General features: G+C 41.9%; 4 protein-coding genes across 7 annotated transcripts; all 4 read right to left on the bottom strand.

Moving 5' to 3' along the window:
- Positions 1-46,305: 46,305 nt before the first annotated feature.
- Positions 46,306-68,174, bottom strand: IFT57 (intraflagellar transport 57). The gene is made up of 11 exons (XM_083498700.1): positions 67,916-68,174; positions 61,411-61,573; positions 59,500-59,618; positions 56,040-56,130; positions 54,909-54,977; positions 53,866-53,985; positions 50,885-50,956; positions 50,224-50,355; positions 49,863-49,925; positions 47,440-47,506; positions 46,306-46,691 (listed from the first exon to the last, which is right to left on the bottom strand). The coding sequence occupies exons 1-11, from the start codon at positions 68,092-68,094 to the stop codon at positions 46,510-46,512; spliced, it is 1,257 nt and encodes a 418-aa protein (XP_083354826.1). The 5' UTR covers positions 68,095-68,174; the 3' UTR covers positions 46,306-46,509.
- Positions 68,175-77,955: 9,781 nt separating this feature from the next.
- Positions 77,956-172,854, bottom strand: MYH15 (myosin heavy chain 15). 2 transcript variants are annotated; one of them, XM_083498487.1, is made up of 44 exons: positions 172,465-172,854; positions 165,411-165,545; positions 161,355-161,500; positions 159,641-159,744; positions 157,130-157,273; positions 153,458-153,614; positions 150,482-150,509; positions 148,682-148,775; positions 147,083-147,103; positions 145,640-145,732; positions 143,483-143,546; positions 143,269-143,367; positions 139,800-139,903; positions 135,842-135,980; positions 134,961-135,079; positions 133,732-133,881; positions 132,326-132,496; positions 131,095-131,274; positions 129,303-129,435; positions 125,445-125,518; positions 124,437-124,524; positions 124,197-124,314; positions 122,869-122,992; positions 119,372-119,508; positions 118,621-118,876; positions 113,433-113,675; positions 112,513-112,689; positions 111,749-111,894; positions 110,666-110,756; positions 107,942-108,331; positions 104,791-104,917; positions 102,638-102,756; positions 102,048-102,244; positions 99,278-99,627; positions 96,553-96,677; positions 90,087-90,202; positions 89,158-89,350; positions 87,656-87,859; positions 86,150-86,275; positions 84,963-85,133; positions 84,563-84,667; positions 83,757-83,852; positions 81,198-81,335; positions 77,956-78,090 (listed from the first exon to the last, which is right to left on the bottom strand). In XM_083498487.1, the coding sequence occupies exons 3-44, from the start codon at positions 161,443-161,445 to the stop codon at positions 78,073-78,075; spliced, it is 5,820 nt and encodes a 1,939-aa protein (XP_083354613.1). In that variant the 5' UTR covers positions 161,446-161,500; positions 165,411-165,545; positions 172,465-172,854; the 3' UTR covers positions 77,956-78,072. The 2 variants fall into 2 exon arrangements, with proteins under 2 accessions (XP_083354613.1, XP_083354614.1); XM_083498488.1 differs by having other exon boundaries at positions 161,355-161,470; positions 172,505-172,825.
- A 9,637-nt stretch (positions 172,855-182,491) lies between these two features.
- On the bottom strand, positions 182,492-211,899 carry CIP2A (cellular inhibitor of PP2A). The gene is made up of 21 exons (XM_083498586.1): positions 211,314-211,899; positions 208,665-208,812; positions 206,639-206,751; positions 204,711-204,805; positions 203,394-203,490; positions 202,365-202,487; positions 201,948-202,093; positions 200,403-200,478; positions 199,494-199,718; positions 198,369-198,528; positions 197,426-197,567; positions 194,419-194,518; positions 193,070-193,188; positions 192,717-192,909; positions 191,518-191,592; positions 191,315-191,425; positions 190,748-190,944; positions 188,322-188,435; positions 186,081-186,163; positions 185,062-185,201; positions 182,492-183,935 (listed from the first exon to the last, which is right to left on the bottom strand). The coding sequence occupies exons 1-21, from the start codon at positions 211,413-211,415 to the stop codon at positions 183,765-183,767; spliced, it is 2,730 nt and encodes a 909-aa protein (XP_083354712.1). The 5' UTR covers positions 211,416-211,899; the 3' UTR covers positions 182,492-183,764.
- A 3,832-nt stretch (positions 211,900-215,731) lies between these two features.
- SH2D1B (SH2 domain containing 1B) lies at positions 215,732-224,825 on the bottom strand. 3 transcript variants are annotated; one of them, XM_083498775.1, is made up of 5 exons: positions 224,492-224,799; positions 224,276-224,413; positions 222,847-222,910; positions 221,629-221,803; positions 215,732-216,730 (listed from the first exon to the last, which is right to left on the bottom strand). In XM_083498775.1, exons 2-5 carry the CDS (start codon positions 224,407-224,409, stop codon positions 216,687-216,689), a joined length of 417 nt encoding a protein of 138 aa, XP_083354901.1. In that variant the 5' UTR covers positions 224,410-224,413; positions 224,492-224,799; the 3' UTR covers positions 215,732-216,686. The 3 variants fall into 3 exon arrangements, with proteins under 3 accessions (XP_083354901.1, XP_083354902.1, XP_083354900.1); XM_083498776.1 differs by having other exon boundaries at positions 221,650-221,803; positions 224,276-224,825; XM_083498774.1 differs by having other exon boundaries at positions 224,276-224,781.
- Between the last annotated feature and the right edge of the window lie 35,186 nt (positions 224,826-260,011).

Here is a 260,011-nt window from a genome sequence, read left to right as displayed (position 1 = left end):
TTGCTTATTAGAAAAGAGGTTTGAAGAGAGTCTCTCACACTACTGGCACCACTTAGCTCCTGTTAAGACCAGTGGCAGTCAGTACGTAGCAGTGTCGGTTCACTAGGCCAAACTACAGCCAGCACAGCACAGAAATATGGATGGAAAGGATCTTGCTGCCATTGCCTTTAGGGACCAGGAGGCAGTGATAGAGGTGGGGTGGCATAGCCAGCAACATGTTGGCATCTGTCTGTCCATGAGGCAATGGAGTGCGCCTCTGGAGGTGAAGTCAAACCACGGTGTTAGCAGCACTGAAGTGCCCTCTCCAAGGTGCAAGCCTGGGCAGTGTGTGTGGAGGTCCTGGGCTGCCCAGATTACAAGACACCCCCACCCCTAATCTCAACCACACTGATGTGGCCGAAAGGAAAGCAGAGCAATCCATCTGGTACCAGCTTGGCTGCAGGAGTTGCCAGAAGGAGGCGGACAAGGTGCAAGGCATACAAGGTGCCATCTTAGGGCCTCCACTCCGGATTTGTGTAGAGTTTACGCCTTAACTTTTCTTCTCCTGAAACTATCCCGCAAGGCAACAGAGGTTTTCCTTTTCCTTTTTTTGTTGTTGCTAATGTCATGTGTGTGTTTTTTAAAAAATATGTATACTTTTAAAGTTTATTTCACTAATTTTACAATCATTTTGACATTTGAAAACTTGACTTCCTTCCCCCTCTTTCTACAGTCCCTTAAATTTATTTTTAATATCTTCTGCATATCCAAATTGATTTAATTTACTCATTTATTCATCTTCTTTAAATATACAATAGAATCCTCTACTTACGACTGCTTCTACTTGGGTCTGATCCAAGTCACAACTGCGGCAAACCCGGAAGTAAATACCGGGTTTGCTGTGATTTGCGCATGCACAGAAACAGCTGCCGCCGTCTGCACATGCGCACAACGGCACTTCTACCAGCAACCCATTTTGCCTAAAGGACAGGCCGCCAGAATGTTCCACTGTATACTCTTATGAAACTGCAGGTTAGTACAATACAGTGGTACCTCGGGTTACATACACTTCAGGTTACATATGCTTCAGGTTACAGACTCCGCTAACCCAGAAATATTACCTCAGGTTAAGAACTTTGCTTCAGGATGAGAACAGAAATCGTGTGGTGGTGGCGCGGCAGCAGCAGCAGCAGGAGGCCCCATTAGCTAAAGTGGTGCTTCAGGTTAAGAACAGTTTCAGGTTAAGCACGGACCTCCAGAACGAATTAAGTTCTTAACCTGAGGTACCACTGTAATTCTGCCAATGTTTTTATCTGTTTACAATTTGTCTGTAAATATTCAATATGAGTTTTCCTTTTCCTAGATGGGCTACCTTCCCAGACTGACTAGCCACACCTGCCCCTCACTTCCTTCTACAGCATGTGCAGAAACCACCTTCTTGACCATTAGAACCACTATCGGCTCAATCTGCCAGAGCCTGTCTTCACATGCAGCGGAAGTCCCTAACTCACTGAGGGCTTGGGCCCATTGGGCTGCCCTCACCTGGTTTAGCTGGCTAGTTGAAGCCGTTCCCGGGGTGTGACTGCTGTCACATGCTGACAGCTTCTAAGGGCCACAGGTAAAAGCTGAACACAGAGTGGGGGCCAAAGGGTCTTTCACTGTTGTCTGGGAAAGGGGATATTATTGCTGTCTGGGGATGGGTTATTAAGAACAACAGACTCAGGTAATGAATTGGCACAAGTACAGCCACTGTCTCCCACTGCAGCAGAGTCACCTGCATTCCTTAGCCCCTCAGGTCATGTTCAAGAGGTGTCTCCTGTCCCTGGCAGAGGCTGAGCTTAGATTTCTGAGGAAGTGCAAAAGTGGGCACTTTCTTTTAAACTGGGGCAGACTATGCTTGCTGGAGGGAGGCCATCACTTGCAGAGGACAAATAATGGCTGCATTAGAGGCATCGCTTGTGCTGGATGTGATGCTGTGACTGGGATTTTTATTAAGGGAACACAATCATGATGTCATTCACTGCAGGGAAATGTCTATTTACATGAGTCAGCCCTTGTAATTAGGCAACCTTTGGGGGATTCCCATCAATATATGCAACATGGCTCAAGCTTCCTCCTATCACTTTCATTTCACTCTTTGCTCACAAGTGAGGTCATAGTCTGGAACTGACACTCCCCTCTTTGGGTGCAGTTGTCCATTGTGCAAACAGCTATGCTGGACAGGATGAGCTATCCAGCAGGCTCTTCAGCAGGTTCTAGGGGCGCGGGTGGCACTGTCGTCTAAACCACTGAGCCTCTTGGGCTTGCTGATCAGAAGGTTGGCGGTTCAAATCCCCGCGATAGGGTGAGGTCCCATTGCTGTCCCAGCTCCTGCCAACCTAGCAGTTCAAAAGCATGCCAGTGCAAGTAGATAAATAGGTACCACTGTGGCGGGAAGGTAAACAGCGTTTCTGTGTGCTCCGGCACTCATTACAGTCCTCTCTGCACCAGTAGAGGTTTAGTCATGCTGGCCACATGACCTGGAAAGCTGTCTGTGGACAAACGCCAGCTCCCTCGGCCTAAAAGCAAGATGAGTGCCGCAACCCCAAAGTCGCCTTTGACTGGACTTAACCGTCCAGGGGTCCTTTACCTTTTTACCTTTACCTTCAGCAGGTTCTATGGTCCCCCTTCTCACTGTCTCAGAATTCATGTACGGCCAATGTTCTGGTGGCCGCATGCCAAAAGTGGGTGTGGCTACCCCATATTTGTCTACACACTCCTGCATGCACACACAACACACACACACACTCTCCCCTCCTCAGCTGATTTGTTGCCTGACGATGGGAGAGGAGGGTTTTTTGAACCCTTCAGGGTGCTTCCCCCACCCCAGTGTTATGTCTGCTCTATTTATTTTTATTTTTGCTTCCACTACCAAAGTCAAATGGGTCTTGAATTACCAGAAAAAGACTGCTTTGTTGGGATCGATGAAGCCCCCTAACTATGTGTTGGCCACCCCTGTTCTATGTTTTCAAAAGCATATAAATCGGAGTCCTTAAGCCACTTGTCTGCTTATGTAATCCTCCTTCCTCCATGTTCTTTTGCATTGCTTCATTCAAAGCCTTTGAAATGCAGCTGACAAAGGAGGCTAAATAATATCTAATGCATAAATAAAGCATTTTCGATGAATCTAAAATTAGATCTAATGCACAAGAGAAAGAATGCTATGCAGTTGTAAAATACATAAGAATGCACATTTCTCCTCAATTCGTAACATACTGCGTTACTCCTTCAAGGGTCATTTTAAAAATGGCAGTCAGAGAGGTCTCCCTCTTGACTTGCGCCTACTCAAGATAGATCGTATGCTAAGGTCAAAACATGAAGGGGAAGTGGGAATATCAACCACCAGCTTGTTAGGGCAGAGAACAAGGCAGCTGGCAACGACCTTCACTGGGAGAAAAGTGGCTGGAAGGAGACCAAATGTATTCATTTATTTAAAATGTTTTTACCTAGCCTTTCCTTGAATAGATCAAAGCAGGTTAAAAACAAAACAAAACAACCACAACCATCAACCCGGAGGGTGGCCTTTTCTGCAGTGGCTCCCCTTTTGTGAAATGCTCTTCCTGGGGAAGCTTGCCTTGCCTGGTGTCTTCATTACATCTCTTCAAGCGCCTGGCAAAAAACATTCCTCTTTTCCCAGGCCTTGGGCTAAATAAACAATCTATGGATTTTGAAACTGTATGATGGGCGGGAGGCAGGGGGTGGGATTTTATTTGTTTGCTTGTTTGTTTGTTATGTACTTTTGTGTTTTTATATTGTAAACCACCCTGTGAAACTCAGATGAAGGGCAGTATAGAAATTTAATACAGTCAGACCTCGGTTTCCAAATGCCTCTTCTGTTTTGGAACCTTTCAGCTCCCGAATGCCAAAAACCCAGAAGTAACTGTAACGATTTTCAGAAGCCAAACGAGCTTCCGTTTTGAGTTTCCCTGTTGTACTGAGGCTTCCGCTTTCAGCTTTCGGTTGTCGGTTGTCGAACATTTCTACAACCGAGGTTTGACTGTAAATTACCATAATAATATCCAGCCTTTGAGGGCCAAGGGGCCATTCTTTATAAAAAGGTCTGAGTGCTGCAGCAGAAGGCAGGCAGGGAGGGGTGGGCAATGGGAGCCGCCCTAGGTAGGCCGCTCTAATGTGTGGCTGCAGCATCAGAGTAGTGCCCCCCCTGACCTTTGCCCCCTGTCCCAACCAAACATGGCCCTGGACCTGACAAGAGGTCCTCTGCAGATATATTGCAGGGGCCCTGTAGGAAGCAGGAGCAATGTGTGTCCCTTTGTGCAAATTCTATATTTATAATCAGAAGCTTCTTCAAAGCCCCGGTGCCAAGTATCACTGTTACGTCTTGTAATCCCTTCTTCAGTGAGCTTCCAGCAGTGCTTTCCTGCCACTTGCAGCTTGCGCAGAACGTGGCATCAGAGTTGTTTACTTTACTGATTTTGACAACTGTGACCATATTTCTCCAGCTCCGTTCTCTGCATATGCTGCCTGGAGGTGACTGGATTAAAATCAGCATTGCAGAGTTTGTTTCCAAAGCCGCAAACCGAATAGATCCTGGCTCTGTCTGAGCACAGACACCATGCATGGTTCGGGGACCCAGCCATCATAGGATAGAATCATAGATCTGTGGAGTTGGAAGGGACCCCAATGCAATGCAGCAATCTCAACTAAAGCAGCCATTACAGATCCATCATTACCTCTCAAGTCAGAGGTTTTTTAGGTTTCCCTTCTGTATACGCTGACCTGTGAGTAGGAATGGGTGAACTTGTCAGTATCTCCTATTTCCAGTCTTAAATTCAGTTATCTACATTTCCACACCAATCTAATGTCCTCATAAAAATCCATCAGCATTTTTCGTGCAAATCTCTCCTAATGACACATTTTGTATGCAATTTTGCCCAACATACACATTTTTGCAAGGCATATTCCCCACCGCACTGCCAATTCAATGCATTTCTGTTCAATTATTTTTCACTCACATACGCAGTTTTTAACACACACTTTACACAAGTACATGCTGTTTTGTACACATTACCTAGCTGGAGAACTGCATTTCAAAACTGGAAGAAGTGCAGTTTTTGAAGGAAGACTGTGCTTCAGCTCCTTTATGGTTTTGGGAAGTATGAATTAGGAGGTAGGTTCACTGTTAAAGGGGACGCAGGTGCTGCTGTGCGTTAAACCACAGAGCCTAGGACTTCCTGATCAGAAGGTTGGCGGTTCGAATCCCTGCGACAGGGTGAGCTCCCGTTGCTCAGTTCCTGCTCCTGCCAACCTAGCAGTTTGAAAGCACGTCAAAGTGCAAGTAGATAAATAGGTGCCGCTTCGGTGGGAAGGTAAACAGTGTTTCCGTGAGCTGCTCTGGTTCGCCAGAAGCGGCTTAGTCATGCTGGCCACATGACCCAGAAGCTGTATGCCGGCTCCCTTGGCCAATAAAGCGAGATGAGCGCCGCAACCCCAGAGTCGGCCACGACTGGACCTAATGGTCAGGGGTCCCTTTACCTTTACTCACTGTTAAATGTGAACTGAACAAAATCCCCCCCAAATCATCTGCAGCATCAAGGTGGCAGGAAGACGTGCCATATGGGCAGCAGAAGTGACCTCATGTGCCCCCCCCAAAAAATGTGGCGGCAACTGGTAATACTAGAGGTTGCCATGTCATTAAAAAACCAAGAATTTGTCTTACCCAAATCCATAAAAGCCAGGATTAATATCTGTTGGGGATAATAATATAATCTACTTTACTTTTGCATACTAATTGAAGTTGGAAGTGGACATGAGTCCACAGAGATTTGTGCCATGACAAATTTCTTATTCTTCAAGGTGCCAGAAAACTCTTCAGTATTTTTGGTGCTGAGGAGGATAAAGTGTTTGAGCAGTAATTTGGACAAATACTGATCATGGCTTTCGTAAGATGAAGCCTCTGTTTCTAAGGTACCATAATCTTGCTTCATAATTGTTTATTTTAATTATATATATATATATTTACAAGGTTCTTTTCCTTCCCATTTTGTCCTCACAACAACCTTGTGGTGTAGGTTAGGCTAAGAAACAGTGACTAGACCAAGGTCACCAGTAAGTTTCATGGCTGAGTGGAGACTCAAACCCTGGTCTCAGAGGTCATAGTCCAATACTTTCCCCACCACATCACACTGGGTCTCTGGTTGCTTCATAAATGTTCACGTAGTTCTGAGGTGTCTCTTTTTGCAAGGAATACCTGCAAAAAGATGCTCTCCTCGCCAAACTGAACGGTTTCTACTCTTTCAAATCCTGTTCTGCTGCTCAATGAAGCTGCTGTACGCACAACTCCGAAGGCTTTGGAGGAAAAAAGACCTTGCAGACAGCCTATCCCTAGAAGGACCTGGGAGGGAGCATGAGGGAACCACTGCGAAGGAGAAAGAGCTACTGTGGGATTTGTCCCCTTTTAGGAACATAAGAAGGCAAAGGATCAAGCAAACAATGGGAGTGTTATCCCAGCTGGTAGACCCTGGAAAAAAAGCTACTGCTTGTATCAGCCAACACTTATCTTAACAGGCTCTTTGTGATTGCAGCAGATATGTAATATCCCTCTTCATAACAACTGGAACATTTCCAGCTATTCACAGAAAAGAGCTGGAAGAGCTGTGTGAAAAACATCGTTATTACAGGGTTTTCAGCTTTTCAACCCCCCCCCCCTCTTTTCCCCAATCATTTAATTATGCCTTTTACTCCTGCGTGTCTCTCTCTGATGTCTCATAGTCACTGTCCTAACCTAACCCCGTCAATTTTCCCCACCCTCTCTCATTACCATTCTCTTTCATACTCATTTAAAATCTTTTCTGCTGCACTCTGCTGCAGTTGCCATCGAAATAAACAGGAACTGCACCAATTTGTGCTTGGCTTTCGCTGTGTTGGCCGCGCATCCCTCCATTCCTTTCATTCAGGCTTTCCTTCCCCCTTCTTATAAAAGCTGCACCATTGCAGCCCTTCTCTCTCCCTCTCTCTCTCTGTCTCACCAATACGCTGTTTTGGATCAGAGGAGGCTTTCTGTTCCTCAGATCAAAGTATCTTTTCCTGACTTCTGCCACCTTATTATTATTCATTCATATCGCACCAGATGTGCATGGCGTTTTACAAAGTATAAGAACGGTCTCTTCCCCAAGGGTCTTCTAATCTAAAATAGGAAGCAGGAAAGGCAATACTGGAAATGGAGGGAGATGGGTGTCAGGGATGTAGACGGAAGAAGAGCATGGCATACAGCAATATTCTTCAATGATGGATCCCCAACAAGTTGTCAGGTTACAGCTCCCGTCATCCCTGACCGTTGGCTAAGTTTGCTAAGGATGATGGGAGCAGGAGTGTGGCGGCAAATTCAGAAGTGCAGGATCCCCCTCACAGCCACACCCCTTCTAAGATTATGTAGTAATATCATCATAATACAAGGGGTGTATGGGGTCTTCTTCTTTGGGGATCACTCATAGCCGAGTAAGATTATCTTCCAGAAACACGGTCTTAACAGTGAGTCCATAAGTGACTGTGGAGGCCAATTCTGGATCCACACATCCTCCCACAGTGGGATTTCTGGGTGGGAGTTCATCACGGTGAGGGTTTGCCAAACATGCCTTCTTCTTAGCACATTTCTCCTTTTCTCCCTGAGTTTGAGCGTCTTCAGAGTCCATGACACCTTTGGTAAAGGCTGTTCTCCAACTGGAGCACTCACAGGCCAGTGTTTCCCAATTGTCGGTGTTTATACTACATTTTTTTTAGATTTGCCTTGAGAGAGTCTTTGAACCTATTTTGTTGACCACCAGCATTACGCTTTCCATTTTTAAGTTTGGAATAGAGTAGTTGCTTTGGAAGACAATATTCAGCCATCTGAACAATATGACCAGTCCAACGAAGTTGATGTTGAACACCCTGCACTTAGCTCTACACATATGGCTCCTTGGAGCTGCTGGTATGCGGCAGTTCCCCTGCATGCAAAGAAAGCTCCAGTGGACTGAATGGATAAGACCAATAGTGGGCCCAACGGTCAAGAAGGCAGTTTCTGCATGTGCTATAGAGGGAAATGAGGGGCAGATGGGGTTCATGAACCTGGGAAGGTAGTCCATCTAGGAGAAGGAAAACTCTGATATTAAATTCTGCTGTATTGCATGAGAGGAAAAGGTGAAGGAATAAACCCTATACAAATCCGGAATGAAGTCCCTAAGAAGGTTTCATGACACCATTGTACACCTTCTTCCGGCAATTTCTGCAGCCAGCTGGTGCCAAACATTTTGCTCTGCTTTCCTTTGGAGCAAGGCTGATAGGGTTGCAACCCAGGGATTTCCATATACACTGCCCAGGCTTCACCCTGGGGAGGTCACTTTGGTACTGCTAGCAATGCAGTTTCACTTCACCCCTGGAGGCGCACTCCATTGTCTCTCAAGACAGATGGATGCCAACAACATACAATAACAATAATTAGGGATGTATTGCAACATTCAATGCAGATCTCCATGTTTTGCCTTTCAGCTGGATCTTCTGCACAGGCACCTGGGGAATGATTTGGAGTGCTCCAATATAATTTTTCAGAGTGATTTAAGTTGTATTCTTTGTGACGTTCCGTTGTGTGTAAGAGAACTTGCACACCATTCTTTTGACGCTGAAGCACCTTCAGTGTTCTGAAATTCTTTGTTTTGCAGCATATGGTGGCTAAAAAGAACCATTTCATGCCAACGGGATGGCTCTTGGATGCTGTAGACAGAGACCCTTCTGCAGAAATAGTCATGGATCTTCAACCCCCTGAAACCCCAGAACGCTACACTCTTGGGTGGGATTTGTAGTCCGACAACATCTGGGGACCCAAGGTTGAAGAACAATGGTTTGAAGAAAGTGGTTGGAGATTCTTCTCCCTCTCACATAATGCTAAAACTTATGTTGTTGAAAATAGCAACATATTGGGAAATGACCTTCAACAACTGAAGGAGAAACAACATAGTTGAGTGTGAATGATGCAGAACATCTCTCATTGTGGAATGTAGATCTGCAAGGGAAATGTCAATGTGACACATTGTAGAAAACAGCGAAGGGTTGTGAATATGGTTGGGAACAACAACAGAGCCTCGACAAACAGTGACAAGGGCAGGATTAGACAACAGATGGGATTAGAACAAGTCATGAATTGCTAACGTCAGCTGGGCGAGGGGATCAATTTGGTCATGATAGTTCTTCAGATGAATAAAGCCCTGGAAACAAAGCAACAGAAAAAGTCTGCTGGCAAAGGACAAATAGAATTAAATAATGGGTTGTAGCAGGGCAGAAGGGAAGAGACATGGAAGGAAGGGAGCAATGGAACTCTCAGCAGAAGAGAGAACAGTAAACCTGAAGGTATAACTAGGCTCAAGCGCAAGCAGAAGTGGAGGCTGGTCCTTGAGGATGAATGGGGCGCTGCCCCGGCAACCTCTGTCTGCCCTCAGCCAGCCCCCACCATCATATTTACAAGCAATACGAGGGTGGCTCTGCCTGTCAGCTTCCTCCTCCTTAAATCCAGTGTTGCCCCTTGTAGAACTCAGCAAAGGAGGCGGAGGGACAAAATTAGAATCAGGCCACCTTCACATTGCAGATTTAAAGCACTAGGATGCCACTTTAAACAGAAACAGCTACACCCAAAGAATTCTCAGAGCTGTAGAGTCCTGAAAGTCGTTAGGAGACCCCCCCCATTCCCCTCACAATTTCCAGAGTTCCCTGTGAAGAGGGATCAAATGTTAAGCCACTCTGAAAATTGTAGCTTTGTGGGAGGAGTGCTCAGCACCCCTAAGAAACTGCAGCCCCCAGAATTCTTTGAGGGAAGCCATGACTGTTTAAACTGGTATCACTGCAAGGTATGTATGTGGCCACAGCTGGTTCTGCCTGTCATTGGTTCTGGCTCCACCTACTGGGTGGGTTCCCTACCAGCTCCAACAGATGCTAGCTGTTATGTACTGAAGTTCTCACCCTGGGCCAGCAGGGGGATACTGTAGATAGTTATGCAAATGAAGGATCGAAAGTGACGTTCAGTGATTGGATAGTTTTAGAAAGTTGTTACAGTAACAAGGTACTGGAGCTCTATATAAGCAGGCTGACTGAGCCCTTCAGTTCAGTTCAGTTCTGGCCTCAGAATAAAGAAGAGCTGTTTGAAGAATCGCTGTGTCATCTGATATGTTCGCCCACAACCTAACACTAGCCGCCACTGAAAACAAACACCTGAGAAGGGAAAGAAAGGAAACACCTGCTTGCAAAAGAAAGGAGAAACGGGGATTGGTTTTTGAGAAACTGCATGGACTTATTTCCCCTCCTGGTTTGAAAACAAGGGAGTTGTTTTTGCCTCATGCTTGCTCTGAAGCCATTACAGAGGCTTCTTAAACCTGCTCACCCGGCCACCAACAAGACCATCACCATTGTCTCTGCCGAGCGTACAACTTGTGTTGTGCACTTGGAGGTGTCTGTGCCCTCTTTTTGTTCTTGCGCCTGTCTGAGGTATAGAGGACATCCAGTGAACTTTGTGTGCCACGTCTCACTCATAAAGCTTCTGAATACTGGTTGCTAGGGAACAAGAGCTAGAAAGGTCTGTCGTCCTCAGGTTCTGCTTGTGAGCTTCTTGGAGGAATGCTGGTGGTGACCACCATGAGAGCAGAACACTGGAAGAGAAAGGCCTTTGGTCTGATCCAACAGGGTCTTTCTTGCATTCACAAAACCTGTGAATTGCTATTCTTGACTCCGACTCTTCCTCCATCTCTTTCTCTCTCACACACACACACAAACTTTCCCTGTGGGGTATGTGAAGTAGCTTAGACTCAAAGATTATGGCTCACTAAATGCCACCCAGGGATTTTCATGGCTGAGCAGGAATACAAAACCAGAGCTCTTCGATCTAAATCAGGGGTCAGCAACCTTTTTCACCGTCCCTCGGAGCATGTGGTGGGCTGGACTATATATTTTTTTTTGGGGGGGGAGGAATGAATGAATTCCTATGCCCCACAAATAACCCAGAGATGCATTTTAAATAAAAGGACACATTCTACTCATGTAAGAACACGCTGATTCCTAGACCGTCCATGGGCCAGATTTAGAAGGCGATTGGGCTGCATCCGGCCCCTGGGCCTTAGGTTGCCTACCCCTGATCTAAGTTCAATATCACATTACACTATTTTCACAAGGGGACCCCTAAGTATGTGCACCAAAGAGGACTCAGGCACAGAATACACACAGTAACAAGGGTGATGGTGCCTCTGAGCATGTGCAGGGTGCCTTTCGTTTCCCATTCATTCCCCTACACAGGGGCATCAGGAAGTGAAGTTTTCAAGTAAAACAGCATTGCACTCAGCCTCTGCACTGATTTTTTTTTTTAACAACCATTGTTTCAGCAGCTAATTGTTCCATCTGGAAAAAGTTATTTTTAATGCCATCAAAAATACAAGCAAACAGAATAATACGTATTGCAAGAATCGAGTCCCTGTCAGTCAGCAGAATGCCTGCCTATCTCGTACTTCTGGCCAGCCAAATATAAATGAAAGATAAACCCTGATCTTTCGGCAGCAGCTGTATTTCAGTATGGGGTGAAAGGCACCAGTGAGTGGCATTCAGGGTTAACCTGGTCAGCACTAGAAAACAGAAGTCTGTTTGTGTTTCATTTGTTTTCACATGCCCAAGAGGAACAGATAAGCAATGGCACCATTGTCTGCAATATGTGTGTGCCCATCCAGTTGAAAACACAGGATGGCATGGTGAAAAAACAATTAACCCCTGATTAGATAATAACCCTGGAAGTGCTACACAAGTTAGCCCTCCTCTGGCATCCCATCAGCATGTTAAATGAACACACAAGGAGCAGGCAGCTGTGAGGATAAGTATGGTAGCACCATCCTCCAATGCAATGGTATTCCCATCAACTTCCCTGAGCTGGAGGGCAACTTTGCAAAGCAAGGAGTCTCCCGTGCTCATGGAACCTTCCAGCTCATTTTAGAACCCTGATTTTTCAGGATTCTAAAATGTGCAAGGAGCCTCCGTGAATACAGCTATTGGGTCGTTGTTTTTATTTTTATTATGTATTTTGTGGTTTTAGATCTTGATTTTATTCTGTGAACAGCTCTGAGACCCCCGGGTATAGGGCAGAATAATAATAATAATAATAATAATAATAATAATAATAATAATAATAATAATAATAAATAATTAATAATTATAATGGAGACTCACTTTAACAGGCACTCCCCAACTCACAGACAGTAATATGAATTGTGGGGCAGAACTTGCATGCTCAATACAGGTCCCGCCTTAATCTGTTTCCTGAACAGGCTCACATAATTTCTGAAAATGCTACAGTCTGAAAGCAATGAAAGACAAAGGCTTAGAATATACAGCGATGGTTAAGAAATATACCTTTGAGAACTCATGGTGATTATTACCCCTTTTCAGTTAAATATAAAGATGAACAGCATTCTGTAATTACTGGAGGTGCCAATGGTTTCTCACTAGTCCAAAATATATTTTTGCCCAAATCCATCAGCTCAGCATCTTTCTCTCACTTCAGAAGCAACTTGGGTACCTGCGTGCCATTTGTGAATTAGGAGCAGAAAATCACCCACTTTGTCTTCCAGCAAAATTCTAATTTAGGCAATTATTATTTGTTGTTGCTTTTGTTGTTATTAATCCAAATTAATTGGAACAGATGGAATTTAGCAGCATTCGCTCCATCTCCAGAGTCAAAAATTGCTACATGTAAGTTGCTGAAAGGTTCGTAAGTCTCATGGGTAGACAAAGATCTGTCTGGTTTTATTATAGGTGTGATCAGTCAGTGCGCTGTTTCTCAGATATCAGTGGAGTTTTGTTGGTGCCTGAGGGTTTCCAGATATGGAAGAAGAGAGGAGCGATGAACATACAGGCCAAGAAATAAATAAGATGGAAGAGGCCAGAACAGATGAAAAAAAAGATGTTAATGTTTTCCCTCACTTTTAAAACTGACTTTACTGCTTGCAGATTTGCCAGAGCATTTCTGTGGGAATACGCACCTACACAGACTGCAAGCCAAGGCTATTTTCCTTAAAAACTATGGCTGCTGGGCCTAATTCCTCCCCCCCCAGCCCCCCAGCCCCCTACCCACACCCCTTGCTAAAACAGGGAGTTCCCAAGAGGGGAACTTTTTGTTGTTGTTGTTTAGTCATTTAGTCATGTCCGACTCTTTGTGACCCCATGGACCAGAGCACGCCAGGCACTCCTGTCTTCCACTGCCTCCCGCAGTTTGGTCAAACTCATGTTGGTAGCTTCGAGAACACTGTCCAACCATCTTGTCCTCTGTCGTTCCCTTCTCCTTGTGCCCTCAATCTTTCCCAACATCAGGGTCTTTTCCAGGGAGTCTTCTCTTCTCATGAGGTGGCCAAAGTATTGGAGCCTCAGCTTCAGGATCTGTCCTTCCAGTGAGCACTCAGGGCAGATTTCCTTAAGAATGGAGAGGTTTGATCTCCTTGCAGTCCATGGGACTCTTAAGAGTCTCCTCCAGCACCATAATTCAAAAGCATCAATTCTTCGGCGATCAGCCTTCTTTATGGTCCAGCTCTCACTTCCATACATCACTACTACTTCCCAAAGCCCTCCCTTCCTTATCTACCACTGAGCAACTTCTGCAGGGGCAGCACAAGCCATGGAGGAAAGAAGCCCATGCAGAGGACCCACTGAGAGCATCTTGCCCCAAACCTGGAATTGGCATGGGCTATGACAGTAACCCTAATGCGGGGTTTGTTATGTATACAGTGGTACCTCGGGTTATATACGCTTCGGGTTACAGACCCTACTAACCCAGAAATATTACCTCGGGTTAAGAACTTTGCTTTAGGATGAGAACAGAAATCGTGCAACGACTGCGCAGCAGCAGCAGCAGGAGGCCCCATTAGCTAAAGTGGTACCTCAGGTTAAGAACAGTTTCAGGCTAAGAACGGACCTCCGGAACGAATTAAGTACTTAACCCGAGGTACCACCGTAATTGGTTTAATTCACACTGAAATGTGAATGCCTGTGTGTATTGCAGAAAGGGTTTAGCTGGGAGATTCAATTGAAGCCAAATGAAAGCAAAAAGGGCTCTCTGAGCTGCCTTGATGGGTTGATAATTAACTGTTATTGTTCTCTGGTAGCTCCGATGTGGCTTTTAACCTTAGCTCACATGAGAGGTATTGAATTGCAAATTCACCACCTTGAAAGGGAGGTGGCTGAAGGTTTTTGTTCCCAGGCTCTGTGAGAGTAAGGATGTAAATGAAGATCTCCAGGTAAACAGCCTAAGTTAGGATGCAGGCTTGAATGCAGGCTGTCGGAAGAGAACGACCTCTGCTTTTTGGTCTGTTGGAATTATGAAGAAGAAGAAGAAGAAGAAGAAGAAGAAGAAGAAGAAGAAGAAGAAGAGGAGGAGGAGTTTGGATTTGATATCCCGCCTTTCACTCCCCTTCAGGAGTCTCAAAGCGGCTATCATTCTCCTTTCCCTTCCTCCCCCACAACAAACACTCTGTGAGGTGAGTGGGGCTGAGAGACTTCAGAGAAGTGTGACTGGCCCAAGGTCACCCAGCAGCTGCATGTGGAGGAGCGGAGACGCGAACCCGGGTCCCCAGATTACGAGACTCTTAACCACTACACCACACTGGCTCTCTCATTAAGATGCTGAGCCTATGCCTTGAACTGCCATATGTCTTATGGAACTGTTTGGATGTATTGTTTGATGTTTCCATTCTGTTTTGAATAAAGTTCTGTAAGTAAAGTTTTGAAATAAACTCATGGTCCTTAACAATGTTTTATTTCCAAAAGGGCTCAGTTTTTATGCCTCCAGTCGCTTCAAACTGTGCAATACTAATATCTGCAATAGGGTTTCCCATGTGAATTAAGCAACACACCTTTCTAAACTAAAACAGTGCCTGGACCCGATGAATGGGATACAAAGAGAGCTCTTCTTACTGACAGGCCAAACTCATTGACAGTCGTGTGAGCAATGCTAGTTCGTTGAAACAAATGAAAACTGTGCCTTGGTATATGGATGCAGAAAGTGAGAGCTAGCCTATTGCTGGCAGGAATTCCAGTACAGCATGTGAAGTGCATTTTTCCCACTTATTAACACAGAATGGCCTCTTTATAGTATGCAGACCTTTTAAAACAGTCTTTAAATAACGGCATTTTTAAAGCTCTTGGCAACATAGAGATGCTGTGAAAACACTAAGTACCCAAACAGAATAATCTTAAGAGGGAAAACTTATGGTGGCAAAGCAGCCAGGAACGAATAGCTTACCAGAAATTTCAGTTTTATTGGCAATACGTTGAAATGCCATAAAATTGTGCTGAATCAGCCCCCACAGAAGAGTAACTGAGGCCACTATATCATATTGGCCCCTCCATCCAGTCATGGCTGTGCTTGCTGAATAATAACATAAGAGCCATGAGATTTACAAACCTTTCAGCAAGTTACATGTAACAGCAGTGGTGGGCTTGGGTACTATGGAGCCTTGTAGAGGTTAAATTTGGCACCCCCCACCCAGTCTTTGTGATTCCTTCCCAAAGGCGGCAAGGAGATTCCAGAGAATGTAGACAATGCTCACCCCAAACTTTTGCATTCCTATATATTCTCCCATTTCCGCCCCTTCCGCAACACACAACCCAAGCACAGATTTTTAGGTTGTATTCAATATTAGGCTAATTTTCTGTAATTGGAAGGATTTCTCCTTGCATAATGACACTCCCCCCCCTTGTTCCCAGCTCTTAAATATCTTCTGTGGTTTCCTCCAACCTTTTGGAACAGATTTGGTGGTAGTCATGCATGAGGATTGGGACGCGGGTGGCGCTGTGGGTTAAACCACTGAGTCTAGGACTTGCCAATCAGAAGGTCGGCAGTTTGAATCCCCACGACAGGGTGAGCTCCTGTTGCTTGGTCCCTGCTCCTGCCAACCTAGCAGTTCGAAAGCACGTCAAAGTGCAAGTAGATAAATAGGTACCGCTCTGGTGGGAAGGTAAACGGCATTTCCGTGCGCTGCTCTGGTCCGCCAGAAACAGCTTAGTCATGCTGGCCACATGACCTGGAAGCTGTACGCCGGCTCCCTCGGCCAATAAAGCGAGGTGAGCGCCACAACCCCAGAGTCGTCCGCGACTGGACCTAATGGTCAGGGGTCCCTTTACCTTTACATGCATGAGGAGCACTACTGGCAATCCTTTTGCACATTGAATGCCACCAATAATCTTATGTAACTGTAGCACAATATTTTCTGGTGTCCACAAACTCTAGTGATATTGTCTTACCTAGGGACAGAGAAATGAGTTGTGTTCTTGGTGAGAGCGCAGAATCCTACCTCTCCCGTTCTAGTAACCCCTGAATTTTCTTTTCCACTGCCATTTTCTTCAAAGCAGTGTTGCATCTGACAACAATCCCTCCCAACCCAGTCTCTAGAACTAGCTCAAGGGTGCCACTTATTTCCACTTCTGAAACGTATAGTTCACAGGGAAGGCAGGGCTCACGTGGGAAGCATGTACTAACCACAAGGCTCGTAGGCTTGTTGGGGAATTTTTCACATGGTTTGCCCCTCCTGTTTTTATATATTACAGGAGTACAGTGGTACCTCGGGTTACATACGCTTCAATTTACATACGCTTTAGGTTACAAACTTCACTAACCCAGAAATAGTACCTTGGGTTAAGACCTTTGCTTCAGGATGAGAACAGAAATTGTGCTCCGGCCGTGTGGCAGAGGCCCCATTGGCTAAAGTGGTGTTTCAGGTTAAGAACAGTTTCAGGTTAAGTACGGACCTCCGGAACGAATTAAGTACTTAACCTGAGGTACCACTGCAGTATGGGGTGAATCATCTGGAGGCTCTATCCATACTACCAAGATGCCATACTAATCCTTTTCCCAGCTGATGTCGATTGCTGGTCATAGTTTAGTGGTAGAACTCAGTGGCAGAGCACGAACTCTGCATGCAAAAGGTCCCAGGCTTAAGCCTCAGCATCTCCACATAGGTCTCGAAAAGACTCTTGTCCGTAAACCCTGGGCAGTCAGTGTCAATAGTACTAAACTAGATAGACCAATAGTCTGACTCAGTTCAAGGCAACTTCCTATGCTTCTGAATGTTTCGAGTGTTACAGGCTCAGAATCAATAAGAGCATAAGTCCATTGAACTTGCGTGACATAATTGTTTTGAATTTGGAAAATAATTATGTAGCTCACCCCAACTGGAATTTTGCCCAGAACCAAGATAAAGTGAATAACCTTTCAAAATTATAAATTATCTCATGCTTCAATGGTATTAAAATGGAACGAGATGCCAAAACACCCAAAATGTGTGTGTGTGTGTGTGTGTGTGAGTGTGTGTGTGTGTGTTAGTTAATGACTAAGAAAACCGGTCTTTGGTCTCTTTAGTGATCAGAAGCGATTTTTTTTATTGAATTCAAAAGAGCTATTAGAGTCTATTCTCATAGGAAACAGCTGCAATCTCTCCATATTTTTCCATAGCAACTGCCCAGAGCTGACTGCATAGCTGTTCCAAGTCTATTAAGAGAATGAATTTTCAGATATCAAGAAACCTGCTTGTATCCACTTTGCATTTGATGAGCCTACCAGATTATGCTGGGCCTTGTAAACCATCTAGGAAAAAATTAAAGTTGTGGATATACCTGGAACCTATCACTGGAATCTGTATCACAAGCACTTGATTTTGAACTAGCCAAGGAAATAAATCTTCAAAAGGATAAAATTCAGTAAAAATCTTAACATTTAGCATACCTGGATCTGAAAGCTGATCATTTCAGCCTTGGAATTCTAAGATCATTTGAACAGTGGTCCACAGAGGTGACATCAGGACTGAGTTGTGGGAAGACGTCTACCCATTGCCAGCATAATTAGTAGGAAGCTGTCCCGCCCCGCCCCGCCCCCACCCCCATGCAGCAGGGCTCATTTACCATATTGTGAAGAGATACACATTACCATCAATGTTGAATGTCTAAAATTTCCCGACTGTACCATTGATGGCCAACATTGCTGGAAAGTTCCAGGAGATGGATTTTTGGACTGTACAAAATGATACGAGCCATAAACAAAAATAATAATTAAACTGATAAGAACAGAGGAATCTCTATATTAGAGGATAAAGGTAAAGGGACCCCTGACCATTAGGTCCAGTCGTGGCCGACTCTGGGGCTCATCTTGCTTTATTGGCCAAGGGAGCCGGCGTACAGCTTCCAGGTCATGTGGCCAGCATGACTAAGCCACTTCTGGCGAACCAGAGCAGCGCACGGAAACGCTGTTTACCTTCCCGCCAGAGTGGTACCTATTTATCTACTTGCACTTTGATGTGCTTTCAAACTGCTAGGTTGGCAGGAGCAGGGACTGAGCAACGGGAGCTCACCCCGTTGCAGGGATTCGAACCGCCGACCTTCTGATCGGCAAGTCCTAGGCTCTGTGGTTTAACCCACAGCACCACCTGTGTCCCTATATTAGAGGATACTTGAGTCCAAAACTATGTACAGGCAGTAAAGCAGCATACATCTTGGGAAATGCAAGTGCACGGAAAAATGGTTTTAGTGGGCAACAGTAGAAAATAGCACCTGATATGGTGTACAAGTCCTTCCCAGGTTTGGAAGTGAAGGTCAGTCTGGTTTGCAAACGTCCAAAAAGGGAGTTTGGGGGCATGTCTTGGTTTGCTTTTTGTGTGGCTACACTAATCTTCTTCCATAACATGGGTGCTTGGCAGCAAGAGTGTTTCTCCAGGCTAGGGGGTACTCTGAGGTGGCTCCTGGGAAGTCCAGTATTGCCTGAGTCACAGTGGCGTAAAGGATGTGCTATGGTGCACATAAACTGGACTGGTTTATGCTTGGTGGCATTCCGTGAATCTTCAAATTCATTCAAACTTGCAGATCAAATATGGAGGCCAGTGTTTCTTTCAAGAACTACTTGTCACTGGGTTAGGACCGGTTTGAATGGTTTAAATCCCCAAAGCAGGAAATATTCAGCCTACTGTAAATGCATTTTGTCTTACCAAAATGTGCCTTGAGTATGGAGTGTATGCTTGATCTTCTGCATGTTTTGATACTTGCATTAAATAAATTTAATTTTTAAAATGATACTAATAATTGGGCTCTTTGGTTCTATACTTTGTTCAGAGGACAGGAGTTAGAAAGCATCTAAAAGAGGAAGGATGCTTAGTTCATATTGCATTGGGAATCTATGTGGCAGTCTTCTCTTTCTTTGCTTACAGAACAAGGTATTGTTCCTTGATCTAGAGTCATCATTACCCAAAGAGTCCAGCTATTGCACATCCCTGGGTGATCCTCCGGTTGACCCCTATATAGTGCAAGCAGAATGACAAACAATGAATGTGGCAGACTTGGAAAATCATTTGATTGCCAACTACTGCACTAATTGCACAATATCTGCTCAGATGTAAGTCCCACTGAGGACCTTTCACACGGGTATGATTAGCTCCCAGTATTTTCTTTAATAAGCCGCTTATGTTCTTCCAGATATCTCTGTGTTTTCCTTAAGCTTTGATAGCAGATCTATTCTTTCCCTTGAAAGTTTTGTCACTTTCCTGGTGATTGACTGCGGTTTAGCGTTAGGGCGTTTTTCACACCTGGCCTTTCAAGTCGTTCTTGTCATGCCGTTGTTCAAGCTATATTAGCCAGCATGCTCATTTGAATTACAAATGTAACTTTTCCTGCTTTCTGTTCTGCATCAACAACAATCAGATGTTCACACAAATGAACACACTTTCAAAGGCTTGAAAGGCGTTTAAGTCTCTTGTATGAAAATGCTCTTCATCTTGAGATGGGGAACTCTTATCGAGTGATGCCGGTCTAGACTCTCTTTCCTGCCTATAGTGTTACAAAAGTTGCACGCCACCCCAACTTCTGCAGAGCGGTGCATGTGATTCCAGGGGGTTCCAGGCCTTCACCCAAGTTCAAGACACAGCAGAGACTGCAGTGCCTCTGAAATATACAGTGGTACCTCGGGTTACATACGCTTCAGGTTACATACTCTGCTAAGCCAGAAATAGTGCTTCAGGTTAAGAACTTTGCTTCAGGTTGAGAACAGAAATCGTGCTCCAGCGGCGCAGTGCAGCGGCAGCGGGAGGCCCCATTAGCTAAAGTGGTGCTTCAGGTTAAGAACAGTTTCAGGTTAAGTACAGACCTCCAGAACGAATTAAGTACTTAACCCGAGGTACCACTGTAGTTTATTAACACATAATTACACTTAGGAATAGGCAAAGTGAGATTACAGTATTCTCAGCTCAGCAGCAGCTTGTTCTTCATAGCAGCCCAGCACTGCAGACAGAGACAATCTTCTTCTTTTTTTAATTAAATATTTTCTTGATTTACAAAAGTGTGTGCAATGTCTCTCTCTCGTATTTTTTCCCTCCATGTAACATTTTTACAAATCAGTTTCATTTGTTGAGGCATTAGGAGGAAAAGGGGGAAAGGGGAGTGGGTGGGAGTGGGGTTGGGTGGCGATGTTTCTATTTTACTTACTATATGTGGGGTTTGGTGTCAGCATTGCTTGTGCAGGTTCTCTGCTGTTCACTTGTGTTCCTTTGGTGGTGAGAGAGGTTGGGGTTGGCCTAGGATGTGGTTATTCGTTTGTGGTTGGCTGTGGTGGTCTTTGTTTTCATGTGTGAGTGGGGTGGGTGGGTGTTTTGGATCAGGTTAGCCATATTGATTTGTATGCTGTTGGTGGATTTTTGGGGTTGTCTTGTTGGGCTGTGTATTTGATAAAGTAGAGCCATACCGGGGTGAAGGTGTCTTCTTCTATTTGTCCCCGTGCCAGTTTATTGGTTAATTTTTCTAGTAGGGCTGTTTCCCAAGACAGAGACATTCTAAGCACCATCGCTGCTTCCCAGCCAGCTATAATATCTACAGCCCTTCAGCCCCCACCTGGTATCCTCCCTTTGCTCACCTCCTCCTTCCCAGAAAACCCCTGCCAAACACAGTCCAGGCCCTTTGGCCTCAGCTATTCCAAACGTGGTGCAAAAGGCCGGATTTTCCTGTGTCAGTCACGCCCCTTCCTGTCACCTTGGCAACCCCTGTTTCCCCCCCCAGACCTCAGGATTCTTCTTGGAAGTGATAGTGACTTACTGTGGTTAGGCTAATTGCTTCCTGGTCCCAGGAAACTGGTCTCACCTATATTTTAGCACTTTGCTAAGTCCAACATCTGGCTCCAAGCATTTATTAAATTTACAAACTTTGGGGAATCTGCCCACCACCTTCAGAAACCTACACCACTTTATTCAGGAAGACTATGGCTTTGATACATTATAAACATAGGAGGTTAAAGAAACAATATCACCAAGTCCTAATCTGGATCCTTGCAAATGGAGAAGATGCTGATGATAATAATCACTGCCACCGCCATCACAACTAGTTCTTAAGGAGCACTTACCCAACCTCATGTTCTTACCTAAAATATTAGTTAAATGTGTTTTGAATTAGTATATGCTGTATATTGTTGCATGCCACCCCAGTCTCTGAGCAGTGCAAGATTCCAGGGGTTCCAGGCGATTTGGGATGAGGCACAGTGCAGACTGTGGTGTCTTAATGATATATACACATGATATATGTGTATAAATAATATATACCTGAGCCTGTGATGGAGGGATTCCAGCATCTACACCCCAGGTGAGTCTTGCTTCTTCCTAGGCCACAGTTTTTGATTCCAGCAGAAATCCAACATGGCTCTCTCTCTCTCTGTCACTCCAGCCTTCTGATTCTGCACCCAGCTTTTATCTCACATAACTCCAGCCTCCACTCTGGCCTTTTGACTTTCTAACTGACAGGTCGGGGGACGGGGACCCCTTTGCCCTCTAGCACAGATACACTCCCTTGGTTACCTTAACAACCTATATTTAATATGCCAACTATTCCAGCAATGGTGGATCCAGGAATTAGAGGGGGCGGGGCTCGTGCATACAGCCTACCCCCTGCAAACTCATAACAATACAGAGCATTTGGAAACGTCTAAGGCTCACTTAAGACTGCCACCCGCTCTGTATGCAGCACAAAGATAGATTGGATGACCCAGTATTGTCTGACTCTTCTTTCAAAAAATCTCTGTAATTCTATTTCAATAAAGGTTTGAAAAAAAGCTTACATTTCATAACTCCATCTGAAATTCAGGGGATAAAAACGCTTACAAGCAATTTACAAGAAAGCAGCAGCTACTCTTTTAGTGACCCAGCCGCAAAGTATTTTTCACGACTGGAGGGTTGTGGAGGTAAATTCATCCTGGGGTAAGAGTAAAATTATTCCAGTCACAGCAGGAATACTCAGTCAAAGCCTCAATAAAGTGTGTACCAAATAGTGTGTTCACAACAGTGAACAACACTCTCACAATTATAAGATTTCAGTGTGCATTAGCTGGTGTTTAGGTGCCATAAACAACACAATCTGTGGTAGCATCTGTTTTTGTTTTCTGTAAACTTGCTTGGGTCACATCTGTGCCATGCTTATAGTGACCTGGAAGACTTGCCATTTTAAATATTTTAATATGCATATTTGATTTCAGTTTAATTTCACTCTGTTGACACTGCCTTAATACTGTAAGTATGAGGACCAGTGCATCCGTTCGGCAGCTTAGAATGGTGTCCAAGATGCTCAGTCTTCAAACGACTTTTCTTCCTCTTCCTTATCTTCTTGGAATAGATGGTTTCACAGGTTTTTAATAGCAATTGCAGACCCTCATATTCAACAGCTTCAGTGGCTCCAGAGGAAGGAAGGAACCAGAGGACTCTGTGCAGCACAAATGGGACCTTCCTACAAACTGTGATGGGAACTCAACAGTTAGAGAATTGCTTTGGAAAGAGTTACAGGCTGTTGACTGGAGCCCGATGGCAAGTACGTGATTCCCAGGTTACAGCAACTACACAAATCCAAGTGCTGGTTATGCCATATAAACAGTGGCAGACTTCAGGCTCTCAAATTTCAACAATGCCCAGTGCGATGCTAAAATTTGGCACCCCTGTGTCTCGCGCTCCATTCTACAGCATTGTTGTAACACTCCCTGCAGTGTGGTGCCCAGTGTGGCCAAACTGCTTACACTACCCCAAACCTACCTCTGCTATGAAGTCCTAAATGGCTTGGACCAGGATATCTGAAGGATCACCTTCTCCCATACAAGCCTGACCGGGTGATGAGCACTTTTGGAGAGTCCCTTCTCTTTCTCCCATTAACATCTGATGTGTGTGTTGGTGGGAACTTGATACAGCATTTTCTCAGTGGCTATGCCCAGACTTTGAAATTCCTTCACAAAGCACCTTTGTTGATAGCCTTGGCTGTCATTCTTTTATTTATTTATTCCAGCTGCTCTTATCTGAACTTTACATTATTTTACATTATTTTATTGTGATTTCTTCTGTTGTTGCTTAATATTTATCATGCACCAGGTTTATTGTTAGCTGCCTGGGGCACTTTTTCATGAAAAAGTGGGATATAAGTGTAATAAATTCTCACTTTCTTTGGAGTGATTGACACTGGCTATCACAGTTTTTGAAATACAAGTCGCACACCAAGTACCATTCTTGAAGCAGAGACTTACAAAATACATACTGTCATCGCATAATATACATGTAACAAAAGTAATAATATTGCAATGTTATGTGCTGTGGCAGCGGCATAGCTTCATAAATATGAGATTGGATTTGGAAAATAAGCTGGTGTCAACCAAATACGTGGAATGATAAATAGGCAAGGACCCCTACTTTCTTTAACTCAAAACAGGAACTGCTAAAGAAAGGGTAAGTGCTGCTTTGTTTTGCTTTGAATGATGAACACTTAAATTACTCTGCATTCATCTTTTCATTTTCATTTAGTTATTTTGCAGGGACTCGCTGAAGAAAGAAAATAAAACGACAACTCTGTTTTTTTTAAAAAAAAAACCCAACAACAACCATGAGCCAAGACATTATGAAAATACCTCACGCATTTTTACTCAAAAGTAACTCCCATATGTGCAATGGGACTTACTCCTAAGCAAGCATGCAGTTCCCAGCCTAAATCATGACATTGCAAACAAAAGAGTAACTTCCTGTTGCACAACAATCTCTGACTTTTCCAGATTGCAACAGGTACTTCTTCTTCTGAAGAGGTAATATAGATTAACTCTGTTGACCTCCCATAGAAGCCAAGATTTTCAGAAACCTTTTGTTTACGTTGAATAAGCCTCATGTTCCCCTGTGGGTTCATTAACCGGCTTACCTCTATGGGTATATAAATGCCCACAGATAGAGATAAATCGATACATTTCTGTCTTGTCTGGCATGGTATGTGCCAAGTGTGCATAGCAAATGTATAAAGGGTATTGACTGAGGAAATGTAATTGATAAGGAGGGTTTTAAGACATATTTATATAGGTATGAAGTTGGCTTATACTGAGTCAGTCAGTTGGCCCATCTAGCCCAAGTGTAGGGAACTTCAAGACCAGTTCCCAAATAACTGGCCCTCATAACCATACCCAAACCCACATCTCTTGCTGGCTCTTCTTTGCATTCAGAGTGTTTTCTTTTGCTGGAAAGTCTCCTTGAACTCTGTCCTACTTGCCTAGATGGAGCCTAGAGAGGCCGGTGTGTGTACAAACCATCTTACCATACAAAGGCTGCTCCGTCCATTTTTGCCACTGGCCCTGCCCACCACTGGCACACGGCCATCAGAAGTTTGCCTAGAAAGGAATGTGGCCCTTGGGCTAGAAAGGTTCTTCCCACCAGTGAACCAAAACACAGGCATCCCTTGACACTCACGCATCTTGGAATTTTGCAATGCGGTTTGCCAGCTAAGTAGCATGTACCAAAATGCATATTCAGAGGTAAAGTTATGCACATAAATGCATACGTCAGAGGAAATAACTTACAAAAATGCATTAGATATGTGTCTATTGGGCAAAATACGCATGCAAACATATTTCTGTTAGGAGCAATTCACACCCGAATGCTGATGAATTTTTATGAGGAGTGTTTCCATTGCGAACGAATACACAGAGAGAAGGAGAAAATGAGGGAATCCAAAATTAACAAATTAACCAATCCCACATAAAAGGAGACCTGCTTGATCAGACCAAGGACTTGTATAATAAAGGCTCAGGAAGCAGATGAAGTAAAAAAACATTGCCTGAGACCAAGGAGAGCTGTTGCCAGTCAGAAATGTCCCCAATTTGCATTTTGTGTGTATGCTTAATTCTAATCTTATTTCAGTCCTATTGTCTGTCCTTCTGCCCATCCTTTTCTGTCTATATTGCATATGTCCTTTCTTTCTTTTTTTAAAAAAGTAGCTTGGCAATGTTCTGATGTTAACAGGCTCCACGCTGTGCCTTTCTTCAGCTGCTAATTTCTTCCCCAAAAGATGCTCTGGAATGCTCAAGAGCAAACCAGGCCAAATTATTTTCTGCTTCGTTGACAATGCTCCTTTGTGCTGCACCTGTCACATTTCTATCTGTCACCCAGTAGTTAAAAATCAACAGCAGCCAACCCAAAATCGCAATATACAGGCACGGCCAGCTGAACAGACTTTCAGCCGAACGAGAACAATCCCCAGTCCCACCCGCCTCCCCCTCCACCCACTTCAGTTCCTTTTAATACTAAATTATGCCATCCCTAGCCAGATTAAGGCCACCCCATTGTGCCTTAGGCTGAAAACGGAGTCTAAAGAGCAACAGCAGGTGGAGGTGGAGTGCAAAAATCGTTACTACTGATGGCTGGCCACCTGTGCAGCTGGGCTGCTGGAGGAATTTTAAAGATGAAAGGATTCTGGGAGGGAGGGAAGGAGAGAGAGAGAGAAAAAAAATCTGGCTGTGAAAATGTGCAAGACTTGGACATGTTGAGGATTGATTCCCCCCTAGTGTGTGTGCGACAATACAGTTAAGTGCTTCCTCTGATGTCTTCCATTAGCTTCGGGCTGCAATCCTAAGCATATTTACTTGCAGACAAATCCCACGGAACTCAATGTGATGTATGTCTGAAGAAACGTGGTCAGGATCAGGCTATTAAAGAAATGGCAGTCATGCATCTTTGGGACGGAGCTGCACCGAATACAGCAGGACTTACTTCAGGCTGAACACGCAGAGGACTGAGCTGTCCTTCTTGCTTGTTTCATTCATTTATTTATAAATCTCTATGCAGATTATAAAACTTCACCCTGCCCTTCTGATGCATATGCATTATTCGGGGCAATTTACATAGGTTCGAATTGCAACCTCACAACAGAACGTCGACATCAATAAAATATAATAAAGTCATGAGATTTTTTTTAAAAAAATCAAATGTTATCTACACAGCAAGGATTTTTTTTTTAAAAAAAAATAGATTATGGTAGCTGTTCTGAAGTTGGTTTCAGGACTTATTCCCACTGGCCCCATATTATTGACTGACTAAGCAAAACTTAAATAATAAAAAGACGGAGCCACACGTCTGATCAGTCTGAGGAACTTTTGAAACTTGGACTTCCTGACATTCTGCTGCAATCACTTCTCAGGAAATAACCTGAGCGGCTGTTGGGGATGCAATTACCGCGACCGAAATACTTGTGACGAAAGGAATGCCTTGGGGATGTGTGACTTTGGGCGCAGGGCACTGGCAGCAAAAATGCTCCCCAGCTGCCAGAGCACAAGCAAATCGTCTCACAGTGTAACAGAGGACTGAAGTGTGTCATCTGTTTCCCCCTCCCTCCCTCCCTGTGTGTGTGTTTCTGCACTAACACACAGCTGCACAGAGAAGACAGCACAGCACTGACATACTGTGTAAGAAGTCAGAATTTAAACAAACAGCATCTTGCTTGCTTTTTTGTAAAAAATAAAAATAAAATTAATAACCACATTTGTCAAATTTTGGCAATGGGACCCAGCCGTACAATAGAGATCTGGATTTCCCACAGTTGCAGTTTGGTTGGCGCAAAGGTTCGGTGATGCAGTGCGCAGCTGTTGCTCCTTGCATTTTGCAAATGGCAGCTTTCGTAACCGGCTAATCGGTGCACCAGGAAGAAGGCTAATCGAGTGGCATCACTTTCTCTGAGCTTGTGCTGCCCCCCTTTTGTTGCATCAAATGGTACATAGTGGCAAAATAATATTCCACAAGATGTGCCTTTGAGATACGTGACTTTCAACACGGGGTCACCGACAGTGTAATGCTTTACCGCTGCCAGAACACAAACAGGACTTCTCACAGCGTAGCAGAGGGCTGGAGTGTGCCGTATGTTCTGCGTGGCCAGGGCTGGCAGGGACCTTTCTGGGCAGCCAGCTTGGCATCAGCTCTGAATCAGAAGCAGAGTCATAGCACTTGGTAACAGAGGGCATCATGTTAACACATGCTGATGAGCAACCTCCTTCTATGTGGGCCTTTGGCGCGCACACACACACACACACACACACACACACACACACACACACACCATGAAGAGCAGCAGAGAGAAATCTGCAACTCCACTGGTGTGGGGGGTGAACAGATGGAATCAATACAGTTGCTGGGTGACTTGCACAGAATAGATGATCTAATCCAATATATCTCGCCCCTGACAAAATCCTGTTCCAGAAAAAGAAGAAGGCCCTGCTGGCACAATTTGGTCTTCCTCTTGATTCACTTGATATTCAGTTATGGAAACCACTATTTACAATGAGAGGAGTAATAGCTACACAAGGTAGCATGTGCTCTCTGAGCAAAGGTCTCCCCCTAAGAGGCTATGGCCATATGAAATCTTCATCCGTTATGCACTGACAATTTGATAAGTAGAAAGCTAATGTGATTTTTAATCTGTATTTACTCTATTGTTATTTTAACTTTTGGAAGGTCTTAAATTATTGCTGTTACAATTTCTTATTGACAACTTTATTGCTTTTTCGCAAACCAATTTGAGGGTTTTATTTTTACAATCAGGTGGTACATAAATCTTAAGAAATAAAAAAAATTATGAAATAGAAAGCAAGGATGCTCTTCCTTGTTTAAATCTATGTAACCCTGCCCACCACTCACCACACAAAATGCACATCTCAGGCCAATACCACTAACGCTTTATAGTTTTTTATCTTGAAAAACTTTACTGATTTTTATAATAAAGGAAAGATACATTTTTTGTACACAATAATACAAAAATGATGCAGGTGTGGATGGCAGGAAGGAATAATAATAATAATAATAATAATAATTTCTTATTTCTTATTTATACTCCGCCCAAACACTCTGGGTGGCTTCCAACAAAAGATTAAAAATACATTAAAACATCAGTCATTAAAAACTTCCCTAAACAGGGCTGCCTTCAGATGTCTTCTAAACATCTGAAAGTGTAGAAAAGGAAAAGGTAAAACAAACAAACAAACAAACAAATAAATAAATAAATAGGTGCAATGCATCTTTTGTAATGGAAGTCCAAATTAAGATAGAAAGTTTATGTCTTAGGTTATTAGCCACATACCTTCCCTACAGAACACATACCCAGACCACATCAGACTGATCCAGCAGAGGCTGATGGACTTTTGCTGCTGGCACCCCTAACACTTATGAGGCATCACCCCAATCCTGCATCAGATACACATGCCCAACTCCACTTCTCTTCTCACTGCTACCATCTTCTCCTTGGGCTGGAAGAACATCAGTGGGGGAAAGAACTTTGAATCCTAGCATGGCACTTTCATAATCATAATAGCCTAACACAGGAAGAAACTAATGGGGTTAAAAACAACATCATTGTCAGATCATGCTTTTTAGCCCAAGGGAAAGTACAGAAGTCAACAGAGGTGGAGATGTCTCACATTGACATAGTTTCTAGTTTAGGACTCTGCCTGGAATTTTCAAGGTGACCTGCTGAATTCCTATTGGTTCATGCACATTTGTGTCATCCCATAGAATTCTGGCATGTGGATAGTGCTAATCCAGTCCTACGTTTTCCATGAGCAGAGATAAAATCGTGTTGACCTGTTCTTGCCATACATGACATCTCCCTAGGGGGTCACATGCAGAAGTTGTCAGCATGTTCATCATAGGACCTTATCATGACTGTGACAGCCCTGTGACACAAACTCCTCTGCTGCCTCTCCAGTCTTCAGGAGCCAGGAAAGAATAACCTCTCTATTCTTAATCTGACGGAGTCCTGAAAAAGCAAGGCAGGAAGGCCCAGCACTATAAATAAGGGCTCTTGGAAATAAGAGGAAACAAGTAGGACTTGCAGCAAAGTATTGCAGCATGGAGTGCTCTTGTTAGTTAGTTATGCCTCCTTCACCACCACCCATCATTTTCCACTACAGCTACCACACATGCTCCGCCATCACTGGATTCCCCACCTGAAGGTATTTCTTCTGCTAAATATATTTTGGCACTGCTGCTACCCTGAGGATTCCTCAAAGCCAGTGTGGTGTAGTGGTTAAGAGCAGTAGACTCGTAATCTGGTGAACCGGGTTCACGTCTCCGCTCCTCCACATGCAGCTGCTGGGTGACCTTGGGCTAGTCACACTTCTTTGAAGTCTCTCAGCCCCACTCACCTCACAGAGTGTTTGTTGTGGGGGAGGAAGGGAAAAGGAGAATGTTAGCCACTTTGAGACTCCTTTGGGTAGTGATAAAGCGGGATATCAAATCCAAACTCTTCTTCTTCTTCCTTCCCCTTGTGTGGTGTTATTTTTTGCTAATAAGGAGCAGCACTCAAAGTCTGAGCCTTGCATATGTATGAGATGTAGCTGATTGAGATAGCTATGTTCATCTCAAACATATTTCAAGGTCGCAGGAGCAGATTAGAGATCTTCACCCCACTTTGCCCCAGTTGAACCTAGTGCTGTTTCAGAAACCACCAGTTTCAGCAAACAGATGTGGTCAGCATATAAAACGCAGTTCTGCTCTTTCTTGGGGAACTTCCCAGCTAAAAAGTGAAGTTGGCATCAGTTCCACTGGGCCCCAAGCACAGCTACTTCTGGTTGCCGTCACTAAAAACAGTAGAGATGGGAAGCCTGTAACAGCTTTGCAAGGACTGCAAATGAGCTGTTTTTCCCAAAATAGCAACACTGCCGTCCATGTGGCATCAGTCCAATTTACCGTACTGAAATCAGCTTGTATGGAGGAGAAAGCAAACATTTCTGCTGGCAAATAGGTTAGTTTCATTTTTAAAAAAGGAACAAGCCACCCTAACGTGTAACAAACATACGGAGAACTACAAGACACTCCCCCCTGCTGCCTGGAACCCAGGTCCACTTGATCTAAAGACCTCCTGTTTCATCCAAGATGCATAAGAGTTGGCAGTGGCTGCTCAGGAGTAAGGAAAAGGTACACAGCTATTGAGAGGCAGTGCAAGCTACACTATGTGTTGAGAAAAGCAATCCAAGCTAACAGGAAATACAGGACTTCCAGGATGACTATGTTAAACCACCAATGTTCTCTCCAACCCACCCTGCTTGGGACTGGATTCTAGATTCCTGAGCTGCTGGATTCTAGATTCCAAAGCTTTCAGGTCAGGAGAAACCAAACTTACTGGCAACAACACCCTGAGTCTGTAGCAGGAACGGGGTACCAGTGGTCCTCCAGCTGTTGCTCAACCACAATATTCATCATCCTTAACCACTGGCCATGCAGGAAGGAGATCATGCAAGTTGGAGTGCAACAACACTGGGGACAAGGGCCTGATCCTATGCATGTTTACTCAGGAAAGTCCACTGAATTCAGATTCCCAAGTAAATAGGCACAAGACTACAGCCTCATCCTGCACGTGTTTATTCAGAACTGAATCCCGCTGAATTCAGCCTGAAGCATTCATGAGTTCATTGCCAAGCAAGCCTGCCCAAGGGTTCGGCCTAAGACGGGCTTTCGCCACCCAACTTCCCTAATAACGCCAAATGCTCAGTGCATTATTTTCTTCTCCCATTTGCCTAGGTAATCTGAGCTGGATGATCATCTTATCCCACCAACATGTGGCCGCCTAGAATATTTCATTATTGCAGAGTGACAAAAATAGTTCTTAATTTTATTAATCATATGGATTGAATCCCTTCCCCTCAGACACAAGCACTGGGCATGAACTTAATCTGAAGTGACTGATTTAGCTTTAATGCTGCTTCTGTTTCCCACATTGATCCATCAGTGGAATAAATGACATGGATAATTGCTTTTTTAGAGCAGGCTTTTCTGCTGCTATGGCTGAGCCCACTGTTAAGCTTGTGCTTTTACAAAGCACTGTGTCTGTTTGTTGGCTCAATAATGAGGAGGGGGGAAGACTCTGGTGCACCATTGTGCCATCTTACTGCTCTGTGGATGTGCAAAGCTATTTGCAAAGCCCGGATAGCAAATACAAAGTCATATACAGCTCTAGATGCAGCAGCAGTAATTACATCTATAGATCAAAGGCACAATAGGGCTCAGCTGTTTTATGGGCCTCGGCAATTACAAAATTGACAACAGTAGCAAGCAATTGTAGAGCTGCCTCTATTGATGAAATTACATTAAATGACACTTCCATATGAAATCTCACATAGACGGGCCTTGCACCTTAGTCCCAGTTAAGAGAATTCCTACCAGACGCCGGAAGAAGCTTTATATAGCATCCCCAGATCTGCTATAGCAGCCTTAACGAGGGAGAACATTTTCCTGCATCAACATCATAAAGGTGCATTTTCATGTTTTGTCAACTAGACTCCGTTGGCCTCTCTCGCATTATGAAACTGGCCCTGGGTCACCTTACACAAAAGATTCCCACCGATTTCATCAAGTGCGAGCTCACAATGGCAGCCACTGGTAACAATTGCATGCAAGGCAGGGAAGCTGCTTCTCAGATGTTAAAAGTCTCCAGGGAGATAAACAGAAAAGGGCTCAAGACCTATGGGAAGAAGCTTGCCTGGCATTAATTGAGCTCTAAAGCACCAAGTCAAACCTTTGCCACCAACTTATATTAGCAGTTTTCAAGGCCACTGAGGGCCCCCTCCATACCGGGCTTGTATTTTTTCCAGGGAGGGAGGTATTTTGCAACATGTCCTTGGTGCAGTTAGAGTGTCCCAGTGGTGGATTTATTCTGGACCATCCACACATCGTTCTGCTTTGTTGGTTGTGCACTGATGCTTCCCCAACGTTATCTCTTTACTGCCATCTGGAGGGGCACTCTTGCATTATAGCGCAACAAAAGAGGAATTGCAAATAAACGGGAACATTGTGGTATAAAAGGTTGCAGGATTTCAGCACCAGTTTACCAACTGGGAACAAAGCAGTAGGTCCGCCCTGAAACATTTGCAGGCGCAGGCAGTAGCGAAAGTGGGATCATGTATAACCTTCTTGATACCATCATGAGCACATGTGCATAGCTGTCAACTTTTCCCTTTTCTTGTGAGGAATCCTATTAGGAATAAGGGAATTTCACTTAAAAAAAGGGAAACGTTGACAGCTATGGAAAAGATATTTGAAAGGGCCTTTGCTATGTCAACTCCTGCAAAATGGGGACAATCATACTGACTGAGACAATATATGTGTAAAGCACTAGACATCTACTAAATATTATTTTAAGTGGTCGGACTTTACCAACATTCGGAGTATATTATCGTTAAAAAGACAAGACTGTGATTTAGCCTGCTCAGCCTTAGCAGAGGAACATAACTGTGTCCTATAATACAGGAGATGGCTGAAAGAGAAAGGAATGGCTCCACCCACTGTCTGCACAGGACTTCCAAGGGAACACCCCAAGGTTATGTAGCCCTTGATAGGAAAAAAAGCCCCCCACCCCTGGAGTATAAGATCAGAAGTCTGGAGCAGCCTTCCTGGATGGCCTTTGATGCTCACATTTGACTCTTGCAACATATCACAGGCTTGGATCTTTCACCGCTTTCTGCTTTGAAAAATGTAGGTAGGCAACATTTCATTGCTATCTTGCCATTTCTCCACTGCTTGCCCATGCAATTTGTTTAGTTAGCAAGATTTATATACAGCATAATCAACCAAAGGAAAACTTTGAGGTGTTTGCATAATATATCAATTTTAAAAAATATCAACAAAAGCAAATGTTAAAAACAGTAGACATAGTGTTATCAAAGTATAGATTTAAAACCATGCATAATCAGATTACAGCCCCGGGCACACCACACATTAAAAGCACATGACATCCCCAAAGAATTATGGGAAGTGTAGTTTACCTCTCACAGAGCTATGATTTCAAGCACCCTTAGCAAAATACTTCCCAGGGGAAGCTGTGTACTTTAAATGTATGGTGTGTGCACAGCCAAACTATATGGGTAGTCTTGCCTAATCAAAAAGGGTTTTAGCTGGAGTCGAACCCAAAACAATGAATAATTTCATCACATTGCCTAACAAATGTTATACAATGTTAAGCTAAGCAGTGGTGGTATGGTGCAAGTCGTTAAAAGATATGCTTTCCAATAATTACCTCACATGCAAATCGATTTGAGCTGTGCACTTGGGAGAAAACTGTGCCAATGTCACAGAGCTGGAGGTGCAGCTGTCAAGTACCACCATTCAAGGGCTTAACATTTCCCTGAAGTGAAGCAACAGCTGTATGCTAGGAGGCCTGTGCAGCTTCATAGCAGGATAGAGAAAACCTATGGCTTTAAAATTTTGATATTTTAATCTTCTGAAAGCTTATTTGTACAGTAACCTGGTGTTCGGGTTTGTTTTTTTAATATAAGACTTGATGATATTTGCATTTTTGGAGGCTCAAAATGAGATACTTGCAAATGAAAAAACCTGTAGCTCTTCATTCTGCTACTGCCATTCTATTCTGAAATACAGCTGACTTTGGTTTTTAGTACATTTAGTTTTAGGTAGGTAGGAAATGGCTTTGTTGAAAGCAGGTCTGAATATACATCCATCTAGCCAATTTCAGGGGTTCAGCCTGAGGGGGGGGGGCAGGACGACAGATGCATGCCCCACCCCAAACATCCTCACACATACGAGCTCAACTTCAGACTTACCTGTGCTATCATGAAAGCACGAAGGGGCCTTGTAAGTTCAACTCAACCCCCTTAGAAGTATTCTCTCACAAGGTTCCTAGTTACAGAAGACTTCTAAGCATGAGCACACCTTTGGGCAATAATTGAAGATTCTGTCTTACTTGCCAATTCCTAATCTGTGTTTTTTGCTTATGGCATCCAAAGTAGCCATAAGCCACCAGTCTCCATTCTCCAAATCTATACAGGGCAAATAGGTAGTTATTTCTATCTTTGCAAGAGCCGTTTTCTGTCGTGCACAGGGTCATAACATTTGAGGGAGCTGGATATGTTTAGCCTAGAGAAGAAGAGACTGCCAGGTGATGGAATAGCCACCCTCAAATATCTGAAGGGCTGTCAAATGGAAGGTGGAGCAGACTTGTTTCCTGCTGCTCCAGAGGGTAGGACCTGAACCAGTGGATTCAAGTTATAGGAAAGGTGATTCCGACTAAACATCAGGATGAACTTTCTGACAGTAAGAGCTGTTAGACAGTGGAACGGACTCTCTTGGAAGGTGGTAGGTTCTCCTTCACCAGAAGCTTTGAAGCAGAGGCTGGATGGCCATCTGTCAAAGATCTGTAGCTGTGCTTCTTCCATTGCAGGAGGTGGGCCCTTGCGGTTCCTTCCAGCACTACAGTTCGATGATTCTATACGTGCTCAGTATATTTAGACCCAAATAGAAGAGGTCAATGTCTCCCCTTCAGATGTTCTGTGGTCCAAGAGTTAACACTGATTTTGTGAAGAAAAGTCAAGGCTCTCCAATCTGCAGCAAAATGTTTGGCTGCTTTCAGAGCCTTGAGATAATCTCCCTCTGTAGCCAGTGTCCACTTGCTGATAAGCTAGGTCTCAGAAGCACAGACCTTCTCATATCCAAAACAAATTATTTGAGAACAGTGCAGATAGAAATGAAATAATATTTCAAGAAGCCCTGTTTTCATGCTCTTTCATGCCGTACCTCATGAAGCAAATAAAAAATGCCGCACCTCATTGCATCTTCTTATTTTATGAAAATCAAGTGGCAAAACAAGATGCCCGATACATACATGCCCTCTCTGGAAATGTAGTGATAGCAAAAGAAGGAAAAAGGCCTATCTAGTTCAGCCTGCTGTCTAGAGGCCAGTCACATGTCTTGGGGAAGCCACAAGTAGGAAATGCATCACAATAGGCCTTTCTTGTGGTTGCCTCCCAGCACCAGGTATCCAGGGGCATATTACCTCTGAACTTAGAGATACAATACAGAAGTAAAATAACATTATATGGTTACGGACCCAGTAAGAGCTTGGAGACACCATATACCCATCATGAGCTGACAGCCTTATTCTTGTCATATTCCATTTCAAAGCTATGCAGGTTGGTGTCTGTCACCTTATTCTGTGGTAGCAAATTCCAGTTTGCTTGTTTATTTAACGGAGACATATTTCCTTTGATCTAGTCTGAAACTTCAACCACTCAGCCACACTGGGTGACCCCGAGTTCTGCTATCACAACAAATGGGAAAAAACCTCTTTAAAGTCAGCAGGGAACATTGTACATTTTTGTGCCATCATCAACACATGCAATCGGTGGAGCTGCTTGTTTGTGGCCAACGCTGTCAAGTGCTTGTCCTTGTAGCCACACTGATGGGAATATTGCATTTCTTCACAGCCAGTGCTCATAACCTTCTACAGGGCAGGTGGAGAGCTGTGTTTCTTTGGCTAAGAAGCATTGCCTCTGTGCTGTGCACAGACTCCAAGAACAGAGGTTGCCGATTGTGGAACAGTACCAAGACCAGGGAAAAGCAGGAGGAACTATGTCTATGCAAGTTGTAGGAACATAGGAAGCTGTCTTCTACCAAGACAGTTCTCTGGGGTCTATCTCCCTCGGTGTTTTCCAACCTTGGGTGCCCAGATGTACCTAAACTACAACTCCCATCATCTCTAGCAATTGGGTAAGCTCACTGGGGATGATGGCAGTTGCAGTCCAACAACATCTGGGGATCCAAGACTGAAGAACACTGATTCTTGCTCAGCAAAATTTTAGTAGGAGTAATAAGAAGTTACTACTTGTATTCCACCCATTGCCCCAATTATGCCTGGAGGCTTCCAACAACAACAATAATAAAAAACACAGCAAGACATTCATCATTAAAAGCTTCCCAATACTTGTATAGGCTGGCAGCAGCTCTCCTGGAGATGCAATCCATTGAGTCTGCGGCCTTCTGCGTGCAAGGCAGATGCTCTACCACTGAGCTGCAGCCCTTCGTCAAGTCATACTTGGGCACAGTAAGCCACACAAATGCCAGTGATGTTAGATCAAAGTTACACAATAACCTAGGGCTCAAGAAATGGAATGTGCTGGATGAGAAACAGAAAGCTGTAGCCATTTCACGGAAGAACCCCGACCAAACCTAAGAGGAGGCGTGTAGTGGTGATAGGGGATTCCCTACTGAGGGGAACAGAAGCAGTGATCTGTGGGCCTGACAAGATGTCTCGGGAAGTGTGCTGTCTCCCTGGGGCTAAGATCCAAGATGTAACTGAACGACTGCAAGGAATCATAAAACCCACTGACGAATACCCCTTCCTCTTGGTTCATGTGGGAACCAATGACACTGCAAGCAATAGCCTCCAGAAGATCAAAAGAGACTACGAGGCTCTCGGCAGGAAATTGAAGCAACTAAATGCACAAATTGTCATCTCATCTGTCCTCCCAGTTGAACGACATGGCCCAGGGAGAGAGGGAAAAATCGTGGAAGTGAACAGCTGGCTTCGCAAATGGTGTAAACAGGAACGGTTTGGATTCTTAGATCACGGACTGCAGTTTCTTGAAGATGGACTTCTGGCAAGTGATGGGCTGCACCTCACAACGGTTGGGAGAAATGTTTTTGCCAAAAATCTCAGAAACCTCATCAGGAGGGCTTTAAACTGACTAATGTGGGGGAGGGAGACAGTGCTCCTGAAGGTAGGAGTCTATCAGTAGATGAAGATGATCATCCAAATGACATAGACCAAAGGGAGCAAACTGCACGCAGACCTAGTGATGGGAGGAAAAAATCCTTAAATAAGAGACACGGGGGAATGATTAATGGACTTCAATGTCTGTACACTAATGCGCAAAGCATGGGAAATAAACAAGATGAGCTTGAGCTCTTGGTACAGCAAACTAAATATGACATAATAGGCATCACTGAAACCTGGTGGGATAAGTCGCACGATTGGAATGTAATAATGGGGGGATACAATCTATTTCAGAGAAACAGACCAGACAAGAAAGGAGGAGGAGTGGCGTTATATGTCAGGGATGTGTATACCTGTGAAGAGATCCAAGATTTAGAACCTCAAAGCCAATGTGAGAGCATTTGGGTCAAAATTAAGGGAGAGAAGAATAACAGAGATCTCATTGTGGGAGTTTACTATAGATCCCCAAGCCAAACGGAGGACATAGACGATGCCTTCCTGGAACAGATGGCCAAGCATGCAAAAGGAAGGGAGATAGTAGTAATGGGGGACTTCAATTACCCGGATATTTGTTGGATGTCAAACTCAGCCAAGAGCATAAGGTCAAACAGATTCCTCACTGGCCTTGCAGACAACTTCATTGTCCAGAAAGTGGGAGAAGCAACAAGAGGAACAGCCATTTTAGATCTGGTCCTAACCAATGTTGATGACCTGGTTAGTGGGGTAGAAGTGGAAGGATCATTAGGCGCGAGTGATCATGCTCTTCTGAAGTTTACTATACAGCGGATAGGAGCAGCCAAGCATACTAGGACTCAATTTCTTGACTTTAAGAAAGCCGACTTCATAAAACTTAGGGAAGTGCTGGGTGAGATCCCATGGACAGTAATACTAAAAGGAAAGGGAGTTCATGATGGCTGGGAGTTTGTTAAGAGGGAGATAGTAAAAGCACAACGTCAGGCAATACCAATGAGACGGAAACATGGAAGGTGCTTAAAGAAGCCAGGGTGGCTATCTAAAGAACTTTTAACTGAGTTAAGATTAAAAAAGGATGTGTACAAAAAATGGAAAAGGGGGGAAACCACGAAAGAGGAATTCAAAAAAATAGCCAGCACGTGTAGACACAAAGTCAGAAAAGCTAAAGCACAGAATGAACTCAGGCTGGCTAGAGAGGTTAAAAGCAACAAAAAAGGCTTTTATGGGTATGTTCGTAGCAAAAGGAAGAACAAAGAAACAGTGGGGTCACTCAGAGGAGAAAATGGTGAAATGCAAACAGGGGACACAGAAAGGGCTGAACTCCTCAATGCCTTCTTTGCCTCAGTCTTCTCCGATAAAGAAAACAATGCCCGACCTGAAGAATTTGGAGCAAATGATTCAGCAAAGGAAACACAGCCCAGAATAACTAAGGAGATAGTACAAGAATACTTGGCTAGTTTAGATGTATTCAAGTCTCCAGGGCCAGATGAACTGCATCCAAGAGTATTAAAAGAACTGGCAGATGTGATCTCAGAACCACTGGCAGTCATCTTTGAGAATTCCTGGAGAACAGGCGAAGTCCCGGCAGACTGGAGGAGGGCAAATGTTGTCCCTATTTTCAAAAAGGGGAAAAGAGAGCACCCAAATAATTATCGCCCAGTCAGTCTGACATCAATACCAGGGAAGATTCTGGAGCAGATCATTAAGCAAACAGTCTGTGAGCACCTAGAAAGGAATGCTGTGATCACCAATAGTCAGCATGGATTTCTGAAAAATAAGTCATGTCAGACTAACCTGATCTCGTTTTTTGACAGAATTACAAGCCTGGTAGATGAAGGGAACGCAGTGGATGTAGCCTACCTTGATTTCAGCAAGGCATTTGACAAGGTGCCCCATGATATTCTTGTAAAGAAGCTGGTAAAATGCGGCCTTGACTATGCTACCACTCAGTGGATTTGTAACTGGCTGACTGACCGAACCCAAAGGGTGCTCATCAATGGTTCCTCTTCATCCTGGAGAAGAGTGACTAGTGGGGTGCCACAAGGTTCTGTCTTGGGCCCGGTCTTATTCAACATCTTTATCAACGACTTGGATGATGGACTCAAGGGCATCCTGATCAAATTTGCAGATGACACCAAACTGGGAGGGGTGGCTAACACCCCAGAGGACAGGATCACACTTCAAAATGACCTTGACAGATTAGAGAACTGGGCCAAAACAAACAAGATGAATTTTAACAGGGAGAAATGTAAAGTATTGCACTTGGGCAAAAAAAATGAGAGGCACAAATACAAGATGGGGGACACCTGGCTTGAGAGCAGTACATGTGAAAAGGATCTAGGAGTCTTGGTTGACCACAAACTTGACATGAGCCAACAGTGTGACGCAGCAGCTAAAAAAGCCAATGCAATTCTGGGCCTCATCAATAGGAGTATAGCATCTAGATCAAGGGAAGTAATAGTGCCACTGTATTCTGCTCTGGTCAGACCTCACCTAGAGTACTGTGTCCAGTTCTGGGCACCACAGTTCAAGAAGGACACTGACAAACTGGAACGTGTCCAGAGGAGGGCAACCAAAATGGTCAAAGGCCTGGAAACGATGCCTTATGAGGAACGGCTAAGGGAGCTGGGCATGTTTAGCCTGGAAAAGAGGAGGTTAAGGGGTGATATGATAGCCATGTTCAAATATATAAAAGGATGTCACATAGAGGAGGGAGAAAGGTTGTTTTCTGCTGCTTCAGAGAAGCGGACACGGAGCAATGGATCCAAACTACAAGAAAGAAGATTCCACCTAAACATTAGGAAGAACTTCCTGACAGTAAGAGCTGTTCGACAGTGGAATTTGCTGCCCAGGAGTGTGGTGGAGTCTCCTGCTTTGGAGGTCTTTAAGCAGAGGCTTGACAACCATATGTCAGGAGTGCTCTGATGGTGTTTCCTGCTTGGCAGGGGGTTGGACTCGATGGCCCTTGTGGTCTCTTCCAACTCTATGATTCTATGATTCTATGATTCTATGATTTGTCACCAAAAGGCTCCAGCAAGAAAAGATCCAAGTCATTTAAGGACAGATACATTCATGAAAAAATGTGAGTATAAGAAACCAAAGATTCATTAATGCCCAGTTTACTCTTAGCCAGATCACATCATTAGATGTTAAGAGTCATGCAGACCTGGAATCCTCTACCTCTGCAGCTGAATTCACATCTCCAGCACAGAATGGGGAAAAGCCCAAGTGTCATGTTTGATTATGAAAGACAACCATTATCATGTATATTTCAGATTATTTATGATGTACTTCACTTTGCACTTACATTAAGGCTCAAGTGTGTGCGCACATACGTTTTAATCTTCAATTTAGAACCCCAAGTGTGATTTGCGCTATATATATATATTTGCCCACACAAGCTGTCCAAAATTCTACAAATGCACGCTCAGATGGACTGACATAATGGATTAACTGGGGGCCAAATGAGACAGCAGATTTATTAGGGTTTTTTTGTTTGTTTGTTTTACTAATTAGAATCTACAGGCTTTGAAAAACTGTGGAAGAGGCGCTCTGGGAGAAAGTGTTGAATCCTTTCCCTGGTGTAAATCTCCCACCGCCAGCTGCTACTAGCCCAACTGGGATGGATGAGAGAGACCAGAAAGAGCATATTTATCTGTCTTCCCTTCCCCTCCTCTCCTCTCCCCAGAGGAGCGAACATGGAAAATCTGGATCACAGATTTGGGTCGGCTGTGCACAGTCCACTTTTATAGTATGCAGCAATTCTGGTGATTTAGTCTGCTAAAGAATCTGCGGCTGCTCTTAACATAACCTTTTATGGACTTGTAAGCATAGCCTTGCAAAATACACAATGAATTGAACTGATCTGGTTAAGAAGGCACCTAATCATCCATGCAACACATGCTTACAGGTTTTCTGCTCAAAATTCATTTTTTCTATATAGGGTGAGAATTGGTATTCAGAATACCTAAGCAATTGCTAATAATATATAAGAATAAGAATCACCATCACCATCTAGTACTAGTGATTAAGGAGAATGGTTGGAAACAGGTGCACAGCTGGTCTTAGAGCATCTGATGACTGCTAGGAAGTTAGTATGTCATGGGGTGGAAATCACCAGAGCCCCATCAGCAGCTACGCTTTCCCCCTAAGACTTGCCATTTAATTTTTGTTGCTCAACCAAGTTTAGGAATAGTAATAGTAGTACCCTGCCCATCTGATTGGGTTGCCTTAGCCACTCTAGGTAGGAACCATTGAAACAAGCCATAGTTGGCTTTAGTTTAGAAAAATACACCATGATCCACACATCAGCTATTACGGTACCTTAGCTCTACTTCATTCTATTGTGTAGAGATATTTTAAGCTTGGAGTGGCGCACCTCTGCACATTCAAGGACGGCAGAGGAAGGAGAGATGCTTCCTTACAAGGAACTTTTTTTAATCATCAAATGATTCTCCAAACTCATTAAGAAACTTCTTTCTGACAGTAAAATACAACCACATTTAATGCAGATACGTGACAGCAACATTAGTCTAAATACAACAATGGAGCTCAAGAGTGAACGTAATGAGCAAGTTTGTGTAATGAAAGTGGGAGGATTTAAGTAGGCAGCAAAAAAAAAAAAAAGTTTGAAAATTAATTCCTGAAATTAATTCAATTACTTGGCATGTATTGTGGTTTAATCCGCAAAAGTTTTAATACAAGCAATGGAGGGGAGAGACTGAACGAAGGCACAAAAGCGGTAAATGACTTGCCAAGCAACACACACCCTGAATGGATGGATATGGCCGTGGCCCCACTGCATCCCAATTTAGGAAACAGCCCAAGACATTTAGATACCAAATCAGAAAATCACAATAGACCCTCTTATGTGGATGAAGATGTAGACTAAACCATTGTCAATCTGCTGCCCTTTAATGGTTTCCAAAATCTGTTGTTTGACACAGGCAGCCTGCCTGATGTTAAGGCCAGCCTTGCACCAATTGTGTTTGACCAGATGAGCTACTTGGCCACGTTAGGAACATCTGATGCACATGATTCACCACTTCACTGTCTATTGCCACAGAAGGAGTGAGGACATAGAGAGCCCACGCCCTGCAGTTCATACAAACTGTTTCATTGTAGGAAATGGCCTTCACATATGTTGCTTTTATCATTATGTGAAAGTATTATTGGGTGGGAAAGTTTGCATGCTGAGAACTCGCTTAATGATCACCAGAGAACTAGTCATGTGAATTCAGCCCCAAGTCATTGCTGACCTACACTTGGCACCATTTAAACTCTACTGAAGTCAGCTGAGCTACACTCCAAAGAGATGTGACCTACGCACTGAAGCAAAGGATTGCTTGTAGTCCAGAAACTACCTCTTTTTTAAGCGCTACATCTACAAGAATGCTTTCTTGCTTGAATCTCCAACCAATGATTGCTTAAAGGAACAGGACATGGGACTTTCAACTGAGCAACTATAAGAGACTAGGAAAATCAACAGCAGCTGGATGATGTCAGTTTTCCTGGAAACCTTGTGGTAAAAAAACAAACAAACCCAGACAGAAGAATGTGTTGGGGAAAACCCACTATATGAAAGGATCCAGGAAGCAAAATTATAAATGGCTAACAATGAAGCACATTGTTGCAGTGGACACACCTCACTGTTAGGCAAGTCACATGAATTTCAGTTACTTTGGAAGTGTTAATTTGTTCTGAACACCTGCAGCCGCTACACAACCTCCTACACCAATCCTAAAACTTTTCTTGCTGCAAGGATGTAATCTATATAAGTGAAATAGGTTTTCTAGAAAGCACACGCAGCACCCTGCCCAAATTGATTAAGGAAGCTATTGCAAGGTTAAGACAAGTTCCCAGCAATGTCAGAATTTGCATGCAGATAATCAAGAGAAATTTGAATTTTTTACTGTACATAAGGGTTTAAAAAGAAGCCTTTAGTGCATTAAAAAAGGCCTTTTAAGATAGCAATGCTGAGCACACTTAGCTGGAAGCCCAACTGCAAAAATGTCTGCCTACATTTGGGGCGGGGGGGGGGGGATGACGGCAGCCTAAAATCACCAATAATATTACATTCATAAATACATCACAAATCAGTATATCAAGATAAATACATTGACAGAAATGACTCACCTCTCAGTGAAAGCTTGAGTTTTAATGGATGAGTTTTAAGCAGCTGTGATGGCCTGGGACTCGGGCTCGGACTCAGAGCCAGAGGAGTCTCAGGCCGCACCGGATCCTTTGCCCAAGGCGGCATCTGAACCTAGTCTGGGGCCTGATTCTGAAGAGCCCCAGTCTGCACAGGTTCCCCTGCAACAAGCACCAGCTGGGCCGAGTCAGAGGCCTGAGCCTGCCCTGGTTCCTGATGCGAGGATTACCTCGTTTCCTTTAGCTGGGCAATCACTTACAGCTGCTCCACTACCAATTGGGTCAGGAGAGGCTGAGTTGGCCTCTGGGTCTAGTAACCCATCGACATCTCCCGAGCTGCCGAGACTGAGGTCTGAGAGAAGGAGAGACCTAAGTACTTGCAGCAGGACTGCTCGCCTTTGGGCAAGACAGGGAGGTGAGTCACTGGGGGATCAGGACCAGCCGTTACCCCCGATAGAGATAAAAGACTGCTGGACCCCGCCCCAGGCTGCGGGAGCAACGTTGCTGTTTGCCAGAACCTGCCTGTGATCCTGTGCCTGACCTTGCCTTGTTTCTTGCCTTGTGTCCTGCCTTGGCTCTGTCGGACTGACTCCTTGCGGAACCCTTGGACTCGGGACTGGACCTAGACCACATTACTCGGGTTACCCCTGGGCCCTGCACAGTAGCCAAAGGTCAAGAACAAAGTGGGTTGAATTCCTGCAACATCTAGACACACTGGCCTATAATGTAGGCACCTTCCTAATGTTCATTGGGAAAATATTCCAAAAGGCAGGGGCCACCACACTAAAACTTCTAAACCAGGGGTTAGCAACCTTTTTCAGCTGTGGGCCGGTTCACTGTCCCTCAGACCATGTGGTGGGCCAGACTATATTTTGAAAAATAAATTTTAAAAAATGAACGAATTCCTATGCCCCACAAATAACCCAGAGATGCATTTTAAATAAAAACACACATTATACTCATGTAAAAACAGCAGGCAGGCCCCACAAATAACACAGAGATGCATTTTAAATAAAAGGACACATTCTACTCATGCAAAAACACGCTGATTCCTGGACCGTCCGCGGGCCTGATAGAAAAGGCAATCCGGCCCATGGGTCTTAGGTTGCGTACCCCTGTTCTAAATGGACACGTATAGGATTGCACTGTAAGTGTTAGGCGAGTTTGCCAAAGAATGTGTAGATTGATCCTGAGCACAATCCCTTCCCTGGTTGTAGCTCTCCAGGTTGCTTTCTGGCGCATGTAACCATGTTTAGAACAAAGGAACAATGTTAATCCACTTTTTAAAAACTTTTTTTTAAAAAAAGAAATAGGTCTGATCAGCCAAACTATCCTGATCTCACCAGCAACTAATAATCTTTCCTCCACTTTTACAGCCCATGCAACCTCAAATAAAGCACAGACAACCATGCAACAGGCTGGCCTGCCCCTCACTTCATGCAAGGCATCAAGGCCTCCAGTTGCCAGGGCAAAAGGGCTGTATCACACCCTCACAACAATACTGGGCATTGGGCTCATTACTGGAGCAGTGGGTGGGTGCCAGGCATCTGCCATGGCCTGCCTTTTTCAGCCAGCTACTCTAGAGCAGGTGAAACTGGGCAGCTGGGAACCAAAAGGGAGCAATCAACAGACCCCTCCTCACTGCTTTCAAACAAGCAGTGTGGACTCAGACAGGAGGAAAAACAGCAGCAAGCTGAAGTGAGTTTAATGACACGTCTCTCTCACATAAGGACATACCCAAGATCGAAATGTTGCAACGCAACGCAACGCTCTGCATGTTTGTTGAAAATCAAATCCCACTGACTCCCAAGTGAGCTTCTGTAAGATTGCAGGTTTAATGTATGTTGCTGAAGAGCCAGCAAGGAGTTTCTCAACAGACCCCAAGGTTATCTTGGACACAGCGGGAGGGATGCTACAGTGTTACATTCATTATCCTCCACAGCTACAGATGCACATTTCATGGTTCTGCTGACAAATCCCATACAAATCAGCCCAGGCATTGCTTCAGTGTCTCTACTTACGTGCCTATCTGTGAAGTCAATTTAGTTGACGAGCCCAAGAGACAGGGTCACTTTTGCAGCAGCTCCCCAGCTGTGGAACCCTCCCCCTCAAAGGTGTACATGGCTTTTATGCTGCAGATTAATAAGTGTTTAATAATAATAAGCAGCTTTTAAAACATCTTTTTCAAACTGTCTTTTGATCAATGGTTTTTCTGCAGAACTGCATTACAAAATATAGTTTTTCAGTTGTTTTATTAGTCTCTGAGACTGTTTTAACTGACCTTTATAATAATTTTGATTTATTTTAGACCATTGTATTTACTGTTTTTTTATTATATCATGAACTGCCCTGCGTGGGCTATGTCCAAAAATGCAACATATAAATTTTATGAAGAAAATGAGCAACATTCTTTATTAGTGTGCAAGGATGTTTCAACTTAGCTGGCTACTGTTTGAAAAAGGATGCTACAATTAACTGGGCAGTTTCCCAATTTTTTTTTGTAGAGATATGCGAGAACCTCAATCAAGAGGCACTACACCTTTGACTCTGCTTTATTTTTGTCCACTCACCCATTCAGTTTTTTGTTAGAACTATGTGGTTTTCTCTCTCTCTCTGTATAGTTTATTGTCCTAATATTTTAGAAGCCGAACATACACGGCTTTCTTTTATCTTTTCTTGATAATATGCACAAAAATTAATATGTCTATTTTATTTACAAACCTACAATTTATTAGTAAGTGAATTTGAATGATTCTATCTACCAATTGACTAAGCATGACAATAAATTAAAATGTGTTTAATCAGGTTAACAGCTGCATTTAAAACCCATTAGACTAATGGGGCTTGTGCACAAAAGCCATGTCAACTCAAGCTACAACCCCTTCACTCTGAACAGGAGAGATTTAGGATCTATTCTGTAGACAAGTTCCTGGGAATAGGCATTCAACTCAAGGCAGAATCCAGTGTGCTTTAATTCTGAGCAGACTGCATAGGATTGCTCTGAGTTTATTAGTCACCTTTAAATCAATGAGATCTGAAAAATGCTTGACTGGACAGTGGCATAATTTCTGAGGGCTCATTGCTAAACCAGCTCCTTTATACTAACTAGGTAACTAACCCTGAAGATAGCTCAGTACTCTGTGTAAAGTAGACTACAGCAGGTCTCAAAAGGCTGAATACAGTCCCTGGGCCTTATAGTTTGATAGCCCTGATCTGAAGCCTATGAAAGAGAAAAGGCATCATCTGCCTTACTGATTGCTTAAAGTTTTGCAACAATGCATTTTCACCCCAGATTTTTGCTTTCCAATACATCCACCACATTCAATCCAAGTCCTTTGGCCTAACATACTAGAAGCTTGTGAATAATTTTTTATTAATACTTTTTATTTATTTTTTTTTTACAAAAAGTGTTGTGTAATAAAGCTTAGACACAAAATGCAATATGACTGCATTTATACAGACAGAATTAACAGATCTGTAACATTCTATGCAACATGAGATACATAATGTAAAAAAAAAGAGTACAAAATCAGATTTGCCTAGAATAAAAAAGAAAATCAAATAAATTTAATAGGTACCAACAATGGAAGAATCTGGAATTATAGTAGCATGCATATCTCTAGTCATATTTGATTTTTCTTTCAGCTTTGACTGGAGTAACGTGTGTTCCACCACGCCAATTCGTATGTCCATCTGAATAGTTTCTTGCTTCAGTTTGGTTAAAGCTTGTTTAATTTTTACTAAGGGAGCTGTTAAAAAAGAAAATGCAAAACAGTAGAGTTTCCTGCTAGCTTTCCACACAAAGAAAGGTATTGTTTTTTCTTCCCAATTTGCTCTCTTTGTTAATCGGGAGAGAGACTTAAATGAACAAAAGAATGACAATACTCTGGAGGCATGACTTTATGGATTCATAATTTCACATGGAAGCTATATTAAAATAAGGTTATCAAATTTTTGACATTTTGGATCTCAAAATGTGCATTAAAGGGTACATACATTTTTAAAACATAGTTATAGTGACAGTATTACATTTTGCACTGGGGAAGGAATATATCTTCTACAGATTTATTTTTCTGTACACGCTAGTACAGATTGAATCAGTTTCTCAGAGTACCAGATGCAGCAGCCTTACAAATCCCGAGGCTACAGCTATACACAATAAGTTTTTTCCTCAAGAATGTGATGCAAGCCCAGGTAAGGGTTTAGGCTTATGCGGATTTTAAAATGGAATTAAGCCACAACTGACAAGTCCTATATGCTTTATCTTTTTACCAGCTGTGAGCATACCTCTCCCCATATGAATGATAGAAAATGCTCAATTAATCACTCCCTGTCTTCACAAAGGCCCCAGCACAGGGTTTCACGGCCCAACAGGGCAGGAAATCTTTTGCAAACCAGCCATTCTGGTTTTGTTGCTCTGCATTAAGAGTTTTTGCTTACTAAGCTGCTTAGAAGGTGGGAGCTTTGTCTGAGGAAGGACCTGAAAGGCGAGCTTACCTCCATCAGTCATACTGCTTCCCTTTTCTTCCATTTCCTGCTTTATCTTCTCTAATTCTTCGGTAATCTTAAGAGAAACGTAAGCAATGAATCATTTGCAAAATCTAGAGCACTCTGAAACCAAAGATATCTCCATTGGTTTTACAAGGAACAACATGAATTTAAGCGCTCACAGACATAAAAAGGTGAGAGATGGGAGGGTTCATTGTTCTGTTTGTGGAATATGGGTTAAGACAGGCATAGGCAAACTCCGACCCTCCAGATGTTTTGAGACTACAATTCCCATCATCCCTGACCACTGGTCCTGTTAGCTAGGGATGATGGAAATTGTAGTTCCAAAACCTATGCTTGGGTTAAGATGTAATTGTGACAGAGGGCCTTTCATTCTTCTCTTCTTATGTTTCCATTTCTCTACTTTCTTCCTTTTCTTCTTCCTGTCCCCCCCCCCTTATTTTTCTTCGCTAGATTATTTTGGCTTTTATTGTATTTTATGTTGAAAACTTTTAATAAAAATTGATAATATTTTTTAAAAAGGTTTCCTGCGATGCCACTACCCTAATTTTTTAGTCTCGTGGCTTTTGTAAAATGAAGGTACCCATGCAGATTTTAATACTATGAGCCTCAGAATAATTTAAATACAAGCCAAAAGTAAAGTGACCCAAGAGATGATAGCGTCATTGCGCACAGATAGCTCAGTTGGCTAGAGTGTGGTGCTGATAATGCCAAGGTTTCAGGTTCAATCCCTGTATGAGGAAGCTGCATATTCATAGAATGCAGGGGGTGGACTAGATGATCCTCAGGGTCCCTGCCAACTCCACAATTCAACTATTATGATTGATTAATCTCTCTAGGCTACTAGTTGCTGATTGTTAAGTGCATGTCTGAAATGAAGAATGGCTAAACTCGATGTAGCCTCAGGATTAGTATCATTTTGCCATATTAATTATATATCAAGGTTTGCATAACTGAAGTGGATCTATCCAGGAATCTGTAAAAGTGAACTAAACGTGGTGGAAGTTGCCCTCCCAGCCCTGCGAGAAGTGGAGAAGGGAGTGGGAGAGCATAATATTTCTCCTGGGCTTGTCTGGGCCTGCCCTTGTATTGGAAAACACAGCCAAAGAGAGAAGGTTATTTGGCTTTCACAAGGCCATTTTGCTTTATCTTGAGACACAAAACGCTAATAAATATTTGTCTGAACTGTGAAAAGTAAGGGTCATTTTCCATCCTCACATTTTGTGGAATAAACCTCAAGCACCCAGTCTCAATGTGTGCCCTAAGCTAAATGAACTAACAAATTATTATCAGCCCAAGCAGATCACTTTCAAAGATACTGTTGCCAGTGATGTGTGTTTACTCAATACAGTGGTACCTCAGGTTACAAACACCTCGGGTTACAAACTCTTCTGGTTACAGACTCCGCTAACCAGGATGTAGTACATCGGGTTAAGAACTTTGCCCCAGGATGAGAACAGAAATTGCGGCGTGGCAGCAGCGGGAGGCCCCATTAGCTAAAGTGGTACCTCAGGTTAAGAACGGTTTCGGGTTAAGAACGAACCTCCAGAATGAATTAAGTTTGTAATCAGAGATACCACTGTACTATCCCAGCTGGATTTGTTTCATATACAGCCAAGATTTTCATTTACTCATTCCATAAGGGTTAAAGGCAAGAGCAGAAAAGAAAATATAAATGTTCACGAAATCATGACAGTAGTGCAACCAAACCACTATTTTGCAGTTTAACTGGAGGTCTTGAATTGGATTCTGTTACTTTAATTACCTGCTCTTACAGGAGCCCTGGTTAAATGAAGGCTTCATACCTATCATTTCTTTATTGTGCCAGGACTGGCATGCAGCCAAGATGAATATGCATGCTTATTCACTTTTCCATCCAGTATCATCAAGAATGCAAAATGGATTAAGGGAACAAATTCCATTAACTGTGATTTGGTGCAGATGAAAACACTCATCTGTGGCCCATCTTGTCATACAAAGTTATGCACTCCTGTCATTTAATATTAGTCATCTCATAAAAATAAAGATTAAAGCTTAGTGCTTATAAAAAAGTAATTTGAAAAGGAATGGTAACTCATTCAGCCTGAAAAACTTTACAGAAGTCAGCAGAGTAAACCACTTAACTAAGGAGTTAAGTGATATTACCTCAAATGAGAGAAATGCCTGATGAACTAGACTGATTAAGTCTTCGCTCTCAGTTTGTTTACGATTTCAAACATAAAACTTCTAAAATACAGAGTCTATGCCCTTACTTGGGAGTAAGCCTTAGAACTAATTGCATCACAAACGTACTAACACAGTAGATGAAGACTGAAATGCTTGTCTTGTCATTATTTTAAGATTTTAAGATTCTGGAGAGAAAACACACACAAAACATCTGGACTGTAAAATACCACCAAGAAAAGTTCTACCTCAGAAAGAACTCTAGCCCGCTCTGTTACTCCTCCACTTCCTTGTTGGTATTTCTCTTTGGCCTGTGAATAAAAGAAACAACTTTTTTACCTTGAGAGGAAAATGAAGACCCCCTGAGCTATGTCCTATTCCACACAAGCAACTTAAATGAAAGACTTGTATGATCTGATCTATAATTAAAAGGCCATGAGAGCAACCTAGAGAATTCTTTATGTTTACATCATTAATAGCACATGAGTAAAAGTCACAGCTTGAGCTTTAACAGTAGAAACCTAGAGTTAATGGTGGAAGAGGCAACACTACAGCCTCTTAACAGCAATCCAAGACTACAGAAAAACAAAGAGACAGTCAGCTTGTTACCTCACTCAGAAGTGCCTGTGCAGAACGATACTCTTGAACCAAATGCTCCAGCTGGTTGTTGATATACTTTTCTCGACTGCTCACTTTTTCCAGAGTTCTGCTTATTTCATTGTGAAGTTTGTCGAGGTAACCCTGTCAGAGTTTGAAATGGGTCAGTTCTCACTGAAGGCTAGGCAAGGATCTAAAGATCTACTCAAGAGCTTGGGCATGCCCAGTAGGACTTCAGACTCTCTTTTCCATTGATCCCATATACAAGCAAACTTTTGGAAGTTCGCTCACTTTCAAAACCAGCTCGCATAGTTCTTTGGACCATGCCAGTGCATTACTGAAGGAACATAGAGAGTTGGCGGGGGAAATATTTCAACTGCTCCTCCAAAACTAGATCCAAAGTTCTTAAGCAACAGCACTTCTGTTACAATTCAAGCTTGCATGTACCCCAAACTTCTACTGTATAAGAGGAGTGGCAGCTAACAGAGAAAGTCTAGCACAGGAGGAAACCAAATGCCTAGCAGCAGTTCATTTTACTAACTAGTGAATCAGAAGCACTTGAGACCGCACATACACACCAAGGGGAAGTTCTCCAATGAGAATCCCCTGAATGGTCACAAACTCATAACCACCTCCATTGTATGTGAATTACTTATATGTATCAGAGACTCACCCTGGTATCTTTTAAAGCATATTCAATTCCATCTTGGTGTTGGTGCATTTGATCTACATGGATTCGCCAGTCCTGCAAGTTAAATAAAAAGGCTTTATACAAGTGACATGCAAGCTTGTAATTTACTTCAGACCTGTCAAATCATGGCTTAGCAAGTTTGAGGCATACTTACAAAAGGTAGCATGATTCAACCTTTGGATTGGTGCCTTAAATATTATCTAAATACATGGGGCATCTTCTTGTTCCAAAATAAACTTCTGAACATCACTGTTCAGCTGTTGGATAGAAGCGAACACTGTCTGCAAATTGTTGTTTGCGACGATTCTTGTTCCAGAAATAATTCTAGCCGAGTTCTCTGAACACTGACATTGATTCCAACTCCACTCCTTCTGATACAAGAAAAGAGGTTGAGATTGCATTTACTATGCAATCAAAACCTTCATTACAGCCCTCACTACAGAATAGTTCAAGTTTAGCACTGGCAGAATTTTAATCACTTTAAAACAATATACTATTGTATGTTGTACCAGCACCAAGAAATCTCTGAAGGGAAAAGGACTGACCAAGAGTAACACACAGCAGGCAGCAGAAGAGAAGCTCTCCCAAGCATAGGAGATGGATGCATATGGACAATCGTCAGATCAAAATAACCAGATAGAACTATGCTGTGTTGGAGATATCCAAATGTACTAGCTAGAGAAAAAGTGAGAGAAGAATAATAAAGGGGTTGCACAGCTTCTCTAAGAAGCCTCAATGTGAATTACAACACTTTAGTCTTACAACAAGTCATCACATTAAGATAGAGACAGACTGCTAGTGCCCTCCATAGCTCAGTGGAAATATGAACCTAGATTTCTTATCTCCAAGCTCAACACTCTAGTCATTGTGCCACAGTAGATGAACTTGTGTGAAACACAAAAACAAGAAGCTTACACTTCTCTCAAACAGCAGATGAGGCGTATAAGTCTGTGTCAAAGCTGAATACTCCTCGACTGTAAAGAAAATTTCTCTATACTTAGGTAGAAGGCTAGGCTAAACCTAGAGATTTTTTGTATTTAGCAGCATTCAATCATGCTCGCACACCCCTGTACACCAACCTGCACTCCTAATTGGGACAGGTCAAACACAGGTTGACCACCTCATGTCCTGCTTATGAAAACAAGGTCTCTCAGGAGGAAGCGGAGACTGAGGGAAATAACTCAAGGTAAAAAGGAGTCATTGCAGGCTTAAGAAGAGGAATCCTTATAGCAACAGGGAAGCTACCAGATTTTAGCAGATGTACTACGGAGAGAATGTGGAAGAAAGAAGAGCAAGACAAGAACTGTATTTGTTGAAAGAGTGAGGTGAAATTAGAGAATAATCCCTTTAAAATCTGAAATTTTTACTCTGCTGCTGTCATAGTTTTGTATAGACTGTGAGAAGATGTAAACTGATTTCAGCACTTTTAATTTGGTTATTTTATCTCTATTTTTTCTGTCTACATTAGTTGCAGCAACCATGAAAACTGTAGAGGTGCATGCTAAGAACTAAGCTTGTATTTTTATATGTTTGAGAAACAGTATCAGTCGCCTGAGAGGAATATCTGAAGACAATTCCAAGGTTTTGATGCCTTCCAGACAGGATGTGGGGGGAAAGATGGAGAAAAACAATTTGGATAAGAAGAAGAGCTCCAAATTCAGAATGTTCAGTTTGGAAAAACCCATCAAGGAATCATGAGTAAATGTTAGCAATACATTTAAACGTAGCTAGATAGAAGTGAAAAGTTACATGTAGGTGGATAAATGACGGTAATTATACTCATGTATATGGATGAATACAGCCAGAGTGTTCGTGTTGAAGAAGGAGAGTAGAACCCTGACAGATTCCAATGAAGTCTTACAAGTGTGAACAGAAGAATACAGTCACATGTGTGTGTGTATAATACACAAACTGCAGAGCGATCAATACAACTAAAGACAGCCTGAATCCAAAAAGAATACAGATGAAAAAGAGGCCCTAAGATTTGGCAGTAATAAAATCAACATGAATCCCTGATGGCTTACATTTTGCTTTAAGCAAAACTGATGCTATAAGCAGAGAGCTAGATGGAGACTGGAGGGCTACACCGGGAGAAAGCTGATATAGCAAAATGGGGGCAGTAGAGCTCACCACAAAATGCAGAAGTCAAAGATGGTTTGATGCCAACTGTCCAACAGTGGGACTAATTTGGAGACAGCATCATTAAAAGCTGCTCTCCTCAGGAGAGGCTTAACCAACATAAATCTGAGCATCCAAAGCATGGGTAGTCAACGTTGTGCTCACCAGATGTGGACAACTCCCTTCATCTCTGATTAGTGGCTATGCTGGCTGAGATTAATGCGGTTTGTGGTCCACAACACCTGGAGGGCACTACATTAGCTACCCCAATCTAATGTTTAGGTAGTTGAGGGAATCCATTTAATGCCCTCCTAAAAACTATTTGTTTATACATCTGCACCACTTTCAATAGGATCATTACATCTAAAAACTGTACAAACATGTTTATGCTGGGTTTCAAGTACTTTGTTTGTAGACACTAATCTATTTTAAGTGCTCAGATGTCAAGTAGCTTTAAAATAGCACTTCACATCAAACTCTGAAATTTTGCAGAAGAAAAGGCAACTACGATCTCTAAATCAGATTTGGAAATGACTGTTTATAGTCATTTATAATATGTTGATTACAGTCTGGGCCTTTAAAAACACACAAGGGAAGGTCATTTCAGGAATTTGGGTTACTGCATTAGTAGCAGCACTATAGATATTTATCTATCTATTGCATTTATATCCCACCTTTTCTTCCAACAAGTTCTCTCCACCCTTATTTAACCCCCACAACATGAAGTAAGTTAGGCTGAGAGGCAAGGTCACCCAGTGCGCTTCAAGGCTGAGAGGGGATTTAGCACTGGTCTTCCAGGTCCTAGTCTGACACTCCAACCACTACAAAACTCTGTCGTTACTCACCTTATTATCAGTTCTGATTGTGACTTTCAACTGCGGTAGTACCCGTTCCACTTCAAGGTTCCACTCAGCTGCATCTACTGTGGATTCTAAAATCTCTTCTTGCTTTGATTCAATCATATCCTATCAATAAGTTTACATTATGCACATCAGCAAATGATGAAACTGCAAAATGCAGTAATACCAGAGAGAACACAAATTTCAAGACATGCAGTGCCAGCACAAACATTGAAGATGATGCATACCAACATTTAAATGACTACTAATTCACATTATTATTATTATTATTATTATTATTATTATTATTATTATTATTATTATTATTCCGCCCATCTGATTGGGTTGCCCTGACCACTCTGGGTGGCTCCCAACAAAATAGTTGAAACACAATAAAACCTCAAACATTAAAAACCTCCCTGTACAGGGCTGCCTTCAGATGTCTCCTTTGCCACTGCTTGTAAAAGCCATCAAATAATTAACATGAGGAAACTCCTGAAATTAACTTTTGTATTACTTAAGCACAAATTATAATGCTAGTTTGATAAGTTAGCATGTGTATACTTGATTTGTAAGAAAGCAAACATAAGAGTAATACTACAATGATGTCTTTAAAGACTCTATGCGATGCATAATTCATTGTGCATTCTATTATTATAGTCAAATTAAACATTGACTGAAATTGTTAACACAGTCAAGATGCAATTCATAACTACTACTGAGAAGTTGTAGAATTTATGGTACATAGAATTAATGGTATATTGTAGAATTTATGGTATATGGTAGATGGACTAAGCTGTCATGTGTGCTTCCAATGATGCATTAAGTGAAACTCAAATTGCATGCTGAGGCTTTCCACATCTGCTAACTCTTGTGCTACACACACACACACACACACACACACACACAGGCAAATGGCTTGAAGAGTGTGGACATCCTTCAAAGGATTGTGAAAAGCTGTACACAGCGATGCAGCAGCAATGGGCACCATGAATGGGCAGAAGTGTCTTTCACTTGCACAATGTGAATTGAAGAGCAAGAACGCATACCGATTTGTAAGTTTGTGCCTTCAAAACGTTCAGATCAATGTAGTTTTCTTCATTATCTGTCTCTTCTTCCTTAAGAACATAAAAAATATTGTTCAGCAAAAATGCAGGATTCTGTTTTAAAAACAGTTTCTGAACTGCATCACAACCGTTGCCAAAGGAAAAATGAAAAATGGTATTATGTACTGACCCTGGGATAGCTCAATCAGTACAGCATGAGACTTAGTCACAGGGTTGTGGGGTCAAGCCCCACGTTGGGCAAAAAGATTCTTGCATTGCAGTGCACTAGATGACACTCGTGGTCTCTTCCAACTCAACAATTCTGTGATTCTACTACCCATAGAGCTTTTTAGGAGAACCACTCTTTTGGCAATAGCTACCACAACTGCATTGGCCCCCTTGCGTTAAAACATCACTGGTGGTTGGCTCACACAATAAATTTTGCTCCATGCACCAGCAATTCTGGACACCCACCGTACATGTATTTACATGAACAAGGCAACATGGCAAGGAAACTGAGCAATCATGGATGCAGCAGGCAGAAATTCCTATGATTATGACAGCTGGAAAATTGCTGCCACATTAACATGAACTGTTGCAAGCTATATCAGTCCTTTTCATTCTATATACTAGCTTTTGGTTCATGCAAGCATGTGCCACAGAATGGTTTGGACTGCTAATATACAGTACAAAACATATAGCGCACTGAACCCTTTGATTTGCAGCAATTTAAACTATAATTTTCACAATTGTTTAGGCAACAATTCTAGCGTACTCTGCTAGTTTCTAAAGGTTTTCCCCCCTCTGGGGCAACATGAAAAAAGGGGATCATCCAGAATGAACACTACTACCACACTCTGCTGCCTTATGTAGACAAGCCTAATTGGCTTTCTAAGTGACAAATCTACTGAGCATATGTTATATCAACAAAATATCCAGACTAGACTGCTACTTTCTCAGACTGACTATTTACACTTCTTAATTCAAGACAGTACTACAGAAAGAGCTAACCATACTCATAAGCCTTTCATGTGGAACACAAAATTATTCCTTTACGTCATTTCCACTTCCTAAGAAAAGTGTCTTCACATTTAACAATAAAATTAATGTCAACAAAAAATTACCTATACCTACCGCAATTACTTCTTCCACTTTATTAAGGGTCAGTTCAGCATCATCTTCTGTTATTGCTTCTTCTTCTAGCTCCTCTGTTGGATATGTTGCTCTAAAACAATGAATGCAAGCCTCTGAGAATGTTACAACAGATATAGACAGAGAGACAGCTAATGTAAAAATGCAGCTGTTTTGAAAGCAATGCTAGGCAGTGATATGGGATAGAAAAATCTTCTGCTGCTATATTTTTCTGTGGAAAGTTTCTAAAAATGCATTGTTTCATAAAATGAATTTGAAAAATATGATATCCATCAAATCGGGCAATTTAAAAGTTGTAATTAAGTTTTTCAGATGTTTATGCCTAGGAAGCATCTATGCAAATACAATAAACATAAATGTATAGCTCTTTTGAGTGTACTAAAATTAGTATGTTAATAGCTCCAGTGCTTTAATTTATTTTGCTTAGAAATCTAAATAATATAAGAAAAATGTATGCTATTGAATGGTCATGCCTTAAATTTTTTACAAGCATTCGGGGGGGGGGGGGGGAGAGAGATTACCAAGCAAAGCATTGAGTTGGTTTAAATTTAATGTTTAAACTAAATTGGTTTCTTCTCTTAATCAAATACTTCAGTTCAAATACGCTGGGCTACTGGAAAGCTCTCTTAGATATTTATGCAGCATGTAAAATTAACATAATATGCTATAGTTTTATATTAATTATAAGTCAAACACGCCAGCCGAGCAATGCTAACTCCCAATCCGCATTGCCAGAGGGGTGTGTGTGTGTGTGTGCGCGCACACAGGCTCCCCCAGTGCACAGGGTTCCCTGCATTCATTAAAAGAACAGGCTGCTGACAGGCTACTACTGTTATAAGGGCCTGGAACAGGCTGTGAGGGGGTAGAGCAGGGCCAGCCTTGGATCTGCTGGATCCTAAGCTACTCCAGTCCTGTCTGCTGCATCAGCCTGGAACTGGTGAAGCAAAATCTGGGTAAAATACTCCCCTCGTTGCACTCTGGCTGGTGGGAGCAACAGGGCTTTGGATGCAGCTGTGGGTCTGCCACTCCTTACAGCCCACTGTTCTCTGGTTAGGAGTTAGGATTGCTCCCTAAATCATATTCTGATTTAGAGCATTGGGAGGCCCAATTTTTTTAAATTTTTTTTTAAACATGCCTGCCTGCTGCTCTTTGGGCCATGGTGTTGAACCAGGACCTTTCAAAGGCTGAGTCCTCCAACCACTGCAGTTCTGAGGAAGAGACTGATTTATTCCTATGTAGGTCTGTTGACACCAGAGCCTTCCTTAGCCCTGAGAAGAGACTGCTGCCGCCAGATTTGGATGGCAAGACTGTAGATCAAGAGAGTCTTGGGAGATCACCACAGCTGGAAATTCTGTTACCCCAAAGGAACGATCGGTTGCAGCAAAAGGCACCAATCTTTTAACTAGCCAGTAGGCAGCACTAGTGGGGGTGGAGCCTCCAGACAATGACTACCTAGCCCTGCTGTAAAACCCAGCCAGTTGCTTCAGGATATCAGTGAAACAGCTTGGAGGTTTTGGTTTCACTGGCAAGAGCCATGATCTTGAACCCACATTTTGGAGTAACTCCAAGGTGGCTTTGGAACAGGAGACTACTTGCTTAGGCTATCACCTTAGTGGTGGGTTTTCCTTTTAGAATGACAGTGATTAACTTTTTGTGCTTTTGAAAGCTCACAGGGAAAAGGGAAACAAAAGCAGCTAGTTTGAAATCCGCATATAAACATTTCTATGCAATGCTCAACATTGCTCTTTTGCTATGAGTCATTTCTATTTTGAGAGGTGACAGAGACACCTGTTGTGGAAAAAAAATCCAGCCCATGCCATGTTATTTTTCATCAAATTCAAGTAAAGGTCAAGGTAAAGGTACCCCTGACCATTAGGTCCAGTCATGGACGACTCTGGGGTTGCGGCGCTCATCTCGCTCTATAGGCCGAGGGAGCCGGCGTTTGTCCGCAGACAGCTTCTGGGTCATGTGGCCAGCATGACTAAGCCACTTCTGGCAAACCAGAGCAGCACACAGAAACACTGTTTACATTCCCGCCAAAGCGGTACCTATTTATCTACTTGCACTTGACGCACTTTCGAACTGCTAGGTGGGCAGGAGCTAGGACCAAACAACAGGAGCTCACCCCGTGGCGGGGATTCGAACCACCGACCTTCTGATCGGCAAGCCCTAGGCTCTGTGGTTTAACCCACAGCACCACCCACGTCCCTAAATTCAAGTACAATCCATTAAAAACAACATTTGTGGGATATCTGTTAGCCAAAACCATTGACCAATCTACACGGTAGATCATGGGAATATCTGCTTCTTGGTTTTAGGGTTTATTTAAGTTTGCAGTACTTGCAGTTGCCAATAAAATCTTGAAAATTTAAACCAATTTGTTCATGTTTTGTATATTTGATTTCTTCTGCATGCATCTTTAAATGATACTTTGTTTTCTTTCTCTTTTTTAATGTGTAAACCACTTTCACCGTCTCTGCATGGCCTGGTATACATTGCCTGGTTTGTATTGCTGCAGCTTGATTTAACTATTATAGTATTGTAGCTATTTTGTATTTTAATGGCACTTGTACTGCAATCTTTTTGTAAATGGTTTTTTATACTGTAGTTTAAGAGCTTTGTACATCATTTTTAGTACCCTGGTATGAAAGAGGCAAAGAAACATATTAAATAAGATCTGGTGTGTGTGTATCTGTAACTGAGTGAGGCTGACAAATGTTATCATTTCCCCAGAGAAGGAAGGAAGAAGACATTGAGAAACAGTGTGACCTGCCCAGTAAGCTTGGCACTGAGTAGAGATTTGAAATCAGAACCTACAACTCATGTTCTTAAGCCCTGCCCTACACCAGCACCTGTGATGCTATGAGCACTAGTTGATTGTTTGCAGAGCTGTGGCTACACTGCATGTGGGTCTTGGACATGGACAAGCCAGATTCAGGTCTCTGCTCAATATTTCCACATGAAGGTACTGAAACAAGCAAGTCTATCTCAGCCCTAACCTATCCCACAGGGTTACTGAGACAATAAAATGAGACAACCCAATATGCTCCACTTAAAGTTCCATGAAGGAAGGGTAGGCTAAAAATTTGAGAGATATGACAGTCGTGGAAATAGGTGTTCTTGCTAGGGAGAGCACTACAGTTTACTCCCATCTAAAATACTATGATTCACATATATGTAATATATGCAATAGAGCCTCCATCATGAGAAGGACATCTGGGTCTCACACAACAACTGAGTAAAAAGTGTAGACTGACTGTGAAAACATACAAGAACAAAAACTAAAGTGGTGTGGAAACTTAGACATGTATCTCAAAAGACAGCATTAGAAGATGATAGTTGGATATGACCTGCTTGCATTGCTCTGGCTCTCTCATTTTATACAATTAATGCCTGGATTCCTGGAAAAGAAGAAATGTAAGAGATTATCTTGTTAGGATACCTTTTCCATGCAAAGGATGTGTATTTTAAGGCTTCTTCAGCTAAACAATCAAGAACATAGCATGCTTGCTCTCCATAACCTGCCTTTAACTTTGAAGGAGGAAAATCCACAGATCTGCCCTAAAACAAAGATAGATATCATTACCAGAAATGCAAAATCATTACATCTACTAACTACATTTCTTCATTCACAAAAGGGTTGTTTGAGTGTGTGTGTGTACACAGCACCAAGAAGCAAAAGTTTGTGTGAGTGAGTCATCACATATGGAGCCAGTTCATACATTCAGCTGGAAATATCAGGTGATGAGAAATCAATTGTTATACATATATGTGTGAACCAGACCTCTGATTGCTGCAATCATGATCCATACTGGCTTACATCTGAGTTTTCTATTTGGATGTACTGTCTAAATGTGAGAATGACAGCCAAAACATATAATAGTTTCTCATTGGCTTTTAAGAGACCTTTCCTGGCAATAATCCATAGCTACACTACTTGGATTGGTACTTATTCAGTTTCATCTTTGATTCCTGGAATTACTAAAATAGCAACTTATTCAGAAACTAGGTGAACATTTTTCTCCCAGTACTAGTCAATTTACATACCACACCAAACGGTAGTTAAATCAACTTAACTATGACTGGTAGGATGTCCAAGCTGAGAAATTATGGTTCTGAATTGGTTGGCAAACCAAAATTAGAAATAATAGTTTGCAGTGGGTTTCCCAACTACGGGTAGTGCTAACTATGATTTGGTGTGATGTCCAAATTGACAAGTCATAGTTACGGCCATCACTGTGCCTCCAGAAGCTCACTGCACCATGAAAGAAAATTAAAACATAGTTCTAAAGTATGTTTGTCTGCTGTACATTTGGAATTGCAACGCATGATCTCAGTTTCAAGCTATGGTTAATTCCAACCACATTTTTATATATTGTTTACATGTAGCCAGAGGATCACTTAACACATGAAAAAGCGTCTGCTCAGGCTTTGTTTCGAAGAACTGAAAACAGCATGAGAATAAAAAATTATATTCAGAACCAACTCCCCCACCCACTTATTAGAAGCAACACTGAAATGAACTGGTGTTAATCACTCCCATACAAAGCAACTGCTGTTGCATCCACCCACCTGCTCCAGCAGAGAGACAGAATCACTCTTGTTCAGGAGGAGGCGGATGACAAGGCCCTGTCACTTTTTCCACCCTGCAACTCTATGATATGACAAATTGCACCTGCTGAGGTTCCCTCTTCCACACAACTATTCAAGGAACAGGAACTAGTCCTGTCTTCCAACTAGCTGTCCTAACAGTAATAGTGTGGTTTGGGTCTATTTTCTAAGAAAACTTCTCATTTAGTCAAACTCTGTATCAGAACATGCACACACATTAGTGCAAAAGCTTTCAAGAAACAAAGTAAGAGAAGAGAAGCTCAATTCTTAGTCACCTTCCTTTTAAAAATATAAATTCAACTGCAGTATACAAGCATCTCTGCTGTGTTTTCATTTCCGTTTGATCCTTAAAAACAATTCCATTTTTCTCTCCTCTTTTTATTTCCAAAATCTTCAGTAATCCAAAATGCAGCCTTCCCAATAGAAACTCAGCATGATTACTTCCAAGTAAGTGAAAAGATGGGAAATGGAGTGTCAACCACAGAGCACATGCAGTATGACACTTGGGTTGTACTGATGAACTTGGGTGTTCATGATTTAAAATCAGTCCAACCACACATGATAAGAGTGACAAAACATATCCCTGATCCTAGACCATGGTCTGCAAAACCATTGTAGCTGTTTAAAAATCAATATAGTTCTACTTAATTATCAGTTAGAAAGAACTAGCATATAGGTCACCTACAAAGTGATTATAACAGACCAAAAAATTTCAGATACACACAAAATATGATCCACTTACAAATGACCGCAGTTCTGATAGTATGCTAGATATTGTTGCATTTGGGTCATCGTATTCCTGTGGCTGCTCAAAAGGATGCCCTGCTTTATTAATTAGCCAGGCAGCAAGGGTGCAGAACATGTAGAATTGTTCCCCTGGGTTAATGGGCAATGCAAAGTAGTGCCTGTTTTAAAAGGGAAAAAACAAAAAACAAAGATTAGCCTCCCTATCTTGAAAAATATTGTCCTTCTGTCTAATAGAACTTATCTGTATTACTATAACCCTCTATGCCCCCAAATTGCTTTTCTCAAGGATGACATTAGGGCTGGTATTTCACTGACAAGCAATTTCCCCGAAAGATGTGCTATTTTCTTTGCAGTACTTTCAAAATGTTATGCCATAACGAGCCATGACTTTCATTGTGTATGTACACCCTGCAGATAATTAATTTGAGTCAAAAGCTGTAAATGCAATTCTCAAGAGTATTAAAGCTGTACTTGAGAGTTGAAAGGGGATTTCATTATCAGGTAGTTTATAAAACTTTTTGCAGCTTGACCTTCTATGGAAGTACACAGCAGTTCAGACAAATGCACAATACTTCATATTGTCAATAAAACAGAAATTTACTTTAGAAATATTGTTACAAATAAGAAATGTTCAAATTGGGGCGTGAGGGGCACATTTATTGGCTTCCGCCTGTCTTGAGAGACAGAGAATGTGCCCCTGGTGGTAAAGGCAAACCACTGTGTTAGAAGCACCCAAGTGACCTTCCTGGACAGTACTGTGTATGGAGGTCCTGGGCTGCCCCAATGACAAGACTCCCCTCTCAGCCTTGCCGATGTGGTCCAAAAGAAAGTAGAGTTATACATCTGGCACCAGCTTGATGGCAGGAGTTGCCAGAAGGTACAAGGTGCCATTCAACTGTCTTAGGGACTCCACTCAGATCTGTGTAGGGTCTATTCCTCAGCCTTTTCTTCTCCCGAAGATATCCCACAAGGCAGCAGAGGTTTAGGATGAGAATTTTCCTTCTCCTAGATGGGCTACACTCCCAGGCTGATGAGCCCCATCTGTCCAACATTTCCCTCTGCAGCACATGCAGAGACTGCCTTCTTGACCACTGGACCTACCATTGATCTTGTCCGCTCGATCCACCAGAGCCCTGTGTTTGCATGCAGAGAAAGGTCCTAACTCACTGAGGGTTTGAGACTCTTTGGGTTCCCTCACCTGGTTTAGTTGGCCAGTCAAAAGCATTCTCAGGGTGTGGCCACTGTCGCATGTTGACAGATTCTAAGAGCCACAAGTGAGAGCTGAGTGCAGGGTGGGGACCAAAGGTGGACAAACTATCCCCAAAGCAGCATTTTCTACCCTTCCCCTAACACTCCATACAGGTATCATTTCCTAAACTACAGTGTCCACAATTTACAAAGCAAAAAGAGAGATTAAATTTGGACAACAAACCCTCCTATCTTAAAATGAAGTTCTATCCGCTAAGTTCAAACAGCAGCTTTGGAAGTATTTTGAAAAACCTGTTTTGAAAAATCTACTGTTACCAAGCCTAGGCCTTCAACATGGAGTATCCTAGAAACTTAAACAAGCAGAATGAAAAAAGAACAAAATATTAAAACTCTTTTAACAAAAATGAGGAATCAAGAGATATCACACACAGGGTACATTAATATTAACAGAAAACCCTGCTAATGGAATGTTTGGAGACAGCGTACCAGAGGCTATGGATCCACAGATCCAAAGCTCTCAGGTCCCCTGAGCTGTCCCACCTTAGCTGTCCCACCTTGGAACTTGCACAGCAAACAATTAAACCACCAAGTGACCTTCCACCATCTGCCCTGGCCTGCATGGTTTTGAATACAATAGTGCAGCTACTGCTGTTATTAAATAAAATGTAGTCAATACAGTGGTACCTCGGGTTAAGAACTTAATTCGTTTTGGAGGTCCATTATTAACCTGAAACTGTTCTGAACCTGAGGTGCCACTTTAGCTAATAATAATAATTTATTATTTGTACCCTGCCCATCTGGCTGGGCCTCCTGCTGCTGCGCCACTGCAAGATTTCTGTTCTCATCCTGCAGCAAATTTCTTAACCCGAAGTACTATTTCTGGGTTAGCGGAGTCTGTAACCTGAAGCATCTGTAAACCGAGGTACCACTGTATCATATAATACAGTGGTACCTCGGTTCTCAAACGTCATCTGTTCAGGAAGCCTGTTTGGCTTCTGAAACGTTTGAAAACCAAGGTGTGGCTTCCCATCAATTGCAAGATCTTCTTGCACTCAGCGGAAGCCGCATCGTACGTTTGGGTTCCAAAAAACGTTCAAAAACAGAAGCATTTGTTTCCGGGTTTTCGGCGTTTGAGACCCGAAACGTATGACAACGGAGGTGTTTGGGAACCGAGGTACCACTGTAGAAGCAAGTGACACCTTTCAACATGCCAGTGTTTTTCTTTTGGGGCAAGTATAAAGAGTTCTATCAACTATAATAACAATATGTACTTCTGCAGTGACATTCTTCCCAAGAAACAGAAACATTCACTTGTCTCTTTAGCCAATACTTTAAACTCCAAACTCCCAAATCCTGCCAGTATCTTGAGAACAGGATACTGTATAGTGATCAGTAGTATTAGGGGGCTGTATTTCTTGAATCTGATTTATTCACATGCAACAACATTGATTCAATTCTCATATTCTGAGTGTCTTAAATCTGCAATGAAAATGGATTATAATTTATTTCAAAGAATACCCAATTCAGAAAAAGAAAGTGTTTAATAACTTTACATTTCATTAAAAGCATTTCCAAATTAATGCAAGTTTTCTATTTAAACTGAAGTAATGAAACTGTACGACATATCTTGGAACTGTTAATTGGTAGATCTGCCATTTTTGCCAGCAACAAACCAAGTCTGCAAATCAGCTACACCAATATGCTAGTGAATAATATTCTTTTGAAAATCTGCTAATTTTTGGCACAATGCAAACCCTGGTTTCTGCCTGGTGGGGCTTAATGGAGCAGCAGGGCCACCCATCCCTGCTGTGCAAGCTGGCTGGGGCAGAAAGGTAGGGGAGGGCAGCCAGCCTGGAGTTGGTGCAGCAATTAATCCCAGATGGGGGCTGATGCCATTACACAGACAACAGTGAGGCTGCCTTGAGATCCAAGGAATCTGGCTCAGCCCCATGCCATCCCAACACCCTATGGGGGGGGGGACTTTCCAGTCACCCACCCAGTAGACAGGCAGAAAGAGGAGCTCTGAGCCAGCTGAGTGACACTGGCATGACTCTGCAGGCAGAGGCTTGCAGGGCTGAACAGAGGGACACCTCTCCACAAATCAACCCCCTCCTATTCTGGGGGCCTGGACTGCCCCCTTGCGTGTATGTGTGCATGATGTGGTGCAACATCAATGCTGATGCGAAATCATATTTTCTTCTGTGAGCCAGAATACCGTATTTTTCGCTCTATAACACGCACCAGACCATAACACGCACGTAGTTTTTAGAGGAAAACAAGAAAAAAATATTCTAAACGAAATAGTGGATATATGATTTTTGTGGTTCATGCTGTGGCCACAGACATGTGATCTGACAGTGAGTTTGGAGTAGCCCAATGCAAAAATCCTGAGGATCCATGCTTTGTAACCACGGAGGAGGGAAGGAAGGGGAACCATGGATCCTCTGCTCACGACTGCAGCAGATCCCCCCCGCCACCCGCAGGCATTCGCTCCATAACACGCAGAGACATTTCCCCTTACTTTCTAGGAGGAAAAAAGTGAGTGTTATGGTGCAAAAAATACGGTATATATTTTTTATTTCACGGAAGAGAATAGATGATGTGATCTGGGTGTTATAACCTGGACTGAAGGGAGTGCATAAAGTGCAGTTTACTAGTTCAGACACCACAGGAAACTGTAGTCTTAAGAATCAAAGACAGCTTTGACAGAAGTGGACATGGGAGGGGAGGTGGGAAGGGGCAAAAGGAGGACTACACAGCTCATTTCAAAACAAACAACTATGTTTTGTTTATCAGGTGAAGGATAATGATGTCTGGAACAAGCCAGCATCTCATCTTGCATTTTCATCAACTATGCTTTGAAAAGCCGACATGTAAAGTGTAGTTGGAAGAATATAGCTCAGAAAGGTGAGAACAAAGGTTTTACCTTGCACAACATAGAAAACATTTTAATTATAGCTGAGTAGTCCTAGAAGTTGTAACTTTGATGTGGATTACACTGATGAACAAAAAAGGACTAAAATGTGCGCAACAATAATCAACTGATGCAACGAGGTGCTTTGAAGAGCTGTTCAAGATAAAGCATCGTCTTCTTCTTAACCTAAAACCTCATTCAGATAACAATTAAGTTTCCGGCAGTGCAATTCCTTGTGTGTCTACACAGAAGTTCTGAGTTCAATGGGACACTCCTAGGTAAGTATGCATAAGTGTACTACATATATTCCCAAGTATAAAGCCAAGTATAAAGCCTAGGAACATTTAAAAAGAAATCATGAACGCAGAAACTGCAAAAATTCTACTCTGCACAGCAACATACACAAGTTCTCTGAACACAGCTTTCATCCAAACTGCAAAAGGATTGACACTAACAGTCAAGCTGGCAAAAAGCCTAATTGGCCACGCTTAAATTAAATTATTCCATGTTTACAGCCACTCTGCTAGAGTTACAAGAACAATATGAACAAATCAGGCTGATTAATGAATGAATACTATTTTGTATTTTGTTTTATCTGTCGATGAAATGAGTGCTACAATTTGAGGATGAAAATAAAACCCCTAAAACATGACTTTGGTACTTCAAAGATGTAACAGTGTGGTGAGCCAGTGTGGTGTAGTGGTTAAGAATGGTAGTCTCGTAATCTGGGGAACCAGGTTCGCGTCTCCGCTCCTCCACATGCAGCTGCTGGGTGACCTTGGGCCAGTCACACTTCTTTGAAGTCTCTCAGCCCCACTCACCTCACAGAGTGTTTGTTGTGGGGGAGGAAGGGAAAGGAGAATGTTAGCCACTTTGAGACTCCTTAAAGGGAGTGAAAGGCGGGATATCAAATCCAAACTCCTCTTCTTCTTCTAACAAACTCTAGTCAGAGCTAGAGCTTAAATTCCTGCAAAACTTTCAGCAGTCACAGCACAAACAATTCTGAGCAACAATTACCCTTAAGGAGGAGTGATCAGTAAGCCACAGTCTGATAAGGTTCACCTTTTATAACTTAAGACAATTATTTGTGATCCATTAGCAGTGTCTTCCACTAGGTCCTACTATCTTTGGTGTATTATAGAGCACTAGAATTTATGGTGTATTACAGAACAGAACAAAGAACAGGTCCAACGTTGTCTAAGGATCAGTCTTAGGGCTACAGATGAGGAAAGCGGAACAAAACAAATGGAAGCAGGGTACACCAAAGGTATAAGACTGCAATGAACAAGCAAGTTCTCTCCTCATAAATATGACCAATTCTGCTAACTCTCAAAGAGAGAGAGGATGTGCCTGATGCACATCCAATGTACAACCTCAACACCACTACCAAACACTAGGCAAATTTAGGTCACTGACATTACAGGACTGAGCACTGTAAATGGAACACCTCAATGTCTAAAAACTACTTATTCACCTAATAAAAAATGACATTGTTTATTTATCAGTCTGAGAGGAAAGATCTTTCCTCACCAAGCAAAATCTCAAAAGTTCATCTAGAAAAGTCCCATCTTAATACTGGTTGGATCACAACCCCCTGCTGCACTAGATGGCACACTTTTATGAGCAGATTCGTCCAAAGAAAGAGTTATTCGCCTTCTAAAATTTAGAAGGGCGCCAATGTCCCAAAACGCCTACGTATAGGGGGGTACATAAATTCAATAAATAGTAACAGTAATACATCCATGTTAAAAACAAAAATCACCAACTCTTGCAGCATAACCACACGCATGTTCCATCAGAAGGAAGTTCCACCAAGTTTAACAACATTTTAAGAAAACGTGCAGCCGTCACAGTCCTAACTCATCCAAAATGTAAGTTTTTAATTACTTAGCTTCTCAGGGGCTGCAGAAGAAAACGCGTGCCCTGGAAAACGGACGAAGCATGCAGACATGCAGCACAAAGCCTATGCACGTTTTATCTGGCAGCTAGTTCTCTTATGCTCCGGCGGAGTTGCTCACCCCGAAGTGAGCGCGGGCACAGAGACGAAGCACCCGGCGGCCCCGCTCTCCAAACAACATTATTCGTCCTGCACAAACTTAGGCGTGCGCCGCGGTCACCAACCGACTCACCTGCAGGGGGGAATCACAAACCACCAGAGTTCCCAAGAGACAAACTCAACTGCCAGCCACCAAGAGGAGACCAACCACAGGCAGGGCTGACCCAGCAGGGCGCGCGCACGTGGGAACCATCCCTTGCAGCGGACACGTGTACGCCTCGTGGGCAGGGCCGAGCCTTTCGCTCTTCAGCCGGGAGCTTCCTCACCACCCCTTCCGCGCCGCCGCTCGGGCTCCTGGACGGGAGTTAGGCCCGCTTTTACCTGGAGGGTGGCCTCATGTTGTGGCTCCGCAGCGCCGCCTCCTCCTCGTAGTTGAGCAGCTTCAGCTTCTCCAGAAGGTCCTCCATCATGACGAACATGTGGTAAACCGCGCCGGGGCCCCGCTCCACGGCCCCCGCCGCCGCCGCGGCGTCGCCTTCCTCAGCGGCCGCCATGACCATCCCTCAGCCAGCCCGGAGTTGCCCAGCACAACAACACGCAAGCGGCGAGGCCGGCGGCGGTGGCGTAGCCGGGGAAACATACCCCGCCCATCCGAACACTCGCCCGCCAATCGCTTCTCCCCTGGTGCTTCGGACCCAATCGTTTCGTCGCCGCCTCATTGCGCGTGCGTAGAGCGGCACGGCGCTCCCCTCCCCCAGTCGCCTCGCGCGTACGTCTCCCTCCGCTTCGCCTCCTTACCTCTCTTTTACGTCTCGGTTGCTGTTCCATCGTTGCCAGGGATCGCGAATGGGGCGTGTCCCCAGAGGCGGAGTCACGTGCGTTGAGTCCGCTTCGCCGACTCCCTGCAGAAGGAGAGGGAGGCTGCGATGTTCGCGGCCAAAGGGCAGCGCTGAGGCGGAGGCAGGCAGGGGCGCCTTGGCATTAAAGGGGCCGAAGACAGGAGCCGTTTCTTTTCGGTCACAGCGGAAGGGAACTGGTTAAGCCCTTTGCGCGTTTATAACGGCTGGAGACGTGTGTACGCATCGCCGTAAAAAGAGGAAACGCATCAAGCACACACGAACCCCGCAAAAATTAAAAAGGTGTGCACAGATTTGATGTGCGGGGTAGAAATAAAATTATTATTATTACGTATTATTATTTGCACGAGCTGCATTTTATTCACATATGCAGATTTAGAAGTCATGACTGTAATTTAAATACCGTAGATGTATTATATATTTCATTGTAATAGGTCCGCTGTCCAGGCAGGCACTGTTAGTGTGCAGCTTTCAAAGGTCCCTGCTCTCCTCCCTTCTTATTATACTTCTCTCTCCGCATTTCCTCTCCGCCTATGGAATGTTGCAACTGAAATGCCCTGTAGTTTTGAAGAGAGACTGACAGTTGAAATAAAAAGTTCAAGGTAGCTATTTTCTTATAATGCCTTTATGGGCACACTTAAGCCATAGGAATATAATTTTACATGTTTTAGACTGCACTTAGACTGCACAGTGAGCTAGCCTGTAAGTTCCATCAAACAAAGTGGGACTCCTTTCTGAGTAAACTTGCATAAGATTGCACTATTAAAAATAGTCCCGATTTGCGGACAAAAATGGAGATACATCAAAATCAAGGCTTAAACCCATGCTTTTTAGTGAATCTCAACAGTCAGTAGGCTAATACAATTCAATTGGCATTGGACTGAATACCACTCCGACACTACCAGCATTGTTGTAGTAGATGTCAATTAAAAATGCTAGTTGTACATTTTTCTCATCATTAGTGTCAGCACCCAGAGAATTTTAGGAACTCTTCAGCCCAATTGAATGCCATTCTCAATTCTAAACATAAATTTCCATCTGGGACTTGGATGCGCATTCTTTCTGCAGTTGACTTGTCAGAACATGACAGTGCTGGTTGGCATGGTGTCGAATGACTTGGTTCAGTTTCTTCATTGCTGGAAAATGATGGACCACATCCTCTGCCAAATTTCTTCCTGGCCAAGTCAGTGACATTTGTTGGCCATCTGCACATGATAGCTAAACTGGCAGATAGCAAACTTCTGACTGCCTTCAAGAATAGTATTCTGTTGTGAAGTCTCCATGAGCAAAGGATGCTTATCTAAGATCATATTATGAATGCTGCTGAATACAAGCTGTTCATAGGTTTTGTTTTATATAGGAACATATATATATAAGATCTTATACTAAGTCAGACCATTGTTCCATCTTGTTCTGACTGGTAGTGGCTCTCCAGACATGTCTCCCACCCCTGCCTGGAAATATTGGAGATTGAACTCACAGTCTGCACACACAGCAGATGCTCTACCACTGAGCTATGGCCCTTGTTAAGGATACAACTTTTCTCAAGAAAACTAATGGCTTGGCATGGCTGGTAGATGTTTCACTAATGGGAGCTAATTTTTCTAAGATGGCTTAATGATACAGAGTTTTCTCTGGAATCACCAGAGAAAACTGTAATGAATGCCCCAGCAGCCATTCAAACGGGGCTGAGAGCTTTATCAGAGCCAAGAATAGTCTTCTTCCAATGCCAGCCTGGGCAGGACTAACAGCTACAAACATCAGAAAGGAAAGTGAAACTAAATAAAAGTAGCTGCTTTGCCCCTATGGGATAATGTCAGTGCTATTAAACTGTTTAGTTAGGCTTAGAGAACATTCCCAGGTGTCAAGGATATGTCAGGATGCAACGAAAGGCATCACTTTGGAGAAGGCATCACTCGCTCCAACTAAAGGAAAGTATCTGTGGTTCAGTTCAGGGTAACAACAGAAGCAGTTTTCAAAGCAGAGCGAGCTAAAGTGTGAGAAGAAACTGAAGGCACCTTGGGATGCAGGTACATCTCACATCCACACACTCATACAGGCAGATATACCTTTTTGTACACACTCCCCCCGTCCTTAGCTTAGCTGTTCAAATCAGCTGGAGGGCACATCATCCCCTTAACACTCATTAAATGCTCAATCTAATGCACAGGGGTGCATTGCAGCCCTGGGCTCAGCCTACTCCAGTGCTCTATGTACTTTAATTTCAACCTTTTCACTGCTACTGTTAAAACATGGTTGGGTCTTTCATGCCAGAAAGGTTTGCTTGGGGCATATTAGACCTCCAAACCACCCCTGTTCTATATACATATTTAGAAATAAATCAAATACTTCGAATGTGTCTAAAGTCTCCCGCAATCTCAAGTGGAAGTGAAGCCTTAGCACTGCTGCCCCTGGAACTTCTCCCAAATTTGGGAAAGTGGGAACTTTGGGGCAGAGGGGAGGCACAACATTTACCGATATTTCATCCCCTGTCCTGGGCAAACAAGAAACCAGGGCCAAACTGGACAAGACAATCTGAGATTTCTGATTTATTTGTTTTTTAAATGGTTGGGGCAGTAACTCGGGGCGAGACCTTGACCATACCTTTTCCTCATGCTATTTTCCACTTCAAAATACTTCTCTCCAGCACTTGTATGTTTCCATATATAGGTCAAGTAGCAGCAGCGGGGGCAGGCAATTTCGATTTGGAAAATGACATAGGGCGAAAGAGGTTTGAAAAACCCACCTCGCTTTGTGCTATGGCCTCCCGGGGCTGCTTTTAACTCAAAACAATTGATGGTAGGAGATTCAATCACAGATCTCTCACCATTTTGTCTAGTTGAGCCCCGAGAAGGAGTATGTGATGCAACTGAAGCAAGGATGATGCAACTGCCCCTCTCTTCCCCTTAATAATGTATTTTTAAAAGATAGAACGAAAAACATTATCAGAGCACCAACATTTAAGCGAACAAACAGTTCTTCCTCTGCACCATTACATTCAGACGAATGGTTCTACTGGCAGGTTGCATTTGCAATTTGGGAAAGAAATGCACCATTTCTCTGAATATTTATATCTTTCTACATTGCCTTTTAAAGGCTGTAGAAAAGGAACAGGGCAATTGTCTGGAGACTATATCCTGCCTTGGTCTATTCTGGTAATGACAAAAGCAATTCACTGGAAGAAATGTGTGCCGCCACCATTACAAGCAAGATCAGCTCCTGGATCAAAACCCCAAGTACAAAAATTGAACAGTCCTTTTTCATGCAGAAATCCCTGAGGAAATGTACGTGCAAGCACATTAAAATTGCATAGCCCTCGGCTGAGTGACAGCAGCTTGTACAGCTGTTATTGGAACACAACTCTGGATACAACAGAAGCAATGGTTAAGCCGGGAAAACTGATAGCAGGCTGAATACACCTTAACTGCATTATACGTGTTGGCAATCGCTGCCACGCACCTTGGGCTGTACATATCACAGCATTTCAGGCATTCGGATAAAAGGAATGTAACTGTGGGGGTAGTGATACAGGAAGCACAGTGCACGGATTTTTGGAAGGAATCCAATCTGCAAGGAATCCAACCGTGGACTTCCTGCTAGAATGTCATAGGTAGGGCTATTCTATGTAGAGAGTAGTCAACATATATGCAGAACTGCCTCACAGCTCTCTGTTGCAGCCATGTCTGTGGAATGAGTGTAGGTTGGAGCCCGCCAAGGTGCCTCTGAATGGATGCTAATTCAAAAAAGAGCCCTGTTGGGTCAGGCCAAAGGCCCTTCTAGTCCAACATCACAGGGCCCAACCGGAAGCCTTTAGGGCAGGGGTCTGCAACCCGCGGCTCCGGAGCCGCATGTGGCTCTTTTACACCTTTGCCGCGGCTCCGGGGCGGATACTAGCGAGGGGAGGAGGCGCATTGTGCGCCCCGACACTCCCCACTGTGGCGGGCGCTGTACTGGCTGTGACGTCGCATGGGGGCGGTGTGTGCGTTAGTCACGCACCGTCCCGACGTCACCTTCCCGCCCGCTGTCAGATTGGACATTAAGGTAAACAATATATGCAGTGTTATATTTGTTTTAAATGTCGCAATGGTTTTGCGGCTCCTAGGTTTTTTTCTTCGGAAACGGGTCCAAGTGGCTCTTTTTGTCTTAAAGGTTGCAGACCCCTGCTTTAGGGATTCTCCAAGCAAGACCTGTTGTAGTTCTCAGCCTCTGAATAAGGCTGGTAGCTGTTGATACTTATTTGCCACAAATTTGTCTAATCCTCTTAAAGCCATCCATATTGGTGACCATCTCGTGGGAGTGAATTTCATAATGCAACTATGCGCCATGCAAAGTACAGTGGTACCTTGGGTTACATACGCTTCAGGATACATACGCTTCAGGTTACATACGCTTCAGGTTACAGACTCTGCTAACCCAGAAATAGTACCTCAGGTTAAGAACTTTGCTTCAGGATGAGAACAGAAATCATGCTCTGGCAGCATGGCAGCAGCAGGAGGCCCCATTAGCTAAAGTGGTGCTTCAGGTTAAGAACGGACCTCCTGAATGAATTAAGTACTTAACCCGAGGTATCACTGTAGTGCTTTGTTTTGTTTCTTCCAGCATTCAGTTTCATTGGATGACCATGGGTTCTCAAGTATTATGAGAGAGGGAGAATAATCGTATGCACTTCTATTGTATTCTTCCTTACATTTTCTCCAGTCTGAAAAACCTGAAACGTCATGACTTTTCCTCATAGGGGAGTTGCTGCTCCATATCCTTGATCATTTTGATTGATCTTTCCCACACTGTTTCCAGCTCTACGGTATCTTTTTGAAGTAAGGTAACCAGAATTGACCTCAGCATTCCAAGTGTGGTCTCACCATAGATTTGTACAATGATATTGCCGGTTTTATTTTCAATCCCACAGTAATATGGAATTCACCTTTCCACCGCTGGGTCAACATCTTCATCAAGCTGTTATCCACTGTGACCCCAATGGCCAGTTTTTGGTCAGTTACTGCCACTTCAAACCCCATGGACATAGATGTGAAATTTGGGGTTTGTTTGTTTACCCACTGTGCATCGCTTTAGACTTGTTTACATTGAATTGCATTTGCCATTCCACTGCTTATCCACTTAGTTTGGAGAGAGCCTTTTGGAGCTCTTTGCGATCATTTTGTTTCAACCACCGTGAATGATTCGGTAACTCTGGGAAATGTGGCTACCCCAGTGCTAACCCCTAGCTCTAAATCTAAACGAATAAGTTAAAAAGCACAGGTCTGGATACTAATCCTTGAGGGACTCCACTTAAAGTGCATCTTAACTCACATTAATGTGTTTTAAATGTGCATCTCTGTAATGGGTATGGGGTTGCTCGTGCGTAAGTTGCTGCCTCTCCTGGCTATGTTGCCTTGTTAAACCTTTCTGTCTGGACAGCCCTTCAATTCGTGGCTGCCTCAGTCGCTAGCAGAATCCGTCAGTGGGCATTTCTTAAATCTTTTCCAACATAAAAGTTGTTTGACACCCAGTCTCCTCCTACTCTCTCTGCGCGGAAGTCTTCTGCGCAGGGTGGGCGTGGGTAGCGGAGGACCCGTGCTCTCCCCGCTGGTGTCCGGTGAAGAGTCCTGGAGCCCTCTCGCCGATTCCCCCATCAGCCCCTCTGTATCCCTGGTGTTGTGCTGATTTGCTTCCCCATCTGCGGAGCTGCCTCTCTCCCTGCTGGGCCCTTCTCTAGCATAGCATCATTTTAGAGACTTCCCTCCGCTTCTAGCTCCGATGTCAGTTCCCTGACAATCTCTTTACATCCTAATGTGCGTGCAGCAGAGCCTCTGTATCCTCCACTGGCAGATAGAAGGGCCACAGCTTAGCGGTAGAACACATACTTTCCATACAGACAATCCTAGATTTGATTCCTGGCAGGCTGGGCTCAAAGAGACCTGGAGGGCAACCACCAGTTCATAAAACATTACTGTTCAATGGCCTGACTTGGTGTAAGGCACCTCTCATGTTCACACTGTATTTAATGCTTAGAATTAAGATGACCAGGAAAGTTCATTTCAAATAGGGATCTCTCACATGAAGAGGTGTGTGATAATTGCATGGATCTAATGCCAAAACTAATATTACTCAAAATCCTCTGATACAACATTTTAAACAAAATTGGTTTAAATATATATTTATTTTTAAAAATATATCCCATGAGTTTTCTTCATACTTGTGCTTGCAAAGTTTGTTTCTTTTCCTTGTGCTGAACGCTGGCAATCTAGGTGTTTCTAAATGTAAAACAGACCCTAACAACATATATAGTGCAATTTTGGAGAAAAATAAACTGTGGTTGAATTTTTTTGAATGCAACCTTCATCCTCCAACCTCTGCTGTATTTGCCAGATACTTTCTTTTTCGTTTTTGCCATTGATTTGCAATGAACTTTTATAGCTCAAGCACAGCTGGCTGAAATTTTTCGGAACATGCAGTACAGAAGTTTTCAATTAAAATGTCCCTGGGGGTATGTCCTATAGTACTAGCTCTAACAGCTCTTACTTTGTATTTGAGGGAAATGATCAGATGGAACAACATCCCTTGAATGAAAACAGGCAGGGAACTTCTTCAGGAAGCAGAATGACATTTTGAAGCCATTGGGGGAAAACACATTGCTTTCCAATTGTCATAGACAAAAAAAAATGCAGTCAAACTTCACTCATCCTGATATAATAGAGACCGCTCCTACTTGTATATATCATATCATATCATATCATATCATATCATATCATATCATATCATATATTGGCATTAATTATGAGGGATACTGAATATTAAGTCATAGAATAGACTAAATGAAATCAATAGACCTATATAGCAGTGCATGGTCAGTAACCTTGTGGCCAGGCCCTAGTCTACAGATTTCCCCTTGATTCTGGTAATTCGGTGGTATTATGCAACTTTCAGGTTCCCCGAAGAAAAATCATCAGTCTTTATCAGAATAAGACAGATAACCCAGGCAGTACAGGTCACCACTGCTCAGCCAAAGTTCAAATCCAACTCTGATCTACTTTTGCAAAAAAATGTTTTCAGCTACCCTTTATACATTTACAAGGCATTGTAGTGAGGCAGATTATTCTCTTGCCACAAGGATCCAATATAGGGCTGCCATACATCTGGAATTTCCTGGATATAGCCAGGATTCATGTGTCAAAAATGGCGTCCGGGCAGAATTTTCAAAAAGCGGTTAAAATGTCTGGCCATATCAGAAGTGTCATTTTTTTGCCCAATTTCCTTAAAAAATAGCTTTAAAAACAACAACTTTTGTGTCTGGTGTAGATGAGTGAACAACAATAATAACTACCTATACAGAGGAATAGCCATGATTGATTTATGTGCTTATTTGTCCCTTTGCATGAAGGAAGATTGGTGCAAGTTTATATAGAACCTAGGAATTCCCTAGTCTTTCTGGAAGTAAACACCCATGTTAACTCCTAAATCCTTAACTGCTTTGTCAGTCATTAAGAGCAGCCTTCCCAAACTAGGTGTCTTCCATATTTTTTGGACTACAACTCCTATGATCCACAGACAATGACTGTGGTTGATGTAAGTTGTAACTGAAATCATCTGGAGGACACCAGTTTTGGGAATGCTAGTTAAGAGAAATGCGTTTATATCTTTGCCATTGTGTGGACATGTTGTCAGTGTGCGGTTTGGAACCCTGAAGTGACAGAGTGCTAGTTGAGTGCTGGCTCATATTTCAGTGCAAAGCTTTAAAATCCCTCGTGGCCATTAGATTATGCATTCAAGCCACTTTGTCTACTGTCAAGGAAGAATGGAACGCAGTGACAGAGGTACGCTTTCCAAAATTAAAGACTATGCTTTCTCTTTTGTCACTCACTCTCCAAAGAATCCACTAATAGCCTGGAATCATTAGTACATAATTACTTCTTCATGTTTTGTCAGAAGGCTTGCCTGACTTATGTTTGACAAAGTGGGTGGAAGAGCATTGATGCTGTCACGGCAAATCTGGCAAAACCAAAGAGGCTTCCACATCTTCGCCTTGGACCTAGTGGAAAGGATGGAGGCCTCCTTTTCCTTCTACTCTCTCCTCCAAGCCCACCATTTCTGTGGAGGATTTGGCACAACCACCTACTCCCCTTGCCCTACGAAACCTAAATACATATATAGTCATACCGCGGAAGTCGAACGGAATCCATTCTAGACCGTTTGACTTCCGAAAACCAGTGTAGCTTCTGATTAGCTGCAGGAAGCTCCTGCAGCCAATCGGAAGCTGTGGAAGCCCCATCGGACGTTCAGCTTACAAAAGAATGTTTGAAAACTGGAACACTCACTTCCAGTTTTTGATCGTTCAGGAGCTTGAACGTTTGACTCCCAAGGCACCTGGGAGTCGAGGTACGACTGTACTATCTACGTACATAATAATGCATATTCTCCCTGTTTACTGTGCTACCACTCCACCTTTCTTTCATCTGCCACCTCCCTTTGCAAAGTGGATTAAAAACCCTCTGGGCAAAGGCCTGTCCTTGACTATTATTCATACTGACTGGTGCCGATGGAAGCTAAAGTCCAACCACAATGGGGGTCTCAGGTTCCCTACCACTACTGTAAAGAGTCATGCACCCTGAAGCCACTATCTAAGATAAATAAGAAAAACTAATTAACCTTTTTTGTCAACCAGCTACTGGTGGCAGCCAGCTGTGATGGGAAGTTCCTTTGTAGGACTCCAGATATACGAATGATTATGCCTGAATATATACTATAGATCCAGACTATGTCCCCTTTCAATGAAAATCTTCAGCGGAAAGGTCAATGGAAAGCAGAAAATATAGTGTGACAAAATTGGTAGCATGCATAAGCCTAATAAGAGCTATATTTCCCTTGCTGCTTTTCATGGAGTTCCTGGCTCCTTTATCTGAATGCCTCAATCTCTCCATAAACTGGGTGACTGCTGAGTTATTACCTATCTCTAACGTCTTGTCATCTCACACACCTGCTCATGCGTCTCACATCTTTCCTCTGCAGCAGCTTCATATATAGAGGAGATCTGAAGCTCACAACATCAAGGAGGAGATGCTAGAAGATTTAGCCTGCTGGAATTTGAGATTGGTACAAGCCTTTGATTGGGAGTTAGGGCCATGTATGTGACAGACTGCTCTTGGCTAAGGTAACTCGTTACAAAGTCTTCAAAGGGACTTTTTAAATAATAATAAAAAAGCTATAGCTCACCTTTTTTGAATTCCTTACGTTTCCAAAAACAGAAGCTTGGCATGGGAGCATTTAGTATGCTTTACTGTGCCTTTAAACCAGATGACAGCCTCTAGATCATGAATAAGAGGCTATCTGACTCATAGGTCTAGGGCAGTGGTGGAAATCTGTCCTGTACAAGTCACATCAAAAGGCAGTCAGTAAGCAATTTCCAGATATTTCAATGGGGATTCCACAAAACATGTTTTCCTGTGAAATCTGCACTTTATCCCCAACATCCTAAATACTAATAAAAAGTGCTGAACTTGTTTTTTCACATCCAAATACCAAGCCTTGCGAAACACAACTGAAAACACATATAACAAGGGCATCAGCAGATTTTAATTTGATAGTTGTTTATTTGTTAAGATGCCTGTTTTCTTCTGCTTCAGCGGTGGGCTGCTGGTTTCTATGCAAGAACCAGTCTAGCCAGCAGCTACTCAAGGCATAATAGGTTTACTCCTCATCGTGAACCTGAAATACATTATAAAAAATGACAACACAGTTTAGGCTCAACAGAAATGACTGCATGGCTTTTTAAAGCAACAATCCTTTACACACTTCCTAGGAAAGATGGCCCACTGTATTCGTCCTGAATTTCCTTTGTGGAATGCATTTTTGTGTAGGAAGAATATACAATATAGACCGAAGTGCAACGCAGAACGTCTTACAAGGCTTCAAAAAGTACCAGGGCACAACATGTTTGCACATAGCTATGTACAAAATTAAGAATGTACAGTAGCATCCATGAGGAATGGTGCACCACCTCATGGCTGTGGCATCCCATGATGAGTTGCATATAAAGCACTATGTGAACTGTAGCAAGGTGGCGTTAATCCCGTACTCACTTTCTTGGCAGCAAGACCCATTTTGCACAATGGAGCATACTTCTGAGTAGACATGCGCAGAATTGCATTGTTCCTTGAACATCATTCCCACCGAAATCAATGGGACAGGTTAGCCATAACTTCCATTAAGTTCAACTAATTTATTCTTTACTCTGGTCTGCTGCTTTAGCTCCCCCCCTCCCCAATTGGCCAGTTCAAATGGAAATTTTGGTGGGCAATCCCACAAGCCCTTTCAGCCAGCCAGGGAGGATTACACCAGCCAGCCATGAGGAAAATAATGTTTTCCATTGTGCCCTGGGGAGCGCTGGGTTGAGCTGCAACCCCTGCCCCACCAGAATTGGGGTGAGTGCCCATTCTCTTCTGATGTGCAAGTCAGGGGTGGAGCTTGCTATCCCTGCCCCACACATGTTTGTTCTATCTGGTTACATTACATATAAGAGGGCCAAGTGTACAGGAAGCAGGTGTATAGGTAACCAAGGGCTGCCACATGGAGGAGGGAGCATGCTTGTTTTCTCCTGCTCCAGAGGGTAGGACTCTAACCAATGGATTCAAGTTATGAGAAAGGGGATTCTGACTAAACTTCAGGAAGTACTTTCTGACAGTAAGAGCTGTTTGACAGCGGAACAGACTCCTTTGGAAAGTGGAGGACTCTCCTTCCTTGGAAGTTTTTAAGCAGAGGTTGAATGGCTGAGTTTCCTGCATTACGAGGTTGGACTAGATGACCCTCGGAGTCCCTTCCCACTCTACAATTCTATGATTCTAAGTAAACTGCACTATAGGGAATGAGGCTATGAAGGGGACTTTTTGAGCCAGTCTGTCCACATACCATGGAAGGTGGGAAAGGGAGATATTCTGAAAACCTTTGGGCAGAAAGTTTTCCTGGCTTTAAAAGGGAATCTGTGTCTTTAAGAACTGTGTGGAATGGAGAGGCTGAGTAAGGGTCTAGTGTTGTGGTGATAAAGTTGCAGCTTGCTCAACGTTATTAAAAAGCATAGCATGTCTCTTCAGATATTAGGTGCTGGCAGGGTTTAAACGTACGAATTATGAATAACCTCCGTTTTCAAGGTATCAAGTGGGCTGATGTATTAAGAAGTATTTTTTAAAAAAAATATGTTGTGTTTTCTATTTGCATTTTATCTGCATGGATTTCTGCTGCCCAAACAAATGTGGAAAAGTAAAATGAAGGATAAATCTCTTTACTAAAACTTGGCTTTGGGTGTTTGGTGGAGTGTTGTTTTTCTTGTTGCCTGAATAACTTCTGGAAGAATTCTATTAATATATTTTGCATAATGATAAGCCTACCATGGTAGTTACTGTGGTTATTGTTTACTGTGTCACCTCTCTCTATTTAGGAACCCTAAAAGGCAAGAGCGTGATAATGACTTATAGCTACATACATTATGCTCATCCCACAGGATTTACTTCTAAGAGCAGGCAATGTCTAAATCTTTTCATATGTTTGAATGACAGCATGTACACAGTCCCACATCTATTAACCAGATCTTGCCCCCTGTCCAACACCTGCATTTAGCACTGCTTGGCCTGCATGCGGAAATGCACTTCTACTTGTGAGTAGCATTCTTTTGGTAATGTTTGAAAAACAGGAAGAGGAGCTAAATGGTTTTGATTTGGGGGGAAAATTTATCCGCCTCCAAGTTTCCAAAAATTGCTAGGAACTGCCACCTCCACTGTGCATTACAAAATCACAACAGGGATTTATTATAGCGTTGTAACAGCTTGTAACAAGAAGCAACAGGCAATGTGGGCACTTTCCTCACCTGCAGTGGAAATGGTTGTGAGTCTCTGACTATTACAGACATCATGTGAAGGAGGAAGTTTTGCTGCTTCACTCAGGTTGAAAGCGATTGTGTTTTCTACCTTAGTGTCACCCCATGGAGCTCTCAGAATGGTGGCCATGACAACAGCATCATAGGATTATGCAATATGGATGTCGGCCAGCACAGGCTTCCTTCTTAGCCTCTACTGTTCTACGGGGACTTTCATTTGTATTAGTGAATAAGATTTTTCTCAATACCCGTCATTAGAGAAAATAATGTTGATATAACCAGAAACTATGAGTTGCAGCTGCCAAAATAATACAAATAAGCCAATGCCAAGGTTGTTAACTGCTAGTTTTAGCTGGTTTTAGGATGTAATCCAAATCCTAACAAAATCATTGTCAACCCTCCACATTGATTTTAATAGATCTGGATTGCACCTTTGAGGATTAATTCTTATATTAATTACAGTAGCTCCAAAGGCATCATTACATGGGCAAAACATAGAGTTTGAGTGATTAATATGTGTTGGGCATTATCTGGTTTTGCCTAGACTAAATTAATATATTGATACCATGCAGTTTGGCTTGGAATAACAAGCATTCCACAACAGAATGGCTTCCTGCAGTCTGCAGTGTTTCATTCACAGCTGTGCCTTTGTAGTGTTATTTGCTGCATACCTTTCTCGGCTATAAACTGTCAAGAAAGATTCAGCCTTCAGTGCTTCTTGGCTGCATTTTGGGACCTCAGGAGTCAACCCATCAGGCTGGAATTGCTGCCCCTTCTCCCAAACTGGGCAGGCAGAGGAGAAATAGGAAAGACTATCCAAGTACGCAGGCACATAGATGGGTTGTCTGAGATGCAGGCCCACGAAATCCTCACCTCACTCCAATGTCCTGCCCTGCTTTTCTGAAGGTTCTACCAGAAACATTCTCCCCCGATTCGCTTGACATACCTTTTTTATGCCAATATCTCTTGACTTGGTCCTGAGCTTATTGACCTGGGATTCAGCTATTTCGGCTCGTTCTTCAGCATCATCCAACTCATGCTGCTGCTTCCTGTACTTTGCAAGGTACTGGTTGGCTTGAGCTTCCTGGTAGGAGGGAGAAAAGAACATCAAAAGTGCTTTGCCTCCATAATCTAGCAAGTAGTGGACCTTCCACTACTTGTGAAAAGCATTCGTGAGTCAATGGTAAACATTTCATGGAACTTTGTGGGATTTGCTACACAGGAAAGGCAATTTCATCTTTAAAAGTCTATCTGGGAGGCCATCAGTGATCAGCCAGAGAGTTTTGTAGATGGCAGGTAGTGATTTCAAGCTTTTAATTGGAAAGCAAACAGCGTAGAAAAATTCCACATTCTGTGGTGAAGAAATAGCAAATTGCTCTAGACCACCCTTTCTCAACTTGTGGGTCCCCAGATGTTGTTGAACTACAACTCCCATCACCCCTAGCTAGCAAGGCCAGAGCTCAGGGATGATGGGAGTTGTAGTCCAACAACATCTGGGGACCCACAAGTTGAGAACCACTGCTCTAGACCCTCAAGTTGTGCTATTCTCACAAAGGCCTCCAAGACTAAATAAGGCAACCTTTGATGCCCTCTAGATGTTATTGGACTACAACTCCCATCATCTCCAGCCAGCAAGGCAAAAAGTTAGAGATAGGAATGGAAGAGAAATCTGATTCAGTTTACATTTAAAGATGAGCCTATGAATGTTTCACTTTCCAAAATAATGCATGAACTGAAACACTCATCCTTTGACATCCGCACATATCCAACTTTGGCAATGCAATTCGCCAGCCACGTAATGTGTACAAAAATGCATATAACTGTAGTAAAATGTCCATAAAAACAAATGCAGTAGTAAATATAACATAACCATGCATTATATTAGGGGAAATTATTTTGCAAAAATGTGTATTTTAGGCAAAATGGCTTATTAAAAAAAAAGTAAATTAAGAGAAATTCACACTAAATGCTGGTGATCTTCCGCAAAGATTTTTTAAAAATTGCAGACTGATGTGGAGATGTGGAACTTAAGAGAAAAATAAGAATTGATAGAGTTACCCATCTAAAGTCAGGGATAATGGAATTCAAGAACATCTAGAAGACACCAAGTTGAGAAAGACATATCCATAGACTCCACAAACAGTTCCATAATCAGCCTTGTGACTTAATCCAGAAATGTAAACATCTGAGTTTACAGGAATGCACAGCAACAGATTTTACTGCTATAAGTAGGCCTGCCTCACCCTTTGAGAACTCTCATTCTAGGCAGAAAGCCATGTGAAAGTTGCTTGTACAGCCAGTGGCTGTGCTATGGAACTCCAAATACGTTGAGACACTTTTAGTAAACACATACTATTCTGTTTCAGATCTTTAGTGCATTAAGTCAGAAGATCTGTCTGTGGTATTCACTGAAGCGAAAACAGGAATACAGAGTGAAATGTTTTCTGACAGCGGCATCATTTTGTCAAGCACTGGAATGCCTTAGACAAATGATTCTGTACCAAAGTATCGTTCATTTTCCATTCTGTGAGATGAAACTGTATTTAGATTTGTTGTAGATAATGGAATGCAGCAGAAACATCATCCTCTCTGTTTTTGGTAAGAAATGCAGCATGCGTGCTGTTGTGTATGAAGCCAAAACTTCACCACTCCCACATAAGACGGCAGTATCAGCAGATGAGAAGGAACATGCAAGGTTCCAGGAGTACAAAATATCTTGAGAAAGTAGCCTTTAAGGTTGCGAGAACCTATCAAGATGGTCTAGTCAAGACTGAGTGTGCCCAGTGACCATGAAATGCTGCCTAACTCTTTTTCCAAGGTGGGGGAGAGGTATACATAGAAAACTAGCAGGGAGGAAAATGGAATGAAGTCTGACAGACTGAGGCATGGTTGACAGTGAATAGGGGTGCTTCACAGTACAGCAATTTGCTGAAGGTCTGCATCCTTATTTCTTAGGGGGAGATGTGATTTAAAAAAAAAATAATACACCAAATATTCCAAAACTGAGAAGCTTCTGTGCTGTGCTTTTTTAAAAAAATTAAACCATTTATAGAAACTGAATAAAATTAAGTAACTGTGCCTAATTTATTTGTGCTTCCAATTCAAGTTTTTCTTGTTGTAAAATTTGGAAAGGTCTGGTGTGGGTGAGGAAAAGAAAACCATTTTAAAAATTGGAGTTTGGAAACATTCTGGACTTAGGGTCAAAGCAATGACACAGCTCTCTGTGCCTCCCAGTTTTCAAAATCTTTAGTAGGAGATTTAGATGTACTCTCTAAACTTTCCTCCATGCTTTTGAAGGTAGAAGAAATGTACTTTTCAAAAAGGGAAGAGAAATTGCTGCAATGTTCAGGATTCTGAGGTGATTTGATGATACCTCTTTGTGCAGTGTTGTTGTCACACATCAGCAGTTTGTCTTCTTTTCCCAGTTTGAATAATACAACTCCAATCAGAAATTAGGTGAATTACTGATTTGATAAGAGCCACACATTACACTGCACCAACTTACAGCTTCTTCTGCTTGATGCTTGTAGCTTTTCACTTTCACCTGCAGCTTATCAATCAGCTCCTGCATCCTTGTTAAGTTCTTCTTGTCTTCTTCTGCCTTTGTAGAACAAATAGGAAAAAAATAAGTTAAGTGTTAACTTGGCAACCATCCACTCCTCAGAGTTAGATAGCTTGTTTCACTGGAAATCTAGAATTATGGAACTAAGAGACTCTATCTAATTTTTATCCTAGCCTTCCTCCAATGAGCTCTGGATGACTTAAATTGGGTCACTCCATTTTATCTCACAGACATCCTGTTGAGGTTTCTGCTGATAGTGAGTTGTACAGTGAACTTCACCCAGAAAAATGTGTGGTTGAACAAAGATTTTGAGCCCAAATTTTGCAAGTCCGGTACTCTATCAGCTGTAACATACTAGCTAAAGGGATGCTTGGAGAATTCCATTGACCTCTCAGCTACCAATCCTCATTCTCATTCCCTTGCTTCAGTGTTTCCTGGAATGAGTCAGAGGTTCAGGCAGAGGAAGAGACAGAAACTGAAGAGTGCTGGTGAGATAAGAACATTTCCTCCTTTGACTCAGACATCTCTCTGTCCTTCATCCCACAAAGCTATTTTAGTCAGCATGGAGATGAAAGAGCCAGAAGGAAAAGAAAAGTGGTAGAGAATCGCCTGCAGGCTGTTAGCTGCTGCCTATAATATAGAAAGTCTTTGGTAATGCTGCTTTACATCAGAACAAGTTTCTGTGATTGGAAATTACGTGTATTTGTCCTAGCGCAACATTTCAGTTCACCCACTTTAGTTATTATTACCTGGTATGTCAGCTCTTTGATGCGCCTTTCATATTTGCGGACTCCTTTCTGAGATTCCGTATTGCGGCGGGCTTCTGCCTCTAGTTCATTTTCCAGCTCGCGGACCTGTAGCAGAATCAAAAGCATTTATGTGCTCCTGTTGGGCTCTGCCTCATAGGAATAGCTCAAAGAACTTAGTCTTAGCAATAGGTCTTCAGAACGTGCTTTATAAATATATACTCAAAAGCTTTTGGCACGTTTGTTGAGTGCTCCTTTACATCATTCTCCAGCACTTAGCATTTCAAAATAAAACATTACTACTCTAGCCAGAGCTGAGCTCCCATTTTAAAAATGAACATGCCAACCATTTTCCAAGGAGGCTGACACAACAGGTTCTAAAGGTGGACTCTTAGAAGCCTACCCTGGATTCCAGCTTTTGAATCTGCTTCTTGCCCCCTTTTAGAGCAATTTGCTCTGCTTCGTCCAGTCTCTTCTGTAGATCTTTAATGGTCTGTTCCATGTTCTTTTTCATTCGCTCCAAGTGAGCACTGGTGTCTTGCTCTTTTTTCAGTTCTTCGGCCATCATTGCTGCCTATAATAACATAAATGTGTGAAACGCCACCCCAAACAAACAATGAGTCCCAATGATTTTGGCGATTTGAGACAACTACAAAACCCTGGGAAATATCTATAACAGGAGGAAGGGCTACAAATCCTATCATGCATGACCATTGGACATGCTGGCTGGGCCAATGGGAGTTGGAGTCCAATAGCATTTGGTGGATCACAAGTTCCCTCGATCTGGAGAAAGTAATGAACCATTTCTAGGACTTAGGGCTCATCCAGCCTTGCCTTTGCCCTACCACCCCCCCAAAAAAAAAATCTGAATTGGAGCAAACATAAATAAAATTTTCTCAAGATTGACGTGGGCTCTGATTTATTGCCAAAGGGTGTGTTTCCCAGGGACAAAACCTCTTGGACCCATGCTTCTGAGGCATGGGACAAGCACAAGGCTGGATGAGTCCTTAGTCTAAAATTTTATTTATAACTTCATATAATTAAGCACAATGTGAGTTGTTGTACACCTTGGTATTATGTACGGATATCACTTTATGATATCCCTACATTTGAGCCATCTTCTATTTACGTAAGCTGTAACTGAACACATTTGTAATTATCACGAGAGGTGACAATAGGAAAAATCCAAAACAGACACAGTTAATATTTCAGAGAGGCAAATTCTTCTCCCACCCAATTTAGGAACACTGCTGTTATTCTACCAATTTTCACCAAATTTCACATCTGGGTTTTTGAAATGCAGTGAAAGCCAATCTGCATGAAGATATATGGGGAGAAAAGGTCACTTTCACTATAAAAATGCCAAACATCCTTCTAAATTATGATAGATGTTCTAAGATATATGACTTCTGATGACAACAGATCACCACTGCTAGTGAGTCTAAATAAATAAATTTTCACAATCCCTGACTTGCCAGCATGCAAAGCAGTACTTGATTCAGAAACGAAAACCATGGGCAACAAAAGATCAGCAAACCAGGAAGAATAAGACTGGACATCTGTGCAAGCAGGAATAAGCTGTCTACTTACATCAGTGATTGCTTTTTTGGCCTTTTCTTCGGCATTCCTGCACTCCTGGATGGCTTCCTCCACTTCATTTTGCATTTGAGAGATATCAGTCTCCAGCTTCTTCTTCTGGTTGATCAGGCTTGTATTCTTGAGTTTGAAAGGAAGAGGAGAAAGGAAGATCCTTCAGGGACACATGATCCTCTTTATCACCTTCTAGGACTAGTGCTACACTGACGCTATTCATACATTGTACCTGGGGGTGGGTGGGTATAATTCACAAATTATACTTGGGTGCACAAGCGAATGTGTGTCATTAACTACCTTTGGAGTTCCTAGGCAGACAACAGAATTAGAGATATAGAACAGACCAAAAGTATCAATAATGCCATGTTTTTGCTTTAAGATAGAATCAGAATATCTACCATTGGTCATACTCAGAGCAGACCTAGTGAAATGTATGGACATGCAGCTTAAAGCCATTGATTTAAATTGTCTACTCTGAGTAAGATTAGTACTGAATATTACCCTCGGTTTTCAGCATCAGAATTTATGAGAGAAATTAATTCAGTAGTCTTTTGGTTTTTACACCTGATGTGAAAAAAATGACATTTGAAAGCATCCCTCATCAAAGTAACCCGAATATCACTTAATCCACTTCTCTGGGTAATTAAGCACACAATCAGTATTGAACAGATACTTTTATGCTAATCTGTGAAGGAGAGAGCTAGACTGTGATTGAGCCAAAATGATGCATTTGTAAATCTCATTATTTCCATAAGAAAGATTTACAATTAACTGTTACCTGCTAAAATAATTGGATTTAAAGGTAGTTAATATTGGCTGGATCATGTCCTGATCTCAGTATGGTTGACGACAGCAATAAGGAACATAATGTCTGTGCCAAAACGGCTAATGTTTTATTATCAACTCAGCTGTTTCATATTGGAAAGTTCTCAGAAGTAGTGGTCGGTGTGATATTTTTGAAACTTGGACATTGAAATCATTTTTAGCAATAAAGAAAGGCTCTATTTATCGAGAACAGTCCACTCTAAGGCACAGTTCACTCTGAACAATATAGGTAAGGCCAATTTTAAAACAATGGAACCTGGGTAAATACTCTAAACTCTCCCTTGACAGGGATGAGTCTTTAATGTTATTGTAGCAGAGACTGGGATAAGCGAAGAGTAAAATCATGAAAGAGATCATTTTGACAGAAAGAGAGCACAACGGGAGGCAAACTAGACAATTTTAAAAGGTGGTAGATGTCACAGAAATGTTCAGCAAAGCCATTTTTCTTTTATCTAGAGGCTTTCGAACTATAAATGTGTTAAAATTACTCTTTTTCGCTTTAATTTCTCCCCCCCCCCAAGAATGAACAGTCTTTGTGTACCCTTGTTAATGGGGTCATACTTTGTCTGAAACCTGCATTGCTGTGAGTCACTACTCTATGTAAGAATGTCTGGTTTATGATCTAATGTGATGGGGGGGGGTGAGGCAGGTTAGGGAAACAACATTTGATATAACAACCTGGGTGTGCAGAAGGTTCACACGTTCAGTGGCTTCCAGCAGCTCCTGCTCTGCCAATTTACGACCACGTTCTGTCTGGTCCAGCAGAGCCCTGAGCTCATCCAACTCAGACTGGAGGAGAGTGTTACGTCGGTCAGTGACTGCCAGCTGCTCTTTGAAGTCTTCATTCAGGTGTGTTGAATCATCAAGTTGTACTTGCAGTTCCTGGAGAAAAACAGCAGCATGGTCACACACTGGGCCCAATGAAGCCAGGCTTTACTCCTGTTATGCAGAGAAGGAATCTTATAGATGGGATCCCCCATATCGCTGTCTTTCAGGGTTAGGATTGACTGTATTGTAGTGCAGGGAATCCTATTCCTCAACCAAAGGTGCACTGTGCTTTGAAGCCCTGGCAGTCAGCTGATGGTTGGAGCTTCAAAGGCCAGGAGTGCCTGGAACCCCCTTTCGTTTTCCTACTGTGGTTTCACCTGTCCCATATGTGGTTTTCACCTTTACCATATACCTCATGTCAGGTGTAGGGCAGATGGTCATGGCTTGGCCAAAATGACCTAGTAGGCCAAATGGGTAGACCTGGCAGGCCTAATCAGGCTGTGGACCAGAGGTTTCCTATCCCTACCTAGTACAATAAATCCACTTTTCTTTGCAATGGACTTTTTGCTGTTAGGAAAGTGATGGGGAACTGCATTGAAATGTTTGAAATGGTTAACATGAAGGGATATAAACACCTTAGAAGCAAATAAGGATGCTTATTGTTGTATAATTGCCTTGCAAACAACTCAGAATGAATGCTCAATAAAATCGGCATGGGGGAGAGGACAGGAAAAGGTTAAACACCTTCCCTCACATTCTCTCCAGGTTGCAAGTATTCCCCAGAAACCACTTTAGTACTACAAGGGAAAGGTAACTTCTTGTTTGCCTTCTAACCCTACGTTTGAAGCTGAAGGAGCGTCTCTACCCCCATCGTTCAGCCCAGACATTGAGGTCCAGCTCCGAGGGTCTTCTGGCGGTTCCCTCACTGCAGGTATAGGCAAACTCAGCCCAGCCCTCCAGATGTTTTGGGACTACAATTCCCATCATCCCTGACCACTGGTCCTGTTAGCTAGAGATCATGGTAGTTGTAGGCAAAAACAACTGGAGGGCCAAGTTTGCCTATGCCTGTCTCACTGCAAGAAGTGAGGTTAAAGGGAACCAGGCAGAGGGCCTTCTCAGTAGTGGCACCTGCCCTGTGGAACACCCTCCCATCAGATGTCGAGGAAATAAACAACTATCTGACTTTTAGAAGACATCTGAAGGCAGCCCTGTTTAGGGAAGTTTTTAATGTTTGATGTTTTATCATGTTTTTAATATTATGTTGGGAGTCACCCAGAGTGCCTGGGAAAACCCAGCCAGATGGGTGGGGTATAAATATTATCATTATCATTATTATAATTATCATTATTTTGAGTGCAATCGCTCAGAATATTTTTTGTTAATGCCCAGGTCCCACAAGCAACAAGACGTACCTTTATTTGAGCCTGAAGGATGCGTGTGGTCTTTGTTGCCTCAGAGGCATGCCGGTTAGCATGGCTGAGCTGGATTTCCATCTCGTTGAGGTCTCCTTCCATCTTCTTCTTCAGTCGGATGGCCTCGTTTCTACTCTTGGCTTCCGAATCCAAGGTGGACTGCAATGTGTCTATGGCACGTTGCTGGTTTCTCCTGATTTTGAAATCATGTCATGTAAGCAAATGTGGGCACAGGCTTCTCTTTCCCTAATTTTTGACAATGCCCTGTGCTGCTAGTGAAGTCTACCTTTTCACATATAGATTTTTTAGCATAAAGAGTAAATAGGAAAATCCAGCATTCCCCTCAGTTCCCATCTCCAGATCTTCTTACTTCGCTCTGTAAAATAATTTCATTTTGAATCTCTTCCCTGAAATACTCTCAACTGTGAAAGATTCCAGGTTTTTTGTTTTGTTTATTGCCTCTTGTTTATTAATGTATCTTTTGTCAACATATTGTGCAGACAGTAATTATCAATCAGCCTTAACAACATTCTTGCAAATTAAGACAGCATGTACAGATGGCAAAACAGATACATAAGCAGAAGAAAATTGCCCTCTTCTACATAATGTGTTACTGCCAGGACAAGTTTGAGAAATTCTGGTGATTGGTAAGAGACACACTGATCATTTGTGTCTAGTTCTTAAAAAGAAACAAAAAACCTGTGTTGGAGCCAGACTACATTAGGTTCTATTGAATTCCATGGGGGAAGATATTCAGGATTCAAGTCCCATTAGTTTAAACTGCATCTAAGTTCAGTTAACCTACTCTGGATGCTAAGAAATACTAAAACTAGAAATCTTGTTTTCTTTTAGTTCCAACCCTGTTCTTTTTAAAAATCACACTTCATATATAGTTTGGCTCTGTTAATTGCCTTGTGTGCATACTATACCTGAAATTATCAACTTCTTCATCTTTTTCTGCCAGCTTTCTTTCAAAGTCTGCTTTAATTTGGGAGAGTTCCAGTTGAAAACGCAATGTCTTGCTTTCTTCATGTTCCAGAGCCCCCTAAAATATATATAATGCATATTAACAACACAGAGATAATAACTTTGAAGTATGGAGCCTAATCCTATGCTTCATTGTGCAATGGAACATCCATAGGATCCAATTCTAGTGTCTAAGGAATGAAGCTTTCTGCAGCTGCATGGGTCTCTAGGAGTGAGAGTCAAGGGATATCAACAGCTATGTTTATCACACCCTAACAGTGCAATCCTATGTATGTCTACTCAGAAGTAAGTCCCATTGTGCACAAAGGGACTTAGGCCTGCAATCCTATGTATGGTTACTTGGAAGGATCTCCCAATGAACTCGGTGAGACTTAACCCAAGTAGTCATCTATAGGATTGCACCGCATCTCTCAGACAGGGTGCCAGGGACTGGTAGGACGCTCATGAGTGTGCACCGGGGAAGTCTGACTCAGGAGAGGGGTACAGTGATGGCAAGAGTCAGAAGCAAGGGAAGTTTCAGAGCTAGAGGAACAGGTGGGTCAGCAAGTGAAGGGCTGGGTCCTTCCTCACCCTTTCCTGAACAACTGTCTCACAGAATCAGGTGCGGGTGAAAGTGAGAAGAGCAGTAGCAGCTTCCACACAGGCGTAGTCTCTGGCTGTGTGTGCACAGCCTGTTGGGGGAAGATGCATAAGCTGGTGAAGGGGACATGGCTCCCTGTTGCTGCAACTGCTCCATAGAGCTCAGACCTGGCAATAGCTGCCTAGATGCTAAACCAGCGTGTGTGGTACCTGGAGCCTACTGTAAGTGTGAGCTTTGACAATATAGAGTTAACTATCTGCCGTGTGCATTCCTTTGGCTAAGGAGCACCCTTGACTCAGGGCTAGCCCTAGCATTAGCTGTGTGGTTCAGGCGGCAGATGAACCTGCCATTGCCGCTGTCACCACTGCAGTTGCCACTTAGTCACCAATCCACCATGAAGCACTTCTGCTTTTGCTTCTATAGCAAGCATTAAATAGCATTTGCTACTGCAGGGAAGTGGAGCCCAGGCCTACATCCCCCCTTCCTAAGATTGAGGCAATGTGGGTGAGGTGGCCTAGGGTAGGAAAGACTCTTAAATTTTAAAGCAGCAGTGGGAAGTCTGTGGCCCCCCAGATGCTATTGGACTACATCTTGGGCCATTGACTGTGCTGACTGGGGCTTGCTGAAGTCCAACAACACCTGGAGGACCACAGGTTTCCGTAAACAGTAAAGGTAAAGGGACCCCTGACCATTAGGTCCAGTCGTGGCCGACTCTGGGGTTGCGGCACTCATCTCGCTTTATTAGCAAACCAGAGCAGCACACGGAAATGCCATTTACCTTCCTGCCGGAGTGGTACCTATTTATCTACTTGCATTTTGACGTGCTTTCAAACTGCTAGGTTGGCAGGAGCAGGGACCAAGCAACGGGAGCTCACTCCGTTGCGGGGATTCGAACTGCCGACCTTCTGATCGGCAAGCCCTAGGCTCAGTGGTTAACTCACAGTGCCACCCATGTCCGTAAACAGTATTCAGCCGTAATTTCCACCACTGCGGCAAAGCAGGGGCAGCACAAGCACTCTCTGGGCCACCCAGCAAACAATGCTTTGCTCTGATGAAGGACCTCTTTCTTAGAGTTTGACACTGAGGCGTGTGGTGATCCCGGTTATCCTAGAAGTGATTCTTATGCTGCTGTCAGCAAGTGTTTGACTAGGTGAGCCTGCATGTTAATGTGGGACAGGAGGAGGCAGCTGCAGTGGAGGCAGAGGAGGAAGACAGTGGCAACAGCCCACCTCAGGCAGTGCAATGCCTTGCACTGACGCTGTTCTCAGGTTAATGAGCATTGAGTAGCAACCAAAGTGATGTCAGAGCAGCTTCATAAGTAGCACCAGTATTTTCCTTCAGCAAAGGGAGCTCCGGGAGCTTGCCTCGTGTAAGACACTGCTTGTGTTGTTCTAGCATCTACATCAGTGGACCCAGGCGGGGGACTCAAGATGTAAGTTACAGTCTTTCGTTTTATTCCTGCACAAATATCCTCTCTAGCTGACAAGACTTCTTATTGATCCCTTAAAATATCAATAAGAAGAAAGTCCGGTTTTGCTATCAGAAGAATTGATGTAATTTGCTCTGGTTTCAACTTCTATGATATGGGATGTTGTGGCAGGCTCTTAAGAAGTGAGACTGGAAGGTGTAACCTTTCCCCACAGCTACTGTTGTTAAAGTTGGAGGGGGGGTTATATGAAATGCATTCACACATTTCGCCTGCAATCCTTCACATACATACCTGGGATCATTGCAATCAGTGAGTATTGCAATCTTATACCTGAGTAGACAGGTATAAGATTGCACTGTTGTGTCTGTTTTGGCCATCGAGTTCATCTCTTTTTCCTCTTCTTGCATAATATTTTTGCAGAGTTTATATTAAACATGCATAAGAGTTCTCCCCTCCATCAGCTGAGAAGCAAAGAGGCATGGAAGGTGATAAAAAAAGAAAAACTTAAGTGGTAAGGCTGGGGGTTTGGGGACTGACACAGAGCTAAGTCAAAGAAGAACTTGGCATTTCTGCAGTCTAGGGACTGCAAAAGACATGGAGATTTTGCTGGACTGTGTGTGTTTGTGAATGTAAGAGTGTTGTACAGCTAAATCTATATGGCAAATAAGGTTAATGGGTTATAGGGGCTCTAAGGGCTGTTTAATTCTCTCTCAACATCCATAAAAATGGAAATTTGTTCTTCTTTGTGTACAGTTTATGCCACCATACTATGCACTAGATAATCATTGCCCACAATATGAAGATCAGTTAGGGTCTGTGGAGTTCTTGACTATCTGGTCTTCAGCAGATGCCATCCAGGAAATCTGTGTCATTCAGTTATTAGCAAAAGCAGTGCAAATGAAGCAGCAAGTTTACCTGATTTAAACAATCTGTCAGACAGAATCAAATAAGGTCTTTATATAGTTATTGGATATGGTTTGGTATCTACTACCTTTAGAAATAAAAGACAGAGGCAATATCTGGCTGAATGCTGTCCAATATTGCTTTTGGATTGTGACAAAAGTTAGAGAATTTTGAAACGTTCTATGAAGGATAGAGGGGTTTTTTTAACTCCAGGATAATAGCCAACACACACACACAAATACATCATGCACTACTTGCATAAGTAATATTTCACTCATGCGCCTCCTAATAAAAACCCATTTGTGCAAGAGAGGAAAGGAGGAGTTTCTACTAAATTAGCATCAAAAGGCAGCCACTTAATATTGGCTGCTTTATATCCTAAGCAAATAATTCGTTCTTTGTGGGTCTCAATTCATGGAAGCAGTAAGGTACATAATTCCTGTACTGAAACTGTTGGTGATCAACAGCTGACTCAAGCTTTCTAATATTTGGGTTGTGCTCTGTAGCAATGGCTGTGAACTTCCCCCATCTTGAGTTAGCAAGGGGAAAGATTTATGGCTTAGCCAGGTTCCGATTTCTGTACAATAACTACCACAGCAGAGTAATGGGGCTTTTGGAGAGGGAGAGCAGGGTGCTAGTAGAGTTTAGAGGATATGTGGCTTGACTGTATCAGGCCTTTAGAGCTGTTATCTTTAGTGTGGATGGCCAGGAATACCAGACAACTGGAAAACAAACCCCCACCTTTGTAAATAATATTGAATGTTCCCAAATGGCTTGCAGCTTTCTTTGGAGTTTCCAAGCACCAGTCCCTGGCCCAGCACCACCACCACTACTAATGCACAGCCCCTGCCTAAGACACTTGAATCCCAATACTGCCACAACAGAAAAGCAGAAATTATGCATCAGCAAAGGCCAGGGGTGGGATGATACCATATGCAATCCAAAGAACTAAAGGGCTGGGAGAATGCCTTGAAAGCATTTCTGCAGTTAATGGAGACCTATAGGATTGGTCTGTTAGTACGACACACTGCTTAAGAAGTGGGGAAGAGCAAAACACTTCCTCTTCTATTTTGTTTACAGATCTGTGGCCATGCTGCTTTTAGCACTAATATGCCATGGCACGTTCTAGGGTGATCTGTCAAGGTAAAGCTCTTGAACACACCACAAGCTGATGCATTATGACCAATCAGCTGGAGTATATTCGCAACATATATTATATATAAAAATATAATATATCGATCATCTATCTATCTATCATGCTTAGCTATTCAAAGCAGTGGGATGAAACATGCTGTTCCTCTGCTCTGATAGCAACACCTTTTTATTTGGAGGGGAAATCCCTGCAAAGTACAAAACAGCCTGCAAGATGAAAAAAAGAAAGAAAAGATTTTGATAAAAATTAAATAGCTTAAGCTAAATCTTATTTTCAAGTATTCCAAGCATTTCTAACAGATGAAGAAATGGAACTTTAAAAAAACTAATTATGTGTTATTTTTAAAGGTTAATTCATGAAAATGCCCTTGGTGATGTTAAATTATTCCACAATATAAACAAATCATGTTCCAGTGCACTGAACAAACCTCCAGATATCACAGCAAATGCAGGTGCCAGGTGGGGAAGCCAAAATGTTTCAGGCGCTCATGAGAATAACTGATGGCTTTTAAGAATATATTCACTCTAGCTTCATAAAAATAAAAGTGATTTGGAGGGTATATTAGCTTTCCAGTCCTCACATTATCCTGATGGCATTGGCTGTATTGTAGCAGATATGAGCAACCATTTTTCCTCCCTCCAAAAACACTCCTGGGAATGAGGCTGATGGATGACTGTAGTTAGCTTGAAACAGTGGCCAGGCATAAAAGAAAATTAAAAGAAAGGAGAAGAGAAATCCTAGGCTCTTATTTCAAGGTAAGCCCCTACTCTCCCCAAAAGGTGCTAGAATTTTGCCTGCATCAAGAGTCCTCAAATATTCAATCTCATCCTACTTGTGTAGGAAACCAATGATCTCCTGAAAGTCTTGGGGGTACATTCAGCATATCTTTTTTTAATTCCATGACTGAGATTCTGATCTCTTTTTAACTAACAGCAGGAGAAGTTAAGTTAATTCAGATTGGGAGCATAGTATCAGGGGGAGAAAGATTTAACAGTTCCACAAGCCCCATTCTGTTTTCCCAGTGAAATTGGCCCCTCATGCCACTTATTTGAGGCTAACCAGCAGCATTCAACAGTGTTTTGTTTTGTTTTAAGGGGGGATTTCCAGCAGGCAAATGGCAGGGAGGGGAGATCAACACCCCTACATCTGCTCTAAAAAGAGAGAGAGAATTCCAGTTATGAGATTCAAAGCCTTGCTTAACATCACATATAGTTTGATCCTCAAGATCACTTGATTCTCTAGACTGTGGCTGGAAACCAGGAATGGTCAGCACCATCGAGCTGCAAAACCTTCGCAGTTATGGAGAACGTGCTGAACAGCCTCACATTACATCCAGATAGGTCCATTTGCATATTGCATATAAAATCCAAATGAGAGATGTGATATGAAGTGTAGAATCCCTCTTTCTTACATATGTGTTTGTTTATTATGGTTAAAAAAAGATTTTTTATTGTTTCTAATGCAGTGTGTGTGTGTGTGTGTGTGTGTGTGTATCTATCTATCCATCTATATCTATCTGTACTATCTATATCTTAATTGCATTGTGCAGGCACAGATAAAACAACACTTGAACATGTTTTGGCAGGGTCACCAGGGACCAGAACCTTGCTTTGGGGAACTGCTGCCTACAAGCCATTACTTGTCCATCCCTGTCCAGGGGAATAGTCTCCGTTGATGCAGCACTCTGTACAGACTTGTAGTGCTTGCTCATCACCATATGCTAACCAAGGATAGGGTGCCTGTGGTGCTCAAAATGTTATGGGACTACAACTCCCATCATCCATGGCCATTGACCATGTTGACTGGGGACAATGGAACTCGGGATTGGGCAATGTCTGGAGGGCTGCGAGTTTCCCATCGTTGCCCCAGAACATGCCCAACACTCCCCTATGGCTGTTTATTACAGGGTAAAATAGGTAATGGTGGAAAAGCTACCTTCAGGGAAACTTGTCTGCCATTCCTGATACGCCCAAGGATTTCTAGAGTCCATTGCTCAAATGTCTAATCTGACTGGGTTTTCCCCAAAAACATTTTTTAAACCCACACTAAATTCAAACGAAAACTTCAAAATGTGAAAGTTGAAATCTTTCGAAAAGTGTACTGCAACAGCACTTGTACATAGCCTACCCTAGGATCCCTACGTAAAGAGAAGGGGAGGAAGAAATCTAAGTAACAATAATATTCCATATAATAAGTACTACATCATTTTACCACACTTTGTTTTCCCCGCCTATGCACATGAAGCGAATCTTGCTTATCCTTTGTTTCCTCTGTTTTTCTTTTGGGTGGAAAACTGACAGCGACTCTAGAAACCTCATTTCTTGTTCCAAACCTTTGTCTTACCTCAGCTTCTTCCAGGGCTAGCTGGACTTCCGATTTTTCTTGTTCAATCTGCTTCTTCATCTTCTCCACCTCATGAAGGTTCTTGTTTCCTTCACTGATCTGGTCAGTTAGATCTGAAATCTCCTCTATTTTTTTTTTTAAAGAAAGACCAAAGTGTCAGAAAGTCCTGAATGCACCAAGTTATCTCTTCACAATGGTAATTTAGTTTTTCCTATCTTGGATTTTTGCTAAAAACTTAGAAATTTATGTTTATCTATTTATTTAAAAATTGGTGGGTGCGTATCATATAGAACCATCAAATTTATTAAACAGGCTTATGGAGAAATGAAATCTATCGACTGCATCTGAAAATCACATAGGTTAAAACACATTCATTGCCCTGCTTTTGTGAGGGAATATTTATATGATTTTTTTTAATGGATAATGTATTCTGTATGTCCTTACTCTGAGGATTATTTTTGCTTTGTGATGTGTGCATTGGTATGAGTGTGTGCATGCTCTAGGCTTAGTTGGTCAAAGAACAATGAAATATTTCTTATATTTATGATTGTTTTTTAATGATAAAAGTGATAATGATAACAATACAATCAGTCCTCTAGAACTGGGTTTTGATCTCCTTCCTCTATGGTTCCCAGTTCCTGAAAACAGAGGTGAAAACTCTTATTCGACACAGCTGAAATCAGGGAAAGCTACATGGCTACATTTTCATCCTGACAGAACCGCTTGGAGCAAACATTGATTGGTTGGCTCCAGCTCTGGCAGTTCTGTTCACAGTTGCAGACAAAACAGGATGCATGCCAATCGACTGGAGCAGGGTAATTGTGGTGCCAATCTTTAAAAGGGGGCTTAGAAATGATCCAGCCAATTCCTGCCAGTAAGTCTTCTTAGTACATTATAAGCTAAACACTTATACAATAAATGAATTGACTAGATAGAAGCACAAGGTATATTATTTAATGAAGGAGCTGGCTTTAGACAAGGCCAGTGTATCTTATATCATTGCTCTCTACTACTCCATACAGTTGAGAAGTATATTCAAACAGGGGCCAATTGACCTGAAATCTGCTCTTGCCACAGTGGCCTATGAAATCTAGTGGGATAAATGGACAGTTACCAGTACTCCACTTCAGGTGGGATAAATGGCCACCTTACCACTTCATCCAGCACTTATCAGGGACTCAGACAGGGGTCCACAATGGCACCAATTATTTTTAAAATGTGTTTATTAAGATCCAGTCTCTCCTCTTGCAGTTGTTGATTCTTATCCTCCTGATTTTGTAAGTCCTGTTATATACTGGCAATACTGTCTTGCTCTCAAAAACTCTACTTAGTCTGGAAAGGCTGTTGCAAATCTTGTTAAGCTCATTATATCAATGAATGGCTTGTAATTATCATTAAGATAGATTCTATCTGGCAGAGGGGGAAAGATCCTCCAAGCTCAGTTCAAACAGCTTCCTTAAAGTTAGGGAATATTTTGAACAATCACATGCTATTTTATTATAAAACGGTCAATATGCAATAGTTATTAAAGAACATATTCTGTGGAAGGACAAAATATTGAATATATTGTGTCAATGTATTTCAGTTTAGTGCAGTATATAAAACAGCATTAACATGGGTCATAGAAGAGGCAATGAGAAGACATTCAGCTTTACTTATGCACATCCCTGTCCCATCCACATGTAAAGCATGGCTGGATATCTTATTGGATATTGAAATGGGCTCATGGGTGAGAACAGCTGTGCCTTCCATCCTACACTGCCTCACATTCTAATGTTCCATCACTTCAGGACCTTTTCTCCCCAGCCCACCTAACTTCTGGTATTGGGAGATAAGAGAGGCACATGCACATTTTCAACTCTTTTCACCTGTACACCCCTCTTTGTATTAAAACAAAACCACTTACCCATGACTTTATATGTGAATGGGGCAGGCAAATGAACAGCATGGCCACATCTAGTTTGGCCCCTAGCTATAAGCAATCTTCAGAGGCGGTAGGATTCTTTAAGTTCTGATACAATTAGTTCATGCCCCTAGATTATTTTAGACTTTGCAGGAGAGTTGTCCAAGTCCCATTTTATAGGAACAATATGATACTAAGCCCATACATGATTGGTAGCCTTGCTGTGGGAGAAGAAATGGGCAACTGCGGTGTTATTCCTATCCATTCCTCACTCCCTTTCACCATCGCTATCATATCTGGTCACCACCCTCTCAGCCACCAAAGAAAATTAAGGTTGCCCATGCCTGCTTCAAGTGAACCACTTCATATGCTTCTGAATACCAGTTGCTGGAAGCCACAGGGGAGAATAGTGCTGCAGTGCTCGGGTCCTGCTTGTGGACTTCCCATAGGCAACTGGTTGGTCACTTTGAGAACAGGATGCTGGAATAAATGGGCCATTGACCTCATTTTATGTTCTTACGATTACATCTATGTTGCCAGTCTTTGAAATAGCAGGAGGATCTGATACTAGCTGGTCTCACTGGGAAAAAAACTAGGCTCTTAGACTAATGACAAAAGGCATCTGGCCCCAATATATCTCTCAGTCCTCAGAGCAAAAATATTTTATCTTGTAGAGACTGTTTCCTTGCCTTGTTTGTCTCACGCAATGGTGAAGCTAAACCGCTAGGACTCATGAGCTCTCTTTCTTTCACCATCTGGCTTCCCCCTCCACTCTCCGATTCAACTCGCTTGACTGTCCCACATCTAAAGTGCAGGACTTACCTTGGAGATTCTTGTTTTCCCTCTTCAAGGTCTCCAGATTGTCCATGCTCTCTTCGTACGCATTCTTCAGCTTAAATAATTCCGTGCTGAGGCTTCGGGCTTCCTTCTGGGCACCTTCAAGCTCTGATTGGGACTCCTCATACTTTTGTTTCCACTCATTAAGGATCCTGTCAAAATTGCGCTGCTTCTTGTCCAAGGACCCCGCTGCTGCGTTGGACTTTTCCAGATCAATCATCATGTCCTCCAGCTCATTCTGCAACCTGTGCTTTGTCTTCTCCAGAGAAGAGCATTTGGCATTGGCCGCCTCGATGGCTTCCTCAGCCTCTTGGAGACGAGCTGCCAACTTTTTCCTAACAGAACAGGTACATGGTAAAACGACCCACAGTGAAAAGGCTCTTAATATTACCAAATCAAAACAGCGTGAATTTCCCTTTGTGGCGTCGTTATTTGATACATTTAAGCAGCCAGAGTGGCTTACAATTTAAAATAGCAGCTTACAGTTTAAGATGCATGATATAAAAGGGGAAAGGAAGGGGGTGTAAAGGATGAAAATAAGCAAATTTGTTTCCATATTTCATGTTTCCTTTCTTTATTATTGAGCATTCTTATATACCGCTTTGTGTAAAACAGGATAGCCATCTCCAAGTAGTGTACATTGAAACCAAGAGTACCAATAGGGACCACACACATGCACACACAAGATGAAGAATACAGTTTAAACCCACCAATAAAATCAAATCATGTTACATTATGAAGCTACATTGTGAAACTGCCAGAGACAGTTCTGGGTCAAGAGGAATCAGATGGCCATTGGCCCTAGCCAAGCCAACAGAGGGGGTCTTTCTGTCTCATCTGTGCCTCTCAGGCAGCCAAGAGGAATGAAAACTGGTAAGACATTTCAAGGAAGGGAGGAGCCAAAGGGCAAGCTGATGGAGAGGGTTTTGCTGTCTCATCTCTGCCTCCAATGCAGCCAAGCAGAAGAAGAATTGATGAGACGTTTCTGGGAAGAGAGGAGCCAAATACCAGTTGGGCCTAACTACCCTTCAAAAGGACCTCACACTTCAGCAGGAGTGTGTGCTACAGATCAGGAAAGGTGCCATGAGGATGTCACCTTGGTTAATGAGCAGAGTTAAGGAAACTATCAGAGGCGAGAAGGCTTCCTTCCAAAAATAAATGGAAGCCTTGTCCAAATGAAGAGAACAAAAAGGATCACAAATTTTGGTGAAACAAAGTGCAAGTGGACAGCTGGGGATGCTAAAACATTGGGCACATTGCTAAAAACATTAAATTTGACAAATTTTAAATAAATTTGAAGTGGAAGACTGTCCAAGGAGGCAGGTGAACCCTTGGATGACAAGGGAATCAAAGGTGTGCTAAAAGAGGATTAAGAGAGAAAATGAAATAATTCTTCGCATCTGTCTTCACAATGGAAGATATAGGGTGATCCCAATGCCTAAACTAACTTTTGCTGGAAAGGAGTCTGAGGAACTGAGGTGGATAGTGGTGATGAGGGATGAAGCTCTTGGTCTAACAGACAAAATAGAAACTGACAAATTACCAGCTCCAGATGGCATCCACCTGAAAGTTTCCAAAGAACTCAAAGGTGAACTTGATGATCTTCAACCTCCATACCTGATGACTGGAAAGTAGTCAATGTAACATTTTTTATTTTTTTTTAAGGGATCTGGGGGGATCCTGGAAATTACAGGCCTGATAGCTTAATGTGTGCCCTGGGAAAACTGGTGGAAAGTAAAGTGAAAGATAAAATAACCAAAAACAGCCAGCATGGCTTCTGGAGTGTTAACAAGTGCATAGGTAGAGGCAATCCAGTTGATATAGTGCACTTGGACTTTAAAAAAACTTTCAACAAGGTAACTCACCCAAGATTCCTGAGTCAAAAAATAAGATCCTCTTGTAGATCAGGGATTGGTTAAGCAGCAGGCGAGTAGGAATAAATGGGCAGATGGGGGACTCCAATTTTTACATTTCTCCAAGAATCAATATTGGGACCTGTGCTTTTCAACTTGTTCATAATCAGTCTAGAGTTAGGAGCAAGTGGTAAAGTGACCAGGTTTGCTGGTGACATGAAATTGCTTAGGGTCATTAAAACAAGAAGAGACCATGAAGATCTCCACAAGGACCTCTCCAAAATGAGTGAATGGGTGGTAAAATGGTAAATGAAACTTCATGGACATCTGAAAGATAGCAGTGACAGGGCAAGGGGAAAATGTCTAGAGAGAGAGTTCTTTAACTGGGGCACCACACGCAGCCACCAGTCTTACCACTCAAGTCAGGGATGCCTTAGATCAGCCTTTCTTGACCTGTGGGTCCCCAGATGTTGTTGGACTACAATTCCCATCACCCCTAGCTAGGAAGGCCAGAGCTCAGGGTTGATGGGAGTTGTAGTCCAACAACATCTGGGGACCCACAGGTTGAGAACCACTGCCTTAGATGAATTTCTCAAGTAATGAGCAGGCTCACATTGGTTTTCCTGATCATCCTGGATTACTGACATGATTGCAACAGGAAGCCATAAGAAATAAGACATTGATATGCCTGGATTGTAATTTATAATTGCATCTGATATGGATGCTTTAGCCGAGGTTCCTGCATTGCAGGGGGTTGGAATAAATGACCTTTGGGTCCCTTCCAGCTCTAAGATTCTATGATCTCACTGCATGGAACTGCATGCAGTCTGTGACCTAGAATGTAACAGTTTAAAACAAGAATACATGTGGAAACGTAGGATGGCATCTCTTGTATATCTTACTTGGCATCTTCTAGCTCCTCAGTCCTTTGAATAGCATCGGTTTCATATTTAGTTCTCCACTGTGCCACTTCCGCATTCCCCTTGGAGAGTGCCCTCTGAAGCTCTGCCTTGGCTTCTTGCTCCTCCTCAAATTGCTCCCGTAGGAGGTCACAGTCATGGCGGGCAGCTTGCAAAGCATGGGCGAGGGCATTCTTTGACTGTAGGAGAGAGGGGGGCTGTAGTCAGCACACCCAGCTGTGGACAAAGCAGCTACTACAAGCACTGAAACTCGTTCTGATGGTGGGTTCGCCACCTGGAAATTTCCCCTTTTCCAAACTCCCTACTCCTATTTCTTCCATCACACTGTCTCAATCCTTAATAGGAACCACAGCATTTCCCAGTCATACTGGGACTATTGTATCCCCAGGATCCTGTATTTCACTGATATCTGCAGACTGAGGCACATCTGCGGCTTATGCACTTAAGTGCCATTCCACTGCACTTATTTGAATGCATGCGGTTCTATACCTGCTTAAGGGCAATAACTTAAAACCGAGTCGCCGTATCAACCTGAGTCAGAATCATGTTGGGAGCCTCAATCAAAGCCTTACCTTGCTCTCTTCCTCCAGCTGCCTTTTAAGCTCTTCTATTTGTTGAGTGAAAGACAACTTCCCTCGGGAAAGTTGGTTTATAAGCGATTCTTTCTCTTCCAGCTGTCTTGTAAATTCACCTGCCGGAGGGGTAGCACAAAAAAAAGATGATGAGCATCAGCTTTCCATGACAAGGGAGGAGGAGGGCAAGGAGAAGATATTCCCAGGAGTTCTGAATAATTGAAAGTAACCTGTGACCCTTTTGCCCTTCAGGCATACAGGGGTGGCTGGATGAGGTAGATTGGGGATTTTGTGGCACTGGACATAATTAGCTAGGTCTACATTTTGCCTAAGCCAGCATGACAGGAGACATCCTAAGAAGTCCTCTGGACACAGCCAAAGGAACTGGGGAAACTGTAGTATTTGATGATGGACTTGAAACATGCATGGGAGAGCCCCGCTGATCACAATATTAAAGTGCTCATATCCTATGCTGCACACTCTACTGTAACGTGCTCTATGCAGGGCTGCCATTGAAAACCATTCAGAAACTTCATTTGGTGCAGAATGCCGCTGCTAAAATCTTGGCTGCTGGGGTCATGTGATTCCCCCTTATTCTGTCAACTCCCAGTCAATCTTCTAGGGCCGTTTACTGTGCAGTCACTGTACCCCCTGTGCTGAGTCTTTAATCCGCATTCACATGACTTTATCCAAAATGCATCCTGTATTTTGGATAAAATACTACTGTTTGATGTGTTCTTTCTCAAACCAGCTTCATGCCAACCGGAGTCTTTAAGCCACTCCTAATTCATCTCTAGCCAAGGGGTGAACACCTTTGCATTGGGTACAAACACCCCGGCCCCTCAATGTCTCCTAGTGTTTACACAAACAGAAATGAATCAGAAGCTAATGAAGCTGTGCTGATGTATACAGGTGGGGGGGCAGGGGGGAGCTGTGAAATGCACCAGAAAAAACAATAATGTGAACACATGATTCAAGGTGCTGGTTATTAGCTATAACAACCTAAGCAGCTGGGATCTAGCTTGTCCTGTGTGAATCTGGCTGTCCTTTGATTAGCTAGCACACCCATCTTCCCTGCCTTTGCCTTCTAAGGCAAGGGTAGAAACAACACGCAAGAGGGCATTTTCTATGGTGACACCCCACGTGCAGAAGTAACTTCCTCTTGATTTGTGACGCACCCCACTCCAGCAACTGAAAACATTTCTTTTCCTTCAAACCAAGTTTTGTCTCCTCTGTTGCTGCTTGTTAGTGCTGTTCTTTGCATTTTTGCTTCTTGCCATGTTGTTAGATTTCTCAATTTGTGTTTTAATGATTGGGTCACTGTTGTTTTCATGTTTGCTTTTTATTTGTAAGCCACTTTGAGTGAGTCATGTCTGAACATGCCCAGGAATCTAATAAAATGATATCATCCCGTCAGGAAAAAGAAGTTGCCAATTGGGAAAAGATCACAGAAAGCTGTTATTGCAAGCTGAACCAGAATGAGTCCTTGGTGGGCAATGAATGGAGTGTGGTGGAAAGACAAGTGCATTTTGCATCAGGAAAACTTCTACTGAGCATCCAGCATAAATCAACAGTAGCAGTAAAGGTTGGGAGTCAATGTGATAAATGTTGTATAGCCATGAAACTGGTCCTCCCTCCCTTCCCATGTTTCATCATGTGGACAGGTATATAAGGAGAGGACAGAAAATTAGATGGAAAGGAAGAAGCAATTGACCAGCAGATGAAAGGGATCTGTTCTTATGTAGGGGAAAGGGAGAGGAAAGAGACATGAGTTCCTCATGAAAATATTGCACATGTGCAATTATGTGGGGATGTGCAGATCAGTGTATTTCTGATATACATATTTCTGATAAGTTTTAGAAAGAACAAAAAGTATGAAATTTAAAAATGTGTGTGCACCATATTTCTGGCAAATCTTTATGTATATTGTGTGTGTGTATGTGTGGAGTATAAAATTTCTCACAAAATTTGGAGAAATGCAGTATGATAATTGCACTTTATTCCACACAGTGGTTCAGTGAGTGCAAATCAGATTGTTCTGCAACCACATAAAGATGCGGACTGAATTAAATCTTCAAGCATCCCTCCTTACTCATATAAGGTGTTGCCATGCTCACACTTCCTGTGGCTATAATAATGTTTGCCCAACCTACCATTTTCAGTTTGCAGCTTCCCTTTTTGGGCAGTGAGGTCATTCACCACACGAGTCATCTCGTCCACTTTAGTTTTCGCCTCATTGAGATGGTCTTCCAGAGTACGACAGAGTTTTTCTGCATTTGCCTAATGTGGTTAGAACAAAGGTAAGCAAACACCATCCCAATCAAAGTGCATTGCTCATCTCATTTGTCCCATAAAAAGACCAATATCTGACAATTAAGAAAGATCATGACAATCTTTTTCTATGTAACAGAAAGATAAAACGTGGCATATGTCAATTAGTCTAGAAACTCAGGAGGCAAAACATAAACCATCCAACATTAGGGCCACAATTTTTGTGCAAAGTGTAAAATTTGGTTTACAAAATTTGCAAAAATGAAAAGGGCCCACCAACAATTATAATTAGAAAAAGAGCAATAGCTGCAATGATATATTTTTTAAAGTATTTTTATATGCATATACCAAAGATTCAGTTTACTGGAAGGAATAATAAAAACAGATTCCTTTAAAATAATTAATTGTGTCCAACAGTTTTGAAGTACAGTAAGACTTACATAATCTTGCACACAAGACTTCGACAACCTTTTGTCTTTATCACATATATACCAGTTTGCTTCAGCTATATTATATATTTTGACAACAAGAAGAACATTATTTTCTGTTGTTAATATCTTACTGGAGTCATACAAAAGCAAAAGCAAACACACTGAGCTACTATATGATTGTTGTTTGCACTGAGAGTCTTGTGGCACCTTAAAGATGGATAAATTTATTATGACATAAACTTTTGTGGACCAGAGTTCACTCCATCAGCTGCAGTGTTCCCTGTAGGCCACAAAAGCTTATGCCATATGAAATTTGTTAGTGCTTAAGGTGCTACAAAAATCTTTGTTGTTTTTGCTACAAAAGACTAGCACAGCTACTTCTCTAGTAGAAATCGTTACATGACGGTGTGTGGCAAATGGAAGGGAATCAATCATGTAATTAATAACAGCTCTGAATTATTGAACTGAATTGATGCGAAAGAAAAAAGTTCACACTGAAAATTACACATCTGTGAGCCATAAACACATCCTTCTTAAGAGATTCCTTAAGAGTTGCTTGGGAGTTAAATATCCCCAGAGGAGTATTATTCAATTGTTCTGTATATCATTTATAAAACCTACACATGATGAGAGCTTTCCAAAGATCATAATGTGGGAAAAAACATACTTCACCTTCATTCCCCCTCCTGCCAAAATCAGAAAGTATACTAGTTTAGCATTCTGTATGAGAATAGTGTGAGATGCAAAGCCATCATAAATATATCAGAATATCTATGAATTATTAGAGGATGCAAAAGCTTGCATGCTATTTGGTGATATTTTGGTTGGCCTAATAAATATATTGCCCTAATATGGATTTTGACATTTATTAATAGCGATGCACTATGGTTTGCCTAAAAGCTAGTACCAAGTACGACTTAAGGAGTTTTAGAAATGATTAAAGGATGATATATGGAGAAAAATATGGAAACCCCAGTGTCTGATTCAACATGGTGAATATCCTAGAGTTGTAAGGCATAGTAAGATGAGCGAAAGTAAATACAGTGGAACCTCGGGTTGCGGATGTAATCCGTGACAGAGGCACGTCCGCAACCTGCAGCATTCGCATGCTGAAGTGCCGCGTCTGCACAGGCACCGGTGTGATTTGGCACTTCTGCGCATAGCACAATTTAGCGCTTCTGCGCATGTGCGAGCAGCAAAACCCGGAAGTAACCCATTCTGGTACTTCCGGGTTTCCTGCGGTCCGCAACCCGAAAACACGTAACCTGAAGCGTCCATAACATGAGGTATGACTGTATATAATTAATTTAAGAAGTTAAAATGGACACTTGTAGGCTAAGAAGTTAGGCAAGCATGATTCTCAGAGAAGGCGGGCACTCAAGGGAGAAACTTATGAGTTTGTGGTGGGATCAGACTCCCCTAAAAGGGTTCAAATTTCAGCAAATCCTTAAATTCCTGGAATGAGCAAAGGTTGGAAATAATGCTGGCCAGCTTCCTCATGAGGTAACCACTTGATAATGGCTGAGTCTTTAACCCAACCAAAGGTACCAAATGGATCATCTGGAGATTCAATGCCAGACAGCCAAATGGGTGAAGCCCCTCCCCAGGGTCTGATTTTAGTTAATAAGACAAAAAGCTAGTGTTAGTTTTTTAAGGATGGCAGTTAGTAATGATGTACTGGCAAAACTGTGAAGGGAGACAGAGAACACGGCTGATTTCTGTTTTAGATCCAAGGCTGTGGGAGAAGCAAGAGACTCTCTTGTAGTGTAATGCTGGGAACCTCTTCATTGTAGGCTCCAGTACTATATATGTGTAAATAAACCATATATCATAAAAACAGTGCAGTGTCTGCTGTGCCTCATTTCCAAAAGGAAACACAAACCCTTGGTAAGTGCCTGGACCCCTGGAATCTCACTGCTCAGTGATTGGCGTGGGGTGTAACAATATTTTGTCATTGCATCTCCACACACACTGTACTTCCTCGCTTACTCCTTCCCGTGATTCTCAATTGCCTGCTTTACATTTGAAAATTCTTGGATTGAAAGGTTTCCCCTTCTGAGAGCAAAAGGTTCTTCTGCTTGTATCTGGGAGTTACTGATCCCCCTGGCTACAACTCCCCTCTCCCCCCAGCAGCCCCCTGAAAATCTGTTCCAGCAGATCAAGAGACCCTCCAGTGTGTGACTGACACATAAGGTGACGCAGGAGGGCTCAGCCAGGAAAGAAAATCAATGACATCCCCACATGAACAGAGAGATTTTTGGATCCAACCATTTGTTATATTTTGCTCCATTGTTTAACCACTTGGCATTTCTGTGTGGCCTTTTCTATATGCATACCTGATGTATTGCATGAACATTGTTTGCAGCTATTCAAAGAATGCAACTCCCCTAAGAAATGAGTGAATGTGACTAACTTGGCTCTATTCATTTCAGCGAGCCTAATCCCAGCAGAACTTGGCTGGACAAAGCCTCCCATTTTTGATTCACTGATCAGACTTTGTGAAACTGAATGGTTTTAGTTTTGGTTGTAGCTAATCCAGGTCGTCTTGAAAAACCCCTATCTCCATCTGGTCTGTCTTCACAGTAAACCCGAGAGGCTTTACCTTTCCCTTGATCACTTGCTCCATAGTGGAAGACAGATCGTCCACTTCCAACTTCAGCTCACTCTTCTCTTTCTCCAGCTTTTGTTTGACCCGCTGCAGGTTGTCTGCTTGTTCCCCAAGCTCCGCCATGCTGTCTGCATGCTTCTTCCTGAGTGTAGCTGCTGTTGCCTCGTAGTGCAGCGTGGCTTCTTCAAGGTCCCGCCGCAGCTTCAGAAACTCAGCCTCCCGCTTCTTGTTCATCTCCAGCTGTGCCGCAGTGGCGCCCCCAGCCTCTTCCAGCCGCTCACTCAGCTCTTCCAGCTCTCGGGCCAGGTCTGATCTTTGCTTCTCCACTTTTGCGCGGGCAGCTCGTTCTGCTTCTAGCTCTTCCTCAAGTTCCTCTATGCGGGCCTATCAGACAGAGAAGCATGTGAGCATAACAGCACAGCCCTAGACACCACAGTGCCTCCATCTTAAGACATTGTACGTAACCTTTGTGGTAACTCTGAACCCTCAAATTCAGAGTGTTCTCTCACTCTGAATTTGGGTCAGAACTTTAAATCATGAATTGCAACTCGGTTAGATGTTTTTAATCATCTGGGGAAATGTTCTCTGCCATCTTTCCAAGACATCAAACACCCAGGCTGCAGTCCTACTTACACTTACCTCCATTGCCCACTGGGAACTACTTCCAACTAATATTGTGCAGGATTGCTCCAACAGTATGGCAAAATAGATATTTTTAAAAGCAAGATAATATCGGAAGTGGAGTATTCTGTTACAAAGAGTGTCCCCTGCCACTTTAAAATTGTGAGTAGGGGGTGAAATATAGGGTAGCAGCAAGCATTTGTGGTTCCTTTCCGTAATTCACCTCTGTACTAGAACTGTCAAAACTGGTTAGTCACACATTCTGCCTCTGGGCAGCAAGCAAGTTGCAGAATTATTAATGCCACATCCCACCCCCTCCAGAGGGAAGAAAGAGCAACTTTGGCAGCTGAAAAACCAAGGAGGTCATAGAACCTCCATAGATCAGCAGCCAAAGGGACTGTTTTTATTCTTGACAGAGTTTCTTACTTCTGTGCAAACTTTGTTGCCAGTGTTAGCACATCGCTGCAATTCACATTGTCTTCCTCTGAGGTGTATTCTGTTCTTTTACTGACTCGCAAGCCCCTAGGTGCTTGTAACCAAGGACAATACAGTCAGAGGCGAATGTTCCCTTTCCATTAAGGATATACTGCCTAGAAGCCAATTTCCCTGCTTCCATCCCTTTCTTCTTAAATATCTTTCCTTCAAATGTGTCTCTTATTATCTTTCCCAACCACCAACTCAACAAGGCACCTTCTGTTATTAGGATTCTTGTTGCTCAAGAAACACTGTTTGGTTGAAGAATTTCATCACAAAATTCAGAGAAGTGTGAATTTTGAAGGCTGGCTGTGTTTCTGTTCTCATACTGCTTGGGAATATGCAAATTAGGTAGGTCCACCTTTCTTTCTTTCTTTTTAAAAATAATATTTATTAGTTTTTCAACAAATTGAACACAACACTACAAAACGCCAAAAAAGAAAAAAAAATACAATACAATACAAAGAAAAAACAAAACAAAACAAAACAAAACAAAAACCATTTAAAACACAATCCAATTTCAACATCTTATCTTTCTTTCCCTTATTTCCTCGACCTCCTCACACCTCCCCTTTTGTATTCCACTTCTGTTAATTGTTTCAGCAATTCCTTTCCATCTTCCTCTGTTTTCTATCCTATAATTGTCTTAACACATTCTAACCATATTTTTCTCTTTAAAGCTCTATTAATCTATTTATACTTAATTCCTTGTAACATTTCTACTAAAGCCATATAATTTCATTCCAACGTTTTTCTAACATTCATTAATTTTACAGTATTTCTGTAAATAGTCTTTAAACTTTTTCCAGTCTTCTTCCACCGACTCTTCCCCCTGGTCTCGGATTCTGCCAGTTGTAGGTCCACCTTTCAATGCACAGTTAATTTAATTTCTCCACCATCTATAATCAATGGCTGTTGGTTCTGGTAGCTAAGTGATAGCTACAGGTTTGGTGGTATTAGGCTACTGAATACCAGATGCTGGGAAGGAGGAGGCCAAACAATGGGAGAAAGCTGTCACCTTCAATCCCTGCTTTCAAGATTTCCCAGAGCTGTCCACTTTGGAAAACAGGGTGATGAATGATATGGATGTCTAATCAGGCAGAATTAGACTGATCCCTGTATTGTATAAATATAAGTTTGTAGGGAGGTAAAAAGAAATTATACAAGAAATATGTAACTGTGCGGTATAAAGTAATGGATAGACAAAGTACAGTGAGATTAATTGGAAGTCAGTTTTAAATTTCTTTTCTATACATTTTATAATTGTGTTCAATACCAGGAGTATATATGAGAATAATTATATTAATCTTCTTATATCTTATAGTGTGGTGGTTTGTTTGATTTTTCTGTTTTTGTTGTTGTTTTATTGTAAAAGTTTTTACTTGTATGTATGTCTGCTTTTCATAAATGTATTTATTTTAAATTAATAAAGGTATATTAAAAAGAGAGAGAGAGGTAGATGTCTAATCTGATCCAGTAGAGCTTTTCTTGTGACCTTAAAAGATTTCTAATAACCTGGAATTCAGATCAAATGGGATCACAACCTGTACAAAGCCCAAGGCTTTCTTACAATACAATGTCCAGTATATCCAGTACTGAGAGAAACTGAGCAGGAATAATTACCTGAAGCTCTTTTATCTTCTTTTGGAGCTGCATCACTATGGCCTGCTCATCCTCCATCTTGGAGCTCATCTGACTGATTTCAAATTCTTTCCTATTAATGCAATAGATTGGGTTTGAGTACAATGGAGTAATTAGTTGGTTGCTTTTAAGCAGAAATGCCATCTCAGAACAAACAATTGCTATAGCCCTATTCAGGTGTTTGCATAGAGCAACACATGCATGCATGACTAACCTCCTCTCCCCCTTGCAGGGAGGGGTGTTCATGTGTATAGCAGCACATGTGAAGTCTTCTCCCCAAACACGCAGAATTCCAGGTTGGATGGAAGACCAGCCACCACTGTACATTCACGCTGAATGCAAGGATGCCAAGGACAGGGCTAGCAGTCAGCACACACTACGAAAGGGGGACTGGCTACTTAGTGTGGCTCCATTCCTTACCCATCTGATGCTCCATACAGGAGCTATAAAGCCTGAATATGACTCATTCCTGCTACGTTTCAAGGTCCTTAGGAAATTGCTGCCTGCAAATCTGCAATCTAAGTAACACAGAGCTCTGGTACCTGTTAGAACTCTGTTGGAGGGAAAAGCTGGTTAAGTGAACTACATTTTGATCTGCCTGCCAAAGCCCAATCTGCTATGACGTGGAGCACAAAACCATACCAGATGGAAGGAAGAAAAGCAGACTGGAGCATGGGGAGTTGAATCTAGCTGGCTGCCCTCCACTTGGAGGTAGCAAATTTGGTCTACCTTTCTATTTTCTATGCTGTTACTGTTTTATGGAACTGTCTCACTAGGCAACCCTATTTCTAGTTGTGGTGTGTGTGTGTGTGTGTTTGTGTAGCAGGCCTACAGAACCTTTGACCCATCAAGCTAAACACACCCACCAGTCACATATGGCAACTCACCAGGGACTAAACAAACCTCCTGTTTTTGGCTGCTTTCCTGAGACTGAAAATATAGTGGCACTGCAAGATATTATTGTTACTTCTTGCGTTTTACACAAGGTACAAAGCATCATAGGGCAGTGAATGTTTTACAGTATAAAAACAGCCTCTGCTGCTAAGAAATCTAACGCCACCTTACTTCTTTAACTTTTCATCCAACTGCAGCTTATCATTTTCCAAGTCCATGACACTTTCTTGAGTCAGCTTCAAGTCACCCTCCAGTTTGCGTTTGGCTCTTTCCAGATCCATCCTCACTTTCTTTTCTTGTTCAAGAGAGCCCTCGAGCTACAGAAATGAAAAGGGACAGATATAGGAGAAAATAGCCACTCAACTTTTCAAGTTCTTGGCAGACCACAGACATTTGGCAGCATTTTCAGGTATTGTAAGCCGTACTGAAGTTTAGAGAAACCGAGTCCTCTTTTTATTGATGTATACAGACTGATCTCTTTCCCCATAAAGAACATGCTGAACAAAATACTAGAAAGGGGTGTGGAACTACCTCCCTCTCCCCACCATTCATAGGAACATATGAAGATACCATACTGAGTCAGACCACTGATCTATCTAGCTCCAAACTGTCAACACTGACTGAGTCTGTTGGTGACTCTCCAGAGCTCCAGACAGGAGTCTTTTTCCAGCTCTACCTGGAGACCCAGGGATTATACTTTGGTGTGCTCTACCACTGAGCTATGCCCCCCCCCCACTGCATCTCTATGTGAAACTTGGAATGCAAATGAATTCCTTGCATTTACCTTCCATTCAGAAACTGAACAACAGATTGACTTTCATTGTCACCTATTTCAATAATAGGTCCAACATTTATAACAGGACAACCAAAGCCACTTGAATGTCCAACCCCAGCCCCCAAACAACCTAGGTGAACGAACAGCAGCGCAAACATACATCATCAACTTGCTGCTCCAGTTTCACTTTAGCCTTGCTCAGCGTGTTGACTTTGTCCTCCTCTGCTTGCAGGTCATCCAAGGCCTGCTGGTGAGCTTCCTGCAATGACTTCTTTTCCTTCGTCAGCTTGCTGATGGTCTCATCAAGTGCTGCCATTTCTTCTGTCAGATTCTTAACCTGTTGGGGAAGGACGACATAGGCCAGAAGTTTTTGCAAAGAAATCTTAGCTCAAAGGTTTCTCTTCTCTGCCTGCGCTGTGGTTGAAGTGTACCGAGTGCTGTGTATGAATGTGGGACTGATTCCCACAAATAATTTTTCATCCATGCAAGTGATGCTCGGCTTTCTTGGATATCTGCTCATGTGATCTGAATTCCAGATATCAGGTGGGGAAGCAAGGAAAGCAAGTAGCATACATCAGGTGTCTAATGTGATACTGTTCAATTCCCAGTTCTTAAAACATGAAAATCCGGGCACCAAATATAGGGCCAGAAACAACTTGCACAACAACTTTCTAGTCTAAGGGACATGATGTAGCCACCTTGTGAAAGGTAAGCAGGTCCGGGTCTAGTCAGTACCTAAAAGGAGATCTCCTGGGAACCACATGTACACTGTCTTGAGTTCCATTGTGAGAGAAAGACAAAGTATAAATATATTAAATAGACCAGGCAGAAGGTTGCTGATAGCAAGATCACAGATCTCCTGGTTCATAAATTGCATCAGTCTTTCAAAGAATCCCTAGACTGTTCCCATGGGCAAAAATATAGCTGTCTTCTTATTAGCCTGACATAGTACGGGTGGAGCATGTAGTCAGATCTTTTCCCAGCCAAGAGTTTTGGAAAATTATAGACTTGCATATAAAGCTGCCATAAAGCTGCTCTGAGGGTGGATTTTTTATTTTAATGGCCAAGTATTAAAGCTACCTTATTTTCAGTGGCATGTTTTTCTTTCTCCACTTTTGCCAGTGTTATTTCAAGGTCATCAATGTCCTTCTTCAGCTCAGAGCATTCATCTTCCAGCTTCCTCTTCTTGGATGTCAGCTCAGAGTTCATCTCCTCTTCATCTTCCACCCGCTCAGTCAGCTCTTTGACTTTGGCCTCCAGCTGGATCTTAGATTTAATCAGCAAGTCACATCGTTCTTCTGCATCTGCCAGGGTGTCTTGCTCCTGTCAGGATTTGCAAGGGACTGCGTTAGTGGCTAGGGAGAAAACTTACGTAGCAAACGGCTTCTCATCCACAAATTTTTTCTCTCTTGAGGATGCGTGTGCTCTCACACATTGCGAGATTGATATATCAATCTCACGCACAGACGAATGATCAGATATGAACAGCTTGGGAGATAATTGACATTAATTGTTCAGCGCATTAATTCTGGGCGCCTTCATAACCCTGTAGATAGATAACAGGCCTGAATGACTGGTATTCATTTCTGCCCCCTCACCAAATGCACCCATTATGAGTCCTCTTGGTAAAGTTTAACAATGAAACACACCATTGGAAGATAATGTAACAGCTGAGCAGAGACTATACAGTGGGGTTACATCTGTGGCAATCCAGATGTTGTTAGGCTACAGTTCCCATCAGACCCAGTCAGCATGTCCAATGGTCTGGCATGATGGGAGCTACAGTCCCATAACTTGTGAAGAGCCACAGATTCCCCATCTCTGCTATGCAGCAAAATAAGAGATGTTGGGCCAAGATAGGACCTCACTGCCTCTATCAACCCTGCAGGTGACAAAAAGGTTCTTCTGGACATAATTGTTTTCCCTAACCCCCTGAAAAAGCCAAAGGATTGCTAAGCAAGCCTTCTGAGGCAAGACGTTCCTCCTGGTGAAAAAGGCCTGCTTTAAATAACAACAACAACATCTCTGCGTATGCATAGACATGAATGAATGATATTAGTGACATAGGGGATGCTTCCAGATGGGGGGCTTGGCTTGCCAATTGGCCATTTGGATCTAATTTTCCTCTGTGTGCATTTGCTTCCACACATTCCCATTTTTCAGTCATAGCTATTCACTGCTATTTCGCCACTTGCCATCCAGACCAGTGGGCAGAGATGGATGGAATTTATCTGGATGTTTGTTTGCTGTCCCTTCCCTCAGTCGCTCTTCCCTTGCACCCCACTACTTCCCCTACCCTTCTGTACTGCCTACACATGCAAATATTTCTACATGAAGAATGAAGTCTACAAGAGCAAATGTTATCAGCCTTAGTCATCATATTTCACCAGAGGCAAAACGGAAAGTTGCCCTTTGGGTGGAGGGGCAATACCCATTTCCATTTGTTTTGTTAATATTGATGTTTTGTGCTAGAGGGCTATTTTATTTTTAGCTAAGTCTTTAGCTAAGACTGACACTAGAATAATCTCATGTAAGACCTCTGCATTATTTAAATAATAATATTTTTAAGACCATTGCAATTACAGTCTCCGACAGAATCCCACACGTTCTGTGTGGAGATCTTGAGAGAAGAGCTCCTTCTGGCTTGGTTGCTGAAATCTGAAAGTGCCTTCAGCATGCAGCAATTAGGGGAAATAAGCACACTCAGACTGTGTGGGTTGTCGCAAACAACATAGCTAGGTGGTTCACAGGTGAGGAGCAAATGGCAGTAGGGGTTTGAATTAGATACCACTGACTGAAATGTCACCACCCATGTGACAAACTTCTCACCACAGAAAACACGCAATCAAGTTTACACCCTAGTAGTGACTGCAGATATAGTATAATGGGTTATTTTTTATGGATTTTCTATGGTAAGGGGGAAACTGATTATTATTAAGGTATGGCATTCTGATGACAACATTGTCATGTAGATGTTGAAAAAGACTTGTGTACATGAGTAACACTGATTGCACAAGAAGCTGCCATCTGGAAACAATTCAATTGACTGTTTCAGCCACAGTTCCTCGTCTTCTGAATGAAAATAATAGTGTCCCACAAGGGATTTAGGAAGATGAACACGATAGTGATTACAAACCACTTTATGTATAAAAACATTCTGTGTACTAATAATAAACAGTCACTCATTTTAGAATGTGCTGTAAGCTCTCAAAAATTTAAAATCTGCATTCTTTGTCATCTTTTCAAATAATTTCTTTGCTAGTTCAACAGCATGCTTGCAAATTGCATGTAAAATGCCACATCTCCAAGTTTAACATCTCCTTGCTTCAGTGGTTTGCCATGGTAACCAACTCAACTGATTGGAATATAGATGAAAAACATTAGTATTTATATCCAAGCCTTTTAAGTATTGCAGTTCTTTTATTTGCATGTAAAGTAATGTAAACTAATGCAAAGCAAAACTAAGATGCCAGTCCTTAGTTGAACAAATTATGGAAAGCAATTGTTATTTTCTTTTAATGTACTTATTTAGAGATAAAGATTCCTGAGAAGTCTAAATTTAATACAAAATATACACGCTGACATCTCACAACTGAATATGAATGTTCCTAATGTCTGTCTTTTACTGTGAGGAAGAAACTTTCTGAATATTTAATTATGAACTGCAATACTGTAATATAAAAAGAACTTCTATCTTCCAGATTTTGTAGATCAAAAGATTGACAGTGCCCCTTTGTTAATTTCTACATATTATCATGGTTTTGCTAGGTAGTTTGTACATCTCTCATTGCACATGTCCACAGTTTTAAAGAGACTTTCCAGTATGATTGCTCTGAATATAATAAATGCAAGCATATTGCTTGTTTCTTTGCAGGAGAATTGGAGTTTATGTTTCAAGACAGCACATCTATTGCTAGAAAATCACATTCTCTCAGCATTCCTATTGCAATATTTATCACTAGAAAAACTGCTATTCTTTCCTAAATATTGAGATCGTAATGTGATGGTTGTCTGTCTGTCACAAGGACCTATGGAGCAATCCCTGTTACACCACCAATGAGAAGTGGCATAATTCCCCAGTGTGTGTGTGTGTGTGTGTGTGTGTGTGTGTGTGTCTCACTGGGGAATTATATATATAACAACTTTTTTAAATAAAATAAAATAAAATTATGGTTTTTATTACAGCAAGTCTACTTCTACTGCAATGCCCCATCGTTTTGTTAAGTTTTATGGGGTTTTTTATTTGGAGTGCCATGAAGAAGCTTGGTCAATTTAACTTTGCACCTAGACTGTTCACACATGTATGTGATCTCTTGATTTTGTCTCACTTGATTACCCTAAACAGATGCCTCCTGGTGAAATGTGTGAACCAACTCTAACAATAATAATAATTTATTTTTTGTACCCCACCCATCTAGCTGGGTTGCCCAAGTCACTCTGGGTGTCTTCCAACAAGGTATATAACACAACAGAACATCATACATTGAAAGATTCCTGATACAGGGCCTCCTTCAAATGTCTATGGAAGGTTGTGTAATTGCTTATCTCTTTGATGACTGACGGGAGGGCATTCCACAGGGTGGGCACCACCACCAAGAAGGCCCTCTTCACTCCTTGCAGTGAGGGAACTGCCAGAAGGCCCTCGGAGTTGGATCTCAGTGTCCAGCCTGAATGATAAGGGTGTTCCATGTCAATTCTACTTCTCCACTTTGGGCAGAAAAAGTGAAATTGGTAAAGAGTTCATCTGAAGGAACTCAAACTTTTTTTAAAAGGTTAATATTTGGGAATCCTGGTTATGTTGCTGGAGCCATCCTTAATCTGGAAGCTGGCCTGAGCTCTTCAAAGTGCCTAGTGCAGGTTAATTCTATCCATTTGGGGCTCCTTTGCTATCTTGCATTCATTCCTTGGTATTTAAAAAACAATGTTCAATTCTATTCCTGGATCCAGCAAGGATTAACATCTAATGGAGGATCCCATTGTTGAATGAAGCAGCCAAGGGCCCATAAATATGGGGGGTTTTTTACCATAAGAAAGTGGCTTTGTGCCAGAGGGCAAATGAGTGGGGCCCCCTCCCTCACCTGGCTGGCAAGTGAGAAGCACAAGAGTTGTGTGTGAGAGCTAGACTAGAAGCAAGCTTAAATTCAAGGCTGTGGCTAGGGGGAAAGCTATGGGGTGTTGATGTTGTAAGTTAATACTGTGTAAAGAAACCATATATCATAAAAACACCACAGTCTCCACTGTCCCTCATTACACAGAACCCCTGGAATCTTGCATTGCTTGGAGATTTGGGAGGCGTGCAACACTTTATTTATCCCTAGTGAATTCAGTATGGTGCTGCTGCTGTTAACATTATGGGGTGATATTCTGCCTACTTGTTATAACCTTCTGATTTGACACCTCATCGGGGAACAAAGGGTCCTTGGAGGGAAATTGCCCTCTGAGCCAACCTTGGAAGTCCCCACTGCCCTCCCCACTGCCCTGGAAGTTCCAGCAGAGGAGGAGTCCATTCTGTCAACACCAATCAGACCTGAAGAGGACCTTTGTCATCCTATGACTCTGATGCCTCCAACCCAGAAGACCTAGCAGAACCACAGTCTTGAAAACAGGCAAGCCCCTTTGAACTAAAAAAGCTTCCATTATTTATTCATTTCATCTATGAATTCCTTGCTACAAGGCATTCCAAATAAATTTGTAATAACCTGGGGCAGAGCTAGCCTCCCAAACTGTGTAATATTTCTATTTAAGATTCAGTCTGAGGTTACCTGTTGGCAACCCCTCCCTTGCTTTCTACTGGAGCCATCATCACCTACAGCATGCGGACCACTGTCCCGGGCCACCAGCAAACGAGTCAAATCAAACAGAAAGTGTTTGTTTTCCCCTTGGCATATCTGGAAAGGTTCGAGTTATCTTCTCTGTTCCATCCTCCCCCCCCCTCCCCAAATGCGGAAATGTTTGGCAATCTGTTCTCAGTCAGAGCCAGTTCTTGTAAACAACACGAGTGCCTGTAGATTCTATTTTTACTAGATACGGAGCAGCATATTAATAATTGCTCGGGCTACGTCTTTAGAGCTCTGTTTCACTATTCATTCCACTTTATGATTCATAGCAAGTGCCATGCAATAAAATGTTATATGAATTGTATTCACCACGTTTTTTTTTTTTAAAGTGTGATTTTCCAGCTTTAAAGTGAGGCTCGCACTTTGCGTCTGATGCTGCTGCCCCCAAATGGGTCTATATTCCAACAACAAAATAATTTTGGTCCACTTACTGCCTGCAGCTGAAGAAGCAGGTCATTCTTCTCCTGCACCAGAGATACTTGCTTTTCTTCAAGCTCCTTCCTCCTGGCTTCAGATTTTTCCAGGGCCTCCTTTAATTTCAGGAACTCTTCTTTCATATTGGCCATTTCTTTTTCAGTTTCTGCAGATTTCAGCAGAGGCTTGATCTTAAAGAAAAGCTTCATCCAAGGCCAGTTTTTCACAACCATAAAAGCTCGGATATTCCACTGGATCACAAGCAGGGCATCCCTGGTTTAAGAAGAATAAGACACTCCCCTGAGCATGCTTCATAGGATCTCTGAAATGGGGCAAAATTATCTATGGGGTGAGCCCCATGACGGGGCAGCAAATACATCCCAGCAGCTCTAGAAGTTTTTCAAGCCAAATCTTTGGCGCAGATACTTTACGGGGCCCAAATTCGGACGGGTAATCATTGTAGCATTCTTGAAAACTGTCCAGTCCAAATTTTTAAGGACAGGGTAATCTCCCTAGCAGTTTGAAAGCACGTCAAAGTGCAAATAGATGGTGGGAAGAATAGATAGGTGGGAAGGCAAATGGCATTTCCGTGCACTGCTCATGCTGGGCACATAACCTGGAAAAACTGTCTGCAGACAAACGCTGGCTCCCTCGGCCAGTAAAGCGAGATGAGCGCCGCAACCCCAGAGTTGTTTGTGACTGGACTTAACTTTCAGGGGTCCTTTACCTTTACCTTTACTATGACATAAGCAGTCCATACATAAATACCTTCGCTCTACGATCTTCTGGAACTCAATGCGCATCAATCTGCCTCGGACTCTTGCTTGAATTAGTGTTAAAATCTTGGCTAATCTCTCATCCCTCATTTCTTCCAAATGTCCCAGAAGACCAGCCTTAAAGAAGACCTGAAATGTACATGAACCTAAGACTTACAAATTCAACAAACCCTTGACATGTAATATGGTCCAATTCAATCTTAGATTTCCAAAACAACAGTGCTAACTGGGTCAGATTACTAATGACACAACCTATACTGGCTGGTTTCGAATAGTGTAAAATCTTGTACCAAGGGAAGGTGAAGTGACATTGTAGTGTCCTGTGTGCTCTGTTGCTCCTCAAAACAGCTCAAAGCTCCAATCCCACCCACTGACCCCTTTCCTGGTAATATGTAGCACTTAGTTCTGTGCAGACATGGCTAGGATTGCATCATAAATTTCTGCAGAATTGGACAAAATGACAGGCAGGATTCGAAACCTGTGGGACCAGAGATTTACAGAAGATTGGAAGAAGTACCGTATTTTTGGCTCTATAAGACGCACCAGACCATAAGGCACACCTAGTTTTTGGAGGAGGAAAACAAGAAAAAAATATATTCTGAATCCCAGAAGCCAGAACAGCAAGAGGGATTGCTGCGCAGCGAAAGCAGTGATCCCTCTTGCTGTTCTGGCTTCTGGGATAGCTGCGCAGCCTGCATTAGCTCCATAAGGCGCGCACACATTTCCCCTTACTTTTTAGGAGGGAAAAAGTGAGTCTTATAGAGCAAAAAATACGGTATATGAATTATTTGAAGAGCAACTGTAATCAACAAATAACACTAGTAGGACTACAAGAAGTTTTGTAAGGAGAAATATACAAAGTGTTACAAAGTAGAAAAAGATAGAGATATTGGTTATGAGTTTGAAATGTAATAGGGAAGATAAGAAATGCATACTGAGAGATTAGATTGGAAAATTTTCAGACAGGATTGATGGAAGTCAAAAATTTGAATAAGATGTAAAAGTATGTTTAATTACTGTTGAAAATGATATGTTAAAAAAACTAATAAAAACTATATATATATATATAATATATATATATAACTATATATATATATGAGATTGCATCATAAATTTCTACAGCTCTATGCATGTTATTTTGCAAATGCTTCCAGATGACCTGTTTACTGAACTCTCATCCTGATGTGTTTGCAGAGAGATTGGACAGCAGTGGCTATTTAATGAGCATCCATTCTGTTTAGTTTACCAGGGGATCAGATGATGTTGCATCAAACTGTTTCCCCACTCTTTCCAGTGAATTATACCACCCTTTTCCTTATTGCAAAAAGTCTGGGGTTGGTTTGGGGGGGGGCAGATTTGTTGCACAAGGCTTCCCAATCAACTATAATTGTGCATCCTGAACTTACCAGTATGCAATTGAAAATAACGACGGACTATCCTATATCAACCCTATATTACAATGCTCTACCTCGCAAAAAGCATGCCACATTTTTAAAAAGTCAAAGAAAAAGAATAAAGACATATCTGGATGTTTGAAAGCTAGGGGGTACGTCTCTACCCTTGGCAAGGTTTTAAAAAAATATTATTCATAAAAGTGGCAATTAGTTCTATTCTTTTACATCAATTTCTTTGAAAAATCTAGCTATTAGTAATGATGAATGGCAATTGAAGCATTACAGGTACAATCAGAGCTGTGAATTATATATCCTTGGGTGGTAGACAATTGGTGGTATTTCTGATCTACTTCCTTCCTGTTTTATAATTTGATCTGACATTCAACATTATGGGGTGCATTTATTCTGGCCATTTAATCTGAAGTGCTAGAAAAGGTGTTTCCCTTACTTCTTCACATCGGTTTCCTGAACATTGCTAGAGATTTTAGCATGAGAAGAGACCTGCTGGATCCAGAGGCAGTTTTAGGGTAGCATAATTGGTGTGAGCTGCAGGGGGGCCCCCGGTGTTGGACTGCAGGGGGTCACACAACATTGCAGTAGAACAGAATGTGAGAGGCAGGGGGCACCAAATTTTAGTGTTGCACAGGGCAATGATGAAATTTGAGAGCCCAAAGTCCACCACTGACTGGATCAGGCCAGAGGCCCACCTGGTGCAACATCCCATTTCTCACTACGGCCAACTGTATAGTGTCTAGCACAGAACTAGAATACTTCGCCCACGACAATCAACAGCATTTCTGGCTAAGGTTTATTGAAATGGGGTTCCTTTTGCAAACCAACTTCCTTGCATGAGCCCAGGTTCTCTGCACACTAATTCCAATAAGCCAAACAAGCTGCCTGTGAAAGCAGCAATGGTGACTAGATCAGGGGTCAGCAAACTATTTCAGCAAGGGGGCTGGTCCACTGTCCCTCAGACTTTGTGAGGGGCCAGACTATATTTAGAAGAAGAAGAAGAACGAATTCCTATGCCCCACAAATAACCCAGAGATGCATTTAAAATAAAAGGACACATTCTACTCGTATAAAAACACGCTGATAACCGGACCGTCCATCGGCCGGATTTAGAAGGTGATTGGGCTGGATCTGGCCCCCGGGCCTTAGTTTGCCTACCCATGAACTAGATAGCCTTCTTTGTGCGCTTTGGAACATTTGTCACATGAGATTCTATTTCCCCTCTCTTTCATTTCCTTTACTAACTTGTACACTGTTCTATATTTCAACAGAAATCTTAAGTAGTTTACATAAATACAACACAGAACGGAAGTGAGAAAATGGCAGTGGTGCCATTCTCTTGCTGTTTTCTGTCACTTAGTGAAGACTGTTTTACTCCAGGGGCCATTTGCCAGGTAATCTTTTTGCTTTTAAGGTTGTTTTTATATGCCATGCCTGGCTGTGCTGACTGTTAGTCGTGCTGCAATTTTATTGTTCATGGGTTGAATTCAGGGGGACTAGGAAGGCCCAACCTATCTAGTTGTTTTAATGGGTGGATGCCTAGTTATTACCATGGGGGTCTCTGTATTTAGCTTTCTACCTGCAGTAATCTTTGTTCTTGTGGAATATTTGTTTGGCTTGCCCCTTGGCCTGGGTGCTTAAAGCTGAATAATGACACACAAGGAACCTCAGTTTGGTGTAATGTGTTAGGTGCCACACATCATCTGTGGGGAGCTACCTTCTTGATTTCCACTTTTGATTGTCATGTTGTTATTTTAACTGATGTAACGTGTATGGGATTGATTAACACTTGTGATTAATCAATGCACAATTCTATACAAGGCTACTCAGAAGTAAGCCCCAATGAGGGTTTTTTTTATTATCCTTGGGTAAGTGGCTATAGGATGATAGGTTCTCTTTAACCAGATGTCATTTCTTACTTCCCCACAACCACCACTCTTTCATAGATGGGACAGAATAGCGTACATTGATCTTCTAGTGATCATCCATCCATCCATCCATCCAGGCCTTCAACAGTGTTCTAGTATCAAATTCTCTCAGATGATTAACTGAGCTCAAGGAAAGATTGAAACCATTGCTTTACCTTTGTGTGTCCAAACTTGTACTGGTTATGATCAATATCTAAGGAGGCGAGCAATTTTTCAGCAGCTTTCCTGCTGTCTACAAACTTGTCCTCGGGAATTGCAGAAGGATTCAGAATGCGGTACCTGGCAAGAATAGATTAAAAAAATGTGTAAGCAGATGAAACTCTGGACCAGGTTGCTATGCCTCTCTTTACACTGGAATACAGGAGGTATGTCAGACAGAAGACCAGATTCTCTGCCTTTCTACCCATTATACGGGGGTTTCTCTGGGTTTCAGGCTGAAGCCATTTTCATCAGTTGCTACCTACTCCTTTAAACTGAAGATGCCAAGGACCGAATACGGGACCTTCTGAATGCAAAATATATGCTCTGCCACTGATCTATGGCCCTTCCTCAATTAATGCACCCAATTAACCAGTGGTGTCAGAGCAGTCATTTGTCCCCCCCCCCCCCAATTTACCCAGCCCCCAACACATTAGCTAGATAGTAATGTAAAATAAGGAAGATTAGGGTGAAAGGAGATAGCTTTGAACTTCCAAGGCTTCACCCCAACAGCCAACTGAGCAAACTTTGCCCTGTAACTTTAAGTTATAGAAAGCATTTAAAGCAGCAAAGGGTCATAAATATTCCCTGTAATAGCATTGCTATTAACAAAACAAACTTAAAAACATTTCTCCTTCTGGAATCTAAACATAATGAGCTTATCTCTCTCCAGATGGAGATTTATATAGCTGCTGCAGCAGCAGCAGCAGTAAACACTGACAACTTCCTTTTTCCAAAAGGAATGGCACAAATGTTGACATTTACCGGTAATTGTTTCCTCAAAACTAGGATAGATAACACTGATTTTTTAAAATAAAAAAACCACTACAACCTAGAAGCAACCAGGCACAATCCTGTCTAGATTCTCTACCCTCCTGCCCAACTCCCAGATGTGCAGTGGCTGGAGGCAAAGAGACATATGCTAAGTACATGTTCAAAAGCATGCATTTCACAAGCTACAGGGTTGAGGCAGGCATGCTAACAGACGCTGGGCCAAAAGAGAGCCCTGGCCCAAATGAAGTTGAAGTAGGTAGGCAGCTGAATTTCCATAACACCCAGTATGAACTGGTGGTCTAGAATAAAATTCTGGGCCAAAATCCACACATCGGCCAAATTTCCAGCATGTGCAAAATTTTTGATTCAGCTCAGCTGTGGAAAGAACAATCAAGTAAACAAAAGAAGCCATCCAAAAGTGAATTAAGAGGATTAAAAAGGAAGGTTGCTTATTGGGTTTGGGGGATCAAAAGAAGTAAGAACTTGGCTAGGCCACTGATCTTCACGATACCTTTGTTTAAAGTCTGCATAGATAACCCTGTTTGGAAATCCCTTGCGGCAAATACGAATTCCTTCTAAGACACCGTTACAGCGAAGCTGGTGAAGGACAAGGAAGGGGTCCATAGCACCTGGAAAGAAAGTCCAACATAAGGATTTTATTTCAGGGTGGCTTTATCACATGTCACCAGAGATGATGATTTGTATTGTGAGACCTAAGAAATCCAATAAAATTATGCTGGATTTGCTTTACCTGGCGTTTTTGTTTCATTGGGAATAATGCAGCGCACAAAATGGGGAGATGTGGACTTCAGATTAGTCATCAGTTTGTTTAAATTTTCCTTTGGAGAGGAAAGGGAGATTAAAACAAGCAAAATCATGGAACATTTCAGAGCAACAAGCATCTGATAAGCAAGCCACCCATCTCCATGGGATAAAGAAGTGATTCAGTAGGCAGGTGCATACACTGGGACTACTGTAGCTCCTTTGTTGCCCACAACTTCCCGGTGCCTGGTTACTTCTTAGTACACTTGCTTCACAATCACTGCTCTGGTTTGCATGTCACACTAAGCCATAGTTTAAGCTACGTCAATGAACTTGCTCGTGCACTTCCTTCTCCTCACCTCCCATCTGATGTAGTCATGAGAAGGAGGCTGGAAGCACCCAGGTCTTGGTTTAAATTAAGCACAGTTCTCAGTTACATCTCAAGAGGACCAAATTGTGATTAGTTTAAACTATGGTTTATTAAACTGTGCCAGTATCAAACTGTAGCTTCTGATCCCGATCCCAAAATAAGCAATTGATGTTGTCAGATCCAACCATGCCAACCACCTGCTAAGTTTTGGATACAACTTCTAGAGGGCTAGCCATATTTGACAGTTGCTGCCAATGCAAGAGTTGCCACCGTTTGTCTGTTATGGTCCCTTAAAGGTTAACAAGTTCACTCTATTCCCTTAAAGTTTATGTAATAAAACCCTGTAATTTTTTGAAGTCCTCCTGGATACGTTGGTGGTTGTATTGAACCCCATCCTTGATGAGCTATGACAGCTGAGTATAGTTTACCCATCTGGTTTCAAGTGCTGAATCAGAAGAGGAAATCAATAAAATGTACAGCTAATGACTTAGGAAGCTAGACAATCAGGTCTTGTATGGAGGCCTGTTTCTAATATTTTAGGTTCTCTGTTAGGAATATTCCAGCTCGTTGGTGTAAAATGACAAAGACAACAGACAGGTTACATTTAAAAAAGAAATGAAAAATTACTTTATGCATGGATGACACTGTTTGGAAGGAAGCACCTTTCTTGCGTTTCTTCTCTCCACCTTTATCAGCTTGTGCTTAAAAAAAAAAAAAAAGACAGAGCAACTGAGTTAAATACTGATTACACCACTGACATGAAGCAGAAATGTTTGATACAGTTTGCATGCTTATCAATGGCTTTCTGCAAAGCCATATGCAGCAGTGTGGGTCCAGTGATGTTTTCAGCTGCTACAAGCTACAATGAAGCTTTCTTGTGGCCCCTTGGCTTGGTTCCTTGTGTTCTTCCTTGTATGGAGGAACCTCCCACACCATCCTAAATCCAGCACTGCTACCAGTTGCTCTCTAAGGCAGAGCTTTCCAAACAGTGTGTCATGACATGTTAGTGTGTCGCCTGCAGTGTGTAGGTGTGTCGCGCGAATGCTCCCCACGCTCCTCTCAGGGCTGGAAAGGTGTTAGTTTACCTCTGGTTTGCTAGTAAAACTGAATTACTGTCGAGAAATGATGCACGTCTAAAAAGTGTGTCACCAACATGAAAAGTTTGGAAAGCTCTGCTCTAAGGGTTCAGACTAGGATAGTCTCAGCCCTATCTGGAAATTCCAGGAATTTAAACTGAAACCCTTAAGAATGCAAAGCAGATGCTCTCCCACTGAGCTATAAGCCTTTCTCTAGGCAGCCGTGAGAATGTTGAATTCCACCCAGAGACTCTCTGGCTTTGTCTGCAATGTATGACTTTGCCTAATATGATTGCATAAGGCCCCCAAGCTTAGTAGGCCAAGGACAATATAGGCATCTAAACTGATTAATAAGGGGAACTTCATGGAGGGGACTTTCCATGAGGCATTTGCTTTGGTTATAAGTTAAATATTATGTCATAGGAAAAGTGTCCAAAGGAACATTTTAGAAAGGAAAGGCAGTTTTAATAAATCAGCCATATATTCTGCTGCTTAACACCATGTGTGGGTTACAGATAACATCAAGAACATTATGGTGTTGTGGTGTAAAGTGTCCTCTGATCATCCTCTAAGCATACCCTGATCATGCTCCAAACACTCTTGTCGGGTTAGTGTGATGTTCCCTCATATGCACCCTCACAGAGCTACAATTCCTAGAGTTCCCTGAGGTCCAGAGGAAGAGGGATAGACAGTCACACCACTTGGGGAACTGCAGTTCTGTGTGAGGGAATAAGGGTCTCCTAACAACTCTCAGCACCCTTAACAAACTACAGTTCCCAGGAGTCTTTGGGGGGAAAACCATGATTCTTTAAAGTGGTATGACACCGCTTTGAAGGTATACTGCACATGGGACTAACTGGAGTCAGTTCTGAAGACCTGCAAAGAATCTGAGAGGGCACCTGCTATTTTCTACAGCATAACATTTCAGAACTGGATGAGATCTTGAGGCTCATTTAGTCCAGTCCCCTGATCCATGTAGGGCCAACAATGCAGGATGCGACTAGAGAATCCCTGGCAGATGGCCGTCCAGCCTCTGCTGAAGCCAGCAGGGAAGGAGACCTCACCAGCTCCAGATGTGTTGGTTCTGATACAGAATGGCTCTCGGCATTAGGAAGCTTCTCCTGATAGTAAGTGTCCGTGTAAAAAAGACCTGAGTTGTGCCATGTGTTTCATGTTGCTACTAAGACGGCCATGCCCTTTGGCAGACATAGTGTGAAAACCGCATAACAAGTCCCAGGAATAACATTCCGTGGCAGATTTAAAAAAAAACAAAAAATCCCCACAGGCAAGATGACGATTCCTAGTTACCTGCAATGATGTGCAAGTGGCAGGTTGTGTTATTTTGGCTCAGCTCCGTCTCCAATTTGCGTTATGGAGTCTGCATTCTGGCTGCGTCTTCCAGACACCCTCTTATGATTCATGACAACTACATCTACTCACATGAGGTTCTTAATAAATATTCTGTAAATGGATTGTGGCTGTAGGATATAACAGCTAAATCTCTGTAATGAGTCACACTCCTACTTATTTAACATCATTTTATGGAAACCTGCAAATTGCTGCAGTGCCCAAAGAGGACAGTTGCAAATGCGGTTATTTAAGAATTATTTCTGCTCAGTGGAGCAGAACCTTCAAAACTAAGAGATTTGATATTGAGAACCACCATTTTCTTTAATTATCAGGTGCACAATATTTTTTATTTCCTGAAGCTACATTTACTTTACTTTATACTATAAAAGATAGGTGGGGTGTCGCAATTTTAAAAAATGCTTTATATTCCAATAAGTGACACAACATAGCCTATATCTACAAAGAAACAATTCATACTATTCCCTTTTAAACTTTGGGTGACAGCCAAGTAAACAATTCCCCTAGTGCAACCACCTTGTTACACAACAAAGCTTCCTCTCCCTCTCTTCTGCCCACGTGCCCCTTAAAGATGTTCTGGAGGGTTTAGCTGGATACTGCCCCAATCCATATAACCATTCTTCCATAGCATCCATTATAAGCATCAACTGCTGGGCTGAGGTGCAATGAGATCACACATTACTTGTGCTCAAGGCAGTAACTTGTGCTCATGGTTGCTGATTCACACAACCAGTTCACTATGTGCCCACTCAAACCCCTACAGAAGCCGTGTGCAGGCATTCAGGCTCCTGTGTTCATCTTTGTGGGAGTGGTGACATTTCAAGCAGCCTCATCCTCTAGGCTTTGCTCAAAGAGCACAACCACCTGTGGCAGTGGAGCCTTCACACGTACAGCTCTACGTATGAAGGTTTCCTCAAAACATGGACTCCCAATGGTGCAGAAGCCTAGAAGCCTTCATGTGCACAGATGTGGGCAGAAAGAGTCTGTTCTTACAAATGGTCATGCTTTTCACATTTCGGGACTAGCGGAAGAGGTTAATTGGTGCCTCCTTGCCTCCATGTTGATGAGCACAGCAGCATTCATGCCCAAGTAGGCCGTGACTGAAAAATGACATGGCCCCAACTAGGATATATAATTCCAATGTATTGGAAAATGCATACTATTTGTGCGTAGTACAGGTGTCTCCCCATTTACGTTATGTTCCAGGGCCCGCACGCATAAGTGAAAATAATGTAAGTAGGGAGCTGTCAAAAAAGCCCATTTTTTCTGCCCTCCAGCAACTAGAGTTGAAGCTCTGGGGATGCCTAGAGACTGGAGGCTGCGGAAAAGAGGTGGCTACCGCACGCATCATCTGCTAGGCGGGGAGACTCAGCAGCCTAAACAAAGCCCCACTGTGCCTGCAGTCTCTTTGGGGCTTCCTCCATCCTCTCTGAAGACCTCTTTGGGCTCTGGTGAGGGTGTCCTCATGAGCCACAAGGACTCTCTAACTCTCCCGCCATTTCCTGGATTGAATATATCTATTTATTTATTTCTCAGCGCCATGTATATATATGCGGCCACACATGTGTCAGTCTCACATAAGTGGGGGCATGTCTGTAATATACATTTGCTACTTCCAGTATTTTCATGATTCGTGGTTCTGACCTCCCACAGTACTCCAATCTGTTCTCTGCAGAGGTTATTTCACTCATTTCACAGTATCATTCCCACCAACGGTGTATTCATCAGGAGTGTTAAAGACATTCCTAACTGTCTAGCATTTAAAGATGTACCTATAAAGCATTTTATGGGTGCACCTTCAGAATGTAACTCATAGTGCCTATGGCTGCAGCTGAGTGATGTACCAACATCTGAGCCAGAAAGAAAGCTGAGTGATGCACCAACTGTTTGAATCAGTAGAAATAGTCATCCCACAGAGATGTTATGGAAAAAAGTACATTTAAGGCAGCAAGACCTTCAGATCTCATGAGATGGTATATTTACTCAACATTTCTGCTAAGCTTTGATCTAGGAATTAAAGGGAAATGGTCATTCGACTTACCGCTGTCAGCACTGACATAATTTTCAAATAGGCTTGCCAGAAGTTTGTTGGAAGATTTTTGAAAAGTGCTCACTACAGTTTCATTGAGTGGGTCCTTGTTTTTCTCAAGCCAACCCATAATGTTATAGGGCACCTAGTGTGTGTGTGTGTGTGTGTGTGTGTGTGAGTGAGAGAGAGAGAGAGAGAGAGAGAGAGAGAGATGATAGACAGGCAAAAGGGAAGCAAAACAATAAAACAGATTAAATAATCAAGTCTTTTGCTTTTACCTAAATCTAATCTAAATACCTTTTGCTTTTACCTTATAACCATTTAAAATTCTAGTTTATCTATTTATGTATTTATAAACTGCACTTTCATTTTAAAAATGGAAGAGAAATGCAACATCTAAGAATAAAATCAACAAAAAGCATACATAAAAACATAATTAAAAAAACCAGTAACTACTGATTGGTTTGAAAAGAGAACATTCATATTGCAAAAGTCTGTCTGCACAATATAGTTTCCAAAGGACACCTGAAAGAAGGGAGGTAATTAAGGGGGATTTTATGGGTCACTTCAGGAGTCTTCCCAGTAATATATTCATCTTAATATCAGATCTCCATTTTCCTAAATAATCACCACATCCTTCTTCCATGCATGCCCCCAGTCCTTCAGTTCCCCCTATCCCTTAGGAACATGGAAACTGCCTTCTACTGAGCCAGACTACTAATTCATTTGTCCACACCACGCCTAGCTAAGATGGTGACAGATGTTCTTGGATTGCAACTCCCATCACTCCTGATTCTAGGGTTGCAGATTGGGGTCTTTCCTAGCCCCACCTGGGGATGATATGAATTAAACCTTTTGCATACAGAGCATGTGCTCTACCACTGAGTTTCAGTCCTTCTTTGTAGAGACAATAATAATAATAATGCCTAGAGATGAAGACAGAGACTCTGTGGTTGAATTCTAAGGCATATATTTCAAGAGCAGAGAATTTCAAACTGTTTCCAGCAGACTCAGAATGCTCGACTGACTTCATCCCCAAGTTAACTTTTCAAAACTCACAGCGTGGCATTCCTCTCTTGCCATTGCAACCACTTTGGCCCATGACTCCATTCTGTCAGGGGACTGCCATCCAGTGGCGTATCGTGGGTTGTCAGCACCCGGGGCAAGGCAAGTAATTTGCGCCCCCTAACCCGTGGATTTGCGCCCCCTAACCCTAACCCCCAGATGTTGCGCCCGGTGCGGCTGGCACCCCCTGCACCCCCCACGCTACGCCACTGCTGCCATCGGAACAGGGGAGGGAGGCAGGGGGGCTGTTGGGATACAGAGAGCCTCCAAAACTCCTGAGGAACAGTTCCTCTTCCAGCGGTGGGAAAAGCCACACCTCCAGTGGAGAAGAGAGTGAAGGGGCCAGCCAAGCGAGGAAAGGGCTCAAGGATGCTGCTGAGAGCCCCAGCACCTCACCTCGCTGGGCTGGCCAGGAGGGACGCACACCTCTTCCGTAGCCCAGCATGTGCAGAGGGGTGAAACGCAAAGGGGGGGAGGATGCTTGGGATGCCGAAGTTCTTATGTTAGGGGAGAAGCCGGAAGAGGCCAATCCCTGATTCTGCAAGTGACTAAGATGGGCATGAACTTTGTAGATCTGCACTGTAAATAGTTTGCACAATAAAACCTGTAAAAGACAGGTCGGAGTCCTGCCTGGTTACTCGCGAGCAACCACCAGCAGCATCTGACACATTCATTCCAACAGGGCTTCTTGCTTTGAGGTTAATGCCATTGTCCCCATCTGCAAATGCCAAAAACTTACCGCTCCAGCATAGTGCAGGAGTTCAAAATGAGCTTCATATTTCCGCTTTTTGTCAGGCCTGGGTTTCTGCAGATTGGGTGACTTGCCCAGATGATTGTCGTACAGCTTGGCTTTGAAGGTCATATCTGTAGCCTTCGGGAACATGCATTCTTCTTCTAGGATAGACAAGATCCCCATGGGCTACGCACGGCAATAGGGAGATAAATGTTAGGGTTTTGTTTTCCAAGGATGTCATTTTGGTTAGCATGAATGAATACTGCATCTGCAGAATCTCCCCGCTCCCAATAGCTGTTAACATATTACTCTTTCAGACTGCTATCAGACTTGACGACACAGTGTGAAAATATTATATTTTATACAGATTGCTGACACAATATTGATGCTTTGGTTTTCAAAAAGGCTTGGATTGACTTACTTTTCTCAATAAATCAGTCAGAAAACAACCCAGCGTTATAATAGCTGAGGTCTATATAGCTTACTACACAGCATAATGAACACATACCACCAGCTGTGTCTCGTGGCTTGCCAAGTTACTGACACCCATCCCAGTCTTTTTCTGCAGTTCTTGCATTATTAGGCAACATTTGCCTTGGTGGGGCAAAAGTTGTTTAATGGTCTCTCCTAACTAATGGAAAAAACTGGTCAAGAAGATTTATTTGTTTTGAATGTGACTGCTACATCTCTGAGCATGGACAACTATGGAAAAATGAATAAATATAGGTATATCTGTATCTCCAGTGGAAACATTGTTTAGGCTTGTCATGGTGCTAGTAGAAGAAATCAATCTTCAAAAGTATGTTTGTATTCCTTCTTTCCTTTAGAGAACTCAAGCTGGAATAGATGGTTATCTTCCTCAATTTTATGGTCAAAACTAGCTTGTCAGGTAGGTTATGCCCAGAGGCAACGACTGGCCCATGGGTCAAGCAGTAAATTTTACAGCTCACAAAGACATAAACAGGGCCTAGTCAGAGACGCTAGTCACTACATCACATCACTGGTAGGCCTTGGGCTCTCAAATTTCAGCGGTGCCCTGTGCAATGCCAAAATTCGCCCCCCTCGCATCTTGCCTTCTGTTCTACATCCTAGTTGTGGTGCCGCCTGTGGCATCCCCAAGTCTCCACTCCCAGTGTGACCAAACCAGTCGCGCTCCCCTAAATCCACCCTAATCTCATTGTCTTTATGGTAAGCCTTTCCTGCTATCAAACAGAAACCCCAATGATGTTTTCCATACCTTTTCAATGAGATCAATGCAGGCTTGCAAATCCAATCCAAAGTCAATGAACACCCAATCGATGCCTTCCTTTTTGTACTCTTCTTGCTCCAAGACAAACATGTGGTGATTGAAAAACTGTTGCAGTTTTTCATTTGTATAATTGATGCAAAGCTGCTCAAAGCTGTTAAACTATGAGGGGGAGGAAAGACATAAAATTAAATTTACAGAGGAACAAGAACGAAGGCAAATATATGTAAAGTCTGTTAGTATATGATCTGAATTCCTTTAAGACTAACTTCAGTGCTAATGTGCAGAACACAACTGCTTAATTTTCAGATATGGATAGAAGAGCGCCACTGAATTCCCAAAGTGTGCCAGGCATAATATGGCAGGCATATTTTTTGAAGCCCTGATTCAGAGAAGTTCCCCTTGTGCCTAAGTCCCATTGGAACTGCTGTTAGATGAAACTTTGAGCAGAACTGAAGTCAAAGCCTAACCAACATTTCCTGGATTGAGGCTGAAGTAGACTCATTAGGAAAGGTATCTGTCAAAAGGCAAATGTTTTCTACTTTCCAGCAACAGAAGAATTGAAGTCCTGCAAATGTCGGGGCTGTTTGCTAAGAACATGAGAAGTAAATTTGTGCAAACTATGGCATTTTCCTTGCAGTGGATGGTGCTAAGTTATATAAATACTATCTACAGTTTATTGACCCTTCTAATTTTTGTGGTTAAACATTTATGTGCATCTTCTCTGCCTTTGTGTGTGTATTTATATGTGCATTTCTACTGCCCTTGGGTGGATCAAATAAAGTAGGTCAGCTGAACACTGGTAAGCCTGTTGCAAGTATAAGTTTGCAACTTTCATATGAGAACTTGACTACTGCTTATTTCTTACCATCACCAAAAGATCAAAATTGTAATACTAGTTACAGTTCCTTGCTTTCCAAGATGGGTTTAGGAGTAATGTTCCTCATGCTCTTATCAATGATAAATAAACTATACCTATACATTATTGACTAGTTCTCATTGCTCCTGATAAACTCAGCAAGCTGTACAACATGGGTGTGTAATCTGTGACCCTCCAGATGTTGGACTCCAACCCCCATCAGCCCCACCCAACATGGCCAGTGGTCAGGAATGATGGGAGTCAAGCAACATCTGAGGTGACATTCCTGCTAATACAACATTGATAACTGATTCTTTCAACAAACGTTATCTTCTAGCTAAGAGACATAATAATAATTTATAATAATAATTTATTATTTATACCCTGCCCATCTGGCTGGGCTTCCCTAGCCACTTTGGGTGGCTTCCAACAAAATATTAAAATACAGTAATCCATCAAACATTAAAAGCTTCCCTAAACATAATTACTTTAAATCAATTTGTTGCTATCATGAAAATTTTGGGAGGCAATTACTCACATCAAAGATTTCAAAGCCAGCAATGTCCAACACCCCGATGAAGAACTGTCTTGGCAACTTGGTGTCCAAGGTCCTATTGATGCGAGTAACGAGCCACTTGAACATCCTATCATACACTGCTTTGGATAAGGCCCCAACAGAATAGGAAACCTGTAGAAGAGAGGTAGAACAATCACACAATACCATAATAATCCTTGTGATCATGTCTGCGGAAGATACTCCCTTTGAGCATCCTACATGCCAGGTTCAGATCTATTGACATTCTGGGTTTAAACCTAGAATACAATTATTGACCTAAAACATAGATCAGTGTAGCTCAGTATAGAGGGTGTTGGACCTGGGATACTTGATCCAACTATGCAACCTTGATAAAGCAAATCATTTCTCACCCTTAGTCCCTGACTTATAAAACAGGAATAAATATAGCTACATATGAAATCTGCAGGGGGAATTATATTTTTTCATCACCAAGCAACATATTTATTGGCTCAACTGCAATTTATCTAGTTCCTTTTGCACTTGCATAGTTTACTGCTTTGTCCAATGGCAAGGGACTTCAGTGTGATAATGTGTGCTTTAATAATTGCCCAAAGCCATAGGTTTTGCAGTTTCAACTCATCATAAATATGCTCACACAGCTGCATGCAAGATGGATTTCAATATAGCTTTGGAATCTTTGAAGCTGGATTTACAGTTTTGTTTTATGAAAATCCAGCTACGTACTTCCCTGTTTCATGATATCGTCGTGGGAGGTTTTAAAATTTTCTACATTAAGCCCAACTAACCCATATCGAAACCAGTAGCATTTATTTCTGAGGAAATGCGGTAAGGAAATGTGTACTGAAGAAATACAATGGCTTGTATCCAAATACGGTAGTTCTTGCATTAATTGTTTTTTTCAGTTTGTTTGTTTTGCTTCACTTATATGCTGTGTTGTTGTTTTTCATATGCTGGAAGTGTTGTTTGCTAATTTTTAACACTTTGTTATTATTGTGAGCCAATCTGAGCTCAATGTATTTGTTGGAAAGGGTCAGACAAATCATAAATCGAAGCTCAAAAGAGTCCTCCACCCACCTTTAGCTCCACTGCTGGCTTCAGCCCCCCAGTAGCATGCAGTCCCAGACAGATTGCTCCCAAGGGAACTGCAGCCCTCAAAAGAATGATGGTTCTCCATACCAGCATATAGGTTTGGTATCATGCTGGCTCATATAGTTTAAACACCTCCTTACCTGTTCCACACTTTGGCCTTTGGTGACATACTCATTTCCAACTTTCACTCTAGGATGCACCAGACCCTTAAGCATATCAGAGGAATTAATTCCCATCAGGTAAGCAGCTTTGTCAGCACCTGATAGAGAGTTACAATATTTCAACAAGTTCATTGACACAGGATAGGACTGGTTTAGATTTACAGATCACTCATTTACTGGGATAGACTCTAGCATTTTTTAAACAGCAACAATGGAGCATGAAAATCAAATTGGCTATATAAATCCTAGCTAACACCTACCCTGTACTAGAATTTAATATATTTAAAAGACGGCAGACCTCTACATCATAGATCCTTCCTGAATTCACTGTGTTTCTCTAACCCCAAGTACCTGAGTCTGAAAGTCTAGATGCTGCTCTTGTTGTGTTTTGACATTTATTTTCCCCCAGGAGAGTAACATCAACATCATGGAAAACACAGAAGTGTCATGATATGTATGTTCCAATCACATGGAAATGACAATCGCAGAAGTGAGAGGAATAAAACTTGAAGATTATGTATGATCTGAATACAGATCACACAGCAATAACAAGGCTTATTCACATGTTTCAATGAACACAGATATAAGCTGGCCCTACAAATGTACAAGTGTTTGTGTGAAAGATTGTACCCTTGATGTATAGCTTAACTATTGTGTGGACAGTCTGTACAGTTGCTGAACATTACTTGTGAATAACTGTACATGTGCACAGCTCAACTATTTGTGTACACAGATTGTGCACTCATTGAATGTAACTTGTGAACATCCCTGCAGTCATTTAAAACAGACCTTGCCTTGCAGCCTCGCAGCTCAACACAGGGCATGGAACATTGCGAATGGGCAAATACGGAAGAGCTTACTTTCAGTGCCATCGGCTTCTGCCTGCTCCTCCCTGGCTCTCTGTTTAAATTTCATGTTTCCAAAGTGCATAATGGCACCAGTGAGCTTGTAGGCACCATACTTTTCATCCGCCACAAAGCCCAAAATATCCATGGCTTGCTGTGGGAAGTAAAAAGAACAGGACATTTTGTCACTTGCCTGTGAAACAACATGCAGCTTTATTTTCTAGAGCTCTTTCACGGCACGGCTGATGTTTGTGCTTGTTCTGGTATTGATCTTTCAAAAAATAAACTAGAGGAACAAGAAGCCTCTGCTATTTATTTTGAATCTGCCCTATTCCTCAAAAACAGAGAATAGTTCCTACCACTAATAATCTACTGAAGAGAGAGAGAGAGAGAAAGAGAGAGAGAGAGATTTTTCATTTTTAAGGTAAGCAAATAAAACCTTCAACCAAAAAAATAGCCCAACAACTGCAATGGCATGACAGCTGAACATAATAGTGCTACACGCCAACCCAATCTCTGCCGAGCGGCTGCTTGAGGTTCCAGGGGTTCCAGGAGCTCAGCCAGGGTTGCGTTTCCATTGGGAAATCAAGGCACAGTCTTGAAGAAATATGGTTTATTGTACCCATATTTACACCTGGGTCTACTTTGGAGAGAGTTCAGAGCATTACATCACAAGAGGGACTTGCTTCCCACAGCAGCACAGCATTGGAGTCTCTGTCCCAGCCTGCCAAGATGGTTCTGCCCTGCATGGCTTCTGCCTGGAGTTCTTGCTCCACCCTTCTCCTTCCTAAAGACCCTTGCTAGGGAAAAAAACCCCGTCTCATGTTAAACAGCTATTTTTTTCTGTGGGCACAGCCCCACCTTCCCTGTTTTCCTATGTCATGGAAGCTGAAATCATACACCCTTCTCCACCCATGGTAACCATGGGAGCTTCCCACTAGGTCCTTGTCAGAAAATCTCTTGCCCTGTTGATGGTTTTTATTGATGGGGTAATGACTCACTTCCAGCACCTTTTGCCATTCTTAATAACTTCTATCCTAAGTGAGGCCCTGGTCTGGCATATTTCCTTCAATACTCCAAACATTATCTAAATTCTACCATTTATTAATTTCTAGCATTCACTAACTCTAGCATTTATGGGTGCCCTTGCAGCCCCAAACTCTGTTGCCCCAGACCTGTAACAATATTCTTTTTTGCTATGGGACTAATACAGAAGAAGGCAATCACTGCTATCATATTCATCAATCAGAGAGACTTAAGGCATCATAAACAATGTTGTTTCACTTGTCTCTGCTTTCTCTTTTTGAGGAGACAAATAAATATATTAATACAACAGGTCTGTTCAGAACGTTAGTAGTGAGAATCTTTCTAGTCCAAACTTAGTGAAATTACAAGGTCTATAGGGCTAGATTTATGGTTTAGCAATGTATGAATAGCTCCTTCAGGAGAAAATAACCCATGATGTAGCAGTATAGAGGGGAGAAAAGAAGCCAGTTACATTCTGTGCCAATTAATGGCCATTTTTTACATATGTGGAATGGAGAACACTATGTTGACTGCCATCAGCACAGATCTGGACTTCCTGGTTGCTTCCTCCTTGTTAGAACTATGTTTGTGTATGTTTTGTCTCCTTTGATTGATGGAGATGATGGTGATGATATGATATAGAAGATCCCTGCTTGAAGGATTGACAAAAATAGACAGTAAGTGAATATGATTGAAGAGCATACAATATAATATGAACAAGAACACTTACTTCTGGCAAGAGGAGGGTGGACCCTTTCTCACTGTGTGGATTTAATTGTGTCCATTTAATATATACTACTGGAAATTCAATTAAAATATGGGGGATAAAGAATATTTTTTATAATGCTTTAAGTCACCCTGATTGACAAATATAACAGTGAGTCTTCTCCTGTATTCCACCGATGAGAATTCCCCACAAACTTAAATCATTGATTGTTTTTTTCCTAAATCACGATATATTGTCTTGTCCTGTCAATCTTATTAGCATTAAAAAAAGCTACTCCTTTCTGTAAAAAAAAAAATGGTGCTTTGTTTTGTTTGTTCCTTGATGAAATGGATTTGATGTATAAACTTTTCTGCAATGGTAATTTCCCAAGATTTACTGTAACCAAGATGTACCGTGAGAGTCCTATTGCTCTTTCCACAGTTCCATTATCACAAATCTTTCAGCAGCTAAAATGAATCTAAACAAGCCCTTAAATACTACATTCTCTCTCCCCCCCTCCAAAAAAAACCTGCTTAGTTATTATATTACTCTCATTGAGTACCCAAAATCTCACTATCTGTTGCCACTCTCAGCCCTGACCACAATCCCGCCAATGGTCTGCAAACACTGTGTCCTGCATGTGTGTCAGTTTCACTGAGGTATAATACCACATGTGGGCTATTCTAATGTATTCCCTTTAACATATGCAGAAGCCAGGACCCTCTGATCATTTACCGTATCCAAAACTACATTCTCAAAATGCCTGAGTCCTCTGGTTGCTTGCTGCTCACTTGGTCTGTTGGAAACAACATAATTTATCTGATAGATACTAAGCAAGTGACTTTTGCATTGGCTTATCTTTCTCTCAAATTGTTGTTCCCATTGTTCAGATGAGGAGTGTTAATACAGAAGTACCTTAGCCAGCAAGATCCCTCACCTTTCCAATCCCTAAATACACTATAAAAGGATGGATGGTTTAATACCAATAACAGGGGAAACTTATTGGGATTATTCTGGATTGCTATGTTGTCCATACTAAAAATATGCATTATGTGCAATGTGAATGCATTACAAAGTACTTGAGAACATCAAAAGCGTAGGGAATAGCATTAAAAACGCATTATAGGATAGCATTAAAAATCCATTATGGGATATGCGCACATAATGATGTCAATATCTTGTGAATCCCAGAGGAATGAAATTTTACAGCTCGGGAACAGTCACCCAAGAGTACCTCAGAGAGGCACCATTCACATTTGATGGGAACTCTCAAAAGGTTACTTGAGGTTGACTACAGAGATTGCAATGAGCAAAATAGTTGATCTCTACATATATATCTACATCAAGAGGGGGAACCTTCACCCCACGCACAACCTTCTGGGGCCTCCATGCCAGCTGTGGGCAAGACAAGAGATAGCAAAGTGAGTGGGATCAGAGACAACAGATTTGATCCTTACCTTTGTACAATAGGCTACATTCCAGCCACGTGTCTCTCCTTCCTCCAAGCAGGCAAGCAAGAGGCATTATCACAGCCCAGACACTTGAGACACTTGCAGAGCATAGCCTACTCAGAGGCATAGTCTGTGAAGAGTCCCAAGGGCCACATTTGGCCTGTGGCCTGGAGATTACCCACCACTGCCCTACATCAAAATGGACTTCTTATACCTGGTGTGTTTTTCTTAGTGCTGCTGTCTATGATTCTATGATATGACCATCGCGTTGTATCAAATGTTCAATGGAAATCCCTTGTGGAACAAAAATTTTGGATACCACCTACTGTCTCTGCCAAGTTTTAAAGAATTATTAATGCTGATACACAGATTTAGTGTTGCTTTTTATAATATCTGTACATATAGAGATAAGAATTATTTTCCTATGTACTCAAGACCTAATGGAAACCTACAAAATGTAATGGAAACCATAGCCCTAAGGCTATGTCTGCATTTCCCCACTCTCCCTACTCTGAAAGACTTAAAGCAAGAAGAGAGGTTTGGCTGAAGGGGACCCTATGCTAGGAGCATCCTAAATACTGAAATGCACCAGATGCCCTGACTTGGTAGCACAGTTGTGCTCAGCTACTCTATGCTACACCACGTTTTCCATGTGCGGGGTGTGCAGTGCTTCAAATCTGCTGCTACAGTTTTAGTGAGAACAAAAGAAATATCTAACCACAGCAACGTCTCCAACAGATTATGGCTTGCAAGATTTTGCAATCTTTAATCAAAATGAATCATATCTTACATCAGTTGCCAGCAGCTCTTCCCCATCATCCAGATTGTCCACAGTAACTACACCTTGTGAGCAGAAGTGGAAGTCGTAGGGATTTGTCGACACCAGGAGCATATCTGCAAATAAGAAAAATTAAAATAGCTTCTCTTCTTGAGATCTGGTCTGTTACTGAGTATATATACCTCATGAGCCAACATGTACCCTTAAATGCAATGTCATAAGACAAGGTTTATGGTGGCATCACAATGACAGTGGAATATCGTTGGAAGAAGTTAGACCTGCAGAAATGTGTAGAGTTTAGCTCCTAAATTGGATCACTTATAAGTGCCATATGCGTGACTTCCACAGGAAACACCAGGAGAAAGAAGTTGGTCACCACCACTTGAAGTCTGACAAAGATTTCTTCTGAGCCAACCTGCTATTTGTTCACAAAAGTACATAAAAGTTTCCTCCACCACAAACCACTTTGATATGGACTAGGGAACTTGTTGCTCTTCAGATGTTGCTAGGTTAAATAAGTAATCCACTTCTGACATCTTGCAGTGCCTGGATTTCATCTTGAGGTGGAACTGCAAATGATCTTTATTTCTGTGCTCAAATAATCAAGGGTGGTATTCAACTCTGTTTTACTCAGAGTAGACCTGTTGAAATTAATGGACCTTGCTGCACAGTGCCACCTAGTCGCTCTTGTGCTCATACAGCTAATTCCACTTGGCCAAAAGCCCCCAAGTCTCACACCTTGGTCAACTTGGTATCATACGGTGCCATGCTTTCAGATCCTTCCTCTTCTGCAACAGATAAAAGGCAAGAGAAATTGCACAGGCCCAACAAACTCTAAGTCAACTAAAGAGCCTCAGCTGATTCCAGTGCATTGATCCCCTGTAGAAAAGCACTGGAAATTCAAATGACAGTCAAGAATATTAGCCAAAAAGCAAGACAAAAGGAAGACTCAGGAGATTTGTTAAGACAACAGGATGTGTGTGTACTATAGACATTATTACCGACAGTAATTTCTCTCTCTCAGTAGGACTACTTATGAGCAACTGATTGTAATAGTTAAATAAAAATTTGGGTGGTGACTGATGCATGCAACCATCTCTGCGAATGTGTGTAGCAGAGGAATAAATTCACCATGGAAGGTACATTTTCACAGTACAATATTTGCGTTCAAATCCTGTTAGCACAAAATTACTTTGAAACAGTTCCTTTAATCTTCCTTAATTAGACCACAGCAAAGGCTAACTGGGTTAAGGGTTTAGCAGATGGACCACTCTGCCGGGATAACAAGAACTCAAATGAGATTATTACTGCTTTTGCCAAGCAGCAATTTAGCGCATGGATAAAGGGATGCTTCGCTATATTAGAAGAAGCACTGCCTAGCTGGGGATTTCTAGCAATCTGCATCAACTCACAATCAGCATGTATAAATATCACGAGGCAAAGATGTGTCTTAGGCAAAACCCTATCTACAGATCCAAAGAGAATAATATATTAGAGGATAATATATAAGAACATAAAAAAGAAGATGGCTGGATCAGGCCAATTGCCCACCTAGTTCTAGCATCCTGTTCTCACAGTGGCCACCCAGAAAACAAGCAGAACATGGGCATCTGAGCACTGCAACTTCCCATGGTCTCCAGCATTTGTTTATTGAAAGGAATTCTAAACTGCCTGAGAGGACACAATGCCCTTACAAGGCAGTGTACAATTCTAAAATGAAATGAAACTATATATAACATTATCGTTTGAACCCATGTACACATTAAATGGATCCCAAGTATAGCAATTAATGAAACACAGATTGAATTAAAATGGTTTCTGTTTTTTTTAAAAAGAACAAGTGAAAATATATGGAAGGGAATCAAGCAAGGAGATCCACCCAATGGGGTGGAAGCCAGATACCCTGGGAAGTGTTGCCAATTTCTTTGTTTAGCACCAGCACCAATAACATTCTAGGACATCACATAGCCCAAAGGCATTTTAAGGGTATGTTCACACAAACCCTGTCTTATTATGTTTTTATATCTGTTGGAAGCCACTCAGAGTGGCTGGGGCCACCAAGTCAGATGGATGGGGTATAATAAATAACAAACAAACAAATAATAGTTCCACACCCAGTGTACTCCCACTGTTAGTATACATTGCGTGTGTAGGTCCCCAGGCCACCCCTCAAATAACTTCACACATAACATGTAATTTAGTTTTGGTTTTTGGGCACTATTTTGGCCACAACTTTATTAAAATACAAAATCAGTGAGTGGTCGTTTAGACATTGGTTATGACTATCTGTCCCCCCGCCTGGGACAGAACTGACATCCCGAGCTCCGATCGGTAGCCAGTAGAAGGAAAAGTCAAACTTGGGGGTCATTTGAGCTAAGCGTCGGACCCACGCTGCTCACCCCAGCAGCTCCCCGAAAGCTTGCCAATCCTGGTTCCATGACAGGGATTGGACGAAATCGTGGCAAGCCCCAGGATTCCTTTAACGGAATTCCCTTCAGCGCAATAGGAGGGGCAGGCACAGCCTATCCTGACCCCTCCACCACCAGCATATTATAACCAATGCCTAACCGCAACCTTACAAGTTGTGACAAATTGCTGAGTAGTAGGCAAAAACCAAATGTCACAGCCAATCACCAAATGGCAAAATTCCTACTAGGCCCCTGCGCCAAGGCAGACGACCCCATGACAGGCAAAGCAAGGTCAACCGGAAAAGAGGGCGGGTGGGCGGGTGATCCGATGCACTCTGCAAAGAGAAAGAGAAACCAGAGTGCACCAATATTTAAAGACTATGGTCCCACCCACCCAATTTGCAACATACAATTTGCCCCAGCAACCCGGTTATCCAATCACAATGCCAGGCAACAACTATTAACCTGCCTGGCAACAAGAGGCCTGGCCCGGTGGCCCACACCGCAACACGTGCTCTCATTTATTGGAGAACACGCTTTAACACAACATTAGTGCCAATCCAGATCAGCCCTGTAGCTTCTCAAACCAGTTTCAATCCAATTAGAAAAAGTAAGCCACATTTGCTTTATACTGCAGAATGGTTTGAACATTTGAGACAGCCATTGCACAGGTGACAGCTTCAGTGGTGGGGTGTAGGGGGTGATGTTGCCGAGACAGGAAAACGAAAAAGCTCATGAGTATTGAGTGAAGAATTCTCTCTTAGGTGAACAAAACCATGTAAATTGAGGCTTCAAACACAGCAGGGGAAGGGAACGACCTTGCCGTGTATTGAGCTGTCAATGTGAACATACCCCAAATGAAAAAATGAAAAGCAGTGGGGCTCACTCCCATAAAAGTGTGCATAGGATTGCACCAACAAGCAGTTACAAAAAGTGTAAAAACAACAACCCACCACTGAACCTAATTGGGTTCTGCAAGTCACCTGTCTTTAGTTTTTCATTCTTTAATGCAGCAGTGCTGATCATAGTTGCATTTCTTAATTTGCACATACCACGTCTTTCCTTTCTCTTACCTTGTAGCTCTGCTTTTTTCCCAGACAAGATCTGGTAGAAGATATGGTAGTCTCTTTCACCTGGTTGTTGGAAAATAACTCGGGATTTCTCTAGCAGATCTGGTTGGGTAATGAAGAATTACATTGAGAAATACTGTAGGTTGAAACATGGAATCTGAATATACAGCTCAAGTAATATAGCTCAAGTAAGTATAGAAATTAGCATGTTGCTTACAAATTTCAATATCCGCTGAAGATAGCTTGCCTGTAGTTCCAAAATGGATTCTGATAAATTTACCCTAATTTGTACAAAAGAGAATATATCAATACACATAGCTGCAACAGCCAACAGATAGAAAAGGAATATAGAACCAATTAGAAATATGAACAAAAAAGCAAGGGCGGGCATCTATTTGGAGATGCTTTAGATATTGGTTGTCATGGTTTAAGGGGGGGGCTAAATGATGAGTGGATACATTCAAATAATTTTAAACATTCCTTTCAGGTAGGCAAGGTTTATCACCTCACATGTATGAAGTGAGATTAAGGCGGGGGGACGGGGACCCATGTAATCTGCTTGAAACAGATTGTGCAACCTCCAGATGTCTAAAGATTCTCATATCTCCTCTGTCTTTGTTAAGTACGGGAACTGGGAAACTGCAGAGACAGACAATGGTTTCAGCAGCTTTGCATTCTGCATACCATAATTATAACAACAAATTATAACCCTTCTGTTGACTTGTGACCAGCTTGCTTTGCATCCTTTGGGGCATTGTTCTGCATGACTTGTGTGCTTTACTTAACACAGTGTTACACAAGAGCACGGCAGTAATTGTGCTGTGCTGCAGTTGTTATCTGCATCCCACTCATCCATTCAGAAGATGTAACCACCTTCCATCTGCTGGACAGGAGGATGCAGCACTCAGTTCATTGATACGTCATTGCTGTACTTGATTAATTGGTCAAATTATCCCCTTGACAACCTTCTTGCATGGATATATGCACCTTTCTGCTTTCTGACATTTCCTGTGGTTTATGCATGCTGCTATGTCCATCCCTTCCTAGTTCCAATTACCAAGCTCCATTATTTTTCTGTGAAGTGCTCCAAAAATATCTGTATGGAGGATGTAACGGGTGCTTTATAAATATCAAGTGATTGTCCAAACAGAACTCAAGTCCGCTGGCTGACATTCAAAATATGTACAATGTGTTCAATAAACACCTGTTGTGAGAGGGAGAAGCAAGATCACGGCAGCAGCCTCCAGACAAAGCCAACCTGTGTTCAAAGCTTGTCCGCACAACTCCTGCCTCGCAAGTTTAGGAACTCTGCAAAAAGCCGTGTCTCCAGCTGTATGGATTGTGTAGTTGGCTGGGCGAATGTTTGGTGAAGACAGGGATTGCTGCTTCAGTCCTGTTCCACCCGCTACACAGCAGAGACTACTGCGAAGTGCTTAGTCAGAAGGGCAAAAGGTGAGACTGGAAGCAACATCTGTAGATGTTTCAATAAGTGCCTTTCCACGCTTACCATTTTATAGTGGAATAGCTAATTGGGGATTTAGATTTGGGGGCATATTGATAGACAACATTGGTATCATTCAGCTAGTATCCCAGAATAATGGCCTCACAACCCCATATTTCTTGGAACGCAAACCACCACTCCCCCAACTTTTGTGAAGATCCAGAATGGATTCTCAATATTTTCAGTTGTGTGGCATGTGTGCAAGCAGCATTCCAGTTTCTGTGAGGAGGGTGGGTGGGTGGGGTTGGGAAGATGCCTATTTCATGCCACTTTTTCTGACAGGTGCAAGCTGTTGGTATGCAAGCTCAGTTCAGAGATGAAATGTGGCAGAAAGAGACAGCGATACTGAGGCAAAGTACTGGCCATGACAGCAGCAGAACAAATTTCATCAGAGGAACTAGGCTTGCTATCGCCTCAGGCAGGCATGTAGTTACTCTTCTAAACTCCTATACTTCCACAAGGTCAATATTCTGGAATTAGTTAATTAAATAGCCATGAAAGAGTTATCCCCATGCTCATGCTCATAACTCTGACATTTACTGGCTGGCAGAACACGAGAGTTCATTAGGGGTGTGACTACAGCTACTGAACTTTTCTCAGCTCAGGCACAACCTGCCAATCACGTTGACAGGAAATCCCTACACTGCTCTCTAATAATAGCAAAGTGTGAGCAAAAGTGTCGATAACTAGCTACAAATTCACTCTTACAAATGTCAGATCAAAAAACAACTCTTTCACCACAAATGGTAGGTGTGAAAAGGCCCTAAGTATCAGCCGTACAGCTGTCTATGTTGAATGCTGAACATTTTTATAAATACGGTATTACTAATGAAGGCAGACTGGTAAAGTACCACAGCAATAAGGCATACTTACAAAGCGTGAGGAGTTGTCATTTCTCAGAGTTTTGGCATTCCCGAAGGCTTCCAAGGCTGGGTTGGCTTGGATGATTTGATCTTCCAAAGTCCCCTTGCAATGCAAAAGATGGAAGTACATTTAGGGCACAACCCTGCACTCACAATTTGCCAACTAAAGGGCTTTAAGATTTGGTCGAAACTCAACGATTTTGGCAGAATGCATCTCTGCCATTTTAAAAAATGCACTTGTGGAAACTCCCAAATATTTATTTCATAAAATTTATGCACTGCTTGACTGCTAAAAGAAAGAAAGAAAGAAACCTAAAAGTGATTTACAAAGATGCCAAATGTGTGGTCTCTTTCTATGCTAAAGGAAGTGGGGAAGTTTGGAAGCAACTTAGAAGGGGATATTTAAAAAGTCTTATAGGCTAAATTTCTACACTTTACTTTGCTGTATATTTTGTGGTTTTAAATCTCTGCTGAGGCTCTTTCACCAAAGAGTACTTGCCCAAACCTGAATCTCAGGCATCCAGGGAATTCTTTTATTTTACCTATAGTAAAGGTAAAGGTAAAAGGACCCCTGACTATTAGGTCCAATCGAGGCTGACTCTGGGGTTGCGGCACACATCTCGCTTTATTGGCCGAGGGAGCCAGTGTACAGCTTCCGGGTCACGTGGCCAGCATGACTAAGCCGCTTCTGGCGAACCAGAGCAACACACGGAAACACCGTTTACCTTCCCGCTGGAGTGGTACCTATTTATCTACTTGCACTTTGATGTGCTTTTGAACTGCTAGGTTGGCAGGAACAGGGACTGAGCAACAGGAGCTCACCCCGTCGTGGGGATTCGAACCACTGACCTTCTGATTGGCAAGTCCTAGGCTCTGTGGTTTAATCCACAGCGCCACCCGCATCCTTACCTATAGTACTTTCCCTTAAAATGAAATACAAAATATTAAAAACCAACAGATTTGATGTGTAGTCTAATGCCTACTGGAAAAAATAGAGTCTCTTGCTAGCATACTTTATGCTGAAGACATGCAACGAAGCTGAAGGAAAGGGAAAGAAGGGACAAGTTTGTGTAAAAAGGGAAAACAACAACAATCATGTCACTGAATGAAACCTGTGCTAATATTCTCCAGTTGAAATCAGCAGAACGTAAGCACTTCTCGCTTAGGCTGACCCCAGCTTCACAAAATGAAAGAAACATTAAGTATAAAACGATGCAATAGGATTGGTCTAGAAAGCTAAAAATGTTTAGAATCATACAGTTAGATTGCTCAGAGCCAGTTTCTATGATTTTGAGTTGGCTTTGTAACAAAAATTAATTTCAGCTGTGTTGTTCTAGGTTTAGAAGCAGGGCAAGTGCAAATGAAGTTTTACATACACCTGTGGACAACATTCACGGCACGTCAGCAAAATCTGTGAAATACAAATTCAATTACAGGAAACTCATCTACTTACCCCAGTCTTGGTTGCTGGTTGCTTTCAAAGAAAAATGAAAAGACAATTAAACAAACAGTCTAAGTGATTAGAAAATATCATTTAACATTGCTTATCAATCCCGCTCTATTTGTGATTTCAGAGACCTTTTTTATTCTGCAACTGCTTTTCCACAGAGACTTCTAGAGTAAATTTCCCAACACTTCTAAGCTGCTTGTCCTGAACCAAGAAGAGGCATCCAGTCCTAGGATCATATGTGGATCTTCTGTATGGCTGCAAAACCAGTTTCTATATCCATACTCCCCATTCTTCCCCTTCCTTCACATTCAGAACCCAATTTTTTTTTTGCACATGCTTTGTTCCTATACCTATCAAATTGTCCATTATTGCTGTCAGTATTAAACCATCAGTCCCTGCCATGTTTTAGATCCAACCACCCATCATCAGAGTCTGAAGCCCAGCCACTGACCCAACACACTAGATTTGCAGGGCTCTGTCCCTATCCACATTATGCTACTCCTGATGCTTTGACGTGTGTCCAGATGACTCTGTTGCAAAGCACAGGAAAAAGAGGTGACAGATCAGAGGTGGAGAATGCTTGTGCTAGTACAGCAGAACCAGGAATGGCTATAGCTGTTAATGGAGCATTACCAGTTACGGCACTGCTCCATCTCCAGGTCCCCAGGGTACATTTACACTGCAGGCTTGAACTGGATTTACAACCATTCACTCTTCCCTGGGATCTGTCATCCTGGAAGAAGGACTATAGATCTCTAATATAAAATTCTTAGTAACCTTCACCAACCTCTTCAGGAGCTTCTGGAACAAAATGGACATAAATGTACCTACCCACCAAAGCATAATCCAGGGGTCTGCAACCCGCGGCTCCGGAGCCGCATGTGGCTCTTTTACACCTTTGTCGCGGCTCCGGGGCGGATACTAGCGAGGGGAGGAGGCGCATTGTGTGCCCCGACACCTCCCCACTGTGGCGGGCGCTGTTCTGGCTGTGACGTCGCATGGGGGCGGTGCGTGCGTTAGTCATGCACTGTCCCGACGTCACCTTCCCGCCCGCTGTCAGATCGCAGCTCCGGAGATATATTTGTTTTAAATGTCGCAATGGTTTTGCGGCTCCCAGGTTTTTTTCCCTTTGGAAACGGGTCCAAGTGGCTCTTTTTGTCTTAAAGGTTGCAGACCCCTGGCCTAATCCATCAACAGCATTGAAATAGAAGACTGAGCCTTACAACTCACAGATAAAGATACTACGCAAACTGTAATAATCAAATACAATTAAAAGCAGCTCAAATGGACCTTTGTCTTCTGAAACACTGAACCAGTTTCTATACCCCTACTCTCCATTCTGCCCCTTTCTTCACATTCAGAACAAAAAAAAAAAAATGATGATATGATGATAAACAACAGCCAGACTCATTGGGCAAACTCCCATGAGCTCTGCTTCCCCCGAATCACTTTGAAATATTATAGCTTCTTCTCACATATCCCCATGCAATTAACAATCATGCTAACTGGTGCTTACAGGGCCTTGGAAACAGAATGTCTTCCACCTGTTGGGTAATAAATATTATTTGCGCAGAAGAAGAAAACAGTCATTTGAATATTTACATTCTTTTTTCCAGGTTCACCGATTGCTGCTACTGTGGCAAAATACTGAATGACACGTTTTGTGTTCACAGTCTTGCCGGCACCAGATTCTCCACTAGGAAACAGAAGGAAGATGACATTATTAATCTCAAGCTTTTCACTTCCATCAGCCTTATACATTTGCATTTTTTTCCAAACTCTAAACTGTGCTACATTTGAATGAATCATGTCCAGCAACCTTACCTTTAAGGAATTCACTTTCGATCCATGTTTACAGGTAAGTCCACTGGCGCTGATTCAACACAGGCTTGTCATGATGGATGATTCCCAGCAGGTGGGAGGCCAGATAGGCCTCCTCACCTGCCAGGAAGTTTGAATCCATGCCTGCAGCCAAATTGGCCAATGGTGAGCAGCCTAAGGGGTGGGTGCTCAGCCAGGGAGCGAACCCAACTGGCAGCAGGCTTCACTTGAGTCTGCTCCTTGAGTATAAAAGGAGGCCAGTTGTGGCCTTATTTGACCCAAATACACTGTGTTATGTCTGATTTTGTTCTCTAAGTTGGGATGCTGAGAACCGTGGCATCTGGGCACACAAGAGGATAGGAGTATGGAAAGGATAGTGCTATCAGGGCAGTATCTCCCTAACTCATTCCATCAGTGCAATAATTTATATTTGGAACTTTCTCCCCCTCTCATTCACCTCCTAAATTTGTTATGGGGCTTTCTCCCAGCCTTCTGGAGCACATTTGAGGAGGGCAAGCGGGGCAGAGAGAGGGGAAATAGAATTATTCAAGGGTAATCCTTGTGCTAAGGGAACAAGTTATTCAGCATTACATTAGATACAAGCCTTGGTCTTATTGATGGCCATGTAAAACACCATTGAATAGAAGTTGGTGGAGGCAATAGTGGGCTACTGAATGCTCTCCTTGTGAGTTTTCTCAGAGCCACCTGGTTGGCCACTGTGGAAAACTGGGACCAAACTTAGTACGTCATTGGTCTAATACAACACAGATCTTCTTCTGGAACAAAGGTACCAACAAAATATACACTGACTAAAACCTGAGTATCAGAACCTGTTGTGACCCAACAGAGCTGTGTTTCTTAGAAACAGACTCAAGGCACCTCAGGTAAATCCAATCAGGAACAGCAATATTTAAGCACAGTAGCCAGGGAGCCCTGGTTAATCCTTGCCACCCAGGCCCACACTACCTTTCTGCTCACACTCACCCCTACCAGGTGTTCCCTCTTTAAGTACTTACTCTTGGCCCAATAACTAACTTTATACCCAGAACCCAAGGGTAAAATTTACTTCTCTTAATGCCCATGCTGAAAAACCTTGCAAACAAGTTAGCAAAGGTGAATATGTGCTTTGAAATAAAATGTATTCAGTTTTGTGTGCTTTGGTAAGCATACTAGGAACCAATTGCTTTTGCTGATGTTTGCTTTCGCTGATGTGAGGCATCTGAAAAGATGGGAGTGGCTATGTGTCCTATTTTACATAGAATAGTCCTCTTCGGAAGGAGTCCTCTGTGTGAAGGACTGTCTGATCAGATTTGAAGATAAGGGAGAACTGGGCCTTGAAATAAATATAAATAGTTACTGAGTAGGCACATAGATCACTTGGTCACAATCTTTCCCACTGTGGTGGGATATATTGTATTTTTATTTATATTATAGCAATTATTTCTCAATTTGCATCTATACTATAATTAGCATATAGAAATGTTAGGTGAATCTGTGTCCTCTTTTGCCCTTTTTTTCGAAGATGCATTTTTCCTTTTTTGGCATTGCATAAATAACCTCCCTAGAAAAAGATCCACTTACGTGATCAGCATTGACTGGTTCTCTCGATCTGTGCAGAAGGGAAAAAAGGAACCTGTAATTGTACTTGCTACATAGTCACCAGGGAATAATTTCTTATACAAACAGAAATAAACAAGAAGAAACCCATTTAGGCAAACTCCCTTCAACATGGGAAATATCTTGTTTAGTATATTTTAAGTGCATTGGCAAAATGCATTGGCCTGCAAAACCAATTCATTTTGGGTTCTCTCCATTATTTAGTACCATATGCCTGCTGTGGAGGTAGCTGCAAAAGCCATTGCATGACTCCATCACAAGCAGAGAAAGACAATTTAACCAGATCAGTTTCTTGGTAGAAATTCCAAGAGCAAGGTGTGCTGTTGAAATTCACTGGGCTCTTCAAAGGAAGTAGGAATGAAGAGAGCAAAGAGAAACAAAGGAGGGATGGGTTTTTGACAGGTTGGGGTTAATTAGCATATCAAAGGCCCTGTAACATGGAAAACACATTCAGCTAAAGACATTCAGATTAGAGGGTTTCTAAACCTGTTGTGTTAGATGCTTCCCTTCAACCTGTTCTATTCGTGTTACATGGAAGAAACGTAGTGAAGTTTCAAGTTTTGCATTTAAACCAAAAGGTTTGGTTGCCCCGCAACAATTTCGAGAGCATGGGGCTTCTGTTTGCTTTCTAATGAAAGGGCATGTTTTGTGAATTAAAAGGAAATCAGCATTGGCAGTCCAATTGGTCAGGGCAAGGATGGAGAACTGGTGGCCCTCCAGCTGCTGCTAGACTACAAATCCCATATTCCTTGACAACTGGCTGCGCTGGCTGGGGTTGATAGAAGTTGCAGTCCAGTTTCTAAAGGGCCACAGGTTCCCCTTCTTTGACATAGAGATTGTCTCAAAGTACCAGTTGTGTAACATGTCGGCTTAGCAATCTTTTTTGTTTGCAAGCGATTTGAGAGAGGAGAGAACCTAGAGGAATTTATGTTATATTGGGCAAGCATGTGCTTTATTTGCAAATGGCAGTCAATGGAATTTGAAGTACTTGCCTCCCCTACCAACCCCGCCCAGAATGGTCAGTCCATGCAAGAGTTGCAAACAAGACCCACACAGCTGTGGTATTGCACTGGCTTGATAGGGGTGAGGGGAAAGTTCTTAGTTCAGGGGATCTAGACAAACTAGCTCTGTAACAACAGTGCATGCCTCTTAAGGGCAGGCACCTCGCATTTAAAGATGCTATAATTATAAGGACCTAGAAAGCCAAGCACATTACTGTGCCAAGCATAATTACAGATTTTGCTTTGCTTTTTATGCTTCAACTATTATTATAACTCAGCCAGCTCCAACAAAAAGCACAAGACAGGAAAATGTCTCATACTTTGATATATTATTTTAATGTTATCAATGGCAGTATACCTATTGTGCTCTGTGCAGAGTCACATTTGAAACAGATGAGCACAAACCCCAAGCTCCCTTGGTAATGTTCCAGAATGTTGATGGCTGCACAAATATTAGTGCTCCAGATAATCAGGCATGCATCACCACTGCCCTCTGATGGAAGAAATCTGCTGCTCGGACATGAATTTGCAGTGTGCTCCAGTTCTGGTGGCATGATGTTATATCACTGCTCCAGTGCTTGAGGGAGGCTAGAGTCAGTGGCCTTTAACATTTGGCTGTAGTGCAGCCAAAGCCAGGCCGTTTTAGCACACGTTGATTTCAACAGGAGAGCTAAGCGCATGCTCCTTCTCTTAAACAGCTGCTCCAGTTATTGAGATCACTATTTCTGCCTTGTGGTTTCTGTTCAAAGAAGGCTCATTTGTTACAGTACATTCCTTTCTTTCAGCCAAAGGGAAGCAGGACTGTAAAAAAGAAAAGAAAAGAAAGTGCCCTGACCTACTGGCTGATTATTTCTCTGTGTAAACAGGGAGCAGGCAGGGGTAGGAGCAACAGAAATGTGCACATAGAGATTGAAGCAAACAAAGGTTTGCCATTCACTTTACTGTCGGAAAGAGTTATGGGGCTACTGAGTACACAGATTCACCCTCTGACAATGATGTCCATGGAGAAATTCTTGTTTATGGGTGGTCCATGTGAGCACAGGAACACAGGCGAGGTGACCTGGATCATTGTGTTGTAAGATTGGAGGTTTTGACAAGAGAGTGTTAGAGACTAGAGAGCAAGAATGACTGCTGAAGCTCCTTTAAGACACAGTTGCAAAACCTTTTTTTAGGCAGATTGCTAACTGATTGCTCTTGATAGATGGATCTCCCTTAAGTCATCTGAAGTGGGTGGGTTCTTTCCCTATCCAGCTAAGGATGGTGTATGCTAGGTCTGTGTGTGCCTGGGAAGTGAACAAAAGGGATAAAGTCTAGTTTCTCAGAGGCAGGCACAGAGAGCTGAGTTTTTAGGAGCACAGTAAGCAAACTGTGTCAGGAAAGTTGGAGACCTGACACATGACAATGAATTTGGCTTTCTGTTGGAATATTAAATCTAGATCTGCACCTGTAAATAAATTCAAATGCTTAAAAACTGTCATAACCTTTCATTGATCTTCTTGCAAATAAATTAACTCAGAGTGAGCGCTGCACATCCCTGGAGTTTCTCACTGCTCAGAGACGGGAAGACTCTGTAATGATGGTTTTAGTGTCTTATAAAACCTAAGCATTACTGGGGGGAGATAAAAAAATTCTCTCAACAATTTCTCTTTCTTTCTTGTAAACCAGGAGCAGGGAACCTGTGGCCCTTCTGGCATTGTTAAGCTACAAGTCACTTCAAGGATATACAGTTCCGACAGTCAGGAGTTCAGTAGATATTATCCCTAATCTGAGTGGCACTGAAGATCACAGATCTTACCATCTCCAGGCTCTTTGCCCATGATATGGTGCCTAAATGCCCTTCCTAGAAGCTTCTCTTGTCAGCATTTGGAAAACATTTAAAAGCAAGATTTAGTTGTAGGACAAACAAATAAGGGCCACGTGGGCAAATGACGCTACTTACTACGCAGCATGTCATGGTAAGCATTATCAGCTATGGAGAAGATGTGAGGAGGAGCCTCTGAACGTCTCTTGCCCTTGTAAGCTGAAACAACTTCTGTCTTGTAGACAGGAAGCCATTTGTAAGGGTTTATTGTCACACAGAAGAGACCCGAATAAGTCTGGAAAGGAAAACAGAAGAAAATCACTAAGAACCTTGGTAAAGAACATGAGGATTTCACACTGTGTCCTAATGCCAACAGTGCAGTTGTTCTAATCCAGTTCATTTGTAGGGTTTGTCGTTGTTGTTTTTAACAAAAGATGGCTTAACAGAACCAGACTGCACTGGCATGGAAATTGAGAAAGAAATTTACTCATATATTAATACTAAACACACAAAATGAAAGTGAATCCCATCGATAGCATAATGGTTTGTATCAAAGTTGTCTGTTTCATTTTGGAGCAATGGATATGTTGGTCACAGCCAACCATTTGTAACTTTCAGCTCAAGATTTCCTTGTAATCCCAGCCTCCAACAATTCACCTGAAAATGCAAACCTCTGTAAATATAAATGATAACATTTTTAAGGGAAAGCAACATTAGTTGATTGGGACTTGTATAACGGTAAAAAGATGGGGAACATGTGGCCCTCCAGATGTTGTTGGATTACAACTCCCATCATTTCTAGCTATTGATTATGCTGACTAGAGTTGATGGGAGTTGGAGTCCAACAACATCTGAAGAGCTACAAGCTCCCATAGATGGCCCATAGTCACTTGATGCAGCAACCTTTCTAAAACTAAATGGGATGGAAAGCCACCTGAGAATCATATCCATGCCACCTGGAATTCTACTGAAGAAAGGTGTGATATATATGAAGTATCCCCAGACTTGGATGATGTGTAGACTGAAGCCCACTAAGAAAAGCTCATGAATAAAAAAAAACGCATTTCATTAGTACAACTCAATTAGAAATTAGTTTAACCTTGGAAATGAGGAACATGGCCAGTAACAATGAATTTCGTTGTAAACTACTGTATTTTTCGCTCTTTCGCAATTTTCCCCTCCAAAAATGAAGGGGAAATGTGTGTGCGTCCTATGGGGCGAATGCAGGCTTTCGCTGAAGCCTGGAGAGCGAGAGGGGTCGGTGCGCACCAACCCCTCTCGCTCTCCAGGCTTCGCGCAGATCTCCGTAAGCCATGGGAGCCCGCGCCGGGCTCCCGCGGCTTGCGGAGAGTTGCCTGCATGCCGAAGGCTGGGTGCGCCGAGCTCAGCACGCCCAGACTTCACGCAGCTCTTGGCAAGGCGCAGGAGCCCTGCGCTGGGCTCCCGCCGCTTGTGGAGAGTTGCCTGTTCTGGGGGCTAGGGTCGGGGGAAACTCGGGCTTCCCCCGCCCCAGCCCCGCGCCTGGGGGGGAAATATATTTTTTTTCCTTTATTCCCCCCCCCAAAAAAACTAGTTGTGCCTTATGGGACGGTGCGTCCTATAGGGCGAAAAATATGGTAGTATGCATTGGAACATGATTTTCCAATACCAAACACTTCATCTACTACAATAAAATTATGCACAAGGCATTTAGAAAGGTAAGCAATCTTAACGGCTAACAATATTTGTTAAGAAAGGCGTTCAACTCCTGTTGCAATCAGGACTGGGCACACGCCATGCTATGAACATCCAGATTCTGCAGCAATTATCCAAACTTTGCACTTTAAAAGGAAACTACTGCATCTTGATAATATTATGCAGCATGTGTCTTTGCTTAATATGCGTAGTTTATTCTGCTTCTGCTGGTGTGTTAAGCATGAAAACCTATTGTCCAACCAGAGTGAAACCAAGAGGTAAAGGCTGGCTAAGCCACAGAGACAAAGTAAACAGATGCCTGGTGTACCCAAATTATAGGGGTGCCCTCATTTATTCAAATATAGTAGAAAGAGAGCTGCTCCCTGCATATTTAGAGACTGGGTACACTGAGGCAAGTTGTCCACTGTTTGACACCACCTGTATTTCAGGAGACAGGAACATTCTGACCTCTATCAGCTGCCCAAGGCACAGACGCAGTCATAAAATGCGTGATTTAAGAATGTGACAGACATTAAAAAATGAAAAAGTAGCCCTCTAGTCAACCTTTGATCATTTAATGTGCTATAGCTATACTGCTCGGCATCTGATAAGACATAGTGACAAAAATTTAATTCACTTACGGTGATTTAAAAAAACACTTTAGCTTGCTAGAGGCAAGGTAACATGTTAGTACAGTGGTACCTCTGGTTAAGAACTTAATTCATCTGGAGGTCCGTTCTTAACCTGAAACCATTCTTAACTTAAGGTACCACTTTAGCTATTGGGGCCTCCCACTGCTGCTGCGCCGCCGCTGCACGATTTCTGTTCTCATCCTGAAGCAAAGTTCTTAACCCGAGGTACTATTTCTGGGTTAGCGGAGTCTGTAACCTGAAGTGTCTGTAACCCGAGGTACCACTGTTCTGAGCATTACAAACATGGGAAGCACCAGAGGGGAGACAGGGGGTTAGCACTCCAAACAAGGTGATCAGTCATCCTCCACCCCCACTTGGACCGTCATTGCAAATAACATATACAGTGGTACCTCGGGTTAAGTACTTAATTCATTCCGGAGGTCTGTTCTTAACCTGAAGCACCACTTTAGCTAATAGGGCCTCCCGCTGCTGCTGCTGCGCCACCGGAGCACAATTTCTGTTCTCATCCTGAAGCAAAGTTCTTAACCTGAAGCACTATTTCTGGGTTAGCAGAGTCTGTAACCTGAAGCGTATGTAACCCGAGGTACCACTGTACTGCTATTTTTATTTCAGAGAACAACTCGCCCACCTAGAAATATACTTTGCCTCTTCTATGCCCCCATTTTTTTTCTGGTGACACCACAACATTTGAGACAGGGATGCTAAAGAAATCACATGGGGGCGGTCTCATTCCTGTCTTCTTCCTAGTAGGCAAAACCACATGAGAAAGGTAATGGTTCTGAATACCAGTTGCTGGAATTTTCTGCACACCAGTTTCTGGAAGCTGCAGGAGGGGAGAACGCTGTTGTGCTCAAGTCCTGCTGCTTGCAGGTTTCCCATAAGCAGCTGATTGGCCACTGTGAGAAAAGGATGCTGGACTTGATAGACCACTGGCCTGATCCAAGAGGCTAGTCTTATGTTCTTAGGGGGGTTTACAAAATAACAACCATTCCACAATATGCATTCTGAGTAGTTGTAAAGGCTCGAATGACAGATAATCCATGTTCAAGAAGTTGCCGGAGTGCTCATACAGAATTACAATTTTATGACACAATCTACCACTCCTTTTAACCACATACTTGACACTATGTGCAGCAATAACCTCCTTACCCCTTGACAGGGGTATAGAGAGCTGACCTACTTTGGGGGGGAGGGAACTGATCCCAAGGGTATTTTGGTTGTCTGCCTGTCAACGGTTATTCTGGAAACTTCTGACCAGCAGCATGCACCAGAAACTCAGTTTCAAAGGAAGATCACAGAAGTGAATATACAAAGGAGCAGAGGGTATACAGAGGAGAGTCCCTCATGCATAATAAGCCAGGAACAGGAACCACAAAGGGGTCAAAGGTCAGAATGTCCATCTGGCAGTATTGATTCTTATCCTGCACAATGGAGATGCAATTCAACATGCAGTTTTAAATGAAAATCAATGAATGACTCATACATAGATCATCCAGTTACTGTAGCGTCTGTTCAAATTTTGCAGCACAGATGCCTCGTTGAGGTGGGTCAGCATAGCCATATCTTCAATCATGTCAAACTTGGGAGGGTTCATCTGTTGAACATCGTCTTCCTTCAAAGTGACTGTCTGCAAGAAAAGGGAACACTGTAACCACGGCCTTTCCAAACTTCCTGTACTACAGAGCGATCTGACAACACTTTTTTAAAAATTAAAAGATTGTTTAAGGATTACTTTCAAGGACAGGCTGCTCACAAATGGAAACTCAACTCTGAAGGCTTCTGTGCAACCCTAAATATCTGGTCTCTTGGGAGACTGATCGAAAACAAGAAAAGAAAATGCATCTCTTATCCATTTCAGTTTGTTGGATACTGCCACCCACTGTTGTAAGCAGTAGAATACATGATTTTAAGAAAGTAATAATGATGATGGTCATCTGAAGTTAAAAAAGCAAGATGGAGAAAGTGGTCAAACACTGGGAACTGGTTATAAGCTAAATGCTATCCCAATTTGCCTATGAAGGATGCAGCAAAGCATTAACCTGAAGCTGTTGTGATTTTAAAACAAAACAGGAACCAATGAAGACATAACAGTTACTAAACATTATAATTTGTAGATAAATTACTTGCAGAGGGGTACCAATATTACACCATGGCAACAAAAACAATGAAGACCCTTGTGGCATCATAAAGACTAACACATTTATTATGACAAAAGAGTGGTGTGGGTGACGGACCATTTAATCAAGTACATTAAGTGTTATGCTGGGTTGTAGGTAGATATACAAGTGGCAGTGGGATAGGGGTGATTGTAAACCATGAGGTCAGAAAAAAAATTAAATGCAGAAAGTACAGACCACGACAATTAAATTAACAATTTTCATTATCCACAAAGGACAGTTGTTGATATCAGAGACATCCTAGCATTGGTAAGTCAATAAACTCACATGGACCTGATTCACACATAATGCTAAGTCAATCCATGGCTAAGTACAAGCCATGACTAGATGTGCAGGAGCAAAGGTCATGAGCCTGGAGAGAAGGTCAGGATCAAAGGAGTAGCCCAGAAACCCACATGTTTGCTCACTCATGCTAAGCTCTGGTTTGGCTTAGTGTCATGTGTGAGCAGGACCATGGTGTGGGGTAGAAATTTAATAAATAAAATACCTATGTCCCAATTCAGTCTACAGGTCATAGCAATGAAGTGTTTGGTGAACCTTAATTCAGTGCATCTGCTTCATGTATACCTGAAGAAGCGTCTCCACCCCCTTCGTTCAGCCTGGACACTGAGGTCCAGTGCCGAGGGCCTTCTGGCAGTTCCCTCACTGTGAGAAGTGAGGTTACAGGGAACCAGGCAGAGGGTCTTCTTGGTAGTGGCACCCACCTTGTGGAATGCCTTCCCTTCAGATGTCGAGGAAATAAACAACTATCTGACTTTTAGAAGACATCTGCAGGCAACCCTGTGTTGGGAAATTTTTAATGTTTGATGTTTTATCGTGTTTTTAATATTCTTTTGGGAGCCGCCCAGAGTGACTAAGGTGTAAATAAATTATTATTATTATTATTATTATTATTATTATTATTATTATTATTATTAATTTTGCAAACTCATGACTAAACCTCTCTCAGGTTTTATTCATTTGTTTGTGTCAACAGCGATTTTAAAAGACTTTCTTGCTTAATCCTTTGGGTCGATGCATACAATATACAAACAAATTAAATATACTAAGGCCTTGTTCATGTATTCCGCAGGAATCACGGGGAGATGTGTATGGCTTCCATATGTGCCACATATTCTCAGTCACCCCAACTGCCATGGGTAGAAGCTTAAACAAAAATGCTTTCACATAAATGCAGGGGGCTCCTCATACGCTACCCACATGCAGGTACCAATAAATGACATATCTGTAGGGTCATCCCCCCCCCCAAAAGACTGCAAGTCTCATGAGCTCATGTGCACCTATAGGCAATTGCTTATAGGCTCCTGGATATATGAAGATAACATACACACAAAGAGCTAGGAGACTTAGAGAAAAATATCCCATTGTGAACTTTTTTTGCCTAAGCTTCCTAGCTATACTGGGAGGAGGGGAGGGGAGGATTTTCATCGTGAGCATGGCTGGGGGAAGAGAGATAAGCCTCCCTTTCCCTTGTGCTTTGGTCTGGATAACTATCGGGCTCCTCCTCACACAGCAAAAATTAATTAAACAAAATCTGGAGGTGTAGCTGTATATATACACGTTGAGCTTAACACGCATTTTGGCCCTTGGTTTTAGAAGCACAGTGAGATCGTACATAGCGTAGCAGCAAGGAAATCTCCAGCCCTCTATATGGTTCTCTCTTGTGTGATCCTCCACCCCTTCCTCGGATTGTTGCTTCTTTCTGTTTAACTGATTCTGGCCTAAGTTTGTACGCAGCAAAAACTGTTTCTCTGTCCTCATTATGTCTAGAATGTTTTATTCTTGTGACTAATCAAACAGGGAGGGGGGCTCTTTACCTTCCCGTCCACAGTCTCAACAGTGACTTTGCCACCGCCAGTCTCTTTTATCTCAGCTTCAATATAAGCTTTCTTCTCATCTGGAATCCAGCATTTCTTCTTCCCTAGCATAGAAAAATGAGTCCTTCGTTGTTATGCAAAAATATTTGATACTCAACATTGCAAAATAAATTACGAATTGTATATAATAGAATATTAATTGATAGAATAGAATTGTGTTGTTTTTGTATGTGTTCAGAGCACATTCACAAACTCAAGTAATCCTTACAACAGCCCTGAAAGGTAAGATGGCGCTTTGACCCTCCTTCAGATTGGGAAGGTGTTGAAGCGGGCAGTGGCCTTGAACAAGACCAGGCATAGGGAAACTCGGCCCTCCAGATGTTTTGGGACTACAACTCCCATGATCCCTAGCTAATAGGACCAGTGGTCAGGGATGATGGGAATTGTAGTCCCAAAACATCTGGAGGACTAAGTTTGCCTATGGCTGCACAAGACCATCATTTGTGTTAGCAGCTCAAGTGAGATTTTATCTAGAGATGTTCCAGCTCATAGTTCATTTTCCTGAATACTATATTCCACTTGCATTGATCCTCCCAGACAGAAGATGAATAACCTGTGCCTACTGCACACAGCAAATGCTCTGGCACCATTTCTGCACTACAAAAAAAACAACCACCAAATACAAAAAAAAAAAACACCAACCCAAATGTGCTTTTGGTTAACCTCAGCTAAATGCAAGGAAGTGTGCAATTCACAGGTTACAATTTGATTGTTTGGAATTTGAGTAATTTACAAGTATGTTCCACTCCCCATTGCTCCACCCTCTTACACTAGCTTACTTTTTACTTGAAACGCTTTTGGAGCATTCGCTTTTATGAATTGCTCAAATCAAAGAAGCCAACAAACTCGAGCTGAAAATTCAAGAATCAGGGATTCAATAATTGACACATTTGCACATCATCACAATGTAACAGTGCCAAATCTATCATACCACAGGGTAGAGTATACTTCATGGATGCACTTATACTGTTGATCTTACAGTATACAGTGCAAGTCATAAGAGCTGCAAATGACCTCAGCCATTTCTTATCACCCTAAAGGCGTGGCATCACGCTCTGAACTCTGTTGCTTTTAAGTTTCTTCTGGTTCCAGCTAGTTGATGCTTATAGAACAATGCCTGGAAGCCGTGTGTTCTTTGCTTTGATGTCTAAAAGCACACACTGAATCCAGGCAGGCCATATGTCACCCACATGCAACAGACGTACTTACCTTCTTAAAATACCATTAAGAACAATACGTGTTCTCCGAGCTGGCTAAGAGCTGCTGTGCTATTTCCAGACAACGTTACTTTATACTTTGAGATGGTGAACATCAAAGTTCTGCAACCCTTCTTGCAAGATCTTGACATCAGAATAATCACAACATCAATGGGGAAAAGAGGGTCTTGTCAAGTAAAATGGAAAGGCTACCTATTATATATTCAAATTGCAGTGCAATTTAAGGTACATATTAAGCTACATATGGAACATGCAGCTGGTCAGGCCAGCAGAACAAATGCACATTTTTTAAAAGTGCAGAAGTATAAGGGGCACCAGTCTAAACAGACTGCTGTAAAGACATTGGCCCTTTACGATAGAACTTCTAATCATAAGCTATAGAGTATGCATCATTCAGCCTTCCTGGTTGATGGCAGAATCAACAACTAACACCTTACCTTCAAAAGCCACAGTCTGCAACACCATCAACTCCTTGTCACTTTTCCGGAGGAAGGGAGCAGCTTCCCCGAATTCCGACATGTCCATCATCTTGGCGAGCAAGCTGAAAGTTGCACTCCCCAAAAGAAAAACAAAGCAATCTAGCCTGTAACAACAACAAAATTACTATCTATCTATCTCATATCCAAAGCAGAGCGATATAGAGCACTTCCACATGGCAGCTGTTTCCAAGGAAAGCTGAACTATGCATGCATTTATTTTTCAAATGTGTGTCTTGTCACTCTGTTCTGCACAGCTAAAAGCTGCCTGCAATGTGGTATTTGAGAGATAAGTTGTAGTTGTACAGGGTTACGGAAAATTAATCCCACACATGTTCGGAATTGGTTTGTTGCGTGCCCAGCCAATGCAGCTCACCACCCTCTTATCCACTGCAACAATTAAAGCAAGGACTCAGAGAAGCATCATGGGTTCAAATTAGACCACAACTTTATTGAGTACGGATGCAAGTCTGGCATGGTATTGAGCATCTCTGCTATTGTCCAGCCTGCCTGCTGGTCAGTTAGTGGTTCAAGCCTGCCAAAGGATGACCTATGACATACATCAAATGGATACCATTTGACAGTTTTGCAATGATAGGGAGTGCTATGGCCCTTAACTGCCACCTGGGTGTATGGACAGACGCTCCTCCCCCTGGATTCATTTAATAGAATACCTCACTGCCACGGAAGGGTCTCCCCCTTGGGCAAAGACTAAGGATCAAACCCAATGCCATAACCACCAAAGTTGTGATGATTGCTATGAGGAAGGCAAACAAACCAAACAGGCCCAATTAGCCTGAGGGTGAAATTCCTCCCTGGCCCCAAATACAGAAACTAAAGCAATCCATAGCAAGGTCAAGCAAATACCAGTACAAAGAAAGAAGCCAAGGGATAAGGGAAGGAGGGAGGGAAATCTGAACGGCAACTGTGGTGCCAGGCAAGGAGGTGGACCACTTTAAATGGCCAGGGAGCAGACCTGAGTAAAGACTTCCTCTGGCGTCCCAGTCAGCTCTGCCCACCCACCCATCCCAGCACCACCTACAGGCCCACCTATGATTGGCCAGTTGGCAGGCAGGCCAGTTTTAATTTCCTCAGCTGATGGGAGAGGCAGCAACATCTCCCATTGGCTGTGGGAGCCTGGCACATGGAAGCCAGAAGGTGGCAGCAGGGTTCTGCCAAGCTGCAAATGCTGCCCAACTCTCAGGTGAATGAGTGGAGATTTGTGACTTCAGGGCTGAAATCTGACCTGGAGAGCAGGTTGTTTCTTAGATCTGATTAAGATTTGCTAGAAATAAAGTGTATGTGTGTGTGTGCGCGTGCGTGCGTGCGTGCGTGCGTGTATAAAGATACAAAGACTCAGGTCTGAAGGCCCTTTCCTTAGCCAGGAATGCAGGAAAACTCTGTGATCATTCACGGGTGAAGGAATTTTAATTTATTTCTTTAAAATATTTCTATTCCTTTCTCTGTTTTTTTGCTGCACTCCTATGCATATTTATTGTATTTACTTATTGTAATTAATCTTCACTGAAAGCTTTAATTCATTTATATTCAAGACAACTCACAACATATCCAAAAGACAATTCAATAAACATAGACAAAACAAATGGCCTATCATTTTAGCTTGTGCTCTGAAAATTCGTCTCTACCTTATTCTAAGTCAGATCATCAGTTCATTTTGCCTAGTATTTGTCTAATCTAGACTGGTGCTGGCTTTCTAAGGTAGAGCTGGCAATATAAGCCATGAACACAATGATCTTTAAGAGATCATCAGTTGCTCTCATGGCTCAGCAATACATAGACTGCTTGATGAGGAATCTGTGTGTGAATAAAGGAGTTCACTTTTTTAAAAAAAACAGTAGAGCAGACCAAATTGAGCAAACCCTATGTCTGTCTCCCATCCAGTGCCATATCTGGTAGATTTCTCAAAACAAGCTGCAATAGTGATCTATAGTGAGAAAATAAAGAAATGCTTGTGGAAGGAAAAGGGACTGATTGATTGGGAGTAATATTTCCCAAACATGCAGCCCTTAAAGAGTAGCAGATTAATGGCATTAAGTTTATTAACGGTACAATCCCAAGGATGCCTACTTTGAACAATGTCTTGCTGTGTTCAGTGGGGTACGTATGCACAAGATTGTCACCTTTAACAGGTCCTTTTATCTTATTCATCCCAGAATACTTGTGGTAGTAATTGGGGGGGGATCCTTGTGTATTTTGCTTTCTAAATAATAAAATATTTAATGCTTGGATAATGAGCCTTCTGTATTTAGTGACGTAATGTACAGGTAGAGGGACAGAAGAGCAATCTGGGGGAAGATAGCTAACTTTAACCTTCAATTAACACAAGATTCAAGACAGAACAGTCTGTAGTCATGCGATACTTGTGTTTTTCCATCTATGTAGGCCAGCAGAGACCAGCTAGAATGAAAACCATTTACAGGTTTATAATGGAAGTGCTGAAACATCACTCTCCCTGTGCCTGAAATCACAGCCATCTTTAAATGAGAAGTTTCATTTAAAGGGAAATGAAATAGCCATTTGGCTCTCATTCATTTTGTGCATTATTCTCATCCTGCACCGAAGTGAATTTTGTATTAAAACTGTCCCTTCGGATCTTGCTGCAGCAGGTTCTAGCACTCTGATATATTTTCATCTCCAAAATCAAGCACCAACTGGGAGAAGGGTTGCATTGGGAAACATTAAATTGACACCGGGTTTTTCTCAATGGGTACTGTATTTGGGTGCAGCGAATACTATTTTATTACTGAAACAACTGAGCAAAATATTCTGGTCCAACTGCAAGATTTTTTTTCTGTTTTGAAGTGTACATGCTGCTGTCATTCCTCCTTAACTTTAGACAAATGCTCTAACAGTCAATGCATGATGTTACAACAAGACAGCCTTGTTAAAAACTAGAAAGCAGAAAGCTCGCCTAACCTCTATGTACCAGAGGCCTCATTAACTTTCGTCTACATCAATAGCAATTGACCCAAGCTTGCAATCTCATTACCAAATATAAGAACACTGCAGGATTTCTTCCTCGTGTCTTCACTGTCTCAAATCTGTATGTGTCCATGTGTCCATGCATCGGAGACTGAAACTGCACTCTTAAATGAGTCTACTCTGAAGCAAGTCCCAGTGAGTTCAGTAGGGTTCATTCTTAGGTAAAGACTGAACCACCTGGAACTGAGTTGACTCATAAGAGACTCTCTCATGAAGCCTTTCCATTCATTGACTCTCTTCAGTATTAGTCAAGTTTCACAGATTCCCAGGAAATAATGCATTGCATGCACAGTATGAATGATGTGATGGTTATACAAAGTTTAACTAGGGCATAATTCCTGGGCTAAACAGGTATTGGGCATGAATGCTGGTGTGGGTATGAAAGCTCAGGACTGAAAAAGGGAGGATTAAAATTTATGGGGCAGCCTATAGTCTCTGAAAGAAATAAAGCCTCTGGAGGGGGCGGGGAGTGAAACACAACGAGAAGTTAAAAGGAATGATTTCCCCACTGAAACCCAAAGCAAAAATTTGTATTTTTTTGCCCTCCACAATCCCAACCAGTGTTTTCTTGTCTGCAATATCACTGAAAACTGGCTTAGGCTGTGCATTTTCTAAGGTGCTTCAGCCTCGTTTTCATCTAAGCATGTTTTAGCTAGCTGATCCACCGGAGCATTTAAGTTGTATAACTGAAAAGCTCCCAAAGGTATTTGGAAAGATAGAAAACATGACTTGCATATAATAAATGATCAACCCATCCTCAGCATACCAAGGACGGGAATCTCCTTTCAAAAGGAATATGGTTCTTTCCAGCTGATTGAGCGCTTGGCTTTGTGGGTCTCAGCAGAGAGATCTCTTCCCGGAGCCCCCATGCTGGCTGGCAGCATCACAGAGCAACTTAAACACGGCTATCAGAACTAAAACCTTTACATCTTAGCAGCATAAAATACAATACTGAGAAAAGGTTACAGCACTCTGGACTACAAATATATATTTAGAAGAGAGATTGGTACCTACCCTGAAAAGTAAAGGACCAAGTAAGGGGTTTGTGCTTGCTCTGGACTTTATATACACCTTCTACCAAGGTCATTGATGATAACGTTGTACAGGGCATCAACAGTTCCCCTTGTTTCTATATTTGTCTTCTGGGCCCTGGAAGAAGAAGAGGGAAAAAACCACAAAGCACTTCAGCATGTGTGGCATTCTAAGGGGAGTGGTTTGCTACTTGATATGTGGTTTATCTTCAGCATCCTTTCATTAAGCAATATACATTGTTTTTATTTTTAATTTGGGGAGGGGGGGGCAGAATTTTGTCTAATCATAGCTCGCTTCAACAGAAAAACTACAAACTGCAAGCCAGTAACTTTCGAGGATTGTTGAGATGTTACTTTTCAGGAAGGAAAGCTCATAGCCCTATGCAGACAAACAGCTCAATGAGAGAACATGCATGCAGGAGAGGAAAGAAGACCATGTCAAAAGACGACCCCCTCCCCAACACACACACACACACACACACACACACACACACACATATGCATGAACAGACCTACATGCATATGAACTGAAAGACTGCCTAACCCTGTATCACTTTGATCACCTGGGAAAATTCTACTCGTGGTACTGCAGTTTACAGAATAGAATAGGAGGGTGACTTGGAAAAAGATGTTTTCCAGGGCCTACTTGGAATAACAGCACACCCGTTTGAAAGAAACATCCTTCAAGCGCCATGTGCCAGAATGTGGATAGGGGGAAGCATTTAGATGCTACCCACTGTTGCTTCCAGTCCAGAAAAGTGGGTTTGGCAAGAAGAAGTCATATCCATATCCTGATATGTCTCTCTAGATTGGGATGAACAAATGTGCTCCAAAATAGTTTATAAATTTTCAAAGCCATTGGAATTTAATACACACATAGTACAAAGTGTTTTATTTACTAGTAAAGTCAGAGAATTGGAGAGTTAGATTATGTAGATCTGACTGACATAGAGAACTTGTGGTCCAGACTGTGCAACTTCTGGCCACATCCCTAGAGTACCCTGCACATAGAAAACAAGCCTATCAGGAGCAAGTCTGGGCTCAAAAATACCATACGTTTTCTGTGCAGGGGGCATGTTTAGTATGGTACAGTGTTCAATCAGGTGAGCCCTTATCTGCAATGGTTGCATCCAGTCACAGATTTACCTTCTCAATGAAAACTACTCAATTATTCTGGACTTCACACCTGATGTTAGTCATGTTGAAGAAATGACAATGATTGTGTGTTATGTTGATGTAATCAAACAATCAGAAAATGATATTTCTGGGCCTGAGGTTATCTAAGATAATATTTATTGGGAATTGTTCTAAAGGAGACCACAGGTGCCTTTATAACAGAAACTGTTTTGGACAGCTTGAGCAAATGAGATTGGGAATCTGCATGGTCAGGGTTATGATAATGGGAGAGACATGAAAATAAAAGGAAAGGAAATGGCATATAAAAGAGAGTCCTGGACATTAACCCATGTGCCCTTCTTTTGTACCATGCAATGCATTATTTTTAAATCTTTGATGACACAAGCCTAAAAGGTTTACAGTGGTAGCTCGGGTTACATACGCTTCAGGTTACATACGCTTCAGGTTACAGACTCCACTAACCCAGAAATAGTGCTTCAGGTTAAGAACTTTGCTTCAGGATAAGAACAGTAATCGTGCTCCGGCGGCGCAGCAGCAGCAGAAGGCCCCATTAGCTAAAGTGGTGCTTCAGGTTAAGAACAGTTTCAGGTTAAGAACCGACCTCCGGAACGAATTAAGTACTTAACCCGAGGTACCACTGTACCTGTAAATAATTCCCAAATTGAAGCTAAGGCCCTTGGTGATACAATTTGTAAGTTCAAGTTTGTGAGATTCCCTTGTTACATAGGACAACATCCTTTTTTGAAGTTAAACTTACAAGCAAGCTTCCGAAAAATAAGGAAGCTGATTTAAATTCAGCTACAATCCAGTTGCGAGTGATCAATTATTACCTTGTGGGATGCAGAATTTTCAAAGTTTTGATAAATGCTATTGAGATCGCAAGGAGCTAGAAATACCAACAAACCTTGAGACAGATCAAGTTAGAAAAAGGAGAAAGAAATAGCACTTTGAATATGAGGCCCAAGAAGAGGCACCACAAAATCTAAAGCAGAAATTCAAAGTACAGTAGGTTCCTCCTGTGTTTTCTTAGACATGACCATACAATAACAGATGCAACAATATAATTCCATATTTGGAATTATTTTTTAAAAAAATCTACTAATGATGGACTTAGGGGCTGCAAGAATTTGGAAAAATAATCGATCCACAATGGAAACAAAGATATTGATGCTGAAGAGCTGTGCTGTGAACATATAACAATAGCCCAAAGTCTTTCAAAGTCTATGCTGCCACAAAGAGTACTTCTCTTCACACTACGGTAAACAAAAACAAAAAATCCTGAATAATGTGCCTAATGTTTCTGTTGCTCTAAGGATCCTTCTCACACTTCTAGGGTTCAATGGCAAGTGGTGAATGCAGTTTCTCAAACCTCAAACTTATAAAAATGTACTCTCCAGATAAGGCTGCCATTGGCAGACCATTCAAAGATGGTAGAAAGCACTCGTGGCCACTGATGACATGCCATTAAGGACTTCAGAGGTACATTTCAGACCATAATAGCTCCTGGTCCAAAATCCTTATTAATATGGAGGCATTCAAGTGTATGAGTTTCCCACATCTTTGAATGCCTTAGGGTTCATGTGCAGTCTGGATGTCCTGTTGGAATGGAAATACTGCAAGTTATGTTAAGTTGACTAGAAGCCGAAGTGCTAACAAGGCTCCAAATAGTCTGCTTGTGCAAACGTTGAATGCTGCTAACAGTAAAAAAAGAGAGAGAGCAAAGGTTAGATGTTCTATTCCTAGATTCTACTCAGAAAGGCAATTAGCTATTTTGAGCCAGCCAAGTATAAAGCCATTGTTTACGGATTATATCTGCTCTTGCTAATGTGCTCTTTAAAACGTCTTGCCCAGGGGAAAGAGTGCTTGCCACAATAAAGATTTGCAGAAGATAGGACTTTCACAAAAAGTGTTGATTCAACAGGCTTTGAGAATTGGTGACCCAATAACAAGATAATTAGGTTCAGTAGGAAAGGGACTGGATCTCTTTGAAGGAAGTTGTTTACTTTTTAAACTGTAGGCACCAATTACTGACAGGATTCATGGTGCAGACTTTTCACACAATAGCTGAAATAAGATTGCATGAATGTGCACCTGAACAGGGAAGAAGCCACATTCTCTCTAATCTATCACCACAGTTTAAATGCCCATCGACTATACTTCTTTCTCCACTGAAAACACAAACTCAAAATAATAACTTTTTTCTTTTGCATTCAAAAGTGCCTTGAGCAGCCAAATTGATTCAACATTATTCTACCAGAGGAATGTAAAATGTGATGTAACCATGAAGTAAAAGCAGAGCAGATAAATTAGGGAAAGCCAGTGTAAATTAAGTAAAGCCTGTTTTCAATATATTTCCCCCAAGCATGACTGGATCCAATGTCCCTGAAAGCAGCCTTGCAATGGAGATCCATCTCCAGTTAGGTTGTTAAAAGTATCCAGAATGTGCTGAGAGCCAACACTCTTTCATCCGGTTTTGTAAATCCCCAAACATTTTATACCAAAATGTTGCAGTGTAAAAACAAAGTATTCCGCTGGGTTTAGGAACTGCTTATAAGCAGCTGAGCTTCCCACATGGCATGGTTACATTCTTCTTTTTAATGAGCTGAAGAGCTTTATGGATGTATGAGAAGTTCCCCTATTGTTTACAGAAAACAGCATAAAAAACACCAAGTTCCATATGCAGAGTTCTTTGTGAGTTATGTACACCCATGAGAACACCAGAGCCACAGGGGGAAAGTATCCCACTCCAACATTTAAACACAAGCAAACCAGAGGAGATGAAATATTATTATTTTCTTATTCTCTGATCCTTGAAGCTATTCCACACACCCTTCCCAACTTAGAAAAATCAGGAATAGAGAACTTTATACGTGTGTATATATTTATCCTTTTTATTCACCCTGTTTGAGCAATGAATTATTGATCCTGTGAGAGCTTGATTAAATGGTGCTACCTCAAACAACATGGGCTGCAACCCCCTCGTTTATAACCAGGAGGACATTGTTGTGAAGGCAGGGTGTGGGACAGAAGCCCTGTCAAGAAGTGTAATTAACCGGTACTTCCACAGACGTGCCACAAGAAGGCAGTCTTCAAAAATAATGAAAAGATCCCCATAAAGTTCTGAAATCTGATTGGCTCCACCAAGTTCTGAAGAAAGACAATCCTAATTGGTTGGCCACCTTTGCCTTATTTAGATGTCCAAATTATTTGCATGTGTGCAAATAATGCTCTGCTCCCTCCAGTGTGTCACCTTCGGTCCATTTTTAGCCCTCTGTGAGGTTGGAGGGTGATTTTATGAAGCAGAGCCAAGTGTGGTGTAATGGTTAAGAGCAGTGGACTCGTAATCTGGTTAACCCGGGTTTGCATCCCCGCTCCTCCACATGCAGCTGCTGGGTGACCTTGGGCTAGTCACACTTCTCTGAAGTCTCTCAGCCCCACTCACCTCACAGAGTGTTCTGGGGGAGGAAGGGAAAGGAGAATGTTAGCCGCTTTGAGACTCCTTAGGGTAGTGATAAAGCTTAGGGTAGTGATAAAGGGATATCAAATCCAAACTCTTCTTCTCTTCTTTTACACATAGAGACTCGACACAATTTAGAGTCTAGAACATAAATTGCTTTACTCCACAAGTGGAGAGAGGCTCCTTGCTTCAGTTGCCCTCACTCGGGGAGGGTTGATAACTGTCTGAAGGGGGCAAGACTTTGCAACACACTTCCTATTCTTCCTACATGCAAGTAGCCTGAATGCCCAGATGGGACCTCTAATCATCAACATTTCAAATTTCAAAAGTCAGTGTACAGCAGCAAAGTTCTTAGACTTAGTATCCACAGGATGTTTAATGCAATATAGTGAGAAAATCAGATATCGCACAAATAAGCACAACTGGTAGAAACATTTCTACCATTTCCCCATACTGAGATGATAAATGGTTCCTTATCTGTTGGCATATGTATCATTTCAAGTTCTAGCTGCTGTCAGAAATGGCTAATTTGCTTTCCTTACTAACTTTGGCTGTTTTCAATGTGATAATATTTCAGTCATATTTTTATGTTTCCCGTTGTTTGAACTAATTCATGTGAAAGGTGACTTTTCTTTGTTAAATTTGGAAACAAAACAAACACCATAACTAATTATGTGGAAAGGTCAAAATTCCTTTAATTGGTAGGTTAAAACAAGAGCGCATAAGAAATTAAATTATCCTGCAACTAGTTTAGTCTATTTTTAATAACATTGCCTCTTGGAAAAAGAATGTATAAGATTTATCTTCTCTAGGCACAGAGATAGTGTGAAATAGAGTGCCACAATCTTCGAGTGGTTGTCTGGATTGTGTAAAATCTACTTATGACACCTTACTCCTTTCTAAATGAAGAACTAGATGCATTTTTTTAAAATTGGTAACTGACGTCAACAGTTTTGTTCTTTCATATAATGCCCTGGGTATAAAACATCTGTTCCAGAGGCAAGACTGGGTGCTGAAGCATGTTTTTTATTAAAAGACCAGCACGGAGAAACTGCAATTGTCTACTATTGTCAAGCATTGTCCATGTCAGTCTGGACTGCCAGTTCATTTCTATGCCTAATTCAAGGTGCTTACATTACTGTTTAAAACTCTGAAAGATTCAGGCCCCCACTATAGGAAAGAACACATTTCCTACAGATCCTCTTGAGGGCCATCTTGGTAGTTGCACTGCCCTCATGTGTTCGAGGGCTGGCAGCCTGGAAGAGGGCACTTTCTGTGGCATCTCCTCCACACTGAATGCACCTGGTACCTTCATTCTACAGTTTCTGTCATATGCTGAAAATGCGCCTCTTTACCCTGGTCTTTGGCATGTTTCCAGGACCCATCCTGTTCCTGTGATTATACAGTGGTACCTCGGGTTAAGAACTTCATTTGTTCTGGAGGTCCGTTCTTAACCTGAAACTGTTCTTAACCTGAAGCACCACTTTAGCTAATGGGGCCTCCTGCTGCCGCCGCACAATTTCTGTTCTCATCCTGAAGCAAAGTTCTTATCCCGAGGTATTATTTCTGGGTTAGCGGAGTCTGTAACCTGAAGTGTCTGTAACCTGAAGCGTTTGCAACCCGAGGTACTACTGTAATTTGTTTTGAACTGTTTTGAGTATTGAATTTTAGATGGTTGTATTCTTCTTCCCTGGGACTAGATAGTGAAGGGCCCATGAAAAATTGAAATAATAGTTGTAATGATGATGATAGTGATGCAAGCCACTATATCTTGAAGCAGCACATGGAGATGGAGAAGCACTTGGTGACAACCAGGCTTAGTGGCAGAGGTGAGGAGGTCTTTGGATAGGCCCTCTCCTCTGGGACCTGGGAAGCTTACTTCATAGAGATGGCAGTGGTGGCAGCCAGCATCAGCACTCTGAGCAGCAACCAGGTGCCTAGCAGCTGCCATTTGAACCTCCCAGAACCAGGGTTGGCCCAAGACATTTTGGAACCTGTTCACCAAGAGGCTGCTGCTGGAAAGGCAATATTTGGGGGGGAGGGGCTGCCAAGGAAACAGCAGGTCCTTCCTCTAAGGAGCATGCCACAGCTGTCACGGCCACCATGGCAGTGGCAGGCAGTGGTGGCAGCAGCAGAAGTTGTATTCTGGATCTGCTGCCCCTATGCATTCTGCCGCCTGAGGCGGTTGCCTCACCTTGCCTCATGGGTGGGCCATTCCTGCCCAGAGTGATGCTACAACATAAAATTCAAATGGCAGTGACCAGGAGAGCTGAGCCGAAATAAAAATTAAAGGTGGGTCCCACACAAAGTGCTGGATCCCTGGCAGCTGCCTAAGAATATCCAGTGCTGATGTTGGTCCCAATAGCTATGATCGCTGCATTTTAAGTCAATGCCCTACCCCTTGTAAAAATACAAAACTGTTAAGTGTGGCTTTCAAACCAACCATTTGGTTAATGCTTATATTCAGGAAAGTGCTCTCCTACTCATTCTGTTGGGTGGTGTCCTGGGTCCTAGGGCCTCTGCCTCAAAGTCCTGTTCTGGCAGCAGGATTTGAGCATCTCTTTAAGGCAAAACCTTAGGGAGAGAGGTCCATCCATAGTAATGAAATGGCAATATTTTGCTGGCTGATCATTTGGTAATTTGCAGATCACCCCTACTGCAGGTAGTTGCCAAAAGACACAGAAATCACAGAAAATCTGAGAGCAGCCCTCCACCATTTCCTTTGGTTTAGTCCTGTGAACCAGGCCATCTGTAGAGTCGGCACATGCAAACCTTGCAATGGAGTCATCATAATTAGCAGCTTTCGCTCACTGTGAAATCAGGTCAGCTTGTCACTGAGGCTCTCCTGGGCTCTTTACTCAACCTATGAAAAATGCATTGAAATGGTGCCCAGGTGGTGAGCAAATGGCCGGATTTACTCTTGAAAGCCACCTATCGAATGCCTGATTGACAGTTTGCCCTGCGTATGCAAAAGCAATTAGATCTGTTTCATGCCGTGTGAAAATGCCCTATTGTTCCTTGGCCTCAAAAAGGCCTACAGTTTGGAGTTGCATCAGGAGAAGAGATCAAAAGAAACTCTCAGGTCGCAGAAGGAAAATAATGCTGCATACTTCGCTGGTTCCAAGCAGACAAAGGCACGCCTAATCTCTAATGTGTTTTCAAGTGGACAAGAGTGCTTGGCAGCATAGCACACAACTGTCTACTGAAACACCCTGTGCAAGTGCCACTCCTCCCTCCCACCAACCCCAGCTATTCCAGTCTAAGTAGGGATAAATTTCAAAGCTGTCATTACTCATTCTGTCCTGCTGACATTTGATCATTATTGTATCTTAAGAACTTCTAAATAGGTCATGCCTTTAGCGGGAGAACTCAGTTGCAGGAAGCGAGGTTGATGGAGCTCTCGGAACTCTTATTAGTCATCACCAACACTCACGAAGCAACTACTGGGCTCCAAGTACAGAAGGCAAAAGCCATAGCTGGATCCAAAGGGACGTGTGACATTAAACCCCCCCCCTGCAAATATTGGTAGGGACCTGGGGGGATGAAGATCACCGCTGATGTTAATCCAAGAAATCCATTCATTTATTAAGTATTTGGGGTTTGCCATGTGTATCTACTTCTCATGCTTCTTTAAAATGAGATTCAGAAGCAATACAAAATATACAAGTGAGTGAGAAGTTTAAAGATTTTATTCCAAAACAGCAAGTAATGTATACATACCAAGCAAACCTCAAGAAGTGGCGAAGTGACTCTCCCAGCTAACCTTAGTTTGCATGGCCCTGTGACCAATCAGTCTGTGATGAGCTTCAGAGAGACTCTGCCCAAACCGTCCAATTTTATAGATAGCCTGTGGGGCTTCCAAGACTGGTTACGTGCAGATCGTCCATTAGCCACCCGCTCCCAATGCCTCACTTTCTCAAAACAATGTCCAGTATCAAAGAAGGTACCCAGCATTATCTTCCACAACTGATTAAGGCAGCTGTGTGGGGGCCTTCACCTCCTCCCAACGTTCTCAGGACATTAAAGACTGTTCTCATACCATCAAAAAACTTAACAAGTGTGCAGGAGGGGGAAGGACAGAGGCAGTAAGGGCTCCGTGTCAGATCACTAACTCCTCAATACATTTTGTCGTCCGAATGCATTTCCCATACACTTATTCAGCCATTTGGCAGGAGAGTGCCTAGCTAGATTCCCCAGCCCTTATCAGAGAGTACTAGTCGGGGGCTAGCCTGGTAGAAGAGCCAAAACATTTTTTTTCTGGTTTTAAATCTGAGAACTGCATGAGTTGCCTAACAGTGGGTGAAAAAGTCCTTCACATATACATGGAAAGAAGTCTGTGCTGCCTGGGGCTGATGGTTGCCTGAAGGACATCATGATGGTGAAGGCTGCCCTTCAGTTCTCTGTCTCTTAAAGTTAATTTCATATCATGTACAATAATGTAGCAACGGACAACAATATACGTTTTTAAATTTTAAAAATAAATAAAGCAAAATTCTATTGTCATTGCACATTGTTAAATTAACTAAAACAAAAAATTGTAATGATGTACAGTATTATTTCCATGTGCATTATATTAAAAAAGACTCAACATGCCTCTTTAACACATGTATGCCAACCGTGAGAAGAGCCAACTTAACCATAGGCCACTTCAGCCTTACAGGTGTTTCGTCAAGCTGCACGTCATGAGTATTGTGGGCAAGATATTGCTAGGTGCAATAGGGGTATCAGGTGTGCCAGAGGTTCTGCCCCACATTGTGGGTGTCAGCCATCTGCATGTGATGTCATGCATGTCACACAGGTGACATCACACGGCGTGCCACAGCATGTGCATGACATCATGCTGTGTGACGTCATGCGAACGCTGCATTGGGTTGACTAGCCAGGCACCCACAGTAAAAAAATTGTGGGTGCTTCAACACTAAGAGTCCCCCCAAGTTGACACCTATGAGGGGTATTAATTAGGTCAAGAGTCCAAGACAAAAAGGACCCCTTGGAGCTGTGCCAGCATCTTGTCCACAGAATTCTGAAATAAAGGCGACAGACATTCCAAGCAGCTGGTATGGCCTGATATAAAGGGCTGTTATTTAACTGAAAGACATCAAACAGATGTACAAATCCTTACAGAACAGCAGGTCTGATTGGCAGGTTGGTTCTGTGCAAATGAATTTCTATTCATAAGTTCCTATAGGGTTTGTTTGGGAGGTTTTTTGGTTTTAAAAAAATGAAATAGATTTGTGCAGTCCGTTCACACTGAAAAATATTTATTTGCTATAACTTTTTTTTTGCTAATGAGTGCTCTACAACACCAGCAAAGATGTTATTACACTGAATGCATTTTATTTCTGTTTTTAAAACCCATCCAGTCAAGATTAGAATTTGGAGAAAACAGCTGATCTGTCTAATCAAGAGAGAGAATGTTTGTGTCTGCATTGCCTTAATCATCACCCACTGATAGTGAGCTTTTCTATTGTTACCACAGTGTTCCCCACCCAGTCATGTCACATGCATCTATCACCCGCCAGTCACCCACCACTTGAGTTTTCTATTAGCTTGCCAACATTTGCCTAGTTTTAAAAGTGGCTCTAAATAAAATTGAAGCTTGCTTTCAGAATCTGTAGAAGTCTTAGAAATGAATGATGGTACTTATCCGAACAAGTTGCATCCAATATTTACATTTCTATAGTACATTCTATATAACAGAACAATATGAGCTGGGGCCTGGAAGGTGCAGAGTAAGGAGTCCTCCATTGTCTCTGGGCAGATGCTCATAGGAGGGTAATGGTTTTCCTTTTCCCCTTTTTCTTTTTACCACACTGGTTCCAGGCAGGCACAGCAGAGGCCCAAGCCCCTCAGAAGGATCATCCCCTCAGTCTTCAACACCAGGAGATTAGGCAGGATTGCACTCAAATTTCTCAAAACTTTTTGCAGTGTTAAGTAAGCTTCATAATAATGCCATTATTCACTTTGCCCCAGTGGACTTTTGTCTGAGACACAATTAGTAAATCTTTTGAGGCTGCCGAACAAAATGCCCCTTCCACAAACACATTTCCTAACGGCATCCTTCTTGATCATTCCCCTGCTAATTTGTCTATTATAAATTAGGTGTCCTACTCTGCCACACAGGCAGGGCTGATTGTATGGGTTTCGTTGAAATGATTTTCACTTTACCAGGAAAAAAGACAACAACTGATTGGGAAAGACCCAATCTGCTCAGCAACATTGTGGTGATATTCATTCATATACCACAGGTATGTGAGATCACACCTCGCTGCAAGTGGGCGGGGGGAGGGAAGTGTTACTACATAATTTACAGCATTGCTTAAATCTGGGTGGCCTCAGGATTTTCCTCTTGTCTCTTCTAAGCCTTCTATGTCAAAGTGTTCAAAGCAGCCCTTATACAAATAAATCCAGTGGTTTTTTTCCTGGGAGGATGCAGGGGTACGCATACCCCTAAACATTTTGTGAATCTAGGTTTGGCCTCATATTTCAATTTGGGTAGGAAAATGAGAGTACCTCTAAACATTTTTTTTTACAAAAAAAGCACTGAATAAATCTATTCACCGTGTAGCTTGTTAGATTGCAAGGAACCATTTTTCTCACAAATAGAGAGTACTGGGATAGGATTTCAACTCAGAAGAACAATTCTTGCCTGGTATTCCGCTCCAAATTCAAAGCCCCTTCTTTGAAGGACATAAGTCTCCAGGTTAAGTGGTTTATGAATGCACTTCTACTGGAGTCCTCCTGGTTTAACATTTTCCCTCTTCATCTTGGGCTCTCAAACTTTCCATCCTCAGGGCCCACTTGGGAGGGCTAAAATTTACTGAGGCAGTGGTGCAAGGGCAGAGCTAGTCACAGCATGGATGTGGATGGGGGCAGAGATTGGCATAACCAACCATAATTACTGACTTTTAAAATAATATCTACTCCCTCTTGGAAATTGCTAAGCTCTTTGCCGCTGTGATTTCCTTGTAGAGAAGTGAGTTCAGTTTTCTTCATGTACATTTGTTCTGGAGACTGCATGACATAGCATGCCCAATTTTGTCAAAATTTACTGATCTAGAGGCTTTAAGCGGAAAACTTTTTATATTGACACACAAACACACTTTCCCAATAATTTTTACTCGTCTCTTGACATTCCTTCTTTCACACTTAACTTGTACCCAATGACCTTCGCCAGACTGCCATTTTCTTTCATCCTTCCTCCATGTGACTTCCACATTCACTTCATCCTGCTTCCACTTCCCTTCTTTGTCCCTAGCTCAGAATTTGGGAAATTTTGCTTTCCTTTCAACTGATCAAACTATGGCACTTTCACATAGGAGCCAACTCCTTGGGGCCAAGGTCCCTTCAGCCCCGCCTAAAATATTTGAGGGTGCTGCCCCCCCCCCAGTTAATGGACATTGCCATTCAAATGGTGGGCATGCGCCGTGTCTTGTGATCAATTATGCAGGGTGGGGCTTAACTGGGCATCCCTGCACTTTCATGTTGTCAAGAATCCATATTTAGTTTAAGATCTGTTACATTTTTATTGCAGAAGTCTTATCCTAAATGAGCAGAGAAGGGTTTAAAATACCACAACCACCCAAGCAGCAAGGCCATGAGCCAATATAGGCCTCCCTAATGCTGCTTAACATTTTGCAGCTCTATCACACCTTGGCTACTAATTTTGTCCTTAATCTGTTGCAGTACGAACAGCAATGTATCTAAGGTGCAACAGGAATCTTAACGCCATCTCATGTACTTTATATCAGGGAGAGAAGTGGATTCTAAATGCCAGAAATAAAAAAAGGCACATCTATTGTGTTGTAAGTTGTGTTCTATTGAGAGCCTCCTTCAGCAACAGCATGAAGTGGTCTAGAAATGAGTGGGATTCATAATCTGGGCAAACCTTGAAAGCAAGGGGGTGAGAAAAGGCAATTTCAAAGGTTGGGTATGAATTAAAAATTGATTGAAATGTATTTCTAAGCCATGTCCTCAGGAGGCAGAGTGGGAAACAATAAAAGCACTTGACACAAGGCAAATAAAGGCACAGCAATGACCCCCTGACCTTTTCCCCCTGCGATGAGGCTAGACTCGAGTGAAACTGATAAGTGTTGCTTTTCAGAGTTTATCATATAAGCCTTTTGAGTCTGAAATTACTATGCCCTTTTATTTCCTTTCAGATGTTAAAGCTTTTTGGCTGTCTTATAAGGCAGTTGAAATGTAACCCTTGAATACTAACATAAACAATATAGCCAGCTATTTTACCGTAATAGCCAGCCAGCACAACAGCTGCCTCCAGACAAAATTAGTTTTTAATAACATAATGCAGAGCTGGAGCCCCGAATGTATTGTACTTGCCATTACTTTGAAACCATTATCTTGGCATATTGTATTTACCTTATTTTGCAAAGACTCATTTAAAGCACTCCTCCTTCCTGGCTAGCCAGTTCTGATATGAAAGGGATCCTAGAATGAAGATGCTGCTTTCTGAGGCTGGGGCAGCCAAATGACACTTTCAGAGATCTTTTGCCTCAGGGGTGGGGAAAGAGAGCTTACAAACCTCAAAAAAATCCCAAGAATATTTTTTTGGTAAGGTCAACTGAAACTGAAGCAGATTAAAACCATACTAATTATTTGTATTCTACCACATAATTTTATGCATATATAAATATACACACACACTCCACGCGGCTCTTTAAAGGGAGCGCTGAGCAGAGCCTCCCGCCTGCATTCGCTCCATAAGACGCACACACATTTCCCCTTACTTTTTATGAGGGGGAAAGTGTGTCTTATAGAGAGAAAAAAGCGGTAAGATTTTTCTCACGATACCATTTTTGTTGGTTAGCTAAAAATGGCCAAGTGATGCTGTCAATCAGCACTTTTTAAAAACACTAACAGTGCCCTCTTAATCATAGGTTTTATTTCCAGATAAATGGGTAAACAGTTGGAAATCAACCTCTTTTTCATTTTCTTAGAATGTACCATTTGCCATGGCTGATGCAGATCCCTCCACACATTTGGGCTAGAACAATTTCTATTCTTAGCTATTCTTATCTGTAAGCTGTCTTGAGTCCCTGCCAGGGAAAGAGACGGTGTATGTATGTATGTATGTATGTATGTATGTATGTATGTAATAACAACAACAACAACAACAACAACAACAACAATAATAATAGCAGCAGCATTCATGATCCCCAGCAACTAGTGTTCAGAGACAAGCTCTGATACTGAAGGCAATATATAGCCATTAATAGCTTTATTTTAGATGGAAATAACTTTTATTTCCTGAAGTTTGGACCACAGCGGTAATCATCCCTATATTCAAAAAGGGCCTTACATCCAATCCGGCTAGTTATAGACCAATTAGTTTGCTACCTGTAATTAGCAAATTATGTGCAAAGCATCTTTACAATAAGCTAGTTGACTGGATAAAAAAATTCCTTCCAGTAGCACCTTAAAGACCAACTAAGTTAGTTCTTGGTATGAGCTTTCGTGTGCATGCACACTTCTTCAGAAGTGTGCATGCACACGAAAGCTCATACCAAGAACTAACTTAGTTGGTCTTTAAGGTGCTACTGGAAGGAATTTTTTTATTTTGACTATGGCAGACCTGCCAGACCAACACGGCTACCTATCTGTAACTAGTTGACTGGATAACTGATGAAGCTATTCTTGCCGAAGAGCAAGCAGGATTTAGACAAGGCAGATCCATTATAGACCATTGCTTTGTACTAGCCCATTTTATAGATAAGTATTGTTAAGAAACCAGGTGGTGTGCTACACACAGCTTTCATTGGTCTGAAAGCTGCATGCGATTCAATCTCCTGAGTAAGACCATGGGATAAGTTGAACTCTTCAAGTATAGATAACATATTGTTGTTCTTGATTAAATGTCTATATAAAAGCACTGCTGAAATGCATTCCTCTACAAATGGGAAGCTCACAGGATCTGTACCAGCTACAAAGGGAGTTAAGCAAGGTTGTATCCTGGCTCCAGCACTGTTTAATTTATATATAAATGATATTGTCCAGAGTTTAACATCCCCAGAGTATCATGCCCCTAAATTGGCCACAAAAGCCATCTCTATATTATTTTACGCAGATGATGCCATACTGAAGTGGTGCTTCAGGTTAAGAACAGTTTCAGGTTAAGAACGGACCTCCAGAACAAATTAAGTTCTTAACCCGAGGTACCACTGTACTTTTCTGGTTTATCACCACGACAGTTATTAACACTGGGTTTCATTAAAGCAAATAATTTAATTAGACAGTGCCTATATATCAAGCAACAGAATAATTTGGCCACGATAAGGAAATTTTATCCATGGTGTGATTATTTTCCACTTAGTCGTTTTGATACGTTGGCACCCTATTTGCTAAATTTATCAATTCCAAAATACAGACACGCTTTCACTTATGAAGATTAAATACCCTGCCTTCAGCTGTACTTGAGGGTCAATTTAAAACCCCCCGCTGGAAAAACGGTTATGTCGATGTAGAGATGGCAGTACTGTATTGAATCAGTAGCCCACGTGCTTCGAGCTTGCACTCTTTATAAAGATTTGAGGAGTGAGGTTATTCCCCCTCTACTACTATCCATACCAGGTTGCTCAACCATTGCTACTGTGTCCTTTATTCTAACAGATCAAGATAATCAGGTGGCAGCAAAAATTGCTAAAAAATAGGAGCAATTAGAATAAGATTATTTGAATATTGATGCCTAGAGTATGTATTTTGTATAGTTAAGTTTTTATCTCTATCTTCAGTACATTTTATTTTATTTTTGTGGCTAGTGGCTGATGCAAATATTCTTCTTCTAACCTTCTAACTTTCAAAGCCACCAGAATTGGCAGCCATTGCTACATCTTTCAGAAGCAAATTCCATAGCCTTAACCTTCACTGTGTGAATTAGTACGTGCCTCAGTCTGCCCTAAATCTCCTGCCATATGGCTTCATTTGTAGAGAAAAGGAGAAAAACATTCCCTACTTACTCTCTTTACTCCATGCTTATCAGGTACAGGCATCCCTACGCATGTTCTTTTACATGGGTCACCACAAAATAAATTTAAAAAATTGATTGAAACAGCACTCCTTCCCTCCTTCAGTGCTGCTCTTGGTTGCTCGCTGCAAATTAATTCTCCTTCAATTAACATCTCCAAAAAAACCACTTTCCCCTTCCAGGTAACCCCATTTCCCTCCTCCATATTTTCTCCTCTTTCTTGACAGATGGACTGATGGCCTGAATCAGTTGAAGGCAGCTTCTCCTATGTAATTGTCAAGTTCTGATAGAGAAGAGATCAGCCTGGCTCCAGCTATTTACAGTCACTTGTCAAAAAAGCTCTCACCCTTCTAACCATCAAGTAGAGCTGCATCTTAACTGACACATGCCCTGAGGACAGATGCTTCTAGCTAGTGCCAAAGGGTGTAGAGTGCTTGGGGATCATTAGGAGAGCATCTGGGGGAAAGATGTAATTCATCTGCAGTTGTATTCGAGCATTAAAAAGCAATGAAGTTTCCTTCAGCATTTATGAGTTCTGATAAACCAAATTCGGATGAAAACTGCCAAGTCTGGCATTTGAATGGGTAGACGCATTGAAAGAGCAGGAAAGTAAGTTGTTCGATTACGCAGGGAGGGGCTTACCTGGCCCCCAGATTCAAGTTGGCATCCCTGTCCTAGTACAACAATTAGACCATGAGACTTATTTGGATTATGCCAAATTTGTACTGATGAACTATAAATGTATTTCACTCACAAATTATTTTTCACTTGTGAACCCCTCTACTGATTATTGGAATTGAAACTGAGAAAGCAACTTTTAAAAAGCTCTGCTTGACTGCAAATTTTGTGACTTTTGAACAAAATAAATATTTACCGTACTTTAAAATCAAGTTATGATTGCCATGTGCTTGTGTGCTGGCCTCTTCTTATTCTCCTCCAGAAATATATATTCACACAAATTCTTTAGTTCTATTTCCTGCAAAATAATCCATGTTTCTCCAAATGCAAAATTGTTTAAACCTGTTTCTGATCTCTCTCATGCTTATTCTCCCAAACAGCCTATGAAGAAGTAAATCAATTCCCATGAAACTGCATGAGAACTCATGGCTGAATTTTGGTCAGGGAGATAGCTAGGCTAGAACCTTTCCCCCTAGACATTTAGTTTTCCATGTACAGATTTGTACATCGAAAAGATTTGCAGGAGTGCTCAGGGAACTCCTTTATTAGTGGGAAATATCAGGTTTGCTCTCACCCGTCTAAAGTACAGTCCAGAGACAGATTTATCACCTCAAATGCTTCTTGTGAGAAGTGCCTCAATGATCGTAGAGAACAGCTGCTCTTATTCTTTAAAAAAGGAAGCTTATTTTATCATCAGCACATAACAAGTGTAGCTTAAGAGAAAGTGAGGTGATAATTTCATATCATCCAATCATGCCTGTGTAAACAAAACATTTGTGCTTTATATATTAAACACACACAAACACAAGAATCCAAATAATTTTTTATTTCCCTTCCCAGAGACAAAACACAACATTTAAAACAATATTACAAAAGGACAAATATAAGCCTATAATAAATATTTTATTAAAATGACAAAAGCCACTATGGAGATGAAGACAATAGATGCAGTTTTCGGAAATGCAATTGATGACATTAAGGCTACATGGTTAAGCGGAAGATTAATACACAGGAGCTTAAAGTTTAAATGTATTTGCTGACATTTTTGGCTAACTATCACTGTACATTAGTACAAATGGAGGCATTAGTACAAATGGAGTTTGAGAATTTAAATGTCTCCGAATATCATTGGTTCTTTTATTAAAATACATAAGGGACATACAATGTAGTATATTTTAGCAAAATACATGCCTGTGCCTTCACATACTAAGTTAAATATAAAATGTATACTGTATTCCCATTAAAGTTAATTACTTTTAAAATACTCAGGCAGTGCTTGAAAATGTAAACTCTTTTTCTAAATGTAGCAAAATATGGCTATATTTAAAAATATTCAGGCAGTGCTTGAAAATATATAAGCTCTTTTTCTAAATGTAGCAAAATATAGCTATATAAATATTCTGAAGTGTAGAGAGGAATTATATGAAGAAAAATTAACAGCAACCAAGCGTGATCTCTAGATAAAAATGACAAATATTTTCAGAAATCTAAAGAATTGAAAGTGAGTGGAACTAACATTTAACACTGGAAAATAAAACAAAGCTTAATATATATACTCACATATTTACTAATTCCTAGAAACTATAAATTAATAGTACAGAATTTTGGAGCCACATGCTAACAGGGCTAAGACATTTCTGTTTTCACAATTCATTTAATACATTGTAGTAATTTAAAATCTATGCATTACTTTAAACACCTAAATCATAGTATACTTTCAAGGTTTTATATATTTTCCTTCTAATCTCTGGGTGTGTATGTTAGTCAATTAGGTTTTATATACACGGGTTTTAAAACAGACTAAAATTCATACTTGGAAATTTGCCTAAAAGTGCAACATCACCTACCCTAACCCAACTCTTATTATCAGTGACAGTATGTGTGTCAAAATTATCTCAAATAATTTATTTCAAAATCAGGCCCCCCACAGCAGCTGATTGCTATGCGGACATTAGTGTCAACATGAGCAGAAGTTAGCTTGCATCCAGTAAAAAGTTTTTTTCTTTTTTTCTATATGTAACAATACTTGAGGCTTGCATTAAGTTTTGGTTGGCCTGTGAAACGCAGCACCAGATAACCAAATTCTATAAACTGAGATTCACAGCTTCTGCATTTAGTTTGCCACCACTTAAGCTATGTATCATTGCTATCATATGAGAATGTTTGTTTAGCTCTTCCTGCTGGACTTTGACCAAAGCTTCCTTTTCTTCCAGTCGTCCTTCCAGTTGTGACTTCTGAACTTCCAAGGAAGATGCCTAAAGTCATATATTAAGATACTATTCAATCATATTTCTCCAAAATACATATTTGCCATCTAGTAAATTGGGTGAATCACAACAAAGAACAGTTAAGGAAACTTTATTGGTTTGGTATCTAAATGGACAATCCATGGGTTTCTGACTGGCCAGAAAACTGGAATCAAACCAAGCTTTGAGATCAGGTTTTGGAAACCATAGTTCATGCTAATTATATTTTGGGGTAACTACTGCCCTAGAGACTGTTGCACGATGGAAGTAGGAAATAATTTATGAATCATAGTGCAGAGAGAACAGTGTGATGCTTCAGAAAGAGTCTGGTAGCACAACAGGTGGCTGCAAGTCCAGGGCAAACAATAAATTGCTGGTCAGAAAAATCACCATACTCAGCTGATTCCACACATGAGATGAGGGAAAAGCTGGAGGACACGAGACGTACCTCATGTGACCAGAACTAGTGACAAAACTGACTGTCAGAAGATGCTGACAAGGTGTGCATATCTATCTGTCAGTGGATCACAAAGAGAGACCACAAAAGGGGATACACAAGGGTGTACAATGCCATGAACAGGAAAGGGAGAGTTCAGAAAGCAGAGGATGCAGTGGACTTGGTAGGAGAGGGACAGAATGTACATAGCAGGGAACACAATCTGCGAGACAGAAGGTTTTGGCGATTCATTGGCCAGCAAGTTGAGGAAGATTTACTAGAATATGTTAATCTACAGGCTGTATTACTGTCCCTCCCCACTATGAGAATAGTAAGGCCTTATTATCTTTACACTATGGGTTCAGAATTGGAAACACCATTGCTCTGCACAGAAGAGTCAGTGATAAAATGACCCATCAGCCTCAACCAGCATAGCTAATGGTCAGAGATGATGGGAATGGTAATTCACAACTTCTGCCCCACCAGTTTCCCAACACCTCAATCCTTCCCATCCTACATATGACTATGCAGAAGCTTGTCTTATTGAGTTCAATGAGGTTTACTCCCAGGTAAGCAAAAACAGCATTGCAGCCACCACCTACTCCACTTAGACAGAAATATTTCTTTGCAACTTTAGTAACTAATTCCTTGATACCATTAGAATTTTTCTAAAATGACAAACTCCAGCAGAAAGCTTACCTTAATGCTCAATTCTTTTCTTGCTTGTTCCGTTTTACTCAATTCCTTTCTAAGGATGTCTACAGTCTCCTCCATATCTGATTTTTCCTTCTGCCTGGCTTTAAGTTTTTCTTCCTGAATCTTTACCTTCTGTTGCAAATCTTTTGAAGAATTTGTGAAAGAAAGAAGTTTGGGTTTTACTTTTTGCCAATTTACAAAACTTCTCTAAAGCGACCACTGAAAGAGTTACACCACAGTGCCATCTACTGAGCAAATGCTAATATTTTGTGCTCCAGAGTTAAGTGATTGCCTGCCTAAGCAGATATACATCTTTCAGTTGAGACAATTGAGTTCAAAGGGGTAACACAGAGCTTTCCCCTATTAAAATATATTTAGCTTTTTTTAAAAAAAAATGTGTCACCTGTGCTTTTTTAAACAAACATAATTTATTCTGAACACACAATGGAAGCTGCTTGCACCTAACAGGTTACTGTAGCTACAACATGACCACCTTATGACCAGTAAACAACCACCACAATGGTTACTGCTGTTTCATAGACTGCGAGCAGGGACATACTGTTCTCAGGCCAAATGAAGAAAGTAGTTCTGACATCTGTACAAACCTGTGCTTGTGACTGTGCACCAATAAGGTGAATGTGATGATTAATGGGAGTTTCCCAAAGTAGCAGCAGAAAATACCCATGAGCCATTAGAGGCATGCTACACTTGCATATTTGGTGGTTTATTTTGAGAGTTTGAATCTGGGTCTAAATGAGAGAACATGCTGTTCTTCAAACATCAGCAAATCCCAGAGCGAGCAAAGGAAATTGGGTAAGGTAACAGTATCATAGTGATACAGAGCTGTAATTGCAAACTCCCAAGCAAAAATGATAGGATCACCCAATCTATTGAAATAAGAGGTAGGTCTGTGTATTTAAAGATGGTTCAAATGTAGCACAGCTGGAGAAAAACATGTTCCAGGTTTTCTCTATAAAGCCAGACGCCTGATGAAGCTAATATAGAAGTCAGAACTAACTTACTTGATATTTTCCCATCTTTCTCTTGCAAATGTTTGTGCAATTCTTTTCTATGCTCTTCTGTTTCTAGCAACTGACTGACAGTTCTGAAAAATTGATGGATACAAACATTAAAGATCTTCCAATGGAAGAAACATGAGAAAATCGCTCCCCTTTTCATTAGTGTCATATTACAGCAACATTTGCCTATCATTCAGTGTGATTAGCTAAGAAAGTCAAATGAATTTTTCAACTTTATTTCTTCCTGCATTTCATTATTTCCGTAGCTATTGTAAGCCAAATAGTATTCCTCCATATTGTCAATTGCAGAAAAGGGACGTAAATAAAGCAAAGTACAAACAAAACAAAACAAAACAGACATTTGCAAACAACATACCGAGCATTAGAACTTCCTATGTGAAAACAGGTAAGATACTATTTTTAATTTAATTGTACTTACAACATCCCTGTAGATTGATTTTTTAAATATATATCTTACTTAACATTCAAACGCTATGTATTTGAAACTCACACAAGATAACCACAGATCTTATCTCTCTATTTAACTGAAAACAAGAACAAGGCATTCTCCTACCCACCACCACCATGAACGTCAACTGGCATTTCCCACCCAATAATCATTTAAGAAAATGTTAAATGAGTCTAATTCTGAGATACCTATATGAACACATGGTTTCAATTCTCGTTTGTTTGGACAGGAGCCAGGAAATATATATAATTTATCAGATAGAGAGATGGAGCAATGTGAATTTGCTGCCTTAGAATGGAGAGGTGAAGATATACCTGATTTTCACCCTGCATCCTCTTTACGAAACTCTTACACATAATTCCCAAAGTGGGTTACGTTCCGGGGTTTACGTTCGAGTGACCCATGTGCATAAGTGAAAATCACATAAGTAAGGAAGTACCCTCTAAATGCCCTCTCAGCCGCTTTCTCTCCAAAATACTACTCTCCCAAAATAAAAAAATACAGTGGTACCTCGGGTTACAGACGCTTCAGGTTACAGACTCCGCTAACCCAGAAATAGTACTTCGGGTTAAGAACTTTGCTTCAGGATGAGAACAGAAATTGTGCAGCGGCAGGGGGAGGCCCCATTAGCTAAAGTGGTCTTCAGGTTAAGAACAGTTTCAGATTAAGAACGGACCTCCAGAACGAATTAAGTTCTTAACCCAAGGTACCACTGTACTGTACCAAAAATATCCACAACTGGAATCAAAGCTCTGGGACTGGCTGGAAGACATGTGAGAAAGCTGCTGCTGCATGCAACAGCTATGCTTCCAGTCTCTTCTTGACGCTCACAGAAGGGTCTCCTTGAAAGCCACAAGAACTTTCCAACTGTCTCCAGCCATTTCTGGGCTTGAATTTAATTCTTTTAACTTTTTCCCAGTGCCACGCGTATACATAGTAGCAAACAACTTGGGGGATGCCTGCAATGTACTAGTCTGATTTCCAGCATAATTGTATCTTTAATGCTGAAGTAGACCCAAACCATAATCAACAGTTTTGTTTGTATGCTAGCTTTCCATGGTGAACCACGCTCAACCATCTCCCTTTCCCCCCCACCCCCAATACTCCATTCCACGCTGTTCAGGAGGGGCCCCCAGAAAGACTTCAGAGGGTGGTGACAAGGAGCAGACAGGAATGTCCCAGTTTCCTTCAGTTTGCAGTACTCAGGAGCCAAATCATTTTATTTTATGTAGTTCTAAAGGCAACTAACTGGACGATCTTGCATTGTTGAGCTTGTTGGAAGAGCTGTATTAATTTTTACTATTCATATATAAATATAGTCAGAAGGAAAATGAAACATTCTTGCCCTTCCACAGTTTTGAAAGCTTTTGTGAATGTGGGAAATGGGTGAAGTGAGAAGTTGAAAGTCTTGGTCAGAAGTGTCAAACAACTTCAAGTTGTGCAGTTGACACAGATTCAAAATGATCTGCAACGAATTACACCAGAGATTAAGCTTAATTAAATAAAAAAAACCCTAAACCCACAAAAGCCATAAACAATAGTTTCACTTTTACTACACAACTATATGAACCTGCTTGATTATCATCTTCATGATTGTTCTGTGCATGGAAAGGCAGCATACAAACCCTTTGAAAAACTGCAAACAAATCATAATACACTTCAGAATATTTCCAAGTATGTTAAAAAAAAAACCCACTTAAAGCAGTTTTGATTAAAAATGAAGGTTTTCATTGAAACATAGCATCCTTTTAACTTAAGGTAAGAACTGAACTTACTTGTCGTTCTGTTGCTTGAGAGATTCGTTCTGCCTTTTAATGGTCTCAAGTTGTTTGTTCAGAGAATTACACATTAGCTGCAGGTCGTTATATTGTTTTTCAATGGTTTCATGCCTAAAAAGAGAAAAATATTATTATTAAACATAATTAATTTGAAGCGCTTTTCCTAAATGTGTTCTAGTAACGTGTCAAAGTTCCTACTTTCAAAATTACTGGACTTGCTCACAGGTGTGTTGACAGGTGTGATGTGCAACTTTCAGTACAAGCCTTAAAAGAGGGCTTATACTGAATCATGATCACAGAGTTCAAACATTTGAAATCTGTGATCAGGACTTCTTTTTGCGGTTATACTAAAATGCAGTTCATGGCCTAGGGAACTACTGCTAATTTTCCATGCAGATATAGCAATAAGAAACCTTGCACAGTAGGAAAAAGTCATAGAATTGTAGAATTGGAAGGGTCATCTAGTTCAACCCTCTGCAATACAAGAATAAGAATAATTTTTTATTTATAACTTCCCCTTCCCGGTTCAGAAAACTGGGCTCAGGGAGGCTAACAACAAATTTAAAACACTTAATTGTAACACACAGCTAAAGAACCCCTAACAGATGGCCATCCAACCAACCTCTGATTAAAAGCCTCCAGTGAAGGAAAGTTCTTATTAATGTTCAGTCAGAATCTCATTTCTGGCAATTTGAAAGCACTGGTTCAGATCCCGCCCTCTGGAGCAGCAGAAAGCAAACTTGCTCTATCTTCCATGTGACAGCCCTTCAGATATTTGAAGATGGCTATCATATCACCTCTCAGTTTCTCTTCTCCAGGCTAAACATGCCCAACTCCCTTAACTGTCCCTCTTAAGGCCTGGTTTCCAGACTCTTGATCATTGTGGGCACCCTCTTTTGCACAGGTTTCAGCTTGCCAATGTCCCTTTTAAAGTATGGTGCCCAGAAGTGGACACAGTACTCCAGATAGGGTCTGACCAAAGCAGAATAGAGTAGTACTATTATTCCTTTGATCTGGACACTCTACTTCTGTTGATGCAGTCTAGAATTGTCATAGGCTTCTTGCTGCTGTATCGCACTGTTGACATGTGTTAAGCCTGTGGTCTGCTAACCCCTAGATCCTTTATGTGCTGCTGTCAAGCCAGGTGTTCCCCCCTCCCCCATCCTTTACTTGTGCATCTGATTCTCATTGCTTACATATTCCTGCCTAACCTTACATTTGTCCCCAGTGAAATTAATTTCAAATTCATCACCAAGGACTAGCTTATTTTCTGCCCAAGTGTCAACACACAAACCTGCTTTCGACAAGTCCTGTTCAGGTGTTCAGCCTGACCAGCCAAGGACAAAAAATGTGTAGGAGTCAGATATATATATGTATGCCAGCCCCACCTTCAACATCTCCATGTGCACCTCATTTCACCCTCCACTCCAACCTTTGTGTGAAGGTCAGCAGTGGAGAAGCAGAGCTGGAATCCATGTCCCTGGCCCTCTACATATCTGAAGAGGGCTAAAGACTGCAGAACCTAATTTGAGATGCCAGTTCTATAGAGGTGGAAGCTGCAACAAGATGTTGCAACATAGTCTCACCTCCTATTAGAAGCGCTCTTTTTCCTGTGCGCTGGGCAGCCTGGATATTTCATCCCACACCTCAAATTTTCTATTTCCATTTTCAAACTGACACTTTGCATTCAGACACTGCTGGGAAAGCTTAGCCTTCCTGGGCTGTTTGGTGTGGAGAAGAATTTGCACCTTTCTAGTATTCCCCCCCCCAGATGCTTCTATGCTGATACCTCTCTCTTATTTCTCGGTGGCTCCATTTCATCATAGTTCCCTATGAGACAGTTGCAAGAAAGCAAGGACAGGAATTGCCAAAATAATTCCTAGCCGAGATCAACCGTTGCCACCTAATTCTGCAAGCTGCCCTGAATATATAGATCAATCTTAATAATCTAATCTTATGAGATAAACTTCTATCCATACGTGTGAAAGTCTTGCATCAAAAATCACATTCACGTCTTACAACTAAGGCCTGAAATTCTCAAAACCACAGGTCATGGCTCATAGTAATTACCTGCAGTTTCTAGAATAAGAAGTGGTTATAAACACCAAGCTCCTTATCTAAAAGGAAAGTGTTTTCCCCCGCCAAGACTGACTGTGCACCAGACTTGATCCCATGTTGTGCGATCTGAAACCCATGCCCTGAATTCCTACTGTTGGGATACTGTGGTTTTGGTTTGGCATCTACCAGATGCCCACCTCCATCCCTGCAACAACCACTACAACTTTTGCAAGCCTCACACATATCAATTTTGGAAAATGTGCATATTTGTACAATGATCAAGTGCATAAGGTTGTGGGGTTGTTGTTGTTTTGCTTCAAAGACTCATTTCTTCACACATTTTTCATGGTAGCTTAACATCTTACTTTTGAAGAAGGTCAATGGAAGATCTTTTCAGTATCTCATGTTCCTCTGCTATTGTCTGTAGCTTCCTATTGTGTTCAAAGAGTTGTTCAATATCACTCTGTGCCCGTTCAGATTCTACTTGCTGTGCTTTCAACAAGGACTCAAGTTCTTCATTTTTTCGTTCAGTTTCCTTCAACATCGAAGCAAGTGTTCTAGCCTTTTGGAAAGACAAGGAGAATGTATTTCACTAGTGGCTTATGTTTGCTGCTCCATTCTATAGCTCACTTAAGGAACACTATCTGGTCAATGAGAAGTCTACATTCCATCAGTAACTTCTGAAGGGCACCAATCTATTCTTAAACTGGAAAAATGTTAAAATTTTAAGGCTTTAGAAACATCAAGTATTGTGGACTGCAAAAGTATTGCAGTTATGCAAAAATTTAATATCAGTATTGATTCCACCCCCACCCCCCAAGTAAGTATAACCTAGTTTTCAAATACAAGGCATACTGATGAACAACAAGCTTGCAGTGGTAGCTATGAGAAGACAGCAAATTAATTCTTGTGCAAATGTTTGTTTTACATACCTCTGACTCAGTTTGAGCTCTCTGGCAACGGTACTGGGCAATAAGTCTATCAGCTTGAGCAAGTGCTAAAGCCTTTGCTTCCAAAAGGTCTTGCAATCTAGTTTCTTTGGACTAAAAGAAAAACCAGAAGCAAAAGTAAATTGAGATACAGGTATGGACAAAGCAATCAGATGAAAAAATGTGCATATTAAACATGTACTCACTGCTAATGCAGACAGTTTCTGCTCATACACATCCATTATGTCAGACACCCTTACATCAGTGGCTGATTCTTTCACCTGTGGAAAATGTTAATAGCATAAGCTATGACAGAATCCTTCCTACTTGGACAAATGAAAAGCTCAAAAAAAGCAACAAAAATGACTGCTATATTGGCAGATAACATTGGTTATCATTCCTGTATTAACAAAACAGTAATATAAATTGTTAAAGGATTTATATAGAATCCTTATAAATATATTTGTACTTTATGCTCTGGCTGCAAGAGAGAGGGCTAGACAGTATTGCAAAAAGTCGTGCGGGAGATTCAGAGGTCTAACAGAAGTTAAGCTACGTATAAGCTAACAGACCTTTTTTATAAATTCTGACTGCCTTTCTTCAAATCATTGATCACTTATTTTATGTAATTATTGTATACAATATGCTATAATTTTCAGTGTGGCAAATTGTGGTGGTTGGGATTGTTATAGCCTTTGGTTACTACAATAAACTCTTGATTGAACAGAATATAAATATACTGACATTTCATTCAACTAATTCTCCATGATCTTAAGCAATTTACACTTCAAAGAAAATTATGATAGACTTCAGCGTCACACTATGATGAACATTTGCTTTGTGCAAGCAATTCAGCTTGCCTAATGGAAAAAAATTCCCTCTCCTCCCCCTCTGCATTGTTCCAGGTGTTCTCCTAATGCCCCACCACCAAGGCCAATTTGGGGTAAGGGGGGAGCCCTGTTGCGAAAGTCAAAGTCTGTGTGCAGGGCTTCTGCTGGGACTCATTAGGTGAATACTGACCACATAATTTAATTTTTAGTTTGTGACATACTGATGGCTGCTACAGAAAGCACATTCATTTCAAGTTACTCTACCTAAAACGCTTCTGTTCAGAAGTGTCCTGTTACACGTTATGTACTTAATCTACTTGCCAATAGGCTTTCTTGAGTTCAGTGGAGCTTGGCCTAATCCCTGGTCATTGTGGGTTCAGATCCCATATGGAACCTACTGCTTTGTAACAGTTTGGGCTTGTGCTGTCTCTATCATGCCTTTGTGCAAAGCTTTCTATAGAAACTAGTCAGACTTCAGAAGCCTGAAAAATCCGATCGGAACAGACTGTTTTGGATTTTACATATGCCAGGACAAAGCTGCTTTTATTCAAAAGCTGTATCTTAAAGCCATTAACCTCCAGGCTAGACTGGAGTTTCTGTATCAGGTCCTGAATGTTGAAAGTTGCAACATCGTCATTTGGAGCACAAGCAGCAGAACATTTCATTGGGTTAACACAGGTAATGGATGCTTGCATGTGGTTCCTTTTAGATGCGTGCTCTGCTTCCTGTTGTCTGTAAGAGTTATTGGCCGCAATACTTTCACCAAGCCTATATGAAAAACACGTATAAGATTAAATCAGCAGGAAGGAATTGCAAATAAAATATAAACAGCTTTTTAATGAAGCAGGATCAAGAACCGACAACAAAAGCCCAGAGTAAACTTTTAACACAAGACAATTTTAAAAAATATGAAGAATAAGAAACTCACTCTATGGCAGGAAAATCTGGCAATGGTGCTGCTTCAAACAGAATTCTAAGTCCTGCCTGCACTTGCTCTCTGTGGTCTGATGTTAAAGCAAAAGCCAAAGGTGTAACCAAACGTTGGTCCTAGACACAAACCACTTGTGAGTGCAGATAAGCAATTATTTTAAGCAGCTAGACAAATATATTACACAAGAAGGAAAAACAAGTGATAAACACGTTCACTTTATCTGTTGCATTCTTAATGAAGCATTCTTTCTTTCAACCTTTAATGCCTCCTCTGGGATATTCTGAGTTGAAACAGAAGATGTGGAAAGTAATCAGATCTGCTAAATTCTATTGGAAGATCTCAAATGCTGCCACTGTACAACTACACTCTGCAACCAGGCCTTTGGATGATTAACACCCTAGACCAGGGGTCTGCAACCTTTAAGACAAAAAGAACCACTTGGACCCGTTTCCGAAGAAAAAAACACCTGGGAGCCGCAAAACCATTGCAACATTTAAAGCATGCACGCCGCTGCCCTCCGATCTGACAGCGGGCGGGAAGGTGACGTCGGGACGGTGCGTGACTAACGCACGCACCGCCCCCATGCGACGTCACAGCCAGTACAGCTCCCGCCACAGTGGGAGTGTCGGGGTGCACAATCGCCTCCTCCCCTCGCTAGTATGCGTCCCGGAGCCGCGGCAAAGGTGTAAAAGAGCTACATGCGGCTCCGGAGCCGCGGGTTGCAGACCCCTGCCCTAGACCCTTTAAAATGTTTCTGTGGGAGGGGTTATTGGTTTGTGGGAATTTTTTTGCCCTTGGTTTTATTATCTATCTTGTGTTTATATCTTGTATTTTTATGTTGGAAACTGCCCTGAGATCTATGGATTGATTGATTGATTGATTGATTGATTGAATGAATGAATGAATAAAAGCATGCCCCGTGCTATAGGCAATACTCTTCTAAAAATGAAACTGCACTAAAATTAAATTGCTACAATTATGTTGAATCAAGGGAAGTGTGAGCAAAACTCCACTTATACAGAGGGGCTTTCCTGGCCCCTCCCTTCTTGCACCCACAAAAGCTCCTAAAGGTTAAGTGATCCTTTAGAACAGGACAGAAGAAAGCAGGGAATTGGGAGAGTTTGGAGGTAGAGGCCATTTCTATGCATACAAGGCACCTTTGGATTCAAAACACTGCCATGCACTTCTTAAAAAGGTTGCAGTCTGGCTATGATGGAAAAGGTAAGTATTTGAAGAATGACAGCTAGTATGTTGTCTGTGGATACTGTTAGTCACTACCACAGAATGGACATAATTATGTACAGTGTCTATCTTAACAGGCATTTAAATGATCAAATAAACCTTACCTGAAGAACTTTGTAAAAGTTGACTTCCATGTTAGAAACCAGCTGCTTAAGCTTGCTCATAAGATCCAGTGTTTTTAAGATTACATCAGCAGCAAGCTTGCTGAAAAAAGGTGATAATTAAAAGAGGTTACGGTACACCATAAATTCCAGCAATGACTAGCATGTCACATCTACACACTGCAGCCACCTACCCCAAACCTGACATCTGATATGGGGCAGATAAGGACATGTCTTCAAAGGAACAATTAGAAGCTTTAAGAGCTTCAGATTATTCCTTTGCAAGTGGGGCTCATTGATCAACACTGACAGTGAGCCCCACTGTGATTGGCTACACTGCAGAGTTCTGCCCACTTGACAAATAAAAAAATGATTAGAATTATTAAAACCACCTATGAAGCAAGCCAACTTAGCCATATGGTAGAATTGATGCCATCCAGTAAAAGGATCCAATCGTTCTCTGTTATGTTGGAGAGGATGCCAAATTATAGGTACATACTAACATATGTGGTGGGAATGTTCACAAATAGAACAATTTTAGAAGTTTCAAAAGAGATATCTCAGATTACAGCTCAGACAATCCCAGTAAAGCCTTACTTAATTTATATACTTTACATCTGGACCAAGTAAGAAGAAAGGAATCAAGAACAAATTTATTAACACCAGCTAGAAAAGTTATAGCCAGAACTAGGGGATCCTTGCAATTAATGAATATTGATCACTGGTATAATATAGTCTGGAAAACAGCCATAATGGGCAAGCTGTTGCAAAAATTAATAGTGCCAAAAGGAGAGAAAAAGCAAGATTATTTCCATACTGTATTGTGTGATTTTATTAAATACAGTAAGCCCGCAACTTACTCACATTTAACTCGGGCACATTCAGCTTTATGTGCTTGGCAAAAAATTAAAAGGGAGTGGGCATCCAGGAAAAAGGCTCTGGCAATCCCACCTGCCACTGAACCCAATGTGTTTTGACTACATGAGATTTTGGCTTTAGGCATGATTGCTGGAAGGTAATCCCTGCGTAAATTGTGGGCTTATTGTATACAAATGAAACAGCACACAGACAAGAAATACAACGTATTTTGCAATATGGCATAGATAAGCAGGCAGTTCTCATTAGCTCAGTCCTATTACTCTGTGTTCTCCAAGTTTATTTCACTGGTTTACTGTTATCACCTCATTATTATGTACTGTAAAATGTTTCGTATCTCCTCCACCCCACCGTGACCCATTTTTTCTTAGTCATGTCATGCTTTATGATTTGTGTGTGTACAATTTTGTAACAATAATAATATATATATATATATATATATATATATATATATATATATATATATATATATATAATATTATATTGTATTATATTGTATTATATTATATTATATTATATTATATTATATTATATTATATTATATATATTATATACCGTATTTTTCGCCCTATAGGACACACTTTTCCCCCTCCAAAAATGAAGGGGAAATGTGTGTGCATCCTATGGGGCGAATGCAGGCTTTCGCTGAAGCCTGGAGAGCGAGAGGGGTCGGTGCGCACCGACCCCTCGCTCTCCAGGCTTCAGGAAGCTCTGTGCAACCCTCGGGAGACCGGCTCCGAGGGTTGTGCAGAGCTGCCTGCAGTCCCGGGATCAGCGCAGCTCTGTGCGGCCACTGGGAGCGGGGCGCGAAGTCCCGCCCGGCTCCGGATGGCCCCGCAGAGCTGCCTGCAGTCCCGGGATCAGCGCAGCTCTGCATGGCCACCGGGAGCGGGGCATGAAGTCCCGCCCAGCTCCGGATGGCCGCGCAGAACTGCCTGCAGTCCCGGGATCAGCGCACTTCTCCCCATAGCCAGCCCCACAAGCTCTGGGGACAGCGGGGAGGCAGAGCGCGCCTTCCCGCTGTTCCCCGACCTGGTTCTTCCAGCCCCGCACCTGGGGGGGAAATAAAAAAAAATTTCTTTATTTTCCCCCCCAAAAAAACTAGGTGCGTCCTATGGGCCGGAGCGTCCTATGGGGCGCAAAATATGGTATATTATATATAATATATATATATATATATATATATATATATATATATATATATAGTTAATAAAACTACTTTTGTTTGTTTTTAAAACTGAAATGCAAAAAACAAAACAAAAGAAGTAACAGATTTTCTTTTGTGAAGAAACTTTGAACCAGCTATTTATATCTTACACTGCTCTTTGCTCTGACACTGGGTCTTTCATTTACATAGCTTTTGCCCTTGGAGGTTAAATCAAACGATGCATATGTAATAGTCAATCTGCCTTGCATACCGAGATGTCTTGGAGTTCTTTTCTTAATTGAAAGAGGCCTGCTGTGACACAGTATTACTGTGATGATGCTTACAACATTCCCCACCCCACCCTATTTGCCTGTTTAAAATTATGTATAAATGGAAAACTTGAACACCTTTATTTCTTTCAAATGCATATCCATATAAATAGAAACTTCAGAATATTGTAATTAAAATGAAAGCCTTCAATTTCAAGGATATCTTGCCAACTGCTAGGGCTCAACAACAGTCAATGTTAAGCCACCGGGCATGCTCACTTCCCCTCTCATGCAGCCAGGCCTTCTGCAGTGTTTATTTTACTTTCAGTGGATCCTGGCTGGTTGTATTTTACTAAATTAGTGGTTTTTAAAAGCCAGCGACATAACCCAGGGTTTGAAACTGGTTCCTTTTGAAACTGATTACAGTTTGTTTTAAAACATGGACTGCTGATTGTAGGACATGAGCAGTCAATATTTGCAGAAAGTGAAACTAAAAGTTGCAGAACTTGACCGCAGGAGGGGCAAAAGGGGAAGCGAACTGCATGAACCTGAGGCTTTGCTCAAGCTTGTTGTAGCTTACACGTGGCTTGGTGCTGTAAATGAACAAAATCTATATGTTTGGGCTATTTTTCCCCTAAAGAAAGATAATGTAAGTGTACCCTTAAGAAGACTGAACCTAAAGGATTGGTCCAGGGGTTTTTAAACAAAAGGTGCTTACCTCAGTTCAGAGTCCATTACCTTTGTCCCAAAGCTGAAGTCAATCCCACTGCATGTAAAGTGGTATTCAATTAAAGATGTACATTTGTTGGCTGTTAGAGCCTTAGTAACATGCATTTTTAGCGTATCATCTGCACAAAGCGGTAGGTTCTGTTAAGGATAAATCTGACTCATGAAAGAAGATTTTTTTTTTTTTTACAGAAGGAAATATTTAGCAGGAGAACATTTGTACTTTACTAGGAGTCTCCAAGTAGTGTTCATAAGGGCTGATGCTATTCCTTAATTACTTTTCAGCAATTTAGAGACAGGATAACTCTATGTATTTAAAAATAAATAAATAAGCCAAAGAGAAATTTGCAGCTCTAAGCTAGTCTAATCAATCTTGATTTCTGTCTAAATGCCAGAAAAACTCTGATCATATAATCATTAATGAACACATGAAATTCAGGGCACTTTTTGGTCCATACTTTTCTGGATGTACACTTCCTATAATAAAAACCCAGTGCATGAAAGGAAAATGCGTAAACACAGAGAATGCATATTCAATAAGTGCAACTGTTTGATTTCCGACCATTCCCTTCACATATTTAGACACATGACTCTTCACACTTATGTTTGTCATGACAAATGCTAGTTTTTGCAGAAAATGAATCTGTTGTGTAAACTGTAAAGCAGTCTTTAACAAACATTGTTCAAACATGTATCACCTTTCTAAAGTCCCTTTTAACCGTTACATTGTATTCCAGTTACAAAATACAATGCACAGACACCATATTTTATCCTGAACTATTTTAAGAGCAACCTTTTCTATAGTTTGCCTGTTTACCCAAAGTCTTGGGTTTAAAGTATTATTTAAATCAAATGCATTCATCTATTTTACAGACTACTGAGTATAGTTTCATGGTAAGCTCATGATAAAAAAAAAGAACGTGGATCAAGGATATTTCTCAAGACATCAACAGCCCCAATCATTCTTTCACACTTCTTCTTTGCCAACAGGTCTTCTAAGACATGATCCGGCAAATGAATATGGTCAAGAAGAACAGGAAGAAGAAGATCCACAAAGCGCTCAGCTGCAGCACTGCAGCCTGTATCAATAACATCCTGTAGAAGAATGACATGCTTGTTGGCACCCAGGTAACTGATAAATAATATATACTACCCCCTCCTCAAATCTGCTTTCTAAGTCCAAAACCACTCAGTCTTCATCTCAAGGTCCATGAAACATACCATTCCCATGATTAGTTTTTTTTTTCTCACAGAAGATAGATTCTGAAACATATTCCAGTCCAATCTGATGAAACTTAACTACAATATTTTGCAGTGGCAAGTGCACTACTGTTGGTCTTTATACTGTAAGCTTAAGAACTTGCAAAAACTATAGGTGGCAGACATTTTATTACAAGATGCATAAGCCTTGTTAAGCAGAGGCTTAAGATCAAGGGAAAAGAAAGGTTGGAGGATCCATGTACATCTTCTCCCTCTTCCTTTAAAAACAATTCTTCCATACTGTTCCTTTCCACCCTGTGGAACATCAGACTTCACTTGCTTATTAAGGAAGTGATCTGGGTACTGGGCTGATGCAGGAGTCCTAACCTGGCTACTCATGAAAACACCCTGAGCCAAGATGAGGCAAATATACTTACAGAACACCAGGTGTAAAGACTGCCCCCTCAAACACTAGATAGAGGTAGTTTACCCCAAATTTCCATTAAAGTTGATTTGCAAAAACATGCACATGGCTAGCAATAACCTAATGGGAGTGGCCAAAATGCAACATGTATTTTTTAAAAAAAGTTAAATATGAACCACTTGGGATATTGTTTATAAAATATAAGAACTATTTTTGCATTGGCTTCATTTGCTATTTTCATATACAGTTACCAGCAACAAAACTAGCTAAGGGCTTAACGATATTACCAAATGACAAGGCTAAAAGTGACGCAAGTTGTTTCTTGTTGGGATGTGTGTGGCACAGCTATGAGGCTGGAGCAAGTGCCTCATTTTCACATTGAATGGACTGGCTCGCTGAGAAGACATTTGAAGCCAATTGTAAAAGAAGTCGGTACCTCAAATATCTCCCTGAACAGCTCCAATGCAAGAGCTGAGCAGTTTTCAGATGCTTCCAGTGGTTGGTTTGACCAATGTACTAAGAGGACAGATGGCTCTGAAGGCTTAGATCGAGTTGCAAGTCTTGTGCTCCCACAGCTTGCCTTATTTGGCTCCAATATTGCCTGGCGCAAGATGTGACGGAGTTCCGTTACCGAACAGAAGGAAAGTAGCAACTCCAACACCTAAGCAGAAATGACTATCTTTCAGATTACAGTAATGGAAAGTTTCGACACACAAATAAACTGCTTGTTTTACCCATGTTACAGCTGTAAAGGACCTGCCAAAAATCTGACCTCCTATATACAAGTCTGTATTATACTGGAAACACACCACTGATCCATTCAGCCTGCAAATGCCAAATGTTTACAGTTCTCTCGCTTCTGCCCTCAGGGATACTTTAAAAGGAGATGTCAGGGCATGTAAAGTTTGTGGTTTTCCACAGACCTACGGTCAGTCAGTGCCTGTATCAGGGAGATCTTATACAAAAGCATGGTGGAAATAGTGTTCACAAAACATGAAGGAACTGAACAGAGCATAAATCTCACAGCCACAGTTCAAACACACACATTTTCCTCACATGAGAATGTAACTTTCTACACAATCTGCAAACTGTTTTATTTGAATGCACACACTCATTTATATAATGTTGTGGCTTACTTGGCTTGTAAGTAAAGTTTAATCTTACTGTAATAGAAAGCACAACATGATCCATACAAGCCTAGCTGCCCAAAATATGTAGGTATCAACATTAGTGTATTTCACCATATTTCAAGGCATTTACTTAACGTTAAGGATGGATGTAAGAATGCTCAGTATTTGGATTCTGTTAAGGCGTATCACTACAAAGATATTTAGCTGTAAAGTACCTTTGCTGAAGAATCAGAATCCCTTCCATGAAGGAGACCCAATACCTGAGTGACGCAGGAGGTAAAATGTTCATATCTACATTGTTAAAAGAAAGAAAAAAGTTGAAATATATTTTTCATTTTGAAACATTACTCAACATTCAAAAGGAGAATTTCTTGACTACTGCTCATAACTCATTTTTAGTTTAAATATTGTAGCTTTAACTATTGAAGAATGTCAATGAGTCACAGTAAGTGGTGCTAGAAAAGACTGCCTACAAGGGCTAATACACCAACTAAAAGAGTAAAAATAGCCCAAACACAGCATATCAATGCTATAAATCAATATTATCAAACAAGTGTTTTTGAGTCTGGGTGTCAATCCCAATGTCTAATTCACAGCACATAAAATAAAGTTCAAATTCTTACATGTTGTTAAGGCAATTCTAATTAAGCAAGACATAAAACCTAATGCAAATATGACAGTTCTATGCACAGATGTCATTTAAGCATTTTTATCTTGCTCTTCGGCCAAAGACTTACATAAGATCAATAAAAACAAGGTCTCCCTGCCTACAGGCTTACAAACAGAAAGATGTCATACAAAAGGAAAAAGGGATGGGGAATGGGGTAGGGGAAGCAAACAAATGCAGACACCACTTCTTAAAATTTCAATGTTCTGATAAGGACCACTTGAATAGAAACACTATGGGAGAGGAGTCAATTGGAACTTCTCTCTCAGCAAAACATGCCTGTATGAATACTGAGGACCTATTTGCTTTCCATTTAGGAAGCCATACATGTTTCAAATATCTATTCTGAAAATTAGATTCTGCTGCTCTTGGAATACAGCTGGAGACCTGCTGTTGATTACAGCATTATAGGAACTGACTGCAAATAAGAAAAGGAGAATAATTTCATTTTCTGTTGATTCCAATATGGTGAAATTTCAGATCTAGCAGGTGATAACAATGTAGGCAAAGCTAAGCACATTCCACATGTGTTGAATGGGCACGAGTGATAGAAAATTATATTCTGGTGCAAGGGAATAAAGATATTTATTGACACATCTTCCTGGGAATAAAATGGATGCTAACACCAAAAATGTCAGGCAGCTGGATAATCTACAGTTCTTTCTCAGTGGCAGCAGGAGGGAGAAATGACATCTAAGGGCATGGTTATTGAAAATGTCCACTCCGCAGGCCTGTTTCACAAACAGAAGGGAATACATCTTCTAAAATGGTGCTGAATGAAACAGTGGCCGTCATCATCTTTTACTGTACTTTGAAATTTAGAAGCACCACAGGTAAAAGTGCTCAAGAGACAAGTCCAGCCTGCCTCTTGCCTTACATTGGGATGGCTATAATCCCAGTCTTCTCACCATAGTTATGCACAAAGGGTTACAGGGAAGACTGAAGTAGAAAACTCAGCTTCTGTCACCTTTAAAGCCACATGATTACAGAGCTTAGGACAGAAAAACGTGCAAAAATGGACACACAAATTAAGGCACGATAACAGAGAGCCCCGAAAAGAATATTTGTAGGTAGGTTTATTTTGAAGACATACTTGGTAAGATAAACTGCAATCTTGGGATTTTTCAGAAGATCCATGAGAAGATCAACAGAGTACTTTCTTGTTAGTGTTCCATCACCATTCACAAGAATGTTGAATATCAACTGGAAAGTCTGATGAATATTTCTGGAATGGAAAAGCTAAACAAAGAGCTCTGATTTACAATAATGAACCATCACACACCCAGCTATATCAATGCAAACCTATAAACCTGAAATATGACAGCAATAAATATGATTCAATTGGATGATAAAAGATATGCATAGTTAGTACAACAGGCCTGCATTACTTGATTTGCACAGGTTGCTGGTGTAATTCCACATCCTGCCACAAATATTATTATCGGCAAGATTAACATGCCTGAAGTAAAAGCTATTTCTTTAAAAGAAGAAGAAAAGAACACATCCTTACCTTTTCTCCAACTTCTTCATTTAATGTAAGACTTGACAATATTGAAAGTGCGAATACAACCATTGTTAGACTACTGTGGGCCAAGAAACTGATCAGAGTACGATAGAAACTCTTCACATTTGTCTAGTACAAAGAGAAGAAAAAACATTCCTAGAAAAAGCTGCATTTGAGTGTAACCTGTTGCTGCCTAAGTCAATATATTCTATTCCTTACCATTTCACTAGATTAATTAAAAGATTGCTTTCCCATGGAATGTACATGCCATTTCACCAATATCCACAGGAACTGATAATGCATTAATGTTTTATTTTAATGTTACTTTGGAACTATGTTTAGAAACCTTTAGAGTGTGAAGGACAGTAGAGATCCAGGATGGCCAACTCAAGAAAATAAAAGTTTACACTTCATCTCTGAAGTTATTTATATGCAAATTTCCACTGAAATCAATGAGATTCATACACATTTGTGAAAGATTGAAAAATGTTGGTGTTCACTGAGAAGTGAAGTGTAATTTTTGAGGATTTGGATTTCAGAAATATTAGCATAGCTAAAGGGAGAGAAAAAAATGAGGAAACATGAAATCTATATAAGAGACCTTTACCGATGAACTTGGCCAAAACTAGATCTAGTGTTTGTTAAAATAATCAAAAGCAAGAGGAGTCATATCCAAGTGCTGTGGAAAGTCCTCATTCTCGACTTCTTTTCTGCATTACATTAGTGTAATCATTTTCTCTGGGCTCATTAGCATGAGACGATAGTCCTGTAGTTTTGAAGGTACACAGGAAATGTCTTTACCACCTCTGCTAAATATGTAAATACAGAAGGAAATTTCCCCAGATTAACCAAGCCATTTCTTGAAATTCTAATTTCTTCCATGTTCTTTGGAGATAATGGTTGTGCTCATCTGCTCTATAAGATCAAGAGAAAGAATCAACTCCCACTTGCTCACTTAAAGTGCTAATGTTTCACACGCTCAAATGATTAGACTCCCCTTTCTTCAAAAAGATTTCAATAAAGAAAGTTTCTTACCAATGACTTAATATGTGCTTGAATGGATAGATTGTGTCGACACAGATTTGCCATAAGTCCTAGGCATGGTATTGTTAACTCGTCTTCTGTAGACTGACTAAAATAAAAGCCCATAATAAAGCAATCTGCTTTGTTAACATGTTTATTAGAATTCCATATTTTGTTTCTTATAAAACTGATTCCTTCAATTTAATCATTATCCCCTCAGAGCAACTTTCACTTTGTTATCCAAATCAGTAGAACGATCCCACATGCAGAACACAAGTAAATCACTGCATTGGAATTGCTGTATGCTTATACCTATCATTAATAAAACTATGTGCTGCTCACTTTATAATTATGCACAGAGTGCAATCCTACAAAAGTAAGCTCCACTGAGTTTAACAGGACATACTCCAAGGTTAGTGTATACAGGATTGCAGCATAAGCCGTTCAAAACACTTATCAGTTTGCCCACCCACATACAGCTGCTGGTGTCATAATGACTTTAGTGGTAGGACTTAACACTTCTTGCAGAAGAGAAGCCACTAAAGAGAATGAAAACCCAAGTGTAATTAGCTTTATTAATTTTACTGAAAACAAAAGTTATATGTCTTCTTCCCCTGCCCAAATACATATGCTACTCTTATTTTAGTGCATTTTAGAGACTGACATGAAGGTGGCCAATTAAACTCTCCTCTGAAACTAAACAGGAGTGGTATGGCAAATATCTGAATAGGACTCTCCTTCCTTGGAGGTTTTTGAGCAGAGGTGGGATGGCTGTCTGTCATGGATGCTTTAGCTGAGATTCCTGCATTGCAGGGGGTTGGACTAGATGACTCTTAGGTCCCTTCCAACTCTAAGATTCTATGATTTTATGATTCTATGAAACCACCTGGGAAGTGGAGAGGAGGGCAGGGAGTTTCATCTCTCTTCACTTGCTTATTGCAAGTTCAGCTCTACCCACCAACACTACCTCTGTTCCATCTTCCCATCTCCTAACTCAGTTGGTAGAGCATGTGACTTTTAATCTCAGAGTTGTTGGGCAAACGTTTCCTGCGTTACAGGGGGTTGGACTATTTGACCCTCGTGGTCCCTTCCAACTCTACAATTCTATGATTCTATGAATATACCTCTGCTGGAAAATCTTTGGTCGTCCTGTTCTATTATCCTCAGTCTAACAGTCTTCTGTTCCTTAAAATGCACCTGCCCTTTCTCTTGCTGTCCCAATCCCTTAACTACCTCCCTGAAAACAGCTCAGCAGGATTTACTCCAAGATGAGCAAGTATACAACTGTAGCCTTACTGAGATAAAGATTTAATCCTATGAGGTACTTACATATGGTGTATAAGAAATGAAATTAAGTCATCAATATTAGTACTGCCATGGAATACTCTTGCATTGTAGGTCAATTTCTGCAGCAGTTGAATACTCTTGAGGGGGGGGAAAACAAATTATGATACAACTAAAAGATATAACTTCTTGAGGTTCTAGATATTAGGAAAGTATTTATCTGTATTAGAGCCACTGAATTCCATTTTCAGATTAGGAACTAGACAATATACTATTTCAAAACTATTAAAATCATTTCTCCTTGATGATTAATAGTCTTCTAAAAATTCAGTTTATACAACTAATTAGTAGGTTGAAGCAGAGGTTTTCAAAGTTTTTGAGTCCACAGCTCCCTTGACCAGCTACATTCTTTCTGTGGGACCCATGAGTCCAGTTATGTCACCCCTTGCCTGCAGAGCTAGCAGCCTCTCACCCTTTTTTGAATACTCTCCCTTGTGAAGTGTTCCCTTAGCCTCCTCTCCTCTCTCCTTGGGAGTCCTCCAGGCAGCTGCTCCTGGTCTCTGAGCTGCCCGCTCCAACCCCAAAGAGAGGTACCTCCTCATGCCATCTACCAGGGGCCTGGGAAGAGGGTGCCCTCAGCCTAAGTGGATTAACAAAGACTGTCCAAAGGTGAACGTGAGGCCAGCACCTTACCTTGGGAGGCTGCAGTGGCAGTAGCAGGGACTGCCGGGCCTGCATGCTGGAAAGGCTTCCCTTTTGCATTGGGCACTCAGCTCCCAGGCAGGCCTTGCACTCAGCAATCACAGGAAAGGCCAGCACAGTGCCTGCCTGGCCTCCCACTTGTCTGTCCAACTGCAAGGGCTGGTGGACTGGCTGGCGGGCCTCCCTCACCCACTTGCTTGCTTATTCCAAGGCTGCCTCAGCTCCTGCAACCAGCACCCCATGGCCAACCCCAGAGGCACCATTCGCCGGGGGAGTTTGTAGCCAGGGCTGCTGCAACATAACAACTGCACAAACCTTTGGGAGGCAGAGATGCAAGAGGACATCAGAGAAGGGGGGGAAGGAAAGAAAGAAAGACAGAGACTAATGTTGCCCATGCCACCTCTGACTATCATTCAAGGCACCCCAGGGTGCCACAGCACACTGGTTGAAAACAACTGGGTTAAGGGTTCAATTGTATGCACAAGAAGTTGTTATGAAGCAAGCTTAAGCCTGGAAGAGGGGAAACATGCCTTTCAATGTTTTACACCAAGTTGCAAGATCACATGACCAAGCTGAATGGGCTTAGGATCCAGCCTAAGTCCTCACTCTATGGTCAGGCTCCTGCCACACCCCAGAACACATTTTTGGGACTTACACAGGCCTAGGTTCAGCCAGCTTAGGCTCACTTGGATGAGCAAGTTATGTGCTGGGGCTGGGGACTTAACATTAGCTGAGCCAGAAAAGTGCTTCACCCTAAGGTGCTCATCCTGGCTGATTGCACCCTAAGACTATTAATCATCAAGGGGAATCAATCACTGAAGTGCAGATGTGAAACCAGTAGTTGGCCAGGGGAGGGGGTGGAATAAAACCAAAACAGTTTCTCTCACTGACTCTAGTCAATCAAGTTTTGGTTTTAGTGAAGATGAGACTAACCCATTATTTCACACCAAAAAGAACATGAAGCAGAAATAATTGTTCCATGGCTATAGGATACAAATCTATTTAAATCAAGCAAGGCACATTTTATTAGAAATTTCTACATTTGCATTTCAGCTATAGTCTGATGGCATGGACACCTAAGCAGGTTTGGATCTCATGTGTGCTTGGATGGGAGGAACCACCACCCCCCGCCTCCCAGGAACCATGTGCACACATAGCTTTGAGTTCCATGTAAGAAAGGCAAAACATAGCTAAAAATAATTTTAAAGCTTTACATTACTTACAAAAAACAATTCCCGCTATATGAAGTGTTAACCATTACATTATGTTACCTGTAATAATACTGGATCAAGAGGATTGATAGAACTTCGATGAATCACACCTGCCAGGACACTACACAAATTGTAAGTATTCAGAAGGGCTTCTCTGATCTCATTATCTAAAACTAAAATATAAACATACACACATAGTCACTAGAAGCAACGCGTCAAGAACAAAGGCAATTAGAAAATATTTCAGAAAATTTATAAAGCAATATTTCCATCCAACAGTCAATTATATTTTTATAAAGAGTCTTTGAACCTATTTTTTAATTTTCATGAAATGTGCTGGGATATAAAGTAACTTAATTAAGCAAATTAAGAAGAAATGCTAGCTGTTTCTATAGATGTAGTCTTACACACTGGAAACAAGTAAATTTCCATCTTAAAACAAAAGGTCAGTTAACATATTCCCCCAAAGTCTGGCATATCTGCAATAAAATCTGCTAAAGTAATGTTGACATATCTCTAGCTTTACACTATATCTCTGCTTACTCAGAAGCATTCAAATCACCATTTATTTAAAAATATTTTAAAAATATTTTTAACCATTCATCAAAAGTTTGTGTAAATATACAAAAGTGTGAACAGAATTAATCCAATACAACTTATAAATACAATGTAAAAATAAAAAATAAACAAAGCAAAGTAAAATAAAAGATAGAATACAGCACAATTCCAAAGGCCATCTAAAATTTTAAATGCTTAGTCAAATAGGAAGGTTTTCAACTAGTACCAAAGCTTGTAATTTCAGTGCCAGCCATGCCATCACAAGGATGCCACTCCAAAGTTGTGGCACCATTGAACAAAGAGCCTTCTCCTTGTAGAACCACAACATACATATACTAAAGAGAATACTTGGAGCAGAGCCTCTCCAGAAGGTAAGACATGGGGAGGCTGCTATGGAAGGAAGCACTCCAGAATGTGGGTTCCAATTCTTACAAGGTTTTAAGGTAAAGCATCAGCATCTTTCATTGAATTTGGAAGCAGATAGGTAATCAATATAGATCTTTCAAAACAGGTGCAATATGAACAGCTTTGGCTAAACCTGTCAAAATTCTAGCAGCTGAGTTATGCACTTCCATATACAGTGGTGCCTCGCAAGACGAAATTAATTCGTTCCGTGAGTTTTGTCGTCTTGCGATTTTTGTCGTCTTGTGAAGCACGGTGTCGGGAAAGTTTTGGAAAAGCTTCAAAAATCACCAAAGTCTTTAAAAACCTCAAAAAGGCTACCACACCACGTTCTATGAGTTGCTCCTCGAAGTCAAGTCGCAACTGTATTAACGGTGTTAAGAAAAAGGAAACAAACTTGCAAGACGTTTCCATCTTGCGAAGCAAGCCCATAGGGAAAATCGTCTTGCGAAGCAGCTCAAAAAACAAAAAACCCTTTCGTCTAGCGAGTTTTTTGTCTTGCAAGGCATTCGTCTTGCGAGGTACCACTGTACTCTTAAAAGGGCAGCCCCAACACATTACAGAACTCCAACCAGGCTAACAGAGTGGCGATCAGCATGGCAAAGCTATCCTATCACATGTGGTGAACCAGTCATAGGTAATAAAAGGCACTCCAGGTATCAAGTGACAATGATGGATCAAGGAGTACTCCCACCCTGTATACCAGGTCCCATCCAGAGCAAGTGGATACCAATTTCCTGGACTCCAAGTACTACCCACCCACGTCCATCTTGTTAAGACTGTGCTTCAGTTTATTGACCTCATCCAATGCATTACTAAGTCCAGACACTGATTTTGTATTCCTGCTTTTCTTACAATAACTAAGTTGTTGCATTCATGAGCTGCACAAAAGCAATAAATTTAATATTTAAAAAATGATTTAAAAAAAACAACAAACCAGCCAAGAAATTTTGGTTATGACGATCAGAACACTCTAACATTACATTTTAGTGTGATGTCTGAGAAAGTTATATACAAAAGTATGCAAGAAATCAGAGCCAATCATAAGTTTTACACTACACTTTATCTTGACCTATAAAGTATTAAACAGCTCAGGATATGCAACTCAAATGTATTTAAGGCTTACCCAGTTGAGAGAGCAAGCCTACCACATTCAGGGTTAACTGGGGGCTTGTATTTGGATCTTCAATGAGTTCCACTAAGCAGCATAGACATTCACTTGGTAAAATCTGGTTCGATGCAAAAAATCTTGTCAGCTTCAATCCTGAGATGACCTGGAAAAATGTATTTAATATGGTAACTACTAACTGAAGCTAAAAAGTAACACTGAACCAAATACTCCTTAAGTATACTGGAGCTCTAGTAAATACACAGCAGTCTTCCACAAAGCTAAGTGAACTATGAACTCACTTTCAATGAAGTGAAAAGACATAGTACAGTATCCTTAACTTTCTCTCACAAAAATCAATAGAACTTAACAGGGCTTAATTTAGAGTGGAGCCATTCTTTTCAAAGACCATTCTTTGAAATAAGTACATAATCAAATACATACTCAACAACTTACTATATGTTATATCTTTACCATACTTCTAAAAAGAGTTCTACGAGTAGTATAAACACACCAGAGCTAGATAACACGTTAACAGCATCTTCCAAAAGTATGACAGTTGAACAAAACTGACAGCTGGAAAAAAGTGTCCTTGTGAATGCACCCTCAGAAGAACACTTCAACCTAGATGCTTACAAAATTGAGGCTCTCAAGAAGTGGCTAAAGGTAGTTTTTTCTCTGAATTCTATCAGATCTGCAAGAATTATAACTTGAATACTGTATGCAGACAGAATTGGGGAGCTGGTGGAAATTCTACATAGATTTATTAACTAATTAACTAACATAGATTTATTAATTAATAAGAGTATTTTCAGACTTGTTCTATACATTTTAATTAATTAAAAAAACTAACCAAGTGGCTTCCAACTGAAAATAGGCAATATAGGCTCCAGTGCTACAAGAACTGCCAAATGCCTATGGATAAGCACTTTCTTCCATAGCACCCACTTTCCAGAGTGGGTCAAGGTTACAATTAAGTGAAATGTAGTTCAGATAAACAATGAATTTTGGTGTTCCCTATTTAAGATTTATCTCGTCCACCTTTCTGAACATCAAAAGGGGGTTGTAAAGAAATAAAAATAAACAAACCAGAAAGCCAAAGCAATCAGAACTAGCACCTAAACAAAATTTCCCAAATCAGTTGATTCTGAATGCCTTTTTTAAAACAGGTGTATACAGGCAACCATCTTAGACGTGTTTGATGTGTTTGACCATGCAATATATGCAATTTCATTTAAATGTGTGGTGCTTTGGAATGTAACCGCTGTGTAAATTGGGAGTTGCCTGTATAGATTTATTTCAGAACGATCCAAGGGAGCCTCAGTAGAGATTAAGTTCCATAAGTCTGGTGGTCCTCTCCCCTGTGACCACCTTCCATAACTCTGAAGCAGAAAGTACAGAGCAGAGTCTCCATAGTTAACCACAATGTGTGACCAGGTTCAGATTGTGAATCCCACAGATCAGGGCTTTTAACATTTAGGGGGAAATTATGTAAGCCATTCCAAGTCCATGGAATACAGCAAGCTATAAAATAAAGTGCAATAAATAAAAGAAAAAACCCATGATGAGATCCTGAGTTAAGGGGTTTCAGAATCATATGCTCCTTATGATGTGGCATTATAGCCCTCCTATGTTGCTAGACTCCAGCTAGATAAGTTTCAATCCACAGGTCAATCATCAGAGTGGAAATTCAGCTTCGCCTGGAGGGTCACTGGGACCCCATCCCTACTTTAACAGCAGTGCCACACAGCACACATTGCAGTAACCACTACAAACACACACTGCAAATAAACATGCTGTACAATTCCTTGATTGCACATGCACTCATAAGAATCTTTATTTTATTGCTATGGCTAGTGGCTGTTGCAAATAAAGTGTAAGAACTTAACTATGCAAAATATATTTTGGAGGTTTGCATGAATAATCAAATAATATATAAAAATAAAAAAAATCCTTCCAGTAGCACCTTAAAGACCAACTAAGTTAGTTCTTGGTATGAGCTTTCGTGTGCATGCACACTTCTTCTGTGTATCTGAAGAAGTGTGCATGCACACGAACGCTCATACCAAGAACTAACTTAGTTGATCTTTAAGGTGCTACTGGAAGGATTTTTTTTTTTATTTTGACTATGGCAGACCAACACGGCTACCTATCTACTACTCAAATAATATATCTTATTCTAATTGCCCCCGTTAAAAACCTTGCAATTTTTGCTGATTGCATATGTATGGCAGCTTCCTTTGTTGTGAGCAGGCCTGCTATACGCCTGCCAGCTAAGGAACCAGTAGAAATCAAACGGGGGTGTATTTCCCCTCCCCGCTTCCAATCTCCACCCCTACCTCTCACTTCTTTTTCAAATAATGTAGAAAACTGCACTTTGGGTCCCCACGATCTCCAAATAGGGTTTACTGCCAGGTTAAGTTTGCACAGCTTAAGTTTGCCCCGGCCGCTTTATTTGCAAGGTACTTTTTCGCTGTGCGCATCGGGATTTGTTTGTTTGTTTGTTGCTGTTGTTTTGCTTTCGAGAGAAAACTCCTAAAAACAGAAATCCCAAAGAAAAAGGGCCATTCCCAGCCGCTTCTGTCAACTCCCGGCCAGGCACCCGCGACCAGCCGAGCCGAGAGACGGAAAGCCGCACACCGTGCAGGTCCGCTCGGCTGCTCTCACCTCCAGACTCCGCTGCAGCAGCGCTGCGTTGGGCGGGGTCCGCGCAGCCCGGTACTGGGAGGCCGCGAGGAGCAGCGACTTCATACAAGCCGGCGCGTCCATAGCGCTGGCGGCCCAGCCGCCTCCGCGGACCTTCCCTCGCAGCGCCTCAAATCCCGCCGTCAGAAAATCGTATTTGGCGCCTTGGCCGCCATTTTGACGCGAGGAGGAGCCCCCGGCGCACGCCGGAAGCCCCGGTGCATGCCGGGAGGTTGGAGAGGAGAGCCGTTGAAGTCCTCTCGTCCCAGTGGAAAGGAGGAACGGGGAGGGGCGGGGGGAGGAACGGGGGCAACAAAAGAATAGCACGAGACACCCCCTCGCAGCCTAGAAATCGATGCTAGACGGAGTGGGCGGCCGGGGCAGAGATATTTCCGTCCGCGGCGGTGGTTCTTTCGCGTCGTGTGGCGAAGTAGCAGCTCTGTGGGAACCAGGGCGAGCTCGAGAGCGAAGCAGCCCTTGCCCCGGTGCATGCTGGGAGGGAAGGGTCACAAGCGGCGCTATTTTTGTCCTGCGGCTGCTCCTGAGGTGATGCTTTTCTCCTCGCGTGGGAGCACTCGTGGCGGATGCGCACGCGAAGCCGGTCCGGGGTGGGCGCCCATGTCCGGTGGGAGATGAAAGAGAATAGCCGCGGAAGAAACGTGGCCGGACAAACATCACAACAAGCAGCGGCGAACTGGCCCGTTTCCTATTGTGGCGTGCGTGTGTTGTGCCAGTTTGGTTTGCGTGTTTGCATCAAGATAGGGGGCTGCTTTGTGGCTCTCGTGCAATAAGCGCAACAGTGCATTGTAATTCCCCATGCATATACAGTACCGGTTTATTTAACATCTCAAAGGAATGGCCAGGCTACCTAGAAAAGGCAATCAGATAAGGCAGGAACGTCCAACAGGTAGATCGTGATCTATGGTAGATCTCTGGCTCCACCCAAAGAAGCTCAACAACTTTGGCTCCCCTAAAAAAAGCTCAACATTTAACATTTTAGCCCTTTACCCCGCCCCCAAAACGGGGCTTTCCTCCCGCCTCAAAAAATCTCAACAACTTTGACCTGAACCCCTAAAACACGGGGCTTTCCTCCTCCCTAAAAAAAAGCTTAACTTTGACCTGAACCCCCGAAAAGGGGGTAGACCACTGCCAGTTTTTAACTCTCTGAGTAGATCGCAGTCTGTTCGGAGTTGGCCACCCCTGAGATAAGGCTTTATCAGGTATCCTGGCAGACAGGAGAGAAGCAACACACTCAAATTTCTGCTGGGGACCACCTCTTTCTGTGATGTTTTGGGGGTAGGCAATTTCAAAAGTCTATAAGCTTGCACACCAATGTTCTAGGTTCCTCTCCTCCCTCCCTGCGTTGGGTGAGCGGGGAACCCTGTTGCAACAGTTTAATAAAGATTATGTTTACTAGCTGCTTTGCTTTCAATATTCTCTGGTTGGCCTCTGTTATTTTCTCCTACCAATAGAGAAACTACATAAGGACTCTATATGGGCTCTTGGATACCTCATAAGGGAAAAAGGAGCAGTTTTTTCTTATAACAGTGACTTACTACATACAGCTGATGAGGTGGACTCTAGTCTAAGGTATAAACTTTGCTGCAGTTTTTCCCCCCCTGCCACTATTTGAAATACCATTTCCCACTATATAAGGATACTCATCCAGGCCTGTGCTCAGTGAAATGAATGGTGGAAAACAAGAAGCATAAATAAAAACACTTAAATGTACCTCACAAACCAAAAACATCATGCACAGATGCTCAGGACAGTGCAAGCTCCTCAATCTTCCCTGGAGATGACGGGGTTATTTTTTGGAAATCCTCTAACGTTACAACAAAACACTGCTGCTGAGTGAATGTGGATGAAATGTTCTGCTAGCAGCTGTACAACTTCCTGCTCACATTTGCTGTCCATATTATCTCCTGATCAGTTTTCATGTGTTGAGATTATTCTTGAAATTGCTGCACTGAACTTTGCTCTGATTTTGCCCTTTTTAATTCCAGCATGGAATTTGGTATCTGGTACGTTGATTGACAGTACTGTTCTGCAAGGCAGGTTTCTTCTCTTATGGTTGCTTACTATCTTCATATAATCATGAGGAGGACATCTACAAGGGTCCTCTGGTGTTTGGTGAAGCCTAAGGCTAACCCTTTTGGCAGCCCCAAAGACACAGCTTCTGGCTCCTCTCTCTTGGCCAGTTAATCCACTTTCCATGTCTACTTGTTATTTCAGTTTCTGCATTCTTCTCTTCTTCCAGATACCACTTCCATAGTCTTTAAAATTGTGTAGATGCCCTACATCTGTGGGGTTACTTCCATGGCTACAGGAACTCTTAATTTTAATTTTTAAATTTTATTGTGCAGATGAAACTATGTATTGTTCTGACATGGTGGCTGTGTGACTTGGTGCTTACATAGCTACTTTAACTCTGTTCCAGCAGGAAGTATCACCTTGGATCAGGGATGGTTAACCTATGACTCTCCCAGTATTGTTGGATTCCAATTCTCATCAGTCCTAGCCAGCATGGCCAACAATCAGAGATAATTGGGGGGGGGGAGTGCAGCAACATCTGAGGTCAGTAGATGAACCAGCCTTGCCTGGGATAGTATGACTATAATAGGATTTATCTGGAGTAAATAAGTAGAGGCAGCTAAAATAGATATGAACTGCTATTTCCTGTGGGCACAGATAACTTTAAAGGGGTATTGACACGCTAAAACAACCAGCCACTATGAAAGTGTTAAATCCTGTGTAAGCTAGGTGCTAATGTATTTTCCACCCACTTCTGACATTGTAATGTGTACAAAAGAGTTGAGTAAATTGAACAAGGAGTTTTGCAGTCGAAAACTGTGTTGGAAGTAAGGCTGATATACAGGAATGATAAGTACAATTATGACTTAAGAATAAAAATTCTAGTAAAATTAAGTTTAAAATATAATAATAATAATCAGAACAACAAAACTTAAAAGAGAACAGCATAAAAGCAGTCAGCGGAGAGAAGGCAGCATAAAAGTAGAGATAAAACAGGTCATATTAAAAATCCTGGGAAAATATAATGGTCTTTGCCTGGTATTAAAACGATATCAAAGTTGGTGGCACTTGAGAGATGTGTGTTCAGGCATTGTGCATTAGTGCAATGGGGCTTTATTTCTTGCCATCTTATGATACAGGTAAAGTGGTACAGGTGTCCTACAAGCTGAAAAAATAGGAGGAAAGCTGTTGCGTGCAACTGAATCACATAGCACCACATAGTTGTAATGTATGAGCAAACAATGGATTTGGACATCTGGCAGCCTCAGATAGTGAGCGTCCTAATATGGTACCTTAAACTGGTATATGGAGTAGTTTTATTTATGTTTTACCAACTTAAAACAATTATGAATTTAATATGACCACAGGTTGCATGTTAAAATCTTCATGTAATATTTACAACCCTGGCTACGTATAGACTGGCTACATATAAACTTTGCTTTCCTTTTCACTAGAATAGGGGTAAAGGTAAAGGGACCCCTGACCATTAGGTCCAGTCATGACTCTGGGGTTGCGGCGCTCATCTCGCTTTATAGGGGTACTGGGAACTTAAAGCTATTCTGAAGGAGAGACAGAGCCTTACTATTCTAGAGAAGGAAAAAGTCCTATTTACAGTACTGGGTTTTTCTAAATGTTCTTACCTCCCTTAGGCCCAAACTAGTCAATCAAGTGATTAAATTAACGAGACTGCAAACTGCACTATGTTTATTCCAGAATGAAAATGCACCTTTAAAGCACTAGCTTCTACAAACTCTTTTTTCTTTACTACACATAAGTAAAGGTAGGAAAGCTGAAGGGGGGGGGGCTTTCAAAAATAGTTCCCAGAGTGTGCTATGCTGTTAGATCAGGTTCTACAGTAGCTACCTGCAAACACTTACACCTAAATGTACATGTGTATTGCTGTAAAACTGGTTATACTTCTGGGGAGTAGTTCTGGCATTTCCGGGGCATAGCTTGAAGTCCTTTGGGAACTAGAGTGGCCTCTGACCTGACTAGAGACTACAGTGAGACATTTAGAAATACAGTGGTGCCCCGCAAGACGAATGCCTCGCAAGACGGAAAACTCGCTAGACGAAAGAGTTTTCCGTTTTGGAGGTGCTTCGCAAAACGAATTTCCTATGGGCTTGCTTTGCAAGACGACAATGTCTTGCGAGTTCCTGCTGGGTTTTTTTCCTCCCCCCCTTTTTCTAAGCCGCTAAGCCGCTTATCAGCTGATCCGATCAGCAGATAAGCCGCTAATAGCGCTAATCCGCTAATCCGTCAATGGGCTTGCTTCGCAAGACGAAAAAACCGCTAGTTGAAGAGAATCACAGAACGGATTCTTTTCGTCTTGCGAGGCACCACTGTAATTGAACTATGCACAGTGACAACTTTATAGTACTGTCTTTGAAAATTTAAATATCCTTAACAATATAATTATAAATTTGCTGTGACTTACTTCGCCAGGATAACATGATACAGTTGAAGCAAATTATCATTTAGTATTTGATATATTGTTATGGATATCAGCAGTAACTCTTGCAGAGCTCTATGGTGTATATCAAACTTAATCCCCAATTATTTCAGTAGGATTTAATTGCAAGTAAATCTGTTTAGCATTACTCTGTTCAACATGCTGCTACCGATGCTAGTTGTGAATTGCCAAAATAAATAAGTGAAAATTAAAAAAATAAAATCAGCCAACACTTGTGTTCATGAGTATTCACAAAGTTGAATGAAGGAAACAGCTAAAGATTAAAAACTAAAAATTCTTACAGAATAAGCTTTTCTGGTCTATAGTCCAGTTCATCATTGATGTAGCAAGTTCAAACTTGAGTCCATGTAGGGCAGGCATGGTCAAACTTGGCCCTCCAGATGTTTTGGGACTACAATTCCCATCATCCTTGACCATTGGTCCTGTTAGCTAGGGATGATTGGAGTTGTAGTCCCAAAACATCTGGAGGGCCAAGTTTGGCCATGCCTGATGTACGGGATGCTATTAAACTTGCTTCTCTTAAAATGGAAACACCTTAAGCACTGCAGCTTTTATAGTGGTATAAGTTTTGCAGCTCAGTTTCCATTTCATCAGGTCTATGAAGTGGTCACTTAAGTGGGCAGGTATAGGTACCACGAATACAGGAAGGAAAAGGAAGAGTGTTGGGTTTTTTGCTGGAGCAAGAGCCAAGTAAGCAAGAGATAACCATGTGGGCAGTACTATCTAGAGCACAAATGAAAACAAAATCCAGTCAAATGGACTATCCAGTTAGCAAGAGTGTGACCCACTCAAGACTAGTGTCTGTGTTGAGAGATGAAGCAAGTCATGAGAAATGGTCCTTCAGCCAATCACTCAGGTAAGACTTCAAGATAATCCTCAGCATCTTCATTTTCTGGGGAGGAAAAAAAAAGCAAGTCATTTGATTATTTCTCTAATTCCTGAGTGGAGAAAGATAATATTTTATTGGCAGACCCAAACAGATGGTGTGATGGCTTGTATTGGAATAATTACTTCTGACTGAAACTCAGGGCCTTTTTCAGATGGAACTCAGTTCTGGGACCTCTCAGGTAGGCAGCATTGCCATTCTAAGAGAGCAGGGGAGGTGTTTGTGTTGAGTTCTGGCACCTCTTTTTAGGGGGGGGGGGAATAGCGCTGCTGAAACTGAACATTTGCAGAATGACATGGTATAGAACATAATAAGACATATTGCTCAGTGAAGAAGCTATAACTACACATTTCATTATCAGTGTCCTGTAATCCCAATAGCTACTTGCTACCTCTCTGCAAAGCAGTATTAGGAGAGGAAAACTGCAGCAGAAAAGGTACTGTGACGCTTATTTATCTCAGTTGCAAGTTGCTCCCTTCTAATTCCTCTTTTCCTGAGAAGGGTCCATCAAGGCGAGGCTTTTGCTCACAAAGTTTCAGCATAATATGCGCTTCTGCGAGCACATAATAATTTTGCCCAATTTGGGCTCATTCCTTCCACAAAGCTGCAATGGGAAAGGTGGAAATAAAGCCCAGTTACTCAAGCAGAATAACACTTGCAGTTTATTAGACCCAAACCAAGTCAGGAAATATTTCCATTTAGACCAAGGGTGGTTAACCTCTGACCTTACAGATTTTACTGGACCACAGTTTACATATCCCCAACCATTAGTTGCACTGGTGGGGGGGCTAATAGGAGTTAGAGTCTTAACAACATCTTATTTAGACTGTTCAACTGTCGCTTCGTTTTTTAATTCAATTTTGGTCCTTTGAATCTGAAGTAATGCAAATATCTAAATTGGACATTTGTGATCTAAACTTGGAACAAATGGAGAATTGTTCAAACATTCACAGAATTTACTCCCTCCACTTGGCAAATATATTAGTAAAAATATTCAATAAATTACAAGGCAGGCAAAGATAACATGAGATAGCTTTCCCTGCCAGTGATATAGCTTCGTTCCTAATTAAAGCAAGAGTATCACTAAAATTGTAAAATATTCTAATTCATTGCTTATGTAATGGGAATAGAGGAAAGTCATGATGGACAACGTTAATATGATGCACCCAGCACACTACAAACAAGTTGACTCTTTCACTTAAAGAAGGGATGGAAACAATTCCAATTTCTTCCTCCTCCTGCAGTCACCTATTGCTCTAGTGATTCCACAACCCTCCTGAGTGAATGTTTACTCTGGTGAATGGAAATATGGCTTCTGATTCCATTTTCAAAGTTCTCAAGGGTAGAGTCCAAATAATCCAACACCTCCGGGTCAAATGTTTTATTTCCATCCCAGAATAGACTAACTATTTAAAACAGGCTTTCGATTTTGAAAATATTATAGTTCCTGAACAAACATATATACCTTACTGGTTACTACAGTCATTAAAACACAGAGGCTCGAAAGTAGATAGAATCATTTGTACAACTGATACTGAATTCCTTGCTATTTATTGCTTCATTGTGGTGGGTTTTGGAAACAATTTCTAAAAATAATTTTATAGTAGGAAGATGGTAAATGAATGAAAGAAGTATGATCCAAAGCTCTTTTCATGCAGCCTACGTGCATTTTAGCATTGGGCCATAAGCATTATGTATTCTATGAATCTTTACAAACTTAATGTACAGCTGTGCTATAATTTTAAAACAAAAATTAAAACCTGTATCCAGTGCTGGTCATATGCTAATGGAAGAGACTTGCACAGTGGAATTGTCCTCTTTTAAATGCCTCTAAATAAGCTCCAGAGGGTTGGGAGAGTAGATTATGGGGGAGGAGATTATAGGGGCTACAGGTTGAAGAAGAAGTGCACAAATGGAAGTCTGATCATGCTGTATTTTAATCTACTTCACAGATATTCTCAAACTGACATTTCAATAGCTCCAATGACTTGAATCACAAATTCTTTGACCTATCCCATTTTGCATTCATTCTGCAGCATTTGCAAACAGAAGAACAAATCATTTATCACCTTTATTCATTATTTAAAATTTCATCTTCCTTACCTAATGCTTATTTCTCAAAGCCATATGTGAAAAGGAATGAACATAACATGTGTAAATCAGTTTTCATTGCTTTATTAGTAGGGATACCCACAAAGAGAAGACCAGGTAGAATACATCTCTGTTGGGTATCTCTTGATAGAGTAAGATTGGATTATATATGCTCATTTGTTGTTACTTTTGCTTTGGGATTGGTTAAAGCTATCCAGTTCTAAATATTGAATCATAACAAAACTCCAAAACTTGAAATAGAAAATAGAAAAGGGCACTCAACATTATCAAATGCTTTTTTCAGTGTCTAAAAAGACCAAGAGTCTCTTTAGCGGGATTCCCTTGAACTGCAGTCCTGTTCAAACTTACCTGGAAGTCTCATTGAGCACAATGAGAATTACTTCTAAGTAAATGTGTATAAAATAGCACTGTGTGGCTAAAATCCAATACACATTCAAATGGGGATGGAATTCCAACTGAACTTAATGAGACCTAATTAAGAGTAGGCATGCCTGTGATTCCATAAATATATTATTTCCCCTACATTATCTGTATCCTCTTACATATAAAGCTAATTGTTCTAAATATTTTATAGTAATTATTTAAGAGTGATATTTTTTTGGTAAGAAGTAACTTAGAGACAACAAATTCTTACCATGCTTAAATGTAGGCTATATAAACTTCTATTCAAAAGTTCTTATTTTTTTAAGATCTCATTTACAGTACCTCTTAATGCCTCAGTCAAAATTCTGCAAAGACTTTGGAATAGCTAATTAGACCAGTTAAGCTGCGAGCAGTGCAGGATAGTGATTAGAGTATTAGACTAAGCCCTGGGAAACCAAGATTTTAGTCCCCACTCAGTCATTGAGCTCATTGGGTGACCTTGGACCAGTTGCTGTCTCTTGTTGTTGTTGTTTAGTTGTTTAGTCGTGTCCGACTCTTCGTGACCCCATGGACCAGAGCACACCAGGCACTCCTGTCTTCCACCACCTCCCACAGTTTGGTCAGGCTCATGTTTGTAGCTTCGAGAACACTGTCCAACCATCTTGTCCTCTGTCGTCCCCTTCTCCTTGTGCCCTCCATCTTTCCCAAAGATAGGATGTCTCTTAGCCTAATCTAAATCATGTTGTGAAGTGAAAATGGGGAGAGGGAGAACAATGTACACCACCTTGAACTCCTTGGAGAGAAGGTGGAATATAAGTATAATAATCAGATCCATAAATTTTATGGTGCCTCATTGTTGTTGCAACCTTTTGTATTTCCTCTATGGTAACTAATTAATCTAGTTATTTAGGCTCTGAAGCTGTCAGTTTTGTGATTTTTATTAGAGTAAACTTTTGTATATGTGATTGATTGATACTACTTTTTATATAGAGATTTGAAATAATTCCTTTGACATGTCATCATATAGCACCTTTAAAGCTGCTGACTACTTCAAATAGGACTTTCTTACTATGTTCTATTTTATAGCTCTAATTGAATTAAATAGACTATTGACATTGAGCAAACATGCATAATTTTGCATATGAATTATGAGGAAAAGCCTATGTGTTTTAAAATTCTGTACTCACATTTCACACCAGACACCATTTTAAGGATAGCCATTATCTCCTATGTGTGAGATAAAGGATATTGCCTGTTCTAAGATGGTACCTGCTGGCCTTGGTTTTAGTGAGTATCAATTAGAATCTGCTGCTTGATTGAAACTTCCCTTTTTACTCAGAAGGTTTAATTGCTTAATTGACACAGTGCTGCTTTCAGAACCTCCTAAACCATTCTATGCTTTTAATGTCAAGTTCCATGGAAATTCATGAAGGGCATATCTGTTAATACAGTGATATCTCTGGTTAAGAACTTAATTCGTTCCAGAGGTCCGTTCTTAACCTGAAACTGTTTTTAACCTGAAGCACCACTTTAGCTAATGGGGCCTCCTGCTGCTGCCGCGCCACCGGAGCACGAGTTCTGTTCTCATCCTGAAGCAAAGTTCTTAACCCAAGGTACTATTTCTGGGTTAGCGGAGTCTGTAACCTGAAGCGTCTGTAACCCGAGGTACCACTGTACATGTTTTCTTATATTATTATTTTATATATATTTTTCTCTGATTTTTTTTTTAAAAAACATATCTATTATATTTTAACCCAACTCTGCCTCCTCAAAACTCAAAGCAGATACATGGTTGCCTTACCCCAATGTTCCAAGTCATGGGTACATTGTGGCTGAGAGGAGACTTGTGTTTAGGTTTAGGTCTCCAGAGTGCTAGCTGTGCGCTCTTAAACTACCATCCCACACCAGGCTTGCTTTATCATTTTTAAAAAGACAGAGCATTGTGTTAGTAAGGGCTGCTCAAGCTGTTTGAGAGTGGAACAGTCTCCTTCGGGAGGTTGTGGGCTCTCCTCCCTTGGAGGTTTTTAAGCAGAGGTTGGATGCCCATCTGTCATGGATGCTTTAGCTACGATTCCTGCGTCGCAGGGGGTTGGACTAGATGACCCTTAGGTCCCTTCCAACTCTATGATTTTATTTATAATCAATCCTCTACTGCAGAGTTTATTGACCTTTCCCATTACAGATCATGGATAATATTCAATGTTAGCCATACCCAGAATAGACCCATTACAATCAATGGTCTTTAAAGTCTTGATTTCATTGGGTCCACTGTGAGTGAAACTTAATTTCATCTCATGTTGTTTCACTAGTTTTGTTAACTTGAAAAAAGCATATATACCCGTAATTTTCCTGCATTACAACAATTGTTATACAGCATAGTATTAGTAGTATGTCATTCTTTTCTGATTATTATTATGTGTGTCTCTTACCAGGAATCAAATATGCTTCACCTTTAGTGACGTAGACAGTCTGAGATCTTTGGGATGTTGTAGGTCTGTTTACTGGATAGCGTAGGTTGCTTACTAGCCCTTGATTTGGTTTCTCATAAGTAGCAATTAAATCCTTTAAAGTTCTGAAGTCCTGTTTTGGAGCACCCTCAGAAGTCTGCAAAAGAAGTAGATTGTTGCCACGTTTCCATTTGATTATACTATTTGCAAATTGCTGTTCCTCACAAGAGCGAAGATTAATTAATTTCACTGAAATGGATAACTAGAATAGTACTCTCCTTCCTTGGAGGTTTTTAAGCAGAGGTTGGATGGCCATCTGACATGGATGCCTTAGCTGAGTTTCCTGCATTGCAGGGGATCGGACTGGATGGCTCTTGGGGTCCCTTCCAACTCTACAATTCTGTGATACTGTGAATATGAAACTGATACATATTGTGCTCTTGGCAGAGTTCCATCCTGCTGAAAATTAAGGTTGTCATGGTGGCCACCAACTTTTAGATTGAATGAATACCCCCAAAATAAGGTCATCCAGAGACGTAGATTTTTTTAAAAAAAGTAGTTAAACAAAAAGGTTAAGCAAGGTGGCATATGCGTCTAGTAGGACCTATTAAGTGCATATTTATTACATTATTTTACTCTAGATGTAGTCGTTTTCTTACCCAATAAACACACAAGATGTATCCGGCTGTACTTTTGAATAAATAAGGTATACTATTCATTGTATCAAATTGTAGATTTCAATGGAAGTCTCATAAAGTTCAACGAAAAATGCAGAAGACCCAGTGGAACAGTTCATTCTCTAGTCAGACTGCAACCACTACTGTGCTATAAGATCCACTACCCTGTAATATTACATATGAGCCTGTTCTACTGATGAAGCCTAGGACAGCGAAACAAGGCTAATATTCAGGAAATCCTTGTCTTAGACTCTGTGAAAGGATTCTGTGGAACTGTAACAACCCTTCATGTGGATTATTGGACTCTTTGAAGAGACAGGTGGAATAGATACTTTTACATGTAGGGATCTTATGTGTGAACTGACTAGAGAATGAACTGATCCACTGGGTCTTCTGCTTTTTTTATGAGACTTCTGTTGAAATCTACAATTTGATACAATGAATAGTATACCTTATTTATTCAAAAGTACATATTGAGTATGTTTCATGTAACCATAGGTTTGTTGTTGTGTCGTTTTCTTACCTGCATCATAAAGTGTCCATTATGTTTCCTGAAGATTCGGTAAGTGTAGATAATCTGTTCATAGCTGATTTTTAAATAGGAAACAGATACATTAATAAATAATTGCCTTATTTGTCAAATTGCTGTAATAGTCATATATGTCAAAGAGTCATTAGGTCTGTAAATCCTATCCAGTTCATTCAGAGAGAAATGGTCATGTGAGCTACCACATTATGCTAGAGGAAGACTGCTATTCATGCTGCTAGATTTCTGGTTATCTCTTATGAGCTGAATGGAATCACTGCTATAATTAAATTTGTATAGCACTTCAAAAGAAACAGATGTTTCTAAGTAGTGTGTACATGAACTCTCTTCTGATGGTATCTGGGGTTGGTCGCAATAATTCCGGCTTTCTGATAAGGAGATCAGAGATAGCACTAGTTTTGTCCAGCAAGCCGTTAAGATACGTCTTCAGTGTGAGACAAACAAATGTTATTTTCCTACAACTCAGAAACAACAACTAACAAATCAGAGTAATCATGTTTGGGAAACGATGTAAGTTCGATACAGCAGAAACTATAAATATAACTTGATTTCCAGTAATATTTACGATGATGAGGTTTCTTGTACTGATTGAGAACAGTCCGTTGAGATCAATATTAACTACACTTGCCATCATTCATATGTGATAACTGATTTTATTATGTAGATCACTCCTCTGGATGTAAACCTGCACATCTAAAAAGACTCTGCTCCTACACCACAAAAACATTGGAGAACGGATGGTGGAGAATAACGTACCACCATATGGGTGAGAGATGATGGGTGTAGCTTACTAGTTGAAAAACTTGCTAATTTTAAGATTTTTCTGTGAACATTGTCCGTGTGTAGGGGTTATAAGTACCATTTACTATGAATATGTAAAGAGACAATTGATTTACCAAATATTTAGAGTTATGGCTTCAATAATTTGAAGAATTTAAAATAGATTTCTGACAAAAATTGGTCCAATATATATTTTACTGTATATGTACATTTTACAGCAAAAAAAGTACTTTGATCTGAGCCAGACTCTAAATGCAACTTACAATCAAAAGCAGAATCATTTTCATGTGCGCACACCCCTGGGATTACATTTATATATGCCTAGATGAACTTCTTTGATTTATTAAAATCAGGGGGCTGTTATCTCTCAAAAATTCCAAACATAATAAAGATTGGACCCAATCCATAGAAAGTTGTGTGTAAGCCCCATTGATATCAATATATTTTATTTAGAAAAATCTATAAACCACTTAAATAAACTTCTGGTGTACGTAATATCATGTTGGCTTAAGTTAGACATGGTTAACTTTCATAACTAAAGTGTAGTTAGGTTTCTCTGAACTGAAGCTATTCTCTCCAAAAGAAAAGCAAGATAACTAGTTTAAATGAAAAGGGAAATACTTACAAAACACAAAGGCACAAGACTCCTGGAATACTCTCACTGTTTCGTATTAAAAAGCTCCCATTTTTTCCTGTTTTGCTCAGTAATTTTTCACAGTCGTCTTTAGTTATAGTTCCGTGGAAATACTGCAGTTCCATTTACCTATGAAAATGTTTTCAGATCAATTATTAAAGATTTAGATCAAAAAGAGGATCTGTTCTTTACCTAACTAAAGCCAACCTGTTGAGCACAGATGTTGAAACTGGCACAGCGCCTTTATGAAACGCTTTCAACTGTGTTGTTTCAGTTCAACAACGTGATTGTTTTTTCCCCTATGCAAAACCTAGGAAACAGGAAATGTACAGGAAATGTAAAACTGATAAATGGATTAGTCGTCACCAGAGCTCTTTAAGCAAAGAACTTTACTGGGTTTCTTAGTGGTTGGTTGTGGGGGAGAAAAGTGAAGATTGAATCATTTCTTGAAAAATATTTATAATCTTTTGTCAGCATGATTAAGATGTTTATGAGCTACACAAAGATATGCTTATTCAAAAGGATTTTGTGTGTGTGCGCGCACACCCAACAAATAGTATGATCATCTGTCAGAAATGGAAGGGGCTAGATACAAGTCTTTGGCAAAGTGAACAAGGGTCACTGGTTTTGTCTTGCAAGTACAATCCAGTCAAGCAACTGGAATAGTTTACATGGCAATTGGTTTGTGATACATTGGTCCAAGGAAGGACAACTGTTCCACAGCAAACTCTTACATGTGATATTCAAAACACAGGAGATCCAATTACCTGAAAACTGCTCCACAGGATTTCTCCTGCAATGTTGGGATGCTAGGCTCAAGATTTTGTTCAGCCAGGTTTTACTTAGTGGTCTGTCAGTTCCAGTTCCTCATAGCTCAGTAATGCTCCTATTTTATCAATCTCACAAGCAAGTTGTGAAGGAAGCATTATAGAGCAATGTAAAATGTAACATTAGAGTGGGGAACAACATTTATTTATATCTGATGTTGCAACAAGCCTATGTTATAGTCCTCTCTTTTTTCTCTCCCTGTAGATGGAGATCTGTGGCTAATTTTTATTTGAATCTTCTGTATCAAATGAATAAACAGTAAAAAACACACACACACAAGTGCCAAAGGTTGCATGGTGTGCATTTTATTCTGTCACAGTAAGCTCTTGCATATTTTACCTCAGTGGTACTGATTCATCCAAAATATCCAGTACAGAAATTACTGAGCTGGGATTTTAAAAATTTCATTGATTTCTAAACCAGATACTCAAAAGGTGCCACTTTACACAGTAGATCTACAGTGTCAAATGTGCCACCTATTCTCATTGTTGATTGTCATCTATAACAGTCTCCTACATTTCTGTCTTTTTTTTTATCTGGAACCCTTTTGCTGGTGTGATCAAGAGAGAAATTTTTAGATAGCTGAGAGGGAGGAGGTGATAATGATCTCCCCATAAGTGCCTTTCCTACAGGCAAAAAAACCATACTGATTTTTATGCAAGAAGTTGTCCAGCTCTAGGCCACATTTCCATATTCATTCCCACCACTGATGGGTCTTCTCACTAATATGATCACGGTGATGGACAACTGCAGGTTAGGTAAGATTGCATCCCTGTCCCAGCATACTGGGATACATACAAGGAAATATGCATGCATCTGCTGGCCAGATGTTTATCGCCACCAACTCTGACAGCACTGATCTTTTTTTTAAAAAATAATTTTTATTAACCGACCAGTCAAATCAAATCACATCACATAAATTCCGAATTACAAAGCCAAATTTTAAATTTTTTGTTGGGGGGACCCATATTTGAAGTTCCAAAGGGGATTCCAATCATCTTCTTGCTGCTGCGTTAATATCCACAAATCTGTCCAAATAATGTTCATAATTCTATCCAGTCCTATCTTGCTGTTCCCACATCTCATCTTGTTCGTATATTTTTCTTTTTTTCCTCTGACAGCACTGATCACCTTTGAGGAGTACAGAAGGGCGGTGGGCCCATTCACATTGCCTGCCCTCTGATGAAACCCGATTATGTGTTCCTGAATGATCTGGGGGATTTCCCAGCAGAGAAAGTTGATGGCTCTGTTGAAAGCCTGGTTTCAGTATGGAATGGTGGGTTGACACACTATCTCCCAAGCATCCTCTGGTGTTGTGGAGCCCAAGTGATTCCTTGGTATTTGGGGGGAGTTTCAGGTTTTGAAGCAAGCCGGATATAAGACTGCAGCATTAGTGGCATAAGTCTCACACCAAAATTGACCAAACACTGGTTAGTGCATATAATCCTGCCCGCCATGTGGCAGTGTCAGGTGTGAAGAAGGTTCATTTTGCAGCTTGCATTGCATCCTCCAGGAGCCATCCAGCAGAGTTCTTTTGGATGTTCCAGAGATTACTGACCCCCTCTGTGTAATTTCAATGCTGTAATTTCATATAATCCTAGAATTATAGAGTTGGAAGTGATGCCCGAGGTCATCTAGTCCAATCCCCAGCAATTCAGGAATCATAACTAAAGCATCCCTGACAACCGGCCATCCAACCTCTGTTTAAAAACCTCCAATGAAGAAAAGTTCTTCCTGATGTTTAGTCACAATCTCCTTTCTTGCAATTTGAATCCATTGGTTTGTGTCCTCCCTTCTAGAACAGCAGAAAGCAAGTTTGCTCCATCTTCCATGTGATATCCCTTTAGATATTTGAAAATGGCTATCGTATCACCTCTGAATTTCCTCTTTTCAAGGCTAAACATGCCCATCTCCTCCAAACACTTCCCACAAGGCTTTGTTTCCAGATCTTTTCTAATCTTGGTTGCCCACTGCACATGTTCCAGCTTTGAAATTTACCACAATTCATGCATCTTTCTTCAAAATTCTTGCAGATACTTTGCCCACTCCAACTCCAGCTCCAAATTAGCTTAAAATAAAATTTCATGACAATGTTAACATTCAGTTTTATTTATTGCAAAATTCGTATCCTGCCAAGTAACTGACTTGCAGCAGCTAGTACTAATTTAAAATAGGAAATTAAAAATACAAGAATTACAGATACAGGTAGGTAGCTGTGTTGGTCTGCTGTAGTCGAAACAAAGTAAAAAAAAATTCCTTCCAGCAGCACCTTAGAGACCAACTAAGATGGTATGAGCTTTCGTGTGCATGCACACTTCTTGTGCAAACTGCAAACAAGAGAGAGCGAAAAGGCATGAAAAAGCAATACATCTGCCCTCCAAGTGATATCTTGGCCTGCTTTCCTGACCACAGAGGTATTTCTAAATGAGTAGCCAGCCAGCCAAAGGAAAAGGCCTAGTTGCCTCCCTTGCGAGGGTGGAGTGGATCAGGTCACAGAGGCCAAAGATGACAAGTCCCCAGGTTCTACTCAAGTCAACTTTCTGGCAGCAACTGCTAGTCAACCTGACACCAGGGATCTTGAGGTTATGAAACTGGCATTGTTTTTGTGTGCATGTGTGAGTGAAGTGGTTTTGCACAGAGAAAGCCTCCCGTCTGCCAGCATAGTTGCTAAAGCCATTTCCATCAGTGAGCTGTCAACATATAGTTTCCTGTTCCCCTCTGAGAGTCTGATTAAGCTCTTAGAGTTCATCCTTGCCTGTTTTACTCCATGCTGTGCACCTGCATGAAGCTGAAGCCGGGAGTTATTTTACTGCTTGGTGAAAAATAAGCAAAAGCCTGTCACATCAGTTTTTCATGCTGAAACGATCCAGCAAATTGCCTTCCTTGCTCAGAAAGCCTGCTTGTTCGTGATCCTTTGTAACACGAAATGTCACTCAAACAGTTACCACTGCCCCCTGTCCCTGTCAGAATATCAGGACTGTTCTATACAAAATTATCATTGTTTGATACATTATTCTGTAATGCAGATATATTGGAATGTCCCCCAGGAGCAGGCATGTACAGGATATATCCCTTGCTGAGGTTTTTTTTTTCTCATGAGATAGGATTTTTGTCATGAGGAGGAAATTGTACTTTACTGTTATGGGCTGTTGCATTTTACTTCAACGGGAATGCACATTTTCTAGGCTTTGTTTAAACAGACGGTTGGTACAAACTGTTGCATGTAATATCAGATGCATATTTTCACTTGTTTGTTCAATGCGGATTATAGGGTTAATTTGGAAGCCTAGCAAATGCTGAGAGTTTCAGCTATCAACGCAATGAAACGCCATTGTGGAAGTGAAAGATGGTGCATATCTTGGCTTCAGGGGTTTTGTGACACTGAGTGGAGCATATGATTGACAAGTGGAGACTGTATCTTGGGATAGCCAGCCTGGAGACAAGCAGTTTTGATGTGGTACAAGGAAGAAAGGCTGCTACTCAAGAGTAAGATTCTCCTGAGAGCCTGGTTGAGTTTATGGACTGTTTCGTCCAAGGATATTGGATTGCTCCAAAAGGGAATATGCTAGTTTCCTGCAACTAATGCATTGCATTATCTGTCTTTTCCATCTTGGTGAACTATTTTCTTGTTTCCTAAACCTGGGGTTGCTTCTCTTTATTGTAACACCTTCATGCCTGGAAGCCATAACCTATTCTACCTTGCAAAACTTCAGAGGAGCTCAGGAAGGCTGATCGATGAAGGGGAAGCCTAGGAGAAAACCCACCCCCCTTTATCCAGGGGCAGCAAATTCTTTTAAAGATGGGGCTGAGCAGAGAGGTACTCTGTGCTACCTGGGAACAGGCTTCCTCAAATGGCAGCGGACCTAGTGGGGGCCGAGAGGTGGCTGCCATTCAACCCAGACTTTGAGTGAATGAGAATCTTTTGGAATCGTGTGCCATACTCTTCCTTCCAAGAAAAATCCAAGACATGGAGTGAAATGGTTTTGACCGCATTCTCCCTTTCAGAACTTCAGGGGACCACCCCCTTCTCCTGCATTATGCTTATATTCCAAGCGGTGGCGATATATCTCAATCTGCCAGGGCACTCCACCACTGACCTACATGTTGAAATTCTACAAAGGAGTTATTCTTCTACAGAGTGTAGCTTAGCTCAACAAGGCTAGGAGGCTGCTGTTGTGAATTGACACAGTGTTTATCTTGCATACATCTCACCTTTCGACGAATTGCCTCCTTTCACCCTCCACAATATCTGAAACCCACTTCTTGTTGTTTTCTGCACCCTCATGTGCTGTTGGTGTTGTTGATTATAGCCTATTGAAACCTCTAGATGGCACTGTAACTCTGCCTAATGCAAAGGCACGGGAAGCAACAATATCAGTTTTAAAACGTTCCTTTCCCCCAGCGGATAAAGAAATCAAAGCCACTCAGTGATATGCTTCTAACTCCTGATATACTGTTCCGTATTGGGCAAGTCCTGCAGTCATTTGATTTATATATTATTAATAGGATTTTGTGCCACAATACTCATGTATGCTTGATGCAGAATTTGGAAGCAATGCCTGAGCAATGAATAATGGCATAATTGTGTGAATAAACAAGCAATTCTCTTCAAGAAAGTGTGCAAAAACCGGCTAATATTTCGTTTTCATCTTAATATCAAAAGTTGGTCTGTGTTGAGCAGCAGAATTCCTAACCATATGTTCCATTCAGGATATTGGGCAGGGCTGTCCCCTGGTGCTGAGTGCAGGGCAAAAGGACATTCTTCAAATTCTAGAGAACCTCTTAATATAATGTTCCATATTTATAAGCTATCTGTCCGCACAGCATGCTCACCTCCTGAATTACTTTGCTTCCCCAAGTAGAAGAAGGGAAAGGAGTAGACTGTGATTTAGAAACCTGTTATCTTATACAAGAACGAGGCTCACCAGTGCATCTTCCCTCAAGGAATGGGATTGCTGGCTGGGACTGAGGGGATTCTTAAACCAAAACGCTGGGTTGGTTCTCAATGACTAGGCTCGTTTAGAACAGGAAGCAGGATTAAGCCCCACACCAAGAGTGTGGTCCAGTACTAAAATGTAACCAGTCATTCATGGCGTGCTGCAGATTGGCACTACACAGGCAAAACGTCTACATTTTCAAATTCCCACATCCCCTTTCTGAAAAAGAACAGAGAGCAATATAAGCTTCCCATCAGTCATTTCACTCTTTGATCGGATGTTTACCAAAGCAAGTAAGCAGTACTGATGAAATAATGCTCCCGCTGCGATGTCATCAGGAGTGTTTCTGTAACAGCCCCATGGGAACATATATTGCTATCTAATTAAGGCTTATTTTTCAGCTATCAGACAGACAAATTTGTTTCTAACTGCAGCTAGCTGCTTCTGAATTGGAAGCCTGTGAGATTTAAAATGAATTATATGCTACAGAGAGGGGAAGAGATAATAGGGAAGATCCAGTGCAATATCACACAGACATAGCTTGCTTAAACTGTGAACCCAGTCCAGAGAAATGCTGCAGTCGTATGCTGATTTACATGGGAAATAGTCCCATCGGATTCAGTGAGGCTTACTTCTGAGCAGACATGTATAGACTTGCACTCAAAGTTGCATGGCTGTTGGCATCAGGGGACATCTTCATCATAGCTAACTTGTCCCATTCATTTCAATGGAATTCAAGGTCCAGTCATACTCTGGCTTGGGGCATTTGTCTCTTGTATGTGACCCTGATGGCCATCTTTCTTGAAAATGGGCATCATATATTCATTCACTCAGAAGAACCAGAGTTTTGTGGAAAGTGCATTTGCTTACTATTTACTCAGCAAAGGAAAAGGACCTTCCGTTTTTGGTATTTATGTTTCCTTGTTGACAACAAAGGAAACTGCCTTATACCAGGTCATATTATTTGCACATCTGGTATAGTTGCTTTTTGAATGGCAGTTCCCCAGGGTTTCCGACAAAGAGTGATTTCCCCAATCACTTACTACCTTACCCTTCTCACTTGGGTTGCAGGTCCAACCCCCTGCAATACAGGAATCACATCTGAAGAACCCCTGACAGATGGCCACCCAAACTCTGTTTAGAAATCTCCACTGAAAGCGAGTCCATCACCTTCTACTGTAGTCTATTCCACTGTCAGGCAGCTCTTACTGCCAGAAACTTCCTATAAAAGTTTAATCAGAATCTACTTCCTTGGAATTATAAATCCATTGGTTCGTGTCCCAACCATTGGAACAGCAGAAAACAAGTTTGTTCCACCATCCACCAGCCCTTCAGATATTTGAAGATGGCTATCTGGCCTGCTGCTTGCGGCCTGCTGCCCAGGAGGACTCCCCTGAGTGAGTGCTTGAGGGCCCTGCTCTTGCCACTTACCATCTGGCTTGGGGCGGGGCCTGGGGCCTCACAAGGACTGCCTGCTGCCTGCTGCCCAGGAGGACTCCCCTGTGTGAGTGCCTGAGGGCCCTGCTCCTTCTTGCCACTTACCACCTGGCCTAGGGAGGGCCTGACAGGCCTCACAAGGACTGCTCCTGCCACCTACTATCTGGCCCAGGGTGGGGCATCACAAGGATGGTTGTTGCCACTGATGCTGCTACTGCCCAGGAGGACCCGTAGGGGTGCAGAGTTCTTTTTAACATTTTTTAAAAAATATTTTCCTTTCCTTTTAGATTTTTTATATATGGAGGTGGGATGGATGTTTGGGTGGGCTTGGGAATTTGTTAGATTTTGATGAATTTGTAATTTTTGCAGTTTTATTTGTATTGTTTTATTGCTTTCTGGGTTGTTTTTGTTTTATTGTTTTAAGGTTTTATTGTTTTAGGCTGCGAAAGAATAACATTAATTGCCATCAATGGAGGCCACTATGAGGCCTGGGATTGCTACCGTGGAGGGGCGAGGGAGGTATGGCAGTGGGGGCAGATGTTATAGGCGAAGGGGATCGAGATATGGATACGCTCGTACCCCTTCCAATCTGCGCCCCATCCCGAGGGACGAGGGTAGGGTGAGCAAGGATTACTCACCTCCGTCACTGGTGCTGTGCAATGCCAGGTCTATAGGCAATAAAACCGCCACGCTGCGAGATTTCTTTATCTCGCAGGGGGTCGACCTGGCTTGTGTGACGGAGACCTGGGTGCGCGAAGGGGCAACAGTTCAGATCAGGGCATGACTTGGAGCGCACATACCACTGCTCTGGTGAAGAAGGCCCAGCAGAGAATTTATTTCCTCAGACTTTTAAAGAAGAACAATCTGAGTGAGAGACTGCTGGTGTCCTTCTACCGAGGCTCCATAGAGAGCATTCTTACATACTGTATTTGTGCTTGGTTCTCCAGTTGTACAGCTAGGGAGAGGAAGGTGCTCCAGAAGGTCATAACCACAGCCCAAAGGATTATTGGTCATCCTCTCCCATCTTTGGAAGAACTGTACGGTTCCCGTTGTCTTAGGAAAGCAAATAACATCCTGCAGGATTCATCTCACCCGGGACACTGTCTGTTTGCACTACTGCCTTCTGGCAGGAGATATAGAAACATCAAGTCAAAGACAAATAGACTGAAAAACAGTTTCTATCCAAGAGCTGTGGCCTTTTTGAATGCTGTAACTCGATAGTGTGACCTGGGAGTTTGATGGGTGTGGTGTGGGTGTGGCTGGAATGTGGTTTGTTTGGTTGTTGTTGTTGTTTTGCTTTTGTTGTTTTAAGGGATGGCATCCAATTTCGTTGCACTTTGTGCAATGTTGCACTTGTGTAATGACAATAAAGAATCTATTCTATTCTATTCTATTCTATTCAGTTACCTTACGAGAGATGGCGCCCCCGGGTTTCTCCGTCCTCCACCAGTCGCGGACTGTGGGCCGGGGGGGAGGGGTGGCATTATTAATCCGGGAAGATTGTCCTTTCAGGGCTCTACCATCGCCATCGATCCCCGGCATTGAATGTGTTGGCCTAGTGTGGGGCTCCGAGGAGAACTTGGCTGTCTGGCTGGTGTACCGGCCACCTAGCGCACCAGCAGCCACCCTGTCAGGCCTATTGGAGGCGGTGGCCGGCTGGGCCTTGGAGTTCCCTAACCTATTGGTACTGGGGGACTTCAACATCCATGCTGATGCCACTCACTCCTCACAGGCTCTGGACCTGGTGTCTTCCATGGCGACACTAGGGCTCTCCCAGTTTGTTTCGGGCCCCACGCATCAAGCAGGCCACACGCTGGATTTGATCTTTGGCGTAGGTATAGATGTGATCATGTCTCCTTCGATGAAGGTGCCATGGTCTGATCACCACGCTCTGAAAGCCAGGATTGACTTTCCGCCCCCACCCTGCTTAGGTGGCAAGCCAATTTGGGCTCGCCCGCGGAGGCTGATGGACCCTGATAGATTCCGTCAGGCCTTGCGGGACCTTGCTCCCCCTGGCGACTCATTGACTGAGCTTGTTGAGGGCTGGAATATCCAGCTCCTGGCAGCCATCGATGAGATCGCACCTAAGCGCCCTCTGCGACCCCGCAAAAACCGGGCTCCCTGGTTTACCGAGGAGCTCCGGAAAATGAAGCGGGACCTCAGACGGCTAGAGCGAGTATGGCGGGGTGCCCGTGACGGAGCCTCAAGAACATCTTATAGGGCTTTTATGAAAACCTACGAGATGGCGGTGAAGGCTGCTAAGTCATACTTCTCGGCCTCCATTGCATCCGCTAGCTCTCGCCCAGCGCAATTATTTAGTATAATCAGGTCTTTAACGTCCCTTGTGGGACAGCCAAATTTAAATAACAATTTGACACTTAGCTGTGAGGCATTTGCGAGCTTTTTTGCGGAGAAGGTCTTGTTGCTCCGCCATGACCTCCCTGCCAATTTGGATACAATAAAGGAACTGGAGGCCCCTCGACTGTCCTCGGGTCCAGTATTGGACCACTTCGACCGGATATCCCCAGCCGATGTGGACAGACTCCTCCGAGCTGGAAAGCCCACCACCTGTCCTCTCGACCCGTGCCCGTCTTGGCTGATTAGAGCGTGTCCAGACGAGGTGCGGGCCCTCCTGGGGGATATCATCAATTTGTCCCTTGGCACGGGGACATTCCCAGGGGAACTGAAGGAGGCAGTGGTGCGCCCGCTCTTAAAGAAAACATCATTAGATCCTTTAGATCTATCCAATTACCGCCCGGTTTCGAATCTTCCGTTCCTGGGTAAGGTGATTGAGAGAGCGGTTGCCGAACAGCTTGGTGGGTTTCTGGATGAAACATCGGCTTTGGATCCATTCCAGTCCGGCTTCCGCACTGGTCATGGGACCGAGACGGCTCTGGTCGCCCTAACAGATGATCTTCGTAGACAGCTGGATCGAGGCGGGTCGGGGCTGCTGATTCTTCTAGATCTATCAGCAGCTTTCGACATGGTCGATCACGAACTTCTGGACCACCGCCTTGCCGACGTGGGGATCCAGGGCACAGTCCTTCAATGGCTGCGCTCGTTTCTCTCTGGTCGGGGACAGAGGGTGGCGCTTGGGGGGGAATTGTCATCGCGCCACTCCTTGGTGTGTGGAGTACCTCAGGGTGCGATACTCTCCCCGATGCTTTTCAACATCTTTATGCGCCCCCTCGCCCAGCTTGTTCGGAGTTTTGGGCTGGGTTGCCATCAGTATGCCGATGACACCCAACTCTATCTGTTGATGGATGGCCATCCTGACTCGGCCCCAGACACACTGACCAGATGTTTGGAAGCTGTGGCTGGATGGTTACGTGGGAGCCGGTTGAAGCTAAATCCTTCGAAGACAGAGGTCCTGTGGCTAGGGCGGGGCGATATGGGATTGGGGGGGCAACTCCCATCTCTTGCGGGGGCGCAATTAGTGCCAGCACCGTCTGTTAAGAGTTTGGGTGTAATCTTTGACGCCTCCCTTTCCATGGAGGCGCAGATTGCAGCTATAACAAAGGCGGCATTTTTCCATCTCCGCCAAGCTAAGCAGTTGGCTCCTTACCTCTCTCGCCCTGACCTAGCCACTGTGATCCACGCGACGGTCACCTCCAGATTGGATTATTGTAACTCGCTCTACGTGGGGCTGCCCTTGAGACTGACCCAGAAACTCCAGCGGGTGCAGAATGCCGCAGCGAGACTCCTTATGGGGTCTTCGCTGCGAGATCACATTCATCCGGTGCTACACCAGCTGCACTGGCTCCCGGTGGAGTACAGGATCAGATTTAAGGTGCTGGTTTTAACCTTTAAAGCCCTATACGGCCTAGGACCCTCGTACCTACGGGACCGCCTCTCCTGGTATGCCCCACAGAGAAACTTACGGTCTTCAAATAAAAACATCTTGAAGGTCCCAGGCCACAGAGAAGTTAGGCTGGCCTCAACTAGAGCCAGGGCTTTTTCGGCTGTGGCTCCGATCTGGTGGAACACTCTGTCACAAGAGACCAGGGCCCTGCGGGACTTGACATCTTTCCGCAGGGCCTGCAAGACAGAGTTGTTCCGCCAGGCCTTTGGCCAGGGCACAGCCTGACTCCCTCCCTCGGCAATCTTCGCGGAGCTCTGGCCCAATGGTTGCCAGTGGCCTGAATTAATTAATTTTACAATGAATGATTTTAGAGTGTTGTTTATGTTATACTTTTATACTGTTTTATTGTTGTTAGCCGCCCTGAGCCCGGCTTCGGCTGGGGAGGGCGGGATATAAATAAAATTTATTATTATTATTATCACTTCTCAGTTTTCTCTTCTCCAGGCTAAACGTCCCTAATTCTCTCAGCCATTCCTCATAAGGTTTGGTTTCCTTGATCATCCCCCTTGAATGGTTGTGGACTCTCTTCCCTTGGAGGTTTTTGAGCAGAGGTGGGATGGCTGTCTGTCATGGATGTTTTAGCTGAGATTCCTGCCTTGCAGGGGGTTGGACTAATTTACCCTCGGATTCCCTTCCAACTCTACAATTCTATGATCTTGGTCACCTTCCTCTGCACACATTCCAGCTTGTCAATATCCTTCTTAAATCGTGCTGCCCAGAACTGGGTGCAGTACTCCAGGTGTGGTCTGACCAAGGCAGAATAGAGTGGGACTATTCTTTCCCTTGATCTGGACACTATGCTTTTGTTGATGCAGCCTAAAATAGCATTAGCTTTCTTTTTCTTTTATTTCTGGTTCATCACACTGTTTCCTTTACGAAAAAATAATAATCACATTTTAGAAGTGTCCAACACACACAGTAAAAATGCCTGTGATTGGGCAGGCTTCATCCACTCTGAAAGGGCTACTGTGCCTGAAAATTCATCCACTTCCATCAATAGGAAAAAAGCATAAAAATTAATTTAAAAATCCCTAATAGTAAAAGTGTTGAAAGGCATGAAGGAGACCAGTTAGGCTGCCTCTGAATTGGCTATTTTATAAAGTGCTGAATTGTGTGAACCAAATCTTGTACTCCAGGGAACACCCTTAGTAGTTGATAAACTGCTTTATGAAAAGACAATTTACACAGCACTATTTTACAGTTGGACCATCCTTTCCTAATATTAATGTCCACAGCCAAGAGTGATAACAAACCACCACAGTTCTGCTGCTGACTGTTTCTGTGCAAGTGCTCATTAGATCCATTACCTAATTAGCTAACGCATTAGCACTGAAAACCCTGTGTACATATGCAATACTTTATGTATAATGGTTGTGTAAGGCAAATTGGAACGATGTCATATCTGGGCGATGTTCCTAATTAAAAGGCTTTCTATAACCCAAACATTGCAATTGCTGTGTACTCACAATGTGGTCTCTATGACTATTCTTTTTTTTAAAAAATCTGTACATCCATAAAAGGGGGCATGGAGTGGCACAGATTGCTTATATAGAAATTTCAAATGCTTTAATTGAGACAGATAATGCCTTAGGGAGGCCAGCCACTAGAACCCAATCCCCTAGAACAGATGTGTGGTGCAAGGTAGAGGACATACATACAAGACTCAAATATAGGCTGTGTACACATTACTGCCTTAAAATGCAGCTAAACTGTTCATTTGCTCAATTCACATCAAAGCTGCTTCCAAGGGGAAACGTATGAAAGCTTAGTATTCCCAAAAATTGACAGGGTAAAAAAAAAAGCATGTCTTGACATTCCATTGTTGCACTCATAACCTAGGTTTAAGGTGCCTTTTAGCTCCTAGCTTTCATATCTCAGTTTCTAACACTGGGGCTGGGCCTCTTTAAACATGCTCAGTGTGATATCACCTCTTGTATAACATTTAGTCAATTTGGACATTGGTAGGAAAAGGGATAAAAACATTCTACCCTGTGTCAACACTTTTGAGAACATAACACAATGGTTTTGCTCATCTCTGTATTTGATAAAATGTTTTTCACTTGTACAAATATGACTTTATTTTGTGCTCACAAGCAATTGTTTCTAAGTAATTCAACAATGGGTTAACTGGAGCACACCAACATCCTTATTTGGACATGTGCTACGAAAGCTGACTTTCAGTACTGGTTTCCTGTTTCCGACTTGTATCTAGCTTCCGTCACATAAAATCTCTTTTTTTAACACCTTCATGCAGATTTTGGATTCTAAGTCTAAAACGACTTAGAATTACTATTTAGAAAACAACCCAATCTCAGCCAGAACCCTTGATGAATGGAGTTCTGCTCAAAACATTATTACAAAGTAGATCAGCATCATATCAGCGCACTGAAGTTTTTATTGCCTTTCCATTTCAAGTAATGGTTCCCTTGTCACAAGGGCTTAATAGAGGGCATCTTTTAGCTTGACAGCATGATTGATATAATCTGCATCATAACTCAAGAACAGATATGCAAATCAGAAATATTTCTTGAAGCAGTGAACTGGCATCTAGTCTGCAGGATGAAGCCTGTGAATACACGGCCATTCGCTGTTTTGCCAAACGCAATAGTTCTTTCGGATTCAGGGGCGATAACACTAGTGGAGAGTAGTTCTGTGCTTTTATTAAGTAGCAAGCTTGAATACAGAATAAAAGACAGTGAAACAGTCTTAAAGCATAATAACAGAGCACAAACAAGATAAAATATTTTCCCATTCAGTTATTCAGAGCTCCAAGGAATGTGAACAAAGAACCTAAAGCTAGCTAGTACACAGCCCTCTCCGAGTCAGGGCCTACACTGAAGCCCAAAACATTAGATCCCATCAGGGAGATTTATATATCTGAGAGCCTGAGTGGCTATGTGATGGCTGGCATATTATCTCTCCTGTTCCAGATGCCATTATTGGGATGGTATGAGGATGTTACATCACCTGCAAGGTGAGCTAGGCTAATAAACAGGGGCCAAAACAAATACAATACCTAGTTACAACATATAGAGCACAACAGGCTGAATGGTAATGTTTGTAACAGATTTCTTTACTGGTTACTTCCTACAAGTTGGTAACCGCACTTATAGAACGTGGTTACCCACGTACGGTGGTGTCCACAGCCATACAGAGAACTAAAACTAAAGATAGATCCACAGTTTCAAAAACCTGGACTGACATTCATGAGAACACCAAGAGAACCCATTCTTCCTTAGAGTTTAATAACACGACGAGAGACATTGAGAGAATAGTGAAACGCCATTGGCATATCTTAAAAGAGATTCCTGGTTGCGAGGTCGCTCCAGTCTTCGGGAAACGACACACTAGATCCCTTTGAGATATACTGTTACGCACTGATCTAAAACCCATACCACAACAACAGACTTTAATAACAGCCCTGAGAGGTTTTTTCAAGTGCGGACACTGCGTTGCATGCAGATATGCACTTCCAGTAAAAGAGTTCGCCAACAGTGAGGGTTTTAAATTCACCATACGATCATTTGCCACATGTGCTACTGCATGCACTGTATATATATATATAAAATGCAAATGTGGTTTATTATACGTGGGACAAACCACAAGACCAATCCAGGATATCGGAACAACATTCTAGGATCAGAAATAGAATTTTGGATGCTCCTCTGGTATCCCATTTCATCCAAAAATCACACACTGAGGATGTCCTGACATTTTTTGTACTTTGGACAAGGACCTCTTGAAAATGCAGGAAGAGTCCTTACACAGAAGGAAAGCAGATTTGTTTTCTTACTCAGCACTTCATCCTTTAGGTTTAAATATTGAATTGGACTGCTTCTTATAATGACATATCCCATACAAGCTATATGAAATATATACTATATAAGAGCTCTGCCTATGACACACCATTGTGGTCATATTCCTTTAAGATTACATTTAGGTTAATTATCTACACTTGTCTCATCACATGGTTTTCCTTATTAATGGTGTATTGAGACTCATTGGCCATTACTATTGAGAATCGTCCAAGAATCATTGCTTACGTAATCTGTTACACACTTTGATTTTATGTACAACCTCTGTATCTTCTAATGCTTGATAATGCTTAATAATGTGTGAATTCTATTTTTTAGCCGGGATGTAACAGATTTATATTTGTAATTTCTACATGTCAAATATTGATCATTGTATTACCAGGTGTTTATATTTTTATTATATAGAACTATTAACAGCTGAGGAAGCCCTTCGGGGCAAAACAAGGAAATATCCAGAAACCTTGTTCTACCCAACCCAGCTGCCTGAGCCAACCTCATCAGCTGTATTGTCCATGACATTCTGGGGACCTTTCCTTAACCACATTCGAGGACTGTGTAATATATGAACTCAAACAAGAATGGATTAAGAAAGGAAGAAATAGATCTGCATTGGATTTAATTAAATAGGTTATATACCTTGCTTAAGGATTGTATATGGTGTACATCCTGGACTTGATTCCTATGTTAGGAAGTAACCAGTAAATAAATTTGTTACAAACATTACTAATCAGCCTGTTGCGCTCTATATGTTGTAACTAATAAACAGGGGCCAACATAATTCATTATTTTTAACCGAGTTGTAAGGGTATTGGGTGGGATGTGCCTGGCAGGAGAGGAGTGGGGAAGAGCCGGGGGAGCCCGAATTGCAGTGGTTCCCGGTAGGGGGAGGTATGGTGTGGGAAGAGACGCAGACCGGGTAAGGACCACATGGACCAGGCAGTTAGTGACTGTGCCATATGCCAGCTCCTCCTCTATTATAGGGAATTGCAGTTGTCATATCAGCCAGCCCTCAGGTCTGTGACTGCTGCTGTTAAATGCCAGGTCAGCCCAGGAAAAAAATTAACTCATCCATCATCTGGCTGATATGGCATGTATCAGTGAAACCTGGCTGGGTGAACAGGGTGGAGTTGGTCTCACCCAGCTATGCCCACCTGGGTACTCAGTGCAGCACCATGCCAGACTCAAGGGTCAGGGAGGGGCAGTTGCTGTGAACTGTAGAGATTCTCTATCTCCAGGCTCTCTGTCCAGTTGGGAGGAAACCAGAGTGTGTGTTCCTGGCGTTGGGCAATCAGAACAGATTAGGGATTCCACTGGTTTACCGCCTGCCTCTCTGCCCAGCAGTCTCCCTACCTGAACTGATAGAGCTGGTCTCGGAGACAGTGTTGAGGACTCTCAGACTTCAACATCCATGCCGAGGCTGCTGGCTCTGGGGCGGCTCAGGACTTCATGGCCGCCATGACACCCATGGGGCTGTCCCAACATGTTACCAGCCCAATGCACAAGGCAGGCCACACTCTGGACCTTGTTTTCTTGACTGGGCAAGAAGGGGGTGATTTGAAGGTGGGGGACAGTGTCATCAGTCCCTTGTCATGGTCAGATCACTTTCTGTTGAGATTTTGTATGTCAGCACCATTTCCCCTCCACAGAGGCAGAGGACCTATTAGGAAGGTCTGCCCTCGGAGGCTGATGGATCCAGTGGGATTCCAAACAGTACTGGGGGATACTGATACGACTGGTGCTCCTGTCGAAGCCCTGGCCAATGGCCAACCTCTGGAACACCGGAATGGCTGAGGCTATTGACACAATTACCCCTGAGTGCCCTCTCCCACTTTGTGGAGCCCGATTGGCCCCCTGGTATACTCCAGAGTTTAGGGCAAAGAAACAATTGAACACAAGTTCAAGATCCAAATGAATGCAACTGAAGACTGGTAAGGGCTCATTATCAAGTCTACCTAGTGGCAGTGAAGGCAACAAAGGCGGCATACTTTGCTGCCTCCATTGCATCCTCATTACGTCATCTGGCAGAGCTTTTCCGGGTTGTATGGGGCACAGGCTGGCCCAAAGGAGGTGATAGAACCAACAGTAGCTCGCTGTGACTTGCTTGCAAAGCATTTTGAGGATAAAATTGCTTGCATCCACCAAGACCTTGACTCTGCTGTTATAGCAGATGAATCTCACAGGGTGTCCAGGGCACAGTCTAGTCCTGTTGTGTCGGATGAGTTTCAGTTGGTAAGTCTCGAGGATGTGGACAAGGTGCTCGGATCAGTCAGGGCAACCAGTTGCGCTCTAGACCCTTGCCCCTCTTGGCTGATAAAAAACAGTAGGGAGGGAACAGCTGACTGGACCAGGGAAGTGATGAATGCCACTTTATGAGAGGGGGTGGTCCCTGCCTGTTTGAAGGAGGCAGTGGTAAAACCGCTCCTTAAGAAACCTTCCCTGCATTCAGAAAACCTAACTACCAGCCAGTTGCTAATCTCCCTTTCTTGGGCAAGGTTCTGGAGTCAGTGGTCGCAGGCCAGATCTAGCTGCTTTTGGGAGAAACTGATTTTCTGGATCCATTTCAATTGGGGTTTAGGCCTGGTTTTGCCATAGAAACTGCCCTGGTCGCCCTGTACCTCTATCGAGAGAGGGACAAGAAAAAACATGTCCCTCTTAATTCTTCTCAACCTCTCAGCAGCTTTCGATACCATTGACCATGGTATCCTTCTGGAGTGACTGTCTGAACTAGGGTTGGGTGGCACCGGTACAGACTTTATCTCATCAGATATATATATATATCTGCTTTAGACAAGTCAGAACACAAACCCAAACTTTGGCTCAGATATGTTGACGACACCTTTGTAATTTGGCCACACGGGAAAGAAAAACTAGATAGCTTCCTCACACATCTCAACAGCCTACACCCCAAAATACAATTCACTATGGAAATAGAAGCCAACAACCAACTTCCCTTCCTTGACGTCCTAATCTACAAAAAACCTGATGGCTCCCTAGGACACACTATCTACCGGAAAAAAACACACACCAACCGCTACTTACATGCACAATCACACCACCACCCTGCACAAATAAACTCCGTAGCCAAGACTCTCATCTCCAGAACCAAACGCCTGGCTGACAAAGACCACTTGACAACTGAGTTACAGAATCTCTCAAATGTGTTAATCGCCAATGGATACCAGCAAAACAGGGTTACGAAGCTAATCCAAAAAGAAACACCCCCCAAAAACCAAGACACAGAAGAAAACAATGGCATGGCCCTCCTTCCTTATATCAAGGGCACTACAGATAAAATTAGCAAAATCCTCCATAAACACAATATCAAAACAGCCTTTTGCACCAACCAAAAAATAGCCAATATCCTCAGAAACCCCAAAGATAAAATCCAGTTGGAAAACCAAGGGGTCTATGAAATACCCTGCAAAGTCTGCCCAGCCACGTACATTGGACAAACAAACAGACGAATAAATGCACGTATCGCAGAACACAAGAATGCCGTCAAAAAAGAAGAAAAAACTTCCTCTCTTTTCCAACACATGAAAGAAACAGGACACGAAATTAATTTTGCAGATTCCAAATTGCTCTTTAACATGGAACATCACCACAAGAGAATAATCATGGAAGCCATCGAGATAGAGAAACACCCTCACAACATGAACAAGCGTGACGACACGTCCCGCCTGCCAGACATCTGGAAATTAGCCCTCCCCACAAAAACCGACACCAGAACCAGAGGCACACAGAACGCCATCACCAATCAACCACACCAGACCCAAACCCAGACCCTCTCCACAGATAAATTACAGACACCATCCAGTAGCCAAACCATAGTGGCACCTCCGGATGCTGCACCCCCCTGCAATCCCTACACAGATCTGGCTGGCACAGGGCACAAAACCACAGCTCGCCCCTATACACGAAGCCAAGCCAGAGCACAACTAAGTGCAGTACAGCCATCTTCTCAGAAAAACTCTTCACAAGCTCAAGAGGTCAAGACACGAAAGCTTTAGCAACTAATCCACACTTAATGACCCACCTAAGTGGTACTCAGAATATCACTCAAGAAATCACTCAAGATATCCCTCAAGCAATTAAGGAACAAAAGAAGAAAAGGCACACTAACCTGGGAACTTCCTCTCTGCCCAGAACGTTGGAGGCTATACACCACACCCCCTCAACAGTATTTATAGGAACTCAAACACTGAGATCCTGCTCTGTTCCAGTAACAAGAAGCCGAAAGCACCAGCCTGAAGATGACGAGTGAGACCTCGTCGAAACGTCGCCTAGACACCCCAACTCTTACACGGGAAGACACCCGAAGACACCAAAACCTGCATTCCTGTACCCGTGAAAATCTACGAAAGCAAATATCTCACCTCTACGGGGAGGAAACCTTCCAGCTGACAAGAACCTACGAGAAACTAGAAATCCGAAGAGCCACCATCTTATGTGATCTCTTGTTCCTACGCAACTGCCGAGACAACAACTTAATTCCCACATGCTTCCAACTTAAATTCCACTCTAAAACCCCAGCTACCGAAAGGATCCTGAAACGAACTGAACTATCCCTAATCAGAAACGAAATACATAAGAAAAGATACCTACTAAACCAAACCAACAAAGATCTGCTCACTCTTCACCTCAAACTCTGTAACAAAATCCACCCTGCACTCTGGGACAAATGCAAACAACTAGCCGTCTGGAGAGCTGAAACTGAGACCTCACATAAGACAGACAGACACACCAACAAACTCCACAAACTAGAGAAACGCCAGAAGCCCAGCCACCCTCCACAACAACCCATGAAACAAACAGTACATAACATATCAGACAGGATCCTCACCTCAACTGAAACCAAAGTACTCTCCAAAGGTTTCAACTTTGCAGTCGCCCCGAGACGCATCCCCACGGAAAACATCATATGCGGAGTCGAAGCTAGCCTAACCAAAATCAACCCAGATGAAGCCAATAAAATCAGACTTGAAGTCACCAACATCCTCTGCTCCAGCAAACCACCCAGAAGCAATTTACACAAAGAAGAACAGAAAGCACTCACCAACCTGAGGAAAGACAACAACATAATCATTCTCCCAGCAGACAAAGGTAATGCCACTGTTGTGATGAACACATCGGACTACCAAGCAAAACTATCAAATCTACTCCAAGACCCTACCTACCAACCTATAAAAACAGATCCCACCACCTATCTGGAAAAAACCACCAAATCCAAAATAAAAGCCTCTCCTATCAGTGAAGAAATCCAGCTAAGAATCATCCCCAGAGAAAAATCATCCAGATGCCCCAAACTCTACGGTCTCCCCAAGATACACAAAGAAGGAACACCACTCAGACCAATAGTCAGCTCCATAGGCTCACCTCTACAAAATCTCGCTAAATTTCTCGCTAAGCAACTTCAGCCCTATGCAGAATCCATTGCTTCACACGTTACTAACTCCTTCCAGTTCATAGAAACAATAAAGAAGCAAAACCTACATCCCGATGACCTACTTGTGAGCTTCGATGTTGTATCTCTCTTCACACAAGTGCCCATTAATGAAGCCTTGACAGCCATTCAAAACAAATACAATCCCCCCGAATACATCCTGGACCTGACCAACCACTGCCTAACCAACACGTACTTCATCCACAATGGACAAAGATACAAACAGATAGAAGGAGCACCTATGGGATCACCCCTCTCACCGGTCATCGCAAATTTGTACATGGAACACTTTGAAACCAATGCTTTAGACAAGTCAGAACACAAACCCAAACTTTGGCTCAGATATGTTGACGACACCTTTGTAATTTGGCCACACGGGAAAGAAAAACTAGATAGCTTCCTCACACATCTCAACAGCCTACACCCCAAAATACAATTCACTATGGAAATAGAAGCCAACAACCAACTTCCCTTCCTTGACGTCCTAATCTACAAAAAACCTGATGGCTCCCTAGGACACACTATCTACCGGAAAAAAACACACACCAACCGCTACTTACATGCACAATCACACCACCACCCTGCACAAATAAACTCCGTAGCCAAGACTCTCATCTCCAGAACCAAACGCCTGGCTGACAAAGACCACTTGACAACTGAGTTACAGAATCTCTCAAATGTGTTAATCGCCAATGGATACCAGCAAAACAGGGTTACGAAGCTAATCCAAAAAGAAACACCCCCCAAAAACCAAGACACAGAAGAAAACAATGGCATGGCCCTCCTTCCTTATATCAAGGGCACTACAGATAAAATTAGCAAAATCCTCCATAAACACAATATCAAAACAGCCTTTTGCACCAACCAAAAAATAGCCAATATCCTCAGAAACCCCAAAGATAAAATCCAGTTGGAAAACCAAGGGGTCTATGAAATACCCTGCAAAGTCTGCCCAGCCACGTACATTGGACAAACAAACAGACGAATAAATGCACGTATCGCAGAACACAAGAATGCCGTCAAAAAAGAAGAAAAAACTTCCTCTCTTTTCCAACACATGAAAGAAACAGGACACGAAATTAATTTTGCAGATTCCAAATTGCTCTTTAACATGGAACATCACCACAAGAGAATAATCATGGAAGCCATCGAGATAGAGAAACACCCTCACAACATGAACAAGCGTGACGACACGTCCCGCCTGCCAGACATCTGGAAATTAGCCCTCCCCACAAAAACCGACACCAGAACCAGAGGCACACAGAACGCCATCACCAATCAACCACACCAGACCCAAACCCAGACCCTCTCCACAGATAAATTACAGACACCATCCAGTAGCCAAACCATAGTGGCACCTCCGGATGCTGCACCCCCCTGCAATCCCTACACAGATCTGGCTGGCACAGGGCACAAAACCACAGCTCGCCCCTATACACGAAGCCAAGCCAGAGCACAACTAAGTGCAGTACAGCCATCTTCTCAGAAAAACTCTTCACAAGCTCAAGAGGTCAAGACACGAAAGCTTTAGCAACTAATCCACACTTAATGACCCACCTAAGTGGTACTCAGAATATCACTCAAGAAATCACTCAAGATATCCCTCAAGCAATTAAGGAACAAAAGAAGAAAAGGCACACTAACCTGGGAACTTCCTCTCTGCCCAGAACGTTGGAGGCTATACACCACACCCCCTCAACAGTATTTATAGGAACTCAAACACTGAGATCCTGCTCTGTTCCAGTAACAAGAAGCCGAAAGCACCAGCCTGAAGATGACGAGTGAGACCTCGTCGAAACGTCGCCTAGACACCCCAACTCTTACACGGGAAGACACCCGAAGACACCAAAACCTGCATTCCTGTACCCGTGAAAATCTACGAAAGCAAATATATATATATATATATATATATATATATATATATATATATGGAATTGTAATCTATGCTAATCCAAAATTAGATCCGAAACTATTATATTTAAGGATGAAGGTAGAATTATAGTTTAAATAACATATAAAAGAAAGGAAATTATAAGAGGAATTTATGCTCCAAATGAAAGGCAGAATTTTATAAATTACTGGAGGAAAGAATTGTGGACTATAGTAATGAAAAGATAGCACTATTAGGTGACTTCAGTTGAGTAACTCGATTAGAACTTGATAGAACAGTAAGAGAAAAAGAATCTAAAGAAGGAAGACCACCACTGATCTTCTTCCAACTGGTGGAGAACCTTAACTTAGAGGATGTTTGGAGGCTTAAACACCCAAACGAGAAAGAATTTACTCACTTCTCAGATGCCAGACAACCAGCAGTGAGAATAGTTGTGATATGGATGTCAAGTAATTTAATATTTCAAGTAATTTAAAGTTTCACAAAATATTTCAAAGATCTTTATCAATCAAGAAAAGAAGATGATGAGAAAATAGAAAAATATCTAAGTGAAAGTAAATTTTCAAAAATCACAAATGATAAAATTGAATATTTAAATTCACCTATAACAATGATGGAAATTCACCAAGCAATCTCCCGCTCCATCAATTAGTAATAGGAAGATATCCTGTCTGCTGTACGCCAATGATGTGGTGCTCCTATCACTCTCCCGATTAGGTCTTAATAATCTGATCACAGCTTTCAGCTGGTATTGCAAGCAGGAAGAGCTTGTCGTGAATTATTCCAAGACCAAAATTTTGGTCTTTGGGAAGTGTAGAACCAACAGTATCTCGCTGTGACTTGCTTGCAAAGCATTTTGAGCATTTGGAAAATGGACCAGCAGAATATCAAGCAGATACGTTCCTTTAGGTATCTGGGAGTTCTTTTCACTGAGACACTATCATGGAAGGGGCACATTGAGGCTACAAAACTCAAAGCATAGAAAGCTTGTGGGGCATTAATGAAATTCTATTTTATGGTGGGTAGCCAGTTACTAGAACCTGTGTTGAAAATCTATGCCAGTAAAGTGGCTTCCCAGATGCTTCGTGTAGTAGTAATATGGGCATGGATCCAAATGCTAACAAAGCCTTAGAAATAGTGCAGAATAAATTCCTCAGGAAAGTGCTCTCGCTCCCCAGTGGGACCCCAGCTGCTCTTCTCCGCGTGGAAGCGGACGTGACAACAATATGGGCTAGAACTGACTATCTGTGTCTAAACTATGTGAAAAGACTTCAATCTCTCTTGGAGGAGAGATTCCCCATTATGGCCCACACAGAACGGGAACAGACCAAATGTTGGAAGGATGGCCTCCAACGCCTCTTGACCCAACATCAATTACAAGATCTTCAGGTGATCACAAAGATGGATAAGAGGCACTTAAGAGACTGTCTCTTCAGGTCCGATGCAGAAAGGGATTTAACCACGTTTACCTCTACCAAAAGGTCACCATGACTGAAGATGATGGATTTTTTGGAGCTAGCCGACCTGACTGGAAGAGTCTGCGACCAGAAGGAGGAGGAGTACCAGGAAGAATGGATAAAATTCAAAGACTATTTAGCTAAATATGTTAAGATAACTTAATTGGAAAAGCTTGCAAATATGAGTTAGGCTTAGGACTTAAATATGTTAGGATAGGAATAAAGATGTTTAAGGCCAGATTAGAAAGAATGAAAGATGTTAAATGATAAAGATAAATTTTCTTTGAGAAGATTGATTTTGGAAAACTGTTAAAATGATATATAATGAAATTCAATCAGGGGGATTTGAGGAAGCCACTTAACAATGTTATCAAGATTGGTTTAATTACAAATAGGATGTATGTTTGCTTGTTTGTATGTATGCTTGTTTGTATGTACGTTTGTTTCAATTTTCTTTTGAAAACAAAAAACAAAAGTTCACCGTGGTTCCCACTTATCAAAACGGAGCACATCCGAGCTAGTTATTTGACAAAGCTCCCACTTGCTGTACTAAGAATCGCTTTACAGAATTACGATTCCAATTGATACCCTCGGCGGTGGTGGATGGTCGGTACGGCAAAGTACAGTACAAGGAGAGACTTTGTGTGGGCAACCTTGCGTAGAAGACCTGTACTACTATTTATTGCAATGCCCGCTATACATAGAACCAAGAGACTGATTAATGAAACCCCTGCTCATGAATGGAACACACTCGAACAGGGCGGAAAGGGTGAAATGGCTGCTGAATGATACTGATGACTTTGTAACTTATAAAGTAGCACTATATGCATTGGCAGCTAAGAAGATCAGGAGAAAAGAACTAGAAAAAATAGCAGACAATTGAAAAGGTGATTCGGACATTTAAGCTGACACATTCTACCTGAGAACCCCTTGCCATTCTATCGTATGCAAGAAATAATTTTTAGGGGAAGTGATTGTGGTTTATTGTATCTGCAGTGCCGGATGTTTTTATGGTTTTTTATGGCTATTGTTGCTTTTCTTTTTGTTCCCTTTGTGAATGATGCCATGGCCTTTGGCTAGTGCAATAAAGTTTATGATGATGATGATGACCAAGCAATAACCAAGGCGAAGTTAGGAAAATCTCCAGGACTGGACGGACTGTTGGCAATCTACTACAAGAAACTAGAAGAAGTGCTATCATCACCAATTAAGACAATAATGAATAAGATCCTAAAAGAGGGGCTGATACCAGAATTATGGCAAGAAGCGTTTATTACATTGATCCTAAAGCGGGGAACAGACTTAACATCAGTCAAAAACTACAGACCAATATCACTTTTGAACAATGACTACAAATTATTTGCATATGTGTGTTGGGAAAGACACATTCTGCAAAGAAACAGTAAAGATGTTTGTACCTTTAAGAACAGTTTTTGTGAGCTCTGGGCTAATTGGTTGCAGCTGGCCATGGCTACAAAAGGAGAAAAACTGAAGTTTGAACCCTGCCTGCAGGGAAACACCCACAAGCTTTGCTGTTTTTTGTTTTGAAATAACATCCTTTATTTAGTTTGGCTTTACACCAGTCTCATGGTGTCTCAGTCTCTGTCATCTGCCACCAGTAGAAAATCCCCTTCTAACAATGTGATGGCAAATAGGTTAAAGAAAATATTGAAAGACGTTATTAACAAAGATCAAGCAGGGTTCCTTCCGGGAAGACGGATGAGTAACAACATGAGAATGGTGATCGATATTCTAGAATATTTAGAGATGAGACCAGATATGCAAGCGGCTTTGATGTTTGTAGATGCTGAAAAAGCATTCAGTAACGTTTCATGGAAATTTATGGAAAGAACTATAGAAGCAATGGGAGTAGGGCAACTATTTGGAAGGGGAATAAAAGCAATTTATAAGAATCAAAAAGCCAAAATAATCATAAATAATGAGTTATCAGAGACCTTCCAAATAATGAAAGGAACCAGACAAGGTTGCCCGCTCTCTCCATTATTGTTTATCATGGTCCTGGAAATACTTGCAACAGCTATAAGAACAGACTCGGAAATCAAAGGAATCACATTAGGAAATAAATCTTTTAAGTTAAAAGCCTTTGTGGACGATCTTATAAGGGCAGAAAATCCATTTGAAAGCATCCCAAAAACCCTGGAAAGAATGCATGAATTTGGTCAGGTATCAGGATTTAAATTGAATAAAAATAAAACAAAGTTGTTGGTAAGAAATATGGGTGACCAAGAAAAACAGGAATTACAAAGAATGGTTTGATGATAACGGAAAAAATTAAATACCTGGGAATTTGGATCACAGCAAAAAATATTAATCTGTTTAATGATAATTACAATAAGACATGGAAAGAGATCAAGAAAGATCTGGAAATTAGGAACAAATTAAACCTGTGGCTTTGGGGGAGAATATCAACTATTAAAATGAATGTGCTGCCAAAATGTTGTTTCTATTTCAGATGATCCCAATTATGGGGGGTGGGGGGTGGGTTGGATGTTTTTGTTGGGAATTCCATTCCTCCCATGCTGCAGATGTGTGTGGAATTGTTACATGTCACATGTCTGTTTACATTCCAGCACTGATTGTTGGAGTCTTGTGAGAGGAAATTGAGATACGCTGCTTAGGCTCTGTATAGCTTTTGCAGCTCTCTCTCCGAGGAAGAAAGAGAGAGGAGCCATGTTTTCTTTGTTCTGTTACGTTTGATTTAATTTGCAATAAATTAGGCTTAGATGTTACTCCTCAAGGCTGAGCTTCTGTTTTGAACTCTGCTTGTCGTGTGCTCATGTCCCTGGATATGGGCCACATCAGCGTGATGGGAGACCGGAGGAATGAATCCGGGGTGATGCTGAGTTGGAGGGAGGCACCAGGCCTTGGCGTTATCACCCAACAGTTTTAAGGATTGGCAGAGGGAGCTATCCAAATTAATTGGCAAGGGAAGAAACCCCGAATTAAATATAAACTACTACTAATGGATATAAAGGAAAGAGGGGGTTTTGCATTACCAGATCTAAAGCTTTATTATGAGGCCTCATGTCTGTGTTGTTTAAAAGAATGGATGACTGCAAAATACTGATATATTGGACATAGAAGGATGAGACAACAGATATTTAGGCTATAATAAAGTGAAAGTACATAGGGAATTTCTAAATCATATACCGGTAATTCAAAAATCTCTATATAGAGTGTGAGACAGATATCTGGGAAAACATTGTTCTCAGATAAAATCCTTGATACATTTCGACTAAATTTTGCAAATTAAAGAACAGATAGATAAAAGGGTAATAAGAAAAAACAACACAGTTGAAAAGAGAAGGAAGATGTAAGAAGCTGCAATGAGGTGGTTGGGAAGTCACTTGTGAAGAAATATTGTTACTGTTTGTTAAAGAATAAATGGAATATGACTATGAATCATAAACTTTAAACTCAATAAAAAGCTTTTTAAAAAAAAGAAAAAAGAAGGAATAGCCTAACTGTTGTCTATGCTCGGTAACTTCAAGGTTAGATTACTGCAACGCATTATACGTAGGGCTGCCTCTGAAGACAGTTCGGAAACTTCATCTAGTTTCTGGGCCCAATTCAAAGTGCTGGTTTTGACCTATAAAGCCTCAGGACCGCAATACCTCAAGGACCGCCCCTTCTCCTATGAGCCTACCCAGTCCCTGAGATCATCTTCTGAGGCCCTTCTTTGTGTGCCTCCTCCTCAAGAGGTCCGGAGGGTGGCAACACAACAACGGGCCTTCACTGCAGTGGCTCCCCATCTGGGGAATGCTCTCCCCAGGGAAGTTCACCTAGAGCCTTCATTATCCACCTTTAGGTGCCAGGCAAAAATGTTCCTTTTAAACCAGGCCTTTGGTTGATCTTATTGACACCCAACACCCTTTTAGAATGTGGCTTTTTGGGGGCGGGGGTTATTAGGTTACTGCTTTTGGTTTGATTTTATATGTTGTGGTCTTGTTGTGAACTGCCCTGAGACCTCCAGGTATAGGGTGGTATATAAGTTGAATAAATAATAAACAATACTACTAATAATTACTAATAATTACTACTACTGCTGCTGGCAGGCAACTCGGCCTTCAAATGGCCCAGAAATGGGTTGTCCCACATTCTGCCAATACTTATCCCTGAAGCGCAAGTGACAAATCACAATATATACACAATAAATACACAAATACACAATATATACACAATAAAGCAAACAAAAAACCCTTTAGAGTCCTAAAGGGTTAATCCCTTCAGGATGCACCAATAAGCAAGGAAGCGAATCGTACAAACCAATAAAGCTATCTCCTCGAAATACAAAATTCTTCCGCAATGGGTTCCCCCTAAATTCCACCCCTTTGGTATGTACAATTCGCCTCCATGCCCTGGCACTCTTTTACTTCAGTTTTGAACGTAAGCTATATTTTTGCATACATTTTTTGAGTAGACTTACTAATACAAAAGACTTACTAATACAAATGAAATTGCTGCAGAAATCAAAAAGAACATCATACTAGATTCAGAATATTTTTCATCATTGGGCTCCAACCTGAGAAAATGTCCCACCAATGATGCAACGTCCGATCTTCTATGCCTTGGGTAACCTGAACTAACTCAGCTTACTCTTGCTTAATTCCCATCTTCATCCCTTTATCATATTTGGATAAAGCATGCAATTTGGCCTGAACGTCCTTACTTTCCCATAGCATTTGGGCTACTGAAGCCCCAAAGAGGCAGGAACAGCTTTGATCAGCCCAGAAGCCATCACACCCGCCCTCTTTGTAGGAGGGGCAGAGCATCAATTACCTGGTTGCCTTTGCTGGCTATGCGGTGCAGCACCTGCTGCAAGTTGAACCTGGAGGTGTTCAGATCCCACTTTGGGGGGCGGGGAGGGCTCACCCTCTATTCCTCACGTCACACAATCTGCTGCTCAATGACGCTGGTACTCAATGTCCCAAATGAAGCTTGTTCAAATGAATTTCTTTGTTTTCTACTCCTGCTTGATTCTTAATGATAAGCAGCAGAACTTGAAACATCGTCCATGCAAATGTCACACTGAGAATTCCTCAGGTAGCATCTTGCTGATGGCTGGACAGGACCCTGGTGACCCAAGTGGCGGATCTATTACAGCTTGCTCTTGGTATCAGTGACTTTTGGAGGAAAACCAAAAGCTGAAGACCGCGATAGAAGCTACTGAAGAAAAGTCACCCTGGCTTGAAAGAAAAGATGAAGGCAGTGAAGACATGGAATGCTCTAAATCCCAAAAAGACTCCTTAGATGGTGTGAAGAATCCCTATGGCTATTTTGTTTCTCATTTTATATGTATTTCTATAATCTTTTTTTAAAAGGTTTATTTCAAATGAAAATTGCTGCTGCTGCTCCTTAATAAACGACAACTGCAAATTCTAAGAAGAAATAATGGAAATTCATAAATTCCACTATACTTTAATTGCATTATGTTAATGAAAACTATTATTGATTCATAATCCTATCAAATTAAATTTGAGCAATGGCTCTTCACGTTAAAACACATGCCGTTCAAATTTCCTGCATAACTCAGAAAACTTTTATCCCAAGGCACAAGAAGAGACAAATCAAAATAGTTCAAGTTGTTGAGGAACTTCTATCTCCTTTACTCACCACCTGTCTTAAAAAGAAAATCTGTGGCATACATCTCCTTTGCTTGTTACAGTTTGAAAATATGGTCCCAGATTGTGTAGACTGTGGAGTGTGGGAATGCAATATTTCTATAGCCTCTTGAAAATGAAACATTGCTTTGTGTATTCAGTTCCCCACTATTTATGCCTACCACACCCCTCACTAAATCCTAGTGCAAGTGCTCTGGAACATTCACTGCTACAATTCTGGGATTTTTCAAGACAAATGAAAATCTGTTTCATGCTTACAATGCTATACTCACCCTTGCCCAATTCATCGTCATCGCTACAACACCCATTTCTCACATAGTGGACAAGGTGTTCTCCAAAACTGCCACAGGGACTATATGGCCATCAAACAATTATATATAAAAAATAAATGTTAGAAATCATTGCATTCAGCTGAGGAAGGGAACAGCTTTGCCAGCACTCCTCATATAGCAATGAGAATTCCAAACATAGAAAAGAAGTCATTAACACATTGTGGCCTGGAAGGAAAGTCCTGTATTGCTTGTCAATGGGCTGTCATATCACCTAAGATCTGGGACATTCATGAAGACCTTTCTCCACCTGCCCATGGCACTGGACATAGACAGTGACGTAGTAGAAATGCGGAAGATAGCTGGTTAACCCAAGGAAGCCTTGCACAATTAACCCTTCACGTGACCATATGGAAGCAGGACTTTACAGCTCTCCTAAGCTCAGCGGTAGTGATTCTAATGCTGACTGCTGCTGACTCGATTGCTTGCAGCAGTGCTCCTTCTGTGGTGATAACACAGCTGTAGATTAATTCCTTTGCTTGCCTGCTAGCGTAGATCATGAGACACACCCTCCCCCCAGCCAGGTAAAGGTAGCTTAGCAATTAAGCCTCATGACTTGGGGCAGACAAGGGTATGGAAATCCTTAGCATATTTAGTAGAGAGATAGGGTGCTTTGATGCATAATTGAACAGATGTAGGCATAGCCTGGCCAGACTGAGGTCTACTCTGCTGCTACATCCCTGGGGCTCCCACTCAGACGAGAGAATGCCACTTGTTCCATATGTTCGTCTATTCTATCCTTGTGTAAGATAAGCCTGCTGCTCAGTAAATTTCAGCTTTCCTTCACTGTGTCTTGCATTTGCTTCAGAGATATAAAATAAAAAACCTAATAGAAAAAAGCCTTTTGCCTTTGGTGAAACACTGGGGAAGGGGGAGGACTATACACAATTTTTGCTTTACGTGCAATCTCTGGAACATAAACCCCCCCCCAATAAGTTGTGGGCTTACTGTAATGTGGCTTGAGTAATAGGACGATACTGTATTCCTGTAACAAAAGTCTCCATCCAATGGAACAAATTTATTACATGGAAAGTATTTTTCGGGGTGGCAGGTGGTGACATCATCAACTAAGATAGCTGCTTAATTTGCCTCTCCACCTTACACTGTTGTTTAAATGCAAATTAAATTGTCAAAAACAAGAGCCTCAGATGGGGTATGCCTCGTAGAAGAAAGAAAAACAAACCTGGTCTGCTCAACTCGTGGATTTCCCCTTCTCTTCCTTCAGCAACCTTGCCGGTGTCACCAGACCCACAGAGAGCAACAATGCTGGCCAGGATTTCATAAGGTGGGAACAGAGAGACAAGTCTGATGAACAAGAAGAATTACAACAGCTGAACTAGTGGGTCCATATCTGCAAACAACTGGCTCAGGATTGGTCCAAGTTTGGTCCATAGCTCTCTTCCCTCTGAGAAAGCATATTGTTAACAAAACACTAGCTGAAGCGCAGACTACCAAAAATGAAGACTTCGTCCAGAGCCTTCAGTAAAAGCATCCTTAAGATCCCTTGAACTATCACAAGCAGAATGAAAAATTCGAATGGAAGACATTTCGGACCGTGAGAGATCCTTTAACATTAGGGCCACAGAGTTTTCGGAGGACTTTGGGGAGCAAAACTTTCAAGAGGCCTTCCTCTCACAGATCATTTCTTTTTCAGGATCTCTCTCCAAGGGCTTTGCAACAGAGATGAGAGTTCTGAGCTTGTGCCCTGGTGCTAACTGCACCTGGAGTTCAGTATAATTGGGGCTACCCTTTTAAATTATGAGTAAGCCACAGCATCATAACCAAATCGACCACAAAGCTAAAAAACTACTTAATCGCCTCAATCTACAGCCTGAATTGAAATACCAGGAAATACAGGTGGGGATGTGTCAAAATTAATTTGGGGGGGGAATATACACGAGGAACTGAAAAAAATGTTTAAAACAACAATTGGTAAGAAGCCGGAAACATTCCTTTTAGGAAATGACATCCCCAAAGACTTGAAGAGAATATTTTTATATGCAACAGCCTCTGCAAGGTTACTGATTGCAAAAAAATTTAAAGACTGGCAACATAAATTTTTTGAAATGATTGAAATGATTTGAAATGATTGTTGCCGTCATTTTTGCTAATTCAATCTAATCAAAATCTCAAACAGGAATGGAAATGTGTAGAAGAATATATGACCAAAAGATGCTCCAACAAGAATTTATTGATGTGTAGAGACTGATTTCACAAAGTTAAGTTAAGCAGATATATAAAATTGAATGTTTAATTATTAAGATACAAAAATACAATCTCAATAATAAAGTTACAATAATAATAAGAAAGTCACGCATGGGTGGAGGGAAGACACAGGGCAAGAAATAAGAAATGGATAGATGTTGGTACATAATGAAATGCGAATTTACAAATATAATGTATATGTATATGTATCATTATGTAAAGCTTTCTTATATGTATTGCAACATTAATAATAAACAAAATGTTTTTTTTTTTAAAAACGAAATACCAGGAAATACAGTAAAGAAACAGATCTAGATAACCATTCCTGGAAGCTCAAGCTGAAAAGAGGAAGGGGAAAAAACATAAGACAGACCTTATGGGAAAGAAAATGTATTCTGAACCCAACAGGGCTGCTTAACATGGATATATAACTTGACAGTGATTAATCCCACCTCCTTGAAATTTTGTGGGAGGGAGGGGAGGGGTCTACCAAGTTTCCTCTGACTTGTCCCTGCTGCATCAGATTCAGAGTTTTCTGTGGATCTGTCGGTGATTTGGGGATTGTTGTTATTGTTTTAGAGGAAGAGGGGAAGGAGGCTGGATTATTTTCTGGTATTACAGAGCGGGGGAGGCCACTGCTTCGCTCCTCAGAAATTGGAACCATCAATATCTTTGACCATGCCCCTGGGGAATTAGTATTACCAATGGGAAGTGAAATACTGCCCCCTCCCTTATGTAGGCCTGGTTCATGACTTCTCCAAAGTACAACCACTCTCAAAACTACAAAAAGATCTTCCCAAATTTGTTGAATTAGATGATTATGGTTCATACTCTTCTTCTTTAATTTGGGAGACTTTCAAAGCAGTGGTTAGTGGAATTTTAAATAGCAAGCATAAAAGAATCAAAAGAGAAAATGCCATTACTTCTACCCTCACCCAAAAATGAGGAATGTGAAAAGAAACAAATCCACTGCAAGCAAAAGGATCAACAGTAAATTACTATGCAAGAGAAGAGACTGAGAATAATTAACAATACCCAATATAAAAGACTCAATGCAATACTCAAAACAGAAATGCCATTAATTTGGCAATAAAAACTCTAGATTACTAGTTAATCAACTCCACAAGTGTTAACCTAAAAGTCAGGTCCACTCTTTGAAATTTGGTGCCTAAATATTCCAAAATTAACTCTAGAACAGAAATATCTCCTGTTACTATAAAGAAACTGCAAAACTGAAAGCCCTTTAAATCACCAGCTCCAGATACACTGTGTACAAAAGTTTTACTGACCAGTTGACACCATTCATCTTAAAACTTCTTTTTGCTATCCAGTTAGGGTGAGGAAATGGATCCCCAATACGTGGGGGGGGGGGGGGGAACCAACATAGCAGCAATATCTAAACCTCAAAAAGACCTAGAAGCAGTTGACTCTTATTGCCCAATATCTCTCATTTGTGTATATAATAACCTTTTTACATGATTATTAGCCTTAGTTTTACCAAATTACATATACCCAGAACAAGCAAAGTGACAGACTATGGATAGATACATCTAGGTAAAGTGATAGTTATTCGACTATTTTAGAAAGAACATTGTATCATTCACCTTTCGTTACCATTTTAGGGAAAGGGAAGGATTGGTCAAATGTTTATTATTATTATTATTATTGATGTTTGTTACATTGTGCCTTCTATGTTTTGATATATGTACAAAAACCAAATACACAGGATTTTTTTTTAAAGTATTTTTAAATATTGTCTTCTGCAGTGACTGCAAACTATTCCGGACCTGTCCATGGCTGGGAAAATCCATATGAATACCCCTTCATCTCCCTTCAACAGCAGTGACATTCAGTTATTATCAGCCTAAGCCATGTTCAAGCCAGTGAGGTGAAAGGCTATTTGTATCCTGTTACCGATCCCCCTGAGCCAAACAGGCATTCTATGGTGCTTCTCTTAATCCGGTTACCCAAAGCCAATTTGTTTCTTTATAATGAATTGTGACTTAATAAGATTGTACAGGGTGTCCTAGAAGGGGATGCACAATGCAAAGCAAACTGCCGCCCCTCCCCCATGGAGGCAGATTTTGATATAGGTCTTTCAATAATATTCCTTGCTATCTAAAATTAATTCTGCACCTACCTTTAAAAAACAAAAAGACACCAGCTCCTGCATTTTCCTTTAAAAGACATAATTTGCTTTCGTTTTCGGAAATCATTTGCTAACTCTGATTAGTTCACTACTACTTAAACCAAGCTAATGCTTATATAATTAGGAATCTGTTCCTATGCTGCCATGTCATTTAGAAGGGGAAAATATCACATAGGATATTATCAAAGGCAAGCCCCATAAGTGGAAGCTGTGCAAATTGTGCTCGTCAGTAGCCCCCATTTGTTTTAATGGAGAAACATGCCCTATGAAAACACATCCCCAGTCTTAGATTGCATTCCGTATTCATAGACAAAATAAGCAGCTAGAGAGGTAAAAATCTCCAAGGTTAGAAAGCCTCATATTGTGCAGAGAATGACAACGCTTAAATATAGATGTCAGTCACACTTGCTTCCAGCAGTCCGAATAGATTATACAATTGAGAGGCTAAGTTAAGATTAAAGAGCAATGATTTGGAGATGTTACCCTAAATCATTTCAATGAAGAATAATGAAGGTTTAAATTGGCTTAGCATCAAGACGGACAACTGAGGTTAAGAAAATAGGTCACCCAGGACGTTGTAACGCCACTGGCAAGGAAGGGGTATAAATGAAGGCAGCTGCCCTTTGCACTTATCGCCTTAATTATTTCACTTGGCCTGCCACACAGCTTCACCGTGCTTGACAAAGAGCAGAAAATCCAGTGATAAAGATTGGCTTTCCTTTTTTTTTTAAAAAAAAGAATAAACTCCAGCTGAAGATCCTTAAGCTGTGAAATACAGTGATCACCAGTTTGCATGATAGAGGCTGTAACACGACCTTTAGCCACGGTGAAACAAGTCGAAATTCACATGCAGGACCTTTGCCTGGCAAATGCAGTGATAGCAAAAGCTACCCCTGTTGATTTCTGCCTGTTTGTGAAACTGTGTAAAAAGTGACAACAGTCTCAATCTTGTGCGACAAACACACAGAGTGCAATGAGATTGAGTGTTTGGGGGAGGGGGAGGGAGGCTCGGTTAATTTCATTGTACACAGGTTGTACATTGACAATAAAGGTATTATTATATTAATCCACATCACAACAAGCCTCTCCAGGTTCTGTGTCGTGTTAAACACATTTTACCCAGTTGCTAACATTGCCTTCTTTGGCAAAGCAAAGGATAAATGTCCATTAGCTAGAAAGAATGATTTGGCAGGCAATTCCTTTTTTCTGTCAGTGCTCCTGTGCTTTTAACATTACACGACAGTTCAAAACTCATCTGGTTTCCACTGCCATGGATATGCGGCGATAGGGAAAGCTATTTAAGGTCAGCCTGCCATGGAGATGTCAAATCCTTTGGGTAAAAGAGGTAGCTGCCCTAATAACTGAGCTGGAGGCTGGAGGCTGTTTGTAGAATGAGAAGTCACCTAGAAGAGAGCCTGCAACACAAGAGATTGAAAAAGGTTGGAGTGACATACTTCCTGAACATCTGGTAAAAGCCAACGAACAATGAAAGCCACTATTAGCCATCTCCAAACACAGGGCAGCCTTTCTCTAGCCCTTGGCATATTTGTGTTCAAAGCCGTATAGACTTCGAAGCAGAAGAGCAATTTGATCAGAAATGCCAAAATGGACTGTGATGGTGCATGACTAACCTCATTCACATCTACATTGAAACTTGTATAGACTGTATAGGCAGTTTGCCAGGCCTTTGGCCAGGGCACAGCCTGACTCCCTCCTTTGGCAATCCTCACAG

This window comes from Podarcis liolepis (genome assembly GCF_965112155.1).
Source record: "Podarcis liolepis genome assembly, chromosome: 4".
Taxonomy (NCBI): Eukaryota; Metazoa; Chordata; class Lepidosauria; order Squamata; family Lacertidae; genus Podarcis; species Podarcis liolepis.
Note: the sequence above shows the minus strand (reverse complement) of the source record. Positions and strands in the feature narration are given on the sequence as shown.

Coding starts and splice junctions, on each gene's coding strand:
- SH2D1B (XM_083498775.1), bottom strand. CDS start 224,409: ATGGAACTGCAGTATTTCCACGGAACTATAACTAAAGACGACTGTGAA. Junction 221,804..222,846: donor ATGGACACTTTATGATGCAG/GTAAGAAAACGA, acceptor CTTCTTTTGCAG/ACTTCTGAGGGTGCTCCAAA. Junction 216,731..221,628: donor TGAAGCATATTTGATTCCTG/GTAAGAGACACA, acceptor TTTCCTCCCCAG/AAAATGAAGATGCTGAGGAT.
- MYH15 (XM_083498487.1), bottom strand. CDS start 161,445: ATGATGGACATGTCGGAATTCGGGGAAGCTGCTCCCTTCCTCCGGAAA. Junction 135,080..135,841: donor AGAAGCCGATGGCACTGAAA/GTAAGCTCTTCC, acceptor ACTCTCTATCAG/GTGCTGACAAAGCTGCTTAC. Junction 81,336..83,756: donor AGCATCAAGCAGAAGAAGCT/GTAAGTTGGTGC, acceptor CCCTCCTACCAG/GAAGCTCAAGCCAACCAGTA.
- IFT57 (XM_083498700.1), bottom strand. CDS start 68,094: ATGGTCATGGCGGCCGCTGAGGAAGGCGACGCCGCGGCGGCGGCGGGG. Junction 59,619..61,410: donor TATCAGAACTGCGGTCATTT/GTAAGTGGATCA, acceptor TCTTTGTTTTAG/GGCAGATCTGTGGATTTTCC. Junction 46,692..47,439: donor AAGCAGTATGACTGATGGAG/GTAAGCTCGCCT, acceptor CTTTTTTAACAG/CTCCCTTAGTAAAAATTAAA.
- CIP2A (XM_083498586.1), bottom strand. CDS start 211,415: ATGGACGCGCCGGCTTGTATGAAGTCGCTGCTCCTCGCGGCCTCCCAG. Junction 208,813..211,313: donor TGCTGCAGCGGAGTCTGGAG/GTGAGAGCAGCC, acceptor ACATTTTTCCAG/GTCATCTCAGGATTGAAGCT. Junction 191,426..191,517: donor AGAAACTGTCTGCATTAGCA/GTGAGTACATGT, acceptor TTTTTCTTTTAG/TCCAAAGAAACTAGATTGCA.